Raw genomic sequence first — 222057 nt, 5'->3', positions numbered from 1 at the left:
TACTTTCAAAGAAATTTTATACTCCGATATAGACATTACGATAGGGACGAATTTCGATTAAATTTACTTGTCGTTGAAAACTTTCAACGATCTACTTTTATTTTATCGGTTGACGTAAGCGAGTGAAATTATAATTAAATGGAAAATTACTTATAGATTTATATTTTTTATTTGTATGCGAATGATATTTTATTTATTTTTCCGACGATATGCGATTTGCATTACTCGGCGTGTCGAGGGGTCCTTGACCTAGCATGTGGTGATTCCAAAACGCTGACTACTAATAATAATGACGCTTATTTATGACAGGATCGCTAGAATATACCGTCATAATTCATCGCACGGTGCTATTTAAGAATTTTAATACCGCATTAATTCGCACGTAAAAAAATTTTACGATTCTTTATTTATATTTGTAAGATCTTAATTTTCTGGTGATAAATAAATACATATACCTAAATATCATTGTTAATTCTTAAGAAATAAATAGATTGCGTAATATTTCTTTCCCGGGGAAGCTAGATAGAGGTTAAAGTTGAACAAGAACTACGATATTTTAATTAAGAATAGCGACCAGTATGTGTGCTGACCATTCTGATGGATACTGGATCTGTCACTGTATCTGTTGGACTGGATGTCTGTTGTTGATGCGAGTAGCTCACTTCCATATCAATTTCGTCTAATTCTTCTTCCTCTTCTTCATGGGTATCTGATTCTTCTTCTTCTTCTCCTTCTCCCTCTTCTTCCTCTTCTTCTTCCTCCTCCTCTTCCGATCCTCTGAACTATATACAATTGATAATTTCTATTTTGACGTCGGTTAACAAAAACATACTAAATATAGAAAACTAATTTATCATAAGTTTCATTCTCCAAGCGATATTTGCTTAATCTATATTCGTCGACTTATTCGACAGTCGGTAATGACGTTACTAACAATAAGTAGGATCGCCACATACGATAAAGAATTCAGCAATTTTGAAAAGTACGTTTCTTTTTGCTCCGCGCATCTGTATGAACCAACGTATTAAACAACAAAAAATCAAGTACGTATAAATTCGTTAAATAACAAAATATAGTATAATATGTATTACGAAAGCAAATGTGAGGTTAACTTACATCGCTGACTGTCTTTCCGATAGGGATATGGTCATAACGTTGAACTCGGACATGTTCCCTCTGAAAGACAGGTAGAGATAAAAGAGCAGTTTAGATAGAAATAGTTTATATTTGTAAGACAAGCTTGTTAGGTTATACGTAGTGTACTCACCCACGCTTGATGTTCCGCTTCCAGTGCAGCTACTTCGCTCTCATCGTCGCAGGGTCTATCGGCATTGAACCATAGAGGATCCGTTGCTCTTGGTTGTAAATTTGGCCACAAAGGGGTAATCGACATTTTAAAACTTCTTTCACTGTTCGTCGAGAGCGTTCGTATTTCGGCTGTCAAACTGTTAGAAATATACAAACTGCATACGCATGCGCGCGAGTCATGTGCTTGGATTTCGGCGCTTAAGACTTACAATTCAAACGCTTTTAAATGTTTCAAGAAAGAATGTATTCATTCGCGTGGCGAAGAGAACAATAAATATTTTCATAATTTCGTAATATTAATCTTTTATACCATTCTTTGAATATTCGTGTATTCTCGTTTACTTTCACATTGCAATTTTGTCTAAATTAGCAAAACGTTTTAAACACAGAGCGTGACTTATTACGCCACCTGTTGTAGAATAGATGTAATGGTGTCACTGCTCTAGCGTCACGTGTTTACCCGCCGAAACCATTACGCCGAGTCTTCGTTATGTTACATCTACGGCGATGGAGGAAACCGTGAATGTTATGTGCAGTTTATTAATGGATCTCTGAGAGATTGCTCGACGGTTCACGCAGAGAAATCTGCGAAAGTGTCTATTTATCTCATTGTAATCACGTTCAACTATTTTTATAGAAAGGAAGCATTTCTTACAACATAACCTGGACCATTTAATAAAGGTATGCTTGAGTATTGTTAATATTATTTTATACGTCGAATTAGGACAATTTAATCTAATTGGTATAGATAATGTAATCTTTTCGTACATTTAGTTTAAAATTCGCATCCATATATATAAACAATTCCCAATCTTGCGATATAAATTAAACACGAATGACCCATATTGACAGCTATATTCACATTACTAGTATGCAGTAAGATAGTCATGTAATCAAACCTTCGCGTGCTTCAGCGTTAATATAATTTCTATACACTTTCTAAAGTCTGTCATTAGTACATTGATTTCTCTACTTCTGTCTTCACCGTGTTCGGAACACTGTGTTCTTAGAAAATGAAAGCATTTCGATTTTTTTTCTATAAGTTTATATATACGACATATGTTTCGTGCACATGATACAGTGATAGTTCAAACTGATAAAAAGTGAATGTATTATTGTCGTCGTCAGTTTCTGCGAGAACGTTGTCAATTAGATCCTTTCAACTTTACGTACTTTTTGTGAGTTACGATCAGGTGTAAAATATTTCTTTTCATAAGTTAGAAGATAACCGAAAAATTAATGTTTGGAATTCGAATCAATCTTCGACCACAAATCTCAGCTCCAATGTACCATGAGCCAGTTAATCGCAACTAAGCATCATCGATCCAATTGAAACCAATATCGTTCAATTCTCATTGTTTTCAATTTTAAATTACTTATAAATTTCAATATATTAATTAAATTATCAAGATTCACAGAATATGGATGTTTGAAAAGAATGTAATGTAATATAATGGCTTGATGATTAATAAAATATACAATGTCGTTGAAAATCTTTTGTTTCACGCTTTTAAACAGAAGTTGTACTGTGACGCTATAATGGAATAAATCGATAATCGAAACATCTTCCGAGAAAATTATAAGACATATTCCTCCAATGGAATCTTGGTATTTCAATATAAGGATTCCAACGGAGCATCTTATACCTATGCGCAATGGCGTAGGAGTTCACAAACGGGCCGAGATACACGATAGCGTAGGAATTCAGAAGTAAATATTCCCTTTTAATATTTTGTTTGATTAAAATATTTGAATTATTTTATTTTTTTTTTTTTTTTTTTTATTATGATATGCAAACGCAAGTAAAAAATATAATTGCCTATATTACCACTAATTTTATTATTTTCTTGAGAGATTTCCTGTTTTCAACGCAGCCATCGTTCGTTCTAACCGCTTGTGGTTTCAGCGGTGAAATTATTCACTAAAAATAATCCTCTCTTTTATTATCATAAAATTCCCCTCGAAAACAAAGGGGAACTCGTATCATGTTTAGTATTAATTTGACCTGCAGTATTACCTTCCATGTCATAGAATTTCTATGCCTTTTTCCTGTTATAATACCGATGTTGTTAAAAACATCCGGACTCATTTTCCCTCAAAGATATTATAGCATGTATTGACTATAATTATTCGATATACGAATGTCTTTTTTAAAAGCACAAAGCAAGATATCCATATTACCGTCTAAAATGTCATAAAGATGATACATACTCTCCGATTGCGAAACTATGTTTGTAAATAATTTCCTACCCTTTATGTGCATACTATTCGAGAACGAATAGTTATAAAATCTTAGTCGGGTGATAAAATAACTAAATAGATGGCCAATGTCTAAAGATAAGGAAGCGAAACCAATCGACTTGCGATTCAAACTGAATCAAAGTGATTTATTCCGGTCGGGCAGTTTAAGTATTGCAAAACATTTTTAATGCTTATTTAATTACGCGTGACCTAGAATACTGTTTGTTTTTAGTAAATTTGTCGGTAAAATTATGTAAATTATATATCATTACACGTGAGACCTCGCTTCATGAACTTTTTATCTCGACGATGTTTAAAAGCCTACGATGTCTCTTTACGAAAATTTTAAAATTGAAAACAAAAGTTATAAGAAATGCAATTTCTCGTTCAATATTAATAATGTGTTTTAGGGCTGAATATAATACCTAACATTCATTATCCAGAGAAAAATGTTTATATACCTTTTAGACATATTGTTTACCGAAGTACTCACGATTAGCAGCGCAAAATAAAATGCATTTCGTGACGTTCTTTACGGATTATCGTTTTCAGTACAAAACATATCGCGTTTCTCTTCGAACGAGAAGTATAATCTTCTGGACGCATCGCGTTTCAAAGCATTCATATTCAGCGTTTACAATTGTGATTTCAAGAAAAATGTATTTCTATAATTAATCAAATCCTTGATGCACCTATAACGATGCAAATACGTTTCTGTATTTCTATTTTTAAACGTACGTAAATGTTTTTCGGCGATCGTAAACGCGGGCGTATCAATTTCGTTAAATTTCTTCGACCTTTCACCTTGCCATACCATAAACAATCTTTATTTTAATAATTTTATTCCCGAAAATGTAATAAAAAATATAATTCTTTTTTACGAATCGTCAACGCCTGATAACATCATAATCACATGCTTTGAAAACTATGGAATTATTTTATCACAGACCTCAATTTTAATAGGTGAACATAATGAATGCTTGAATAAAATCGTACAACAATGTACAACTCCTAGAATGGAATGTTACTTGCTAGATCTATGCGAGACCTCTCGAACTATCTCGAAGAAATCTACTTTAGAAAGTACGCTGGTTCGTGTTTTTTTCTCTTTCGTTCTCTTTGTTCTTGTTGCCCGATTGCCAGTCATGAACTCGTTTCTTCTTATACTTCTGTTCCAAACTCGTTCACGGCTAGCCTGGCAGATTGCCGAAGGGGAACGAATGATTTTACAAAAGGATCACAGTATTAATTAGAAAAAGACGCTGTTGACCGCTCAAAAAGTATGATCGTCCATTCATTCATGAACGATCGCGGTAGCGGTTTTTCGAAGTTTCATCAAATTTCTTGTTCTTGAACGGTTAGTTACGTAACATCGTTTCCTTGACAAGAAGGAAGCGAGGAAGTAATTTAACAACAAGTCAAAAAGTTTATCCGTCCCTTTTTAAACGAATAAACAGGTTTGTGACATTGATGTTTCGTTAATGCATATAATTACAGTTTTATCGATGGGGACGTCGAGTTTGACGTTTTAAACATGCACACGCACGAGACATGTCGCTATCATGCCGCGTAATACGGCAAATGTTCTCATTATAAAGTCAACGAATCGAACATTTGAGTAACAAGTGTTCTTAGAATTATGACTCAGTTTTACAATTTATGATAATAAAAAAAAAAAGACTTGCTAATTTGCATTAAAACATTTTTTTATCACTCCTATGATACGATATTTTCACCTCGTTTCCGTTAGTTAATACCGCTTTGGTTATAGTTCGATAGTATGGTTCTAAATGATTGCTTCGACCTTCCAGTTACGATACGTTACTTTCGCGAATTAACAATAAGAAAAATGACGATTGTCCTTTGTAATAGTAGCTTTCTGTGCAATGCGTAAAAGCCGATAACTATTTAATGACATAAGCGTAACTACTTTCCGCTAAATGTTAGGATTTTCAGTTCTTAAAATATTTGTAGAACGAAATATTGACAACTTTAGACCGATCAAAAGATCTGCACTTTTTTTATTCTTTCCGAACAGATCATTCGTGTAACAAACTGTTCGTTTTATCGAGTTTGGAATATTTGCGCGTTTCTTCGCAGATGTCTCACGATCATATGGCCCATACGATGAACGTATCGAGTGGACATGCAGCCCACGTTAATCACGCGTCTCATGAATCTATGGATCATTCAAATATGGACAAAAGTATGATGCACAGTTCTATGGATCATGCTAATATGGATCACGGGAGTATGAACCATGAAAGTCACCTTACCGCTGCCTCGGAAACATGTGGCAATATGGGAATGCACGGTATGTCGGTATGTATCATCCACAGACAAAACTCTGATGCTGACTATCGTATATAAAAATTTCATTTGTAGATGGTCTTCCATGGAGGATATTGTGAAAACGTATTATTCGAATCGTGGAAAATCTCGTCGATCAGTGGTCTCATAGGATCGATGATCGGTATCATGATCATGGCCGCACTTTACGAGGGATTGAAGTATTACCGGGAATATTTATTCTGGAAAATGTATAATTCCCTTCAATACAGAAGCGTCACGATGCCACAAGAGAAAAATGTCGTAGCCGAGGATAACAGAGTCGTACAGTAAGTTTCGTGCTCTCGGATGTACAATGGATGGCAGTTTAGAAATTCACGATTGTATTAATTCGATATTTTTTATTTGAATACATAAAGATTGCTATATGATTTTATATATATATATATATATTTTTTTTTTAGTATGGTTGGAGAAGTAATTCACAAACAACCGTAAGTAGATGAGGAGTGAAATTCTCGATTTGCTCTTTTTTCTATTAGTTTTGAAATTGTTTTACTGTGAAAATACATTGTTTTTTTTTTTTTTTTTTTTTTTAATTCTGTTTCTTGAAGAAATACGTACATAAACGATTAAAGTATTAATTTCGCACTGAATCGTGAGATTTTCTATAATCGACGTTATCTCTAACATTTTATGAGACCGCCTTTGTGGACCTTTAGTAGTATTTATTTAACATAAACATTCCGAGTATCAGTATCGGTATCTATCTATCGGTATTTGCCAGGCAAAATTCTTGATATAGATCTCTCTCTTGTACCGTCACACGATCGGTATCGAATTGTCAGTCGAATTGGTCAAAATGCGAGGTAACACTGTATAATCTTCTTGCGTTATTTAGTTGCAATTTCGTTTAATTCTATGATTAATATTGCTTAGCATGATAAATTAATAATGCATTATGCATATATTTTTTTATGTCCAAGAATTAATCCATTTCATATAAATTTGTGCAGGCCCACAATGTTATCATGGATGCATACGTTCCAAACGTTCTTACACATTGTGCAAATTGTGCTGTCATATTTCCTTATGCTGATCTTCATGACTTACAATGTCTGGTTGTGTTTTGCTGTAGTATTTGGTGCAGCAATTGGTTATTTTTTGTTTGGGTGGAAAAAATCTGTTATCGTGGATGTTACAGAACATTGTCATTAGTTGTTTATGTATTTAAAATACATTGTGTTTTTACAACAAAAATGTACATCACTGTACATTGCCGAAAAGTTCATTCTGACCGGAAGAACTTTGAAATAATTACATGTAGTATACGTGTGCAAGAAATATAATTATTCTAAATTCGTATTTACACAAATATATAAAGGAAATGTTCTCAGTTTAAATTTATTCCTATGCATACAGAATGCAATTTTCAATTGTTCGTTGAGAAATATAGAGCATGACTTAATTATTATTGAATAAAAAATATCTATAAAATGCAAATTTGTATACAAAAATACTGGAAGGTTAAATCTTTGATTTGGATAGCCATAGCGCACCTAATTTGTAAATATTGTTAAAAGATTTAAATGAGGAAAGTATCATAAGATGGACGCACACTTTTCTCCAAACTTTTATACGGCCACTTCCAATTTTTTATTGTAATGTATTTTATAAATTGATCTTAACGTTTGAAAAAAAGTGTGCAGTGATATCTTGAACATTGCATACATGATGTATTGTTATAATATAACGTTATCAACGATTGTATTATTACCAAATAGTCCATAAACTACTGTTATTTGTAAAATATAAAATAATATCACATGAAATACAAGAAAAACATTTTGCCGATATATTTTATCATTTTTAAAGAAGCACAGAGCTTCTCTACTTTTTTTGTTCTTGTTTCTATTGCAAGATCGATTTTTTAGATTATAAAATTTATAAAATGTAGATATTAACTAATATTTAAGACATACCGTAAAAATCTTGGCTGATAATATATAATAATTAAATAAAATAATTGAATAAAATATTTTTATAAAATTATTAATGAAACTCATGTAGTACTGATGACGTAAAATATATTCAAGTAATACAGAACTGATATTTTATATTATAACAGTTGGTGAAATCTCTTCACCTTGATATGATTAAATTTTATATATATATATAATATAAATTTTATATATATATATATATGTATACTTTGCACTTAAATCAACAAATTGTTGAATAAGAAGCCACAAATTTATATATTCGATATGTAGCTATACAAAAAGCACCAGCATGCATGTCACATTTATAATTAATGCAAGCCTTGTCATTGAAAATAATACTTAAATTATAATAATATTATATATTATTTATTTCCTGTATGTAAAGCATCGCTAAAGTGTTAGGTAGCTTTTAAGTAAGTTACAGTGCTTTAGAAATGCGTTCATACGTTTTATACGTACAAGGTTGTACAAAAAGCTTTATTTGATGTGTTTATAATATTATTCACTTTGTAGGAAAATCTTTAAACACCGATTGCAGGACATTCCAAGAGCAGCAGAGTATGTTTTTTTGTAGTGTAGATATTTCAAAATCATATGTATATATATATAATATATATATATACATATATATGTATGTATATATAAAGATGATTCAGAGGATTTTGTGATAAATATATATTACTACCACTGCCCTTAGTTTGTGCTGCGAAGATAAGGCAAATTTAGATTACAAAGCTAAATTACATTTTATATCTATTCCTTATTTGTAAAGCAGTTGATGATCATGGTTATTACTATTATTATTTTATCACAAGCCAATAATGTCTGAAATACTTAAAATACTGTCTGTAGCTCGCGAACTGCACAAAGCGTGATACGAGCAGGACGTTCAATTTGACCTTACAGTTTACAGTTGTATTCTGGAAATATCAACCATAAAGTATTATTTTTTTCCGCGTAAATATAATTTCAATTTGCATATTTTAACGAAACTGAAAAATGTTTGTAAGAATAAATAAAATCATATGAATTTATAAAAATATCTATATACGTTCACATTGGCAACGGAAGAAACACTTAGTGTCAGTAAAAATAAAATAGACAAAAACTACTTTCAGCATTAAAATTCACCTTATTATGAGGAAAGTATTGCAGACAGGCAAGAAATCTCTTCAAATAATTTTGTTAGACCTAAAAGAAAAAGTATATTACCAGCAAATTTGTCACTACAACAATGATACTAAATATTTCTGTCTTCGTTATCAACTCAGTATGTAATTAGGTGTTCGAATATTTTACATTTTTTGTAATTGTGTTGCCAATGATCTTGACTTAATCTTTAAACGTTAAGTTCAAACCGTTTAACCAGAATTGAATATTGTTTATGTCAAAGAAAACAATAGAATTATATAATGTAATATCCTTATATATCCTAAATACATTAATCATAATTTATAAGTGTTGGTACAATTTGCGACATATCATACTCTTTTCAAATATAAACGAATTCTATATGTCCATACCAAAACTGCCAGTATGCATCACAAAAATTATTTGTTTACCTCTTTCTCATTCATTCCAGTTAGATTATGATTGTGAATCTTGAGAAATATGTTTCATGCATTATGTTGTGAAAACATAAAAAATATTTAAAATCTTGTATCTGTAACCTACTCAGCACCAGACACAGGCATACAACAACTTGAACGATGAGGAGATTGTTGTTTTGAAAGATCAACAGTATCTTCTACTAATGGTCTTTCTAGTCTAGCTTCAAGTTGTGCCCAAGCAGCAACAGCTGCACCAAATGCTGCTTCAACATTGGTTGCATCCTTTGCAGATGTTTCTACCAATGGTGGGTCTCCATTTTCTGCACACCAAGCTTGAGCTTCTTCTGTAGAAACTTGTTTCTCAGAATCTGGAACATCCACCTACAAAAATTATTTTTGTAAATATTACTGGTAATATTACTCCTTTCTTCGTAAATATTCTTGTTTACTTTGTTCCCAACAACTATAAATGGAAATGTTGATCCTTCTTGAACATCAGCATAATAAAGAAATTCAGATCTCCAAAGTGCTAAATTTTTAAAACTTGTTCTATCATCTACCGCATATGTTAAAAGGCAAATATCAGAGCCTCTATAGAACGGAGTTCTAAGGGTCTTAAATCTTTCTTGTCCAGCTGTATCCCATATTTGCAATGTATATGCCTCTCCATTAATATCAATATCCTTGTTTAAAAATTCTACTCCAATTGTATGAAAACTATGTTCATCAAAGTGATTTGATACAAATCTATTCATAAGACAAGATTTTCCAACACCACCATCACCCAGAATCACCACTTTTAAAAGTGTAGATCTTTGAGAATTACGATTTTGTAGATTACCACCTCTAAGTGTACCTACTGTAGCAGAATTGTTTCCTGACATCTTTCAATCTTTATCTTTTTAGAATAACGAAGAAACTATATGTTCAAAAATATGATATATATGTATATCCTTCATATATCACTATTTTCGACATCAGATAATTCAATTCTTCATTCGTTAAACATCGAATGTGTTGGGGATCCTTTGTCAATGTAGGAATCAGCTGATTCTGATACCAAATAAGTCAATCCACTTTTCTCATATTAGATACATATTAAGCCAACAATATATGCTCATTCAGGATTTGCAACTTCGTATTATTCATGTGCAGTAAATAATTGTATTATTTAAAACACTTTAATATCGTAATTTTCGTTTTACGATCAAGCATAACCTTCTCATTTTATAGCAGCATTTTAATGTCAATTTAAATGGGGTTTATATTATTTTGACGAATGAAATTGTAATTTTCAATCTCACAGAGGCCATGTACTTTATCTTCTTCGATGTTAACTTAATTATTCGAACAAAGTCGCGATACCTTGAAAAGATGCCCTTTGGTACTGAGTCATAGCCAACACCGAGTAAAATTACAATTTTCTTGAACAAATATATATCGTACGTTCACTCCAAAGCATTTGGCAATGGTAAGAATCATGAACGACTTTTTAACTTTTCTGAACAGCTAAAAAGTATCACTGGTTCTGAGCATTTTTGTTGTGCGCAAAGTATTTGACACTTTGCAGACGACAAAAGAAACGCCCATGTTGGATGTTAAACATACAGGATGAATATGGCTACCAGAAATTATAAATAATGTTAATTCTGTATATATCATATACAGAATTAACCATATATAACCATATATATGTAACTAACAATAATTTATGTAACAGCTAATAATAAATAAAGTAATAATAGTTACATGTTTGTTATTACAATTTATTCGAGATATTAATGTATATATGCTTTGATTCATTAATATGTATATTATGATTAAAATGTTTTAAGATTATAAGCTGCTACATGTTATTATATCGCAATAATAAAATATCTTTTTTATATTCTTCTGTGGAGTATAGCTAGAGTATAGATATTATGCTATAGAATGTTATAGAGTAACTAGAGTAATATATCATAATAATATAGTAAAATATTACGATTCGATCTATTAATATCGATCTGTGTTACTAAAATAAAAAAAATATCTTACATAAATTATTGCATAAAAATTATTGTATATAATTGTTATAATTGTGCACAATGCACTAGCTGTTTTTATGTAATTTGAATTTTATTTACCACGCAACCAGAAGATGGTGTTATAGTGCATGAGAGATTCTTTCTTCTACATTTAGATGTCGTATCGAATTGACAGCACGAAATAGTGTCCTAGTAGGTGTATTGTTTATCTAAATTTCATACTTTTTCCATAACTTTTATAATTTAACTTAACATTGAAATTCCCTTATATTCCCTATAAGGAAGATTTTAAATTGCAAAAATACATATTTTTCACTTAGTTTTATAAACCCTGTATATTAGGTAACATCATTTTTTATATATTTTATATTTGCAATCAATGAATCAATTAAAACAAATATGTTCCGTTTTACTCATGTAGGTTAATATTTCATATCAACATATTTCAGGTGAGGTTATAGAAAATGGCAAATCCTCCTCCAAATGTTGGTCAATCTTATTTTTGGGGCACAGGAGTTTCTCAGCCACAAAATATGGGATATTATTCGGTGCCACCCCCAAATTTTCCACCTCCAAATTTTAGTCAGCCACCACCATCCTATAATATACCGGTCTCTACTTTGCCTGAAAATAAAGGTGCAAATTATATTCCACCGTATCATGCTATGGGAACATGTTATCAAAATGAAGTTTCAAATTCTTATGATGTTCCTTATCAAACTCCAACGGAACTACAATGTAACAATCAAAATTATGGAATGTCTAACTATCCTCAACCTGTAAGTAATTTTAACACAAATTGGGATGACGGAAGTGCATATCATAACAGTGATAATGTAGAATGGAAGTCCAATAACTATTCGTCTGATTGGAATAAACCACAAAATAGCAAAAATTCTTGGTATGAAATAAATAAAGTGCAAGAAGATGATAGAAAATCATCGTATGTAAAATTTAATGATTCTCCAAAAAATAAAAGGTTTGAATGGAGATATAGAGACAAAGAGCCCTCTAATAGTTATTCAGTTAGTAAAAGACGTTCCAGAAGTCCTCAGAATAGGTCAAGGGAAAGTAGATCAAGCAGATCACCATATAGATCAAGATATGATTCCCAAAGAGAGAAATATTCAAAGTATCCAAAAAATAGATCGGTCTCTAGAGAGCGTTTACATTGTGAAGAAGACTCTGACAGAAGATCAATACACAGAAAAAACAATTTACATACGTCACGCTCTCAGCGATCATATACAAGTTATAGAAGTAGGAAGAGATCTAGATCTCAAGAATCTTACTCATCTAGAACTGCTAGTCCAAATAATAATCCCCCCATTAACAGGGATAGAACTGAAAGAGAGTTACTTCTAGAAAAATATAGGTACTTTAGTAATATAGTACATCTTTAAAAATTATATACATATATATATATATTTATACAATTTTAATTCGTACTGTGTTATATCTCAAGGCAAGATTATTGTGCAACAAGTAAAGATATGGAAAGGAAAATGGATGAACTATCTGCGATGGGACCTGAAGGTATTATGGAAAATGCAAGAAAAGTATGGACACGTACTGCACCAGCAGATTTATATTATAATAGAGATGAAAGCAACCCAAAAATAATGAGAGGTACGCCTAAGCTGCATGAGTTATGTGAATTATTCAAGAAAGTATTACTAAATAGAGCTGCAGCTGCAAGAGCTTTACAGGTATATTTATTTTCAAGTAATATAATATATGTAGAAAATTTGTATATACTTAAAAATATTTTTAAGTCTTCTACTGTAATTAAATCTTCTACTGTATAGCCTCCTTACGAACCACCTCCAAGAAAAACTAGAGCTCGTTTATGCAGACACAAATCTGAAGCGTGTAGTAGTTCTTCTTCTGACAGTGATAGTTCAATGGATGAAGATGACAGAACAATGGAAGAATTAATGGCAAAGAAACAACATCCGCAAAGATTACATCCTGAAATGTGGTTTAATGATCCTGGAGAAGTAAGTATCTTTTATTTTTCAATCTTTTGTAATGTTTCATGCGATTAACGTTAAAAAAAATTGTTTGATATTACAGATGAATGATGGACCATTGTGCAGGTGTAGCGCAAAATCAAGAAGGTCCGGTATTAGACATGGAATCTATGCTGGAGAGGGTGCAATAAATAAATGTGATTTAAATACAAATAATGCCGATAAATTATATCATTATCGAATAACAATTAGCCCCCCAACAAATTTTCTTACCAAAACACCAACAATTATTAAGCATGATGAGCACGAATTTATATTTGAAGGATTTTCTATGCTCTCGCATTTTCCTCTCGTAAAATTACCGACTTGTAAAGTAATAAGATTTAACATTGAGTATACAATCCTTTACATAGATGAGAAGTTACCAGAAAATTTTATGATTCAAGAATTGGACTATTTCCGTAAGTTTTCTTTCGTTATATTTACTACGTGATTGAATGTATTTCATGTTTATAAAAGATTCTTTCTTTTTTCAGAAACTTATTTATTTAAAGAAATATTGGAACTTACAGACTTTGATTTACAAGCTGCGCAAAATAAATCTGGTTGTGGTCAATTTCATTTTATGCCAAGATTCGTTCGTGATTTAGCTGACAATGGACAGGAAATATTATCTATGAATGAGGTTTTAAATTATTTAATCAAAAGTAGTAAATTGTTAATAGATCCAGATGATCTACCTAGGTTAGTAGAGATGCCCCAATATAAATGGCAAAATTTTGCGGACGAAGTAAAGGGTATGATTGTTACATATCCTGGAAAAAAACCATGCAGTGTTCGTGTAGATCAGTTAGATAGGAACCAAGCAGATCAGCCACCTGGTGTAATTGCATACCCTGAAATTGTACATTTTGGAATTAGACCACCACAACTTAGTTACGCAGGAAATGCAGAGTAAATATCTTTTGCTGTGAAATTATTTCTTTAATGAAAGGTAATAATTAAATTGTTTTTATTTATTTCAGTTACCAAAAAGCATGGCGTGATTATGTAAAATTTCGTCATTTATTGGCTAACATGCCAAAACCATCGTTTGAAGATAAACGAAAGTTAGAAGCAAAAGAGAATAAGCTTCAGGAATTAAGAACCCAAAGTAAAATGAAACGCGACGTTACTGTGGATGTTAGTTCTGAGGGATTTTATAGAACTGGAATAATGTGTGATATAGTACAACATGCAATGTTAATTCCAGTACTTGTTTGTCATTTAAGATTTCATAAATCTTTAGATAACTTAGAGCGTACCTTAGGCTATGAATTTAAAAATAGGTATCTTCTTCAATTAGCTCTAACACATCCTAGTTACCGTGAAAATTTTGGTACAAATCCAGATCATGCACGGAATTCTTTGACTAATTGTGGAATAAGACAACCGGAATATGGTGATCGGCGAATACATTATATGAATACTCGAAAACGTGGTATTAATACATTAATCAATATAATGTCAAGATTTGGCGCGAGAACCGAAACTGAATCTTCGATAGCGCACAATGAAAGATTGGAGTTCTTAGGAGATGCAGTAGTAGAATTTCTAACATCGATTCATTTATTTCATATGTTTCCTGACTTAGAGGAAGGTGGTTTGGCTACTTACAGAGCAGCAATTGTTCAAAATCAACACCTCGCTGTATTAGCAAAGAAATTAAATCTAGAGGAATACATGCTCTACGCACACGGAAGTGATCTTTGCCATGATTTAGAATTACGACATGCAATGGCAAATTGTTTTGAGGCATTAATGGGTTCATTATTTCTTGATGGTGGTATAGAAGTCGCAGATAGAGTTTTTGGCGAAACACTTTTCAAGGATGAAGAAGATCTCGGAAAAGTTTGGGTAAATTACCCAAAACACCCTTTGCAAGAGCAGGAACCAACAGGTGATAGACAATGGATACCAAGTTTTGAACTATTGCAAGTAAGTATTAAAAAATATTTCGTATTTAATGATATATTGACAGCTTTTATCTTATTTTTAGAAATTAACAAAATTTGAAGAATCTATTGGTATTGTGTTTACCCATATCCGTCTTTTGGCTAGAGCATTTACCGATCGCAGTATAGGGTACACGAACTTAACACTGGGTTCTAATCAACGTTTAGAATTTTTAGGAGACACTGTATTACAATTGATAGTTTCCGAATATTTATACAAATATTTTCCAGAACATCATGAGGGTCATCTATCTGTAAGTAGTACTATAATTTTTTTCATAAAGACATAAGAAAGTATTCTTATATTATATACAATATTCTTATATTTTATAGTTATTACGAAGCTCTCTTGTAAATAATAAAACTCAAGCTGTAGTATGTGATGATTTGGGGATGACTCAGTATGCACTTTATGGTAATCCAAAAGCCGAATTAAAAACAAAGGACAGGGCAGATTTATTGGAAGCGTTTCTGGGAGCTCTTTACGTCGATAAGGGCTTAGAATTTTGTCGTGTCTTTTGTGACGTATGCTTCTTTCCACGTTTACAAGATTTCATTATGAATCAAGATTGGAATGATCCAAAGAGTAAATTGCAGCAATGTTGCTTAACATTAAGAACAATGGATGGTGGAGAACCTGATATTCCTGTATACAAGTAGGTTCAAGTCACACAAGTTTAAATGTTTTTATGTATATTACAAAAAATATACATAAAACAATATACAATATTGTGATTCAATTCTCTTTTCAGAGTGATTGAGTGTAAAGGACCAACAAATACAAGAGTTTATACCGTTGCTGTATATTTCCAAGGAAAACGATTAGCAAAGGCATCAGGTCATAGTATTCAAGAAGCAGAGATGAATTCAGCAAAAGAAGCTTTAGAAAAATCTCAAGGTATTAAATTAAATATTTGAAATGAAATTTGGAAATATGAAACTTTTTACTTTATTTTACTTATTCTTTTACAGATTTGTTTCCACAACTAGATCATCAAAAACGTGTAATAGCGAAGAGTATGAAAATGCAACAGTGGCCAAATAAACATAAAACAAGGGGAAGATCCATGAAACCTACAGATAAACACGACGATTCTGATACTAGTCAGCGATCTAAGAGAAGCCGAAGCGAAGCATAACGGACAATTAATTTTTGTTGCAGTTGAAGTGTTATTTTATATTGAATTTATGTATATAGTAATTGATATTGTATAACTGATGGTAGATATAGTAAATCTTTAATAATTATCAAAATAAATACTACTGTAATATAACAAATAATAAATATTTATTTAACATGATTATTCAATATTTAAATTTCCATAGGATTGTTAGCAGGTTCTACTAATGCAGGGTTTTCCTGATGTAAGCAATCTTCATTCTGATCTATAATTTTTTGACACATTTGCATATTGTTTACAATGTGCTGTAGAGTCCAATACTTTGTTAACAATGCATGCCTTATATTAAATAGACCATCTTGTACACAAAGTATTTGAGTACAAGTAGCATTGCTACGAAGCTTCAGCCCTAGCTCGTGAATAATGGTTTTCAGGTACAAATCATATTCATTTGTGCAAACAATTTCTACAATATTATAAGAGATATAGAATGTAATTTTCTTACAAATTATATTATTACCTCAAAACTTTATTCAGTGAGATATATTTACCTAATGCAAATTCTGGGGGTGAAAAGTCTATACATTTAATAGTATATACCATAGGGATATTAGGATCTGCTGGTCTAATCAGGCCTTTAATTGCTAGTTCGTATGCAGCTTGGCTTTGAATATCTACACCACACAATCTATAAACATATGAAAATATAATAGAGTTAGATTGTGTATAATTGTTTCTAAGTATGCATTAAATCTCAACATACTCAAACATTTTTTTTTGATGAGAAGATTGCATCGAGCTACATAACTTGTCAAGGTGACCACGTCTTACGTGCGCATATGTAGATTTTTCTATTACTTTTCCAGTATGAAAATAATTATCTGTTGCCTTTCCTAATAATCCTTTTACCCTGTAAAATCTTAAACTTTTGGATGTCTTTATTTTATGAATCAATAGATTACCCTTGTTGATTCCACAAAGTACAACACCAGACACGTCTTGTTGCAGAATTTTTGAAGCAGCAAGTTTAAAGTCATTTGGTTGATAACGAGGTCCTGTTACTAATGGATGGTCTGCGAAACTATCTCGAACAACAACTTTCATATGCTTATTTGTTTCTCCTTCTATAGCTACATGCTTCATTGTTGGCCTCGTATACATGTCATTTAAATCTATTAAATTTAGTTTAATTTTTGTTGTAGTAAATTGGTTAAATTCTATCAAAAAAGAAATTGTTATAAACAAAGGATATATCATAACCTCTGCATAAGTTGCTGATCACCGTTTCTCTCATTCTATTAAAGTGTAAAGATGCAGGTTTATAAATCACAACTACACCATTTAATGCGCTGTATACCAGTCTCGCGTCCTTTACATATTTAGTGACTGTTTGTACTGCTGACATACTGAATATTTTATGGTTATAATAGCACTTATTAATCTTTATAAAACAGTAAAATGTGTTAGAAACACGTGCAGATTGATATACAAGTACCAAATCGAATCATTTACTTTTTATACGTCTGTTTCATGGTGTCATTTTACATCTAAAACCTAATACATTATTGCACATGATATACACGTGAGTTGTATTTTAGTAAACATCATTTGATTCATATATAATCTGTATCATACATATATACTTACGTTTCATTTTAGCGTTCGAAATACAAGGACATCTAACGTACGGTCTCATAAATGGCTGTAGTCGCAAGTTTGAAGAATTTTGGAATTGGAGCTTTCAACACCCGGCGTCTTATTTTTAAAGGTATTTATAAAAAAATATATAACCCGATTGAATATTCTGATAAAATACCGAAACAACGATTAATATGTATTGCTTCCAAATATGCTTTTGGCATATTTGTCCTGTAGAATGAAAGTAATAAACTAATGTAGCGATAGGTTATGTTGCTTATGATACTTGTTTTTTCTTTTTTTTTTTTCAGCGGTATTCTCAAATAATAGACAGCTTGTCACGATGTCTGAATTACTGAATAAAGTACCTGATGTGGATATCGATGGTCATGGAAAATTTAAATACATCTTGATCAGCGTTCATGACGAACGTGCAAATGCCACCAAATCCATCGTCAGAGGTTATGCTAGAGCTCAGTGGCATTGTAAGTAATCATTATAAAATGTTTATAATTTGTTGATGTCTTTGCGCTGAAACAATCCTTTTTGCTTAAAATATTATTACATGAAATATCTCTATACGAAGTATTTTCTTACGTAAAATATGTGGTGAGTATAAAATGGAAAGTCATAAGACATAAATATCTTAGACAAAAATTTTATTTATAGTTGTAAATTATTTAGAAGGTTCATAAGTTAGAGTTTCACATATATTCTTGTACAATCATATTCATATAATTTATTATTTACATAAATAACGATATAATCTGTACAGTTTTACATACATATGTGCCTATACATGTGCAATAAAATCCATAAATCAGGCACGAATCATTGTAAAACATGCCTTTGGATTATCTTATTCTATTAAGGTACAATGACTTTTGTAATCTATTTAATTACACGAAACATTCATTTCACAATTAATAAAAGACAATACGAGATAATACCGAGATATTTTCTGCCTAAAAAAATAGATTCGAGATATTCGATATTTTATAGATTGATTTTTATGATTGATTCTGTCAAGTATGTGGATGAATGGATTTTACAATGTGTCGTTTAATAATCTTATTATTCGATAATCGTCGATTTGCACATAATTTAAAGGGCAGTACGATTTTCATTTATAAGAATGGCGCGGGTAGGAACTGCATAACCCGTAGTGTATTCTCAATGGCGAAAATCGTCTCTCGATCAACCTTACCAAACCTGTGGTAAGATAGTTTTAGCAATTAAAAATTATTACGCTTCATTGATATTATACAGAGAATAAAATTTGTATAAATCTGTTTTCCCACAACATATATACACGACGTTAATGAAGGAAGATAAAACGATACGTAAATGTTTAAAATACTTAAAATTTCATAACTACTCGCGTATTCATCAAAACCTCCTCAATCGTCAATTAATCAACGAAAGAAAAAAAACATCGTGGTCAATTTTTCTAAACGTTGCTTTTCTTTTCGCGTTACTAAGAAGCTCTTCTAAAGCAACACCAAGCTCTCTGTATATCGAAACCCAATTTACAGTTCTTATGATTCGAAGTTTTCACGTTTCTCGCGTCGTTGTTATTCTTCGTCGATGATCGCGACGATGCATCGGTCGTTTGCGCCTGGTCTCAGGTACTGTCGCTTTCCTCATAGTGCTCTATCAGGTCCACGTCGATATCCCTGGACTCTTTTAGTTTCTCTTTAATCGGTTCTAATTTAGTTGCCTTGTATTTGTGTTCGTTATCCTCTTGCCTCTCGAGATTCTCTGTGATCTCCTCGTTCGGCTTCCCCAAAACTCTTGGCTCTCTGATGGGGGACGGAAAGCCCACTAAATCCGGATCTGTGTTGCTATGCATTAACGTGAACGGTAACTTAAGCGACACTTCTCCGCCCATTGTTGAAATTAGTAGCTTTACCTGTAAGGATAATAAGATGAATCGTAGCCTAATGTGATTATTAAAAAAAGAGAAAAAAAAAACATCGGATGCTCATTCGAATTCGTATTTTTATGAATAGAGATAAAAAAGTGGGACTTACTTAAATAAAAATTTGTTTTATATACGTAGCTTTGCATATTATTCTGTACATTCTGTACTCGTAAATGCATAAATACCCGCAGTCTAGCTATCCGATGAAAATGATAGACTGCTCTTACGAATAGTTAAAATTTTATAAATTACCTCGCTTATACGATCCACAGACAAAGAAGCAATTTTCGCTTATAATATCTTTTTGTTCGTAAAGATGGTTTACCTTTACGTAATAGGAAACGTATATGGCAAAAACGTTTCTATCCTCTGGACCGTTTCCAGGGCAAATAACGGTGGAGGCTAACGTCGCCTCCGCCTTCGTGTAACTGTCCTCCAAAGCAATCCAATTTTTGGTCGAGCCTTTGATCGGTCTAAGCGTATAGCTTTTCCTCAGCGAAAGTCCGGGACCTATCGGGCATCCCTCTTGCGACGACAGCAAGGCTACCACGTTCTTGAATTTGCCATTGCTGAACATGCACACATCTACGTGTTGCACGATGAAAACCTGCGGAACAACCGGTTGCATTAATAGAGAGAATCATGCGAAATATCATAAAAAGATTATAATTATATTATAATTTCGTGAAAAGATTATAACAGGTACTGCTGCTAGAACAATGTATAATTCACTTTGTTTTATAATGGTTGGAAGGTTTAATGAATTCTAAGAGAATCCGTCAGCTTTGTGGAGTTTAATACGTGTATTTAGAGAATTTTGAGAGTAAACCTTTTAACGGAGGAACGTAATGTAAAGTAATGAGATGAAACAAGTCTTGAGAAATAATTTCTGCTTGGTTTTATTGCTTCGTTTTAATTTATTCGTTTTATACATTATGCGAGGGAAGCTTCGTTGCATTTAAAATAAAGGGCAGGTTAATTACGACGCTAATTTAGTAGAAAGACTGGTATTTGCCAACCAAAGAACAAATACGACTACGTGTTTTAAGTCTAGCGTATGCAACTTGTCGAGTCTACTCTGTGTCAGTCTGTTTGTCAAACTGTCGGAACAAAGTTAACATAGCGGACCTATTCGGAACCCGTACACTAGTCATCACGCTATCGAACCCGTCTGTTCTCGTTTTCAAACAATGTTCGTCACACTCGCTAATGAACTGTGGCGCAAAGGAAATTGACACGGACGTGGTCGCTTTACATTCTCGGCTCCTTCTGTCGTCTGAGGGAATTCACTAGCCAATCCCATTCTCTCTATTCTTTGCACCTCTCCTACCTTTAATTCCCTTATATTTATTATCCTAATTTACAATCCCATCGATTTCGTCTATACTTTTTAATTTTTTCTATATAATTAAAAAATATGCGAAGAAAGTATTCGAAACTTAAGAAACTTGGCACGAGTTGTGATATTAATTCGATAGCTCTTCGAAGCCTCGATGGAATTTTTGTTTTAATATCGTACTTTTTATTTGCTCCACTTTGGTAAAACATTTTACCGTTAAATATTTCTTCCTATTAAGTTTTATCGTTTCTATTATCATACGTCTCTAGGTTCCACGCGATTTGTTTTACAATGATTCGAACATCTCTTAGCGTTCTTATCGTATCTGAATCCCGGAGCGTTCGTTAAAATTGATCTTTTCATTCAAATTACGATGTTACATTCAACGCGCGTATTTCAATCGGATTCCACTAAGACGAGAGAAAAGAATAAATTTGTGTCTGCGGTTTTCAAACAAAGTCGTTTATTATTAGCATCTCTATATGTTTTCTAACAGGCGATATACTAACTCAAACTTTCTTCACGATACGCTATTCGCCAATACTTTGGAATTAAAGCGTGAGTCATTATCTAGCGTCGAGTTGGATCATTTTCGGGTCTCCTCAAATACGATGTACAGTTATATTACTGGTGCATGTTCTACGAATGAAATTTTGCTCGAATTAATATTCTCCGACCCGTGAATGTTACTATGCACCATCGTATTTCACGCGAAACTGTTTGCGTGATGGAAATAATTATGTTGCTTCGAAGGGATTCCTCGAGCTTTCAAATTCCATGTAAATTTCCCTATCGTTCGAAACTCTCTATTTTATTATCTATGTATTTCTGTTTAACGTTAGTTAACGATGGCCAGTTCGATTGAAGTTTTGAGAATTCTGTTTCATATTCGATTATTTCCTTGTGCTCCGAGCGAAGCAATAAAGCGCAGTAGAATAGGCAATCGCATGGTCCGCCGTATCGTACGTACATTATTTCATTTACTCGATATGCTACGGTTTAACCCACTGAACGCACACATTTTTTCGGTTTATCAATAAAAGTGATTAGATTTTTTATTCCAAGAAACACCTTACAATGAAAATGAATGACAAATATATGTTTTGTAAGTTACACGCGTAGTTTAGTACACGTGCAAGATATCTTGGTTCTTAAATCCGTAAAATAATCGTTTAAATCACCAGCGTGTGCGTTAAATGGTTAACATTTTTTTTATAGCAATTGGTTGTGAAGTGGCTTGTCTTCCTTTTCTTTTTTTTTTTTTTTTTTTGACGATTGAAAATTACGAAATGAATTAATAATCGGGCATCTCGTCGAGGCTATCCTTATTAAAATCACCTGTTATTACGTACGCGAACGACACACGTCGTACAGCACGCAGATTATTATTTGTAATTTTAATTTGCTCAGTTATCGAAAAGTTACTCGCGGTAAGGATAAAGGAGGGATAAATCGCAAATTGCTTCTCGAGCCAAACAATCAGTCTCTTGTTAGCATTTGAACCTGTTGCCGGTAATCCGGCTCATACATTATACAATCAGTTGCGCGACTAAGGATGCGCCTTACCTTGATCCTCCTCACAGTTTTGCTGCTGTTGTTATTGACGTTGACGTGCACGGTTATTGGATCTCCGTGAGCGTAGATCGCACGATCTAGTCGTGCTTCCAAACCCACGCGACCATCGCTCAATAAGAACGGTTTCTCCACTGCAGCATGTGGCCCTACGTTCTCTGAAACAGGCAATTAGAGACTTGTAACAAATCGGAATAAGCGAAGCATGAAAAGTAGAAGAGTCAGACGTGAATCGATGAAATTGTCGTGTCTAAGCGACGAGCCAACTTACATTCCTCGATTAACACTTTGACTGCCACGTTGGTCGTACTATATGACCGGTCACGGTTTCTCCTGTGACGCCACGGTGGTCATTGGCGACCGGAGCCTTTGAACTTTTTACAATTGTAAAAATTGTATGAAAATCGACAGTTGGGGCATTTTGCATATAATCGAAAAATAGAAGATACTTTGAAATAAAGAGTGACCCATTGAACGATTAAACATTTTTATTAGAACATCGATAAAAAAAAATGAGAACAAATCTTGCGTCTAACGGTACACTGTGTTCGCATCCATATCTTTCAGGGGTAATCTACGAATATTATTATAAACACAGCTTAGAAAATAATCGTAAATGCTGCTTTGTAATCGTATAATTGAAGCTAGAAGTGTGAACATACCTTACTGTTATATGTAGAACGAGCAAATACCGTTTACTAATATCTTCTACGCGTTTCAACGATATATTCTGGACGTTTTGCTTGCGACGAAACGACGAACGCGAATGGTTCGTTGAGATAAACTAAGCCTCGTTAGAATACGTCGCTATCAACTGTTACCAAGGCGTCACGGCGGCCACCCGTGACCACCAATAAGATAAACGGTCCATTGGGGAAGAACGTTGTCTTACATCGTCGATTTATTATTATCTTGCCATTATATACTTTGAATAATAAAAATACTTCCGTAGCGTCCTGAGCGATTTCGGCGTGGCAGTCAAAGTGTTAACGTGTAACGATCACAAGGATGATCCTCTGGAACATTTTCCCGGTCCTTTATCGACTGACCATCGGAAACTTAGCCTGTCCAACGTTTCTCGTCAATCATACTCGCACACACACATTCGTACATAGCCTTTTACAGATAATTAAACAGGGATTTAAATGATTGATCAGCCCGTATGCAATGACTAATCGCGATCAGCTTCAAAGCAAACCGAACACACTTTGATGCCTCGTGCCACTCATCCAGAAATAAAGAGCTTACCCTCGTCCTCTGTGATCTCATTTTCCATGAACGAGACTCTCGTTTTACAAGCTTGACCTCTGGATCCAGGAGAAGGACTCGCCGACACTGGCACGCTGTATACGCTGGTAGCTGGCAACGGTGGCTTCGTAGTTCGCTGGACGACACGGATACCCATCCTGACGGTCGTTTTCCGATGCAACTTCTCGTCCGCTCGTTCAGCTAAATGTCATAGTGTCCAGCGTTTAGCAGACAGTTACGACGTTATTTACGGAGTATCGAGCCAGGAAGATTGTTCTCGGGTAATCGGAATTCGAAGCGATCGTTCAGTCGTCCGATCGTACGATTCAGTTTGGAAAACGCGGCCGAGAAGACCCGATTTAATTTGCTACGTGGGTGTAACGCGCTACCAGGGCATTTTAAATCGAGAGTTTCTACGTGATTCGAAGCCATTACCGCCAAGGGACACGAAATACGATCTGGGAAATCGATGACGAAGTTCAATCAATGAACAGCGAGTAAATTCATCGATCAACTCTTGACGTTTACTCTTTTTTCTTCTGTTCGTTTATTCGCTCTTCGCACCCTCGTTTACCGATTCGACTTTTTTAATCGATAAATCTTATCGATCTTCCTGGTGATTTCACATGGAAACACGACGCGTGGATAGCTGAATAATCCTTTTATATCGTACAGCTTTTATAGAGTTTCAAAATGAATGAATTTCACAGTGAGAAGAGCGATCTATGGTTTTCATGCGTTTCTTCATAAAGGTTCGCTCAATTCTGTTTTATCCCCGTAAAAGAAACTCGACTCGATTTACTCACCTACGTAAGCTCTGACGTCGTAGCTAGTACCAATGGGGGCCCCATTGTATTCCTTAGCAGGCACCAATTGCACCGACGGGGGTGCTAACGGCGTGATTTCCATGGTAAACGCGTGAGCATTTGGACCTAATCTTTTCACCAACGCCTCCTGCAATAGAACATCGAAACCTTATCACCGTCGCGAACGATTCGTTTTGTAATGTATAACTTGTTTCCATCGTCTCGTTAAATGAATATCGATGGAAAGATCTAGAGAGACTGACATTCCGGTGCCCGGTTTAAAGTAACTCACACCTTTGAATTTAATATATTATCAGAGTATAAAGGATATTTCTAATAGTATATCTGTGTTTAGAGATGTTGCGGTTATTAGATGTATGAACAGAGGAACGCGTGGATAAATTGTAAAGTAGAAAATATATTTTAATACAGAAGTGTAAGTACAAGTAGTATGACCGAAAGCTCCGAAGCCATCGTCGCCTGTCTACCGTTTATGATCTGCCTTCGTCCCAATCTATTGTCTATACGCTGTCGATGGTTTCGGTGCTTGAGAAAACTAAAAAGGCCAGATGTAGAGTTTTCTTAGAAGTGGTAACCGCTTCGACAAGAGATTAAAAGATTGACGACAGTAATATTTAAAAATTGTATTTCGAAGTCTAGTCGTAGTCACGAGGAACGTGAGCTTAATAACTTTACATCTGCGCAGTAATTAATGTTCGACTCAGAGATCCAGAGATCATCTCGTTTTCGTTCAGAGAGATTCGACGGTTTGCATGATGCTATATATTTGAACGTTTCATTACACGATGACGGAATAATCCTCCGAAATTTGTTCTGCTTAACCGATCGATAGAGGATTTACACACAAATTATCGACGTATATTAGGCTGGTCTTTCACATATGTTAATTAATTGACTATTTCAAGGTTTATGGATGCGCAAGCTCTCTTGAATTCACCTGCGAAACTATTTCACGTTTCTCGGTTCTCAATAAAATCGAGTCTGTGTTTTTACGCGATATTCATTTATAATTGCTGGAAAATCGAGCATATTTGCATAAGACTCGTTCAGAGCATTTTATCGCGACCAATTAACGATTTATATAATGAACGTAATGGTGGCAAATTGTACGTCGAAACGAAATTTATCGATCGCCAAAGCGATTGGCGAACGCAAACGCGTTATGGATAATTCTACGCTGTACGCGCGGGGCTTTTACAAAGAGAGAAAGGTTGTACGAGGTTTATCACGACTAGGTGTCAAGCATTGTCGAGATACGCCATTGTTGTTCAGCCAAGTACATCGTTTCACCGAGAGCGAAATCGTAGCGCGGCGAAAAGGTTTCAATGGATATTTGACATACACGCGTACATACAATGCGTAAAAGAGCGCATTCATCGGCGTCGGAGACGAAGCCTGGTAGCTACAACGTAGTCTCACCGCGACGTTTTTCTAATGACATCTTCGTTTAACGCGTCAATTCTGTCGCAACGAATTAGATTCTACCGCTTTACTCAAAGACAAAGAGACCGACAACTTGGAAAATCAATATGCTGCACGAAGATAAACTATGCGGCATTTCCCAAGAACATCAATTACTCCCACCCGTGTGAAATTTCGTTTTAAGATTTTATTTCCTATCATTTTTAGCCTCTCTACAGGAGATACTTTCTCGTCGAGGTTCTTCAAAGAGAGCAGCTGCAATTTCTCGCGGGAAATATTTCCTTCTTAGAATATTATTTTTAGAATAGAATTTTAGATAGAAGGATGGATGCGTAGCGCTTTTTACTACCACTCGGATAATTCTTATTTCTAAATTCCTTCTTTTCATTGACTCGCCAGGTATCGACTATCCATGCGTATTTTATAACATTAAAATTATTCGTTTCGATCATTTATTTCCAAAAAGTTGCTCCATTAGAGAAGTTTGTATACCATATAACAGTACATGAAAACGTTCCCTAAAGGTATATTTAGTCGTATTTACCAGACCAGTGACGCGCATCGTTCAAGACTTCACACACTCTTGATTTCTTTTCGATTTCTCTCCGCTTGGATTCCGTCTTTTTTTTTTCAGGAAGTACTTAGCGCCTTCTCGTTCGCTTCTCCTTTACTTTCTCCCTGTTTCTTTTTTGCCTATTCGCCGTAAAGCTGGTTCGCGCTCTGTATGCATGATTGATGTGCGACGTAGCGGCTTTCAGCTCTATCGCATTACCCCTTTGAAACCCGTCGGCCGTGGAATCGTAACATTTGTAGTCCACCGTGAAACCATATTATCCAGCCGTTTTGAGTGCATCCATGTTGCGCCTCAACCACCGAGAGTAATCCTCTAACGATAATATCGCCTGAGGAACCTGAGAATTGCGCGCTTCAAGATTTTCACCGCGTCTTTTCACCCTCCGATAGACGTCCTCGAGAGATTGCCAATAGGCAAATAAAAATTCCTATAATTTACGTATACAAATATTACGTGTACGAGTAATCGGATTAAGTTTTGCACTGACAAAGCTAGCAAAGACACGCTCTCGACGCTTTTTCTTTTCTGACTGAATATCACGGAAGAAATATACGATAAATAAGATCTTCGTCGATTTCTTGATTGTTAATTATTAAACGAGAAGACGTTATCTTATAATTAAAGAGAGAAATTTCGATACGACCATTGAAAAAAAACGTCGTCGTTTCTGAAACTTTCTAATACTTTTTAACTTTTTAATATTCGTACAAGGAAAACTCGTCGTTTGGAATACACGTAAATTTCCAATATTATAAGTATGCGCGATATTACTTGCTTCGCTTTACTCGACATTTATCATGCACGCGATATTAAGAATCATTCTCGAACGAGCAACCTTTATCGCGCACATATTTTTCCATTTCTCCGCCCCTATATTATAGAAGATGGTGTCGCTCGTAATTTTTCGTTTCGCGTGACGCTCTCTTCCAGCTGCCGGATACACCAGTTTTTACGCGTGCTTCGTCTTCATTCGCATGTGCGAAAGCTTGTACACTCTCGTCTTACGTTCTTACCTTACCATCCCCTTTATCTCGTCTTGACTGATTTTCCATGGAAGCAGGTACGATCAAGAAACTTCCACTCTCATTAGCAAAGGAAACTTTCTAATTTTAGGGTGGATTAGTAGAGCGTCTTATACAATTGGACATCGTTATTCGTGTTAGAGATAATTAATATCCGTCCTTGAAAACGATGGTTCCTCGTTAGTCAGCAGATGCTCGGATAATTCTTGGAATCTCTTTGATACTCCTTTTTCTTTTCTCTATCGTTGATCTCTTACTTTTAACAACTCTACCAGATTTTGTAGTATCAACCGGAATTTGCTGAAGTGGCGCTCGGAAATTGCTTTCTTCCTTCATTTTCAGCGATTAATAATCGAGCGAAATGTTTTCCCGTTTACCGTTTTAAGTGGTTGAGTACTTTTTAAACGCGGCGAATTGTTTCCAGATATACGTTATTTACTGTCTGTTCGATTTAACCGGAATATGTAAATAAAATATATATAAAAATATATATAAAATCGCGTAGGGGTATTTCGTGAAATATCGCGCGAGATTAATATTTCGAAATGTTGATCCCCGAGAATTGTCTCTTCGTTATAGATCGGCCTCTAGATACGTAGGTACATATTGTCTTTCGGTTACAGAAGGCTTAACGGAGAAAGTTGCGTTATTTCGCGAGCATCAGCGAACGACTCGGAACTTAGGTACAGATTTTCATCGAGTTAAAAAAAAAAAAAAAAATGAGAATTTTACGTAATGGATCGTTCGTCTCGCGACAATGCTACGCAGTCTCAGTGGCTTCTTATTCGTTTCTCGACAGGCGATTTGGAAGGTTCTCCAGGCGGAACCAAATTATGATTGATCACCGAATCCTAAAAGTCTCCAGTCATAATGACTTTCCATTTGTGTTCGTCCTCGCTTCTCGTACGACTCGATTTTCACTCGATAGTATTTCTTTTGCCCCTCGAGAAAGAGATTTTATCGTTCGGGACGATAATCGAACGTGTGACGTTTCCAATTTTCCCGGAAACACTCTGGCGACTTTTTTTTCGAGCGATCAATTTTGTAATTGATTTTCTTGGTAAAGGACTTGGTAAAAAAAAGGGTGTTCCTGAAATTTAACTTTTCCTTTTTTCTCGTTAAAATGGCTAAACATTCGACTTTCTTTTTTCTCAACAAGTTGAGTTAAGGTTGAATCAACATCGATTCGTTAACACTGTTCGTGTTTGCTTTAAAAAAGCGGGCTAACTACCTATCATTGAAGAAAAATTAGTCGAACGAGAATTAATTTTCGTGGAATGCAACAACACCGCGCAACAATAGCCACGGGACAAAAATACATTTTCGTTCGTTCGGATAGCAAAACCACAAATTCTAGCAACCTTCTGTGCGAGTTAATTAATAACTTTTACCGTATCCGCCACTCTGATTATCGTTTATTTATGCGGCTGTGATATCACGCCAGGCTTCTCGTGCTTAGCCTCAGTGTTTCGCGGGATTCAAACGATCCCATTAGTCTTAGTATTTCTTGCTTTGTTCCGCATAAATCGTGGTTATTACACACAGCGACGTGGCAATTTTTTCTGTGACGTTCGTAGCGGTAATTTTCGACCGGCGAAGTGATATTAAACATTTATAAATGACCCGGAATATAATTCGGCCGAGCTTGACAGTGGCGAAAATAAAAGTCTTGTCACGATTCGTTACCCAATATGCACTGCGCTACTCTAAACCGCAGCGAAATGGAGGCTAATTAAAGCTGTTTGTTTGATAAATAATTTACATACAAGTAAATATTTTCAAAGCGGATATAACGTTTTAGATTATATTTATGAAACTCGAAAGAGGAAGACGACAAATACTTTGTTGCTATCGCGCGAATCGTTCGATGTTCAAATACTCTTCAAATTTCGTCGAATAAAAGTTTTGTCGTTTTCTCCTTTTTCAACTACTCTTTTTCCAGAGTTTACAGCAGCCAAGCGAACGAAAAATCGTCGTTCACCGTTAATAAAACGCTATGGTGTTCTAATGAAACGCAACGTCGACCCGATTCCATGATAATTGCGAGCTGGCGAATATTGTTATCGTGTACACCGTGTCACCTCGCAAAGTTTACTTAGGAGAAACAGATGAACGTTGAAAGCACGCTGATTTTAACTGCCTTTTAATTGACAATCGATCTAATGTATCCGAAGGAAAGGAATATCACCAACTGCGGTACGAGTCGTGTCGTTTGCCATTGAATCGATCGATACGATTTAAATGCCCTTCTATCTTTACCGTCATGAATCGTGATCAATTAATATAGGAAAGTCGTGCAGGAGTAATTTTGCGGATAAATCCAGCGTAACGCAATACGGCTGACTATGCCGTGCATAGCGCCGGTGCTGTTGCAAAAAGGAGATTCGCGAGAGTAATTGAAATGGATGAAAGTAGAAGTCAAGCGAGAACAGTTTTCTCGACGTTGCTTTGGCGATAGAAAGGAACAAGAAAAACGCCGAAGAAGCACGTTTCAATTTGCGTCGTGGATTCGTTGAAACAAACTTAATTCTGACGAACGATTAACGTAAATAAAGAACACGCTCGTGTTTTCTATTCGCACCGTGTAAACCTCTGCCACTTGACTGTCCGTTCTTGTTTTACCTCAACGTGGAAACGAATTTGATCGAAACACACACACAAAAAAAAGGATTGAATGTAATTTGATAACACGTAACGGTGTAATAAAGATTTCTTTCTAGTCTGATTTAAATAAAAGGTTGCGTAACGAGGAAAAGAACGATCCTGAGGAGCATTCGAGGTCAGTCGTATTTTTCTACCTAGTTACTTTCGAGTTATTCTTCTTTTTTGCTTCGAGAACAGTTCGCAACGGGTTATCGTTTTCCATCGGCATACGTCCGTTGTTTCGCGATTTAAAAAATCTCTAGAGAATTACTTTGTAATCGGAGAATCCAACTTTGGTCGCTTGAAATTATCCAAAGAGGACGGAATTTTGTTGAGACGTTGAAAAGTCAGTTTCGATAATTGGAAACACGATAATCCGTGTGAACGAGAATTCTTGATATTTTACATGGAGATGTTGAGTGATAAAGAATTGTAAAAACGTTCGTGCTCTTGGTAGCGAGTAAGAAGAGCGAATGGGAAGAGAAGCGACACGAATAACACGCGAGTAAACTCTACGAGGAATGTGGAATGGAATTCGGAATGCGTGTAATGCGGAATAATTGACTAGTATTGGACTGTAAGCGATCAGATCATCGAAGGAGCGAGAGAATCGTTTGAAAGTCGAAGGAGGAGAATTTTGCGAAAATCGTGAATTGTTCGCAGATTTATTATTTATCCTGTTTATTTCTATTTTATTAAGAAAAGGAGGAATTATATGCATATCACCAAAGAATTAAGGAATTTATTTGAAAGCGAAAGAATTTATAATATAAAGAATCGTAATATTATTGTCGAATATAACTTCATTTATATTTAACGACTCAATCGCTATTCGCTTTGCGATCGAAAATATTCTATCAAATTTCGATCTACGACAGCAAGCTCGTGGAAAGATGATGAGGAAAAAGCAAATTCCCCGAAGAATTGCCGTGCAATCAAGCCGTGATATAAATTCCATGCTCGTCGAACGAGATCCTGCGGTAGTGGGTAAGACCAGCCTCGCGTATTACGACAGGTCGCGGCCTTGACACTAACCCTGACCCGCAGCTAGGTCGATTTGGCGCGTCGTGAAAATTATTTATCAAGTATCTTTCTCTTTTCCTGGATATTTCACCTGGCTGAGGTTTTTACCGGCGCCGTGCGATCCATTATTCATTCGATCGATGAATTAGACATGAACGACGATCGTTTCGTAGGATATCATTGAAAGATGAGCCACTTCATCGCACCTTCGCTCGTGTTACGGGTCTCAAAACCACGTCCCCCGCGACACGAAATGCTTCTTTAATTTCCCCCGAGTTCGTTCGATTATAGTTAGCGCATCACACCTAAGACTTTTCGTCTTATACTTAAAGCCAGAGATCTCGAGTTCCCTCGTATATTAGACTGTCCGAAAAGTATTTTTTTTCCGTAAACGTGTTTTTTGTTGCAACAGTGCGCCTTCGTACAAACGTGAAACCAAGTCTGTGAAATGTCGCGGTGTTTATCTCGACAGAACAAAATCGTACGTAATTCGACAAAATAATATAAAACGAAAAACGTGCGTCTATTATTTCCTCGTAAAAAGGAAAGATTTTCGAACAATCTAATAGATTTATAACAAATCGTATAGCATCTATCGTGTATTTTGGTGTCTATATTTTTCAATATATATATAGATATATACTTTATCAATGAATATGTTCGTTAAATTAATTATCGTAGTTCTGGATTATCAAGAAAGACGAAGAGCTTTCCGAAAAGTAACTCGCGATTATAGGAAATTCGAATTCTATGAGAACGCAGTTTCTTAATCTCTTTGTTTCTCCAATTTCCCAAATTTAGAATATAAATATATTTTAATACGCAGTGAAGTGTAATATTCGTAACTTGTGGCGTGAAGAAACGAAACTAAACTAAGACGCATCAGTTCTTATTTCATGCATACGACCTCAAAGTGTTTTCACTCTGCTCGCGATAGGGACGAGTACACCGTACAATTTGAACCAACCGATGGGACACTTTTGCACCTGTTACAGCTGTATCCCTGCGAATCCGTGCGCGGATACCCGATATCCGGCGTCGTTTCGCAATTCCGCAGATGGCGGAGGAAGATCCATTGCGAGAGAAACGTGATCTCTGGTGAGCACAGTCGGAGAAAAGCAATTTCATCGCGATACGTTTCACCATTTCACTGTGTTCCTGCTGCCGTCGTTTATGAATACGCGAAGATCGATACGCCAGGATGCCTAGGATCGAGAGAACGTTTCGTTCGTTTTTTAATGTTTATCGGAGCTCGAAGCGACGGTTAACCGAAGCTTTCGATACCGTTCGGTACGTTGGGTGACGCAAAGAAGCTCGATCCTGGCCAGGAGCTGACCTTGGCCTGCAGCGAACGCTGTAGGAAAAGTTGTCTCTGGTATAGAATTTTCCGACGTTCTTCATCATGGATACAATGCTTTTTCAACAAAGAATGATTTGATCGACGTATCGTTTATTTTCGTGCAAAATGATTCGGACGTTGAAGGATAACTATGAAACTGTAGAAACAATGGCACAAAACGGTATACGTATGCTTTTTAAAAGGATCTTTCTTACTTCGGGAAGACCGAGATATCTTAAGAGAAGATCGAGTGAGAATTAGGTGAATATTTTATAATTAAGGATGCGCGTATAAAACGTTTAAACGTCAGGGAAAAGAGTTAAACAAAAGGGAAAAAAGATGCAGCGTGCGTAATTAAGAGCAGAGAACACATGCATATTCGCCGCGCTTGCATTCTGGACCTTTAGGAACTGGATAAAATTATCCCAGGGTAGAAATATAAACGGGACAAAGTTGGCAGCGTTCGGAATATACTTTCGGAAATGGCTGGATCTTCTCCGACCAACGAATTTATTGCAAACGGTCGGAAAAAAGGATGTAACCAAACTAATCTGCCGAGTATGTTTTCGCAAGCTTTTAGTTGCGACAGACGCTAATCAGATACATTCATTCTGTCAACCACGTTCTAACGAGGATTCAAACATCGAATATTTAGCACGAATTTAAGCGCTATACGTCTATCCTATCCTATCACGCTCTGCGTAACATCATATTCCTGACTTGCAAAGTTTCGCTAATAGTATTCAATTCGGTTGTGCAAATTCTTAATCTCAAATTATAGTGCGTTGTGTCTCATTTAAAAAACCACTCGAAAAACAAACATTTCTATTATTAATAAGAGAAAATTGGGCTGTGAAACGGTTGATAAAGCTGCAAAAGCTTGAAATACGCGAACACAGCTGAAAGCTAAAAGTTGTCGAAATTTTCATTCTTATTGTTGTATTTCCAGTCGTTGGAAATCAAAATGTATCGGGTGAAACCACGGTATTTCGTGGCGAAAGTTTTCTTTTTACCACTACTTTCGCGACTACTTTCATTGTAATTTTCGCAAAGCGCCGTTAAAGCTTCTCATTCTGGACGAAAGTTCTCGCAATTTCAACGTAACAGTTTCCGCCATTGTACCTGACTTGCGACGAAACAATGGTAACCAGTTGACGAAACAACGCCAGAAGGAGAAACAGCTGACTTTTCATCAGCTAACAATCAGACGAAAGTCTTCGTAAATTGGGCGAGAAAGTTTGTTTCCCTAGACAACGCGACCTTAGCTTCACTTCCGTACGCTGGAAATGGTTTTCACCAAATCGAGAGACAAGTGTTAGCTCGTCAACATCTGACGTGTGACGTGGTTTTTCCATTTATGGAACTCTTGAGAGGTGGTCAGTGAAAATGAAACAGCGAGGAGGGGCGACAGGAGACAGCTTTCAAAAGGTTTCTAGTTGAAAGGAACGACAGACCTTTTTTTATTAAGAAATATCTTTCGAAGATAGGCAACGACAAGCGCCAATCTTTGTCGTCCCGTTCTTTTCCCCGAACAACGTTCGCTGCCTTCGTGAAGTTTCTATTGTGTCGTATAATGTTTTAAAATGATCGCTTCACATCAGCAAGACTATAATCCTGATTATTTTCTATCGTCTAATTTTTGGCGATGATAACTCCGCGAGAAAAATGACTTCCTTACAAGTACTAGAACACACTGCCTTGGTTTTGTAAATTGGTTTTGGAATGGTTTTGTAAGAAAGACACAGCGCTCTAAATTTGAGATTTGCCTATCTGATTTTGAGATCATCTTATCAAAGACGAATATATTTGTCGTTTCATTAATTTGGAGCTTGTTGAGTTTGTAAATCTTTAACGATCCTTAATTAGAGCTTTACGTTCTCTTGTAAAAGCACCCGGTAATTGCGCAAAGAGATTTCCGCCGAGAAACCGTTCGCGAAGCAAGGAATCGTAAATTCTCAAAGAAGAACATGGTCGAAGGAGATATTCGATGGGAAAGTTGATAATTTCTCAGGAAATTTTCGATCACGCGAGGTAAAAGCGACGAAATACGCTGAAAATTGAACGGCCAGCTATCCCATCGGAAACTCAGATAATTATGGCTGCTGATCGAGGATTGAAAGATCGCGTATCAATTTTGTTTCCATACGGAACTAATAACTCGCTCGGTTCGTTACAACGGTCAACCAGTGGTGGATGGTTTGAACGAACAAGGCGTTAAGGGATCTGGTAGATCGTTGATCCTCTCGGAAATGAACCGTTAAGCTTATGGAGTACGGGATGCATGTTATATAGGTCGTAAGCCTTGTAACTGATACGCGCGACGTCACCGAACAACGTGCATCGAACCGTTCTGAAACAACCCTCCTCTGCTTGCCTTTCGCCGAAGAAGCTCTCGTGACTGGTTCTAAAAGGTTACCCTAGTAGAACTCGTCTTTGAAATCTTCCTATTCAACCGAGAAAAAATTCACATCGTAAGCGCTTGCATCGTGGAAGTGCACGGAGTAAAGCACTATAAAGTAGACGATCTCGATCGATATTTAATATTAATTTTATGACAGGTTCGATAGAGGATAGTAGATGAACGGAGAAAGATAGAAAGAGAGATTTCAGATAACAATAAGTTCTAATTTTATAGAAATCTAAACGATCTGCACTCGACAATCTGCCTATTCCTCTCCATCTATTATCTCTTCTCTTATTCCATTGCTTCTCTATCCGATCATTCTCCACCTATTTCGATTCATATCAAGTTCACCGCTACTCAGAATATTTCCTCCGCGTTATTCGCATCTGTGCGCATTTCGGAAATGGGGATTACGTTTGCAACATCGCTTAACCTCTTTACATGGTTTAGCTGCATAAGCAAATATCAAGCAAATTTTCAGGTAGCGTGTGTGATATTTCGACAAGCGGCTCACAAACGTTCTTCATATTGCATATATTCGACTGGCTGGAATACACGTTAAACAAGGTATTCGCGTGTCCAACAGGGGCAAATAAATATCGAAGAGCGATGAACTCGGAGAGAAAACTCAGAGAGGTTTGCGTTGACCGATTTGCCGCTGGCCTCGCACGGCGGAGAACGAACGTGAGAACGTTGAGAACGTGGAGGATGTCAAAGACAAGGCAGCCGAGCTCGCCGTGATAAATTCAACCTCAGCAGGAAGCTTTTCCGTTAACGTCTGGTTTTTTCAACCGAGAGCGTTTCAATCACGACGCTCGATTATCGTGAGTTAGGAGAAACACGAGCACAACTTACTCGAATTAATTTATCGCGGTCGAACGTTCCGTTGTTAAATTTGAAACATTTTATTTGAAAACTTTCTTCAAACGATTTACGTTATAGAGATCTGCTTTTACTACGTTTATACTACGTTTACAGGTGGTATACACGCCAATAATTTGTAATTCGCCCTGTTGCTTCGATCACTGCTCCTCTGCTCTCTGATATGTTCGCGTTTCATAAACATCTATTTCTATCACAGTGACTACGATCGTACGAATGACACGACGTATCGATCGACATTTTTACTTTTGAGAAATTTTGGTCACATTCGGATGGAAATATCTCGAGGTTAAGTGATCGAATTTATCTTGTTACGGTTTATGAAATAATTTCACCTTGTTCTAGCAAGTTTCTTCGTACAACGACGGATAATAAATTTATACGATCCACTTTATACGGATGTTAAACCCTTTCCACTCTTGAAACATTGAACAACGCATCAGCAAACGAGTATCTAGTTTCAATTGTTTAAATTTCCCAAATCCATAGTTTCGGAAATTTGTATACGATCCGGAGCTGCTGAAGCTTTTTGTTACGAATTACACGCTCGAGGAAGCGTTATACGGTCTGCTAATGCAATTTGCAATCGGTGTTGCGTATGTAAGTTTCTAATTATCTAGGCACGAAAACAGCTAAGCTAAGCCGCTTGGCTTATTTCATTAATTGATTACGAACTTACGGTGCCGCGTCGTTACCTCGAATAATACGACCCTTTTACGGTTTAACCGACTGAGAAAATCCAGCACCGTCGCGATTTTACGTTTTCTCTTCGTTTTACCAATAATTATTCATCGATTTCAACTTTTATGCATTTTTATCTTTCCTCTTCCTTTTTTATCATCCGTCGATGCTTAAATCGCGAAGCAATTTTAAATAGAAGATTAAACACGGGTAGAGAACGATGAGTTTTTGTACGGATAGAAAAATAAAGGAAGATCCGTCGAGAAATTTGAAAAGTTACATCCCCCCCCCCTTTTTTTTTATCCTGTCGGAAAAGATCATCGATTATCGAGTTCAGAATCAGCGCGGAAATTAAGCTGTCGAGTGATGCAGGAATACTAATTTTCCAATTTTCTGGAATTTTGCGATACGTTATGGAAACATCTGCGGGTAGGAACACGGGAAACTTGCACCATCGAAGGCTTTATTAAATTTTCATTGATCGTAAGCTGCTGGCTCGCCGCGTGTCACGTTGACGGACAAGATTTCACGAGTTTATGAACACCCTTGCGTTCAATCTCATCCGGCAGGGTTCCGCTCGTTAAATCGCTCTGATTTTCTAAATTTAAGTCGACCGTCTCTAGATACAAAAGCAAAATGCGAACTCGTAAACCTTGGAAACAGAGATAAACGTTTAATTATCTTTATACAGACCTGTAATGGGGTCGTTTCTTGTTGATCAGCGCCGGAATATGGGGGGTAAAGTTGCGCGAGACACATAACCGCCTCGTTACAGAATTTCAGTCCCATTACCTCTTCGTCTTCCCTCCCGTAGCGAAAAGTCAACGTAATTTGCCCGTACACCTGAAACATCAGACGGTTAAATTGGTAAATCGAGAAGTAAATAATCGCGATTCGGTTCTTTAGAGTTGTGCGAATGTTAGTCTATTCGCGGTTGATAGTTGTGTCAGGATTTTTCAATTCTCCGCACAGTTTTTCAGTAGAAACTCTAACGAACTTTATAGAACCACTGTACCGATTTCCAGATAAATAAAAAGTCAATATCGAATTTATTCGCGGTTGGGTTTCTCGATCGTTCGTGAATATTAACTACTCGATGATTGTACGATATTTTTCAAATTTTGTTCTAACGAAAGTTATCGGATCGCGATAATTTATAGGTAAATATAATTCAGTCGAGGCGACAACTTTTTACCAGCGGATGAAAGATGTTTACGTAATACGGGTATCTATCTGGTTAATGGGAAGTATCGAGGATGTCGTCTCAGGGGTCGTGAGCTCGCTCCCATCTTCTTCGAGCTTCTTCTAGTCTATAAATTGCCCACGGAGTAACTCCGGAAGTATCTTTAATTAGGTTTGACGGAAAGATGTCGCGAGAAAGTTGTCGATGAAATTGAGGTCAGAGAGATAGAATCTTTGAGAAATTAGGCTTGCAGACGAATTCTATCCATCGAATCAAACCAATGGAAACTTTCTACAATAGTAAGTATAATTTCCTACGTTTTATTCTCCTATCTCAGCGTGGCATTTTCAACCACGTTAAAGCGGAATATTTGATCGTTTTCTTCGTATTGGAAACTCACCCTTTTCTCTTGCAAAAATTCAGGATCGACCAATAGTACGCCCTGTAGTTTATCGATCTTCAACTCGCTCACGATCAGATCTCTGCTCGCCAAGTAGAGGGTCAGCTTGTTGTTCGGTGATGATTTCTTATATACCCTGTGGAACAGAAGAACGTAATTAATCAGTCGTCAAAAGAGTACTTTGGTCAGTAAATTAGACCATCGACTCGTTCAATTATCGTAATACGTTTAAACTTGATTACGTTCTCTCTGTTTCGTCATCGAATTTCGCGGCTCGTTCGGTTTCCACGCGGAAACAAACGGAGGAAAAGAAAGGTACGGTTCATTACCTCGAAGCGTTAGACTCGACCCAGGCTATCGGTGATTCGATTCGGCTAAATTATTATCCCACGGTTTCGATTGTAGGCATTCCCACTATGAGTAGTAGACAAAGATTATCGAGGAAAGAATATTTTATTGGTGCGAGAGCGATGGAAACAATGGATTAATAATTTGATCGAGCCGAGAGTGAACCGAGAACTGTGAATCGAGTCATACTCTGCTTATAATCGTAAATATCGCAGGACCGATTGTCGTTTATTTTTCATTATTGTTTGCTCGCAATTCTCATCTGCATCGACGGTTATATAAATTAATAATTCCACTGGGATTTCGCGCCTGAGTAGATACGGACGCGTTTGTACGATGTCACGTGCGTTATCGATACACCGAGCGTTTCAGCGTGTCCTTCTTTTCATCGATTAATGCTACCAACGTTTATACTCTCCGATCGAAGGTACTAATATTTTTCCAAGGCGCTACAAGCGTCTTAAGTTAGATTTTCCTTGAGAAAATATTTTCACGCGTTACAATCTTCGCCAAATATTACAAACCACCTTCGTGCAATATACACTTTGTAATTTGCGTGTTTTTCCCGGTGCTCGATAAATACTCGTCGGAACTGTGTCGCGACACTTATGCATGGGACGATCGGCGAAACGATTATGCAGCGAAACGCGAATGTATAATATATATGGTAGATGTTACGCGAAGAAACGTTTGACACTACTGTAAACGGATTTTTATATCGTGGTGCTAGAAACTTTATTCAGATTTAACGAGTAACGAGTAATGACGAAGAATTAAAAATGAACGACGTAGAAAACAATAACTTCTTTATATACTTTCAAATTTGCACGTATTAACCAACAGACGAATAATTATACATATGATCCATGTAATGTAATATTTTTAAATTGACTCTGTTGTAACAACACTTTGTCATTTTGGTCCACAGTGGGAAGGATTAAAGGGATTGAATGAATTAAAGAGATTTTTTGATCATACGGGTGATTAAGGCAACCAAAGGTGATTAGAATGACGTTGCTAATAATCCCATCGATCCTCGTAATACATACAATCTCGAAATGGCTGATTGATGCGCCACCGGATATTTATTCCACGGTTCAATCCAAAACCGCATTGCTACCAGTTACCGCACCAACCGGAGTATGCGAATTCCGTGTGAGCGAGAACGATTGCGTTGGTCCTTGACACCGTTACGAGATTTTCCATAAAAATCGTTTTTTTCGATCGAATATTCTCGAATATTCTTCAACTTTGTCGCCTCTCGATTCTTGCCTTTGAAAAGTTTCCTACAACACCAACCGTAAGAATTCAGATCGTGCGAGCCTTCGAAATCTTGCTCTTCTGTGCTCCAGAGGAGAAAGTTTAGATCGAAAGTAACGTTCAACTATGGAACGTAAGGAGTTTTGAAAAATTGTCAGTGTATTTTTGTCAAACAGTTAATAATACAACCATTTATGTTCGGTTTGAGATACTCGGTGTATTTAAAAGTTTTCAGTTTAATCAAACCGACGAGCAAGTTCGAAGGCTGGTTTGTCACGAGCGACCCTCGCTCTTTTTGATTCAGTTCAAAACCCGTGTTCGTTGTTATTTAGTTTTCACATAATCCCGGATAGGTTCGACGACTAGGTAGACAGGTCGCTTCTTCTAATATTCCAACCGTTCTTTGCTCATCACAGAGTGAGTCCCGGTGCTGTTTGTTATTGGAGCGCGCTTGTTACTCTCTATCGTTTCGCATTGTAAGATTTTTATCGTGATCAAGAAGATGTTATCTATCAAAATACTATAACCTACTATTTTCAGTTTTACGGTTCAAATTTATGGACATTTTTTATTGAGCACTTTGTTAGGGAAATAATGTTACAACGACGTCGTTCTTCCTTCGAAAGCAATATTTAAAACTCTAAATAAATAAGGAAGTTAATTAAAACGCTACATATAATCTACTATCTTCGAACCTAAGTTTCAAGCAGAATTCATTATAAAGGATTCTTTTACGGAAATAATAACGCAATTCTGCTCTCCTTTCTCAACCTGCATTAAAGTTCTATATAATGGGGATACTAATTAACATACCTACCATAATCTATTACTTTCCAGCTCGAGTTTACAACAAAATTTAAAAGGCTTTGTTAAGAATACCAGCTAGTAAGCCAACGTCGTCCTCCTTCGCAAGCTACGTTACAATTTTAAGTACGTAGTAGGAGCGTGAGCGAGGAAACTTGAAATGCCGTAAATACTCATGAAAGATCGAATTTTCTTTTTACGATAATTCTTTCCTAACCGCTCAACGACCTTCTCTCGTATTTTAGCCTCACCAAGAAGCCAACGCGTACTCGCGTCTTTTCTGTTTGCTATAGATTATCCCTCTTGCGATACCAGGCCTCGCTACGTTCCACGTTCCCCGCGATGCAATTACATAGTTACGAGAAAGAATTATTCTCGGAGATGATATTTTAGTTTGTTTTTCTATAGGGGATACCTAGCAGAGTTGCCTGTTGTTCGGAGTCTGCCAAAGTTTTACGACGCAACGAGCCACCTCGTCGTCGAGGATTTTTCCGCTTGCTTAACGCTCGCGTTTGTTTATGTGCCGGAGATCGTCGTAAGATGATCTGTCGTTACATAACGTCAGCCACTCTCCCAACAGAAACTTTCCCAAAACTTGGTCGTGAACAAAACGGTCTCCCAACTCCTCCGACAGAGACAACTTTCGATTTTCTCACTAAACGCAGTGCTCTCTCTCTCTCGTTTCAGATTTCGTCGTTGAGGTTTACCTTTGACTACTAATCGCGTCCGATGCGTTGTCACTCGGGTTGTCCATTTTTCTGAAACATAAAATTTCAGTGGATTATCCGAGCTTTCATGCATATACGGTGGCTCATGAAAGCCGGTAAACTCTTGTATTCGCGCACAAACTAAAGTTGTTAGCTTTACATAAAATAACCGGTACCACGCGTTAGCAGTTGTTGCATAAAATGACCGGTCGACGATGTGTTATTAAAGCTCAATTTGTATTCAGTGAGTCTTCGTCTTTGATTTAATTATTCATATTAATATTTGACTAAGCGTATGCTTACGATAAACTTCATTAAACCACTATAATCAAGATAGTCGCGTATCATTATGATGCCAATGAAATTTCAAAGAGTAGTACGCAAAATATATTTATACTTGCTAACGTGCAAATACTGTTTCAGAGTCTCCAATGAGTCGCTGTATTAGAATCGAAGAAAATATATCGTAATATCATCGAAGTAATTCATCATGTATTTTCCGCTAACCATTCACACGTAATGTCGTGTTGCTGGTTTACACTCATCCGTCGTGAATGTCAGTTTCATCGAGTCTTCAAGTAGAAAAGCCGCGCTATGTTACGACAGGGCGATTCGTTAACCTCGACTCACCTCCGGGATCTAATGTAATTTTCTTTTGCACAAGACTATTTTCCCTCGACCAATTCCTTCCTCCTTCCATCTTCTTCCGTGTTAACGTGACAAGTCAAAGAAGTTTTAAGCCACACAGATGTTTTACCATCCGTTACATTCTTAATCCTTTAGAGGCCAATGACTAAATGTACTCGATATTTCGTATCGTTAGAATTTTTTCAGTTTTGATATGTTAAATATTCTTTGCTGTTATAATTCAGTCTGTTGGATAGGAATTTGCGATTCAAATTACGAACAGTTTTCGTATGTAGCTTCTTGGCTATAAACCAGTTAGGATAAAATGTCGAATGTTGCTGTGGGCAGAAATGCTTCATTCGCAGACGGTATTGTTTTTTCATATAATTTATGTATTAATATCGCCCGAGGCTCCTTCCATAATATCTTTATCTTTTTCATAAACATGTATACGAATCGTGTCAAAGGTAGTTTAACGATAAAAGCTTCTCAAACACAGATATCGTGGAAAACCTTAAGAGAAACACGTAGTTAAGGGTACAAATTGTGTGGGTAGTCTCTTTAAATAAAATTTCAAATAAAAATGTTCCGCGCATTGATCCAGCCCGTACAGTGTTCCTACCACGGATGCTTTATTTGTTCAATATTTATTGTCTATTTCTACTTTAAAATAAAAAATAAAAATGTATCAAAAGGTTTTCGAAACATTTAATTTGTTCCTATTATCGTTGATATATCGAAGCACGTAATAAATACATTTTTAACTAACATCGTTATTTTTGTTAGTGATTTTGTTGTATATGTCGTATATTACATTATACGATATAGGGTAAAATTACCTTCAAATTGAATGTTGCAGCAAAAGCGATAGTGGTAGTGGTGTAGCATCGGTGTCAATTCTCGTGAAAATGATAAACTTTAGAGAAAATACTGCGAATAAATTATACACTGAATGCTCTTCTTTTATGAAACTATGTTATGAATTTTGCCTAATTAGTTCATTCGAGCACGGTGCGTCGTAGACGAAAACCTCCGCGGAGATTACCAGTATCAACTACTATAAAAACTTTATTTTCAATCCCGTCGTTTAAAAGAGTCCTCGCTCACATAATGGAACCTACTTTCCACTTTTTCTCCATTTGATAAAATTGTACGACCGTTCGTAGCAGACTCGTATGAAAAAATTCACGTCCAAGGATATACGGCGACAAAGAGAAGGAGGTCGCGAAGGAATTTACGCATTTTTCCTCGCGACGGAGTGCTTGAAGTGATTTAATGCGGGCTTACTCGTAGTAAGTTGCAGCAGCAAGATATTCGTTCTAACTCTGACGTATCTACTTAATACACGTATGTACGTACGTTTCATGCGTGGCTTTTTGCCTTGGCGAAAGGGACAGAAAAATCTTTATACCGTGCCTTCCATAACAAGAATTGCGCAATTTAGTTTCAAAGTTGTAACACCTTTTAACAAAAAGTTTCACGGCTCTAACGTAAAACGACGTAAGAGTTGAACGGGGAAAGGATTCGCGGATTATTCGGTCTGCTTGGAAGGTCTACGGTTCGAATTCGGGCTTCAATTTTAGTGGATTTCAATTGATTGTTGACTACGGAAGGATTAGGTATCACGAGTAACTATGTGACTCTTTCTCTCTGTTTATGGGAACATAAACGAGATCTAGTCCAATCGCAATCAAAGGGAAATCTCAAAATATGGTAAAATTAATTGATCTCTCTTGATTTATTATCGAATGAAAAGTAATTATGACAATTTATGACAATGATTCGTATCGTGAGATTCACAACTTTGTAATTGAATTAGATGCTACAGCATAGGAAATAGTTTTGCATATATCTTTGAGACTAAAGGTAAGAAAGAATTGCGTAATATACGTAAATTTATATAAAGTGGTTCACAAGAGAGTTTGTTAATCTTCAGAACGTATAATTTCTCAAAAGTAAATAATATCGATTTTTGTTCCACGATCTGTTGATACTTTCCCGAAGGACGCAACTTTCTGAAGCCTCGTCTTGTATTTTTACTATGATGGAAATGAAATACTATATAGGAACGGCGCGTTTATTTCCGCTATAAATTACACCAAATGCTGGCACGCTCGTATCTTTGAAACGACGCGCGATAAACGCGGGAATGACGAACGAGTGATTCGAGGGATGAGATGATCGGAGCGGAAAACGTCGCGCGGGAAACGTTGTACGCTCGGTCGTCGAGGAATTTTACGCAGGCCCGTAAAACATTACGTGGTTCTTGGATCTTTACTTACGAGACTAATCGGTAAAAAGGAAAAGGCCGACCAAGTTCGTCGTAACAACGGAGCACTTTGCAGAATGTCAGGGGCGAACCGCGTAATTTCACGGTCGCCGCGATTCATCATAGGTCACCGTGTTTCGCAAGAAGCTTTAATATATTCCAATTTCTCGAATACGTCATAATCACTGGATAGGAAGTAAATAACCCCCGAAGCCCAGACGAAGAACAACTTGGAATAATAAGAAAAGTAATAAGAAGAAGTTATTATAAAAGTTGCCGCGAGCCTAAAATGTTTATGACGTAATCTAAGTTTGTTTCTGTTGGCTTTTTATCAGGAAATAAAAAGAATAGAGGTACCTGCTAGCATCTTTAATTTCAAACTCCAGCCTCTCGAAAATAATGCGTCATACACAAAAGTTGTATTCGACATTTCTTAATTATTTCTCCACGAAAGGTTATCCCCTTTTTCATTCTGTTTATGTCCCCTTTGCTAGAATATTCCATTCTAGCGATAGAAATAATAGGATAGCCTGAAATCTTCGATTAGGAAAAGATCGACGTTTTAAAGAGGATTTACTTATCTGTTCGACGTCTGTTTACCGTTTGACGAGTCGTGACACGAGATCGAGGGTGAGTCGATTTACTGTATCGTGTACCGTGCGATTTACGCGCATCCTATCTCATTTAGAGGTGAATTTCGCAATGCACCGCCAAGAGCCAATGTCTCGTTGCACCCACTGCGTTGTTTCAGGAGTCACTCGACCGCATGCGAAATTCTACAGCTAATTCTCGTTGCACAAAGCGCCCGAAGACCTTCGTGACGTGTGGAACGTGCGCGTGGAATTTATGCCACGTAGGAGTACCGTTGAACGTGCACGGAAAGTCCACCTACGAACCTCTTTGCTTCTCTCCTTTTTCTTTTGCTAACCCGTTTCGAAACTTTCGACTATAGGTATGATCGACACCCACAATCCTTTACTAGATGCCACTCTCTACGATATTCTATTTCGGTGATCGTGGTACACGTTGAAAGCGAAAAGTCCAGAATTTGCATGTTTATATATTACAAGAATAAAATATTCCATAGATTATAAGAATTAAAGAAAAATCCAACTTTGAACTTTATTAGCTAGGAGAATTCGTTGGTAGAAAATATGTTTTGGCGAAGGAGATTACCATCGATATCCGTAGCATCAACTTCATATTTTCAGATTAATTGATTAAACATTAGCGGAAAATAAGAATAAAATTAACATCGGTAGAAAAGTTTTCACACTTGTGGCTAGCAATATTCGCAGCTTGGTCGCGTTTATTTCTACGCGCATGAAAGGACTATGTCGCTTTTGCCAAGCGGTTTAATTCACTGAAACATGCAGCGTCTATATATATCAGCGTGTATATCTTTAAAATTTGAAATTGAAGATGTCCGGAACATCGCTCGTTTTCCACTTCAATTTCCTAGTGTCTTCTGACATCTTCGTCAACTCCTAACGGGAACGCGTCGAACCGCAAAACATTTCCTTGAAAGTTTCGCAAGAAGTTTATGGTCAAACGCTCGAAATCCATAAAATTGTGTACGTAAATGGCTGTATGTTGAACCGATGGGATCACCGTAGCTCGTAGCTTTTTTCCATCGAGAGGAACATGACAGGGAGAGGATAATGGAGCCTTCAAGCCGACTATCTGTCGAAAAGATAAAAGATGATGTCTTTCCACCGTGAAAAAGACTCGAACATTTCCACGATGCGCTTCCTTGCGTAGATACTTCTATGAATTCAAGGAGCAATAAATACTTTCGTTTTAGCGGTGGGGACACGCACGAAAATATGCAAATGAGAGGAACAAACAAAGTGCATACGTAGATGGGACAACCACTATGGGAATTACCATTCAAAGTTGCGAACGATATACAGAACAGAATTCGCACGCGACTTCACTCGAGACAGGGCTTTTTGATTTTTATCACATTCACTGTGGACCCGATTTTCATTTCCTACAATACTATGTCGGTGACAGTGACACGTTAAATGTATATAAATATATAAAACACGCGATACATATTATAATTCGTGCAAATGTATGAAATTAATTATACATTTTGTTATATGTTTTAATTGAAAATAATACGATCCACGTGAACGAAAATCAGTGGATTCGCTGGATTGGAAGATGTGGGTTCGCTCGGTTCGTTGACGTAAAATGAATTTTTGTTAAGCGCTATCGATTTTCAAGACTGCTGTTCTTTCGATACGATTGGTTCTTTCCTTTTTAAATATCCGTTTGAATTTTTCTTTGAAATTCGACGTTGCAATGTTTCCACTGACTAATTTAATGAAACTGCCTATTTATCCCCTTTTCATGTTCGTCTTCTTTAGAGGAAAGAATACAAGGAAGGAAAGGATTAATATTAATTGAGTGAAACGGTTCAAGGATAAAACGAATCAATTCTTCGAGTTCTACGTTTTTGCAGCGAGCTTTTACGCTTTCGCGATAACAGTCTGACCTTGTCCCCGTCTTATCTCTACCGGAAACTTTTTTATTAATTCACTCGGCGAACACGCATTAAAGAACTACTTTGTATCGAATGAGTCGGTGCACGAAATGAAATCTCCTGATTTATTGAAATTTCTTTGCTTCGCTCGTTTCCATCGACGCAAGTTTCGTTCTTTAAAGCGCGCAGAATATTGGACCCTTTCATTTATCTCCGCGTTACATCGCGCCATTATCGATCGATTTTATTACGAATTCCGTGAAATCGGAAACCCTTTATTTTTGACTCGATCGCGTTGACATCAATCGTTCGGAGATGCTCGCTGTTCTTTTCTAACGAATCGTATTTCCAAATGTATATCCGGTATTTTACAATCTCGAAGCAAATGTAGTAACTGTTCCAAGACCTTTTACCTTCGGTAAATGTCTCAACGTTTTTACCTACATCTACGTGGAAAACAAGCACCATATCGGGTTAACCTTTTGCCATACTTTTACGAGTCTGAGTGGCGATGAGAATTTTGAGCCAAACCTGAATATCACGAGTCAGGCTCGTAGTCTTAATCTCGGGCCAAGTATGGATATGTCGAATGACGTCTTTTTTTTAAACACGAGCGCGGTTATCTACGTACTCAGTCACACGATCTCATGTTTCAAGTTTTGACACTCTATCTCCGTCGCTTCGGTTCTTTTCCTGATCATTCGGGCGCAACATTTTAGCCCGGATTCTTGCGAGTTAAATGGTATGGCAAGGGGTTAATCCATCCCAAGCGGGATTTAGAGCCCTTCCTTCTCGTTTGTAACCACGTTCTGTAATTGCTTGAAATCCAACGTGTTACAGAACGCGTCGTGATCGTTATGCGTATAAAAATAACTGGATTATCCGAATGGCGAAAACAAATTATGGTTGATGGTGGTGTAGATTCGCGATCGTATTTGTAACAGATGGCGAGTTCCTCTTTGTAGCGGGCAAAACAGCTAATAAACGGTATTACGATGTTGCTGAATGGGTACAGATGCGTTCGAATTATCGCGTCTCTAACTAATTTACACTTAATCGTGATCGAAGCAATAGAGGGCGAGTATTACGGTTGCTCATTATTTGTATTCCGTTTTGGTCCTGGTAATACGTGCTGGATATAATGAGCTATACAGAGATTCGCAATTACTGTAAAGTTCCAATTAATCAGCAGTCACGATGGTTGTAGATAAATATGTTAATTCTTTTTTTCGGGTTTGTTTGAGAAAGCATAAAGTAAATCTCGATCGCTGATAATTCACGCCATAATTACAAGCTAATGAACTAATTAAAAACGGATTAAGATTAACTGGAAATTATTTATTATATAGACAGAGCTGATTTTTCTACCGTTAACGGGAAACGAGATAAATCAATACGATGTCTGCTAAATCAACTAAAATGCTCTAAATTATATATATTGTACTAACGTATAGGTTTTTGATGTTTGTGCATTCATGGAAAATATGAAAATATGCAAAATATTTCCAGTAAAATGCGATATTTGAGATGTAAAGCAACCTTCTGTCGCTAATAATCCACGCAAGCGGTTAATGTAACTGTCGCTAACGAAACAGCGTAACAAATTAAAAAACGGAACGAGTAATTAGTTGTAAACTTGCCCTCGTCGATACCCATTCTATTAAATCGGTACTAGCAAAAATTCTATATTATCGACGAAATCACTTACTATCAATACCGAGCAGAATTCAATATCAATTATTGCGCGAATGGCTAATCGCATCAATACTTCGAATCGCCGTTGAAGTTAACGCGTAACGTTACAATGGGAAAAAAGCTCGTTCCATCGAATGGAATGTTGCCCGAATAAATGAAAAACAAATTAAAAAGATATCGCGATTCTGTTGCAACGCGTTGGATAAATTTACGAACGACGTATTGAAAAAACTATGAAAATATGGGAAACAGCTTGCGAATTACAGACACTCGTATACAGGTAGTATATTCGTTAGGCCAGATGTTACGATATTTCCTTTATTTAGGAATATCACATATTTCCTTTTTCCTATTAATAATAAATCATCTACTTTGTTCCTTCGTACACATACATTTTGTCCAGACACGAAATACCTGCTACATTTCACGGTATTAAATTGCTGGTGCCGGAAACCGTCGTTGAAATCTACCGCTTTGATACCATGAGCGCTTTGATATTTAAAAACGTTGAAACATGAAACATTGAAATCTTGTAACGTTACAGATTTTTATAATTTTTCAAATATTCAAGACTTCAATTATACTTGATATTCGAATTTATTTTCTCCCTTTGAACCAACGAGATCTCGCTTTTGCATATGAATAACGAAGTTTGAAGTAATCAACGTATCAAAAGAAATGATTTATTTTTGAATTAAGAGTTCATGATGGCTCCAGAAACCTTTTCAGTAGTGTCATAAACACTTTATCAAGACATTTGGAAATTATTTTCAAAGAAGTAACTAGAGAAACTTTTTTTTTTCTATTATATACGGACGTTCTTTTTTTATTTTGCTGGTCGCGTTCATTTTTATTACACCGTGTAATGTCTATTTTCACCAAGCTTTTTGCTTTGCTGGTACTGACGGTGGTTTTCTCTCTCTTATCCGGCGGACGTGAATTAGATAGTCGCAATTAATCAGGCTCGTATCCTCCGAAGCTTGTAATTTCGGAAAATGACCATTTTGCCCTTGAACAGGCTTCTATTTGTAATTTCTGAGCAATTTTTATATGTGAGATACGATCGAGAGAAAATTATCAACTACCGCTATGAATATTTAAAGGCTGGGAGGATGTCCCGTGCCATAAAAAACGTCGAATTTTACTATGTATACACATAGCCAATTCTTCCTTTAATATTTGAATACATTCAAGCGACCTCAAACACGACACGTCTGACTCCGAAGCGAGCTTAACCGGAATGACGATGAGCTTCGCGATCTTCTGTGTTGCTCAAATGACTGACCGAAATGAACGCGGCCTCGATGACGTTTCGTGACTATCAGGTGAGTTTAATCCGAAATAACACTTAGGTGACCTGCTATGAACTTCGATTCGATCGTAATCGTAAATGACAACACGATCTCAATCATTTTCGTGACTTTGATCGACTAAGATAAATAGTCACGCGACATTGAAGGATCACCGATGTGTTATATTTAGCAGAATAATTTGAGAAACATTGGACGACTGTTCTTCGTTAGCTTTACGTAGTTTCTTTTAACGTAGCAAGTAGTGAAATCAAAATTGTCACCAAAGTCAGCTTTGATCACGTTTTGCCATTATTATCTCGGTTCGAGAGTATTGGACACTACGTCGAAGATTCAGCGGTTAATACGTTAATAATTAATTATAATAAAATTAAATATTTGCGACAGAAAGTGGGTGTCTTTCTGTCGATCGAGACATTATGTTCCTCGTTCCTTATATCTTCCAACATATTACACGCAGATCCGGTTTCCAGAATTTCCGGATAAATTAATTAACCCAGTTTAACAAATGCCGACGCCACACCTGTGACTTTTAACTTTTCATTCAGCGGCAGCATTGAATTTTCCTCGGTTATTCCTGTCGCTAAATCGAGTACGGAATTTGGTTCCACGTCTGTTTGTTTTGCTGAAAACTCGACTTTATACCAAGTTGTTACACGGAGCTTAGCTACGTTCAATTACATTCAACCAAACCACCAGGAATATCATTCGAGCAACATACTTCGCTTTCAAAGCATCGCGATTCTCCGTTGACACGGTTAAATAATCGAACTTTTCACGACAGAGCTCCATTGTAGCTGGATCACGACACCGCGTATCTTTCGCACGAGCTTCGGTCCGTCGCATTCGACGTGGTTTGCTTTCCCTGATCCGCGCACACCAACGAACCACAAATCAATTAGTACGTTTAATTAGACGTTCTTGCGCCTCGTACTCTACAGGCGGAACATTTATCCCTGTGATAGAATCTGTGGGCGGTAAATAAGTTGTCTGGTAATTTTCTCACGTCGATATCGAGAGTTTCTCGATAATATCCAACGGCGATTCTGATGTCACAGCTACTTTAAAACGTGTATTCGCGTCGCGGTATCTTCAGACGTAAATTTCTGTTACATATTTTCATAAATTCGTGTCACATAAATTCAGTGATGGCTCGGGTCGCCATCGTAACTTTCGATATCTACGATATGGAAGGAATATGTATTTGTTAGTTTCGAGAATCGATGTATTTGCATTTTCCTATGTTATTTTAGAATCGACAGAGTGCTGGACGTTTAATTCATATTTAAATGCTTTGATGTTTCTCGATCAACGGCGATACACGTACGGTGATTACAAGAAATTCCGACAAACACAATTTATTTTTATTCGCTAAATAATCAGGAACATTGTAGAAATCAGTTGTTTTAAAAGCATACCACGTCACGGTATTCCGAAATACAATCACATAAAATTCTCTCCTCGACGGCTAAACGACAATTGGATTCGAGCTACTCGTGAACCCCGTGACACGAGAGCATCGTATCGATCATTTAGGTCCTCTGCTTTCGACTCGCCATTTTATGGGTTATGTTGGCGAAGGATCCAAGCTATCGGATGTGTCCCATCAGCTCAATTGGGTTCCGCTCGCTATAATCGAGGAGACCCAAAACCTCCACGAAAGCCACCGTAATGGTAGATCGATATACTTTTAATGGAGATCCTCCACTTCGATAGTCGCCCCTGACAATTCGACGATTCTACTTTTGACTCGTTTCGTTCCAGTTGGACTGGAATGTCGAATGAGGCTACACTCGAGCCAGAATGAATTGTACTCGAGACGTATTAATTCGAGTTCGTCGATCTAATACGAATTTTATTTCTTTGCGACGCTGTAAAGAAAGGAATGAAAAATGGGATAGGACTGTTAAATTGTATTTCGTTCAGAGCTAATTAGTAAATTCCTTGGTAAGGGAAACTTTATTCCCCGAGCAATTAACTTCTCTCGCGTTGCAGACTACCGAACTGATCTTTCAGTCAACTGGTCAGTATCATGAAAATGTAGATGATACCGTAAAGCTTCGATAGTTTACAAATGCAACTATCTTCTAACAAGATTTACATTATGTAAAATCGCAAATGACAAACATATATGGAATATATATATATGGAAATAGATATGGAAATCACTTTCCTATGGCTTTGCCAAGCAGATAGGGTCAAGGGTCAGATATAGTCCGCAGTTTGTCATCGCTATTTTAGATGTTAAAATAGCAAAGGCTAGGTTGGAAATTGTATATGTAGGAAGAGATAGCAGAATGAGTGTTTGCTATGAGATCTATTTTCTGTGAAAATTACTTCGGTAGTTAGTAGGAAAATACCGTTTTTCTACATTTTCTGTTTCTTTCCTTCCGTCAAAATCGCGGTTCTTCTCGCGGAAGACGAGACACAGAGAAGTAGAAAACCGGATCCTATTTGCTATGTTCGACGGTGGTCGTTGGTCGTGACATTGGCTCCTTTAGGAGGCCCTCGCTCGGAACGGAAACGAGGTAAAAGGTCGGCGTAACGTGGAAATTGTGTGTTAATGGAATCGCGAGCCGGACATTATCGAATTGGTGTTCTCGCTGCGAGACCTCCGTTTTCTCCATGCTTACCAGAGTAAAAGTTTAACCAGAGTTTAACCAGTGAACGACGTCGCTTTGTTAATGCCTCAATTTCGCGATCTTTTCTTTGTTAAACAGCGACCTTTTCGGTGGCTATAGGATCTTGGCGATTTTTAATATCGCTGTTTCATCGATCCCAGTTTAACGTTCCATTGACTCGCGATCTTGCTATTGAGTTTTGAGTGAATCATTCGCAAACGTCGATTCCTTCACGCGATTTTTATTCCTATCACGTTTAAGTATACTTTTCATGGAATCGTACCACGCAACGCCATTTTTATTCCGGTCGGAGCTACCATTTTATGGCATTTGGCGTTTCATAAAATATATAATAAAATTATATTATTATTATACTATAAAGCTTGTGATTTTTTCGTCGTTTTAGTTTCTGACGATTGAGAAATCGATTAGGTTTGTTCTCTCCACGTTTCAAATTCTACCTGTTTGACGCAATCGCTTTAAAGGTTACCAGTTTACCAGAGTTCCTCGGGTCAAGGTTATCCTAGCATGATAATGGGTCTTACGGTTTAACACGTCGCGTAATTAATTTCTTCGAGCATTTTTCGGTAGTTTCAGGAACAAGAGTTCTTTCGTTTTAAACTTTCTTCGTATTCCTCACAGTATTACCATATTGTAGACAGTAAGATAAAATGAATCTAGTAGCACAGCGAGGCTGTAACACGATCTCTTAGCCAAATTTTACGATGCAAATGTACTCGAATATCATATACACCCTCTTCACACTGAGAAGCAGATGGTAGACGGGAGCTCGTAACGCGGAGCTCGTAACGCGGAGCTCGCTAACGACGACAAGAATAAGAAACAGCCAATTCTAGTGAAAGCGAATATCGTGTGAGATACAGAAAATTTGATCGCCACTGTCGCCCATTAGTCTGATCACACCATGCTCCTTTTCGTCTTTGATGCCTCCTCCGTGTCTTTCCGCGATTTCTCGAGCGATCGGGCAATGGGCGTAGCCGTGATCGTAAATCGTTAGGGAAACCGCGAGAATCATCCGTTTCGAACCATCGTCGACGATATTAATCGGCAGACGTTGTAGAAAGGATCGCGTGCTTACCTGTCTTGCGTGTCGGTAGGCTGTAGCTGTGGCAACGATTGGGTCTGCTGTAACCTCTGAGCTCGATTCTCCAACGCGTGTGTTGCTTCCTTTTTGCATGGATCTCGCACTGCAGACTCTGCGATCGTTTCCACGACGTGCCTTTTCTTCTCCATCTGCGACAGGATAATGGAAGTTGCTTTTAGACCGCGTAGATTGGGTAATTGAAGCGAGAAGAGTGGGCAATTGAATAATTTTTGTCGTAGATTGATAATTTGATTCATTTTAATATAATATTTTCGGCCTCCTCGCTTCGTTATTTCGATATTTGCTTCGAAAATACTGCGGTTGCTGGATTGTGGATGTTTATGCATTTATAGAAAGAATTAAACGTGTGAAAATGTACGTTATATGTAAAAATATACAATTTATATAACGTAAGCATCGATTATAACGTTCAGAGGGTGAGACAAATATCTATTTCAATTGCACTGCTTTGAATTTTCTCCGAACTGCTTTTTCAATGAATTTGCATAAACACTTCGGTCTAGTGATGGATATGAGCATCGCAGTGATGTTATATGTAATTTGAAGATGTAATTATTTAGAAATGAATTTGAAATTTGAAATTGAAACGACCATCTATCTCGAATATATATTTCCGTTCGTGACTGTGAATGATTCGACCATGCTGTATCAGAAATGTGACTCGATTTTCAATCTGTACGTGTCCGTAATGGTTTCTGAATGTCTTCGATCCGATTTGAACGATCTTAGGATCACGTTCGAATGATTTTCGAATGATAGGTTTTCAAATATCTTCGAATCAAAGAATTTAAAAGCTAACAAGTTATTACCGTATGGTGTTTCTCATTTATTAAATGGTTTCTGTACCGTAATGGGGTAAAGAGACACCCGATGTTCCACAGAATCCGACGACAGCTCCGTGATTTCTGCTTCCACGTGTCTCTCGTTCTCAGCCATATTTCCGTTCTCTTCTTGGCCACAGAGGCCTAGCAAACAATGAAAGACCACGCACAAAACTTACGAATCGTTGTTCGCTCGACACTCGACAAAATTGTTTAACCGAACACTCGATTTTCCACGTTCATCGATTATCGCGCGCTTATCTCATTATTCCGATATATCAAATTGTTTTTTGATTATCGAATGGAGACTCCGGCTGCGGAAACCTTAGGAACCGTGGTTTAAGGTCGAGAATAAACGAACCTGTGTCATGGACACCGAACGAATCGATTGTTTCAATTAGTCGATTGAATGCAGGGTAATCTAAGAAGGGCAAATATATACTTTCGTTGAAAGGAAACCGTCGATCGTTGTCGAAAAAACCAGCAAAGAGAAGGTATGGCGTTTAGGTAGAAAGCAAACTTGGTATATTAACGTTAGAACTATCAAACAAATTGACCGATGTCAGGTCTCTTGTTTTCGCAAACTGTTAAAAAGGAGCAATTTACGAAAATGCTCGCAAACAGTATGAGAATGGATGACGGCGAACGTCAGTGAGGACGCATCTTTATAAATGCGACGAAATTTTCTCTGAAACAAGTTTCCCTACCTGCGGCTCGGTATGAAACAACTAGTCACGAGTCACCAGAGGATGGTTCCGCTTTTGTGGAGTTAAAGTTTGCCTGATCGTCGATAAGAAGTTTCACCGAGAAGAGCCGATCGTTGGGTAGTAGCACTCGCCGAAACGGGCCACCTTGTCCTGATAAATCTGATATCGTTTGGATCGGGCATATCTTTTAAAAAACTTGCTGCACCAACCAAACTCTTTTTAAGAGACGTTCCATCTTGCGTTTCTCCATCTGACTCGAAACCCACGAGTATCATACGTTCTCGTTGAAATATCATCAAGCTGTACGAGAAATTTATGTGACCAGAAGAATAATTTGTTCCATTGGAACCATTCTAAGGATGTCTAATATTCTGCCGAGATCGGTGTGCTTTTTGTGTCCATGGAAGTTGGATTTCGCCTCAGGACGGCCATTCGATATCGTGTCCTGACAAGCCCTTCCTCGTCCATTCTCAACATAATCAAAGCGTGCCACATGCTATCTGCAGTATCTCTTGCTTCATCATCAAAGCGTTGATCTTTCGAATTAATTTAACGTAATTTTTATCTAATGGAATTCCTAATATAGAACACGAGGGATGATAAATTGGAATAATAATGAATTGGAGACTTCGTGTCGCGGGAGTATCCGGTTCTATGGGTAAAATGGATAAAATGGTTGAAAAAAGCTTTAGATAAGCTTCGATAATATTCGACGCTTTCTCGGAGGCCTCCCGAGCTCCTCTCGTTTCAACTCGTGCTTAAAGGAAATTACCTTCTGTCTCTTATTGAGAACTCTTCGGGATAGTCTTGCTTGCGTCATCTGTATCTTTTATTCGGCACGATCAAAGGTGAGTATGGAACACCGCGAGTGGTTCTTTGTTATCTCTAGTCCCTCTACATAATTTCGTAAATGCTTAAACGTGTATTTGAGAGATAATTGAAAAATCGCGTAGAAAAATTCTTTGCCGCTCGTAGTTTTTAGAAATCCTCAGAGACATTATCCTCTGGAAACGTTGCGAGGAAGAGCAACGCGTTTTTACGGTTATGATCCGTCTACAGAGAGTTTTCGTGTATCGCAAAAAATCTTCCGTTTAAAACCAAAGCGGACTGTTCACGGACTTTCTCTAAAAAAATGTGACTAACGCGATAGTCCGGCAGAAAGTTTTTCGTATATTTTTCTGCGTGCCACCTTCGTTGTTTATTTAACGTCTATGAAAACGCATCGACGACTTGCGTAGCGTCCTTGCGTAAACTTCAATCGAGCTAAATACGATTTGCTTTGGAACTCGAAGGTTTTTGGTTAACGTGCCAAAACTTTTAGAGTTTATTTGATAATTTTCGTTTGAGTGTTTATTTCGTTCAATTATGTGATTCTTTAGCGATAGAAGGACGAATCGGGTCAAAATACAAAAGCAGGAAGAGTATAAACAGGGTTTTAAAAGTAGAAAAAAAGAAGATATACTTAATAAAACTATTAATCGATTTCACAATGTTCGAATCATTCGACTTCTTAATCATCGAGATTTCGATTCCTTTTTACCAGCGAAAGTGGTTAAAATATTTTAGAACGTTACGAAAAGAACAACGTGAATTGCCATCAAGTCGATCTATCGCTTTAAGGTCAGCGGTTCGTCCGTTGCTCTCGATTTACATAGGACACGCTGTAAAGCCTCGAAAGAACGTTTTAAGTCTGGCATAATGTTGAATTCTCGGCGAATCATGCCGGGTAATCCATTGCGAATTTCTTCACGCCCCGTCAAGTCTCAGAAGAACCGTGAAATTGAACGTAGTACATCAAGCCTCTCTGGTATTCTCTTTATACGTTTCAACTCTTTCTGCTCGCGTTTATACTAGTACGATTATCTCTATGTTCTGTCTATATTCATTCTTGCATGGAACTCCGCTTTTTCCAATTTCAATTTGCCACGATTTCGTTCCAGTTATCTCGCAACGATTTTAAATGCTTTGCGTCACAAATAAATTGGATGTTTAAGCAAATTTGTATTTTTACGAATAAAGCCAGAGAAGTGAACAATAAAAAAGATACACTTTAAATATCTATTGTTAGACAAACTTTGTTTCAGTCATTTCATATATCTTTATATATCATGCGTATTCCGTGTATTGTTCGCATTTTATATGCCCCGTTGTCGTGACAACGAAACTGAAGCATTCCAATCTTTTTTCACGGATTTGTACGGAGAATTTCCCACGCAAATCTCAACGAAAGACGCCGCGTTTCGGTGGAATGCAACAAAAAGGTGACGAGTTCTAACTCGAACCTTTCTTTCCAGAAATCCTCCATCTCTAGATTGATCTTTCTTATTGTATTCAAGCAAAACTCCCTATACATTTGCATCCAAACTCATAAATGCTGCTTCCCAAAGCAGATCAAAGTGTAAGAAATATTTAGTATTACTTTGCAGCGATACTTTTCTGGAAATCTCACACTGTTGTTACATCGTTTTATTTCCCTCGTTTTATTAGGAATTTCAGTTTTACGAAATACGAAAGTCATCGAACACTTGTGCATACCTTTGGTGGATATGTTATGTGCAATATACGAACATTTAGAAATTTTGTTATTACTATTACTCGTGACTATCACGACTATATTTATCAAACTTGATCAATCTGCAAAATTTATATAGAAGCCACAAGATATTCGATGCGAATATACGATATGGAAAATAATAGTTCGACTTTCTGCCTGTGCTTCTATCCCGCTAATGAAAAAGATGTGAAAAATAAGGATGGAAACAGAGCGCTCTTTCAATTGGCCACGGATGTAAATCTATCGAGTCAGAGTCATGGCAATTGGAATTCTGCCGCATTGCTGGGAATACCTTGCGGTTTCACCGATTTAATCGTCGTTTTCGTTCTCGTTCGTCTCCCTTTATTCATCCTGGAACGCCATTTCGTGCCGAAAAATTGTGTATTAAAAATAAAGGAAATGAATGAAACGAAGTGGAGGATTCAGTGACAAAGCTATTCAACGATCTTTGATACGGAATATAGAGAACCTCGGATTAGTTGCCAGTTTTTTAGGCACATTGTTCTATTGATTGAGTTATTCGATGCTTTGTGTATCACCGGATTAGTCCTCGAAAGTTGTTTTTACAACGGAAAAAACAACCAACTACGCGGATTCTCGTGTTTCAGTATGTTATTTAGAAAATAAATAATGAAGTATTTTTGCAAGCTTTTGTTTCTTCGATTAAATATTACAACGAGTGCTACTTCTTCGGATATTTTGTTTGAAAATCAGAGGAGAAAAAGATAATAAATTACATTTTTATACGCCCGTCTAGTCATCAAGTACAATAGCATCGGATGATAGGTTTATCATATTCGTTTTCTGTCTTTGCGTATTACGTGAGTTCTTTGCATTTTCATAGCTCTTAATTTTTCATAAGTGCATAAAAATGCGTTGTCTAGCAATACAAATATTATAATTAAATAGAATTACCCGATACAAAGCGGTTGGGATGGAAACGAGGTTCGAATTGTTTCAGTCAACGAGTAGAATATTTGATCGCTCGCTCGAATTTAACCAATTTTTTTAACATCCTACAATACCCTCGATCAAATGTTGGACGATCGAGCCGCTCATTTTTTACGCCCGTATAAAATTTCGTCGATTCTCGCTTTCTAACTAACGAACAACGATGGGAGAATGTGATGGAAGGTCCGATGGAAGGTCCGATGGAAGGCAAGACGAGTCTCGGTCATTAAAGAGAGCCATCAATCAGGCTCGAGAAATTAGCCGGGAGACAGGAAAGTATATAACGCGGAAAGCTGATTCCAGTCTATTTTTGTGTCACTGCTTAGCACGTGTCCCGTAAAAGCATCGCGAATTTTCGAGGATTTCCACTTTATTCCTTTATGAAATGTGAATGTGATAGACGTGCAGTCGCGTACATGCTGGTTCTCGTGTATCTCAGGGAAACGAAGAAAAGCTTCTAGTCTAGAAAGAAAAACAGTGAAAACGTGTGGGCGTAGAGATAAAAAATATCGACGTGCGTTCAACGAGGTAACGATCGTTAAACTAGAAAAATTGTTTTATGGCGAGAGTACACGATTCGTAGATAGAATTCTTTTTTTGAGAATTTGAGAGAGGAGATGGAAAGGAAAGATTTTAGATTTCCTCTGTCTATGAATGTCAGAAATGCTTCTAATCCGTAAAAATTTATATAAGCAATTTGGGTATTGTCTAATTTGTTGGAGATATAGCGTACAGTAATTAGTAATTACCGTGCGTGTACCTTTGGTTTTCTTTTAACCGAAGCATGGTACTAAAGAGTATAAAGACATAATGGTCACGTAAATGTACAATCAAAAGTTTGGAATCACTGTTCTACAGAACTGTAAGTTTTCAAAGAAAAGTTAAGTTACAGTTTTGTTTCCTTAGAAAGTTCTTTAACCGAATATCTATTCGAGACGTTAAAAAACAATTATTTTTCCGTACTTGTGACAATTTCGTTCCTGAAGAGGTTAAACGCAACGCGTGTGCCATTTGTCATTTGAAAACGAGCAGATGATCGTTACGTAAATCGTCCAGGTACATTCGATCGGTTACAGACCGTTGGTTATCACACTGGAAGTACTTTGCGTAAGATCACGTAATACTAGCAGCCGTAATCGGATACAAAGCCTATCTTGATTAACCGATTGTCAGGTAAACACGGTTCCGTACTCCATATCCGTTAATTATCCACCGGTGTCTCTCAGAGGCTCAGTCGAGTAATTAAACCATAATTATGAGGTAACAGATTTTTCGACGATCCTAATTGTCACAATCGATGCATTATGTAAGGCAAAACATAGTCACCGTGATAAACGGCCAAGGTCTCCGATATGTAGGTACAATTTAATCGAGTTTGTATGGAGAACTATCGATTATTAGATGCTCGTTAAAATACCTCGTCCTCTTTCGCTCCTTTTTCCGTTTGTACCTTTCGCTGTTCGATTCCAGCGAAAAAGTTGCCGTGTTGTTTTTCCCGCTCCGAGAAGAACGAACCTCTACCTCTCGAGGAGAAACGTTTCATAAAATTCTTTTATCTAAGCATCCTGGTGAGTGGAAGACGAAAAGCACTCGCTGATAGATTAGTTGCGAAAATATTGTTCGCGCAACAGGATCGTTCTTCAAGTATCGCGTAGTTAAGAAAATTTCACGTAGATCTAACAATCTGGATAATGGATTCAAAGAATAACTACTACGCAATTTGATATTTTCCATACAACGCACATATATTATGATATTTCAATTCACAGACGATCTTTTTATCTACTTTTCTGAGATTCAGGGTACCGTATAAGATACGTACAATTCTGAATGTGTGAATCAAAATGAATTAGATCAAAAAGACATAATTCTCTTGTATTTTTTTTTTTTTTTTCAGAAAAGTAACATATCTATGTAACCATTGAATATTATGAGCTATTCATGAAACGATATCACCCAGGATTATTTGTTCGCAAGTATCTTTGTTATATCTTTCGAAATCATGCTTGCGGTTAAAGAAAAATTAAATGTGCACATATTTCTCGATGTACCTCAAAAGCTTCATTTACAATTTCATTATACCTCTTCCATTAACTATACATTTTTTACTTTAAAGAAACTTTGTCCTCCTGTCGGAATACGGATAAACCACCATTACGAACAGAACAAACTTGCTCTCTGGTTCAAATTCTAAATAGGAATACCGAATGTAGGTCTCTAATCCAGATCTGTCTAACACGTAGCTTGAATTTATACTACATTTCGTTTGCATTCAATATCGTGGCTGATGAGTCGTCAACTCTGACGGCTAGAACTTTCTCGTTAGTTACCTCAGGCCGATCCTTGCAATTTACGTAGATGTTCTCGTTACGCAAAGTTGAATCGACGATAACACATCAACCAGTTGACGACAACGGTCGAATGTTCACGAAGGTCCCTAAAACGCGTTGAATTTACGACGGAAGTTGGCTTAATCAATTCCTCGCGAATAGAATGAGTTGCCGCGCGCGAGAACGCCTACGAAATTTTCAACGTATAATCCTTACGCGAGAGATTTCGTAATTCCGTTGCATTACGCTGGATCGTGGCAGCCGACAGTCGCGCTATTTTTCCAAGGGATTAAAACGATTTAGGCTGATGATCAAACCCGTTAATAAGTCAAGCGTACGACCCTCGAGCTCGCTATTAGTTAAAAAACGTCCTCTCGATGTTTAACGACCGATACAGTATAGAATTGGGTCGAAAAATTTTCTGTCCTTTTGTTTTTGTCTTTGAAAAGAAAGAAATAAATTTAAATACAATTTCTATTAATTAGTTTTTAATTCAATTCTCGATATTTATTTATCTGATAATCCATTTAAACTATCTACCGAGTGTTTCATTTTTATTACAAAATTATTCTTTATCTGTAGTGGTTTATACAGTTTTAGATTCGGTGTATCGACTATTTTTCCCGTATGAAAGTTTTATAAAGATTTAAACAAACTACCGAGCGACTGTGAAAGTTGCCATTGCTATAAATTTTATCGTGTAACACTTGTACGAAATACGAAATATCTAACGATGCATTTTGTAACGTGTCGAATAATTCATCGATCAAGTTTTCAACAGTAGATAATTTTTCAAGTAATATTACACCACTTTTTTTATAGCCTTTCATTATTACAAAATATATTTTTGTCCATCTAGCATCATTTTATATTTTCTCTCTTATTATGCTTCGAAAAGGTTATTCTTTTTATGGTTCAAATATACGTACATTTCAACTAATACTTATGATTTATGGAAATCCCTGAATAAAATTGCGAATATATAAATCTGATGACGAAACTTTCTGACTAACTTAACAAAGACAGACATCAGCGTTATATAGCGATAAACGGATGAAATTCTACGCAGTTAGATATTAGCTGGACGATTAGATCTCTTATTTAATCTTCGGTGCGTCCACGTGCTTCTCTAGCTAAACTGTCGATGATCTTGTTGACTTTAGGATGTTTAGTGTAAGGTGAACTCTCGGGAGAATTTCCCTGATCTCCAGAGATTAGAAAGCGTAATTAATCGCGAATTAATTCGAAGACACGCGTCGCGAGACTAACGGTGTATCGAATTCAGGCAGCAGAGACCATCGTGTCTCTCTTATAGTTGACTCGGTGAATTATTCGTTTCTATGACGGCGAGCTACCAGACAAATAAATTTCTAAAGCAGAGCAGACTTCGTCTACTCGGTTTTTGGGCCATCTTAAAATTCCATAAGCCATGGTATCCTGTTTGCTCATACATCTTTCATGAGTGTGTTTGCGCAAGAACAATGAGATGCTTCCTGATACATCGAACGACGTCATGAGTCAGGATTATCGATACCAGAGTGCACTTTGCATACGAAAAATCGCTTTCACGTTTTCCTTGCGCGGTTTGCTTCGTCGAGCTACAACTATACGCGACATATTTATTGACCAGGGAACGAATACAAACAGTGTACGGCATAACTCAATTTATCTGAACTCATTGGGAGACAAACAGTTTGTATAACTGGAATTCGTATAATAGGAGTTCACTGAGTTTCGCACTAGCGTAGTATTTGGACACCTGGTGTAATTTGATCAAGAAGTTGATATTTTTATTATATTTGCAATGTCGTGATGGAAGAATTCCATTGCCTGTTCTTCACCTCTTTCTACAGCTGCTCTGTCAGGTTTAAACCGAAAGAAGCAATTCAGCAGACACGCGCAACAATAACTTTCATTCGCCTGTCTCCATAAGACAAATTTTCACGCACTTTCGATTATATACTGTACCGAAAATAAATATTATCGTACCCTTTAAAATGGAATAACTTTTGTAAAATTGGACCAAACGATCTGATTGTGAAGGATTAGAAGGCTTAGTTTGTTGGATGATATACATAAATAATTAAAAAAAAAAAAAATTGATCAGAATCGCGAAAGAGATCTGAAAGTCAACCAACCCTTAACAACCTTTTCATTTGAGCTTGCAATGAAAATTCAAAAAATTCGTCTTGTGGATCTATGTCAGTCATACACACGCTGAAAATTTGATCGAATTCAATCAACGTTGTTGTGAGTTGTTGTGAGTTGCTGCAAACGGTTTAAAGTGGTCAAAATCGCAGTTTTTTACTAGACTTTCGGTTTATGGCTCTATGACTATAATAAATCTAAATCTTTCGATACCTGTCGTTCGTTTCTGTACCAACTGATTTTGATAAAAATCACTAAGCATGTGACATAAATCTACACGACGTATTGTTTAAATTTTACGGGTCAGATAAAAAAAGTTATAAAAAGTAATCTTCGTTATTTTCTCCGTGCTTCCGACCAACTGCTAAATTAATCTCTTCTAACTTCTAAAAAAAACAAAAAAAAAGATCAAGCCGCTTTAAAAAAGTTACTCCATCTTAAAGAGTATACCGATGTTTATGTTCGACAATGTAGGAATTATTCAACATCTAGGAAGTACACGGTTGCCTGGGATAAGATTGGAGGACTAAATTAAATTACAGAGTTTCATTTCAAGTATATTTTGTGTATTTACAATAATTTAAAAGCGTATGTATTCGTTCATGTAATAGGAGTTCAGGTTCAGTTAAACAGGCTTAAATAGTAGGAAGCCATTTAATCGGACGCGAATTAAACTTTCGTTCGGAAAAATGGAGTTCAGATAAATAAAGTCCTACTGTACCGATCATTGGTAGTTTATACCGATCTTCGAATCATCAAAAGCTTGCTCTTCGTCTAAATCGTTCAATTTTTATTGAAAATTTTCCTTACAACGTGATTAAATTAGCTCCTATTCTTTTCTCCTTCTTTTGTTATAGTAAATCAATCGAATGGCTCGCCTAACCGAGGATTCACGTTCTATTATCGCGATATCATTTACAAAACGGAATAATCCGTTAACAAGTTAGACAAGCGAAAGCGGGCTTGAACAACGCGGCGAATAATGAAAACGCCGCGGGAATTACATGGGAAATTACCTGTCCTTTCGGCTATACCGTTGCGAGCGCGGACAATGCACGTCCAAATATATCTTTCGACTACTTCTAGTACTTGCAAAATTTCTCTCAACAGCAGATTTCTATTACGAGGTGGGAATTCCGATTTTGGATTTTGACTTCTCACGAACAAGACCAATCTTACGTCGGTTTATTTTACTTACGAGCACTGTTTACACCGCGCCACTAGTTGCTAGATCACTGACGCTACACTGTAAACAAACCATCTATCGAGTACCGCGATCTTTATTACATCGGTTCTCGATCATCCTTCTTATGTATCGATCACTTTGTCGAAAGATTGTCTCACAACTTTTCAACTCTTTGAAACATCGTCCCCGCAAAACCTTGAAACGTAAGCCTTTCACGAATAAGTTACGAATCTTGAACCCTAATTTGATCGTTGTTCTTTATTCATTTCTGTTGTCGCTTCTAATTTTTATTCTACGTAGAACTTTGGAAAGATTCGATAACGAGTGATTAACGAAACATTCGAGCGATTCTGTAGGATATATTCAGAACGATCATTGATCGGGCGCAGTTTATGATTCGCGATCGACGTGGTTGTTGGAATTTTACGAGGCTGGTTGTTTTTATTTGTCTGCGAAGCGCGGTTTTTTCGCCAGGGACGCGAACAAGTGGTAAAGCTCGGCGTTATGCCCGACGTCCGAAGTCCAGCACGGCTCGCCGACTACTGAGCCATTCGACGCAGGCGTCGAGGCGCCTGGTCCCTTCACGCGATCTCCTGCTCACTTTCTCACCGAATAGCTCTTTTTCAAACTACCTGTTTACCAGTTGCGCCAATATTACACGAACTGTAACTGTTATTCGCAAAGTCTAATTGGTTACGGTACATTTAATTATTTTTTCGTTGGATGGACAAACAATTTTTTTCTCTTTCACCAAAGAGAATGTATTTTTCATCGGATAATGAATTTATCAAATGCGAATCGTAATCAACGATCGTAATCGCTTGAGCGATCAGCGCGCGGCGGAAAATGAAATACCAGCGTGTTACAGAAATCACGTTACAGAAATCACATTATAGAAATTACGTTACAGAAATTACAATGACAAATTATGCGTGGCATATCTCAAAATAAAGCATACACGATTAAACTTTTAATTGTCGTAACTGAAGTTATTCAGCCGCGATGTATGTCATCTAAAATTCGCTTGCTTTCATGTTTTTTTAACGAATAATATTTATTTATCTCGGCTTTACCTTTTCCCCGTTGGAGTAGTACGATTTATGAATAAAAACCAGTAGATATTTTTTAAATTAGATTTTCCAATTTTGCAACGATCACTTAAGAAACAAAGACCCTTTCGTTTCAAACAATTTTTATCAGAAATATTTTCTCTCCGACTTCCTACTTTCATTTTCTGTGTTTTATTCGTTATCGACGATATCACGGTCGATCGTATCGAATAATTCAGTTGGTCAGAATAAACGCAACGTCCTGCACGAAATCACCGAGTGGCAATCCGACATGGCGATCGGAAAAAGCAATTGCCAAACAACAATACCAGGTCAAACAACCAAACTTCCTAGTATCGTGAATAATTTCATTCGATATAAAAATATAGTCGCAACGCATATTACGCAGAGTCGTACTACACGTACGTACTTCTCATCCCACTCGAAACGTGTTTCTTCAAGGTAATTCGCATTCGACAAACTTATCCACTTTCACCGTTTTAACCATTCTCGTTTCGATGTGCATTTTGTATTCTTTGCTCGGGATTCTTCGATGAAGATTTCGAGATTTCAACCTTGACGAGGTTGCCACGGAGTTCGAGGTGGCGTGCGTAGAAATCGTATCGTTTCGGTCAGCCGAGAATACCACGCGAGTAGGTAGGTTCTCATCCAGCTCTTTTCCCCAGATTCCTGCCGTCTTCGACTCTGCTCAGTGTTTTCACCCTCCGTAACGTTCTGCGTGATTATCGATTCTCCAGTTCGTGCAGAGGACTCGCCTGTATATCTTTAAGGATATAGCGAGAGAATCTAGCCACGTTAAATTATTTAACGATAAAATGGAAATGAATGATTAAAATTCTACCTGTAACTTAAGGGATCCCCCCAAAGCAGCGTTTGAAAAAAAACCAATCTTTTTTACCTTTTTCCTTTTCTCTACATTCCGAATCAAACCACCGATTTTTCTAAACGCATTTCCCAAATCCCATACCATCTAAGATATCACGCGTTCCGATTAAACTAAAGAAAAAAAAAATATATATATATTTTTAAGCGAAAAAAATATGCGTACTTATCCCACAGGTGAAAATCATTATTCCGCAAAATGAAATTCATTTGTCACAAATTTTTCTGGCATTTTTGTGAATTACATTTTAAAATTTCACGGACATATTTTCCAGATGTTACGCTGTAAGAAAATCCAAAAACCATCGATTTGTCCAATTCGGTGTACTAGTAAAACTCCTTAACATTTTTGTCTACATTTTTCGTCGTATGGTTATGAATTAAAAGACTCGTGGAGCGTCATTCGTTCGTGAACGTTATTCTGTGAAATCATTTTCGATTTCACAGAAAAACCAGTTCTCGAGGAGGAATTCAGGTTTGGAACGGCGATAAGCTCGATCAATTTGTGCGACATGCATTATTCATTAACCGCGAACCAATGTAAGTCTGGGGAGCGTGTGAGCAAACGAGAGCACGATCAAAGGTCATCGTATAATTAGCGTGGATATTGATATAGAGACGTAAAACGCCTGTTTGCTATCAAAGGAATTAAGCGCGAGAAGGATAGAAAAATTTCACTAAAATACAATCGATCGCTTTTAATATGTAATTATATTTCAATTCATAAGCTCTTCGAGAGATTCCTCGAATTTCTCGCAATAACGGAACCGTGGAATCATGTTGCAAGTCAAACGTTACAAACGGATGTCACAGGTTGCATTGTTGCGGCAGATAAGCGTGCCATATTTGATTGACGCGGCGTTTGCTGCAAGACGACCCGTGTTCTCTAATTCACAAGATCCCGGAGCTTCGAGTCGAAGTAGCTGTCACGACGCGTTTGTTCCGAACACTAAAACGCGTTAATTTATCAGCGTCAAAGACGCGAAAGGCAATTTGAAAATCATCTTGTCCATTTTTCAAGAAAATACGTAAGAGAATAATTGCACGATGTTCTGTAAAAACCTACCAATCCTCGATGATGTGAAATTAAGTAAATTTAGATCGAAGATATTAATTAAAGAAAAAAAGAGAAGATAATGCAATTGGCCCCACAAAGCCAATTCTACTTAAGAAGATTAAAAATCGTTCGATATGACCGAGTCGTGTTATTCTTGGAATTTGGGGGAAAAAATTAAATCACAGAATTAATTCATCATCTGCTTCGTTTTTCAATGTTCTTCGGAGGTTCAGAGATAGATATTTGATGGATTACAGAGACATTTTGTAAGATAGATATTTCATATATAAGCTTGTAAAAAGGAGGATCACATTGGAGGAGAGTTGCCGAGGAAGAGGAAGGTTCCGGATGACTAATAGCTATAGCATGAAATATTTAGAAAAGAAATGATTCTTCAAGGATACTGACATTTATAATACATAATCGTAATTGTGGCGCATGATGTCGCGGTAGGTTGGTATTTAACGCTAGTTATTTTGTAATTCGCGATGTTAACGATATCGTTACAATATTTTAAAGATTTTAGTTAAAAAAAAAAAAAAAGAAGCAAAATTTGTCGATATCTAATCAAAGCTAGATAAAAGTTCGATAAAGTTGCCGGGAGATGTTCCGACGACGGCCATAGCTTTCATTTCGCGGCAAGTTTTAAGGAAGACGCGCGGATGCGACCACGTTACGGCTAGAAACTTGGATCGAACAGCGAACTTGCTCGACATCGATTTCCTGGCAGTTTCGACGTGAACGATTTCTTGGAAATTCTGGCATTCATTTGTTCGCGTGTCCGATATTTCATTATCGAGTACTACTCTCGCTGCGGGATCGTAAACCTCGAAGCTCGATGCACCGACTTGTGTGAATGGCTCGCGGCTTCCGAGATTGTCAAACTTCTCCGGATACAATCTGTACATAGTGTGTAGGTACGTCGGTCGTGTTTTCATCGGAATCGATTCAACTACAAAACTCGCCCGCTAGGCAACCAACGTCCGGGAAGACGAACAATAACGATGTAAACGATAAAACCATCGAAATGGACCAATGGGGTGAATAGGAATCGAGCGTACCTACGATTTCCTCTTCGCAAACTTCGGTGTTAGAGACACGATAACGATAACCAACTGGACCGAAACGGAAGTTACAAGTTGAAGAAGGTTGTCCAAGCGTTGTAGATTAATTTGACGTTTCTATATAACTGAATACATACAATCAGGGAATATATCTTTAATCTCTTTAATCTCAAGAGGAATTTTAGTAAGAAAATACCGAGCTTATGCCAAGTGTAATATAGTTGTTGAAATATAGAATAACAAAAATTATCACTGCACACGCAGAAAAGTAATACGAATTACAGCCGCAAGCGCAAAATATTCTGCTGTCTTTCGCGGCCTGTCTTTTCTAAATTTCCTTATTCGAGATAGTAGTTCCGGAAAGCTGTTTGTGCACAGTGAGGTACAAAGCAGATATTACATCTATATAACAGCATTCACATCCCAAGGCAATGCATTACCTTGTAAGTAAGCATTACCAATTTTTCATTGCTAATATTAATATTTTTGTTAGATTAAATTGATTACTATTTTTCCCATAGATAATTGAACTTCATAGCTCGCAAATTCCATAATAATTAATTCGCCATTAAGTTATTAATTTTCATCAAATTCCGACGAATGAATCTAAATAGCAGGAGGCGGGGTTATCCTGGCTCATGTATGAATCACGAAATCACGAACATGCTAAACTTTCGATGCAAAGTTATGCCCTTTGAAGGTTTATCTTGTTATCAAATTTATTAACAGCTGAGATACGTTTCTACGTTTATAGGAAGGTTTCACGCGACCGAATAACATCGGATATTCTCCCACGTTTCCTTTGGATACTTGAACGATTAAAGCAGCTTCTGACGAGATAAGATCCTTCGTCTAATTTCCGTCGTTTCCCGTACGATTCTCGTTCGAAAGAGGCGGATTTCTTCGTAGTTTGGCCTTTATTCATTGTCTAAGGATATTCTCACGGCCTGCCCTTGACACTCGATTTCAGCGTGCTTGAAATATACTCTACTTTCCCTTAATCCTTTCCACAGTAATACGTTTTAACGATAGTTTCCACGCTACCCCGATTTCTATTTCACACGTTTACTGCTCGTAAGTATCTGAACATTCTGGCCGATTCTTGCTAATAAGACGTGAATTTTCCCAAACTATTTACATTACTGATAAACAAATAATTAGAACGAATGCTTCCTATCTATTTTGGAATAAGCAGCTTGTAAATGTAAATTATCTATTAGGAAATATAGTAAGAATATATATTTTTATTTGTTGTATGCAATACTACGTACATTCGCTTTTTAAAATATATACGAGTTCGAATACTTTTGATGGGGACTGTAATTCGTTGCTTCGTAACCGGTGAAACAATCCGTGGAAGGTCGGGTAAAACGATTCCAAGAATCGCGATACAAGAGTCCGAATATTGTATCGAAAATAAGGCTAGCCTCGTCGGTCATTTTTTCATCCCCTTTTCGACGATCCTTCGTGAAAAGGGAACCGAGCAAGTATTCGATTACGTGATAAAATATTGCCACACGAAATCTCGCCAATCATCGCGAGAACCACCCTCGATCGTCGGAAGCAAAAGCTACAGATCGCTTGGAAAAACTTCGATTACCGGCCAAACTCTTTCGTCTTCCTATTTATCCACGTCTTGCGGCCATCGTAATTCATCTCGTCGCCAATGTAATTTCTACTTCATTTCCGCGTTCTATATTTCCGTTAGAAATACAAGTGTTCGTTTTCTTTAGTATAAAAAAAATTCGCTGGATCTATGACGCACGTTTTCTCAGAATATATCCGTTTCTTAGGTATCCACGAGGAAATCTACTCTGTTGTAAAACTCGATTAACATTGGTCTGACGTCAATACGTTGAATGCAGGACCATTTTCACTGTTCAGGCTACGCTAGTCATCGATCGTCCATAGTATTGCGATTGTATTATACATCGACTGATTATATTTTGTAGCGTTTCACGATCGTGTTTTGTTTTACACGAAATAACTACAAAGGTCCGACCTAAACGGGAAGTTTAGCATGGGTCACCGATGGCTCACGCGGTATTCAACGCGTTAAAGGACGTCACGCGTGATAAAAGCGTCGTCTCGTTTTACGGTTTTCGTTATCCGCCGTTTCTTATTCCGATTTCGCGGGATTACTTTGGCTTTTACGTCGCTGTTCTAGAAATAAATTAACTCTCCGGCTATGCGTTTCATCAGAGAGAAAGTTTTATTGGCCGGGCACAGTGATCCTCCGTCCATAATCGAGTAACCCGAGTTTTAATCTCATGAAGATTTACTTTTATCCTTTGTGTGCAACTTCCCAACTTGCGGATGGAATTTGATAATAGACATAGTTCTCTGACGTAATAATACGCCACAGAAACAAAACGATATTCGTGATAAAAAGTTTTGAAAGTTATCTTTAACCTTTCTCATATGTTCGAATTAAAAACGTGTCTTATTCGGAATCGTGGGCGCCGATCCAGATGTCCGTCAGAGCAAACGAGATTACAAAGTTTTACGTAAGCCAGTTGGAAAATCGGCTTGAGACAAGCCGCCGGCGAAAGTTAGGTCTACACCACTGCGGCCCATGAAATCGCCAAACTCGAACCATTTTCACGTAAAAAAAAGACATCTTAATACGGATGGAACCTATTTTACTTTTCTCTTGTATCTTTACGTCTTTCTCTTTTGTGCTCTCTCGATCGGGTTTGTTTTCCGAATAAACACGAGTTGCAGGACACAATTGTAAAACCTCACCCAACTCCACCGATGGAAAAGTCGTTCGGTGTACCTTGAACCATTTCTCCTATCTTTGCTAGCTTTCTATTATGTAACAGCAAAGTTTGTTCAAATACTCGTTCATCCGGTAAATACCGTGATTAATCGAACGCATTGAAAAGCATCGTCCATAAGACGAGTTTTCAACGCTTCGGCGATTTAATTATCAGCAAGTATTTCTATCGATGGATCAAAGTATTTGTTCCATTCTCGGCTGGTACACGCTCGAAAATTTTAATCGATTCCCAAGGACGTTAAACAAATTGCGCTAGAACAGATTATCGCGAGTACAATCGCGATCAATCGTTCCGTTAATTGCTTCTTACGGCGAAACGTGTGTCTCGATGGCGTAATCTTCTTGGATCCGGCTGAATAGATTATCGTCGTTAGGCGATTAGCACGGCGCGGTTCGTTCGATCAGCCGATTTAATCCATACCTGTTATTTTTCATAATTTACGGAGATCAAGCGAGAGTTTGAAACATAAACTGAAAATGTGCAGACTGGAGGGATGTTGTTGGTTTGATCGTTTGTGATCCTAATCCTTCGACCGATAGGTTGAATTTTTGCAGAATTTTTCAGCGGTAGCTTGACGAGTATCATTGTACATCGCTGTATATATTATTGCAGCTGCAAAATTCCGCGTAAGTCCGTGAAACATTTATGATCGAATTTGTTTGCAAAATATAAATTTCACGCGTGGGCGAATTAAACTAAGAGTCACGATAACCGTTAATCTTCTAGATGAAGTTTGATTCTCGTCCGATGTATTTTAAATTGCAACTTCGCTCTCGTTGGTATAAATTTCCGGACTCTCTAAGCGATCTACGATGTTGTTTCCAAACTCGAGAAACGAGTCCCAAAATTCTAGCAAACTTATTATCAACTGAATATCCGTCTTTAATTCACGACCAACATTTTCCACTCCTCGTTTCACGACTTAATCAATCCGGCGAGCGTGTCCCCTAAAACTGCTAATTGCAAATGAATATCGCCAGAGTGTTAGTGGCATCGGACCTTAATTTCGAAAATTTGAAAGCGGCATTGAGCGTGTCGCGGACGAATTCGTGTCCCAAGGACGGCCATATCCCTTCACGGTTACAACTTTTCTCCCTTGCTCGGGATAATGAACTTGAGGGCGATGATTATACCGTCCTAATTAACTTCGCTCGACCTTTTTCACGCCTACAAACTCGCTCGCCGATAATTGGACCCTGTTTCGAGTCGGCCGAATCGCAGCGTGCTGCAATCGCGTTTGCTTGTCTCTCGATGAAACGTTTTCAACAGGCTGGCTGGAGCTACAGCACGGCAGAGTGCAAAATTCTCGTTCAACGATTTGCTTTAGTCAAACGTTCGTAAACATCCATGCGTAAAAAAGAGAGAAAATCACGGCGATTGCCGAGTTGCGCGATGTTCGTTCGCATGGCGAACGAAGTCAACCAGTCCATTTCCTTGTTCCATTTCCTGCTTTATTTCACTCTCTCGTGGCAGTAGCAACCTTGGAGAAAAGCTACATTCGCGGTGGTTATCGATGGATGGACCGGAGAGTCGATCGTTGCGTCTTCTCTTCTGGTTTAATCGTGCTTTTTCGTATCGTTGCGTGATATTTCGCCGAAAGGACGATATTTCATCGAATCGCGTGTGTAAATCGATACCATAAATATTGAGTAGCAAAGTTGGAGGCTCGTGACAGCGAAATTGACCCGTCTCACCTGCGTAAATCGGTTGCGCGTTCTCGCGCTGGAGAATATCGTCTGGCGTGATTATCGAAACTTCTGGACAGGTTTTCATCGTGGATACCTTAGCCGTTTTGCCGAATGCCATTCTGATCAGATAAAATGTCTTCCGTTGCTTTGGCTGGCGACTTCTTTTTCGTAGAGAAGCCTACAGTTGCCATTATGATAACATAACGACATCCACGAACTCATCCTTTGGCATTTACTGATACCCTTCAGATATAGAAATCGGCAAACGTTTCGAAACTGATACAAAAATAATTAAATCTGATTCTTCCTATTTTCTCGTATTTTATATTTGTAACAATCGAAGCAAACATGTTTCTACTTTTTTTTTTTACACGAACATGGGTACTTATGACATAATGAGTTTAAGATTGTCTAGATCCTAAAATCTCGTTTAAGATCTTGCCTAACAAATGTTTGCGGGTAAATTTTGAATAGAACCACGTATATCATCGTATATTTACGACGAAGGATCAAAACAGATTTTTCTGCTGCGGAAACCAACTCCGGCGAAGCCAGAGCTCTTTCACCTAGCAACCGGAAGCTTCTCGGCCCTCCACCTTTACCGTGTTTTGCACTTAGCGATTTACCCGGCCGTGCTTTTAGTACCCACTGAGAGACCATGATACCCCTTCCTTATCGATTTCTGGTAATTTCCAACTCACCCCATTCGCTCCTTTCTGACAATATTGCGGCTGATATATATAACGTACATTCACGTCGTCGATCTTCTGGAGGCTTATAATAAATGCCGTTGTGCTTTGTAACCACATCACTCGCTACAGCCTCTATTTTAATCACAGATTTACGCATCGACTGTCCAGCGCTTCCGGATCCAGCGATAGTTGAATCGAAGATGAATTTTTTAACGAAAGAAAAGTCGACAATCTGATTATTAGTATTTAGGTGGATGGTAGAAGTTAGGTGGATGTTTCACTTTAAAAGTTGTAGACGGTGATCGTGTGAAACGCGATTCGCTATGTTAACGATGTTACCATCTCAGACAGCAAGGAAAGGCTCGCGGTATAAATTTAAAATAACCAATAGTCTTTTCGCACGAGACTTATCCAATACCGACCGTGTAGTCCTATCTTTATTTTTCATTTTTATTTCTTCATTATTCAGCGTCGACGTACTCGGGCCGTTTCTACGTCGCGTCGAAACTGAGAAAAACGGGAGCACGGAATTAATGGGATACGCTGCGTTTAGATGGTTCGAGATAAACGTTTTTCCGTCAAGGTTTTACTACGGACGGGACGTGGTCGCCTCGTTTGTCACGCGTGTTACCAGTCTCCTTCTATTCTTTTTTCTTTTCCGGTTCTTCGTCCAATTCAAAAACGATATCGATAGAACCGAAGAAAACCACTCGACAACGTTGTTCTCTCTCTCTTTTTTTTTAAATTCACTGCACGATTCATAGCGATATTTCATCGCTTTCAATCTCAAACCGAGACCGAGCTTTTTCGTCGATTCTGTGACCACCGTTTCTGTGAAATTTATGCGCGTCGTCTGAACGTCGGACAATGAAATCGTGTTTAATATGCACGGGTGTTCTGTCATCAGCGATACCCGCGAGTATACAACCAACGTCAACCGAGAACCACTCTTTTGTCACGTTTTCTTCTTTTTTTCCCTTCCTTTCCCGGATCTGGATAATTGATTTCCCGCTACTCAATAATTCCCTTCATTTATTTCTAATCTTGACGTCAAACTTCGTCCCGAGTTTCTTCGCAATTATTTACGACCTCCGGTTTACAAACTTCTTCGCAGGACGTGTGTTTCACAGCGTAAGAATACGACGATAGTTATTTTTCCTCCAGGGTTAACGAATATTACAAAGTACAGTCGTCTTACAAGTAAACGATTTCCATCCGAAAGGAACAAGGGTCACATACGAATATCCACAGGTCTTGGCGAAATTTTCATTCGTTTCGTGTCTTCCTCCTTTGGAAATCGACCTATAATATAAAACCTTGCTTATCGAAACAACGATAGGAATCGGATTGGTAACCTGGATTCTCATTGCATAAAGAAACACACGTGTTAGCAGATAAGGATAGTTTTATCAAAGAATGATTCTAGAAAGCAAACAATCTGTGCGTTTGCGATTCGTTTGCTCGATACTATGTTTACTATGCAGATTCGTGACATCGATATTGCACAAGGATCAATAGAAAAGATAAATACGACGCGCTCGTTGAAATTAAACGAGTTCATTTGCTCGACGTCGGATTCAATTCTCCCAATGAAGCGACGTTCTCATTCCTTCGAAAGAATGAGAATCTTTAAAAAAAGATCTTTAAAAGAGAAATCTTACTGATTGTATCGGAGCAGAGATCACGATCGTGTTCAAAACGGTCAACGTGTTTTGTAACTTAGCGTGTCTGATGATAATTCGCCGAGAGATTCAAAGTTCCGCGTTCCGTTCGGATTCTCCGCTGGGAGAATTCGATCGTGTCGGGACTTCGGATTGCGAGCGTCGCGACGTGTTTACGTTTCACAAAGCCCGTCGTGACCACACGCTTTGATTAACCGGAATTCGACTCGGTAACGTGGTGTTCGAGCGAAGCCAGTTGTTCCTCCGTGAAACAGAGAATTTCTAATTCTCGGCCGAATCTCTCCACCTTTCTGAACCGAAGATTTCCTCGATTCCGAAGCTTTCCCGCGCTGTCGATCAACCTTGCTCTTCACAGAATCTGTTCGAACGATCACATTGGTTTTAAAGTGCCTTCGTTTTCAAGTATCTTACTTCCGTTCGTCTACGATCTAGACGAAAGATTGAGTTCTACGGGAGATATAAAAATTGTTGGAATCTTGCCAAGAGTCCCAAATCCTTGAACATAGCTACAAGGTTTATTTGAAAAATCATGGAGTTTATATTTCTTTTTCTTTTGAATACAAAGGAACGCGTGGATAAATTGTAAGGTAGAAAATATATATATTTTGAATATTAAAGTGTAAGTACAAAGTTTGGAATACAATATGAGCTGGTCCAGATCCGCACGCTAGCAGCGTTACGCAGTCTTTTGTCTATGCGCTGTCGATGGCTTCGGTGCTTGAGAAAACTAAAGACCAGATGTAGAGTTTTCTTAGAAGCGGCGACCGTAAATTTTAATTTTAAGTTGCGTAAATATACAGAAGACGTATTATTGCATATAGCATATAACTTTTACCATCGTTTCGAGATTATGTTTTTAATTTACATCTGCCATAAATGTATAGAGGATTGTAATATAGAATAACGAGAACTTGCTGTTGCAACCCGTCAGATTTATTTACAAGAATTAGATAAATTAGTAAATATAAATAATGTCGAGAGACGCCTGTACAAACGTATTCGCCAAGACAGTGCATAATTGCTCTCTGATAACTCGTAGATATTGATCGATAATTCCTAGATACTCGGTGTATACTGATTCGCTCGCGATCGCGTCCGTTTATTTATACTGGTCGGGGGAGGGTCGGAAAATTCAAATTCGTCTTTGTTCGACGGTTGCACGTAGCAGCGACGTTGTTTTTCCCGAAGTTTATTTATTATTACATTACGTGTATCCTAAGAATCTTAATACTCCGAGGCAAAACAACAACATGATTTAAAGTCCACAATGTATCTTCCATAAAGATCCACAATGAAGCGAAAGTTTAGCCGAGCTCTAATTTTGATTTTTACTCCATCGTCTTGAAAGCGAGTGTCTCAAGAGAGACACGACGCGTATCCACCAACATTTGCAACGGTGCATCCAGAGATTATTGCGATGCATCGTGCAGGCGTACAATCTATTCGGTTATTCCAAGACTCTATTCGGTACGCGTGGCGCAAATTATTCCATTAGTTAGTCAGGAACGAGACGAAAACTTTCGCGCCCTTACCGCGAAATTAGACAGGGGAGCCATAATGGAACCTTCGTTTCGACTTCCGGCTGGAAATGTCAGTCGTTTTGGATCGTCAAACACGATGGGAATGTTGATCTTTCATTTATATATATATATAACCGGCGATCGTACGCTTATTTAATTTCTAGCAATCAGGAAGATATCGGTTTTCCGTTTCATCGACGAGCGGAGATCGCGGAAATGAATTTTCGCGCGAGATATTGCACAATGAGAGATCCAATTTTTACATGGCAAACGGATACGCTCATAGGGAATGGTCCATCGACTCGATGTTCGTCTTCAAACCTGACAGATATCAAGCTTTTTATTTTCAAATTTTGTTTCGTTTTATATTTTTTGTTTTTATTTTTTATCAATACTCTGGACGGTTCTTAATTCGCTGGTTTTCAAGTGGAATAAAATTTCTCGAAGCGGAACTAGTCTACGAGCTGTAAAGATTTAATCGGCGCATTATGCGACGAAACGACTGGATCGAATTCCCTTTCGTTTCGTTCGTTGACTGCCTGTTTCTTTGTTTTAATGCCTTCGTAAAAATGTTATCGTCGTTGGATTACCTCGGCCAGTTATAGTACCGGGCAAAAGTTTTCAACGATCTTAAATGTTATCGCTTTTATAACGACTAAGCATGTTTATCGAGAACGCTTTACGAAGCTACTATTTTGTTAAAACGTATCTTTACGAGAGAGAATTTTTGTCCACAATGTTACTGGTAGATAGAGAACGTATAAGATTTATTTATAACGCGATAAAAATCTTTCACGATGATATCGATGAAAGTTGGATAACTCTAACGCTAATTTGAAACATTAAACTTTAACAAAATTTATAGAAATAGTCTATACACTATGTACGTTCTGATTAACGGAAGGAAATTTCTTCCTGTTTCAAATTAAAGTAACAGCAAGAAAAATTACTTCAGGAGTGTGCTCGTGTACTAATATTTAGATAATGAAGCGGCTCTCGAGGCGATCCTTGCGCCATCGTTTTATATTATTTGTATATTCCTTTAAATATGTCCTTAAACATATTTTATCGTATGAGGAATTAATTTAAGAAATAAAAAAAGAATGATACTAAAATCTTGATTCTTAAATTAACCTTCGTACTAACCGCATCCTTTTTCTTTGTTGCTTTAGCCGACATTTTTAACGAGGTTACCGAACAAGTGGATTCGATTCGTTATTTGCACTCCAAGTGCCTCGGAGGTGGAAGAATCGAGCACGACCCGGACGAGAAGACCATCAAAGTCTACGGATACTCCCAAGTAAATCCAGAGATTAATGAGTTCTAACGAACTTCTCTGTCTAGTTCGATCTAATCGGCTAACCCTTCGTTCTTTTACATGCTACTAATTTGACACCTACTAATGTTCTACCTCCAACATCGTTCACATCGACGCTTCTCTATCAGGCTCGTCCAACTTTCTTCTCGTTATGTAATTTTACCCGTGTGTAGAGCCGGAAAACTTATCGATAATAGCAACGAACGAAGATTTTATTACGTCCATGTATCAGGGAAACTTCGATAAAACTAATAAATCGTACAGATTTTCTCGTTAAGCGAAGCTCAAGGCTGAACGGAAATTAGATGAAAAGTAAATTCGCGAGCATGGTGGATAAAATCGAATTTCGCCTGAAATTGTGTTTGTAGGAAAAATTTGGAGCGCCGATGATCATTCGCCAGGTTCCTGATTTTAAACAGCCGTCATTGTAGACTAATTATTCCACTTTCAAGACTGGGATGGAGTAGGCGCGCGATGAGATCAGCGAAATTCGCATAAAACCTTATCACATCGCAACCATGATATTCGATGGGTTGAACGAGGTTTATTGGGAGGGGCTGTGGACTTTGGAAAAATGGCTTTGCCGAATCTGGTCGGTGAGACCTCGAGGGGAAGCAATTTTAACGCTGCCTGGGGGTACCGTGTCTTTTTTTCTTTATTCCACGAATCAGAGTGGAGCGTACTTTGGAAACAGATCGTTTCACGTCGTCCCTGCGTTTCGTGGATTAAAGCACTGTACGGAATTCGTAAACCAGGAAGATCCACGGTTTACGACATCTCTGATAACAGAAACGAAAAAACGTTTGCTTTATTTTCAGGGCTTTGGGAAGGCGGATCACGAAGAGACTGTTAGTATACTGAAAAAGAAGTATCCGGACTACTCGATCACTTGGTCGGACGATGGATATTAGACCGGAGAAGGATTCGTTCTGTGCGTCGCACAACGAGAAACGTATTCAAACGCGTTAAACGTATAATTTAATAAAGAGTTTCTATGGCTTCCATTACCGTTGCCTTGATTCTGTACATTTCCTATTTAGCGGTAACACGAGCTAATACGATTTAAAACGTTTAATTATACGTCGTTTAATTGCTAATTGCGACTAACAATCTACTCGTTCGAATGGCTACGAAATTAATTTACCGATGTAACCAGTTCTAATTGATAATTCATTTGATTCGGTTAATTTGATGTCGTCGAGCTTGCGTTCTTTCCTAATTAAATTAGTTTGGTTGATAGGCGTTTCGTTGAACGATCTAAACGCGAGCTATGGACGAAAAACTCGAATCCAAGCATTAAGTAAGAACAGGATAGACGTGACGTTGAATGGAAGTTTGCGTGCTGGTTTACGAAATACCGAACTGCCAAAAAAAGTCAGTGTTCCTTACGCTGTTTGCGGTTTCCTACGGCGAACAGTAAGAATTATTACAGACGATTCGTCATTGATTGTATCATCGAGCTAAGAAATAAACATGACACTTGTAACGGCAACCAACCAACGTCTTGCTCCTTTATCGATATAATTCCTAACAACTTTTGTATCTGTCGCTGTTCCGTATTCCATACCCGAGGTACGCGAACGCGACCCCTGTTATCATCATCAGGGATACCTGATATCAGCAGTCACCCAAGAGCAAGCTGCAAGATCTCCAAATAGATCAGCCTCTCCTCTACGTCGAACATCAGGGTACAATGTAAAATAAAATAGAACCCGTATCACCGAGTCTCGCACTTAATTTCTTCTTACGAAATCTCTCGTGCGTTACTATTTCCATTGCGTCAACAATTCCTAATTACCATTGTATTATATTCGTATATCTAGTAGCATATAAGATTTTTAATAGTCGCAGCAATCTTACATTCTAGCCAACTCTCATACCACGTTGAGTACACTCGTTCTCGTTCGATCACGAAAGTTAAGCAACGTAGGGCACGGATAGTACTTAGATGGGTGACCGCTTGGGAACTCTGTGTGGTGTTGGCTTTTTCAAATTTTTGGACCTGGTGTGTCGCCTCAGCGGTTCCCGGGCACCCGTCGATCGCAAGAGGGGGACGGTCATCGTGGAGGTTTTAGTCGGTCGGAGTCCCGACACTACCACGCCGCTCTTCCCCTAGAAGCGGCGGGTGTCCGTACGGATCTTCTCCACGAAAAAAAAGAAAACTTTTATTTCTTTCTCGAGCAAGCAGAGACAAGTGAAAATTATAGATTCGTTGCTCGCGAATGTGAATCACGGGGAGGACCATCGCTCACAGCCCCTGAACGACGCAGCAGGGAGGACATATCTGCATGCTGTTGAAAGCCATTCGTTGGCCAGGAATCTGGACCTTCGTTAGCTGCCTTTTTCGCTAAGCTAATTTCGGCAACGGCTTAATGGCGAAAACGCGTCGCGCCGGTCGTAAAAATCAATTTAGAAACTTTTTCGTTGGCTGTACGAATCCACTGTCGCGGACATATCCTCTGCGCTATCTTCCGAGAATCGTAGAGCCGGCCAGGATAATAGGGATTACTCGTATCGCCTGTTACAGAGAACGTGGAGACTCTCGGGTTGCACCAGGAAACCACGTCTGCTGCAATTCCATGAAAACTACAGCCGAACGACGCACACTCGAGCCTGTCCGCTCTCCAGGATTTTTGCATAAACGATTCGGCACACGATATAAATCTTAAACGACGCCCGACCATGTTCCGCGCCTATTACCAGGCAACCACCCGTGTGGCCGTGCTGTATGATCGGCGTACAGGCGTCTTACCGCGTGTTCAGCTAAACGTTTGACCATATAGCCTCGTGGTCAACGGATTGTAAACTCGTAACGTCCGTAAGGAAATCGCCGCGAGAAAGTCGATTCTATGTTGATACAAACCCGTGACACGGCGCTTTCTCATATCCTACTTTTTTGGGGTTTTCTGGCCGGTCTGTCCCCTATACCATTTCCGTGTCGCATACGACGTTATCAATTCGATATACCAGTATCTTGTCGGTGTTATAAAGATCTATATCTATACACCCTCTTTTTTCAAATCCTCCATATGTATCTACAAATATATATGTATATATATATAGTTTTAAAACGGCTTGCAAATAGATTTATAAACATAATTTATAAGTATTTAATTAGAACAATACGGTAAAGCTTGCAGTACGACGTATATAAGTTAGAAAGTATTGTATCTTTGCGTAGATTAATTATTTTTAAATAGTATTGTATAAATTGTTAATTTGTATGAATATTATAAAACGGGTGGCATTATATGAATTAGGTTATGTTGATATTAACGATGGAGTCGTGCAATTTGTATAATATACATGCTTCTACATTACTAAAACGTTTCAATAAACGTTTGGTCAAACTTAATCAACTACTTGATCGTTTAATGGTCTCTCCGGCGATCCTAGAGTGACCAATCCAAATGCTTCAACGAGAAGTAGCGTAGAGGAACTTTGAAGCAAAGTTCGGAAACTCGAACCTCGAAAAACAGCTCTGGTCAGGATTAGATTAGTTCTAGATGGAGAAAATTTTCCGAATTTCCGCCACATAACGTGGACATAACGCGATGTTTGAAGAATTTCTTTGAAATTTTGACAAGTTGACATTTTTCGGCTTCTCCAAAAGTTTCTAGGCCGACAACGACGATTTCGTACCAGGAGAACACGGTGGCATAGGAGGTGGCACGAATTCTTGGAAACGACTTGGATACTCCAAGTATCGCAAAAAATGCAAGGAACGACGTCATATCGCTATACTTGCTAAAATTCTAAAAAATAACCTCAAATTGTCGGAATTTTCGAACATCTACAGACATTTGTTTAGATTCGTTTATTTATATCCTCGATGAATACTTGCAAAGAAAATTCAAAGTTTTTCTGATTTTTTGACGTTTCGCTTATTCTAACTCGCGAATGCGACAAGGAAGGGGAGTGACGGATGGACAGAATTAAGGATAAACGATAAGACACTCGAGACAAAACGATAAAAAATATGGGCTGGCACCGATAAACTTCAACTTGATTCAAATGTCTCGCATCTCGGTTTATCCAAAATGTTAAGGATCGCACGGTTGACGAAAGATTCGAGTAAAATCTCGTTCGCTTATGTAAATCGTCGCAAAGCGATCTTCAATTTGGTCGAGCGGAAACGAGCGAAGACGCGCGAAGACACACGCAAATGAGAGGAATGAGGGCGGAAAGCGGACGGGCACTTGCCCGAATTACGTCTTACAGCGAGCTTCGATGTGACGTTAATTAGTAATCGGTTGTGTCTTAACGCAATTGGAGTAGAATCGAGTACATCGCAGAAGCAGAGAATTCTACGCTTCATGCGCGAAATGTCCTGTTCTATACCTTATTTAATTTCATAGGAGAATTTAGTTTCAATTCAAACCGCTACTGTACTGAATCGATAATCTTGTACGCGATACGAATATGATACGGGGCCAGCCACAAAACGTGAGTCACGGAAAAGAATCGAACGTCCGGTGTCACGTTCATTCTGTACCTCGTCGGTGATTAAAGTTCCAATTCGGTCGATAAAACGTTAATTTGCTTATCTGCGACGGGACGGTAACTCGGTCGATAAAATAATCTGCGAGCCCGGCTTCACGCTATTTCCTTCCAACGATAATGCAGGTTACTGTTTCGCGGGCTTCATTATCGACCTAATCTACGATTACGTATGCATTTGATACGCGTTTGTCAGATGGCTGCATTTGAAAGAATTCTTAAAGGCGCGTATTATTTAAACGTTTCTTTCGTTTTTCTCAAAGAAAGACTTCTTGAATGGCACGAAATAAAAAAATTCTTCTTCGAAATACATACGCGATTATATGCACACACGGAATAGCCTCTCGGATCCATTGCAAACGTGTTCATTGGAGCTACGATTTTGTTTTTCCCGATGCACACTGTCAAACGATCTCGGAAAACAAATGCAACGTTTCACTTGGTAACCAGACCCATTAGTCGCAATTTGGACATGTCAGACGCCCAATGAAGGCGTTACAAAAATTTCCAGTAATACACCAACAGGAATAACAATGTTTTCCCGAGCCGCCAAGTCCATCGTGAAAACTATCGGTCAGCGAAAATATCATGCTGGTGAAGAGAACATCAAGGTATCTCGAATACTATAAAAAATAAACCGACCATAGGACGCGTCTTCGGCCGAAGGACATCTCTCGATCAGACGATACCCAGTTAAAAAATGGAAAATATCTTTTCATACTCGAATCGTTTGTACAGTCGGCGGTGATTGGAGGCGCAGGGGAACTAGGACAATCTCTCTCGCAAATGTTGAAACAAACCTCGAAGCTCGACGTACTCGCGCTGTATGACGTGGCCGCGTTAAATAAACGATATTTAACACCGATGCGAATCAAGGCCTTCAAGGACAGTAACACCGCCGCAAATACCGCGGTAAGATTTTCATATTTCCTTTATCTTCTTCTTCGTGGATCGCGTTCCTACTCAAATCTCTCGAATTGAAATTTCCAATAGAATTCGCGAATGCTGACGATGCTGGAGAAATCGAGATCGAATAAGAACGGCGAACATCTGCAAACACCGTACTTCTCCAATCGTGTGTCAAATGCAAACCAGGTAATTTAACATTTTCTACCAATATATATATAGCGATAAATAATAAATAAAAGAAACAAAACAAATAAATGTATGCTGTCGTACGAAGAATGCGACCGAAGAGCTCGTGAGAAGCCTGCGTCAGCTGCCTATCGCCGAGGAATGCGCTACAAATCGGTTTGCGAGACCAACGATGGAATCGCAGGTAAGAATCTTCGTTTAACGCGTATTTTACCGAAGGATTGACAAAATTTCGATCGAACATGATTGCATCGTAAATCGATACTTGAAACGAAGTGGAGTTTCGCGTGTATTAATACGATTTAAACGCGATGGCGCGTCTCGTCCACTTGTAATCGCGTCGATGGCGACCGTTGGATGAGGAGGAGGATAGGGATGAGAAGCTGACGAGGCGGCGCTAAAATATTCCACAGACTTTCGTGTGATTTTTATATCTCGAAAGATGGTTGAAAAGAGCAAAGACGAGTTTCTGCGTTTATATTCTCGCGGTGCAATTCGACGACCACAGAGGATGCGAAAGTTTGAAATACAAGCAACGTTGCGGAGGCTCGAGTCGACGCTACAAGTTAATTTTCCAAAGATCAAAGAAGAACGTCGATTAGAGTTCTGTTACGAAACGGAAGGTGGTAGGAGTAGATGTAACTCGTAAAAAAGAAAAAGAAGGGAAAGCATCGAGGGATTGCTTTCGCCTCGAATCGTTGCTCGGCTAACGGCATGCGGATCACGTTCGCGCCAAGCGCGCCTCTTTTTCCCATATCCCTGTCCCCTAGAAAATGCATCATGACGAGAGACGATGGACGGGGCTTTGAACACGTTAAATCCGCCAGATAAAAACGTCCAAGTATTTGTGATGTTACTTAACCCTTTCGCTGTTAAAATTCCTAAAATTCATTACGATCGACCATCGCGTTACGCTTCTTTGTTGTACGAAGTTTGCCTCGGAGAAAGTGTTGATCCTTCGACAGCGTAGTCGGAGGAAATATTAGCCAAAGCTTTAATTTGCTCGATTTATTCCATTCTAACGCTTGTTGCTTATTAGAAAAATCTATTTTTACGTGTGTGTTATAAAAAATGCGGGCAATCTTGAGGAAAAGCGTTTATTTAGTATATTTGTTTGAAAATGGGAAATAGTTAATTTTTGTGCGGCAAAGAAAAATATTGGAATTCTATCAACACTGTGACTGCCACGTTGGTCATACTATATGACCGGTCATGGTCATTTCTCCTGTGACGCCACGGTGGTCATTGGCGACCGGAGCATTTGAACTTCTTACAACTGTAAAAATTGTATAAAAATCGACAGTTAGGGCATTTTGAATATATTCGAAAAATAGAAGATACTTTGAAATAAAGAGTGCCCCATTGAACGATTAAACATTTTTATTAGAACATCGATAAAAAAAAATGGGAACAAATCTTGCGTCTAACGGCGCACTGTGTTCGCATCCATATCTTTCAGGGGTAATCTACGAATATTATTATAAACACAGCTTAGAAAATAATCGTAAATGTTGCTTTGTAATCGTATAATTGAAGCTGGAAGTGTGAACATTCCTTACTGTTATATGTAGAACGAGCAAATACCGTTTACTAATATCTTCTACGCGTTTCAACGATATATTCTGCACGTTTTGCTTGCGACGAAACGACGAACGCGAATGGTTCGTTGAGATAAACTAAGCCTCGTTAGAATACGTCGCTATCAACTGTTACCAAGGCGTCACGGCGGCCACCCGTGACCACCAAGAAGATAAACGGTCCATTGGGGAAGAACGTTGTCTTACATCGTCGATTTATTATTATCTTGCCATTATATGCTTTGAATAATAAAAATACTCCCGTGGCGTCCTGAGCGAAACGTGCGATTTCGGCGTGGCAGTCAAAGCGTTTAAACGCAAAGAGCGTCCCAACACTTTTCGTTTATTCTGAATTCTTGTTTATTATACTACACTGTTAAAGGGTTAATTACCATCCTCTATCCCCTCCTTTACCTCGAGGAATTATCTAAAGAGAAAAGTATAGAAAAGAAATGTAAATCGTTTGATGGAAAGAACCAACGACCTTGAAATCGTCTCTCCGTCTGTTCTCAGGGGAACCACGCGTGCGCTAACGATCTGCGAGGTCCTAGAATTCTCGGTGAAATGGGGCCCGCTACGTTCCAGCACAGTGGCCACATCGTTTCCGAGATCTGTAGACAGTTTCCCGATTTCGCGAACTACTTTATCAAGACTCGTTCTAATAACGACGACGTCGCCTCTACGCGACGATGGTACTCGAACATCGCGCTATCTTGCAACGTTAAAAGCGAATTAGATTCGAGAAGTCCGATCGCCGAGTTTGCTGCACATTTCGAGAAAGCTTGCGCACGGAGAAACACGGAGAAAATTTCTATGACGACGAAGAACAGCCATATGCTACAGAGAATGGATAACAAGAATCGTTCGACGAAGAGGGATGGCAAACAATTGAACGTGACGTCGTCGGAGCAAACTATGAAGAAGAAATTGTTTAAAGACAACGAGAATCGAGCGGCGATGCAAAGGTGCGATAGGAAGAGAAACGAAGCGAGAAAGTGCAACGAGTCGAAGATCGTAGAGAAAGCGATGACTAAAGCGGAGAAACGATCGAGCAACGTAGAGAAGTCGAAAAACTGGACGATTCCAGCTGCTTTGTCGGACAAAAAGCCTAAGATGTTGTACGGTTTGGTTCGACAGAGACGCAAACCCCTTACGAACTTCTTCGCGAGATTCTTCGAGGTTCGGAACAACGATCTCGCGGACGATTATTACAGCAAGTTGGGCGGTTGGAAAATCGACAGGATCGACTGTGTCGCGAATCAAAAGATACTCAAGGAATCGAGTCGGGATAAACCTCGTAGAAAGTGGAGTTATCGAGAGAATAGATCGAACGTTTCGACTTCCGTAAGCGATTTGGCTGCTGGTTCGTTAGAAGGAACAGAGAGCACGATGATCGTGGAGAACTCGAGATCTCTCGAGCAATTGGAGAATCGAACGATAGCGCAACGGTCGGCAGAGAGTTCTAGTTGCGACGTAATCGACGGAGTAGCGACAACGAGCGACAGCGAGTCGGAAATCGATAGGAGCGAAAATGGATCGACGCAAAAAATATCGTCCAAGATCGCCTTATTCCTGGAGAATTTGAAGATCAACGGGCAAAGATCGCATTCGCTATCGAGTCTAGTTTCCTACAATCTCGAGTCTCTGTTCACCGACGCGGAAGTGGCACCGATTTTAAAGCGTCCTACCCCAACGTCTATCTTATTCTCGTCGAGCGACAGCGACTGCAAGTTGTCGATAAAAGATAAACTGAAGAAGATGTGCGGCAAGAAGAAGTCGAAGAAGGAGGACGAAATATGTAAAAAGAAAAAATGCAAAGGGGTGGATGCGGGTAAGAGTTGCGGTAAGAAGAACGAACCGCCAGCGTGCAAGAAACGGGACGAGTGTAAGAAACAAGACGAGTGCAAAAAACAGCCAACCTGTGACGAAGATGTCGAGGATCCCTGTAAACCTTGCAGATCGGAGGAACATCACGGACCAACGTGCAAGAAATACAAGGAAGAAACGAAATACGATCCTTGTGACAAATTTTGGAACGACGAAACTCACGGGCAACGGTGCAAGAAGCAACAGAAGAAGAAGAAGACGACGACCGATACGTGTTGCCAGAAGAAGGAGGAGAGTTGCGATACGAGGAAAAAAGAGAAGCCAAAGAAAAGCGAGAAAGCTAAGTGTCCACCGGTAATTCGGGCACCAGGATGTCCTCAGAACGATGATAAATCGGGTGGAACCGGACGTGGATCTTTTCGAAGATACTCCACCTTCGACTCGAAGATTAACGCGAATAATCATTCCGATTGCAAGGATATTTGTAAGACGGACGAGTCGAACGACGTTTCTATCAATTCGCAGCGTAGTCGGCAAGAAAAGACGAGGAAAGTTGGTCTTCTCGACTCGAATGCCTTCGACGTTTCGTGTCGTTATCGTAACGAGAATTTCCGAAATTGTTGAACGTCGGTTATCTAACCGCGAGTATTCTCGCGTATATTTGTCCCGATATCTTGGAATATTCGAGCGAAAATTATATGTAGCGTGCGTGAAAGTTGTAACGTGAATAAACGTATTCTTCGAAAGTCACGTATATAACTCGATTCCATTTTATCGACGCGCGTTTCTTTCGTACATCGTTCGTTTAAAGAAAGTACAAAAAATCCATCTGTCTGCTTTAATTTTAATTCCAGCCGCAGGTTACGCCAGACACCCTGGCCAGACACCATCAGAACGGTAACGCTGTCCAAGTAAGTTTCACACAAAAAAAAAAAGAACAAAGTATCTTTGTTTAATACATTACAGTTTATCATCTCTCGAATCGGTCGCGAGCACTCGATAACGATGATCGAGCAGCGCGTGAAACCGTGACTCGTCGCTATGGCTCCACCTCCCTTCTGCCTCTTCCTCATCTCCAAATTTAATCGTGAAAATTGAAAAAAAAAAAAAAAAAAAAAAAAATAGAGAAAATAAATCAATCGAAAATGTCGGATCATCCTCTCTCCCCGCAGAGGGCGAGCATCGGTTTGCTCGGAATCAAGGGATCGAGCGCGCGAGCCTCGGACCGAAGAAACAGGGGCCCTTTGTCAATGACCTCTAACTCGATCTTCAACCACGTCACGAAGAATCAAATGCTCGACGGTCTCGCCAGTTCGTATCGAGATATGGTACTCTTGGAACAGGACAGAATCAGCAACGACGACTACTTCCCCCAAGGCGAGGAATACGAGGACGAGATTGGTTTAGACTATGGTCAACTGCAGAAAGAGTTCCCCAATAAACGCGTTTCCAGAGACGAAGACATGGACTTGCGTCCACGGAGTCGTTCGTACGATGGCTCGTCTTTTAAGGATCTTTTCGAGTCGTTGTCGTTGAAGAACGACGCGTCGATTCCTCTTAGCGTTTAAGCGTTTAAATGGCAACCACTTGAGATTCATCGAAGATACGAGACATTTGTTGCCTGTGCGTTTACCATCGTTCGTCTAATATTACTATAGAAGATCGTCGATAGAATATCGTTTCGTCGCGGATTTCGCCTTGCGATCGTGATAGCCATCTCCTTCGAAAACCATCATCCTTTACTTTCCATTCGTAATACACGTTCGATTCGGTCGTGGGCGAAGGAGGGAGGTGGGCCAGAGGCAAGGCGTTTGCAACGAGCGATCGAAGGAGAAACGAGAGACCTAAGCAAAACGCGATATGATGTATCCAGGGTGTAGGGAGAAAGAGACGGCAGCTACGATTGGGCGAGCCGGACTGCGGCGAGGATCCGCCGGATTGGCCGAAAAAGAGCCCTTGCCATCCGCCAAAGGGCCCCTGTAAGCCCATGGGTCCACCAGGCTATCCGGCGAAACCGAAGCCGGAAAAGAAGCCGTTTTGCGTTAAGTGTCCACCCAAGAAACCGTGCAAAACGAAAAAATGTTAGGCGTTGGGCGTCGCGCGCACCGAGAGACAGAGGGTACGTGGAGATAGCGGCGGACTAAACGATCCTCTATCGATCAAAATCTCTGTTGTCTGCATCGTAGGCCAAATACGATTTAAACACACCGTTGCTGAGGCCTCTTCTCACACTTTCCACCGCGATGCTTGGTAACTTCCGAACCAGAAGTCGATACTCTTTGGGATCGTACGTTCTTAATGGGCGCAGTTGGGCGTCGTCGAAAATACCTAACGCGAGCCTGGCGTTCGCGAGAAACTTTACCACTACACCCGCTCTATCGAAGGGTAGCGAGAAGATCGCGCGTTTATCGAAAGGATTGACGGGATGCTTATGGCAAGAGCAAGCGAGGTTCTTTCGAAACGATTCCTTCCTGATGGGCAAAGCGCACGGCAAAAGGCCATCTCGACCTCCCTCCAAACTCTCTTCCAAGTCGGTTCCCGATTGTAGCAAAGGCCAGAGTCCACGGAGAAGCTCTTGCAGACAATCGTACCAACGACAGAAGCCATGCATCCCACAGGAGAAATGCGTACCACCCGCTCCACCGTGCTCTCGTCCACGTCCGAAGAACCCCAAGTGTCCCCAGCCACAAACACCTTGCCCACCCCCTTGTCCCATGCCCTGTGAAAAACCCACGGAGAAGAAGTATCTGCCGCCGAAGATATGCTATCGAAAGTGTCCTCTGCCTCCGAGACCACCCAAGCCTCCCAAGTGTCCCAAGTGTCCAGCTCCGTTGCCGCCTCCACCGCTACCCAAGGTACCTCGACCACCCAAATGTCCGCCACCCTGCGCACCACCTCCCGCACCACCGCCACCCAGGTGTCCAAAAGTGCCAAAGTGTCCCGAATGTCCACCACAAAGGGAGTGTCCGCCGCCACCGCCCTGCGAACCTTGCCCTTGTCCGCCGCCATGTCCTCCAGCCTACTGTCCACCTCCACCACCGTGTCCACCGTGTCCACCACCCATTCCGTGTCCCAGACCACTTCCTTGCCCACCTCCCCCTCCACCCAGAATCTGTCCACCTTGTCCACCGTGCGCGGAGTGTCCCAAACCTCCACCCTGTCCACCTCCGCCACCGTGCAGCCCTTGCCCCTGTCCTAAACCGCCACCACCTTGTCCATGCCCGAAACCCTGTCCACCTTGCCAACAAGTCGCCGAACCGCGAGTCTCCTGTCCAAAGGACGTCCCGTCTTGTCCCAAAAATAGCGGGAAAAATCCGCGAAAGAAGAACCGAAATAACCCGAGGAAGAGGAGGATGTCTACTTATCACGCGGTATCTAGGTTCGCGCCTCTGAGCATCGATCACAGAAGATTCCACGTCGCCTCGACGTTACTCGGTTCGTCTGACAAGTCTAGAAAACCCACGGCGAAACCACCCAATTGCAAAGATTTGGAAGACATTTGCGAAGACAAGAGACGCAGCTGCGTGAAAGCTTGCGAGAGGAAGCCCGAGAAGAAGAAGAAGAAGGACGTGTGTGCCGGCAGAAAGCCGGTAAAATTGCAGGAGAAGAAGAAGAAGGAGAAAGAGAACGATTGTGACGACAGGTGCCTACCAAAGGGGAAGTGCGAGGTGCCTGAATTCGCTAAACCACCGAAAATGGAATACGGGCCGACTATTTGCCCACCCACGAAGTTTGTCTCGCCTAAACCCTGTCCGGAAATTCCTGAGGCAAAGTACGAGGTGGAATCGTGCGTTGAAGTTCGAACGTCGAAAGTGAAGAAGGAAATTTGCGTCCCACCGCCTCTTCCTGAACCACCGACGGACCCGGTGATCCTTTGCCCTTGTCCACCTCCACCGAAACTGCACCCTGGACCTTGTCCTTGTTACGATTTAAAAGTGGATAAACCATCCAAACCGACGCTGCCACCGTGTCCGCCTAAGGAGAAATACGTTTGTTGCAAAGATCCGTTTTATTGTCCACCGGAGAACTTGGAGTGCAAGAGGCGCAAGCCTTGCGATCCCAAGAAAATGAAGAAGAGGAAGGAGAGGAAGGGCAAATAAATAGCGCAGGTAAGAGACTTTCTATAGCGTGTCGCTTCTATCTGCCAAGTCTCAAAATATCTCTTCTAACTATCCTACGCGATAAAATTGTCGATATTTGAACAGTTGTAGCTTTCTGAAAAATAATCATAGAACAATCTCCGTGCCACGTTTATTTTCCTCGAAAATTGTACAATCGTTAGGCGACTGTCTTTCGAAGGGAATCCTCAGATTGTTATTTAGGAAGCTATAAGCGGTCGAGAGACAAGCGATATTTTATTTTACCGCCCCGTGTGTAATACTCTTTTAACGTTTAAACTTCTAGAGAAAGTGAATATCCGGACAATCGATGAAAATGGAGAAGCCAGAAGAGGATCGCAGTTTCTCACGGGGTCTATCTGACGTTGATTTCCCGGATCGATGTTCGTCAACGATATTTTCAGTCGCTTCGTTCGTTGGCTCTCGCTTCGAGGATCGATCTAGCGCCGATCGAAATTGTCCTTCACCTATTTGGCCCGCCTGTGACCGCTCGAAAGATCCGAGGAACGAAACGCAGAGGGCGAACGAGCAGACTTGTTCGTGTGTGTTCTTTGTCGCGTGCCTGACGTCGCGCTTTCGTCTTAAATTCATTCGTTGCGCCGTCGAGTCTCGTCACGTACAGCCCCGACAATCGTGAGGAAGGTGAAAAGCCGTCGTACAACGTGGCAGACGTCTCGAAAATTCTTCGTCCGTTCGTAACCTCGCTGGAGGGTCGAGCTTCGTAACTCTAACCTCGGCTGGAACGACGAACCAGCCTCGTCGGCCACGCGACACTCGATATACATTCGATTATTTTTTCTAAGAGAAGTCCAAGTCTAAATTTGGATAGGCCTCGTGGCCGAGAACTGTCGATTCTTTGTAGAGAAGAGAAAAGGACACGAGGATGATAGTCGCGTGAACTAGGCTCGGGAAAACGCAGCAACAAAAGTAATCCGTGTAATACTCGTCCCTGTAACTTGATCCAAATGCCACGTATCTCAATCGCAAGGCGAAGGTTCCGCCAACGAAACGAAGAAAATTGTCGAATAAATCCAATAGCAATAAGAGAGTCTTTTTATTTGAATCAACCATCCATACTTTATTCATCGGACGGATGAATCTTTAATTCTTTTGTCGAAACGCATCTTAGAAACGATCATCGCAGTTACAGATTCTTGCATAATTTCTACGAAAATGCTACTTCTAGTTACTAATTTATCCTTATGAAGATATTTATGATCGATAACGTACGCGTCAACAGCAATGAAAATGATAACCAGATTACATTAGCGTCGATAAAACGTTAGTTCCTAAGCAAGCTTGTACCAACGAGAAGATTGGAAAGATTTTTCGCCAGATAATCGGCGAAGGTTGGAGAATCGAATTGGAGATCGGGAATGGTCGCGTCGATGTCCTTTCGGCGACGCGCGCGATCCGGAAACAATAAATTCCTCGGTCGATTCAACGAATTTGCGAGTGTCCGATCGCGTGGGCTCGTCTGAGCAATAGAGCACGCGGAAGGAGAAATTGCCATCAAAAGCGGTTCGTTACAATAATATCGACATTTATATACGAGTTGGCTCCAGTCAGAGGAAACGAAAGTGGGGGGTAGAAAGCAGGATGGAAAAGGAGGGAAGACACACCGGGGTTCTTATCATTTTATTATTGGGGTGAGCAGCCCTTCGTTCCAAGAACGACGCTTTACTTTTACCTTCCATTGTCTGTCCCCTCTCGTAAAGGCTTAAGGGCCGTTTCCAAACGCTCGATTCGATTATCATCCATGGATTCTCTTTCTCGTTCGTTGCAGACGCTTCGTTACTTTCCTTCTCGTTCTTCCACTCTTTCCAAAGACTGTCGAATTTATTCGTACGTAAAACATATTCGATAATCGTTGGGCGAATCGAAGTTTCCTTTCAACTTGTAACCTGACCGTTCGATAAATCTGTTTGATACAATCCGAGTCTCGTAAAAATGATTACCGTATAAACAACGTTAAAAGAGGATCACAGTGTTCGACAGAGGGCTGTTTGAAATTTCTCCCAGCGGATCCCTTCGATCGGTCGCGATCTCTGAAGCGGGGGACGCTTTTGCCCGAGTCTGTACCGCGGCAAATATCGCGAGTATTATCACGGACGTTCACCGTGATTGGTCGGATTCGAGGGTGTCCTCTCTTTTTCCTCCCTTTCGTTCGACCAATAAGTGACGTTTCCATTGGAGAAAGGGCCCGAAGGAAGGGAGCGCGACAGAGAACGAGAACAGGGGATTGAAGCGTAGCTGAAGGAGACGATGAAAGAGGAGGAGGAGGAGGAGGAGGAGGAGGAGGTGGTGGAGGCGGCGGAGAAGGCAGCAGAGGGTGTTTGGGGTCGGGGGTGGTCGCGAGGGTGGAAGCTGCGAGAGGGCAGAAAACTCCCCGCGTGGAAGAGAGTCGAACAGGTCGAGGCTGCGGATGGAAACGAGCGGGATGGATAAACTTCGAAGCGAAGCGAAGCGACTGTCCCCGAGGCTGATGCATAATTCAGGAATCGTCACCGGCGAGGATATTGCCAATTTGGCGTCGATGAAAATACGATCGGATTTGTCGGCTACCCCAGAATGGCTCGTCCGACGTACATCCAGTGAATTTAACACCTTCGCCCAACGTGCCGCCAGCGTACCGTGCGAAATTGCATCGGAGCCAATCGCCGGATCGCTCTAATATCCTCCTTGCTTTCACGCCGTTCTCCCCGGTTAATGGCTTCCCGTAGGGGCGCTTATCTAAACCCCGACGTTGTCCGCTCTTCTTCCAGATCGAGATTCGGCACCCGTGCACCTCCAAATTTCCCGAGGATCCATGAGAATTTGCAAACTAATCTTCACGGGGATGGAAACGAACTGTGTACGCTTTAGAGCGTTGTAAGGTTCCTTGTACACGAGGGACACACAGTTCCATTGTTATTTTATTTATCAAATTCTCTGGATATTTTCGTTCGCAAGATCGTTCGACAAGAAAATTGTTTGGTTTAGCAAATTAATCGCTGGATTGATCGTACGGATCAATTTTCCATAAAATTGATGTTGATATTTATTGAAATAAAAACACGATTACACGCGTCTATCTGTTTTCATTACACCACTTTAATTCCAGTGCTAAAGTAACGTAACCATGTGCACCTTGAAGATGTTGTCAAAAGTTACGCGGTGTGCGGATCTCTTCGTATAAATACGTGTTACATTGTCGGAACATAGCATCGAATAGACACGACTGTAAAAATGGCACGTGCTCGTGTGCGACTTATCCAAGTACACAATCTTTTCAACTATTTCAGACAAACCTTTCACGCCATTCATATTTCATCCCTAACTAGGATTTCCATTTTCGAGAAACGCTTCCTTCCATCCTCGCTGATACTGATCGATGGAAGATTATCGGTTCCTCGTTGGTTTTCTCGTGAAGATTTTTCGAGGGTGTGTCGCGCGGCTGCCACATCGGGGGGATGATCATTGAACGTTCTACGATTTTCCACGAACACAGGGATGCCCGACTGCCATGAAATATTTATGGACCAGGACCACCGACGTACAGTCACGATGAAAAGAATACATTCGCCGTCGATTCAATTTGTCAACGCGCGCCGTTAATTACGTTATTATACGATCTTCTTAGATTCTGAAAGCGCCCGTATCATCAATAACCCATAAATACTTGTCTCGCCTCGTTGTCTCCGCGATGAAAGAATCTTTTCTAGGATTATCCAACGATTACGATTTTGTTTTTATGATGCGTCACGATATACTACGAAATATAATACATATAACCGTTCCAATCGTTTTAATCTTTCGCAATTGCGATTGCGATTGCAGAAAAGTAATCGGTTGGTACTGCAGAAACTCGTGAAGATCTATATCTGTTTTATCCACGAAACTTAAAACATTGAAAATCCCTCGTCATACTCTTCTTAAAGCTGTCTTTGCTATCTTAATAGGAAACGTATACATACGCGTAACTTCGGCTTACTTGATCGATTGAAAATCGATTCTGGAATATAGATCGGTCGGTAAAACAGCAAGTATCGATCGATTCGAAGATTTCTGTCGTGCGACTGTCGATCATTGGCGATTGCTTGCGATTCGTAATCGATGGAACCGACCGATCGAGAGGAACGGCGACATGGAAAAAGCTTGATCGCAAATTTATTCGTCGGACAGAGTGAAGGCTCGGTGTCTTGGCCAGCGGGCACGAGAAGGCGGGAAGAGACCGGGATTTATGGCACCGGATGCGCGAATACGGTGGAACTTCCTTGTATCCGGTTTGGCGAAAACTTTTCTCTACGTACGCCTGTTCCATGTTTCCCCCTTTTTCCTACCCTCCCCTCCATATACACCCTAGAAACGCAGTTCTTTTACCCTCCCCCTCCTCGTTGGAATTTCTATCGGGATCAGCAAAAAGTTTGATAACGAGTAAACGTTACAGTCTCTGTTACCGAAATAAAAAGTTGCTGTTTTATTGAAAGAGAACCACGTGCGATTAAGTAACGATCGTTTTCACCCTGTTTTTTCCCTTTCACGATCGTACAGTGTTGAAGGATCCCCGAGAATCTTTAGAATTATTATTATCTATGCGTCTATCGCTAGGAATAATAGATAAATCTGTAAATTTCATTTAATTTCTGTCAGAAAAATATGAAACCAGTATAAGTATCTGCAGTCTAAATATCATCATCATCATTATTATTATTATTATCAGTATGTCTTGCAATAGAAAGATATCGAAACAAAGATCAAACGTTCGAAGTTTGCCCCTCTTTTATGCCGAGGAAAGAAGCAACGACTTTTAAAACGCAATTTAAAACGGCGTTGCTTGTCGCTTTTGTGGAAATAATCAAGCACTCTCGGTGCTCCGGTGTCCCAGGTGATTCGATCGGTTCCTCGGATCGTGGAACTTTTTAAACCGGCGTCCGGTTTACAGGGGAGAATCGTGGAAGGGAATTTCGAAGGCAAGGGAAAAGTGAAGCGATCGGCCGGGAGGTTAAATTAGATTTCGTACTTCCGAGACGCTACAAGAACCTTAAAAGAGGAGGTAAGCGTGGACAAACGTCCTCCATTTTCCAAGAGCTTCGAAGTTTCTCCGTTTCTTCTTCACCCTCGGCCGTTCCGCCCACCGAAGAAAGGATTTTTTAAGAGTATCTTTAAATTTTCTTACCACGTACTCTATTCACTGTGGTTATTGGTACAGATACAGTATCCAAATAACTTCGATCGTTTCTCCTTCTCTTACCTATACATCGTACCGCATGTCGCAATAACGAGAATTTTTCGGCTATCGATTATCTATATTTGAAGTGCACACAAAATTTTCAACGTTTTTTATGTTTTTGGTAAAATCGAGAGACACGAGCGTGCTTTATATAATGACAATGTTTGTCAACCGTTGAGTTGTTATTTTTGAGAATTGTGGATCTTAATTGCCGAAATAATAGTAAAGGAACACTAAAGTTACACTTAGAATTTATATTAAAATAGTTTTAGATCTATTTAATAAACGATTTCCAAGATCTTCGTCGATGTACATTCGCACGCGTCTCAGCTCTTTCTTTGTCTCACCATCTTCCATACCAGACTGCCAACGGAACAGTTACATTCGTCTGTTTTTTGAGACGCCGCGCACACACATACTTCCACACACTCGTATTCACATACGTGTGTCGCTACTACGCGGCCAATTTAGTCTAGCATCTATAACGATCTATAACACGTATGAAATATTCATAGTAGAATATTTATTACAACGTTTCATATAAATATGAAATAAATTTCTATTTAGGTTACGTTTCTTTAATTTTGTTTACAAGGGTAGAAAAATGTACAAACATTTATAGTCTACCCGTTGGACAAAGCGGAACGCGATCTCGTGATTTCAATTTTTTGATTTACCGGAAGAATTAGAACCTACCCCAATAACGGTATCGTGCCAAAGTATCGAGTGACCTTCCTCCACCTCGAAAATCTATTACCCACGAACGTATACTTCGTCGAGGAGGCTCTTCATGGTTGCACTCGATCGGCTTAACCGGGTCTCCTCTCGAAAAGTCGAGGGGATCGCACCCTCGAAACGTAGCCGATGCGAGTGTCGATTTCTCGTCGCTCGTGGGACCGGCGTTCACTTGGCAGTCCACGCGAAGAAAGGGTGCGCTCGCCAAGAAAATTTTAAGGACTTGACTTTCGAAACACTGGACACGTTATTGTGTCCAATGACAAGCACTGACGAGGAAAGGGAACGAAAGAGTGAACGTGCGACGAGTGAACTTTGACTTCTCGCCCCGGAGGCCAATGTCGTTGACGAACCAAACGGAAACGAGTGCAGCACTTACAGAAATGAGTAACGCGCAAGTGCAGCGCAAATACATACGTTCGACTGCTCGTCGAAGCGTTCTAAATGAAAAGCCCTGGAGTATCGTCGGAGAAATTTGCAAGCTGTCGCATCGAGTACTCCTGGGAAGGACGAATTTCCTTGAACATACTCCGAGTTAAGAAATAGTTAATGTTAGTCAATAATGCGTACGAAACGGTAGACAATTAAGGAAAAGATACACCGACGCTTCCCTTACTCCCGTAGTCTTAATAAAATCGCAGTATATTAGTTAATATACTGACGAGTGCGCGTCGACGCGATATATAAAACTTCCGATAAACCCAACTAAAGTTAAAAATACCGCGTTGTATTTTAATTTATTTTCTTCCGCAAACCATCGATATCACACGCGATCCCAAACTTTCGAGCGATAGTGCATATCCAGGCCGAGTCACGAGCAACCTTCGACTTTTTCCACGGTACCACGAGCTAATCACCGCCCCTTAAGCTTATCCGTCCGTCCGATTACGTGGAGCGGCGGAAAGCTGACCGGAAAATGAGACTTCGATAATCGATGCCCGGTACATTGGCTCGCTGTTAACCCCTTGATATTTAACCTCGTAATTAGCGCGATGTCAGCCATAGCAGGGGTTATTCCCAAGTGTCGTTGACGAGTCTAGTTGCACGAGTTCGTGTTTTACGTTCAACGGAAGCACACCTACACATACAGCCCTTCCCCCGGTTCATCGTGGCGCGAGAAAGTATTCGATGCAGGATGGAGGAGGAATTGGCGCGTTATGAGAGAGAGAGAGAGAGAGAGAGACGAACCGATTCGCAGCCTCTGCAACCCCTCCGCTGGGGGTTTCCGTGGTAGCGTGATTTTCTGATTAGCAGCGGGTCGACTGGTTGCGGTTAACCGTTGTTAGGTTACCGCTCGATTGGTATGCATGGGCTGGGACTCGTGCCCACGGTACAGCCCCTGAACCCAACTAACCTTCTCTCTCTCCTACGCCACCGACTAACGGCTACATCGGCCTTGCTATACTTCCTCACCTCCTGGATCGTTCGAGTCCGTTCTCTGGTTTTGGTCGACTCCGCTCTACAACTTTTCGTGCCCAAAATTTCCACCGGATCTCGATGTTCCTCTAAAAATTCAAATGGATGAATGTATTTACGCAGAGAATTATCGCTGTGTGTTCGAGCTGCGAAGCTCTACGTGTCTCGAGACTTATGACTCTTGTCACGAGTCAGTAAAAATAACTAACCTACCTACTGGTTACGCGAATAACGTACGGCGACCGACCAGTTGGATAAATCGAAGCGTTGACTTTTCATCGTATCGTTCGCCAGTGAGTACTTTACGTCGTTCTGTCAAAATAATATCATTTTTCCTGTACTTGTGGTCTAAATTATAAACTGTTAGCAGCCTTTCAAAAGATAGCCATCCATTTTAGTAGCGTGAAGAGTTCGGTAAAAAGTACAAAGTATAATATCGTGGTAAAATTATCCTCTCAGGAGGATGACAGTCGTATTTGAGCCAAGCCGCAATTTTTCTAGTCGCAAGAAATATTCTCTCGGAGGAATCTTCCTCTTCTGACTCTTTGGTACTCTTTGCCAAGTAGACTAATGTAGCCTAGCGAATGAAACAGCATCGTAATTTATGGAGAAGAAGTAGAATCCGGTTGATATTTAACGTATCGTATGTGTCAAGGATAATCACGATGCATCAAGGAAACAATTACGTACTAAGTGTTGGCGAAACGATAAGAATTACGATTACGTCGAATCGTTCGTGACAAGTCGCAGCCATTTTTCAGCGGTTGACTTCGCTTTGACACCGCGCCACTCGTCGACCCTCGCCGCCGTGTAACGCGCGTTACAAGAGGGAGACAGAGGTTTATGTAACGACCACCCCGTCGATACACCGTATCGAGTATAGGCGGGACGAGGATCGAAGGATAGGGTACCGAGGGTACGCTCGAGACAGAAAGAGAAAGGACGAGTCGCGGTGGTTCGTATGAATACCTAGCAAGGAGTTGGAGAGATTGGGGGGTTACAATTTCCCATGGATAATGGCACTTTGATTACCCCGTGACGCCGTGCGTCCTGTCAAGTGGCACGCCACCCATAAATGGCCAACGTGGAAAAAAAGAAGCGAGGAACCGTCAGCTCGTCTGTGTACAGGGTGCATTTTCGAACTTGCTTCCTCTTCATAGAGGACAGAAATATTATTTATTTATTCATTTATTTATTCATTAAAAGGGTATAAAGAATCCTTTGGTGTACGAGTAAATATACAATCATGCTGATAACGTATTCGTGAATAGAATATGAAAAAGAAGCTATCTAAAAGTGATATGTAAATTCATCTCGTAGAACTTGAAAAGAAAAGGAAGTGTTAAGTCGGGCCAAGAAACGTACGAGCCGATCAATAGTCAAACTGATAAACTGTGTCGCCGTTCGATGAAACGACGTACGACGATGTATCGTTTCGATGGAAAGAAACAAAATGAAGGAACAGGGGAGAAATAAAGGGTTAATCGTTAGTACATTAGCATAGGAAATTACGTCGCGAACATCGAACCACTTAGAATTTTCATCGCGTGGCGATTACTTCCTTCCGGTCGGTTTATTCTCTTTCCCCATGCGATTTCGAGGAATCAGCACGTAACGTGCACACGTAATTTTTCGTGGAACACTAAAGATCCGAGATAAAGCGTACTTCTATTCGTTTCCGCGTGTTCCTCCTCATCGATAATTTCCGGGTCACCCGGTGCGTACACCAACCATCAAACTCGTGGTCTGTACTCGACCGTTAAATACACTATCGAAGAAAGATTTTCATTTCGTGGAGCTCGAGTGGCAGCGTTCGCTCGACGGCTCTCAAACATGCAACTGGTAGCGAACGATTCGGTGGCGCAACTCGAGTGCGTCTTTTATCGAGGAGGGTTTCGCGAGTTGACGACGAAAGCCGGTGAAACGACCATTGAAAGGTCGCCGCTTGGAAATGCTTGGGCCCAGGAACAATCGTACTGTGGCTATGAGAACCTAACCACGTCAAATTCGATCAAACGTTTTGTGGTCGATCGGATCGAAACTTTTAATTTTCCGAGTCCTCTTGAGAAACAACTCGGCAAGTAATAATATATCACTGAATTGATAAATTACGAGTTATAAATTACAAACTTCTTGAACATATTTTTAGAATGAAAGAAACAAAGAAATGTAAAATGTTCTATTTGGCGTTTCTTCGTTTCTCGAGACATACTTGAAGAGAATATTTCGAGTTAGGTTGTATCGTACCGGTTAACGCGAAATAATAACTAAATATTTTTAATTTAGCGGAGAAAATTAAAAAGAGCGCAATGAAAACGATAAACTTTCAATTTTCTTCAGTTTCGAAATGGTACGTAGGACGTTTTCACGAAAAACGATAGTAACGCGTCTGTTAAGCGTAAAACGCTGATGGCAGAGACATCCAAAAAGAAGAACAACTCTCTTTCTAAACGATACTTTTAAAAGAACGTCGAATAAATCGTCGTTACAAAAACAAAATGATCGCTGATTTACGTACCGAAAGAAATCGCGAGCGAACCAGTCTCGGGACCGAACACTCTGATTTCTACCTTTTCGAAACACTGTAATTTCCTCGCGAGACCTCCGACGCCGAGCAACCTTCTTAATACCGGTGTCACGTCTAATGATAGCTTTGTGAAAATCGCTAATAAGCAGTACTGCGAAATTTTCGTTGGTTTACTGTTTTCTGGTAACCGATCATTTGCTCGGTGACGCACAATCAGATAAACCTGGATGCACCCGTATCTTCGGCTTTTGCATTCCCTCCAGGGGAATTCGGCGATGCATCGGCAATAGAAACCTTCGAATACGTTTGACATCCAATTTCAGGCAATCGTCGACAATTTTTGTGGCAGATTCTTCGAGTTTCGTGCTAATGCTTTGTGATCGTACGTTGAGGTTGGCTTACGTTATTCCTGTTATTTTTTAACGCCTATAGTGGCTACAAAAGATATTGTACCTTTTTTAACGTACGTCAAGAGTCTTCGTATTTGTTGCCTTTCGATAAGCCACCAGGAAAAGCGACGAAAATTCAGCTAGTCAAAATCGAAAGGTTCGAGTCAAAAACTTTGCTTCCCAATGTTAACAGCGTATCGTAAAACGTATGGGTCGACACGTGAATTCCTTGGACGAATATGCACGATATGTACTAGAAAAATGGTAACTAAGCGACTGCTATCGTACGAAACTCTGAAATGGACGGTTAACCGAAGCGTTTGTCGTTTAGTCTTGATTGGCTTTCCGCGATTTCTATCAGCTTGGAAACTTCGAAGAGAAGGATCGTTGGAACGCGCGGACCACGAAATGTGCAACGCGGTGGCACGTGTCGTCACGTGTCGTTGACTACGGTCAAAGCCCGATTTACTCCTGGCCTGTCCACGTGTCCAAATGAGCAACACTTTGAATAATACTCACGTTGCGCGCTCCACGGCTTCGACGCTCGAGTCCCCACGGACACGCCGCGGTGTCTCTATATTCTGTAATGCATAAATCAAGCACCGGCAAATGGCATTCCTCGATCGTGTATTACCGTAACACCTCACCGGTCCCTGTCGAATATTGGATACGCGGTTGAATAGCGTGGCGCCCGATCGCGATTACGTTGCCATCGGCAACCTACCGCTCTGGCGACTCCACGTTGCACTCGAAACTACTATATTCGTAATTATACAATTCGTATCTCTTGTCTTGTCTGTGAAATAGTATTTATAAATTAAGTGATTTACGAAGTTGTCGTGTTTTATGCTTTACAAGCTTCCAATTTATTTATTTACGGGAAAACTCACTACTGTAATGTATATTATATTATATATTATATATATATACACAACAACTACGAATAATAACAGCGAGACGGAGACAGACAGAAAGAGATATCGACTGATAAAAGAATATCAGTGGATGTACAAACATCAGCATGTATTAACGTTTGATTAAAACAGTTGAAATAATCATACGAACCGATGTAGATCCTTCGAATTCGAGAAACTAACGAAGCTTAACCCTTTCTGGTGTAATTTGCATGAAACGTTTTATCGTGACCGGTTGACTGTGCGTTAAACTGGTCCGTATTTCAAGTCATGTAATTATGTAAAACACGGTATTATCGAACGTTTGGTTTCGAGCGATTTAACTGACGATTCGAGCATAAATCTGTCCGAAGAAATCCGAGAAACGTGGAATCCAGGAGAAATCTCCGCTAATCGAAAAGGTTAGCCACGAACCAATTAGATATCTTGTGGATAGTTTCTACGCGAATTGTTCGCAGGTGGTCGCGTTGGTCGACGTTAATGGGAATGCTACTCGATCCACGGGCGAATCGGTGCGGAATAGGAAACGACCGAGTTTACGATGGAACGCGGAAGAGCGGCTACCGTCCCAGAGATTTTCTCCCAATTCAACCCGATTTTTTCTTGTTGCACGGCAGAATCATCCGCATTTTCGTCGATCGAAATCGCACCTATCGACGATCTGTTACTAGAACTGTCATTTAATTCCAACTCTCGCGTTTCGAACCGAGAAACTTGTGCGTTTTCTCGGTCGACTAGTGAAATTTCCCGACGCAGTCGACACGAATTGTAAATGTTACGAAAAGGGTCGTACGATGCCAATTCAAAATCAATGATCAAAAATGTTAATAAAAAATCGTACGATACGTACGATGATGATTCTGAAAAATCGATAGTAAAATTACACCAACGAGTAGCTCCAAATCTAGTCCAAGCTAAATGGTATACCAACGTGGTGTAACCAACTGGTATCGCGACTGAAACAACAGTACGGTTGTATTCGGACATTGACGACCATATTCTCGGTCTCGAAGAGAATGGATGCGCGTAAAGCCAAGAGAAGCGTGATCGAGGAGGAACGGAAAGAGGCGCGAGGATGGATCAACCAAAGGCTGTACAGTAGTTAAGTAGCAACGCCACCATTCGAACGTCGAGTGTTAACCGTCAGACAGTTTACGAGGCGATTCGAAGCTCTTATCCGTTAAGAGCGAACACGACGACACGAGTGCGAAGAGGAGAGCACCCTCGATGCAAAATGGCTACGATACGGCGAGGAAGAGGGTTGAGAATCGCGATAGCGACGCAAGCTGATGATTTCAAAAACAGGCTGAAATCGCTGTCTGCGAATCCTTCGCAAAGAGAAAACGAAAAATTCTCGATTAAAGGCCAGTGAATTCGTATGGCGATGAAAATTTTCACTACGAAAACGAAATGTAAAATCTGATAAAAAAAATGCTTCGTTGGAACATAAGAGTATGCGCGAATACGTTTCGTAGTATATACTTCTTACATAATCTAATTGTTTGCTAATCGTTTCGGGTATCTAAATAAATAACTACCAGTTAAGAAATGGAACATTTTTTAACGACCTTGGTGGACGCGCGAGGAGTATTAACCGTTCGAAGGCGGACGTTTGAGAAAAATGAGACGCGTAACGAATGTTCGCATTTTCTTCTGCCCCTTTTCCTCGACTTATCGGAAATTTCCATGCGGCGGTCACGTAAACGCGTTAAACTCGTGACTAATCGTTCCTCTGTCGGCAGACGAAAACGGGAGCGAAGATAATGGCAGCGCGACCAAATAGCTTCCGCCCAGGCGATCACGCAGCCGCGAGCGTTTTGCATACGTTTCGTTATCTAATGTCGCGAGGAAAATCAATCATCCAGGTTCGGACAGACCGATATAGCGGACCAGAGATCGTCGTTTTGTCACTGTTACGATTTGACAAAAGGAAAAGAAATGAGCTTCCAGCGGAACGATCCTCCCACTGTTGACGATAAATGTCACAAGCGAACGAATTTATCGACAGTACGTCGACGATAAGCGCCATTAACAAAATAACTAACGTTTTGTGTAAACGATCAACGTCAGTCAGGTCTCGTTAAACCGGAATTCAAACACAAGGCAAACGAGATGTATTCGATCGTGTTCTCTTTGAAAGAAGAGCGAACAATCTCGTCCACCATCGACGAGTACCGATTTACGAGCTTAGCGAAACTTGCAGCTTCGTGATTTTCGACCTTTCTACCGATTCTCTATTCTCTACTGTCAAAGATGTCGTCAATATTGTATACGCACTAAGTTTTCCCGCAGAAATCGAAGTCGAATTCGCTTTGAACGAATGAGACGTTTATTTATGTAATCGTTTGGGTGGCGAACGGTTGGAGGTTACTCGACATTAGCCCGAAAAACTAACGACTTTAGCGAGAACTTTGAATACGACAGTTATTGCCAGTTTATCTTCGCGAAATAATGGCGCTTTTTTTCCTGCAGACGCAATAAATGAGCAGCCGACGACACGGTTAGTTGTTCGATGCTTTCCCTCTTCGTTTCTTCTTATTCTTTATCCGACTGCGATAAAAATCTCTATAAAGATTCTATCGATACAATGAAAAGAAAAGCACAAGTCAAACAGTTGATACGATTGTGGAACGTTTATTGTGAAGTTTCAATTTTCCCTAAATTCGATAAAATTGATCGCTTTTCATTAGAGGCAGCTGATTAGTAATTAATGGTAATCGAGGAGTTTCACGGTGTATGTCTCAGGCTCGTTTGAAATGTATCACGCAGCGCGGTTTCCAAACGGAAACCAGGCTACGTAGCCGAAGAGCGAGCGCGAGCAGGCGCGAAACCCGATAGCCTGATTTCCGGAAACCGACTCTGCGGACCACACCTTACGGGAATCGTCAGAACGTGACTAGTATGGGAACCGAGTTTGGTCAGTCATGATATTCATGGCCTGAGACCACCTCGGGGCCAATACGGCGACCCGATACCCTGCCAGTTATTTGATCTGAGGACTGCAGATTTGAATATTTCGGAAAAAGAGATTCATGTATATTTTATTCTCGTTTGTCGAAGGCGAAACGACATCGCGGGCGGTGTCGGGGCATGTGACTGGACGACACGGAGCTCCGCTTCAAAAGGATCATCGACGAGTCAACCTATGAAATTCAACGTTGTCGCGTCACCAGGGATCGAAGAAAATTCCTCGAAAATTTCCTCTGGGCACGGTTACCGTGAACGTCAATCAATATGGACTTTGACGAAATTTCAATTCGATCGCTATAATATACGGTGGCTACGGAAAGTATTTGTACGCCGATGTAATTATTATTGCGCCGATTAATTACGTCCAAGTAAGTTAAATATCGCGTCGTTTACTTTCATAGTGTTTACTTTCCTACGAAAGTTTGATACTATTAGAATGAAATGCAGAATCTTGTCAAGGAAACGTCTGCTTAGAAAATACGAGCGTGGAAATACTTTCGTGGCCGCTCTACATTGCCGAGTATTTCGAATCAATTTTGGATCAGTTTAAGTTCGAAAATCGACTGGACGATTTAGCTTCCTTTATTCGAAAGATGATTGCACGATCGTAGAGCGTCACGAACCGGAGACGGAAGAATCGGCGTCGTTAATCTCAACGCAAAATCGAGAAACCGCGAATTTCGTGTTGCGCGGCCGGTAAAGGAATCACGCGCGTCTCTACCAGACTTTTTCGCCCCTCCATATGTTGCGAAAACGCATTATGCAGGCTGCACGCGCGTGCACTTCGCAGAGTTTCGTGATCTCGGTTGGCCAGCTGCCGGCCGGTGCTCTTCTTCCCGCTCCGGGCGTCATCGACCACCGGTGATCCTGTGATTTCCTCGACTGGCAGATTCAAGAGGGATGAGAGCAAGGATAAGGGTAAAAAGAATACCGGATATCCGAAACACATGACGGACGAACCGCAACGCGATTATTCTCGCAACTGTTTTTCGGACTCACGCGAGTAGGATGGGAATGGATGCGCGCGCTCAAAGGGTTTCTCGAAAGTGCAGTCGAGTATTGTTACGGATATGTTGAGAATGATTTCATTTGTGAATGCGTAGAACGGCGTATCCTTTAATTTCTTTATAAATGTTGGAAAGTAGAGTTTTATGCCTTTAAATTTTATTTCCCATTACATCCAGGGATTGTTCTACCTTCGAAAAAATCAATCTTCTTGTCTCTTTTAAAAGAACTATAGTTTTAGCAGTATCGAAAGCGTTTCAAAATTTTGCGCTATCGTCCGTTCTTGTCACTTTTCTCCAAAACAAACGTACGTGCAAAACGCTGACACGAGAAATTATACACTTCCCTTGTAAAAAGATGTGGAAGAAGAAAAGGAAAGAAAATGTCTTTCGAGCAATCAATTTCCTCGATCCAGAAACCGCGAAACGAATCGAAGCCCCGAGCAACGTCACGCGATCGCAAGTGACAATTACAAAGTCTGAATGCGATGCGTTTGTCGACGATATCCCGATCGACGTTCGGTTAGAATTTCAGCAATTCCGCGTCCTTTGGCAACGCGATTCGTCACGCGAGTTCGCGCGGCAACCTGTTCTCGGTCCTTTGTCCGGCGAGCAAATAGTTTCACACTCGGCGAATTTTGTCGAGCGAAAATTTCACGGTCACGAAAGTGGCGCCGGCCTCGCTGAGAGGCATCGAGGCTGTCGATGAAAGGCGGTTATGACAGGCCTCGGTTCTTGTTAGTTTTCTGCGGACTGTATCTGTCGTTTGAATGGGATCTCGCAGACACGCTAGCTCATTTCCGACGAAAACGTCTCGCGCTCGGACAACGATTTAGCAACTGGCGATTCGTTGTTCTTCGCCCTCGATGAGTCGATCAGTGGCGAAGCCACCGGTCACGCGAAACTTCCATCGTTAAATTTACCACCATTGTCGTTTTCAAACGAAATTGGGAATTAAAGCCTGATATATCTTGGAAAGTTGGTCTTCGTGGTTAAAGTTTAGAAAACTATGATCCTGGCAAGTTTAACGTACATCCTCGTTCATAGACGTTAGAACGTTTCGGAGGAAAATAAAACAACGAATTAACAGTTATGTTGAGTTGGCAGAATTGAATTAATTAAACTCGAATAAAATAGATCAAATCTAGCGTAGAAGAAATATAACGGAATACTTGATGTAAATACGAATACATTAAGATGTAACAATTGCAATGGGAAATCTGGTAATACGAATATTAAAATCGAATAAATTAGCAGTCAATGGATACAGTAGATACGGAACGTTTAACTTTATTATACGTATGTAATTAATAGGATTTTTATTACAATACCGAACGAATGAATTCTTTACGATCTAAACTTCCAAACGAGTTACCAATTATTAAATATTTTCCTATCTTTAGAATATTTCCAATATCCCTAACGTGTATTATAATTTATCGGTTTTACCTCGTCTGTTGGCAAGTGTCCCATCATTACTACTTAAGAAGGGGGATGTAACCTTCAAAGCTGTATGTCAGGCACGTTAAGGTCGAAGCTTGGTATCGACCCTAACAACTATAAAGCAAATCTTCCGGTTCGCAAAGTTTATACGAATGAAATTGCAGCGAAGTAGTAGGAAGTTTGCGAAACGAAATTAGTTTTCTGCGATTTGTCGCAGAAGCGCTCATTCGCGAGCAACTGTGCCGCGAATATGGTGCTTAAAATTCATACGGTGAACTTCTCCACGCTCAAAGCGACTCGATATCAACAGCTCTGTATCCCTCAAAGGCGGCGAGAAACGCGTTGATTGTTCGCGCGGTCGCGGTTTTAATACCGTCGAAGCTTCAGACGCCCGATTATGGATTCAAAGCGTCGCGCTTTCGGGGGCAAGCAATTCGCGCTTTCCGCGTCTCGCTTTTTTATATTCAGCCGCCGTGAGACGCTAGTAATTGGTACGAGCTCCTTGTCACCGACGAGACTTTGCTACTTTAGAGCCCATTATTCGCGTCGCTATGTTTCCTCGGCGTTATTCCGCGTGTTTCCTAGTTATAACTCTTCTTGCGCGTAAAAAAATTCCTAATTGCCCCTTCGATCGTAGAATCGTCCAACACAGAGATGTTCGCCGACCATCGAGTAACATTAAAAAGAAAGGAATTCCACGACGATAACTAGGGAAACCGATTCGAAGAAACGAATTATCCACGGAGGACAACGATCACGAGACGTTTTCATCGCGATCGTCGTTTACCTTGAAATATCTTTTCACTCGACCAAAAATTATATCAAAGAACGCGGAAGAAGTGGTTGAACGTCGTGATAATATCACGGGGTGAAGCCATTTATCGGTCTGTGCCAACGTTTCTCAGTCGATCCTCCGAATCGTCCTTCGTTTCTTTTTATTCGTTCCTTGATTACTTCGAAATAAAACAGCGATTTCGGCCAAGTCTCGAAGGTCGCAACAATTCGACTTACGTAGCTACGTCTAATGGCCGGGGCAATCGAGGAAATCTAAGTGCGATCAAGCGGCACGTGTCGGCGATATCATCGGCAAACGACTTACCGTTGTCACGATATTCTTGCAATCGGTGTTCGCTCGTCAAATCACGTAGCGCATCAACATCGACGCTACTCTCTACGCTCCAGACATTTCGGGAATCTTTTCGTCGCTCCGCGAACAAAACACATTTGTGAATGGACGACGAAGAGATGGAGATTTCAAGAAATTAAGAAAAAGTAAGATCTCGTTGCTTCGATCGAGCAAATAATTCTGATAGTTGGGATATAGAATCTCTTCCTCTCGGTATTCGTGTTTCATCGAGCGACCGGTGTAACGTAGTACTCGCGCAGATTCCAATATCCGTCGGGCAATCTCGGAGCAACCGGTCGACGAGCATCGAATCGAATTAGTATTCGGATATCCAGACAATCGCGGGTCTAGACTATGCATAGAAAGCACGAATGGCTATGTACGTACGCTTTGTATTTGTACGGGTGTCCAGTTCAATATCGGCTAGTCACGCGAAATCAAACCATCGTAACTACGAATGCACACAGTGCCCCGCCACACCACCTGTCCCGGCAATAACGACGATAACGCACGGCTGAAATGTTATTAATTTTAATGCTACGCTCGAACGAATCGGCCCGGATCGGCAGTGCTACCTCGTCCCGATGCACACACTTTTCTCTCCTTTTTCTTCCTCCCACTCCTCCTTCTACCTTTCGGCTTTTCTTTCGCGTATTCGCTCGTGCTTTTCCCTTCTATCTTTATAGGTAGAGGAAAAGGAAGTTTCTAGATTTTAAAACGCAGGAAAAGAGATGTCTACGTTAGAATTTAACTCTCTCAGGTACGGATATCGTCAGATACGACGGTAGAATTTTCCTGCGAATTCCAACTCGCAATAAACGTACCAGCGAGAATAACGGTACAGGTAGCTGGTGTAAATATCGTAAATACAAGTATCCGTAAATATAAATATCAGAAAATACACCAAACCTGTTTGTATTTTAATTATTAACCATGTAAAATATAAATTCTTCGTACCAGTAGTAATAAGTACTGCTCTGTTACCATTTGATATTATTAATATACCCATTTCCTGACCCTCTTTCATTATTTCGCAGCCGTTTCCTTCCTCCCTCGTGATCTTTCGATTCTTAGCTCGGTTCTTTGGCCGCCACGCTAATGACGGCCAGCCGCAGCGGTGCAATCGGCGCAATTACGATTTTGCGCAGCGACCGCGGCCCGCGAGTACATTTCCTTCCCTCCTCTGTTCTTCCCGATCGAAATCATAGGCCGATCAGTGGCTGTGGTCGAGGGGTTGGATCGCGAGCGGTATCTGCGCTCGAGGATCAACCGCGGCCGGTATTAATTTTTCACGGAGATAACGGTAAATTGGAACCTTCAGCGAGTGTTCTTGACGAAATACTCGTAACTAGATCGCGCGATCTTCAATTTCGAACTCGCGGTAGATCTAATCTTGCCGTCTGAAATTGGCTGGCCCTTCGAACAAAACGATTCGCTCTGCCACCTGTTTTTTTATTCATCGACGAATTTCGTGCGTCAAAGAGGAACGAAGAAGGCGAAAGTTAAAATTAAGAATAATCCCTGCGTTGATAGACATCCGTTGCAGTTAGTTACTCGGCAACCAACGATTCTGTTTCGCAATGGTAAAAAGGCGAGTTGGTAAACGCGCAACTCGTAACTCGTAAGGCCTCATTGAACCGTTCGATGAAAAAATCTCTATATTCTTCCGAGGCTATCGATAAAGAACAATGCGTTGATAGATATGGATGGTACTGGTGAAAGCGTAGGAAGAAGAAGAAGAGGATTCCTTGGAAGGAAGAAAAAAAGCAAAGACGGTGAACGGGTCAGGATGATTGTCAAGGATAGGTAGTAGATACGAATTGCGGCAGGATCGTCGACGGATGGTATGAGTAATTGGCCTGTTCGTAACGATCATGAAGTATCGGTAGTGACGTTAATGATGGAAGTACATTATCCGCCGGACAGAGCGGCGGCGGGAGCGTAGCAATTTCAGTTGAATTGATAGTCAAGAGGAGAGCATGATTTTTATTACTGCGATAACTGCGAAACGATCGTAATCAGTCGTTCAATGGATCCGGGGATACGTTCGACGTGGAATCCGATCGACGGATCGAACGAAATGACGGGGCAATCAGGCCGTGAGCCAACGAGGGTGAAACAGCCATCGGAAACTCGTGCTGGCGGATACCATTAATTTTATTACCGCGATCGCGCGACTCCAACCGACCAAATTTCGTCACAGTCCACTTTTCCGATGGTTACTGACATCTTCGGTCTAGCATTGTATTTACAACGAAAGTTTCGATGAACGGTACCAGCTAGAGTCGTCGATGAAAGATTCTTTCAATTAGGTTAGATCATGCTCGTAAAAATACGACTTTACGTAAACAATCGCAGTTTCTTTATTAAATATTAGATGTTATATCTTGCATCGTATGTTCTCTTCTACACAGTTTGTTTTATCTCGCGTGATTTTACCATTTCAGTGTCGTACCGTCGATAGACAAGCAACGATATATATAAAACCGCATTGGAAGCAACGTATAGAAGAATTCGTAGGGAAATAGGATTTTCCAGATTCAAGATGCGTAAACTTCGTAAATATATAGCTATTAGCGTAATCTTAAACAAGAAGGGTCGGTAAGTGTTCGGTAAAAACGTTTTTTTCTCCAACAACAGGGGGAGAATTTCACGGGACCACTGTGTGTAATCGTGAGCGCAACTTTGAGGAAGTATCCTCGGACAAGGTGACGAGAAGACGTTTTTAGTGGTCAGCAACAAATTTCGGACGATTAAAGAGTCGTAAAGCGAGCGCGGTCGAGTCAAACACGGATATCCTCTTAAAGGAATCCTCTGCTCCGCCATGGATCTAAATAGAGCCATGATTAGGAGAGATTAAGGCGAGACTCTGGTACCAACGAATACCCGTTCTCTGTTAAGATAACGCGAGTGCCTTATACTAATCGTGTCCCTTCCTTTCGAAGATAGAACGTTTTAGGCTGGGCTCTCGTGCCCGTGGACCCGTCGCGTCGTTCCAACAAGAACAACCAAAAATAATCCCAGTCCCTCGTCCACTCCAAAGTGCGAAACGATCGATTTACACGGCACGGTCTTAAACGTTCCTTTATACCAATTATCCGTGAATCAATTTCTAGAGAGTAAGTTTCAACAATATGAGAATAACGTTCACAATACTCCGTGAAATACGATTATTTCTTAAGCAAATTTTTCTTTACCTAAATCGACGAAGACGAATTTTAGGAGTAAGAAGATCTTCTTGGTTGCGTTCGATCGATGATCAACGAAGGAAGAAGAAAATTAAGAAAAGGGGAGGGATCTAGGGTTTACAACGCTCTTTGGAAGTCGGTCATCCTTTAAACGTTCCTTTACGTCGATGATCGACTGGAAGGAAAAATCTTAAGGGTAAAGAGTTAGTTGCGTTCAACTAAGAATCACGAAAGAACAAAGTTAAAACGGTAAAAGAAAAATTCGAAATTCGCAATATTTAAAAGACGATTGTCCTTTACATCGCGTCTTCGCGTTAATTATTCGTTGATCGAAAGACCCGTTGTCTGGTCGCGCTCGACTAAGAATCAATAACGAAAGTACAAATTTCGAACAATAAGAGAGGAATCCAAAATTTACGATACTGTCTGGAACACGGTCGTCTTTTCGGGGAAAGTGTACCACCATTATACCTTGGCGTCTCGAAACTCGTCTTGGGCTCGTAACTCCGTTTCATCTACCGATTTACGAACGCTCGGTCTTATCTACTTACACGTCGATTTACGATCGTAGCCGACCGCGAATCACCGCCAGGATTTCCGTGCCCCATCGGTCGCGATGAAAACCAAACTGTCGTCATTTACGCGATTTTTCTGATTCCGAAAGACCGCCGCCGCCGTGCAACAACGTTTCGCAATAACCGTGCTCGAGGGAAGCAAAGAGGGCGAAATATGTCGCGGCGATAAGCGTAAATATTCGATTCCTCGACTAGTATCCTTTGGATCAAAAGATCTCTAGAAATCTCGCTAGACAACGTTAAGCTTTTCGATTTTGTCTTCTCTGAAATTTACTTCTCTCTGCCAGTCTCTTTAAAGGCAAAGAGAAAAAGAGGAGGGAAAGGAGGACAAAGTTGTTCTGTTCGAGATTTATCCAGTTTTCGTTTGGCGAAAACGTCGAGAGAAATAATTTGTTCGAAAAACGCGTCTCGATGGGTTCGAGGCAAGAGGCGAAAGACAATCGTAGGAGGCAGAGAAATAATATTACAGCGGGAACCGGCGATAAGACCGAGGACGTGGAGGGAGGCCGAGATAAAAGGACGAGGAACGAACAAAGCGCGATTACCATTTGTCATGCCAGTAAACGATGCGATGGACGAGCCGTTATAAAGTATAAACGCTACGCGCGAAGATTACGAAAGTCTGTCGCGGTGATAATGCGTTTCGCGCGACACGCATGCGAGAGAAATGGCCAGAGAAAACGACCGTTGTCAGATAGCTGCGGACCTATAGAAACATATTATCAGATCCTTACGTTACGTTGCCAGATCTTTTTTCTCTGCCTCGTATCCTCCCAAGAAATGGAGTTTCTTCGTCAACCTCGGTGATCACCAATCGAGAAGATTACTTATCATACGTATTTGAGAACTTGTATCTTGTTGAAACAAATCGGGACGAAAGTGCAATTTTTATAGAGTATAAAAGGAAGATAGAGGGTGTCGAAGGTGCGAACAAAATTCTTTCTCGAAATCGTGTTCGTTTTTCGAAGAATCTGAGGGATACCGGTGAATGGAGACGTTTAATTTGTGAACAGGTCCTCCTATCGGTCCGTTAACTCGCCTTATAAATTAGCTACAAGACCACGTAGCCAGATAAAGTAGTATACGCGTGCTTTCCACCTCGGATCGCCCTTTCTTCGAACAGGTAAATGTACACGAAATTAAGATATCCGCCGCCGAGGCCGCTAGACTAAATCGTTCCCATTTATATAAGAGCTCGCTCGCGGAGATCTCGGCGACGATTTATGTCAGCGCCTTCGAGCGTTCGTACAAATTTGTTCCACGACCTCGTGGATTTCGTCATCGGTGCCGGCGAAACGCACGCTCGTCCAACAAAAAAAAAAAAAAAAAAAAAAGAAAAAGAAAAGAAAGAAACACCAACCTATTCCCATAAATTACCGCGTAATTTACCGACGTCGTATTAAACACGAATTAGTCACTCGGATTCGGATACACACGTGTCCGGAGCGGCGTGACCTCCGAATTATCTCCGATCTTGGTTACGCTACGTTCCACCGCCGCTCTAGATCCCGAGTTTCCACTCGGAATCGAATTCTCCATTACGCCCACGCTACCTTGAATCCAAATTACTTCGAGCCGAGTGTAAGCCACAGCTTACGACAAAATTAACTCGCGTTACGCCTACGCTTTGCTAATGTTTGATTTATGGATCCACGGTAAGTTGTGTCGAAGTCACTCGGTAGATTCGAACCACGCTAAACCCGAATTACGCTAGCCGCGGGCCATCATTTACGTTGTGCAAAGTCGATGCTGTTGCTGGATCTAAGTTGCGTTTCGTGTACGTAAATCGTCCGAAACGTAACGACATTGTCCATATGTCGATTCAAACGTTTCTTAGTTCTGTCGTAAATTTTATTCGAAGCGTGCTTCCTCGAATATCGATAGAAAATTGGAAACGGTCAGGTAACGAATCGATAGATTTCTGGACCTTCTGGATACGTTTAATTAATACGAATAAGATTTCCGGATACGTTTTTAAGCCTCTAGTCCATAGAACGTTGAGTTTTAGACGGAAGAAGTCAATAGGAAAAACGAAACCGAGTGAACGTATATTTTTTAAGTAACTGCAACTTGTTCTATGTAAATATATATGACATCGAATTACAGTAAAAATTATATAATTCGAAGCGATTTAAAAAATACAGTTGCTGCTAGTTTTCAGGCAGATCAGGTATGCCGAACACACGCTAAATCCGAGCTACGCCGGGTTTAAAGTTACACCAGGCTGCAATATGGTGAGAAAAAATTATGCAAACAGATTCCGTGGAGATCCTAAAGGCATCTTATAACACGAGGTACATGCGTGGCGCGAAACGCTTGAAAGAAGCTGTCAGCGAAGCGGATTCGACGATTTGCGCGCGGATGAATCGAGGCGTCGCGTTGCGTCGCGCTTCCACTGGCTTACGTAAGTAAACGGACCGCGAGAAAATACGACTTCTCGCCTCGAACCTCGGGTAATCGAATCTAACCGGCCCGTCTCTTTCTCTCATTACCGTTATTACGTGTCGTCGAGTCGGTGTATCGTTGACAACGTAATCACTGCGATTACCTTCGTTCGCTTTACTGATTTTCATTCGTCGCCTTCTCGATCCGCGCCACGATCGCCTCGAGGTCGAAAGGAAATTCCATTCGATCGACAATACGCACACGGCCAGGCGTTTAATTAAATAATTGCAACGGTGTGATCGAACGTACATTCGATCAACCTACGTCTGTTGTTTTACCATTATATCGCACGCAGATTATAGGGAAAAAAAAAGTGACAGATATTTACATGGGAAATATAAAAAATGCACACGATAGATACGTAAAATTGTACGTAGTATAAAATATCCAACAAGTATAGTATTCGTCGTAATGCTTCGCGAATATCGAAACAAATCCGTGTTATCGTTTTGTCTCTTTGATTCTATTCGTAAAAATATGAACTTTCATATGAAAATATCAACAGCCCGGTGATAATGAAATTTACGTAAGAAATAAGATCCTTCGTGAACAATAGTTTGGTTTAGTTTAGTACTGATAACGCGTAAATGTAATTTAAGATACATCGAATAAACTGAAAATATCTGTATGAGTGAGAATTGATCGAGCCCTCGTTGTTTCAGGCTTAATCGACTTCTCGCGATCGATCGATCGTCCGAATTCGTGAAACTCCATGGAGAACGATTAGTCAACTTCTCGGGTTCGAGAAGTTCTTTTTGGATGAACGAGAACAAGCGACCCACGAGTCCTCGCCGGGATACCGTAAAGTTTCGTCTTTATTACCAGGTGATGTCGAGGGCGGATGCAGGATGCGGGAGGGGGGATGATTGATGCAGCTTGGTTATCGGGGACACGGGCCAAAGAAGATAGTCGATCCACGGGTCTCATTACCGCGACACGAGATGCTCATATTATCGTCATTTTTATTAAACACCGCTCGTACATTTTCGCTGCAGTCCGACGATAATGTAACCGGCGAGGGAAACGTTCGATGAAATATTAGTCGTGTTCGATCGCGTCGTCGACGCCATTTACCTCCGGCGAGAGACGCTCGATCGTCCATTGCGAAATCGTCAAAGCTCGACGATCCTTCCATCCATCGGGTTAACCCGAGATTCGAGAACGACCGATACAGTTTTACGATTTTTCTCGGAACCGTAAGGCGAAAAGGAGGCTTCGAAAATGGCGTGGAGCTCACTGGGGTCGAACGATATCGAACCAACGACGAAGATACGAGCGTTATTAATCCCGCGGAGGATCATAAACTGGGCGAGGACAGAAGATAAAAGGCTAGCTAAGCAATCGTGATGGAGAAAGAGATATCGAACGAAGCGTCTAACTCTTAAATGCATAGTGTTGCCATTTAGTATCGTAACTACTATAGCAGAAATATGATTATTGCAGAGTGTTCTCGAATGGAATTAGATTACCAATATAAAGCTTCATAAATCACTTTTAATTTATTGCCTTATTATCTTCACGAGCAGAATAGTTTAACATTATTCATAGCTATTTCTTCATTTTGATATTTGGAGCGTTTATTATTAAGGTAAAGTATTTCAGAAATTATGCTATACAATCGGTAAGATTAAAGATAAGCAACGTTTAATTTATTTATATATACTACATGTTGCTTGTGTAGCCTCTTTTTCTCAAAATTACTTTCCTACCTGTGATTTCGTCACAGATAAAGCGGCAATTTTGTTATATATGTTAAAAATCGCGTACGTATTTAAGGGTGAAGGTGCACTCGAAGCTTGGATTCGAAAAGCTGCGTGGCCACGCTCGCTTGCCTCGTAATAATTCACTCGGCAATGCGTATAAACCGCAACATGGCGGACCAACGGATAATTAAGCAACAATTAGGCCTCGGATGTAGGAACGTGCCTTGGCCGAAGAAAAAGATAAAAAGCGAAAAAGGCCGGCATATGGCCGCTTTATACCATTCGAGTTCGCGCTGTTCGAAAAGCCTCGAAATTGACGATTCATTCGGGATGCTTGACTTCTGTCATGCCGCGCGCGTTCTCCACCCCTCTCACTTGCCCCATCCGGCTTTCTTTCTTCTTCTACCTTTCCCCTATTCGCTCTGTTTGTCGCCGTTTCTCCCCTGTTGGCCGTCACCGTTGTCATCAGTCAGCCAGTCTCCCCCATATTTTTTTCATTATTCGTTGCTCGCGTGGCCGTTCGGCCGCGAAAACACGGCACCACAACCCGTAACCGCAACTTCCTCGATCCTGCCTTTCCATCGGTCTAATGCCTCTCATTGCTGTTCCAACGATGCGTGATCGGCGTACACTAACGACGGTAAAAGTTAAAAGGATTCGCGATGACTCTTGGAAACGGTAATGATCGCCGAGCAACGCCGTGATCGATCTCGAACGCGCTGCTTTGAATTCGAACGGTAATAGTTTAGCGAGTTACGTCATCGGATATGTATTCCGTTGTTCGGTATACGAAGAGTAGCATAGAGGTTGATATAGAGTGGAAGTAGGTATGTAGGATATATTACACTCGTTCCTCGATGAGTTACTCGTAATCGGATGCCAACGATCGAAAGCTGTATTCGAAACTGAACCTCGTCAGGGACAAGCTTATTCATCCGTGGCGTGTTGTAAGTTTTAGCGGTACAACTATCGGAATCGTTGATCCGTAACTCGTTACCAACGTTTCAGAAATCTGCGACAATTCGTTTTTAGAGATTCGCGTGGTTTGTTTTCGTAAAGTATACGAATAAGTATAGTACGCGACGTTCGAACGTTAATAGATTGTTTGAAGAATTTCAATCGACGTGAAACTTGAAAGGATATTTCAAGTCCAGTGAACAACGAGTTCGCACAGGCTAAAAATATTTCCAATTAGTTAAAATTCAAGCAACTGGAATAATGTAAACGAGCCTTTAAGTACGCTTACGCGTACGTACGTTTATCGTTTGTCCGTGGTTCTATCGATAGAAATCTGTCAAAAAATTGTTGATACGTTTGGAACGATACGCTGGTTCGTATTGTATGGTCAAAGACAAAGAGATTAAAACGAGAGTGAGCGTGAAAATTGGAATTACGAAGCTCGTTTCGAAGCGAGCTTATTGGCTAACTTGCACGAGTGGAGGCACGGATGAATCGTGTAACGGTGAAAATTTTGCAGATTCACTTTCGGACGAGTTTTCCGATAATTCAATATAATAGAAACGCGACCGAGCGGGCGCATGGTAATTGGTGTTAACGAACACGCTCTGTCATTCACGACAGCGAAAATGACTGCGGCCGAGTGGAGTGTTTCCGGCTCACCGGCCAACTTCCGCGGCAGAACAATGGGAGCGCTTAACGCACCGGCGAAAGTCGTTAGTCAGTGTTATATTCCGCGTCGGTATGCGCGCCGTGCCGTCCAAATGCGTTAATCTAATTTTCTGGGCATCGATTAACGCGTCGGCCCGGCCAACATGGCCGACCCTGGCCGCGCGGATAAACGATCACGCCAATGAAAAAAATGGAAATTTGTATGACACGAAGATCGTTTTTCCGGCAGAATATCGTTCCTGGATATCGTCGAGCCAAACGAAGTAACTCGAACGTCCAATAACCTCGAAAAATTACGATAACGTTGTGTATCCTCGAGGATAGTTATACGTATCTATTTTGGGAAACTACGATTATTTAGAAAAAATTCTGATAATTTTGAGACGAGTAAAGAAATCCAAAAATACAAATATGCGATTAAACGAAAAGAGAAAAAAAACGAATGGATTCCATAATCCTGGTTATTTAATTCGTACGTAAATCACCGACGAAGCACGTAATTCGAAAAGCGAAAAATGAAAATTTTCGAAGAATCGACCAATCTGTTCGAAAATGAGAAAATTTTCCATCGAAGCGTCATTAAACGCGCCATCTGTTACACTCTTCGCGTTTTTAAAATCATGTTCGAGGCGCGGCATGTAGAAGGTGGGAACAACCATTCACCGGTTTCGTTTACGTTACTCGTGGAGCACCGCAGGGGTGCCCGTTACCTTTTTATTCGCCCCACCCGAGAGCGGATCGTGAACAAATTGCCGCTACCGAACATCGTCCTCTTTCTTATGAATAGCTGGCCGTTGAGAAAAGTACAAGTTCGTGTGTGGGTGTGTGATCGAGTCCGCGAGTTTTTGGAACCTGCTGTCGAGAGATCACGAAGAAAGCCACGGGCGGTACAACCGGCGGAAGAAAAAGAAAAAAGTAGACAATGTCCCCCAAAAATTGGTCGAAATTAGTGAAAATCCACGTAGTTATATAGAAGCTGACCGAATCAGTCTCCAATTAGACGTGGCTCCATTCACGTATATCCGTCAGACTGCCCTCTGGGCATCTCGAAATATCTTTTTAATGGACGAGCGCCGCGTGATCGACTCGTTCTCTCCTCCTAGATTCCGTGTCCCATTCTCTTCTCGCCATCCTCTTCTACGTCACATCCGGCACGATTTACGAGGAAATTAAAAGATCGACACGACCGACGACGTGTTCGTTAACGAGCGACGCGGCGCTGGCGTCTGTTTCCATGTCGAACATCGATCGAGGATGCGTCGATCTCGCATCGTCTAGACGTGTCCCTCTCGATGAAAACGTTACTTTTTCACTACTTGGATCTTCTTTACGACGGATACGCGTTTCATCTCTCACGAGACTGGCTATGAATCAATTTCACGTAGTTAGAAAGAGATAGGAAACGTATGGAAAGAGAGAAGAGAATCAGAGAAACGAAGGAAATCCATTAACGATCGATTAGCAAAACGGATCGAATGGAAAAGTTTTGGTGGCGAAACGACGCGTTTAAAAAACGATTTGCGGCCGTACGAGCCTGTGATTTTGGTCGATAAATTAACGGGCCGCTGTCAGCCGTGGCCGGTGATTACCGCGGATTCCAGTGCTCCACTTTACCAATTTTCTCGATTACCGGCATGAAAAGCCCTCTTAAGTGGACGCCCATCGAACTAACCGGAAGGTTTTACCTCGTCCCGGGACCCCTCTTGAATTATCCGGACCGATCGACCTCGATTTTCCTCGCCTCGCTCCGAGATGTCTCGGAAATGCCTGTAATTTCGCTGACGAAACACCTAAGAGCACCTTCGACGAAGTTTCACCCGGCTTTGATCGTCCCTAACAGGTGTAGCAGTTTGTCCGACAGAGAGCCATATAACAGCGAAGAAATTTTTCATAATCTTTCGATCGCATCTCTCGTAGAAATAATTAATACAAAGTTTTAACCGTAAAGTCACGCTTTAGATACGTAAGATTCTTAATGAGCGTATGACGTAAAGTAGAATACAGCGATGACGTATTTTATTCCGAATCTTTGAACATGCTCAACAAGAACAAGTTCGACTATAATTTTCATTTCAATCACCGTGACGCTTGTATCCAAGCTCGATAGGATCGCGAAAGATCAATCCAATGCTGAAATCGAACGATTCGAACGCCTACTGCGGAAAAATTACACGCACCAACGTAAGGTATGGCTTTATACTTTGTACAGCAACTTGCGCGTTGCTATATTCAACTTTTGACGCTTAGTCATGCCTACAAACAAAGGCGATCGTAAATGTCGATCCACAATGGAGACCATCCGGCATAATACTGGAGAACAAAAGCAAGGGAAACAAGGAAGAAGCTAGAGGCGCGATAAATCCGTGAAAATCGAATTAACCGTACGCGATTACGAATAACAAATCCATGGCGGGCGTTAATGAGCGTCACCGGAAGCGTACGCGTGCACGCGAAGGAGGGGAATTCCGGGCAGGCGAGAAATACGAAGCAGGAGAGAGAAAGAGACAGAGCGAGAGAGAGGGAGAGAGAACGGCACCTCCTGCGGCTGGTTCGCAGCTTCCGGTTCGGTTGGGGGCTCACCGACGCAACGCCAAGGGGACAGAATGCACCGGTGGTGTACCGCGATAAAATCGTCTAATTGTTTCGCTAAGCGTATGTGAATGTCCAACACGCGGGTGTTCGCTCACGCACCGCCGTTTCGTGCGCAACGTATTTTTCTCTCTGCTCTTTTTCATTTTTTCCGCCGGTTTCCCCCCGTCCCGCCGTGTTCCCTTTCCCTGCCATGGCCGTTCGACAAAACAACAAAAGAATCGTAATCGCGGAGGTGACGCGAGAACGATCGCGCGACCCATGCTCATGCAAATGATGGTGGTGGCGGCGAACGAGTTCGCGGGAAATCGTTCCTTTCCGCGGCGTTCCTTCGCCAACGGCCCGAATTAGTTCGCTCCGTAGACCGTAATGTGTATTGTAATTAACGTAACTATGTAACCAGAGATAAGACCGTACCGGCCCCTGTACCCGCTCGCCCTCGTTTTACATGGTAGCACGGTGCCACGACTTACAAAACGCGAGCACCCTTAATGAAGATAATTCGTTAGCCGAGTGGTAATTGCATTTCGTATTATGTGTATTGCGTACGATATCAAGATCTTAGTCCCGTCCCTCGATGGAAACTGTACGGATAGACACGTACTTATGCGAATTCAGAAGTAAAACGTTTCCCGAGGCGATTCGACGCGGCGATCTAGCCGCGATAAATCGTAAGATGTTTCAATCGCCAAGTACCGGCTACGGGGCACCGTATCGTCCAGTTAATTACGTTAAATCGGACGTTATTAATCGAAACGTGTTGCTCTAGTCATGGTCGTCGCGGCAACAATAATAATAATACGGTAATATGGTCGAGCAATAACAACGGTTGTTTCGGTCGAATCGAGGTGGAGTCGCGGCGAATAATAGTGGGAAATTATCGTCGGAGTTCTCGGAGCGATCGAAACGACGGGATCGACATGTTAAGCTACGTAATGAAAGAGTCGAAACGTAACACAGAAAGTGCGAGTTACCTTCGATGAGAAAGAACTCGATGAAGTCAATGACGTTGAACGGACTGGCGCAAGAAATAGCTACAAAATTGATTCTATAGCCGGGCAGACGGATGGATAAGAGTTGCGAGTGTCGTTAACCGGAGAGACGTTCGTTTCTTCGACTTTCGAACGTTCGAGCAGGAATGATAATTGGTCGATTCAATTAAGACGCGCCACGAGCGTTTCGGATCGCCTAATTAAGAGATAGCGCATGGGAGGAGCTACGCGCACCCTTTTTCCGTTCGCGAAACCATCAATCCGCACGGACGATATAGGCACCGCGCGGTTTCCTAAGGATAAATCAGATAGAGAAGAACTCATCGAGAAGGAGGTGGACGCGAGCACAACGAGAGAGCTGAAAGGGCTCTGCTACATAATTAGAAGTTGTACCTCCTTCGCGGCCGCGATAAGCCACGGTCATTATTTCCGTGTTTAGATAGTCCGGCGAATAGACTCTACCCGTGGGATCAGCGTGCTCGTCGAAACGACAAGAACTACGTCTACCAGTCCATTCAACGTGTCCTTAAAAATCGATTCTTAAACAGCAATTTCTAGTACAAATTATACATCGCCAACTTTACGGGTCGATGTTACGCTTTCATGGACGGAGGATATGACTAATGGAATGATAATACGACCCAGTTAACCCATTAAGGCGCAAAGTTGCGTTAACGTCTATCGAATTCGCGTTGTAATTACGAAACGAAATTTCAAGAATTTGCTTCTACGACGAGTCTGTTATTCCGATACGCTTTTTCTAACTTGATAAAACAATAATTTGCTTCGTTTCTATTATTTAATCGAATTTACGCAACTTTTCCCTGTTATCCCATCGTTTGGTCCTCGACGCGTTAGATCACTAGCGTTTCGTGAAGATCGAGATGGAGAAGAGATATTCCTCGGATCGAATATTTCGACGATCTGTGTTCGTTTTGGACGGGTTCTAAATAGGCAGCGTTTTATTGCATCCAGACGCAGCGTGGTTCCCATGCGAGATATAGAGGCGGCGCGTACGTTATTATAAAAATTAAACGACGTTCATGCGATTGATTATCGAAATTATATATCATCGAATCGTCCGCTGGCGGATTTTCTGCGGAACGACGAGGCGGTCGGCGACCACGGTATACGAAGAAAGAGACGTGGATGGAAGAAGAGAAAGAGGGGAATGCTAGAGCGGAGCGGCTCGATCCACGTAATTGTACGCGATTCAACACGGACCGATGAAGATAGAGCTCTCGTGTGTGGATCGTCCGGCTCTCGGAGGGCTTAATAAGTCGTTTTCGAAAGATAATCCGCGGCGGGTGTGTCATTTGATTTCTTGTAATTTCGTGTTGGTCGCGACGCGGAATGCCGCGTAGATGAACACCCTCGTCGTCCTCGTCGTGCACCGTAGACATCCTACGGACACACGCCTAGATACCCGTTCTGTGTATGTATTCGCGCGACCATCTCTGTTTCTAACGTCCCCTCTCAACCTAACTCTTCTTCTTCGACAGCGATTCTCACAGCGAATTATAATTTTTTTTCCTCTATCTATGCAGCTGAAATTCATGATACGTTGAGACTAAATAACTAAACGACGATAATTGTATATTAGGTTGTCGGAAAAATGTCTTTCTTTTACAGACCCGGTCTCTTACAACGATGCATCTTTGTACAAACATGAAACTTAATCTATCGAACGTTGTGATCCGTTATTTGTTGTAAAATTGTTGTGCATCCATTATTTCTTTATAAAACGAAAGAAACTTTTCGGACGACCTAATACATTTCCCGAAGTCTTTTTTGAGAGAGAACCTCCTATCGCATATGCCACTGCATCGATTATACGATCTGTTTGTCTGCCGATGAAACTAGACAAGCGCAGACTCTCTTTTTGTAAATACGTTCTAAACCTATTACGCATGCACAGACACGAGATACTTCTGTTTCAAGTGTACAAGCGTAACGTTACTTTCTGCGATGAAATTCCAAATACTTTCGCGAAGCAACGTAGTCCGACTGCAAAATACAGAAATGGGTCCATCGAGTTGACATCCGTCGCACTTAGCCCAAAACACGTGGAATACTAGAAAGTTTGAGAAACGCTGGTCTAGCAGGTTCGTTTTTCCCGTTCCTTCGCCCTTCGAGCCACGAGATTACACTCATTCAGAGATTTCGGCTGGTTCTTTCAGCGGTCCGTCTTTTTTCCTCGGTTGGCTGAATGGACCGTGGTTTCTCGGCTGGATTTCCGTCCTTGCCCGGCGACGCGGCGATCGAAACATCGCTCGTGGCCCCGGGGAGTCTTTCATTCACATCGCTCCAGCGAAGAAGCGGTCCGAAACGGTGTGCAAGAATTACCAGCGTCCGAGAAAGAAAGAGGAAGAGAGAGAGAGAGAGAGAGAGAGAGAGAGAGAGAGAGAGAAACAGAAAGGGAAAGAGTTCTAGAAGGAACACCGTGGTCACAGTTGCACCACAAAATTAGCTCGTCGTGTACCTGTTTCATCGTCCAGACGAACCGACGGACGACCCGTGTCCCCTTTGCGTGGGACGATTCCAGGACTTTACCTGGCGCCAAGCGATTTCGTCCCGGATTGGAAGCCCGGGGAATCATACGGTCCGAGAGCCTTAATTGACACGATGCAACAATCCAATGGAATGGACCATCGAATTCCAGAGTGTGGTTCGGCTTTATCGATCGTAAACTCACACTGCGCCGTAGAAGATCGCTCGCTGCTCGCGACAAGAGACCCGATTCAATTTGGACGAAGTACGGTACAGTACGGAGCTGGGAATAGCACTATGGTCATAGGGAATACACGTTTTGACGAGTCGTTGTTCCGACGAATGGGACATTGGAAGGTGGAAATGCGTACGAGCCAGGCGAAACTCAAATCGACCAACTCCACCTTCTGCAAATTTCTTTTTCATCGTTACCCGGATACGTGTAATTAACGTCTGGTTTATCGTAACTTATTTCCGTAACGTTGTCTAGTGTGAGAAGATGCAAGACAAACGATATCGAAGTAACGAGGTGAAATAAAAATGCTATGGGCAACGCGATCGCTTTCTCCTTCTTGTCGCGTTCTCCGCTTGTAACGCGTGACCGACGAAAGGCTGCTTACGACGAATATATACTTTTTGCACTAGGTAGCATCAAGTGGATGGTAGAGTTGGCCGAAGAGGGAAGCAAAGTTGTTGGAAAAGGACAATCCTGTCTGAAACTGGATGTGCCTAATTACTCGGTCGTAAAACGAGCAAATTATTACATCCACGCGTTCATCCATCGGAGGAACATCCATTACCGGAATCTCTGTAATAACATGTCGTCTTTGGAGGATGAATCGTGGTCAGTCGGATAAAGCAACGGGTTTGGGGTTCGGTACGCGGGGCACGGAATAAGAAGATCGTCGGACGAGGGAGAACGATACGAGGATGGTTTCGAGGGAGAGATAAAGCAACCGAGCTTTCTGCTCCGCTCGGTGGAACGTGCAGATAGAGGGAGCGGAATAGAGCGAGAAGGGAGGAAGAAGATGGGAACGATTCAAATTAAATGCCGTTGAAACAAAAAATGATCGAGTAATGACAGCACTGGTGCCTTCGCGGTGGCTCTGGCTATCTTTGAGCATACGGTCCGGAGAAGAAGGGAGACCGTGTGATTACCCATCGACCAATAGCCGTGCTCAGAGCGGCCATCATGGTCCAGGGAAGACGTGCAATCACGCGGTTCTCCAGCATCTTCCTCGCGAGCCACGGGATGGTTTCGTCTTTCCTGCAGGCACGCGTGTTCCGGAGTCTGCCTCCTTCGATCTAGCTTACCAACAATGTATCAGAGTTCGAACGTCTGGAACGTCGCTCGGTTTCCAGACGTCCATAAAGAAACGTTGGCATTCGAATAGTTCGAAACTGGAGCTGTTCGACGATCGGTGGATATTTAAAGAGAGGCGGTCGATTTTCCCAAAAAGTTCGGATTTAAAAGTATACGAGCGATGAAAGTCGATACCTCGAAACGAGTTAAAAGCGTCGATTTCTATGTAACGACGCGAACGTCGACTTTTCCCTCGTGACAAATTATTGTAGCTGCATGGAACGGCGGCGGTGTTGCGTCACGTAAGAACAACTAGGTCTCGAGAAGGGGACGACGCGTTTTGGTAAGGTGTAACACAGTTGCGCAAAAGCAAAACTAGATAATGGCCGCTTTCACGTACCGTAGCCTCGCACGGTGGTTCGGCGAACGTATGTAATTTAACAAGTACGCCTTATCCGACAGCCATCATTGATGAGCAGTGAGCCCTATAACGTTAATTATTTTCACGGTTCTCAACTCGTCTTTTAGAGGCTCTAAGAGGCAACGGCTATTCATTGGAACTGGTTCGAGGTTGTTCGAGTAATTAGCCTTGCTTCCGGACAACTGCCTCGAAATAATTTGAAATCGTCCAACGTTGTAAAGATACAGCGGCACGTATGATAAAGAAAATCTGGATTTATCGCGTAACAACGTACGATATCGGTTGTTCTAAATTACAGCTTTAAGAACACGTCGACGACGTCGACACAGACGCGGAGAATTCACAGAGGTTGAAGCACCCGCAATTACCGCGACTCGATGAAAACGCGGTAGCGTCTCAATCGGGAACAATTAAGTCTAATGAATTCCAAAGGTACGGGCATGAAACTCGCGTATTTGCATGATACATTACCGCAGCACGATGCGCGTCGACTTGAGAACCGGCAATTTATGAGCGCATATTTTTCTTTTAACGATAACACTTAAGCTCGTGTGTAATTGCATCCTGTACGCTTAAGGTCTGTCCACACGCGGCACCAGTTGGCCGCCGATGTCGTGCCATATTTCACGCGGACATTTCAAATCGCGTCGTTTTCGCGCGGCCTGGCTCGAGTTCCTCTTTCGCTACCTCGACTAACTCCGTTCTTTTTATCTCTCCCCTCCTATCTACGAATGATCACCGACGATTTCACTCGGCGCTCGTGTGAAACGCGGATAATGACGAGCAACGTCGAAGCCAGGATAGCCGGCGCTTAATAACTCGTTAATTATCGTTTTAGGAAATCCGCGCGCACATCGCCGAGCCGTCCAATTACTTTACGTAACTCCCGCGCCTTCATTTCTCCGCTCTGGTCGCGGTAATTGGTTTAATTGCGTTTCGCAAACGGGAAAAAAAGGAAACCGGCGCAGATTGGAAAGAGCTGGCGGAACAACGAAGAAGGGACTTTTATCGCGAGGTGTCTTCGCGCGTATTTCCATTCCGGGCAACTCGGAAAAACGTAGGTAGTGCACGTAGTAAACGCGAACGCGTGTTTCGCGTGTTCCACGCGTTTACGATAACGTCGTTTCCTCGAACGACAAACGTGTCGATACCAACGATCGATGGATAACGTCGATCGCGCGCTTCCGGTGTACACGAGCTATCGAAGATTCGTTTTGCCCGCGATTAATTGCAAACGGAGCGGCGTTCCACGGAAAAACTTTCTCCTCGATGGTCTTTGATTTCACCGCGATAAAAAGGGAAAAGGAATGGTTAATTATCGCGCGCGAAACGAACGACGAAAAAGCTAACGGCCACGGTAAAGTAACTTTTTCCAAACGTTACAAAGCGAGCGTCGTTGGAAAGAAGAGATTCCTTCGTTCGCTCTTTCTCCTTTTGCTCGGTGATTTTCCTTTTTCCAAGGATTCCGTGACGTTGTTTTCGTAAACGAACGAAACGAAGGAGAACGCTCGTGTGTGCACTTCTGACGGCAATTAAGAACCGCCGCTTTTGATCGCGATTCGTCGACCTCCTTCTTCCTCCCGGTATCACGCGATTTCCACGGCGGCAGCGTCGTACGAAACTTTGTTGCGTTTCAATATTTTTTCTCCTTTCGGTGGACGGCGAAACGCATTCACGGCTTCCTGCGAGATGGTATCGCGTTTAGGCGAGCTTTAGGTTATCATTAAGTCAGTCCTTGGAGGAATTTTCTGTCCTCGTAAACGCGACGCTCGGTAATCGTTTCGATCGTGCCTCTCGACGAGCTATATCCAACCAGAAAGTTAATTGCCTTCCAAGAATGCTCGCAAGGGTCGGCCCGTGGTACCCGCTTGGAAATATTTCAATCGCCTGGCAGAATGTGAAAGCACCGACGATTGATATAGGGAAAAAGTTACGCGCCTTTTAAATTTCATGCACACCGTTACGGCTGCGGTGATTTTTCTGCGTTCGTACGTCGCCTCGCTGTTCGTTCTAACGCACTACATTACGACGGGTACTTGACTTAACCGCGCTCCTATCTATTCACGATCGCAATGGAAAGTTTCGACAACGGTAATTGGATTAGAAATTTCTAAAAACGGGGAAACAAAACCAAGCAGAGGTACCTGAATGAGATTTCGCTGTAATTGGCCACGATTCGCGGTACAGAAATCCCTTGGCCTGGTTTAAGCTAAAAAACACGTCAACGCGTGTGCACATAACGGGCACGCGGTTGCATTGTTTTTCTTTTCTCTCTCTCTCTCTCTCCCTTTTCATAACTCATCCGCGATCCATATTCATGGAGGACGGCAGCGGAGGAAGGCGGAATGCGCAAGAAAATGAAACAACGAATTAGCAGCACCGAGCCGAGTACACGCTCGTGTTTGTGCTTATGTATAAATATACCGGGGCACGGATAAGATCGCTCGTATTTAGCAACAAAATCGCCGTGCAATGCGAAAAGTTTTTCACGACTGCCGTAGCACATAATGAAGTATAGTTACTTCCTGACATCAAACTAATTCGCCGCCATTACGGTGATTTATATTATATGAAATTGCCCGGCCCCGGCTCTTACGCCTAGCGCGATTCAATTCGCTATCACGCATTCAGCAAACCATGAACGCACGAACGCTCGATAATGACGTGAATCTGCAGCTTTGACCAGCGAGAAAGAACACCGACAGTTACGAATTTATAAGTCTCGTCGGCAAGAATTACCTTCCAGACCGTTCCAATTCCTTAACGAATATAAATATTTATCGTACATTACGATACGCTGGTTTTACATCGTTCTAGAGTTCTTCAGATCCATCTAGAGTACAGTATTTTTCGTTTTCGCTGCTTGATTCTCGAATGGTCTAGTTATAAACGGAAGGGGGCTGGAAAACGGAAGTTGCACGACGTCTCTCTTGGTGTTCGGACAATGCCGCGACGAAGGAAGTAATTCGCGGAGGACTTAGCCCGTGGCGGTGTTCAGACTCGGCCTGTTCAAAGGCGTGCTACGCGTACGAGCATTGTCTTGACAACTTAGCGGTTATTTTACACGCTGTTAGCTCGGTAAGCTAGCCACGAGTTTACCGCTGTTTCTATGCTAATGAGCCACACCAAGACGAACGAAGCTGCAAACACGCGGCCAGCGAGAAGCAGCGCGGCGGCTAAAGTCGCGGGAGCGGCAGCACTCTTAGACCGTGCTTCCCTCCGAGTCTCTCGAACAGCTCTAGTTAATACAGAAACTCTCGGCCTAACTTTGCCCAAAGGGAATAGTTGCCGCGATATACGCGTGTAACTTCGTCAGAAGAGCCGGCACCACCTTGCTTTCCAACCGTCACGCGCAAATTTAGTTAAAGATGGAACCGCATGACGTACACTCGAGCTTCCCCGATCGATGTCGCGACTTCGATGTATTCGACGAACGAATTTCTCAAGCAATTATCGCAACCGATGTCCGTCTCTATCGATTTACTCGCTTTCGTGTCACCCGATAACCAAGAAAACGTACGTGCTACGAGGTAAAATAATCGAAGAAAGGAATAATCTGATAGATAGGAAGATATAAACCTGGTTGAAAATAACTGATAAATTTACGATGTTTTGCGAGAAACGGTCGTTACGATAACGCGTGTTCGAGGAGCAACGACGACGCGATCGACCATTTAATCGCAAGATCGATTCGTTTTCGTTCGAAGGTCGGACTGTTTAACTTTTCAAAGATATCGAAAAAGAGAAATTAACGAAGACGATAGGTAAACGTGTAAGTTTTCTTCGCGATCGGTATCACGTTTACACGGACTTTCCTTCGACACCTTGTGTCTGGCTTGCAAATCCAAAGGGGTTGCGTATAGACACAGGTCACGTGCACGTATTGCCCAAGTACTCGTTTTGTCACCAGCGTTACCGCGAATAAGTACGAGCAAGTTTCTATATTAGTTTAGTTGCTCGGGATTAGCTGGTTCGCCCTTACGGGTAACTTGGCTGTTCGCGCATATCTATAAGGTTCTCGCGTTCCCGCAACTGCAGAGGCAATTTTAATTGCCACGATAATATATGCGCGAAGCATTTGCATCTGTACGTCGTAGCCGGTGCCTCGTAATTGTATATCCCTTCCGTTCAATTTCCACTTTTGCGCCAACCCTTGACGCGCACGAGACACGTCCGATAATATCCCGCGTGGATTTTATTTATGTAAAAAAAATCTCATCCGCGCGTATCCGCATGAAATATCCATTAATTCATCGACTTCGTTGCCAAAAGGGTAAGCGAACGTATAAAGTTTCTGTAACTTAGAACGCGAGAGTCGTAATATTTTTTATCGTTGCTTTATCTAGTGCGTTTTTGCTGTTGCACAATCCAATTGCTTTTAATAAGTAATTAAATCACGATTGAAACGCAACGAGGAGTATCGGTAGCATCTTATTCCACGTGTTATAATTTCAAGGCAATCGTATCCATTGCTGAACGCAGTTTCGACTTCCTAACTTCGAAGAGATACTGCACGACGATTCCTCGACATTGACTCGCACGACCTCCAGCATTACCGTAATCGTCGTAACTACCTTAAAAAGCGGTCTCGGGCGCCATCGGCTAACGCAACATGCAGATTGTCGGTTGTTCGATGCGGCAGGGGATCCCGGAATTCCTCCATTGGTCGGCTACTCGTAACGGCCCGTTCTCCCTGTGGTTCGAGCCAGCAGTGAAACGAGAAAAGAGTTGCATCGGGACCGATCCGTGAAACCGTAGAAAATTGTGCGCGATCGTATACCTGGAAATGATGGTTCGTTTCGTGGAATATCGACGATGCAGCGCTATAGAAACTTTGCAGGGTAAAAGAACCGAGATTTTGTTTATTTCCTTCATTTCGTAACGACGCGAAACACGAACAAAGGTTGTTCGAAATCGTACGATTCTAAAATTCACGGCAGTAAAATACCTACCCTAGCGGGTAATAAATACGCAAATTTCAGTTGAAAGGTTCGAAACAAGGCATCGAAGGGTAGAGAGAAAGAAGAGAGGGCTTTGGACAGGCAGAGGGGAAATGTAAAAAGCGAAAAAAAAATCAGGATCGACGAGACGCGACAAGTAACAAATAATCTTGGTCAGGATTGGGGGGGGCGGGTAGGTAGCTGCCGTTGTTCCTTCCTTTGTTTCGAAATTTCCCGAACGATGGATGCCCGTAAAAGTGCTTCATCGGCGAGCTAGCACCGGACGTGCGTGTTCCGCGCCCCGCGGGATCAATGGATTCGCGGCCGAGGAACAAAGGGCCGGGAAGGCGAAACGGCCGAAAGGGGACGAAGAAAAGAGCGAATCCGACGCAACAACGAGAGAAAGAGAGAAAAGAGAGAGAGAGAGAGAGAGAGAGATACGTAACAGAGGCCGATAGAGAGGCCGAAAAACGGGAGTAGATCTGTCGTGGCGATAGAGCTGGTCTGCGGCCACCGCTGCCCGGGCACCCATGAAAAATAACGAAAATTTAGTCGAGGGCCGGCCGCAAAGCGATTAAGTCCATTATACAGTTTTATCAGCATGAGAAAGATCTAATAGCGAGCGTACACCTCCCTTCTCGTTCAGCCCTCGCTCAACTCGCTAATTCTCCGGTGTCGCGTGTGTATGTACGCGCGAAGGAACCCCCTCGATGTGTCATACGCGCGCCACTTGTGTCGCTCGCGCCTCTTCGTCTATCGAACGCCAACGATGAGTGCGAGCACGCCAATGGCCCAGACCAGAGCATACGTGTATTGGAAAGCGCGCGTGCGCGCCTACTTGTCTGCGTGTACGTACGTTACAAGTAGCTAGTTACACGGCACATAGGCGTAGAATTTTCGAGATTGATAGGCCGTCGCAAGGTGATTAGCGTGTCTCGTGACACGGTGGTCGAAAAAGCGCGTAACCATTCCCTGCGATTTCTGGTTTCCACGGTCGCGGTTTAACGGCGCTCTGATCGTTACCGCGAAACGATTAACGTCGCACGATTCGATCGTGGTCGTGTACTACGCTCGATCGACGCGGACTTTTATTTGAAAGAGAAAACAGGCGCTAACGATTTCGCAGTGTTTATTCCAGAGGGTATAAAATATCGTTGTATCGCGATAATTGTCAGAAACGACGCCTATGCGACAGAAGGTACGACACAAAGCATTAACCATGAGAGAACAGCTAGAGCGCGCGCCTGTGTGTGTAACAGGCGGAACACACGGTATAACTAACGAGAGACCTCAACCCCTGGCCGGTGGAAACACCTGCAGGAAATCACAACCCCCGAATGCAAATATTATCTTAATTGCTATAGAAAAGTACCGCCATTACGCGGAAACGCTTTTTTCTTTCAGCTTTGCGTCGCGTTAACGAGTGTGACCGGGTCGAGATTGCTCCGCCGATGAACATAGGGTGCGCACTTATCAACCCCTAAACGAAACCGTCCACACGTTGCACAATCCCGAGCGAACGATGACTCGTTAGAAACTCGAGTGTGAAACGTTAAATAATAATAAATCCGTTCGTCGATGGCCATGGGAACGGTTGCAGATTTTCGACGAGGAACGGGCCAAACGTAAGATGCGAGATACGTTTGAACGTTTCGCGTGTTCGAACGAAAATTTTCGCGAATACTTCGACGGCTGTTTGTCATGTAGAACGTTACGCGGCTAAGAGACGGGCTACGAGGCGCAAAGTGGCTCTTACATTGGTTTCAAGGTTATCTAGCTCGCTATCAATGCAAATTGCCCGTAATGGAGGCTCTTAGACGAAATCGGATACGTACGAGAATAAGGGAGTTGGCGTTTGTCGGTTCTCTTTAATCGTCTCACCTGCGCGATTGTGTCGTCGACGGAAAATCTCGTATGCTATCAAAACGCGTTCGCGTGTGAACGCAAGAGCCTTTAATTCGAAGGAGAAGAAGGGGCCACGGAATAAATGGAAAATTTTTTATCCGCTTATTACGATGCGACGGTTATTAAGTTTGGCAATTACGACACGGCCGAGACGAATTCGTGTCGACACCCACGATGACGAATCGCGTATTTGGCAACGCTCTTTAGGCAACTTCCGCCGCCGCGTATCCTGTCAATAGCGCTTCTCCGCGCGTTGCCTTTAATTAATTTCTCATGCATACCGGCCCGTGGAAACTCGGATAGCTCGCGCGAATTCGTGCATAATGAGTCGACGCGAGCATCGAGCGAAGAAATCGCAACAGGCTACGCGTTCGTTCGTTAACGTCCTCGGCACAATTTTGATTATCATCGACTAATCGTCGTCATCAGCTGCGTGATTACAAGATGTTTCTTAAACTTCTCAAACTCGCGTCGTAAACGCTGGTATGGATTCTCCGTTTCTCCGTTCCGTTGCGATCGATCAATTCCAGTAGCCGCGTAATCGCAGGAAAATCGCATAGCGATCGATAATGCGTCGTTAACGCGATCGCATAGCAATTTGCATGCGATCAACCGGGTTGCAAAAGCCCAAGTGGAAAATGGGACGGTTGTAGTAGCCGCAAAAACGTTTCGTTGAAAATCATCGAGTACCAAACGTTCGTGTTAACAGTGGGCTCGCGTAAAGACACGTAACGTTCATGCACGATGCAATTTGCATCGGCAAAACCGCGGCGTTTGATGGCGAAACACGACGTAGTTTCACCTTCGATTAAGCCCGCGTTTACTCGCGACTAGCGACTAGCAACATCGTCGTTGCTTTTCTCTTTCGTGCGCCAAATTTCCGCTATCGCACCCGCGGGAACGCATTGCGATCTTAATGAGCACTTAGCATAACAAACGTAAGATCGGATCGGGTTGCCAGGTTGTACGGTACACGCACGGCCTGGTTCGACTACCGGAGCGAGCGCGCGTTTGTTAAAAGGGTTCGCGGACGAAGGGAAAAGGGATCGGGGTGCAAGGAGGGGGGGGTGGCATGGTTCGGAAGGAAAAAGGTGAAAGAAGCGGGCAGAAAGTGAGATAAAAGTGGAGGGGTGGAAAGGAGGGAAGGAAAAAAGGTGGAAAGGCGCGACGTTTAAAGGCGGTACGACGTAGAAAAGAAAAAAGCGAAAGAGGAAAAAAGAAAGAAAAGGAGAAATAGGGAATCGAAAGGAGACAGGCTTTGGTTTATACCACGCGATGCGCATGCGAGCACCTCCGACTTATGGAAGTTTAGCCGTTAACTTAACCGGCGTTTACCTTAATCTAAGATCAGCTCTGGCCTGCCGCGTGCACTGCTCGGTATAATGTATGGCCGTATGAATATGCATTGGACACGGTATGAGGTCTACCACCGATGTAAACGCGCGCGTACGTGTGCCACGTATAGCGACGGCTACGTTTACCTATGCAACCGTTCGCCCCTGCGAGTCCGCCTCGTTCGTGTGTTTGCTTACGCTCGGTTTGCCGGCCAGCGTGCACGCGGCCGACCCGCTCGCCTTCCTTTTATACACGAGGTTGAACGGTGTGTGCACGGGCTGATCGCGAGCGCGCTGCCAATCGCCTGGTGAGAAAACCGGACAGGAAGGCGCGTAAAATCACCGCGATGCTCGTTCCACTAGCGTTCGTTCGTACGTAACTTCGACTTAAACGTCGGACACGTAGGTATACGAGATAGCGCAACGCTGGAAACGAGAATCGGAAGAATCGAACCGAGTCGCATACAGGGTTAGACCAATCGCGTGCCGCGATTAATCCCTACGCATCGCGTGGTCATTTAAACAGCGTAAACGTTGCTTTCGTCCCGAAGGTTGGTCGGTCGTAATTCACCGGCCAACAGGATTTCATTTTTGCGAGCGGATCGCCGCGCCGGCTCGTGCTGCGCGAGAGAGGGTTCGCGCGTAGGCTGACCGCTCGCCGAGAGCGCAGGTTGCACGCGCGAGACACTGTTAACCGCGCGTGGGAGTAATTTGTGAGCTCGCGAGTGCGTTTCGTGCGTGCCGGCCGATACGGCTCTACGGAGGAAGCAAGTGGAAGGTGGATCCTTATCTGGTCGAATTTTACGACCGTTTTAAAGGATCGTTAATTTTCGAGCGTTTATCGCCTACCCGCCGCGGATCCTTCCACGTTGCCTCCTCCTCCCTTTACGAACGATTGTCGGCGGTCGACCGATTCCCCTTCTCGAGATGAAAATTCGAACATCGATCTTTGGAACGTTGTCCGCGGTACGCCACGAACAAACTAAAAGCGGACGTTCTAGGTATTTCAGGTATCGCCGACCGGACGATCTTTCGTGACGCCATTTGTCGGAAGCACGGCCGCTTTTACGAATTTTCATTCGCTCGTAAAACCAATTTTACGATCGATCTGTAACATATTTTTTTAAAGAGATTTTCCCGGCCGATCTTCGTAACGCGAAACGCGACGTTGAAATTGGGTTATCGGGCCGGAGTTTATTTGAACGAGCTTTCGCTGTTCGTGTCTTTGGAAAAAGTCGAATAAGAAGAGGAATCGAGGGACGCGGATATTTTCCACTGGACACGAGTCGCGGCTATGTCGCTTGGACGAGGTTCTCGCCACTCATCGAGTCTAAGATCTTTAAAAACCCTTTAGAGGAATATCCAAAGCGCGAACCACGGCGCAAGGCTTATGGCATTCATGAGGGTTAATTGCAAGTTGATGAAAACAGTTTTAACGCTCTTAACTTTTCACTTGGTGTCTCAGACCTGACGGCGAGACTCTCATGTATATTTAATAACCGACACGTGGATACACTTGTCTAGGCTGCCAACGCGATACGTGTATCCATGTTAATTCGCTGGCAGCGACGTCGAGCTTTAAAAAATTCAACGACCTAAGCGCGTTTCTTCGCACTTAGCTGCTTCGCCTCTTTGCTTAAACTTCCCCTCGGATTTCCCCTGGAATCGAACGAGGCCGAATTCAATCGCGCAAGAAACACGAACGAAATTCCCATCCGACGTGGATGCACGTTACACCGGGAGAGACTCGTGGAAAAGTCGTTGTTCGCGGCGCCGTTGTTCAACGACGCGAAGCTTTTGTTTCGTCGCCTTCTGGTCGCCACGCTCGTGACTAATTCTCGTGTTCGTTTAACGAGCCGCCCACGAACGAACGCGTTAACCTTTCCACGTGCGCTAGTCGCGGCAAGAACGCTCGAGCGGCTGTGTGGACATCCGCGAAAGGGCAGCGTAGAACGCGAGGCGTAGGTGGCGCGAACGAAGGGAGGAAGGAAAGCTGAGCGTTGCCTTCTTGCAGCGGTTTAAACCGTGTCACGGTTTGATAGGCTCGTTACAGGCTCCGTTAACCCGTTTTTTCATCGGACCAAGACCATCTCGTTCGGTGCCTTATTCGTACAAACCGGGGAAAAAGCGAGGAAAATAACAGCGAAAGAAGAGACGTTGATATACCGTTTGGTTTTTTTCCACGGCGTGCAATACCTAATCGTCGCTTAATGGTACACGTCACGCAGCGTAGTTAGCGCAAATAGCTCAACGTTTAACGACGGGAGCACTTCCGAGTCGCAATTCGGTCTTGCAATTTGCCCGGCCGATAAGACGATCCGGTCACCTCGATCTCGCGGATTTTTCAAATTTTTGCATAGTATACGATCGTACGTCTTCGCACGGTGTACCTTGTGGCAGAGAATGCGTGGACAAGTTTCCAGGCGAACATCGAAACGCGCATACGTTACGGTGGCGTGTCGCGAAAAGAATCGCCCGGCGTCGAGTACGCGCGCCATATGGGCTGTTCGCATAAATAAGCGCAACTATGGGCGGTCAGCTGGCCTGATTAAGCGACGTGGCTACCTCTATTTTCTACGATTCTTCCATTTCGGTTTATCGTCGCGTGGCTAATTCGATTTGGTGTCGGGTCGCGTTGATACGACGCTGTAATTATTCCTCGGTGGATACGCTTGCGCGCATTGTTTCCGAGCTTGGACGAACTTGCAGCGGCGATTTCGAAACGCTCGAACAGCTCGCAGAGAAGCGACGGCGGTTCGTCGATTCGAACGGACAAAATTGGCCGACGCCGCAACAGCGGCGAAAATGGGGAGAAGAAGAAGAGCGTGGAAACACCTTGGAACCAGATGGTCGTTGGATCCGATTCAATGATCGATCGGTGGTGAAATTTTCGGTGGAAAGTTGCGTTCCCTTTCGGAAGCATCGTCGTCGCCATTTACCAACACTCGTTCGTTCGTTCGTTCGTTCGTACGCGTCGCGATCGTTGCGTGGCTTCGCAGAGATCTTGACGAGGTTGGTCCAACCGAGCGGGGTCGATCGATCGAATCGACTAAACGACGATGGAGGAAAAACAAGAGCGGCGCGCTCGTGGCTTCGTTCGTAAGTAGAACCTTCCGCCGTGGCACGGACAGAGCGCGAGGCAAGTAGAAGTGGACGGCGGCCGGTGGATTCGCGGCAGAAGCTCGAGGTAGGACCACCCTTCGGCCTCGATGGCTCTTCAACCCCTTCCAGGTGGACGCGTTGGACCTCTCCTCCCGCTCGACCGCTCCGGGAAGCGATCTCGAACGGGCAAGGAGAGAACGAGAGCGGCGGAAAGCGGTCGAAGTGGGAGCGTTCGTATCAATCTCTCCTCTAGCCTCTTCTACCCCTTCTCCCTTTACCCTTCTCTCGGTCGGTTGGCCCTCCTCGGTACCGAAACCCCTCCACTTTGCCGCGCTCCGAGCGCAACCTGACCCTCCCTCCCCGCGCTATAATGAAAGATATTAACTACAATTTTATATCGAATTACCGCTGAAACACATTTCAAATTAGTTGGGCGTAGCCGCGCCACGTAGCGGAGGCGCCGAGGTTGTCGTGTTGCCGATTGGCTGGCTAGTTAGCGCCGCTTTCGAGGATTGGACGAGCAGAAGCAGCAGAGGGGAATGCTCAGGGCGTGCCAGGACGCCGATATGGCCGCCCAGGAACGTACGGAGGCGCCTGGTCTGCTCAGTGCGAGCAGATCAGTCGAGGCAACCCGATGCACACGCACGCCTCGCCCCAGCCAACGCTCCCGACGCCTCATCACCAGACGCAACGCATTCTCTCCTTCGACGATCGCTGCGATTCGAGCGCGATCCCACCGAGATCGATCGCGTCGAAGTCACCCGCGAGTTCGATTCTACGCGTGTTTCCTTCGTACGTGGTGCCACGAGATCGACGATCAGAGATCGAGAGAACCTGGCCAAGCGTGAGTCGCGCGAATCCACAAGACCGGGCTCGAGGATGACGTCCGCTAACGGTTACGGGGATCGTTGGTGTTCCATCGGCGAGAAGGCAGACAGTCCGATATTGTGAACCATCGAGTTTCAAGCGATAGCCGGTTGATCGATGTGACGCAGTTGATGGGATAAAAGAGACGTTGAAGTTCGGTGAACGTGAGACGAGGAACAGAGAGAGGTAGTAAACCGGTTCGGTGACTGTCCGTTAATCGCAGTGCGATCCTAGTGATTCTAGTCGGTCGAACGATCGAGTGTCTTATCGATGGTTGGAAGGAATCGCGTCGGCAACACGAGCCAGCTCTATTAAACGTTCTCCTTAGCAGAACAGGTATAACGAGCGCGATTAACGCGGCGGCGATTGGTTGACGCGACAGCGAGTTCTTGACGGTGCACCTTGTGTACGTTTACGGGTCGTTTGGGACACGCACTATCACGAAAAATAGCGACAGACAGAGAGAACGAGGGAAAGGAAGAGAGAGAGAGAGAGAGAGAGATAAAGTCGGATCTTTTATATAAAAAATAATTAATAATTAAACGGCCGAAGAAAAGAAGAAAAAGGAGAGCGGAAATGGCCGGCGAACTGGCTGTTACGCGCGGCAATTATGTTAAGTGGCCAATTAGCAATTAACCAAGGAGACCAGCGGAGCGGCCCCTTAATTGCGGAGAACAAGAGGACGACGAAGAAGGTGGAGACGGAGGTGGAGCGACCGAGTGAACGGGAGGAAGCGCAAGGTGCATCGTAACCATCTCACGCGCCATTTACTCTCTATTCTCGCTCTGAAATCGACCACGAGATTAGTCGACTCTCCGTCCGAATCTTCCACATCGACGAAAGTTCGACTGCACCGTGTACGCCGAGTATCGCGTTCGAGAAGAATTCGCGAAGAAACGGAAGGAAAGATCGTGTAACGTAACCGTAAATTCGAACGATAACGCTGCGATCAATGGGAGGAATGTTGGTAAAGAACGCAGAGAGACACTGGAAGAAGAGAGAACGGCGTACCGAGGGATAAATCGGATACAGTGAAGTGTAGGTGCCCGCGGGGATTCGGTGAAACGAAGTTCCTAACCCGAGGCGACGCCGTCACCGTCGGCAAGATTCTGTCTCCCAGGTACCGGGCGAGTCCTGGGGTGGCGACAGAGGCACCTGCAGGTGCCCGTAGCCCGAAGGAACCACCTACGTGTACCGTGATGACGGTCCATCATCATCAGAATCACCACGTGGCGGCTCGCAGCGGCGTCGCCGTGGCCAATAACGGTCTGAATCTGAGCAGGATGTCCGGCCTCGAGGCGCACAGGCTGGAGAACATCGTCGAGAGGAACGGAGTGAGCGTGGAACGTCTGTCGAATGGGCTCGACGCCAGGAACAACAATCACAGCAACAACAACGGTCTGGTGGAACGCGGCGACGCATCGACCACGATGCCGCAGAGATCGCGATTCATGATCACCGATATCCTCGGTGGCGCGTCCAGCAAGATGCACCAGGCGGGTCTGCAGACTCAAGAACCGCCCGGGAGTCCGCCCTCCACACCGAGGGACCTCAGTGTCAGGCACCAGTCGAGGACGTCCTTGAACAATAGCAACCTCGACGAGGATAGCGACGCGAGTCATCACGACGGTGCTTCCGTTACTTCTAATGGTAAGCGGTCAATTATGTCCTTATCTCGATTTCGTCGTCGCGCGTAAATATTTCCGCGAACCAACTTCGATTAAATCGTTACGCGGAATAGCTTTGGAATCGTGTCCAGCGAAATTCGAGAGATTCGCCGCCTAAGGTATACAAGACACGAGCCTCTAATCGTTGTTCGTCCACGTTGGCTAATTGGCCGACCGATGGTAGAAGGAGACGAGGAACGGAAAAGAGAGAGGGAGGGACGGGAAGGGAGAGGGGGGCGAGATGCGGGGAGAAAATAAAAGAGGGAGACACAGAGAAGCGAAGGAGGCGCGAAATTAATTTCGCCACTCGGTTTGTTCACCTGACCGCTCGCGTGGACTTTCACGAAGGTGTCAAGGACATTTATGGGGCGGACTGTCCCGACCGGATGTTCCACTCGGTGAGAGATCGTGTCGGCCGTCGGTGGTTGTGCGAACGCACGAAACGCAACTCGGAGCTCGTGCTTCGAGAATCGAAAGATATTTCCCGGGAGATAGAACATCCTCCTTCTACGGTCGCCTCCCCCTTCTCCGTCTTCGATCCGCCTCTGTCCCGACGATCGTTTAGGGATTTTAATGGTCTGGAATCGGACTTGGGCGCTCCAACGCTTTAATTACGTTACCCTCGTTTGTTTCCTTTAATTCTTGTATTCGTGAGCCGCCGCCTTCCACCGTTTAACACCCTCGGGGCCTCCTAGTGCCAAGTGAATTTACCGTTCTCGTTCGCACTCTGCCGATCCGTTCGGAGAGGCAAGTGGCTAGGTAAACGTCTTCTCCGCGAGACGACCGCGAGAGAGGGGACGCGCAAGAAAATCTTCTTACCGGAAAGGGAAACGCCGCGTATAGACGTGTACGTTCCGTGTTAAAGGAACCATTTTCCACGAGATAAATCTCCACGGTTAAATTACAATCAATTCTTAAGAGAAGAAAAAAGAGAGGGAACGGCCAGTCGGTGTCTAACGTTTCCTTCATTCATCATTTCTGACCTGTTACGGACCTATCGCGAGTTTACCTCGGTCCTATCCTTTAATTGACCGATGCTTCACGGCTATTGACCCTTAAGGATGCCGAGGCATCGGCCACTGCGTAATACGTACCTACTGCCGTGATCGATTTGCCTTTCGAAATTTCATAGAACGGCCGCGGTTTTTAACGATCCAATGATTTTTCGTTTTCGGCCCTCGTCCACTAATTAGAGGCCATCGCGGTTTTTTCGAGTTAATGGAATCCCGAATGATCGTTACCCGTTCGAAGCTTACCATTTCGACACTTCCGTCCATTATTCTACGCTCTTTCTCCTTTATAGATATTATGACGTATCTGTTTTTTTATTTCCACCGATTCATCGACCCGTAACTCGAAATTACAGCCGTAATCGCGAGATCGTGTTCTCCTTTGTTTATACAAACATCGAACGCCACTTCCTCCCAGGGAGAATGTTTCGAACCGCGTTGGCGATTAAACGTCGGGTACACGGTGATATTTCTCTAGTTACGATTATTAGAGAAAAAGAGAAGAAAAACGCTAATTACAGGCATTTGTCAGTTTCCAGCTAGCTTCGGAGCCGCATTGACAGAGGCATTGGGAGAGCACGGCTAATACCAATCATCTCGAGACGATTTCCGTCAATTTACAACCAGCTTTTTACCCTTCTCTCCGCGTTGTACATTCCCGTTTTACGTTTGCCGTCGATCGCAGTTCCACGGTACTTTCCTTCGAGGCTAAGTTCATACGCTTACATCGTAATCGGCTTATTTTGCACAAAAAGTACATTAAGAACAATTACGCGCATGACTACGGCTACGTGATTAGAGACACGGTTCCGAGCACTAATACTGCTTCTGACTGTGAGAACCGAATAGACAGTTTCTCGCAAAAACGGAAACAGCCTTTTATCCTCCTCTAAACAATTACTCTCGCTAGGTAAAATCACGGATCCCTCGTTTCTTCCCTCGACATCGATCTCTCGCCGTCTAACCGTGTTACGTACTACGAGAAATTGCAAGAAATCGGGACACCTACGAATTTATCCGCCGTTCCGCCATTCCTTCGTCAGCGATCCTCAACGCGACCGAATCGTCGATCTCGGAGATCTCGAGAGTAACGCTCGTCGATGGTCGTCGTCGTTACCGGACCTGCGTACCCGCGCCGAACCGTGCGATTCGCGATAAAAGAACAGCGGAGCAACCTCCGATGTCTCGTCTACTCTAACGTACCGAGCGATCGTAGATCGCGATTCGCAAAGTTGAAATATTCCTGGGAAAGCGTGTGTCGCGATAGTTGGCCGATATATCGTGGTCGACGTTTTTCTTTCGACCGAATAACGTATGCTCGAGGGCCGTTATCAGTCGCGGTTAACCTCACACGCGGCTAATCGTCGCCCCGGCGTCGACTAAAGAATTAATGAAGGCCAATTAGAAGGAGTAACGCCGTTGTAATTGCCGGTGAACATGCTTTCCGGATGATCGAACCGGTGATTATACACGATCCATCCTCTTGATCTATCAGCGCTTTCGACGCCAACATCCTTTCTTCCCATATCTTTTCTCGCTTGATCGACTTTTTCCACCCCGATCGTTTAACAGGCGCGCCGATCGTCCTACAAAACGTCGATTCGTAATTATTTCGCTTAACCCGTATATTCCTTAATAGGATGTTTGTTTTTACTTTTGTTTTACTTTTTCGTTGCCTGTGTAGCTGCACACGAGCTAGAGGACAATACGAGTCACGTTGTTATTTTGCCTCGGAGTATCAACATCGTTAGGATATACATCGTGTAATAACAAACCAACTCCGGGCAAAACAATGTCGATTGTTTGCACAATGTGTAAAACAGTATCAATGAACGAACACGATCGTAAGGTGACCAGTTTTTCAGTCTCAGTCTCGAGCGATTTTAGTAGCGATCAACGCAACAGTCTTTGGCGTATCAGTTAGTAGCGAGCGAGTCTTAGCGTACATTCCTTTAACGACCCGTAGCGAGCGATCTACGGTTGACTCTGTATTTATAATTATCTAAAAATATATTTGACGGTTTTAACATGGAGCAATCTCGTCGTTAAACTACCACACGACCAACCATCCTCAACATCTGGTTCAACGAGAAAGAACGAGTATCGAGATACGTTCGCGACGATATCAAAGTAGAATTCCTCTTTAATACTGAAAAAAAAGCGTCGTTGTCGATGTGTTATCTCGTACAGCTGTTTTGTGTGCATATCTAATCTCGCGGCAGTAATTGTCGGTACATGCGCCGTTGTCCATCTTGCTCGTTCATTCCAATAAAGAATTAATGAAAGCCAATTAAGAAGAGTAACGCCGATGTAATTGCCGTCGGACACGCTCGCACCGCGTCGGGCTCCACAATTTTCCACGATCAATCGTAGATTTTTATACGCTTCTGCGCCTCTATTATTCTTTCCGATAGAACCTATACGATAAGACGCTGTGAAATCAAAAATCAAACTCGTATTCTCTATGTTCGCGTTTCCACTTTCGTCCCTGCCACCTATTACGCGTAATTTTACTATGAAAATAGAGATAGATTCGATGGTAAATCATACGTCGTAACTCGACTTCTCTCGCGTTTATGCAATTTTATATTTTTATAAAAGCAACTGAAAAGAAATGGAACCTATAATTATAGTATAGTTCCGCTCGATAGACATCGTAACGATCGTTGTTCCACTTTAGATATTTAAATATTTTTGCACGTTAAGAGCGTTCCGTATATCTTTACATTTTTAATTTCCCATAAATGCATAAGCATCCGCGATCTGCTCGCAAGATATCGAGTACAGCAGCGCGTTCGATGGCATCTTCGGAGAGCGGGCAAACGCGTGAAATGCTTCGCGAAATAGAGAGTTTCTCGAGCGCGTGTACAAATCGTTTGTAATCGGCTTACAAAGCCAACATTCGTTTCTGGGACTCATTGTTGTTGGTTTCTGGCGTCGGGCCGGAAGGATCCGGGGGCCAGCCAGTTTCACGCCCTTAAAAGGGAACCGACTTTTCGCGCGCGACTAATCCGAGAACCGGAAATGATTGGCAACCGTTTAGATCTCGGCGCGGATTAGGAATTCCATGAGAGGCATCGTAGTCGCCGAGACGAAAGGCGACTTCGACTTCTTCGTTCCTCTTTGCTATTTCTTTCTCTTTCTTTTTTCTTTTTTTTTTTGCGCCCCATACGAGAACAGCCTGACAAACGAGAACCGGCTGTCACCTTTCTGACGAGACTATCTGCTCAGGATTAATCCGTGCTCCGAATAATCGAGGCCTGGTACGCGCGTCTTTATAGAAACGTCAAAGGATATCGCCGTGAACATCGTAGGAACGGGCTTGAGATTTCTGAAAGAATCAAAAGGGAAAAGGGTAACCGAAGGAGCCTTTCAAAGTCGATTCTCAACGATTCGAATCGAGAAGAATTAATTGCGAGAAAATGGAATATATAGTATAGATTTGGAGATTAGAAAAAGTTTCAGTCTGCGAGTAGAATTTCCTGCATGTGCCAGACACGCTTTTTGTTCCACGCAACGATTTCTTACCAGTGAGATTTCCTGCATCGAAGTACGTTGTGTTTGTGCATTGATGGGAAATTAATAAAAGCGTAAAGTGGTATTTTAACGGATGGAAAGAACGTCCGACTCGATGCCGCTATTTTATCGGTTAGTTCTAGGCAAAGAAATATAAATTCGCGTAAATATCAGTGGGAAATTCCACCTTGGAAACTAGATCGTTGGATCTAGTTAGTCGATGCGTAAGAAACATCGTCGTGGATTCCATGCTTTTCCAAGTATGGCAGCACACGCGGACGACGAATTGTCAGATTTCCTAAACATTCCTTAGCACTGAAACGTCAGTGAGCTACATTGCCGTCGTTGGGATTCGCGCGGTTGGTTTTCAACGTTCTCTTAATGAGATTCGCGATCGCAAATCCTCTTAACTAGCTCGTTCCAACGTTGACAGCGTTGACCTCGCTTTTCGCTACCTTTAAACAGCCAACTTCTACATTGTTTGCTGCACTGGAAATTATACGACTGGAAGTAAAGCGATCGTCCAGACGATGCAATCTGCTAAGTAAATCATCCATAAAAAGTATAAATCGAACGAATCGAGATCGGTGGAAAGAAACGTTGCGAACACGAGGGTGCAAAGGCACCGCCGTCATGGTGCTTGAACTTTGAAGGACGCGAGCGGGAACGTTGATCGCGAGAGGGGTAAGGTTAAACTGTCGTCGCATCGTAGAATCATAACGACTTCGAGGAACGTCATTGTACACGAACATCTCGCCAACTTAATCGGGTCAGGGTGTATTGTTTCAAACGGCTGACTTCGCAAGCGCTCGAATAATTAATCATGCTCGCTTAATCTAGGATCGGCCACTTTGTAAACACTGGACGCTTTCCACGTGTTGCGAATTAACCGTACCGATAGTTCAGCCTGATTACATATCTCGCGGTATTTCTGTGTATCGTGAAAACTCTATAACGCTATGATCATTTTTCAACCGTAGAGTTTATTTACTATCGGGCGAATCGCTAAACGGTGTGCCTTCCTTTCCTCGACACCTTACAGAAATTTCTAACTACCTCTTCCGGTAATTTTCGGTTCCTCCATTCTCCGACGGGCTTATTATTAACTCAATAACGAGGAACAGCCATTCTCGATCCGAGTGGAGCTCGGCGCCGCAAGAAAAAAAGAAAGAAAAGAAAAGAAAAAAAAAACGCCCCATTCGTCGACGTCACCGAGGTTAATTGGCACCGGTATCTCGGTTTGCCGAAATTTCCTTCCACGTATTACGCCCAATGCAGTCGCAATTAACACGCGAGTATAGTCACGAACGTAACACACCCACACAACCACTGTCGCCAATGTGTACCACCGACTACGTACAGGAAGGTAGGAAAGTGGACACGTGTACACGAACCCCCTAGAGCAACGTTGACGACTGCTAGGAGGCCACTTGGCGAGTCGCTAACACGACTTTTGCGTGACCAGGAGGCCGGCCTTGATATCACAAGGACCGAGTTTCGGCGTGGCAGGAACGAGCAACGAGTGTCTACGTGCTGCCATTTCAGCGACCAACTTTCCATTATTCCACCTGTACTTTGCCTTACGAATTTTTACACGCTAACACCTTCTGGGGACCGTCGCAACCGCGTCCCCGATGCTCCCCTTTTGTTTGTTCGACGTCGACGCTTCGACTCTTCTAGCTCGACTCCCTGTTACGACCAAAGGAACGATCCAAATTTTAGGAAGATCAAGCTCCTACCGGTTTTCGCTCAACGCGCGCAGAACGTTCGATACAAGTAAATCCGATTTGAAGTTGAAACGAGTCGCAACTTTACTGTACTTTCCCGTCGGTCACTCGCAATTAAGGTAAGCTGTTAGTTGCTCCGTACTTTGTTCCGCTCGCAAATCTGCGGACCCGGTGTCCTCGTTTCACCCTCCATCTTGTTCCAGTCTTTTCATCGTCCACGGCCTCGTGTATCGGAAACGATGTTTCTCCGGTGATGGAATTACTTTCCCCCTAGCCTCTTCCGAGCACAACGTTCGAAAACCTCGTCGATCGAATCGTCGACGTTACATCGACGTTCGAAACGATAATATCGCCGGTCCGTAACGAATAAGAGAAAATATGTGCGGTCGACGAAACTGCGTAAAACTTCTCCGGTGTCCTAGCTAATTACCTCGGAACGATCGCATGGTGCAGTAGTCGTATTCCTATTCACCGGTCACGCGGAATGCACCGATGAAATTCGAGAAACGCGTTCGTTATGGACCCCGCGAAACCTTAGGCTCGCATAATTCGATCTGACAGTAACTCCCGATTGCATTTTTCCCTATAATGTTTCCACGCTGCGACAGATCGTTCTGCGAGCCGACACTCGACACCTCGCCGTCCTTATTCCGCCGCTGAGATCCCTTTAAAAACGAGCGCGAGGCTTCGCGTGGACGAAATTGCTCGTCAAACGATAAAAGAAGACGAGAAGCGTTCCTAGATTTATTTTCCACCATGTCGACCACCGACCATGGCAATTAAGAATTCGACGATGTACGTTAGGAAACTAATTCGACAGCATCGGCGTAATTTGTTTTTCAAATTCTCGCCCTGCTAGTTTACCCCCGCCGCGGGGGGGGACTGCAAATAGAGTGGGCAGGCAATAAAACGTTAACCCTATAACATTATCTCCGGTGTTCTCTACCCCCAAAGGTGGTGACACGGTAACACAATACACAAGAGGGGTCAAATTCTACCCCCGTCGTGGACCACCACCCTAGTACACGATACGAGAGAGGGTGCGTACACGGCAAACTAAGAAAGGGGATGTGTGACTGGAATCGACAAAGCTAAATTCCTACGCTAAATTCCCAGAATCTGTCCGCTCCATTTTTATCAAATATCCTTCCCATCGTCTGTTAATTGCCAATGACTGAACTTTAACCGAATATCGTTCGGCTAACTAAACGGTTTGTGCATGTACGAACGATTATACGTGTACGAAGAATAAACGACGAGATCGTAACGTGAAAATTCAACGTGCTGGCAGAACTCTCTGGTATAGCTTCGAGTTAACCTGGACAGATCGTAAAAGCAGCGATAATAAAAGTTTCGCAAACCGTTGCTCCGCGTTGCTTTATGACTGGCGGAGATAGCTGAAAAGAAAGACGAGAAACGAAGCGGAGAAAAGAGGACGGACGTATGGGGGGCGGCACGGAAGGGTGGAAAGTCCTCCATTGTGCGCCGGTAGCTACGATTTCATTTGCTTATTGCTTTATTTTGTCGCGGGCTGAGCCGCGCGGCTAACTAGTCCGCAGGTGTGCGTTTTTACCCGCAAAGCTGGCGCAATGCCGTTAACATTCGCGGAATGTAGATGTAAACCGCACGTAACAGTGCGCGATAAAAAAACCGCCACGCGGCAGAGGCTGCGATCGTCGCCTTCGATGAGAACGCTTAACTCGTCTCTTTCACCCTTTTATTTTAGCAACATCGAGGCATAACGTGGTTCACAGATTTTAATCGCTACGCGATGATGCGTCTAGTACTTGTCTTAATTTGTACTTTGCCGTATCGTTGTCTCAATAGTTGATAGTTACACGGCTATTTGCTATTTGTCGCTTTTGTCTTCGATCTATCTTTGAAATAAATTTTTTTTTCTTTTTTGTAACATCAAAGCGGAATACAATTTTACAATTTTTAATTTATTATACGACAATCTATTGAATAGATCGTTATGGAATCCCAATACCAAAGTCGTTGAACGATCGACACGAATTCGAGCCTATAATCTATATCGATCTAGACTAATCTATCCGACAAATAATCAGCAATTCCAAGACCAAGGTCGGAGATGTGGAATTGCTGAACGTAACATACAAAGTGTCACGGTAGATGGATTTAATCGATCGCGATGGATCGGTGAAAAATACGCGTGGTTGGCCTCTCAGGGCGACGTAATCGGCCGCCCGAGTACGTCCGTTCCGCCGTAATCGTCTGTACATCCTGCAGGTGTCGCGTTTCGTTGTAAACCGGGCAAACAGTACTTCGCATGGACTTAAACGAAGACGATACCTGGTCAGCGACGCGGACGCGACCGTGCTGGCACTAATTACGGCAGCGAATAATTGCTCGATAAACATCCTGTTAATCTCACTTTTATGTTCTATACATTGTACCGCGTCGGCGTGCTGGTGTAGCACGCGAGGGCCTCGATTTCCCTCTCTGTTTTTCGCACACGAAACACGACAATTTTCATTGGCGCATACACACCGTGTATCCGGTACACCGGTATGTTTTTTTATGCCCGTTGCGACAATTACCTGTACAAACTTAATTAAAGTAACGCGACTTTACGACGGTCGCGTAATCTTCCTCTTGTCTTTACGAAAAAGAGGGACAGACCGCCGAGTAACAGGGAGTTTCCATTAATTTCGAAGGAAATTTACGCAGTGAGAGATTGACTTAAACAGTGAGAACGATAACAAGTTTTCGTGGCGAACATGTCGCTAAACAATCTCGAGAGTTTCGACGCTTAGATTTCAAACTCGTACGACGAAAACAATAAAGTTTATGGAAAACGTGTGCTAGGTGGACAGCGCGAGATGTATGTTGTTTGTTGAAAAGTCGCGAGGAAGACGGTGGCCGGTTCTCGAGGAAAAAGTGGATGAAACTCGGAGCATGTTGTAACAGAAAGAGGTGGTGGAAAAGTCAAAAGAATACTGTCACCGGGGAAAGGAAGAAAAATGAGTACTTTGGAACGGCTACGGAGTCGCGGTACACTCGTGCTTCCATGGTAGGAAAGAGTCTCTTCATTTTTCATCGAATTAAACCGATGGTTGATCAGAATAGGAGAAAGAGGAAGGTAAAAGGATAAGCAGTAAAGATATCTTTCAACGTCCGGTTTGACGTTGATCGTTTTCATTTCGAGAAGCCGTCGTCGTTTCGATCGCGATCGTACATCGCAGAAAACGTTTTTGCGAATCCCCTTCGAGAGCATCGGCTCCTATTACCGGTCGAGGCAAAGTGAAACATACTTACAAAGCGGAGAACAGGCTCGTAAAGACGAGCGAACACACGGACAAAGCTTGCGAGTACGTGCTGTGGGAGTAAGCGGTGGAAGAAACGTAGTAGCTGAAGCGCTTTTACGCGGAAAGGAGAAGCAGAGAAAGGAGCAGAATACGATGGTGACGAAGGAGACGAAAAGGAACGACCGTGTGTTTCGCGATAGTTCTCGAGTTACTTCAAACTGTGTACACGAGGGGATAGCAGAGGGGCTGAAGAAGTTCCAGCCCAACATCTCGGAAGTGTGTAAAAAAGAGAACTGCGTTGGTTGAGACCCGGGCTCTAAGTGTATCACATAGTAAATTTAGTTTTCCAACCTCCGTTTTATCGTCTTCCCTCTTTTTCCCTTTCTCTCGAAGCTCGCGACGCGACCTCGAGCTGCAGTCTACGATGAAATTCCTGCACGAGCTTTTCCTCGGGGATCGTCGGCCATGTTTCCCAACATGGCGGACCAGTCCTGGATCCGTTCGAGCGAATCTGGCCGATCAAACGGAGGCTAAGAGCCACGCTTTCGTTCGAGTTAACTCAATCCACTGGCTCTCTACCATCCCACTTTTCCCTCCCTCTCTTTCTCTGTCCCTTTCGCGCCTGCACTTCTCTCTTCCTAGTCCTCCCCACCCGACGAGTCTCTCTTTCTTCTTTTCGTTTCTCCACATCCTTTCCCCTACTGCAGCCCTTCGGTGCTGTTTCTTCCGCACCACCCACGACCGTTCCAATCGATGAGCTCGCGACAACAGTCCTTTAGATACTTTTAGAAGCCCGCAGAACATCTCCCGTGGGGTTGCAGCCGGCTGATCGGTCCCCTGACGGGATTCCCCCGAACTTCGCCAACCGATCCTTCGGTTCTGCACCGGAACGTACGCTCTTCCCGACCGTAATCCCGTCTATCGAGCTGCATGTTCGTATCAACCAGTCAAAGCGTCCACACGAACGACGGACAACGATCGCCTTTCATCGCTCGAAACGTCTCCTGGAAGACGTAGGCGTTCTCCGAACGAGCGAAACAATTTTTCCGCAGCTCGTCGAACTTCGCATTCGTCGTAGACTCGCATTTATCTCGATCGAGTTAATATCGCTTGATACGCGTTTTCCTACGATCGAGACAGGCAAATTGCGTCTCCCGGACGATGAGAAAAATAAAGGAGCAGCGTTAACGAGATCCGAGGGAGAGACGAATCGAGAGGAGGGGGTGTTGCGTGGTTCGCGTCGGATTTGATCCGGGAAACGAGCGTGTGTGCGTGGAGAAGCGCAACTTGCCGACGTGTATCGAGTGTAATCGGTTTCCTCGGGGAATCCCACCCTCTCCGTGGGTGCCAGCGAACCGGGGGGATAATTTGCGGCGTCTCGACGCGGCTGCGTGGTCCAATCCGCGATACCAGCCAATCGGCTCACGGCTGCGCGGACTCGAACGGAGAACAAAAGGATCTCTGCCGATAGAGAGAGAGGCGGCCGTGATCGCCATGCAGGGACCAGCAAAAACGCCAGCTACGTATATACGGAGCGCACCACGGCATCGATTACTTCCCCTACGGGTTGCAATAAAGCCTCTTCGAACTCCGACCTGACAAACTTCCACGGCCCGACTCATGGAATCTCCGCGTTTACTCTCTTCCCAGATACGAGTTCATCTCTGATTACGTGTAATTAGGATTTTATAATGGATGGTAGGCGTTCCTACAAGTTCCTATAGCATTTGGAAGTAACTGAGGATAACGAAACATTTCGTAGACTCTGTATCGTGAAAGTTAATGCGTTGTGAAAGTTAGATTATAAGAAACTGAATTTTTAATCGTTCAAACGGAATAATCGTCAATTTAGAAAATAATAAAAGAATCCTCCTGTTAGATTAATATACATGCTGGTGTATAATAACTACGTGTGATCGATTCTACATATCAGGGCAAACATAAAAATTGATATCCGAAAATGTCGATCGAGCGTGTATCACTTATACGAAATATTGCAATATTGATTTTGTTCGCTGATTTTTCCATTATATAACCGTAAGCGAATATTTCAACTGAAATACAATTTTAACCGTTGATATGGAAAGCATGTATTTCTATGTATTAATTAAAAAAAAAAAAAAAAACTAGTAATAAACAGCATTAAACATACAGAAACAGCGAAGTTGTCATTTGCTTGCTCCATCCTTATCCTAACTGGCAGAAGGCTGACTCGCTCAGAGTGCAAGAAAACGAGAATACAGAAGATAATGTCGTTCGACTAGCAAGAAAGGATATAGACCTTTCACTCGATAAATAGAAAGCATCTAGTTTTTAACGTGGCTAATCAATTAGGTAACGAACCGCTTGATTCGCAGCGAGACTTAATCGAACATTGTCGGGGTTTCAGGTGGCAAGGAGGACGATCCAAAGAGTTCCTCGTCCAGCACGCTCAGCTCGGCGCAGAGCAAGAAACAGCGAAAGGCGCGCACGGCTTTCACGGATCATCAGCTTCAAACTCTGGAGAAGAGTTTCGAGCGACAAAAGTATCTGAGCGTGCAAGACAGGATGGAACTGGCGGCAAAGTTACAGTTGACCGACACCCAAGTTAAGACGTGGTACCAGAACAGAAGGTAGGATTACCACCTCGCAAAAATGTATCGTTCGTTTGACAGATTACAGCTGTCTAGGATGACAATGGCGGTGGATAATCTTCGGAAGCGGTAAACAACCCCCTGTGACGTGATAACGCTGCACGAGGATATAATGGAAAATAGCATTCTTCTTCCTTGAGAACCGTGCGATACGAAACAAGACTCGGCCGAGTCTAAATTGGTTAATAATAAACTGCCTCGCGTAATAATATACCGCGCGAAACAATTAGAGAATCATTGCTGTGAATGGTTTTTATCGCTTCGAGCGAAGAAATCTTGATCGATTGACGCGTTATGCCTAGCTATAATATCGCGACTACTGGATCGTGGATATTTATGCAAATTCATAAAGCAGCAGAACCTAGATAGTGATTTATTTCTTTCGCTAGATATCACAACGAATACTCTACTTTGAACGTTTCAAGGTTTCGTATCATTCGCGCGGTAATACGCACTTTGTAATAAATTCGCAAAATACGCAATTCTATAAATACAAATTCAGGATAGTAAGCATCGTTGAGTTTAAGAAGATCGTCGAAGAAACGTACAGTGACACGAAGGATTAGGTAGAAAAATCGACGTGACGCGAAGAACGATACGCTAACCGTTTCGAGTAGCGTACTTGGATAACCTCGGACGAGAGCGAGCTTCGGCGAGTTATAAAGAGAAGGTAAGCCGATAGAGGAGGATGTTGTGGTTCCGACGTTTTAATAAACTACCAGGATCCTATTGGCATGTAAGAAAGAAACGCGCGAATCACGACCGTGTTCGATACGCGATGAACGAAGAAACCGGACAGACAATGGAGAATTTACTTTATAAAACGTTTAAAGGAGCAAGGTAAGAAGCGGGCGAAGAAGGCGATCGATCGAGGGGTGGTTCGACACTTTCGTTACTCTGTGCATGTCAATCGGAGGATGCTCCTCATCAAGGCATCTCGGAATGAGTAGCATAGCGGCGAGGCCTTTCGTGACAACCCGTATCGAATCCGTAAATGGAAATCGCGGCGGCCAACAAAGGCGCTGTTTACGTGGTTAAACGCAAGGATCACCGGCCGTACGGACGTTTCTGCTCCAATATTTCGAAAGTCACGTAGCTCTTCTGGCGAGCTTCGCGAACGTCGATAATCGTAGCAGCGTGAACGATCCTTTAAAAAACAGCGACTCTTGGGAACCGTGGCTTTTTACCGCGAAAGAGTGATACATTTCGGCCACTTGACAAAAATGAAATTCACCACCTCAGTCGTTGCTATCGGATCTCACGAATCGACCAAAATACCGTTTCGGTAATTCAACTTTGAGACATCGAAGAATTTAAGTTTCAAATGAAAATTTGGAAATTTCAGACGCTCCGAGATTTAGAAATTTTCGAATCTTAAAAAGATTCAAGATATTAGTTGGAAGATTGGAACGTTTGGAAATTTAAGAGTTCAGAAATTAAAAAAAATTTCATTACTCGAGGATCTAATATTAAACGGAGGAAGAAGAATCGGAAGAACGAGGGTATAGTAGGCCGATACGTGTAATCGAAGGCTCGATTTTCGAATCCTCGGCGGCATCCTTTGTATTCGAACAGCGTTTCTACCGAGTCATTCAGTGGCGCCTGCAATTTCGTCCTGTCGATACTTCGCGGTTCTATCTTTCCTCGATCACCACGCTCGTTAGTCACGAGAATCCGGTATTTAAGATCGAGCGAGGAAAATTAAATTCGTAGGCTTCGTATTGTCTTTCGCGGCGATCTGTCCACGCTGTGATCGCCTTTCAACCGGCTGCAAACGGGATGGAAAATAATTTCCGTGCGACAAACTGTTTGGCTGAAACTTCTTTGGACCAGTAAATAATCCTTCCAGAGTCTAACGGCGTTCTCAACGGTGGAAGAAGAATTTCTAATCAAAGCGAATTCAATTAAACTCGACGCTGTTTGCATTTTAAAACGAAGCCATTGAAACGAACGTGCTTCGAGGATCCGCTCTTTTTGTCCTCCGGTTGTTGCAGCGCGTTCAAAGACCTCCAAATTTATAGAAAATGTGAATTTCAAAGCGTCCGTGGTTTAATGCACAAAGGAATATTCAAAAAGCTGCGAGAACGCGAAAGCTCGAGCCCAGGGTGTCACGCGACGAAGAAATCAGTTGGCCGAGCGTTTAAGGGTTGAAACTTGCCTGAATCATCGCCTCGTCGGAATACACGTTTCGTTTATCACGAACAAAATTTCTTTCCAATGACTTTCTGTCCTGGAAATGGCTTCACGCCAATTTCCACCCCGTCGTTAGTTCCCGGTGCCCTCCGAGGGTGATTAGCTTCGAAACACCCACAACTCGTGACTACGCGACTTCTGTGGCCGTTTAGTTTGGACAAGCGGCCCATCGAGCTCAAAGAAAGCGAATCGTTAATGAGAATCTCCGAGGCTCGTGATGGTTCGCGTATAGCGGCGAACAAAAAGCAAAGAACGCTGGACAAGAGGGGCAAATCTTAGACTCTAAACCGTGCCATTAGACTGTCAATTACGAGGCGACCGAACGCCGTAATCACAGACGTGAACGCTGTCAGCTATTGCATCGACCTGTATTTCGGTGACCATTCAGTCTCTCGGATCTAATTGCGGCCAGCCTGAAATCGTTTCCCATCTTGTGAGCAAACTGGCCGCGTATTACGCGTCTATCCCGCAACCTGACAATTTGTTAAGAATCGTTGCCACTTGGCGAGAGAAGCCACGCGAAGACGCAACGATCTACGACGTTCGAGATTCTTAAGTGTAACTTTCGTTTAATTATATACGTTATATGCGTACGTGTATGACACAGAAATATATCGAAGAATGATCGAAAAGGATTAATTAACGGAGGAGAAGAAGGACGATGATGATACGCGTGCCATGATTATCGCCGGTATGGATGAAAGAACGAAAGGTTGGTAAGAGGGCGCAAAAAGCCGGGAAAATTAGTGACGCTTCTGTCAGCCGGCTTCTTAAGTGCCCGCTTAAACTTTTGTTGCTCGGTGTACGCGGCCGCAGTGACTCGGCGCCTTTTCGCGGAGGCGCCGACCACACCTCGGGCGCCACCTAGACGCATTTCGGATCCCTTTTTCTCGGCTAAACTATCACCTTCGAAAGGTGGCAAACGATTTTTTAACGCGATTACTACCTTCGGCCGTCTCTCCGTATACGCGTACCTACGCGCGTTTTCAGTTAATTTCTACTGGAAAACGAGCGGTGATCGACGATTAATTATCCGTTTCGAACGTAACGCGAGTGTCGGCGACTGTGCAGCAATTGGCAGATCGTTGGTAACGAGATCGAGAAGGAACAAGAAGAAGAAAAAGAAGCGAGGCAAAACGGAACAGGTCGTTGCCGGTAATGAATGTTCGACTCGACCGGTATTTACCCCGTTCTTGAATCTAAGCGGTAGCAGGATCGCCGTCTAAAACCGTCGTCGAGTTGCGGTGATTTTCTCGCGGTGGACGTATTTTCCGCGAAATCGATCGTGGCCCGGCAGCTTCGGTTAAATTGCCTCGTCGAGTCCCGATAAGCGATACGCTCGCCACTTTTTCTTCGCTGCATGCCGGCCATACGCAACGGCCAAGTTGGTTATTTAGAAGTCATTAGGACTCGTTACGTTACTCACCGCGCACAGTCCCTACTTATCGGCTAATTACGTACACAGCCGTACACGGGTCGGTGCATCGGTGGATCCATAAGTGGCGCGCACACACGCCGTACGGCCGATCGTTGGCGCGCTTTCGGTCTTTAGCGTCCCCTCGGCACACTTACCTCCGCGTTCAGAAACTGCATTCTAATGAAACGCCACAAGACCCGCTCGCTCGCTCGCTCGTTTATGTAATTCGCGACGCGCATCGAGATTTATGTATTCGGACACGTAGATTTATGTATCCGCGGCGGATTTATGCGCTCGTGGCTGGATTTATCGCTACAAAGCCACTACGGAAGCCCTGCTACTTTAATTAGTTCGAATCGCGGCCTTAACCCTCCTCGATCACGTTTACCCTTCTTAGCGGAAAATTCTATTCGCATCGACGCAACGTTACGTCTATCCGGATTAGTTGTAATCTAATCGTTTCCAAATCGATGGACATGGAACGCTTTGACGTTCTTGTTACGTGGAATTGAGAACACCAGAGGTAGGAAATATTCCATGAACGTGTAGGTTCGATCGTCGAGGAGAAGTTGCACGATGACGCGCAGGTAAAGGAGGGTGCACGGGTAACGATTTCGAAAAACTGTAAGCCGAGCTGGAAAGCAGCACCGAGCTACCGCGTAATACTCTAGAATTACGAGTCACGTCCCGAGGGTAGTATTCCCTCGCACGCACACGAATCTGCCGTGCTGCCGAATCCGTCACTTTGAGACTTTGAGACTTTGCCTCTACGATAGACAGTAAGCGCAGAACGTCGTCTCGGACAATGAAAGTTACACCGATACGACTAAAGTTTCAAGTTTTTTTTTTTTTTTTTTTTTTTTTCAAAAAATAGAAAAGTTCAAATCCTTCTCGCTCAAAATAGTTGCTCGTTAAAGTATTCGTGTGCATCGACAGAAATCTCTGGCGAACGCGTTACGCGTGTTACGGGAAATATGACGTTAACGGAGATCCAAGGGAATCTGCAAACGTAAGTTTTCGAGTTATTATCGATGTAATTACGGCGGTCGTGGCTCATTACGGTGGTAATGAAATTTATAAACGGTTTATCATCGTCGCTTTTCTCAGCCGTTGTATGCCGTACCGTTCGAAGAGCATGCTTCGAAGAGCGAAGAACGACGAAGAAGAATCGTAAGTGGAAAAGAATTCCGTTGCGTTAAGAGAGACGAAACTATCGCGCGTTAAATGAAAATACGAGCAAGTGAAAACGTCACGAGCGAGCAGGATCGTTTCGAGAGGGAGGCAAGAGTCCTTCACACGGTTTTGCGCTCGTTATATGCCATCAACGCTAAACACCATCAACCATGAACACGCTATAATATTTTACTACATGGCTATCTAGAAGTAATACCTCATACACACATTGGATAAGAAGCAAGAGTGATACGCGTATAACGGGCCGCGCAATAGAGATGCCGGTGCGATAATAAGATACCGATAAGTCAAGAGGAAATTAAAAATTGCCCTCCAACACGCTACGCGTTTACGTCTATCCAAGAGTTCGATTCTACGCTTTAAGGCTAATTACGTGTTTATTCTCTTACCTTTTGGTCGGACAAGGAGGCCATTATCGACAATCTTCCATCTTCCAGCGAAACATTGAACGTTCGACGCTAAATTTAGATGTAAAACTAAAACAGTGAGTCACGTACTTGAGAACATTACGCTAACGAAGTATAGTATATAATGGTCGTTAAAACGAAACGAAACAGAACGGTATAGAATTTTACGACGTACAAAACTAATAACGCGACGATGTTAGTGCCCCGCTGGTTAAGTCACGACTAAACGACTCGACCAAGGACTCGAAACGAATCGAAATTTGTTTTTCCTTTGTCCTCTAGTTATTGTTATTGAACGAAACGATAACGAATATCGTTCGAACGTCTACGTATCGCGCGTATATGAATATTCCGTTCCATCTATATATACATATATACCGTAAATACTACGTTTCATCGTTTAATATTTTTACCTTGTAGCCGGCGTCTCGTTCCGATCGTACCGTTACACCGTTCGTGTTTCGAATTAACGAACCAATTATTCAGCGTGCCGCAAACAAGGGTACACGGAAAAGGACACGACCAACGAAGAGAAAGTTCTCGTAAATATAGCAATTACCTAAAGCGTCGGATCGAGGCGCTGCTAAACACGAACAGGCTCACCCGAGGCGATCTGTTAATTAGAGACGCGCGCAAAACATTTCCATTGAAACGGTAAATTAGGTGCAAATTTAACCGCGGGACCGGCTGAAAGAAACACGAGGAGAAATGCAACGAAGAAACAGCAGTTTTTTCTCTCGTTTCTTTTTCTCTTTTCTCTCCTCTTTTCTCGAAGCCACGGCGCCGTAACAGCATGGCGACATCGCTAACGCGTCGTGATACATCGCAATCGTGAGAATCCGGCTTCGTTGTTTCTTGAGGCTTCTCGACACCAGCCGGAAGAACACACGAGCTTCCCACGCCTCTAGCAAACCGCTTTATAACGGATCGTCTTGATTTCTCGGCTAGTCAAATGCACTGGTTTCGAGGCGATCTTTTGCCGAGGTAACCAGCCATCCACGGTCGGCGTGATTGAAGAAAAATTCGTGTCACGAAACCACCGAGCACCGACACGATTTCAAGTACGGAATGGGCGGTGGCCGAGGAATTTCGCGAAATAGCTAGAAAAACGAGGCTAACCGGCCGCTACCCGATAACCGAGGGGAGTGTGCGGTGTAACGATATATTTGCATGCGCGTTTGTCCGCCTATATGGTGCCTCTAACGTTCCAGCTAAGTTTTCCATCTAAAAATACTAAATAGCACGGCAATCTTGCCTGAGAAAGCGTGTCTCGTACAATTCTATCGTTATTTTCTCGGCTCGTTACAAGTTACCCTTTAGGCGGTCATTTTCTCTCTCTCTCTCTCTCTCTCTCTCTCTCTCTTTTTCTAAACTTCGTACGCTTGTAAAGGGTGAACAGGACTCGATAATACTGGAGATCGAGCGTTGCAGAACGTAAACGCGTTCCGTAATGGCAAATGCTAATTCGAGTTCTTCTCCTTTTATCCCTTTGTATCGCGAATGAAAATTGATACGTATATTACAGCCGTCTATCCGGTGGAACATGTGTTCCATAGTCAGTCGAGCAAATAATAATTTGAAAATATGTCGCCCTATTCTTTGCCTCCGTTCTCTGTCTGTCGCCATTATTATCGCAAACCGAGCCGACAGCTTGGTTGCATTAGTGTCGCGAGGACTCGTAACCACAAAACCACCGACCAGTCCCAAACACCATTATAAATGCATTAACTCTCTCCCTTGGCTTTATCCTTCCCCCTCCACCCCTCCCCCACACACGCCTTTTAAACGTCCGTCGCTCGCGTAATTCTTTATCGTCGTATTGTTACAAGTCACGCGTTATCGAAGAAAAAATAGCAAGAAATTTCCCGACTGAATCTCTAGAAGAGTCGCGAAAGATGCAACGATCGGAGAAACGTTTGCCAGAGTCACGGAAGGAATCCTGGTGGTTGGGGTTTCCTTCGTCTCCGAAAAGTCGACGATCATTAAGCCCGATGGAAACGATCGTTACACTTTTCTTAACACTTCCCTCGGACCTCTCTCCCCAGTTTACCCTTCGTTTTATTCGAGGCAAGACGAAGGCAGCTCGCGGGAACCTTTCGAGAACGATAAATCAATGACTCTTGCTCTTTCCGTAGCTACTTCCGACCCTTACTCTGTCTCGCTCGCTCTCGCGGTTATTCAACCGCCGCTACAAAGAGCAGGCACAGCAATTAAGGGTGTTTTAGAGTGGCTGCACTCGAAAATGACCGGCCACCCCTAGCGGCGGTATTAAAAAACATTACTCATCATATAATCGCACGAGTGGTTTTCATTGCAACTTGTCGTCTCCGTTCTTCACCCCGTAACTCACCCTCCTCTCGGTTACACGGCGGCCTTCTCTGTTTCTCTCTTCCTCTCTGCCGTTTCGTTCTCTCGTGCATCGGCCGGTCTCCTTTTCGCCGGCATGCCAGCGGAAAAATGAGAAATGATCGTGGCTCGATTCGGGCAGGGCCCTGTTTAAAATTCATGAACGATTTTACTGCTACCTCCCCTATCGTCGAGCGTCACAAAAGGCCGAAAGCTAGGGGGCATATCGAGAGAGAGAGTGGCCCACATTTTCGAGCGATGCACACAACGCGTGCAGAGTAAGAGAGACAAGTCGTGGACGGGAGGGGCGGCGAAAAGGGAGGCATGCACCCCACGAAATATATTAATTGTCGAATTTTCCGTGCGAGCTGCATATCCGTTAGAGCCGCTTTGTCCCTTGCCAGCCACGGATCTCCTGATTATTAATTACCCTGACAACGAACTTCGTCCCCCTGCTCGCCCCCTCTCGCCTGGCCTCCCGTGAAATTCGCGGCCTCGTTTCGAAGGCACAACGTTTTTCCTCTGCTATTTTTTTTTTTTTTCATTTTTTTAATTTTTATCCCGTGCCGCCGGTTTTTATGGAAAAACGTAACGAATGTCCCCGTCGACCGTTGGGGGGCTCGTTAATTATCGTCCCGAATTCCGCAGCTAGCGGATCGTCGGCTTTTAATTGAGAGGGTAGCGGACCGCCGAGCTGATTTATCGTCGTAGATAATCGTGACGTTTGACGGCGCTCGTCGAGCCGGTCGAGATTGCCCGAAATTCTATTCCCGATTTCGCGATTCGAAGCTGCCAAGTTTTCTAATTATCTCGCGGTAATTACCTCGAACGGGTCGATCGTTCGTCGATTACTGGAGCATGAATTCATATTTAAACGGGAATCGATTACGCGTATAACTGCCGTTAATTATTATAACCAGCATGCACGGTGAAATTATTTTTCCGTCGATGAAAAATTGTTTTATCAACCGTTCGCGTGCACCGAATTATACGCATAGATACTCGTCCGTACTTTGCTCGTGCTCCGCTAATTTTTCCAACGCTATCGATTAACAACGTTGATCTTCGTTTTCGCTTACGACGCGCTGCTACGTCTCGGGGACATTTTACCATCGTGTACGCCACCGCTCGTGTATAGTCCACCAGACAATGAGACGTAACATTATGTTTACAGTAATAACAAACGAGTAATACGCTGCAACTCGAGCGAGAGAGCTAAATCACCACGTGTCGGTTCAGACGCGAGACTATAATTTTCCACTCCGCTCTTTGATAATTACGCGCGATGCAACGAGTTGCGTAATTGGTTCAATCGGTGCACTGCTATCATCGTCGCAAGCCTCACGGACGCGTTTCGCCCTTTTCGTTTATCCCGCATTTCCATAATAACGCTGGTGAAAAGCGTATAGCACGAAATCGCGCCCCTCCTTTCCTTTTCTTCCTTTTACTTTTTTTTTTTTTTTTTTTTTCTTCTTCCAAGTTCATAGTCGGAAACATTTCCCTATCTTTAACCGGGATCGAACGAATGCTACCCTTTTATTTTACAAATGATCGCAATTTTCCTCGAGTCATCGTGCTGGTCCCGCGACTCACGATTGCGTACACACGTATCGCAGGATCGTTCATTGTTTCTTTTTTACTCCACGCGATAGTTCACTCTCTAACCCGCTCCGTGCACTTTGCCTTTATCGGGTCGTGCGCGTTGTCCATCGGCTGGTAACCCGTGGAAAAGACACACCGACACATCTCCAAGCACGTCCAAAGGCGCTTTAACGTTCGCAACTACGGCGTAGGAAGTTGAGCGCGTGGCATGATACGCGATGATTAGGCGGTGAAACTCCACGGGCTATTTGTTAGTATAATAAGCTCGCCAACAGTGTGGCCAACGTAACCACTCGGCGGCACGCCATCCCGTTTTAGCGTAATTGTCCCAGATCGAGATTTACATACGCGGACAGAGATTGGGAGGCGATCGAATCAACCGGGGAACAGTTAGGGGTGAATTCGAAGAAATCGTAAAAAAACCACGAAGAACTTTTCCCCTGTAAATGCCTTTGAATATCGTTGAGGCGTAACTTTTCAAGGGGTAGCTACGAACGATCAACGACCAAATTCCTGACCATTCGCGAATAAATTGGAAAGAGACACGCCGATAAAATATAAACGTCGTATAGAGCGGCGAGGAATCGTACGATCGAAATTAAGTTCCTCCCTGTATTCTCTTTGCAGAACGAAGTGGAAGAGGCAGACGATCGTGGGCTTCGAAATAATGGCGGAGAACAATTTCGCGGTGGCGGCTTTCCAGCAGCTGTACGGAAGCGGAGCGGCGGCGGTTCCCGCGCATCCTGCGGCAGGACGATACTGGCCGTATCCTAGCGCACACGCGTTACCAACCAACGGTCTCTTCTACCAGCAAGCGTCAGCGGCGGTTACCCTGCAGAAACCCCTTCCCTACAGACTGTATCCTCCGACGATGATCCTGGCAGGGCCTAGCAATCCCCTTGGATCTCTGACAGCGAGCTCCAGCCTGTCGAATCTTAGCAACTATTACAGAGACAGTCCAGAGATGCCGGATGGAAGAGACAGAGAGAACATGGAGAGATCGTCCAGGCAGAGGGACAGAAGCAAAAGTCCCGTGCTCAGCGACAGATCGCCGTTGATGAAAGAGGAAAGACTGTACGCGCCAACGATGGTGCAAGCCGGTTCGAGTAACAACCTTGGAACTCTCACGGCGAGTTCCAGCCTCTCGAACCTCAGCAACTATTACAGAGACAGTCCGGAAGCGGTGGACGGACGAGAAAGGGAGAACATGAACAGAGCATCGAGACAGAGGGACAGGAGCAAGAGTCCCGCGTTGAGGGAAAGATCTCCTATATGCAAAGACGATAGACTCTATCCACCTACGATGCTTCAGGCAGGGCCTAGCAATACCATTGGATCATTGACGGCGAATTCGGGTCTGTCGAGTTTGGGCAGCTACTACAGAGATAGTCCCGACATGATGGAGGGAAGGGAGAGAGAACACTTGAGAGCGACCAGACAGAGGGATAGGAGCAGCAGTCGTTCGCCGAAAAGAGAAGACAGTCCTCAGAGTATAAGAGCGGACAGCGACGATGAAAGTATACACGATATCTAGGGTATAGATGCCGAAGGAAGGTTCGACGACCTAAGAGAACCATTAGGAAGCAGCTACGTCGAGATCGAGGAGGATCGATCAGGCTCTTTCCAAGAGGAGGACGATTAATCCTCTGGAAAGGTTGGCGCGTTCGACGGACAGATTCAACTTCCACGAACTTGCGATATTTAACGCGGATACCAGCTTTATCGGCAACACGTTCCAATCTTTCGCGTCAGACCAGCTGAACGCGAAATCGAACGAACGTCTATCGAGAAGCAACGCGGAGAGAAGCGACCGAGTAAATAGACCGACACACGTTGGTTTACGGCAGTTGCTCGAATTCTTACTACGTTACGTAAGCAAGAACGCGCGTATAAAAAATTTTCTCGCCGGTTCAGTGTCCAATGGAACTGGCAATGGATTTCGTGAGGTGGAACACAGGAAGTGACATGGCACGGGACGTCCGGGATTTCCTAGATAATGAGAATGCGCAGAGGAAGCGTTATGTGGTTAACCAAAGTTTCGCGATTGGAACATTTAGCGAACCAACGGTACGCTGAAACACAGTATTCATACTCGATGTAATAATCGTTATACCGGTAGATCGGAAGAGAGCGAATCGACTAATCGACGACGTCTCGACAGATTTATCGTAACGCTCACACGGTTCGTCGATCGTGTGTGTCTGTCTGTATATCCATGAGTGTATATGTGTGTGTGTGTGTGTGTGTGTGTGTGTGTGTGTGTGCGTGCATGTACGAATGCGCGTGTGGACGTAAACGCCAAAAGGAAACGGTTGTTAATTGGTAGAAACGTCGTTGAACGACGCGAGGCGGCTACTTTTCGCGGTGTAAATAAAAACTGTTCACCTGTCTGGGAAAGGGGAAGGATAAAGAATAGGTTAGAGAGCCGGCTAGACCTACCATCGAGAACGACTGGAGTCGCGCCAGGAAACGAGCCAATCGCGCACGAACGCGAATCTACAATTAATATGACATTAGGGGGACCTGCCTGCGGGGGAAGAAATCCGAAATGACACGAAATTACACGCGGTCGCTGAACAAAAAAAAAAAAAAAAAGAAAAAAAAGAAAGAAATAAGAAAAAAGAACGGTCGGAAAAGAAGAAGAAGACGCCGAAGAATTTCGGTATATACAGAGCGTCGAGGGACCGCTAGGCTGTTCGAACAATCAAATAGAGTTTCTCGCCACGCGACATTTTTGCTCATCGTTGGTTCGTTCGAGAAACGCCAACAGAAAATTGGCCGATTGATATCGGCGCGGCTCCTCGATTGTACCAGGCGACGAGCTCGCGGCGTAGGGAATTAATTCCCGTTGTAAATACGATTAGAACTCGATCCGCGCGATTCGCTGCGACGCATCGTCGATATAATTTCACGGACAACTGTTGTAAATAGTTAGGTTCGAGGATGAAGTCGTATGTAAGTCGAATAGTAGGCCGGTTGGATGCGTCGAAATCGCAGATACTTGTAAGGCGTAAGTCGAAGCCAACCGTGATAACAAGGTATTCCGAAGTATTTTTCAGATTTCAGTATACGTAGAAGAACGCGCGGAACGTGTTTGGACCGTCGGAAGGTGTTGTATCGTTTAGAATCGTTTGATCGTCCTCGTAGAGTGTTCAGAGTTACGCGATACGTGGCGGAAAGATGTTTCAGACGGGTGGTTGAATAGGGGGAAATGATCAAGTTCGACGGTGCAGACACGGTTGTTGCGTGTTCAGCGATGAAATACCAGTATTACGAATGCATAAAATTAGGCTGTACGATGGCGAGAACAGGTGTTGTACGAAGTAAAGGAACACTTTAAAGGAATGACTACGTTTGTTGTAAATCCGACGAGACGCGATCGGAGAGTCTCACGGTATCGTGTGACTTAACGTTAAGTAATGCAGCAAGAAGTACATAGTATAAATCATGCTTTGTAAAATAATGTCTGTATAGCGAGAATTATTATATGGAAAATATATTATACTAAATTTAACGCTCAGCCTCTCTTACTTCTCTCTCATCTTTCTATTAAACGGAATATCCTATCCTTTCGCTGGTAATAAGTTCGTTAGTATTCATAAGGTTATAGATGTTATCGAGGCGAGCAATGTAGCAAGAAACATTTTGATTGCCTGTCCGCGCGACCAACCGCTCGTAACTCGGAGATTTAGCGAATTTCATTATTTCCAGCATTATCTTACACGGCGGCTGGTATAGAATTTAATTGAATTCTCGAATTAGCACTTTCTTCTTAGTTCGCGAAACTTAACGACGAGCCGGAAGCGATCGTAGATTACAATTAAAATTAACTGGATCGTTAGACGAAAACGAAAGGAAGAAGGTGTGTCCGTTTTATCCTTTCTTTCTTTCCGCGAGTAAATCGCCATAATCAAACTATCGTTTGCAAGTTGCAATCCTTCGGGATTCGTCTATCGATCGCTTCTTCCCACGCGGGTAACGCGCGCACAGCAGATTCGCCTTTAAACGAAAGACTTGAGCCCTTCGAGCAATTTTTCACGCGACGATGAATATTTCAAGACGTTTACTATCGGGTTAATGCCTACACAGAGATCGCGTCCACCTCCTGCTCGCTTATTTGCATTCCCATTTGCATACGCACTTACGTAAATTGTTTGATCGCGTTTCGCATCTTACGGCTAAACAAGCAAACGACCCAACGACGTGTCGATAATCGCGATAGTTAAATAACGTAACCCAGTCGTACGAAACTTTACAAATTGTACACGATACCTTCGTATTCTTCGTGAGGGTGTCGAGTTCTATTTTTTTCTTTCTTTCTTTTTTCTTTTTTGTTTTTTTTTCTCTTTTTTTTTTTTTTTAGAACACTATATCGTATACAGAATAGTATCTAGAATGAGATTGGATGGACAAAGTTTTATTCGCGATTCGCGTGAAAGAATTTCGAGCGTAAAGACTATTACGACGCTGGCTGTCTCGTCTCCATTACCGAGCGAATTTTCGGCAGTCCGACCGTGCCACGGTGTGTAATTTGCTAGGGCCTTAGTCGTCGAAGGTAAAACCCGAGAAGCGTGACAGCGTGCTCGAGGCTTAATCGCGTTTGCTTATTTCCGGCGTTGGTCAACCGACGCTGCAATTATGTAGGAGCGAGCTCGAGCGCTAACTGCTGCATAAGGGCTTATTTTATTCCTATTAGGGTAAAACGGGTAGTCAGGACGACGCGCATTCTCGTGTATCCCCAATTACGTGAAATTAATTTGGATCCCATTAGCGGTGGCCCACTGCAGCCGCGTCAACGATTTTTCCCAACGGTTCCCTTTTGGTTTCCTTTCCCCGTAAAACATACCTTAAACGTAAACCACAGATCACGTAAACGTTTCTTACTTATGTTTACGAAGCGTAGAACGCGTGTTCGTTAACGCGAAAAGATCGCTACGAATATTATTGGATCGGCTGAGAAAGCGCAATCACGTCGCGCTTAGAACGATCGTTGCTCGGTTTCACAGAGAGTGGCAGTTGACAGGAAACGCATCGACGAGGCAAAGATTTCGTCATGGATAGGGTGTTAACGATCTTTCGGTGAAAGGATAGAAACCGCGTGGACGAGGAAAGTGAGATATTTATTCTCTTCTTTTTTTCCTCTCCTTTTATAATACTTTCTATGGAAGGCTTGCCGGCGGAACGAGCGTCACTTCCGTGGGACAGGGCTTGAATGCAACACACTGTTAAATATCGCGCACCGAACGTGTGCCTCGTAAAATGTTTTAAGAAAGCGCAGTGCGCGCGCGCGCGGTTTGCATAATTGCAGACCGTGGCCGAGAACGGATGCGCTTATTAGCTGAAAGCGGTAGGAAATCACAGTTTCATTTTTTCGCGTGAAGGTTCCACGCGGTTCGTTTCGCGAAGGTACACTCTGCCTGATGGAAACCGAAGAAGAAGAAGAAGAAGGGAAGAAGGGACTGGCGAGAGGATGTGGTTAACCCACGGTCAAATCGAGCTTTTGCCGGGCTTCTGCATCCTGAAACGGGCGACAAAAGAGAATCACCGGAACAAAAGTACAACCGTATACTGCCCCCGCATCCTGTTCTCTCTCGATCCTTCATTTACAGTCTAGCTCTGTCTTTTCGACAGATCCGAACGTCACTACCATCTCTACCATCCGTCTGCTTTTCCACGTTTTGCTGCGGTACGATGTGTATCGGTGTCGTAACAAATACGCACCGTGCAACTGAAATTACAGTTTATCGATCGACAAATTGGACAAAATAAAGAGTTAAAGAGATAAAAAGAGATATAGATACGAGGCGTCGGGGCAAGATTAATGGATTATCGTCCCGCTATCTTAGCGCTGACAATATGTACGTACGCTGGCCTCTGGCTTACCCAGAACGTCGAGACGCGACGTCTACTTAATATTAATAACGCGTCGCCTGGAAACACAAGACAAGTGAGGCGGAAGGCGATTAACCGGTGGGCATTTAATAAAATGCAAATAACCGGTCGCCGATCGATTATCGCGGTTAGCGGTAAATAAAGTTATTTCGACGACATCGGCAAATCGCGAACGGATCGAACACGGCACAAAAGGTTCCGCTCGTATTACGCGGCGATCGAGGGGGAACGCGCGATCGCAGAGGTAGCAGAGGGAAAGATACGACGACGACGACGACGACGACGACGACGACGAAGAAGGAGAAGAAGAAGAAGAAGAAGGAGAAGAAAGAGAAGGGCAGAGAGAAAAGAGTAAGGGAAAAAAGGTAGATCGAGGTGAATAACAGCGTATAATGTGTCCAAAAGGCACCTGCTTCTTTCGAGCTTACTATCTTCCCATCGAATGGTCTCGAGAAAAGGAGCTAGACTCGAGTTAGCCGATGTTATCTCGTTCCGAGACCAGCGAACCACTTATATCGTTAATTGCTCCCACTTCCGGCCTCCCTTCTCCCTCTTTGTTTCTCTACCTTCCGCCTCGTGTTCTCCCTCGACGTCCATCTCGCTCACGCCGGTTTTATCTGTTGGACGATGCGTGTGCTCGCGCGAGTGCTCGTACGCTGACGCGCGCGCGCGCGCGCGCGAGCGCTAAGAGCACGCATTATGCCCTCGGTTAAACTTCGGAAAGGCGAGCACGGAAGCTTATGCCCTTTTAAGCGGTCTCGTGTAAAGTGGATGTTCAGCCGGCCTCAAGCACAATGTATTTTAATCGCCTCGTCACGAAATTATTTATTGCGGATTCCGTTTTACGAGGAAATCAGTGGTAATTGGGGAGGCTTAACAGGGAAATACTTATAAACTTTATTGCATGTAGATCGGGTGCATAGCCGCGGAAACCTCGAGGGTACGCGCGGCCTGGCGTAATTAATTGAAGAATAACCAATGAATTCCTCTCGCGCAACCTCGGGGCGAGCTCGAGTGTAAAATCAGTATGGAGCGATGACGATCAACCATAATTTATACCAGATTTTACGAGGGTACGTTAAACAGTTAACAAATTGGCAGGCAAGTTTCATTATTTCCAGATCTTGCAGCTTCGGTGCTTCTTTCGCCGGTATAACGAATACGTCGCGCAACGTAGGCGTAATAATTTCTACGAAGAATCTCCGACCAGAGACCGTTGCTCCCGCGTTTCGTAAACAGCTTGTAGAAAAGCGAAAGATTCGGTGATCGTGATACTTCGAAGAAACGGCAATAACGTCGATTCGTCGACAAGAGACGCGAGAAACGTGGCGATCAGCAACGATTTGCACGGCGAATAACGGATCGCCGAAACGTCGAAATATGGGCAAGTAGTGGCGCGAAATTCCTCTCGGCAACGTGTTAACGATCTTCCTTTCTCGACGTCACGCAGATTCGTCGAACAAGATTAAGACGAAACCAGTTGGTCGAGTCAACGTGACAGGACGAACCAGCGAGGAGGGAGAAAAAAGCGAGGGATCACCAGGCGTAATCGTGGCAACCACTTACTCGCGTAAACGCACGCCTGTTCGAAAAATCAACCAGCCTCGCCTTCTATTTCCAGCATGTTGGCGAAAATTGGGAATAATATCGAACACGGGGCGGTAAATTGGTCGCAAACCGTGCCATTCTGCTCAAATGAAATTCGTCGACCGAACGTTTGCCGTGTCTCCACTCTATTTTGTACCTATCGGTGGTCGTATCGAGGTCAAAGTGCCGCGTATTTAAATAATACCGCGGCACGTCCGCATCGTAAATTTCTATTAAAACACTTAGAATGCTTTTAGCCGTTCGTTTCGTCCCGATGCTGTAAATAAAATTTAATCGAACGACATATTTCACAGTCAAGAGTGAAACTATGTCTCGCTATAATTCATCATTAAGGATACGATAAATTACAAAACGTAAAAGTAAGATCCGCGGAACGAGATGTTTATCGTTAATCGAATCCTTTAATTGCGCGCCTGTTTCGAAACGATAACGTGACGCGTGCAGGTGTACGAGGAGTGAAAACGATATAATCGATGGTAGCTTGTCATTATCGAGTATCGTATATTATCGGCGCTCGTCAATGTGCCAGACGAGTGAGATTTGTCGCTTGCATCGTTACCCATTCGACGACAAATCATCGTCCAGCCAATTCGACGATTCTACCGCGATACTCTAATGTCACCCCAGTTACCTGCCTTTATTAACCCCTCGAGAAAAAGCTCGTTCCTTCCCATTGACTTAACGAGAATATGCAAATATCGTTCGCCGAATGGAGATAAGAGCGTAATAAAGTATAATTTCTCGGCGAATCGTTTAATAATTTCTCCGTGAGTTTCCTTATCGTCAAATCTATCGAATTATGTCATACTGGCCACCGACAAGTATAATCGTGTTATATAATACAACTGTATTAATTTTCTATGCAAAACGTACATAAACACGTTACATAAAACTTCGCCAAAATTGACTCTGCGTCCCAACTTTAATTTTACAACGTAAATAGGCTCCAACTACGATCCGTGTATTGTTTATTAATTCGTTAAAACGTGTCCATCGTAATTGTATAACCCAACGGTCACGTAGGACTTTACGTTGAACGCGGTTTTCGACGATTATCGTTAGTATCGTATGTAGCGAAAAAAAAAAAAAAAAAAAAAGAATAATTCATTGGGCGCTCGTAAAATTATCGAAACGCAGCTCGTTCTCTTCCGAGCGGCCACTTACACGCTGTATCTGATGTGGCCGTATTAAGGTAATGAATTATCGTCGTCCGATCGCGATAACCGTCGAATGTTTAGCCAACAGTTTTCTCCGCGTAACCCTTGCAAATTGCGTGCGTGAAAGCGTGTGCCCACGCGAACAGCCGTCCTGTGGCTGAAATAGACGCATCGCCGTGTCCGAGATAAAGCCCGGGAAACCTTCGGAGAAACACATGGCCGCGAGAATTTAAATATTGTAATTAAGAGGAGAGGCTACGCGTAATCGAGACCCGAAGCCTGAGCATCGTCGAGCACCGAGCATCGTTTCGGTGGGCGAGCTTCGGCCGAGCATATGGCCCGGACAATTACCAAGCAAACTCCGAAAACACGAGGGACACCGTCCAGCCTTATCTTCCTCCTCGATCCCGACCATTTTTGGGCCCGTCCTGCTCGTCGGTTGAAACGCTCCTCCGAAGATATAACATCCACGTTTTTCGTTTCTTGTAACGTATTTTTCGAACCAACGGTGCTCGTGTGTTGCACGCTGCATCGGGAGGAAATATTGTCTTACAGGATTCTCGTTCGAGAGTTTTCCCGTGTCACGACTAATTGTTTCTCGGGACATGATAAAGTCGAACGATAAAAAGAAAAGTATAGAGAGAAAGACAGAAAGAGAGAGAGATATCAAGAGGGACGACAATAAATACTCGGAATCAGCGTTGATTAATATGCGGACGTAAAGAAATTTCACGTGATAACCGGCGAGTTCGATTCCAGATTATAGGTGAGTAATGTCCCTGGCAACCGTTCGGCAGTCAGCACGACGACAGAATCATTACTTAAACCGATACACTGCGCGCGGTGGGTAGAAACTATAAGTACACGCTGGATGCCCAGTTTACGTGCGTAAACCCGAGGTCTCCAGCGGCGGTAAATTGATAAAGTGGGTGACAAGTCGTTAAATCACCGGCAGGTACAGTCATCGAGATGCGATTGCATGTGCAGTCGCACTCTCGCGTGTGCGCGCGACTACGGGCCGAAGGGACGAGAGGGAAAGCGCGGTGTCGAAAGCCAGAAAGAGCGAGCGCGATCGCGAGAGGAACAAGAGGAAGAGAGAAAGGACGAACGGGTGAAACAGAGGTGAAGAGGAGAAAGGAGGAAGCGGGAATCAGATTTACCAATCGACGATATATTTCAACTATCAACATTTTTGTAACTTATCGTTTTAGCGCGCGGAAACATTTGCATACGAGTTTCGTAAATCATTTATAAAATACGTTGCCAGGAATTTACGACTTTTGCCCGCGACTGCTTTATGAACGTTGGTATTTTTTTCCTTTTTCGGCCGAACATTCCCTCGTTACCGAGAAGTTGATTCCCTCGTTAGTTGGAAATACGTAATTTCGGTTAACGTATCGAGTATTGCACGATACGAACGAAACGGTTCTGGATTCGGCACGGAGCATCGTTTCAGGGAATTTCGTTGCCTTGAGTAGAGGCGGGCCCGATAAATTTACGCCATGCAAGGGGAAAGTGACGCGGCAGGTGGAATTTAGCGAGAACCGCTGAGAACACGGATTGTTTACCTGGCTGCTTTCCTGCGGATGTCGCGATTGCTGTTAGTTTAAATCACTGCCATATTTTCAGCCCCCCTTGCGCGTGCATCATACGCTTTCTCTTGCCTCTTCCTCTTCACCTTCGCTTTCAACTAAATTTTAGACTGTTCGACAATGTGATCCACGATCGTTCTTCCTTTCTTCGATGCCCCGCGAGGCGAAACGTTTTACCGCGAGCTTCCAACTTCTCGCCTTTGTATTTTTTCCAAGGTCCCTTTCGAGCGATGCTTTCTTTTTCAGAAAAAAAAAAAAAAAAGATTACTCGCGGGTCAGTTCCATCGGGGCATTTGAAGAAATTAGCAGGTGTGTCGCTTAAAAGCCGCCACAGCTGCCACGGAACGTAGCTAATTTTTTCTTCTACCCAGCGAGCTAACATTCCCTCGAAACGCAAAATGGAAACGGATTCCTTTCCTTCCAAATTAACGAACAATTACTATCATCTTAAGAGATGACTCGGCAAACGAATTCAAGATCGTGATATTATCCACCGAAACGATTTCTGGGGCACCGACGATGAAAGACCGAAAAGACAGCCGAACGAAAACCATAGCTATCACAAAGCGAGAAATAGTCGAGATCCTCCGATGTCGAAAAAAAAAAGAAAGGAAAAGAAAAAAAAAGAAACGATCGGCGCGTTTGTTGTTTCATGAAATCGAGGAAATTGATTTCCTGTTCGATCTGTTGTCGATTTATTCGCTGACGTTATTCGGTATGGGATTTTGAATCGCAGTTCGCGATATTAGGAGCGAGGCGAGCAATCGCCGGTGGGAAACGATTTCTGGGAAATCGAAAGGCGAAGGTTCAAAAGTCGGGCGCACGATGATGGATGAAGAATCATTTAGAGAAGAAGCAGTAGGGTCTTGCGGGGAGGACTATTAATTACGACAAAAGGGGCCGCGGTTCGGCATCGAGTATATAAGCGGCGGGACTGAAGAGAGCGAACGATTAGTTACTTTAACCAAATTATCTCGCGGACAATGGGGCCAACAGGTGAGAAGTCTTCTTTTGCTTCGTATTTCGATTCCGGAAGATCGTTGCCCTGTTCGCGAACCGATGCACGGAAAAGGCGTGCACGCAATCACGCTTTTTCGAATTTTCGTCCCCCCCCCCCTACCGTTTCGTAATAATTTCGCTTTGACAGAATCAGGTTGTACGTATTTGTAACGAACTCCACTTTGTATTTTAGCTTTAGTTTAAATCTTTCAGATCGAAGATTAGAATGTGAGAACAAATTACGTGTAATTTTTTAAATTTTTTACACGTGAGATGGTGTTACAGATTACAATAACTAATGTTTCCTTAAGTAGCCACTGAAAGAATAGCGCATGCAACGACAAGAAATTTCACGAGAAAAAATACTTTCGGTAAATGTAGAGTAAATTTAGTCTATTAGCTAGAATATTATTCGTGGGTATCTGTTCTCTCCTGCTGTTATTTTATCCGCGTAATCTGTGAAAAATTCGCGTGTTTCACTTTCGTCGATAAATAATTTGTTAAGATACGCAGTGACGAAACGGACGCACACGACGAAAGAAATCTCATCTCGCTAAACGAAACTTCCTCTTTGGACGCGAACGAAGACGGTTCGCACAGTCGAACCCCTATCCGAGCCGTGACAAAATGTTATTCACGAAGGCTAGGTGTTAAAGGCAAGACCGAAAGGCATTCGACTTTTCCATCGACCGTGTGTTCAAGGTGGACCAAATAACCGAACAACAATGACTCGGCAACCGGAGCAAAATGATCTTCATTATACCAAAATCGGTAGCCAAATTGAGCGCGCACTTTTAAAGAACAGTAGGTTATCCAATATGTAGGATGTCGTGACGGCGCGGCGTGGCAGCGCATCCGAGACGGTTTCAGCGGACTTGGTCGTTTCCCATTGTGTCTCGAGTGGACAGGATGATCGTCGCTCATTTGTTTCCTGGCGGGACGGCAAGAGGCGTCAAGACGGCAAGAGAGCAGCAGCAACAACGAGAACGACGATGACAGGAACGGCAGACAAGGCTGCCTGTAATTTCATACGTCAGCGCCGAATATTAATTCGAATTCCTCCCTTAGACCGCTCGTCCTCGCAACGAACCGAGGCAACGGCAAGCGGAAGGCAGGGAAGAGGGGCAGTTTTTGTCCGGTAAATGAAATATCTTCGGTAGCTGGGCGTCCTGCGGCGATCGAGTTCGCTTCCACCGGCTTTTGTACCGGCATTGGATTCTTCGGGGACTCCCCGTAGCGGATAAGTGGAATCATTTCAACGATCCACGAGGATCGAGGCCGCCGCTACGCTCGACTACCGAATACCGTCTCTAATACGACTCTCTTTGACCGGTGTTCGCTGCTCTTAAGGAATCTATCTTGAAAATTGGATCATTTTTAGCCGGCATCACCGTGCACCATAGCTCTCTCTCTCTCTCTCTCGTACAAAGTTTGGCCATGGAAGGTTCGCGATCTTCGTGATCGAAAAAAAAGTTGCCAAGCAGAAACGTTTCTTGAGGTCAAGCAAGGTCCGATATCGTACAGCAGGCAATGTAATTAGTGGAAAGAAAGAAAGAAGGAAAGAAGGAAATAGAATATTACCCCACCCTCGTGGTCTCGCAATTAGCATCACCGTCGTTGCACGTTTTCGTTGAAGGCTGCGGTGACGCGATAAATTCGTAACGCGACAACTATCGATTTAATTAAAGCAACGGATCGGATCGTTGTGATCTGTTCGAGCGTACCATCTGCACAGAGGATGACCGCAACCTTTTTCAGGTCGAGAAATCGAGGAGCGCTCGACTCGATCGTGCGCCTATCGACGAAGGAGTCGTCTTCTCTTCTCGGACGATAACGCAGCTCGGGGGAAAAGGAGATGCACGGCAGCTGGTTATATTGGTTCCTCTCGAACACACGTGGATAGTCTTTTACACGGTCGAGGTTCGAGAGACGAGAGACGAGCGGCTCGAGTTTATACGATGTGTCCGGTCGTTAGAACGAACAGACCGATCGCGGCAGATATCAGAAAAGCACGGGCAACGTCGTCGTACACTGAGTGGCCGCGCCAAAAGAGAGGGCGAGAGATAATTAAGGCGGTCCCGTAGTAAATACTTGCTCGTCCGTGTGCAACGATGTGCGGCTGTGCGCGTTATATATATCGAGAGCAGTACATGTTCCGTGACACATATTGATGATGGTGGCACTGCCATCTTTTAACTACTACTCGCCTCTTTTCTGACCTTTCCTTTTTCTTTTCTCGCCGCCGGATACATATCTTCGATAACGACGAAGGAAGGAAGGAAGGGGTGGCGCGAAGGAAAGGGGGAAACGCGAAAAATCAAGGATCGTCGTGATTCTCGAATTTTACTGGCGGCAGAGGAAATTGTTCGCTCTGGCCTGTGTGTATGACGGATGTCACTCCCGGGCATCCGATCCGGGACAAACATTTCCTGTTGCATCGAGTAAGGCGAAACACCGAATAGAAGAAATAAAGTTTAATAGAAATCTGCATAGAGAACATCAGAGACTCTGTCGTCCGTGCGCGGCAAAAAATATGATTAATTCGCGAAATAATAGTGGCACGCCGTTGTACGCTAAATGCTGCATCGTGTGCGCGTTATATAATACGCGTATATACGTATAAAGATAAGCGTATAACACGATGACACGTATTGATGATGCCAGGCATCGCCGTCCTTTTCTTTGCTCAAAGCAGTTGCACTGCCAAGGGAGATCGGCGAGAAACGACACGGGGATACCGATGGGGAGGAGACCGTACTAAGAAGACAATTTGGCAGCGTGCCGGTTGTTAATTTTAATTACAAAAATAACAGGACAAAAACTTTCTCGCAGCCAATCCAAAACCGACTCCGGTGCCCCCGACGCCTCTTATAAACGAGCTCCGACGAAACTGTGAATTACGAATTTGCTGTTGGATCGAGCTCCCGGCGATCCCGATCCTGCCAGCTCTTAAAGCCAAATCTTTTGCGAACTATTAGCGTTATCCGATTTCTCCTTTTTCTCCGTATTTTTTTGTCACCGTGGCGTCGTCCAACTTCTCTCGGTTATCTCTTCTACTGGTTATTGCGTGGCGATCGTCGCGCAATTCTCCCAGGCGACCAACATTTTCACCGCTTGCCCCCGACAAAATTACTTTCTTCCAAAAGTACCGGCTTCGTTCGTTGTCCGATGTTAACGCGGAAGGTTGATCCTTTGAAGGACCTTCCGACGGGTTTTCAACCGAGCTAAAGGACGTCGCAAGCTGCACAGACCGCTGCGGAATAATTTGTCAAACTTGTCACCGAGGCAGCGGCGCGACCATGGTTTCGCCTAATGAAGCGTCACGAAATTCCTCTGCGAAACACATTGACAATTTATCCGGCCCATTGCACCCGAGTAGCACGTTATGGGAACGGTCTTATTTCACGGGACGTTACGACAATTCTTACCTCCGTTCCGCGTTCCCTTTTTGCAGAAACTTGAGAGAGCGCGCGCGCGATCGTTCGCCTCGTGAACCTACAATAAGTACTGCGTAAGCTCGTGAGCGCGCGATGAAACGACGACGCGCATGAGGACGTTGAAACTCGCTCCTTCTCAAGAACGCGTCTCCTCGGATCATTAAATTAATTACTGTCGTGTTCTAAAGGGAACGATGTTCCACTTAACGTACCTTGATCGCTTCTTTCCGTGGATTTTAATTAGCAAGCGCTGAATTATGCACCGCGTTAACGTACCCGTTGCAGTTAGAAATTAATGGCCGCCGTTAATTCGCAAAGTCAATAGTGTGAATTTCCGATCCGCGTTGAGGACACCGAGATAAGCCGCTGTCGGGGTCTAATTGAATTAACGGCCGCGATTAATTAGAACTCGCTGCCATTACTCGAGTAAGTCAGGCAAGAGGAACGACCTTTGTTCCTGATATCGATTAAGGGACGCGATAACGAAAGGTATCTCGCGTTCGTTAAACACGCGATGCGAAATCCTCTTTTCCTAACTATCGAACGATCGATTTCTTAAGGGACCGTACAGACGCGCGTTCGCGCGGTTTCCAGATCGAAATGCAACGTGGTGAACCGCGTGGTTTACGACGCGATCGACAAAGACACATCCTTGTCCCGGTCGATGCTCACTTAACAAGCCGGCCAAAGCAGCTGGTCCTAAGTGAAATTAATTGACTCCGATAAGTTAGCATACAGATAGCGGACCGTGAAGGCAAGTAGCACGGGCCACCGCCCGCGTACGTGCGGTTCTCGCGTGCATTACACGCGTGTGCGTGCCCGTAGAGAAGCAACGAGGTGGTGGTATGGGTGCGCTATCCTGCTGTACGGTCGCCTGCATAAAAGGCCAGGTCTGCACATTGCCTTTATGATGCAAAGAAGGCCAGCATTAGCCGGTAACAATGGCTCGACCAGTACCTCGCCCCCTCTCACCACCTTCCCCTTCCTCTCTTCGCTTCTCCCTCAACCCCTTCGGCGCCCCCGCGGCTCTTACACTTCGTTCTTTTCCTTTGGTAACAGGCTTGTTAAAGTAATAACTCTAATTACACACCGTACGAATACACCTTCTCACCTTTTTGAATGGACTCCACGAAGAAGCGTCTCGTTTCTTCTCCCCCTCCCTCTCTCGTTCGGCTCTTTCATTATTCCGTATCGTGGCCGAGTGGCTCCGAGTCGAAAGTTCCTGTTACTCGCATCCGGTGCAAAATAAAGTTGAACTTAACGCGCGGTTACGCGCATAATTTATATCCCATCGCGGAGGGAAGCGCGTTAGGGGCGAACTGAAAAAACCCGGGGAGAACTCTACGTAACACGTTCGACCGATTCTCTTGGATGTTCGAAGGGAAAATAGCTGTTGCCAGCAACCATCGATAACGCAACAAGGAAATACGATTAGTGGCACCGGGTAATCCGAAAGATGATGATAATACCAGCCATCGTTATACTTGAAAAACTTTGTGCTACCGATGATAGTATTCTAAAAGTGCCTCTGCCAGTTTCACAATGGCTACTTTAGACGCGATAAAATCAGTCCTCTGTTTCCTTGGCCTCTCGAATTCTTGACAGGAACAGGGTAGCAAAGAGAAGCGAGTAAAGATCCGCCTACAACAACAACAACAACTACTACTACTACTACTACGTCCTCTGTCGGCAAAACAACACTGTGTCTCGCTGGTAGGTGCGCAAACAATTTTTAAATCCAATTAAGTCGAGCTTCAAGTCGGTCGGTCGGCGGTCGCAACAATAACACTTTGCCTTTTACAATGCGGTGGCGCGGTTGCTTAATACCGCATGTGCCACGCCTCCTAGCTGCCCCCTCATCCCTTCTTCGTTTACCCTCTCTAGTCGACTGGCCAAACCCCACTCCATCTATCGCGCCGATGCCCTTTTGTTTCGCGGTTCATTTGTCTTTCTTCCTCTCCATCCTCCTCCCACTTTTTCCCTTCGTCTCTTTTCGTACCTTCGTACCCTTCACCCCCGCTATTTCTCGGCCCGGGTCCCGCTTCCTCTCTCGTTTTCGCGTTCTCACTCTTTTCTCTCTTTTCTGGCTGGCTGGCTGGCTGGCTCGGCCCATCCGACTACGATGGGGTTCTCCAGCAGCGCTACGGTCGACTCGCAGCCCCCGAAAGGACCATAAAACGATAAATTAAGTCGCACCGAGAGTAAGAACCACCGTAAAGACATCGTTCACGGTGTAACGCGTATTATTACCGATCGACGAGGAAGATGTCATCCCAACGAGACGCGTTGGTTAGTTTGTCGAGATTTACGGGAGGTGAAGTAAGTATGACTCGTCTTGTTCGTCGTTTGAAACCGAGTATACTTTTACTCGCCAGACATCCGAGTTTTCTCCTCGATAATTACCGTATCGTTGACTCGACCGATTTCGTACTCGACGAGACGCAGGTACTCCACTGAGAACCAACGCGTTGCCTTTTATCGTAGAATCGTCTGTAATTGATTGATCACGATTCGAGATATAGGTCGCCGTTAGAAAGTATATTCCCATCCGAATGACATCGTTCGTAATTGGACGATCCATTCCGTTCCTGGTAACAACAGGGCCCTGTGAGACAGAACGTGGTCCGATATTTCCCCCGCCCTCTCCCGTCCCTCTCCGATATCGTTACCGTCGATTGCTCTAAAAATGCCTTTCGTAACGATTGCAGGAAACGTTTAATTTTCGGCGACTCGTTTCAGTTTGTGAAAACGACGTTGAGACCGGTCGAGTTAGTAACGATCCAATAATAATAATAATAATAATAACGAAAGTATAGTCGGTGACTGATCACGATTTCCAATTGAATGCTCTGTGAAATCGTGTGCAATCACTGCAGCGAACGCAGTTTTCGTGGACAAAATGCGGCCCCGATTAAAGTAATGGCAAAGTCGGTTTCGCCACGATTTGTCGTTACTCTGCTGTTATTTCTTTTATTTTTTTTTTTTTCTTTTTTCCTTCTGCTTGGTAGAAAGTAAAAAATAAGACATCGATAATCTGGAAACGTTTGGAACAGGATTTTTGTCCAAGTGCACGAAGCAGCGGCCACGAACGGCAGAACCATTCCTCCTCCAAATATGTCATTACCATTGGGCAAAACGATATTACCCCGTAATCGCGAAGAGCGGTCCGCAGAGAGACACTTAATTTTCGCCGATTCGTATATCCGTGGCCGTATCAAAAAGTGGCCGAAGCTCGTTCGAGATTGATAATAAGGGCCTCGATGATCGGGCAGGAGCGTTTCGTAGGACCGTCCAACGACACGATCGTTCGCGATCACACAAACAGCTTTTTCCACGAGTCAAGCGCGATCGGTGGTAAATTACGCGTTCTCCTTTGCCCTTAATAACGACGGAACAATCCGAGCCATTTAATTTCCAGGTCTCTTAGGTTCCCCTGTACTCGGTGCGAGGGAGGACTCGTCGAGCCGAAGGGAGAGTCCGTTCAAATGACAGTAATATCGTTGCCTTGTGGTTTTGTGCACCACGGTCTGATTATAGTCCACTTCCGCCGCGTAAACAACGGTCTCGGGACAAACCTCTTTAATGGCCTTTACCCCTCAGCAACGGGCAGTCCCAGCTGCCCGCGAGTATTGTGGGGTAAATCGTTCTACCTTAGCGTATACACCCCTGATTTTGTACTTGCCTTTTGTGATAACTCGCTGAATTACACGAACAGCTCGGACGTTTCATGACTTACGGTTCTAGAGAGTCTAGACTTGGCGCCGCTGAGAACCAAATCCCGAGCGGTCAGTCCGCTCCGTGTAAACGGTACTTAACGGGCATCGAGAATACCTAAAGTTGTAACTTGGGAATTGTTTGGGAGACGGTGATCGCTTGTACGTAAGCGTTGCGCGAACTTTCGTCGATGACACGAACAAAGTATCTATCTCGAAAAAGGAAGACATCCAAAGACAAAGTATACCGCAGACTCGAGACATCGACAAAGGGAACAGAGTCCAGAGACGCGCGATTAAAACGGAACCACGAGAAACATAAAGGAGTGAAAAACGCGAGGGTGGCAATTAGAGATTTCAATTTTCCTTTGGGTACCATCTGCACAGCTGCACCGTACGCCGGTTGTCTAACGTCCAATTATGCTTAGCGGTAGAGGCTGAGAAAGGAGATTTGTCCTGTAGGGCACGAGCGCATTCCGCGTGGCAACGAGCTTAAAGGTACGAGGCCAAGATAATGAATTGTGTTTCATTTCAGTTGGTCCGAAAGGTATAATTCCGGCCGTGTGCCCGCCTAATTAGGCGGAGACATCTGTAGCCAGGGGCTCTCAAACACCGCTCGACGATTATCACTTATCGCGACGTTACTTAATTAAATTTTCGCTGGTAGGAAGATGGTCGGACAGCGCGTACCAATATCGCGTAAATTAAAATCGCAAAACAATATCACGAAATTCAGTGCGTAACAACGACGTGTCCCAGATCGAACGATAAACGAAAGTAACGTACGACGTTTTCGATCTTTATCGTACTCGAGCCCGATTGGAACGCGTTAAAAACAACATCAAGATGCGTCCCGAATCATCGACCATTCGATCCGAGGTAGATAAGCATCGATACGTTCCGCCAAGGTGTGCGTTCGTTATATTATACGCAGCATGGTCCGGGCACAAAACGATCCCGCGTAGGAAACGTTCGCGCGATCTCCGAGCACGTTTCTACTACTCTGGCCTCTGTAATTTTGCACTAATCCCACTCGCCGCGAGGAGAAAATGTTATCCCCGGTGCCAATCGCAAACGTAATCTTTCTATCTATTACAGACGACGACCCGGCACCGCGCGCGTTCGTATCTACGTCGATGCGAACTTTTGATCTTACCATCGCTATATTACATCATGCGCGGGGACTCCGATGCCGTGTTGCTCTCTCGTCTCGGTGAAATCACGTCTTTACCTGTCGTCCACGTAAAATTCCACGCTGCCATCGTGGTGTCATACCGTGGCAATCTTCGATTCGTAAAGTTTTCGTTGATTTCCACGACATTGTAGCAGGCGCACAGGCAAACCTTACTTTCCACGTCTACGGGAATGTAATCTTCCACTCTATCGCAAAAAGGCCGGTTCGCGCACGGTGTTCGTGTCCCTGTTAATGCGCGGCAATTCTTCTGATCGCTGGACAAGTCGCGGTAATATTGCTTCCCACATGGAAATGTGAAAGTATTTTCATTAAGATAATCGAATAGCTGGCCTCGATTTATAATTTTTCCTTAATTCGAGGACTCGACGCGTTGCACGAGTACGAGCATAGCCGAGCGTGCCTTGACGTTTCGCCTCGTAATATATGGAAATTAAAAGGAAATAAAGAACAACCGAAATCGTAAAGAAAGAAACAGCTGAATTACCCTGGCGCGTTGGTACGTTCGCGAAGATGAACCTTCGATCTTATCAACGTAACGTTTATGCATGGATCTGCGCAGGTGTTCGACTCCCTTTAGAGTTAATTTACAACCGCGTACCAATACCTCGCCACTGAAACCTGCGGTAGCACACGTGCTAACGGTTCATGCTTTTTTTTTTTTTATTTAAAACACGTCCAATGGTAGTGTCCGATTAACCAAAATTAGCTACTCGACGATCGATTCCTCTGGAATCCAGAAGACAAATTGCTTTCATGATTATTCCCATTGGTTTAGAGAGGTTTATTAAGTCACGTCGACGTGGTACTCGGCATCTATTTCCTTCGTAAGCGGCCGTTTACAAAGTCTTACCCCCGATAATTTCCTCGGTACATTAGACCAGTTACCGAGGTATTGTGTCACGAAAGCCACGTTAAAATCGTTTGTTCGTAGAGTTACGGGTAGCCAAAGTTGCGGAGCCTGGTATACACTGTGTGACAAATCGACGACCCTTAACCAGGCGAATGCACAGACCTATGGCCATACGAATCGAAAATTTGCAATCCTTTATTTAGTCAACAAGCCGAAAGGACACCCGGTTCCTCCTTTTGTTCGGACACCCTCCATTAGGTCCAGCGGCCCTTAAGGCAACCGCACAATATATACATCCCCGAAGAATTTTTCCGGTCAAATTCGTCGATCTCTGAACGATTTGCAACGGACGAACAGCGCGTCGAAAGAATATCTCCTTCTTCGGAGAATTCTTTCTAACGACCCTCTAATGTTCCTCTGTAGACGTCTTTTTACAAAGTCACGTCTCATTCTGTATATTGTCGCAACTTCAAAGCATAATTTATTAACGAAGCAACAACAAACGAGACACATGTAGGAAAATTAATGCAAAACCACAGTGAAACACGCTTCTCCCTGTGCTTCGGCACAACGAGGCTTTTAAAATCTTCATAGAATTCTGGTTGCCGTTGGCTCGCGTCACAGTATACGCGCTAATCGTTCGGGACAGGTCGACACTCGTCTCGTTTCCCTTAGAGAGGCGAGGACGAGTGTGCCGGTTTCTCCGGCGACGATCTCGTATCACGATTTCACGTTTACATACGTGTACCTCATCAGGGATCACCGAAGTGATCGTACTGGCCCGATCGTGTTACGGGATACCCGTCCCTTCCAGTTCGTTCGGCCAGATTTCTTGCATGATCGCACCCGAATTCGTCCGTCGCGGACATGTGGACACCTTCCTCCTCGTTCACGATCGGCTACAATGTATATTAATGATTCTCGTTAACTACTCACGCCGATACGTAATCGACAGTCACATTACGCCGGGAAACGCCCTCGATGCATCAATCCTCCTTGTCATCCCCCTATAGTCCAGCAATTATAATTCTCGAATCACGCGTCCTCGTATAGTAATTTCCTTGCGAGCGAATCTGATTTTCTAGCCGATACGACGGAACGAGATTCTTTAAAATATTTTACGGTCTTTTTGTAGAAACGATCTGTTGCGGTCGCGGCTCGATATTCAATAAGGTTGTCGTACGAGCGTCGCGAAAATTTTTCTTCTGTATTCCACGTAAACCAAGGATTTCCAAACGCGCAAGAGGCCATACCATGGAAGCCTCTTATGGAGTTCCACGAGTTCATCCTTTCGGAAGAGATACCATGGACCTCCCACGTTGGAAATACGATACGCGGACCCGGGTGACGATCCCGATCACTAATTGACCGTGCCGGCCTCGGCGGTGATCTTTAAAAACACCCGTCGGATCGTAATTGTTCCAGACGTGAGACAGCGTATCATCCTAATTTAATAAGCCACGCAAGGTAAAGGTGTAATCTTTACCGAGGGAAAATATCTACTTTCCTGTAAACGGTGGTAAAGGATGGATACGTATCTTCTTGGAGAGGAATTCAATTTTTCTTATCTACGAAACTGAACGTCGAATCGACTAAACAGTTTGCGCTCTGTGTCTTAACTACCCTTGCGGTATTCGTAGCATAGAAGGAGGCTCGGATAAAGCGTTATCCTTGAAGTTGTTTGGCGTGGGAACTGAAAGATCGAACGAGATTCGGTCGTTTTCTACAAGGGTCCGGCAGGAATTCGACGATTGTTTTCTAACGTAGCCGCACGATATTCAGCACGGTAGCAGAACGGTCCGTCAGCGCCAATACCACGCAATCACGGCGAATTACTCGACTGATTGGATCGTTTATGCTGATCCTTTGATCTCATCTTTTCCCCCCTCCTGTTCGTCGATATATTCCTCCACGATGTGGCTAGCCATGGATCCGTTAGAGTTTATCTTTGACCAAATAAGGACGGAATAAAATAAAGAACGATGCCCGTTCGTGGATCGGACTGCGGTCAGGGACAATCAGCCTGGTGAATTACCGATATGATTGCTACTGAAATATTCTTGCCGACAAAGGTCGAAACGTCCGAACGCTTCTCCATAGTTCGTGCACGCAGCAGCAGCAACCTCGAGAAACCCTTCTGTTTGCACAACTCGTCGTCACACGAGTCTCGTAGAAACAGGTACAGGCGAAAATAAAACCTTCCGATTACGTTATTGCTCGTAATCCTTTTGCATTGTAATCTTCGTATGTTTGCAATCTTAAAATACTCTTTATAGCTTTCTACCTTCTGAACAATCGAGTTACTTCCTACCCTTACCTTTCTTTTCGTTTCTTTAACAAGCTTCATCTTCGTTCTACGATACCTGACACGCTATTTATCATCCCCATTCTTAGTAATTCTTCAAGCTTTACAATCCCTGACGAGAGCTTCACGACGAAACGCTTCTTCCAGTTCTAAGCGTAAAAAGACATTTTACAAGCCGCCAATTGTAAAACAGCGATCAAAACACCGTGACCATGTTGTTCGCAACAAACATTCCTGAAATCAGTGTACTACGCGATTAGCGATATATTTCTTCCGGTGTTGTATCCGGGTGTGTGGCGATTCCCTCGTCTTGGAAAACATTCTGTCGCACGGTATCGATCGTGTAACTGAATTAGAGGACGAGATAGCAACTAGCAATACCGCTTTGGCAAAGGAATACCTTCATTTTCCCCTTTCGTGTTCCACCAGCATTTTGCCGAAGGCAATTTTCCAGTACATGACAATGGCAATCCGCGTTCGAAGATGACGATAAGAGTAATGGCGCGACGAGACTCCCTTCTTGCTGTCATTATCGTTGCTGCTTTATTATCGCGTCGCTGGGTAGTCCGCTCGTTATTGCCCGCCGTTAAACGAGAGCAAAGGACTATAACGAAGCGGCGGCTACGAGCGGAGCTGAACTCCGCTGCCGTGAATTAACGCGAGCATAAATTCCCATAGACACCTCCTTAATCGGCGTGTTCCTCTCCACACCTGCCCCCTTCCAGGGGAACACATTCACGTCGTGCCAGGTTATACATGCGCGCTCAAGGTACCATGAAGACGTTGCTGACAATACGGCTAATGCATGATACAGTAACTGATACAGTTATCTGTTCTTAATTGTCTACGGCGAACGAATGCATATGTCGCGGGTTATGGGAGATTTTATACGTCGATAACGCGAAACCAACCAGTACAGAGTTAGATCGCGTTAAAAGTTCATCGTTTGTCCGCTGAAGCAACGTTTAACGTACGGTTTCTCGTGCGTGCGTTATCGCGAGGCGAGAAAAATGTTGCTTTTCAATTCGAACTTAAGATTCTCTACGTCTCGCACGAATTAAAAAAAATGCAAAACGAACGGAAAGTTCGATGATAGGAATTCCGTCGTACGTGGTACAACGACGAAGCGACGTAAAAATACGCTTGAAACGAGGACGGTGGGTACGCTCTTCATATCGTCAGGCTGTAATATCCTTCGTTCGCGACTTGTACGCAAATTATTACGTATCGAGGGACAATGGCGGTCTCCGCCTACGTAGCCGATTGAATTTTCTGACTACAGGGAGTACGGAGCGAGAAATTAGCGTGGTCTTTGGTCGCAAGTTTAAGCGCGGAAACCCCGCGGGCACGCAGAAGTATTCGCCGTGATGGTGGTTGTAGATGGATTCGCGGCGAAGTCGGTGCGGAACGACGGCAATTAATAGCGGGTGCCTATAGGGTGCCTGCGGAAGTAAAAATAAAATGGCACGAAGCTCGCCCCTTTGGCGGCACTACGGCGGCGAGTCATTAAGCGGACGGGGGAGGGGAAAAAAGGAGGGGAAGGCATTGTATAATATCTCGTGCGTTACTGCGAAAGCGAAGCGGTGCATGTGCACGCGCACACGCATTCGCGAGGCTCTTCGAGCCTCGGCTTCTTTCTCGCTCCCATTTGGCGCGGTTGCAACGGCACGAGCCGAGTAATAAAGTTTCTAATTGCCCATGATCGCTGGCGTTGCGTGTTTGTTTTTAATCGATGAACAACAGCGGCGTGATTACGCGATTATTAGATTCAGGAATCGGAGCGGATCCATAACTCGACTTGACTCGACCAACTTTGAAATTAAAATAAGCGACGAGAAAGCTCGTTCGCTGTTTCGTTCCGAAATTAATTTTTGCATGGTGGCAGGAATGTTGATTTGACAGGCGATCCAAGACGAATCGTTCGAAAATGATCGAGGAACACGGCGCGGACGAAATCGGGGACTGATCAGCCGCGATCACGCAGGCAGCCTCGCTTAATGAAGGTAATTAAGTTTTTCTGCATCTAGAAGTCACCACCGCCGCGTGGTTGATGGATGCTTTGGCCGATCTACACGTAAGTGGTAGCATGCAAGGGAGTAGAGGAGCCAAATAGACCGAGAAGACGAATGAAAAATTAGCTCTTCGAGAGCGCGTTTTTGCCGCGACCCTTCGTCACTCCCGGCGATTTTATTCTCGCCTAAGGTGTATCGCGCATCGATGCACTCGTTGCTCCTTAGAAACGAAACGACCCCCGGTCTAATCCGATAAATTGCGCTTTACGTCCAGACTACGGATTTAAACACCACGCGATTCCAATTTTATACGACCAGAAATTACGACGAATACCTTTTCCCATCCTGCGGTTCCCTCGGGATGGAAGAGTCGTTCTCTCGCGAACCAACCATGCCAATAATTCAAACCGTGCAACTTTTAAACCAATGGAACCCCGACGAATTATGCATTTTTCTATACCGTACGAAATTGAGAGCGCGAAATTAGAAAGACCGCGCGGCTGATTATACGCGCGTCGAGTTTCCTAGAGGGAAAAGGGCGAATCGATGAAATTCACCTCGACGAGACTGGACGAACCGGCGCGGCGAGATCTCAATTTAGTCGGAGTTGCTTCCACTCCGAAAGATTAAAACGATTACCGAGATTGAGGAACGAGATGGTCCGAGATACGTTAACGGAGAGAGGAAACGATCGAGCACGAGAAGTAGGTAGCTGGAATTCTTGTTAGTCGATTACGTCATTAGCAGGAACCAACGGTAACAAGAGTAACAAGAGATAAAGATGCTGCAGTCAGCAGCCAAGGGTTTACTTTCTGCGTTTGTTTGTATATTCCGCGAGGATTCTTTCACGGATTGAACCCAGCAACGCATAACTCTTGCATATAGGTATTTACGCAAGTGCGTGTCGGCATGCAGATCGTTGGTGTTTTATCAATCAGACGAAGTTGGACTTGCTACCTGCTGGAGCAGGTTATAGAAGAAGAGGTAGATATAGAAAACGCACATTCATCAAAACAGCGACGTTAAATCGTGTGTTCGAAAGCAACGGGGGTCGCACGATGCTCCAAGTCGAAAGAAGACGCGTAATTTCGAAGACACGCTGTAAATTTCAAATTACGAGGAATCTGCATGATAGATGCGGTGATTAGTAAACGCTACCGGTTGCGGAAGTTGTGGAACTTTCAAGTACGTGGTCTGTGTGCGTATCGTACGATGTTCCCGATTCACGTTACATTCCTGTAGAAAGGAAGCGACGAAGCCTGATCCTGGTCGAAGGATCGTAAAAATCGTGGGTATTGCCGGATCGACGAATTCATCGATGAGATCGAGCCGACGAGTCGATGAAGGGACCGGTTAAAGACGGAATGCGGTCTTGCCACAAGAAAGACTTTGTAACTGATCAGTCAATCGGCTCTCTCACAAGCTTGCGCAATGCACCGAAGAATGATACACAATATATATATATACTACCCCTTTCGGTGCTCCCTTTCGAGGGGACCACCGTGACCGCACACAGTGATTTTTCAATCGTAATAACCTAGTATAACGATGAAGAGCTGATCGATGTCTTTCTTTCTGATCGTAAGATCACTTTCATCGAAGTGAGTTAGATCGAGACGTGAAACGGAATGTAGAGTAAAGCAACCTTCGAAACGAAAGATTTCTGTTAATCGAATGGAATGGAATTTGAGAAGAATCTTAGTATCGTACTAGGCTTCGATAACGATTCCTGTCATTGGAGACACTGCGATCGATCGGAAATCAAGCCTGCCGGTCGTTTGCGCAATCCACGAAGGCTAAATGCACGTGTAATACGTGGCAAGACGCAGAAGCACGGCGATCGTTCGAATATTCGCTTCTTTCTTCGTTTCTCTTTGCCGATCGTGGCCCCCTTTTCTCGTTCAAGCGCCTTGCAGCTTCTGCGGCCCTGGCCACACGTTACGGGCTTCAAACCACAGAGCCTAACGTTCCCATATGTATCATATGTTCTGTCCTACCGTACACCGTCACGCGCACGCACACGCACGCACGCATGTCAATTCTCACGCACTCGTGCACGCACATCGGCCACTTAAGTCTTTTATGGAAAAAACACCGGAATTTCTGCCGGAACAATTAGATCGTGTCCCGAGATTCCAAAGGTTGGAGAAATCAAATTGTCCCCCCGGTAATCAGACATCTAAGTAAGATCTAGTTGAAGGATCGTGCGAAGTTCTAACTTCGCGTTGATTATAATTTCATTTTGCCAGATATGTTTCTCATTATAGATCCGTATCGTAACTCTCGACTAACAATTAAATTCGAATTTACCTAAATATAATAGAATTATAATTTCGTGGAGAATTGTGTGACGAACGCGCGAAAGAAATAAGATGGCAGAGAGATACGGGAAACCATGTAGGGCACATACTTTAACTGCTACAGAACAGGCTGCGGTCATTGCGGCATTATATTCGTTTACTTTACGTTAATCATGGCGTTTTATGGTAATTCAATAGCGTCTTTCCCGTGCGTCTGTCTTCCCTTGTGTCTCCCGGATTAGTTCACAGTCTTTCATTCCGCAATCGATCCTACATCGTCGATACGATTCCCGGTGCAACGAGGATCATGCACGTCGGTAATCCGATCGATCGATCGACGGATCGATTGGTCGTCGTAGTTGCCTCCGGCTAAACTCATGGCTCGTCGATCAAACCTTGTCCTCTCGTAAGGAGAACCGATTTGTTCGTTAATAATCCTCCGTCGTTAGCGGTTAATTAATGCCTCTCGTAATTAGCCTCTCTAGGAGAAGATAATCTGTCGTTCTTCTTTTTATTTAATAATCGCTCCTCTACAACGATTAACCGGTTCTCGCTCTTTCTCTTCCTCCGCGCCAAGTTTAATGTCTCTTTGATCTCGGCTTATTGGCTGTTTACGATACCAATGATTTACGGCCGTTAGAAACGTCATAAATCTTTCCTTTCTCTCGACGCAGAATCGAGCGAATTTTTCCATCGAGGATCAAACGATTCGACTCGGTCGTATCCTACTTTTAATTGTACGTTGAAATCACGCGGCTCGTTATCGCGATCGGATGACCTCGTACGACGCCCTTTTAAACGCGCTAGCTGCTCCGACGCTAGTACGGGTAATTCTCTAACCCACGAGAAGCATTAAGAGCGCGATCCATTACGAGTAATCGCTTCTGACAGTATCGTGGCGAACAAAAGTCATTGCTCCTCGAAGGACTGGCCCAAGAGGTTTTCTTGAATATTTTTCGACACATAATACTCTGAGCGGTTAGCTCGGTGCTCGCTCCATCAACTTCGATCAAAGCCTACGAGTCAGACGAAGAGAAAGAGAAGTCTCGAGGGGCTCGATAATAAGCTTAGACATCATCTCTTCGAGCCAAGAGGAAAGAGAAGTACGCGAGGGAAACGAGAAGTTTTGTGGTTAACTCGCATTAAAATCTGTACGATATAATTTCGAACGACTATCCTTTACTTCGACTTTAAATCGTACAAGGAAAGAACGGTTTTATCAAAGTGGAACTATCTCGGATAGCCTTTAAGAGAAATTTGAAACGGTATCTCGTAATGACGAACTTCTTCGAGCAGTGCGTTCGAAAACAGATGACGTCGTATCGAGCGTCGAATCTTTCGACGAAGAAAAATTTAAAAGATCGTTTGGTTTTTCACGGACGCGTAAAATGCAAAAGAAATCGATACCGGGAAGAAATATGAAGAAGGAGGAGAAGAAGAAGAGAAAGAAGTTGGCAGAGAAAAGGAGGAAGCCAATGATATTTTTGTGGTAGCGCAAAAGTTAAGGCCGTGGCCGCAGAGCAAACGTCGGTCGGCCGCAATCTTCGGTCAATTTCCGAGCAAGAGGCAAGCAATCTTACTGTGCAAACAAAAAGGTGGCCACTGTGGGGTTATCTTTCGAAAAAGAAACGAGATGAAGCGAGATGGAGAGAATCGCTGATCGACCCTTTGTCGGCCCTTCGTCCAGAGATGTTTCAGTGGCAATCGCATCGATAATTTCACTTCGTTTCTCGACTACCGCGTGCGCTCCTTGTAAATGCAATCCTAGTATCCCCGTAACCTTTTCCTCATCCGATTTTTCTTTCTTTTTTTTTTTTTTCTTTTTTTTCTTTTTCAAAACTTCCCAACACGCTTTCAGTCTGCACGTCTGACTTCGTGGAATTTTCATTCGTTGCGATCACGTAAGATATCTAACATGTTTTTGCCGTGAGAACATATAGATACGACGATTTCGTAAGATGATCGGAAAAATTCGTCCTGGCTTCAATCGTTTTGTTCTTCGAGCGAACAATTTCAAATCGTTTCGTCGATTAAAATTAACGACTATCCATCGAAGCTGATCGCTGGTATCGCAAGAAGCCTGTACAAGAAGATCAGGAAGAAAATGTTGAAGAAAATATAGTGGATGACGCTTGACGTAAGTAAATTGCCGGAACTTCCACGCGGCAATCAGTTTTCCATCATGACTCTATTACCGGCCGATCTAATTAATGCCTCAGAATTTTTCTTATCGAAAGCAGATGATTCTGTGAGAGTCTAGGGTTAAGACATCGGCCGATCGATCTTTCCATACGCCGGTGAAAACAAATGAGCTTCGGACAGCCGAGGTTCGAAGCGGCCCTTTTGAGGCCCTTTGATGCCCGGCAGCTCTTGGGTCAGGCTACGCCATTCACGGTAGCCGTTCGGTCTCCTCTGACCTCGACACTTTTCTTATTTTTCTTTTACCCTTTTTTACTTCATCCCGCCGACCATCGCCTCATTCCCTACTGGAACACCGTAATGAACCTAGCGGAATGGACAATGGTCCTGCTACGTCCGAAGCCTGATGCCTCGCCACCAGAAGGGTTAATAACGATCCTCCGCGATCATTAGTAATTACCCTTTCCCGCTTCTACGCTAGAATCTCGCCGAATTTTCGCCCATTTCTCTTCTTCCTTTTTTCTCTCCTAACAATTAATTTTCACCCTCGTTTAAGGCAAATTTCCCAAGAAAAAAAAAAAAAAAAGAAAAAAAAACAGAAAAAAAAGAGAGAGAAGGAAGAAAGAACGAGGGAATCGTTTAGTTAACTAATTGTATTGTTATGTAGGACTTTTATCGTTCATACAGGCACGCGTGTGAAATCGACGAAGCTATTTACGAAGGCGATGCAATCAGTATCGCAAGGACTCATTAAGCAGGATCTCGTTTGAGCGATTTTTTGAAAGTTGCACAGCTCTGTATCCCGCTAAAGCGGTGCAATTAAAATCGCAGCTGTAGCCGATTGCGGCGTAAACAAAAGGGAGAAGAACAGCAAATTACAACAATAGCCCTTGCCTCGAACTCCATTGTCGATGTAATATTGATTAATTACAATGTAGAGTGTCGGCTTGTCAGACAGGCAGACACCTTCGGCGATCGTCCGCAATCATCAAGGCCTCCATTAACAACAAAGGGCCGTACCATATGTGTACGCGGTGGTCCTTACCTCAAACTTTATGACTTCGAGAACGAAATCGTGCCCCTGCGCTTTTATAGATGTAAAAATCGTGCGAGTGAAACATCTGTGAGCGTATCGTACAGCCTAACAGCTGAACATCGTCTTTCCCGGATAACGAGATTTCGAATTTTTATTCGTCTCGCGGCAGATGTAAAAGTCATGTTAAAAAAAGGAAATATGGATAATGATAGTAAGGATTATACGCCCCACAAGCGTGCCGTTGTTAAGACTACACGGCCTTAAATCCCCTTTAACAGGATAATAGAAAAGTTATCGGCGACGTTACAATAGCGGAGGGTGTTTGTAATTAATAGCCTTCCCAACCACTGACATTTCAACCTATTTTATCGATGTCGGATATGAAGGGGATGGTGAAGTGACTACATTCGTTGATATTACACGGCGCTTAGTTTTAATTCTACTGCTTATTTTAAAAATACCTCTTACTAAGTATTCGAAATATGAATAATGTTTTTATCTTCGTTAGCAACTCACTCTTTAATTAAATATCAGTGTAAAAAAAACCAATTGTTAATGTACATTTTTATAGGAAGTAAAATGGTTTACATGCAAAGCATTACAAATAGCCTTTAGAATCGGAAGGTGAAAAGTTCTTCCTGACCCAACCTTTTCCTTTCTGATCCTGAAGGATAATTAATTAAGTTTGACTCACCGCATGAATTACAGGGACTCGAAGTCAATTAATTAATTGTAACTTAGTCCACCCTTGCGAAGCGTGCTCTAAGGGGATTTTGTCACCTTTTAAAAGCAGTTACGAAGACTCCGGACTTTCAGAGGCATAATGAATATCCTTTCAAAGCAACCGTCCTTCCAGCTTGCATATCGATTTATAAGCTGTCAGAAGAAAATCTACTGTTAATAAATAGTTGTAAGCGTAAATGTATATTTTGATATTTAGCGCGAAAGCGTTACGTAAAATGTATGCAGTGTGCAGATTTCTTAACAATGCCTTATATCGCGGGTAAAGGTTAAACCGAAAGATCTTCGCTTGTGCAAATAGTAAACCATGTGAGAAGGATACGAAGACCGATAGGAGAGGGTAGTTAGAGAATAGGCGGGAATAAAAGAAACCCAGCAAGAGTAATGCCTGGGGAAGCAGTTAAATTCGTTGCATGTGTGCCCCCAAGAGATTTCTACTCGCCCCTACACCCTTTGTTTCTGCGTTAGGTAAGCTTTTGTTTCGGTTATACGACCGAGGATACCGCAGGCCCCAGTCCAATAAAACGAAAAACAGATCCCCTTTACAATGCCGCGCATTTGCATAATTTCGCGTAATCTCCGCCATTTTCGCTCTTCGCGAATCTCTTCGCCCTTTTACTACGAAGGAGAGGGCAAAATTAATTTACGAGCACTCGCTTGTCTCGAGCACGTATTTAAATCCACGGGTTTTTCGCGTCGATTACCGTTACCTTCTTATATATACACCTCCTCCTATCGTACGATGTATAAGCATACAAAATCGAATGTTTAACATTGGTACGAATAGCAGCAAACATTTTAAACTTACCTACCGTGTCGAATTATATTTTTACTGGAACTGGGACGGTAACTGCCCAAACCGTCATTCGTCCATACTTGTTATTGGCAGTAAAGGAGCGCAGAGGTTCGTATAACTTTCGCGACTTGGCAAGGCAACGAGCAATAATGGAGAACGGAACTCGCAGGCGAGATGAATTCGAATGATTAAGAACGATTGGATTGTAGGTGCTCGCTTCAATTATGAGCAAGACACGCCATTCCCTCGTTATATCGCACTACTCTCGACCACAACGACCGAAGACGACGAGCATACCGGCGTGGACGCAGAGGCGCGAACTTTTAATACGTGTGAACGCTCCTTTATTAGTAGCGTGACCAATGAGCGCTGACGCTATTAATCAAACGTCTAACGTCAGCCTGTGTGCGCTGTACACACACCCTACCGGCTAGTGCGCGAACCGTTCTTCTTCCAATTATTATCGAACAACGCAGTCTCGCGGATTTAGAATCTATCATCGATGGACCGATCGAATTCCTCGATGCGCAGATGCCGACCTAACTTCATCCCGCGCTTATCGGTGTCTCGCGTCTTTTCCACCATAGAAAATAACGGTGAAATGGTGCGAACGTTAAAATCGAGAAAGAAATCTCTCCTCTGCTTTACCGCTCGTTTAATCCAGATACGTATCTTTCCTACGAATTAATTATGGAAACACTTCCGGCGCAGCGAAAGCGGAAGTAGCGTGTAAAAGAAAGTCTAATCAGTGTAATGTATGTACGAACAATTCCACGTATAATTTTTTTTCTATGAATATCTATATCGGACTGTCGTAAGTATGTATTTCTTTTCTTTTTAATTAAAATGATTTACGATATCCAATTATGATAAATATCAACGAGGTATATTCAGTGATTAGTAAGAACCGTTTTGACTCGCCGAGTAGAACGTAACCTAACTTTTTTGTCAACGTTCAATTCGCCGCGCGATGTTCGCATCGTACACACGATTAATTAATCAAGTGTTTTCGCGGCGTGACACGTTTCTACCTGAGATTCTCGTATATCTCGTTTGTGCCTCCGTAATTAACGCGTTGAATTGTTCCGTATGATGCGATACGGAAACGGGAATATGTGTTAGTGCGATTGTAACGCGGCAGCTCACGACTCGCGTCGATCGTATGCAAATCCAAATATAATCTGGCAGAGCCGGTGACAACGAGTAACGGTCGAGAAACCTTAGGTGATCCGAGGCGATCGAATTTCGAAATCGACACGACAACATCGCATAATGGCCATGCAGTTACAGGTGTGTCCAATCGTGATCGTTTCACTTTTTATTACTCGTGCCTCGAAGGTACAACGAACCCCGTGTTCCACTGTTCCTCGAATTAACTTGGACGCAGCAGGAAATTATATCGATGAGATGTCATTCCCACTTGGTTCGACAATAATGTTTATCAATGAATGAAATAATCTATCTAACCTTTTTTTATCAGAATAATCGCAAGTAATTAAAAACAATATTAATCGCAATAACGAAGTAAGAAACCTCGAAAAGTTTTATCATTCTATCCGATCGAGAGTTACAGGAGCGTTTGATGGAATTGCCAACGACGCTGTAGAACGTTCAATTGACCATCTGTCGACATGTGTGTGTTTGCGTGTCTCGTTTGAAAAGAAGCAACGAGAAGTCACGTAAGGACTGAGGAGGAATAAAAATACCTTCTAACGACAAACGTAGGAAGCGGAAAATTCAACGCCATTTTACGCACGCCGAGATCCGTAACCGAGATTACGCGGTAAGTTATAACGATCTTATCTTTTATAACTATGTTTCATAATGCCTTTGAAATCGCCTTTAATATGGTATGATAGCAGTTAATAGATGTAGAAATAACGATACACATATAATTAAACACGAAGAAACGTATGTTTGAAAGAATTTAAAATACAGATTAGTTTCTGTTTTAATAATTTCCATCTGAAGAAACTGTTCAAATTTGCATCAGAATGTATTTAAGTGCATTACAAATACGTAAATACGTAGAAACGTAAAACCCGGCCCGAAGGCACCGCGGTCGGCAAGTATCTTGTAATCTGTTTATCGTGTTCGCCCAGTTGCTTTCATGATGTCGATACTCCAAATTAACGTTTTATTGCGGCTGCGAAGGATATTCGTTACTGCTCGGAGGGAGCTCGCGTGTCGTTAATACCAAGATCCAGGATGTACGTTTAAAAGTGGGGCAATTAAGGATACAAGGCAACAATCCCTCGCTGTAATTTTCTCATTCTTGAAATCTACGCTATTCACTGCAATTACTTAAGAAATGGAAATGCTCACCGTTCACGAGTGACACTGAAATGTTTAATGCATTCGAGATTTGCAGAAAAGTGGCGTACGATGAATTAAGAGGGAAATAGGAACAAATTCATTAGACTCATCGATAATTGCGAGGGAAATACCATCCGAAACTTCTCACGATAGAATCTTTAATGCCATCCCAAGCACTTTCTTACCGAATAATTTAACAAGCCGAAGCACCTTTAATCACGAAGTTTTTCCTCCACCGTTTCCCTGCCCTTTTCTCCGCCTTTCTTTTTCCTTCGTTCGTTCGTCGAGTCTGCAATAATTTCCTCTTTCAAACGAGCAACGCGAAGGGTAGGGGAAGATAGCGAAAAAACGTGGAAGAGAACACAGTAGTTGTTTAAAAGAGGTTCAAAGCGACTGACGAACAAATTACCGGGAAGTTTACCAATCCCGCACGCTTCTGCCCCTCCTCTTACTCTTTCTTTTTCTCTCTTTATCTCTCTTCTCGGCTCACCCTTCCCCGACTTCGTTGTACTCGTCTTTTTTATATATTAATCCCACCGCAACGACGCGCTGATAATCTTGGAAAGGGCTGTTTTAAATTGGCTCCTTTGACGCGATACGCCGCGCGATGAGTTTCATATCGGAATAATTTTCGAGTATCCCTCCCCACCCCTTCCTCTTCTCGTCGTTTCCTTTTTCCTTCTTTTTTCAAACCGCCGTTTTTACCGCGAGGCGTCCACCAGCAACATCATCGATTCGCTAAACGTCACACTGTCCATACTCCTTGCAATTTGTCGGCATCCATGTTCTCTTGCGAATACAATCCTCTGTACTAGTCTCCGTAGTTGTCGTCTTTCCATTCCGTTTTTTCGTTCGTTCGTTCGTTTGTTCGTTCGTCGTAGTAGGGAAGGAGAGATATTTTCGTTATTTAAATTCGAATTTTTAAATTACCGACCAGTTCGGCGATAGTGATTTGTCATTGTTCATCACCGTGCATCGTTTGCAGGACATTAATCACCGGTGAGAAGGGATTGCAAAGTTAAGCGCAACATTGATGCGTCCGTGAAACAAAAGAAACAGGCGTAGCTGAGCGGCATGATGAATCCACCGGTAGCCAATTAAGTCCCAGGAGTGTCGTTAAACTACTACATACTCGTTAACGTTAAAATGTCGCTCAGCGAATAGGCAGGATGGTTTAAAACGAGGAAACGGACGTGAAAAATGACAATTACCGTGCGTTGCAGCGTTATCCCGTCAGGAAACTGGCAGGAGTCGCGAGACGATGAAACTGTTACATAAAATTTCGCAAAACGTATGTTTGCGACAGTGAGTTTCTAACGATTTCGTCGGCGCTCAAACCGTGTGAAACGTTGGGAAAAAGAAAAAAAAAAAAACTAGCGTAAACGACGAGATATAAAACGAAAAAGCGAATTGTTGTCACGGTGATGCGCGACGTCGCGTTTTATCGTGACATTATCGAACGCCTAGTTTTCAAAGCGTATGCGGTACGCTTTGGGCATTACTATTATTATTATATTCGGATCGTAACTAGAATAATTCGAAACGAGGAAACGGACGTGAAAAACGACAATTATCGTGTAACATAACAACACGGCATCAGGAAGCTATCGAGATTCGTGCAATAATGAAATTATTACATAAAACCACTCGGACCGTGTATTCGCGACGATGAAACGCCAACCGGGGTTCCTGTTCGTACATTCGTGCACGTCATGTGCTATCTTTGTTAACTTTCCTACGTAGCTTAAACTCTGTACAGAACGGTTTTATTTTCTTCTTTTAATTGATGCATATAATTAGCGATGCTTATCGATGGGCAAAAGGGACTCGTCATAAGCGGACGAAAAGAACAAGCATGGTTGTACTCAAAGCGTAAGTAAGCGTTCATACGACTAAATTACAATTTCAATTTGGTGTATTACACGGCAACGGGAAGCTGTTCCAGGAAACGGTAACTTATAATTTTCTCAGATCTTGATCATCAAATTAAGGCCATCGTTACGTGTGGAGGCTACAACGGCAGACATAAATACCGAAGATCGCGTCTAATCAGCGCATTGTTTCCCGAACGTTCGAGTCTCGTTTTAGCGCGCACCGACAGCCGGTAGGCGAGCTAAACGCGCAGAAGGCTTTTTAATTCGCGTCTAAACAGTCGACCGATTCCGCGGCGAGAAAAGAAAGTCGCCTTGACGACGGGTTTCTTCTATACAGGCGGATATTTAAAATGCGAGGAAATGAAATTGCCTAGGTGAAGCTCGCGCGCTCGTTTGAGAACCGGGAAGATGGTAAAATAAAGTAATTGTTGCTATTACCGGGCGACGATGCTCGTGTTGGTAAATTGCAGGTGTACATGCATATACATTATGTATAACACGCCGCGCGTTGATGCAGCTGTAGGTGTGCACCGAGGATTCTCTCTCTTCTGCGCGGCTTGTGAGAATCCGGGCAATTACGTGGCTTCGCTCGCTACGGAATATCTGGCTTGTTTATAACGAATTAATTTAGATGTCTTAATTGCCATCGGTTAATTGTTGTGGAACACGGTGCGCGAATATCGTGGCGGATCGTCGCTTCAAAGACACCCGGAATTCGCGAAATGGGATTGCGTTGCTTTCACCGAGTTCCACGCTTCCGCTCTGCGCGATCGTTCATTAAACTCCGCCTGCATGACTCACTTTTCGTCCAAATATTTCTAATTGGCGAACGCCGCTACTTTTTCCAATCTTTGCCTTTTCCGATTTGTACTTTAACGTGTGCAAAACACCTCCTAAAGAATCACTCGAGTAGTGTTTGCATCGAGTCTGTAGAAATATGACGCGTTGCCCGATGCTGTAATTATATTAATTAAAAGCTAACGGAATCCACGGTACGTGGCAGGGGTTAAAGGAGTCGAGATCTATTAAAATTACTTACAAGGTACGTTAAATTTTGTAAATTCCTTGGTCATTAGCGACTCGAGGAAATGATAAACTTAAATGCGTACGCGTCGGCGATTACAAACGCACATTATTCTCGCTTTCCTCCTGGGAAAGTTAAGGCATCGAGCGTGTTAATTATAATGAACGTTAAATAACCGGTGTATACGGGCGCTATTATCGTTTGTACCGAGGCAACAAAATCGCGCAGTCCTGCATCACATCGGGGAAAGCAGTTTACAGCTTGTTACTTATCGCGATGAAGTGCACTAATGCGGTAATGCACGAGAAATCCTATCGACCGGCAAATCTACCATGAATTGAACATAACGATGTTCGAAACGGTACAATGCAACATCGTAATACATTTTTCGCAACTTTTCGCTTATACGATTTTTCGCCGTTATGCGTTTTCCGTTTTTTCTTTTTTTTTTTTTTTCTCTCCTTCCAATCGAATCGACCAAAGACGACGAAAAACTTATTTCTCTCTATTAGAATTCTGTTTATTAAGGCAACGTGTAGAATCTCCGTAACGCATCAGAGAAGATAATCTAAAGTGTCGAATAGAGACGTAGAGAGTGTATAGAGGGAACGTTGAGTAACCGGATCGCAGTTTAGTTTAACCCAAGGATTCGAGTATACACAGTGAGTGCAGTGCAATGTATCCATATCGTATAGACGAGGAAATAACGAGGGAAGAGTAGAGCTATTGCAGGTAACGTGCAACTATTGCTACCACCGCCTGGCCGAGGCAATGGCTCCTTCACACGACAGGCCAATAAAACGTTTCCATGGGATATGAGCAGCCTGCAAAATGCTAATCGCCTTGATTCCGACGCATTTTCGAACGGATTTCACTTGCCGCTCTTGAGGAAATAATTCTCTCGTCTTCCTGCCGTCACGAAAGAATTCTCTCTTCATTGTGTCGAGGCAACAGAGTGCACTGCGTCGCTGACATAAATCGCGTTATTCGTGAAACTTAATTGCACCGTTATCGGAATAATTAGAGCAACAATTACATATCTACGTACATGGTTGAATTATTAACATGGTTCGCTCGATACACGAACGATCGCGCCAGCTTTTTCTTTCTTTCTTTTCCTCTCGGACCGTCGATGAAACGTCTCGATATCTTTCGATGCACGCGATAACAACGTGCTTATTACGAAAAATATGGTACACCAGCGAGAGGGATCGTCGAACCCGTGTCCGAACATCGGCGATCATCTCCTCGATATATTATCCTTAATTCCGAGCGTGAAATCACAAAACATACATATTATATACAAAACATACAAACATATATACAAACATTTTCATCGTCAAATAGTTTTGTCACGTGAACGATAGGCTCGCGTGAGACACACGTGATATTTCCCGTGAAACAGCTGCGATAATTCGATGGTAGACTCGTGCGACACGTGTCGCGTATTCTCGAAATAACGAAACGATTGAAAGTATCCAATTAAAATCGAACTTCGATGCCTTTTAAATGAATTCTTTCGTAAATCGTATTTTGCAATCTGTTGCAGAACGGTGCGCGTTGATTTCGATGTTGACGTAATTCAAAAGCAGCCAACGAAATACCAGATGTAACGACTGGTAATAATGAACACGGTCTGCGGTGTAAACGATTCGAAAAAATCGTTAACTGGCCGGAAATCGGTAATCGCCCGGAATAATCGGTTCCTTTTATATCTGCTTACGTTTTTTCAGTGGCGTATTAGTCGCGGACACGCATTTTTCTACGTAAAAACGAAACACGAGGGTGGATACGCGGTTCGTCCCCGTGCAGTCGGCTCTTTTCTTTATCGTTTTTTTTTCCCTCCCTTTTTTTTCCATCTCCTTCCCTCCTCCCTTTTCTGTCATATTAATCGGACTCAAGCTGCGCATATCCTCCGGTAATGAGAATTACACCCTTTCTTCGGCTTTCCTTTTTATTCGTTCGAAGCAATCTACGATTACTTCTTCGTCCACGAAACCCATTCGACGAATGAACAAACGGGATATCCTAATCGTACGGTTCATTATGAGCGTGTGCACGCTCGCGATGACTATGACTGATGCTAAGCCACGACGAATTGCGATGCACATTACGAATAAATATCGCACTCTTTGCCCCGTCTCGTCTAATGTGCCCGCTCACAGATTGCTACTTGGGTGGGTTTCGAAAAGGCATCGGGACGAGAGCGAGGGACATTACGTTTAATTAAATTTCACCGTGTCATGCGACGCTTACTGTTCTTTCGACGATGAAAAACACTTTATTCGGCACGCGGACAATCGTTAAGGCAAATGAATCTGCTCGAAGTTCGAAGGAACGAGCCGAACGACGACACGATGGGTCGGCTCACGACCATCTGGCTGATTTTTCGAAAATATGCGGTCACGCGGAATAAAAATCGCTGTTCGGCGATTATTCCTCGTGGCGGGTAAATCGACCAACGAACTTTGCACGCGAACACCGAATAAATTTCTATTTCGTGACGCAGCCGCCACTTGGAAATCGGCTGCCGAGTAGAATCGCGAATGCAATACCGAACGCTGAATCGAACTTTCGAATGAAAAATTCGCGAATGTCGCCATCGCAACGATTAATCGGCAAGGTTGACCGATTAATGGAAAGTCGAAATCTATCAGAGAAAATCGTAATTCCGAACGCCGATGCCGGCAGGAGAGGCAATTCAGGCGATTCCGAGCACGCCATCTATCTTCCAGCGCGTTGGTAGCGAAGAAAGAAGGCATAATTAAATTAAATTAAGCCCGGCTGAGCTCTCGGCCTCCTCCACCCCTTCTCTTCTTCAACGTTGTTCCCCTCCGCTTCTTCGTTGTCCTACCAGCGGCGATAGTCGACGCCGCCTTTATTTGCAAGCAATTTGCGCTCGCGGATCGCGCTGCAAAAAATCTGAAAATAATGCTGCCGTATTAATCATATCCCTCCGCCCTTATTCCTCCCCTTCCTCTTTCGGTTCTGTCTCCCCCTTTTATTCTGCGTTCGTCTGCATACCGACATACTTACGCCTCGTCCTCGCATATTTACGACCAAAAAACACCACATCCGCGCACACTCGGCGTAGCGCAATTTAGTGCACTGTTTACTATGCTCTGCGAGTATACGATACGACGAACTGTGCAAGGAGCGAGGAATTTCGTTGAAATTATTTAATTACTTCATTTGGGAAGAGAGGTAGACGAGGAACGTAACGCGCAAGCTTCGTAAACCGAGTTTATTCCTTCCGTAATATTCAAACAATTTGGTATCTTTATATTATAGAGATATCGAACAGAGATTGTATTTCTATATAGGGAACAATCGATCTATGCAACCATGCATCTACAGATATGTACATCGCGTGGTATAACGGAGTAAGTAAGCGGCTTGGATAAAATGAGGAAAATGCGAGTAACCTGATTTTCCGGTTAACCGTGCGCTTAAAGAAAGTCAGTGTATTTACATGAGAGGTGGGAATCACGATAACGAAATCGTATTTTGTTCGATAGTAGTCGAGGTGATAATGCGAAGCTCAGGATTTCTTTGGCTTCTTCACGGGCTCGAGGCCGCTGTCGTACTCGGAGGTGTTAAGCATTCTGACTCTCTTCAGCAACCCCATCTTCGGTTCGTCACCTTGACGCTTCTGCTTCTTTGCCGGCTCCCCGTCGAGCCTGAAAACGCAGAGACGCTCCTTAATCGTCGCATTAGGGCTAACCCGCAATTTTCGGTAATTCGACGTAAACGACATGTGGCGAGGACAGAGCGAGGTAATCGAAAATCGACAAAAAAGCGGACTCGCATTAAAAACCGGGAATACACCCCCTGGTCCGCTGGCGTGCCAGAGAATTTCGGCCAACTGCCGTGCCGAATTTCACGTTCGTCACTAAGTTTTTCCCGGTCGATCCGTTTTATTCGCCTAATCTTTGGCGGCGGCTAATGCTGCGTCACAAAAGAACCATCAGAAATCAGAAAGAAAACGGAATCGTTCTTTTCTACGGAAGCAGCACCCGATACGACCATGTGTCCGCAAAAATCTGTAGCTTCGCCAAAAACAACCGTTCCCTTCGGTTCGCTTCTCTAAGAGGGTCGAGACCCTCGACCGATGAACGCCAACGTTTCCTAAAACGTTTCCTTCTCGTGTATCCTATGATCCGTCGTGGAAAAGACGGTGTTTAGACGTGTTCACGGGCGCACATGGTGACACGTATACCCTGGCGTGAGTCGGTAAATATATATAGAAACTCACACAACAACAGGCGTAATCGCACCCACAGAGGCGTACACCATGGGTCTCTCGATCCATTGGAGCGTCAGCTCGGTGCCCGCCTTTCACCCATTAAAACGAACTTGTTCTCTCTCTACGGGTGGAGGGCACCCGTCGGTTACCCGTTGTGTGCATCGAAAGCACGCCCATTCAAATCGCATTAAACAAGTTAGTGCTTAATGTCTGCCCCAAAGAAAACGGCATGGTGCGTGTCACTAACGAAACGTCGATATACATCTCGATAGATAAATACCCTTTGGAGCGAGCGACACACGGATACCGTGTAAGTTTACTACGATTAGAATTGTAAGACGAAGTAGCCAAATATAAGAGACATAAGTGAGAGTGGAAAGGCCAGATTTATTCGAAATGAACATCGAAGACAACGAAAGAGTAATTTATCGTCACGGTACACGCACCGTCTTATCGGCTGATAATCGTGATCGACGAAACGCGACCTTCTCGCAGCGGAAAAAATGTCGAAGATATAACGAGCGATGGCCAGAAAGTCAGAGTGACGTTGCGGGTGAGAGTTTTCCATAAAGAGGGAGAAGATTAGAGACGGGGACAAGAGAAGCAGAGAGTGAAGGGAGGCTCGTGCTCGTCCCGTGGTTTCCGTAAATGGCGCAGCCAGGGCCGGAAGTAGCGGTCGCATCAGTCTGTTTAATAGCCGTATTGTATAATTATGAACAATGGAGAGATATAGTCAGAGCGAGAGAGAGAGAGAGAGAGAGAGAACGGGAGAAGCCTGGAGAAGGGCAGAAGCCAGCCGAATGCCATGTGAAATGCATACCCGGAGAGATAGACGGAGACGCGGTTAGAGAGAACGAGAGCCAACCGACGTCAGATAGAGAGAAACGAAGGGAAACCGAGAGAGATAGGGAGCAACGAGGATGAGCACGACGAGAGCCGTATGGCTTATGGTTGCCAGCCACCGTACACCATGTCCGCCCGTTCGTCGTACATGACGAATGACACAAAGCGACAGTTTTGACGTATCTAACCTCTCTAGGAACCACGAGCTGTCCTCCCGCTACGTTTGCGTGTACTATCTGTTAACACACGTGGTTGCGTTTGTTAGTTATTGTCGTGAGAGAGAAAGAGAGGGAGAGATGGAGAGAGGGGTGCATCGCAGTTAACACGCTAAGCCACGCATGAATCCGTCATTAATACTGCGAGCGAGCTCGTCTCCGTGATTGTCTACCTCAAACATCGACCGACCGGTCACCCGGCAGTCTGTCTCTCCTGTTCCTCTTTGAAATCGATTAAGAATCCGTTCGGATTATCGTAACGTAACGACAGAGACATCGCAAAATAAAATCGAGTACTTACTTCTCGTTCGTGAGCCTGTTGTTATGCTGTTGCTTCGAGCTGTCTTTCTCGTGCAGCTTTTTCCCTATTCCACCGATTCGCTGCGGAGTTTCCCTTAGCGCAAAACTCTTTGCGTAGTGACCCAAATGGACGGTTCGTCGGTCGAAGATCTCCCGTATGTCGCGTGGGTAGCTAGAGTAGAAACGTATCCACGAGGTGTACGCTGAAAATCAACGAGATCCGAGATTACTCGCGCGTTTGATCGCAGTTAATCGTGCAACGTTACAAGCTCTAATAACGTTCGACGAGCAGCGCGAATAAAATCTCGAGAATCGTCGCGAACAGCTTTAAGAATTGCGTGGATACCGTCCACGTGTAAATGAGGCCACGTGCGCTGTAATTCGGATGTTAATCATTGACTGCGCGTAGCGCGCCCTTATTAATCGAGCTTCCATTAAGTTCGACGGGGGGCAGGCAGCGCACGCGAGATTCTATGGGGTGTGTGGCCCGCGGTGTGCTATTAAGAGGCATTAACGGGGGTCGAGTCAAGTGCTGTGGCTAATAGTCATCCCCCTTATTCCCTCTTAACTTCTCCAGCTTCCGCGAGCGGGTGAGAAACTCGGGGGTTCAGCGATCCTGAGAGAACTTGACATGTGCCAGTGTTACTGTCACTCCGTGCGAAAAATCTACCGTGAAGTGCTTCTCTGTCCGCTCTTTTGACGGATCGGCATGCTTCAACTTCTCCCCCTCGATCAAATTCATCTGAGTTGAAAGCTACGATTATCGATGTCAAAGAATATCTGCGAGTTTGTTGTTTCTTTCCGATGTGTTTCCGAGCGCATATCAAATTTGTTACAATTTAATCTCAATGTTAAGATTAATAACGTTAAAATAATATTAAACAGAACTACAGAACCAAATGTATATAAGCGAGCGATAATTAACAACGTATGCAGATTGTTTACAGTTGGCCAGTTGCTCTCGGACTAGACGTAGGTAGTGACCCATGATCCCTTAAATATTTTGAACCCCACTCTCTATACAGTAATGAGTATTACCTGTGTAAATGTCCTGTTCAAATTCCTCTGTGGATGTCTGTGTAAGAATATTTGTACCTATGCGTGTAATATCGTTGTATTCCAACAAAATTTGTTTGTCAAACAGATGTCGTATGTAAAAATTAAAACGTAAGATCTAGTAAAAAGAACTTTGACGACTATTTCTGTGAGGAAAACTTAAGCGTCTTTAATTCCGATAATTCACCTCGTAGACCTTATGTCTTGACATTTTCCGGCTTGATTTCCGTCTGCCTTCTATCCCGACTCGATGCTTTCGTACATAAGAAACTTGCAAAGATCTTTCTCTCGTGGCCCGGTGTCGACGTTGAAAAGGGAGAAATGTTTTTCTCCATTTAGCACATAAATCACCCGCGGGGGTGGTATCTAGCCGAGAAGGCAGAGAGAACGCGAGTAGGGGGTGCAAGAGTGGGCCGGGTGGGGTGGCATTGTTCCTAAGTGATGTAACTGCGTCTTATTGTATTTGTATCCTGTATCGCATTGTTAAGAGTCTCTCGCCACAAAGCGTAAGTGGTTTTGGCGGAAGCCACATTCAGTGGTTGGATTGTGTCGGCCACCCCCATGCGAAAGGCGTGCAAGTGGTCTACACTAGATTCGATCTAACTTGTTGTGTACCATTTATCCACTTCCTCTTAGTAGAAAGAATTTTATAAAAAATATATCGAAGATAAACATTCGTAATTCGTTCATTTCGCAAAGTTAAATTACGTTTTTCGTTCAAAAAACTATTTGCGATATATTATTTCATCGGTAATAAGTTTATAACACAAACGTGAAGAAACGTAAATGGGTAGATAAAGGTATAAATTTTCATAGAATTTAATAAACGTGGAAAAGTATCGGAGGTGTTTACCAAAGTTACACTGAAAAGACTATAGCTAAGGACTGGTATAAAGGACGACGCATATACACGAGCTGGAGTGGATGAATCTCTTTGATTGGTGGTAGTGGTCGAAGGCCAGGGGGTTGTTCTATGGAGTTGTATTCACTATTGAGGGCTGTTCGGCTCTATTGGGGCGATAATGTTACGAATTAGCAAGATTTCCACTTCTGTGCGCTCTACCAGGATGTTACATTGCTCACGAATTAAATTCTCGACTTAGGAAAGAACGAAAGATATCGTTACGAAGTGTTTGATACTTTTTTCTTTCTTTTTTAGATATTGCTTCGTCATCGTTATGATTTTTCAAGGTGTTGTAAAAAAAAAAAAAAAGAAAGAATCAAAGTATCGTCTGAAAGGTTTCCGATTTCAAGGTACGTACAACCAAATCAAATTTGTGTTCATCTCTCGCTTTCACGGCCTTTCTCTGTTTCTTTGTAACGACACAACCTCGTGGAAAGCGCGGCGTCGAATTATCAACGACAATTAATCTATCAATCACCCGAGGCACGTAGAGGCACGGTCAAGTGGTTAACTGTGTACCGTCACTCAAATCTGGAGGCGGCTAAGCGCTCAAAAACCGTGGCTAACCTTCGTGTAAAGCCACGCTTGACGTGATACAACTACGAAATTCAAAAACCTCTTAGAAAGATTTATGGCCTTTATTTTTCGTTTTGGAATCGATCACCCTCGAACGGCGAGAACACTACTGACACTATCGACTGTGTCTCTCTGGCATCGCAAATCGTACTCTATAGCAGGCTCGTAATATTCGAGCATAAGGATAAATATTACGCTTCCCTCCGAATGAAACTCGAATCGTCGCGTTCTAATGGATTTATTATCGCAGCAAATAAATTTTTCGGCTTAACGACTCTAATAGGGGAACCGTGACATAGCAAACAAGATCATCGCTCCCATCATCCAGAGAGTATGTAAATATCCAAGTGGCCGACGAAAACCGAGACGGAGTAAAGGCTCTGTAACGCGGTCGTGTAAGGGTTGCTTTATATGCGAATAGGGTGCTCGCTGGAATTGGCTTACTGTCCCCCAAAGTCAGCTCGCTTTCGTTCCGATCCAACTGAATCGAAGTGCGTGCTTCCTCATCCTTCGCTAAATTTCATGAGTACTTTGCGTCTCATCATGGCAGAGGTTAAAATCGGATTAAGCGTAAAACCGTAAAGTCGACTCGACTTTCTATCGAGCTCTTACCTCCGTGCATACATCCATCATCCATCTACGTTAGCGTATTTAAAGCAGACTTACCTTTACACGCTCTTTCCCGCAATTTCGTATCTTCCAGCACCATAGTTTCGAACTCATTCTGAAGACCGATCGCTGCGTTGTGAACGGAAGAATGTTTCGACAGAGGGGTCAGTAGGTTGTTTAAAATATCGTCCATGATCTCTTGCCTGATTCTGATACGCCTAGACTCGAGCATTCGGACAAATTCAATTTCTGGCGGGGTTAAAAAGATAGTCGCCGAACCGGAAGAACCAGCTCGCGCGGTTCTACCGATTCGATGCACGTAATCCCTGGCAGACGTCGGTCCTGTGTATTGAATCACACAATCCACCTTTGGCAGATCCAATCCTCGAGCTGCAACATCCTAAATAAGGAGAATCGAACGTGTACATTTGAAATTAAAAGTATACTTATGGAAAACTTGAAGAGAGAAAAGTTCTGCTGTGGCCGATGATTCGGACATCTTGTTCTTCGATAATAATCCAAGAGGCGAGAGCAAGGACCGAGAGAGCGTGCGATCTGCTGGTACAAATGTCTTACAAACCGTGCCGATTTCTCGTTTTGTACGAAGGTGAATGCGCGCGGCTGGCAGCGAGCGCCCGCTGTGAAACCCCAACAGCGAACGTTTGAGCACGGCCCTGATTTCCTTGCGTTCGGTTAACCAATGATTTACCGAACGGAGCACATCGAGTTTCTGCTTGACGACCCTGGAGACTAATCCCGGACCACCAGTGGGGGGCGTCGTAGCCCCGAAAATTCTTTCGCGGCACGATACGGATGTGTCTGTCTTCTTCCTTTTTATATCTTTTTATCGAATTAATTCGACGCCAACCTACGACGCAACGGTCCAGGCGCCGGGGTGAAGGAAAACGAGAAAGAAGTTAGCCCTATCGAAATAAAATACCGATCCTGACGGCGAACCGTGTTTTATCGGCGCGATTTTGTTTCATCCGTTTCTCCACATTGATTATAGTATTATTTTTCCACGATAAACTTCTTCCATACAAATATATTATACTAAATGATCGACTATTTTCCTGAGAAGGAATATTTCAAGATCGTCGTAATTGATCGGCGGGTATAAACAAGTCCGATTAGAACTCGACCGAAAGATAGTCTGATAAAGTGAAATCGGCCGTGGACGCCCACGTATCTTTAGATGAAACAAGCACCGCAGCTGCCACCGGTGCGATATAATGTAACGAAAACAGGGACGAGGAGCGATCGATGGCAGCGATTAAGACAAACGATCGTTTAGGAGAGAGGCCGCGATCGTGGCTCGGAGGATCGAGAACGGATCGTCCGCTCAAAACATCTCACTCGGACCATAGATCACCTCGTGGATCCGGATTCACCACCGCTGAGAGCCGCGGAACATTCCATCCGCGGGGGCTCTCGTGAGTTTTCAACGTGGAAATTAATAATGCTGCCATAGAATCTTCGTTCAAGTGACGCTGTAAAATGTGGGCGGCTGCCATCGTTGTTCAGGCACTCTGGGATCAACGTTTGTACCTTTCGAAAGTAAAGCGCCAAAATTTTAACGAAGACGAAAACACCGGCACAAACATTTCGTGATGTTCGTTAAACGTTCTTTGCTTTATTTATTCGATAATCTTAATAGCAATTAATCGGTTTATATAGAGACTAATGAAGAAGGTAGAAAGAATAATGACAAGCTGTAACGAGTTACCGTGAAACACGTGTTGAATCAACGATGCAATCGCCTGATTAAAAGAAATTAATCTTTGCTGTGAGTAATGTGTAACACTGTTGCGTGTCGTGGATCATGAATTTTAAAATTCGTGCATTCCGCTGGACTTTGATGGTCTCTTCCTTTTTCTTCGTTCAAGTGGCGCTTTAAATTCGTGTTAACCAACGAGGAAGAAAATTGCAAAGCGAACGATAATGAATTTAATTATTACTACTGCATTTTTAACGATATTTATCGGACGTCAGGATCGATCACTTTCACCACTAATTAAAATGATAAAGCAGTTGTCATGGAGTCACGATATAACAGAAAGTTGATTCACTAAATCGATACACGATTAATTTGATTCGTGTAATACGATGGTAATTAGCAAAGGAAAGAAAGTTGTCTATCGGTCGTAAACCGTTGCATCGCGTTATTCTTCGAAATAACACGTAGGAAACGCCTTTCAGGCCAATGCTCGCATTCCAGAATTAGAATTTTTCGTGAGTATCAGTATCAGCTTTCCCCATCGAATCTCTCTATCAGAATAAGCGTTATTAATGCGAACATTCGCTATTTAAATATAGAAAACAATTAAAGAAAGGGCTAGCAGATAACGGACAAACAATCATAATTATACTCGTTACGAAGGCCTCATGTGCGCGCATAATTTTTAACCTCCGGGCACAGCGTGGGTCCAGAGATATTAAATTCTGCTCTGAAAGAATAAGCCACGGGGTAATTTACCGCTGGGGGAGTGCCGTTGGTGTCTCTAGCTTTTCTTCTACTCTTTCCTCCTCCGTTTCTCTCATTTGCCACTGTTTTATAATAATTTTTCTTCTCACAGAGGAGTTTCGCTGTTTTCATAAAACGATCTCGTGGCTCTATTTTACTTTAGGTAATGGGTAAGCTTTCGCGAAACCATTGAAAATTCCCAAGCCTAACTATTAGACGCATAAAACGTTACTTACCGTGCAGAGTAGAACTCCACTTTTCGCCTGTCTGAAAGTTTTGAATACTTCAGTTCGTTCCTTTTGAGTCATGCTACCGTGTAATTTGAAGAATTCCACATCGACCAAAGGATCAGAATCATCGTCATCTTCGTCGATGGGTTTAGTTAGTACAGACGATAAGATCTCCGTGTGATAATCAACCATATCTTGGGTGGCCATAAATATTAGTATCTTATGTTGACCGTGACTCTATTGATAGTACAAGCAAGCTTATGAAGAAATTTGAAGTAAGAAAAAATAGTATTGTAGTTTCATATAGAAAATCTACCTGACATTTTCCCGCGATATAAGCACTTAAAGTCACCATTCTCAGTTTTGGAGGTGTGACGATATAACTTTGATTCACGCTTTGTGGAACTACTAAATCTTCGTTAAGTTCGTTTGCATCGCCACCGGTTCTTTCCAAATTTTCTTTAGCAGCATCGATGAAAACAGGACGATCCATAGCAAGGCCTGCCAATTTTTCTACCGCCTGTGTCAATGTCGCGGAAAGTAAAATTGTCTGCCTTCTCGACTCGTCCCCGTTATGATTATCATCCTCTTTGAGTTGCGTCTTATCATTCTGTGTATCAAATTCTTTCTTTCCCACAAAGTCTGAACAAACTTTCTGCCCATCTGATTTTTTCGATTTAACGTAAGGCTCGCATTGATCGGAATCATCGTCACTGCTAGAATGATACACTTGTTTTCGTTTAGTATTGTCTACAATATCATCGTCCTCGGATTCTACATCTATACCCTTGTTCGATTCAACCAATAAGTTATCTTTTTGGTTATCGTTTCGAGATTCTTCTAAATCACCACTATTTTCCAAGTGCTCAAGATCTTTATCGGTAAAAACTTTCTTTATATTTTGACGCAACATTTTCATGGCATCGTATCCTGTGTTTTGACTTGGGAGTGACACCTTCAAAGCACTTACTATACTGAAATGATATTGTATTACAAAAATATTAACATCCGTTTATTCTTTTTTTTTTTATTTTACTTCTATTTTTAGTTTTACATATTTTTTGCTACAGATAAAGAACATACCCAGATATATCTTTTTCGTACCCCATGTCGAACATTCTATCAGCCTCGTCTAAAACGAAGTATTTAACATCGCTCAATTTTAAAGCCGTCGTTCGTTTTATATGATCTAATAATCTACCCGGTGTACCCACTAAAATATTGCATCCCTTTCTCAGTCTAGCTTTTTCTGCTTTTCTTTTTTCACCACCTGCTAGATATCCTGGTACGATCCACGTAAATGGCTAAACGCGTTGAAAAACGAATGGAAATGTACTCAAGTGATCGATAAATAATTAATAATGCAACACTTACTTTTATTAATTTCAGAAAGCACTCGTAAGTTTGTAGTGCTAATTCCCTAGTTGGTACAACTATAAGAGCTTTTACACCACTATTTCTACTTAATTTTGGTCTAATTTTATGTAAACACTCAACTATAGGCAAAGCATATGCTAATGTCTTCCCAGAACCAGTTTGCGATCTAACTAGAATATCTTTCCCTGAAAATATCTGGGGAATTGCTTTTTGCTGCACTATAGTCATTTTAGTGATATGCATATTTTGCTCCAAGTTAGATATCTGATAAAATGTTTCATAATTATTGAAATATATTATTATACCAGATATGCCATTTCTACAATACTAACCATGAAAGGATGAATTTTAAGATCGGTAAAGTTTGTCCCTGTAAATATAGGCTCATTTATCGGTTTTACTAATCTTTGTCCAATGTTTGGTATGTCTGGATTATGTCCAAATAAGGAAGATATCTTTCCAATAGATTTATGAGAGAAATTTGTATTTTTATTATCTCCTACATTGCTATTGTTATCAGTTTTCGACTTTTCTAGCTGCATTTTCTTTTTTTTCTTGTCAAGATTTATCTTTTCTGGTGAATCAGAAGGTTTTTTAGATTCTTCTTTAAATTTCTCTTTAGCTTTCTTTTTTGATATATCATTTTCATCTGGTTCTCTTTTCTTTAACGAATCGAACAAACTAGTTTCTTTAACTTCTGATTCTGGTCGTTTTGAAAATATGCTAGACAATGTCTTCTTAGTATTTGTATCTGTAACGTTTCTCTTTCTTGCTAACAAAGTTTTACCAAAATTTTCTTTGGTAACTTTAGTGAATGAAATAACAGGGACATCAGAAGCTTCGTTCACTTTGTTGGTCAAAGAGTCATTTGTTTCTATATCATTTTTATATTCTTTTGTAGGCTCTTTAGATATTTCTTGTTGCGATTGCTTCTGCTTAATATTTACTTGTGATTTAGTCTTTAATTTATTTTGTACAACAGAAGACTGATTTTGATTAGATGTATTAGTTCCCTTTAATTTCAGTGCAACAATTGTTCCTAAAGACTTTTGTTTAATTCTTTTTTTAGTGGTACTACTTTCTCTAACGGAGACTTTTTTTGACTCATTATTGTTTGGAACTTCACTTTTAGCTACCTTGTTTTTTGTCTGCCTCATTAAACTAAGGATAGAATCATCTTCTGTCTCTTTTTTCTATTGAAAAATTACAATTCTCTATGAAAATAACAATTTAACAACATTTTTAACCTTTCACTTACCTTTTTATCAACAGGTTTTGCACAAATATTCAAAGAAATATCCATGTCTTGTATAGTCATTTGGAACTGTTATTCTTTTAATGTACACTTTCAAAAAGGACAACGCGCTCGTCTATAATTATTGATTAACAAACACAATATGTATTAAAAAAACGTGGAACTAACCTAAAAGCACATGTCAGGCACACATTTACGTTTGACACTGAGCATGCGCAGATCGTTGCGCGCGGCTGGCTTCGAGGCTACTGTCGAAACTGCAGTCTTCTTTCGTTTTGTGATTAAATCCACGTTAAAAACATGATAAACATTATTTACCGAGAAGCTTATATTGTTATCAACACATGTGGGTTTTGTAAATATACGTTTCTGAGTGAAATAATAACATTTTTCTATAATGATCGCTATATCGCGTAAAAATTATCAAATATATATACCAATGCAATATCTTCTTCTTATTGCGAAATTAATTATTATCGATTAGAAGTATTATCGATTACTATTGATAATAATAATTCGAGCATAGATTTATATATAGATTTATAAGCAATAATCAGAGGAATTAGTAGATGGATCGAATTGCTATAAGAATTAAATTTCGTAGTTTTAAAATTTAAGCGCGTATTTACTTGTGGACATTTGTGTTTACATTTTTTATGAAGGATCAGTCAAGTGTCGTTTGACGTAGTAACGAAAACAGTGGTCATTCCTGCTTGTTCGAGCATTTCGCATTCGTAGTTCATCGTATCAAGACGTTAACAATTCGACAAGAACATGTACTGTATCGGACTAGCGTTGATCACAAGGATCATCAGCACCTACACCATGGTAAGTGACAGACAATCCGTCAGTTAAACCGGTTTTGAACACTTGGTACGGTAACGGAAAATATTGTTAAATTACTGTTCAAACTTGTTTCTATCGATGACGAACATTAGCGTTACTACGTTATATATTCTATTTCTATATCTTTTTCCTGCTATATTATCTATTTATTTTGCATTTTTCTAGTCGCTGTCAATACTTATGATAAACCTGTTGATGAGCAGATATTTTTCGAGAATAACGGACGAAGAATTCTTTAATTCCATTGAAAGTTGGGGTATACTTGGTTTTAATTGGCTGCAAGTTTTAAAAAACTTACAAATAAAACACAAAGGTGGGTACAATGACGAACGCATAGATTTATTCGAAAAATATCACGGCACTAATGTAGAACTCGAAACTCTTAGCACAAACGGCCGTGATTTTCTTCCTCGTATACATAGTATCGTTTCTATTGGCCAGTGCGTATCTCGCCTTGGGATCAATTTCCGTAAGTATATATTTAGTTGGTTAATATCTCTCGATAAGTTCGAAATACAATGCGTAAATGACCAAAGAGAACGGACGTTGTAGTCGGATATTGAAAGTGAATCGATCGTAGACTTCTTTATTTGAGGAACGTATTTTCGGCACGTAGCAACCTTGCTTAAACTCGCTAACGATCTTGCTAACTTTGGCGTACGTTCACAGAGGAAACCTAAGTGCGCCGTGCCTTGGATTTATTTGCAAGTGATTAGCATAATAGATCAGTCTGTGGCGTTGTCTATTCATCTGACGCACAACCAGCAATATGATGTTTACGATAAATCAATATGGTACATTCCATTGTGCAGTGTCTACCTAGGTGAGTATGTTAAAATTATATAACTCACCGATAGAGAGTATGTTTAATTTGACTGTACTTGTCGATCGAGTTCTTTCTTCCGTTTGAATGATTGACAAAGTTTACGTTTTGTTGATTCAGCATTTTCTGCGTGCATATGGATGGTTGTATATAATGCACGGAAAGAATGGATCGAGGAACAACGGAATCGTACAGATTTACCACTAACTTCAACCACATCGACGATGCAATCGAACAATGGCAGCGGATTAAAATCACCATCGTTCCTCTCGCAGAATTTTTTGATATTCGATTCACCGAGACCATCTCCGATATTATCTAAATAGCTAATACATGCAAACCTGTGGACTCTTTGGACTTTGTCCCTATGTTGTTCTTTCCAACAAGAAAAAGACCAGGTAAAACGTACAGTAATTAATTGCTTATGCGTTGCAAGTTCATTTAACATTCGTGTATTTATTCATGGTTTCAACTCCCAACCTTAGCTTCTTAGCATAAAAATCAACGATTGCTTTCAAGTTTTATCATTTTTTGCGATACACGTAGCACGTACATAATTCGTTCTATAGAGAGACGCGTATAGATATCATTTTTATGTTTTTTTCCCCTCTCTTTTTATTCTTCTTTTTTTTTTTTTTTTCTTTCAAAACATTTCCATTTCTAGAAAAGATTCGAATCTTAAGTCCGCGTAATAACCATTGATCACTCGCAACTAATGGAATGTGCGGAGAGCAGGCAAACTACCAGAATACGATGAATCTCGGTCCTGTAACTGGGAAAATGTATAATAATGCGGGTAACTCGATAAATCAGTCCGGGGATGCGACTAATAGAGTGTATCAAATGCGCCCACGGCGGAGCGTAGCTGCATAGAAAATTTGAGAAATGGCCACGTTTTACGTCGAAATACTTTTAAACTTCCGGGATTTGAATCGCGCGCAAGCATATTCCCCATACGAGGACCGGCGTCTCCTAGATGGAGGTCGATTTGTCCAAAAATGGTTGGAACTTTTCTCGAAACTCTCGAGAATAATGATCGAGCGTACAATAGCTGATAGAAAAAGACCCTTCTCACGATTTATTTCGGGCGTTTCACCACGCTCCTAGGCGATCATTTGCGTTCGTCGAATAGTAACGCACCAACGGGCGCAACTTTTACAATATTCTAGAATATCCTTTCATCGCGCAAATGTTTCTCAATTTCGTGTTCCTTACACGAGAGTTAGGTTAAGCTCGAAGACGTCGTCAATTTACGTGATTATCGATAACAAGATATATCCTGGACGTATAAATTGACGCTAGCAAAAACTTTCGTAAGCTTTCCGTTGAACGATACGGCTGCGAACATGAAGGACAGACACAGTGGGGTACGCGACGTGGTTGGTTGGTGGTGCTTTTAAAAAGAACTGAGCGAGCCAATTTGTAGACTGTCGCAAACTTTTAAAACACTAGTTGACAGCCGGTCCGCCCCCTCGCAACTTATACACCCTCCTCGACACTCGTCCAACCATCCAGAAGGATTCCAACCACCATTCCACGTTTCTCTCTTTCTCTCTGTCTGTCTCTCTCTCTTCCTCTTTCTTTTTCTCTCTTTCTCGTCTTTCGACTGAAGTACCTACCTACCAGTAGACGGCGAAACTCACCCCTCCGTGTCGTGGAAGCCGATGGATTGTAAAATAAAACTAACTTGGCTCTTTCGTGGATCGAGAACGAAGTACCGGCGAAATCTTATTCCCTCGAGTCTCTTTTATTTTCGCGTACCCCTTTTTTTTTCCACCAACCGGGGTGCAATCACGAAAAAGAACTTGACGAAGAGTAGATATGTACCACGAAAGAGTCGTGCTTATTCAAAAAAACGAAGAGGTCTTGATCTGAGATTAAATCAATCGGAGATCGTATTTGCGGCTGTTACTTCCTTAAAATATTTCTTGTAAATTTGTATGATACTTAATACTAAGATAAGTCTGAAATAAACGGGTACTTGTAAGCTGACACGTAGAACAATAGGTGTTATTATTTCCAGAAGAACTTGTTCTTTAAATATTTGCGAAATGCAAACTTTCGTCGAACGTCATACCCGAAGAAAATATCTTTTCACGGAATGACGTGCTGTTTACTACACTTCTTTAATATCTGCGCGCAACTTGCAATACTTTTACGAGTATCCAAGGATTAAGGAGAAGGGTAATCACACGCATGGTGTATATAAAGGGTGGTGCGACGTAATTAATCTTCTTGTATGACACTTTAGCTGGTTACGGGGCAGAGCTTGCCAGAAGCCAGAACACAACATCCCACTTAAGCTCGACGCCCAGAAAACAATTAATACGAAATTGATTAATAATTATTGCGTCCCAGTTTCGGTTCCCTTGTCGTGCTTTCCGGTCTTGCTAGTCACCGAACCGTGAAAAAACAAATTTTTCAGGTTCTTCGATCTCCTACGAGAACCCTTCTCCTGATCAATATTCCATAAAGACCATTTACGGTATCAAACTATGTTCTAAAGTCGATTCCTTTCGGTGTTTTGGCAAATAGATTCGATCGTCTCGAACTAGGAGAAAATCGAACCTTAAAGCGTCTGATTCGACGGAATGGTCGGTACGCGTAGCCGTTCCACTCCTTTTGTGACATTTATTTGTTCGTCGCCAAAAACGGACAGTCGATTTGGCATTACTTTTCCAGACAGACAGATTTTATTGATCTGCCGCGTTCGTTCTCTCCCGAACGTGAGCTGGAAAGAGAGAGCGAAAAGACGAACACCACGGGCGCGAAAGAGACGATGATAGAACGGCGGAACTGAACGCCCCATAAAGCTAACCAATGCTAATACTTCGCATCTCCGCAGTGGCGTCCTTTCGCGACCGTGTATCTCGTAGCTCATCTGTTTGCTCGCACGGTTTGGAAAACACGCTGCGACGCCGCTGTCCTGGACCGGAATCAGCAATAAACGCGTAACCGAGCCTAATTCGTAATGTTGGCTCAGTCATTGTGGCCCATTGTGAATTCTCTTCCCCTGTTATTCAGGGGCCACGAGTATAATGCTGGGGTTATCGCAGGAAACTGCCAGTAACGACAGTAAGAGGCATGTAGGTACTCTTGCGAACACGCTTTACCCGTTTGCTCCTCGATATTTCTTTGCGGCTTAATATCCGATACATCGTTTATATGAAACCATGGTATTTCCACCAACATCCTACAGTCTTAAAAATTAAATAACTCTTTTGGATGCTCCGTTGTGCGTCAAATTTACAAATTTCAGCCAGTGTGAATAAGACGAAGAGAGGGGGGGGGGGGATCACGCGCATCATGACCGAAAACTTAGTTTGCCAAGAATCGTACGCGAATATCGGCGAAACGTCTTAGCATGTGAATAAGAGGATACCTATCGCCTGTCTCTTACTTGGTACGATTCTTCTTCTCTTCTTGCCTCGCTAGTGGAAAATCCAAGGCTACTGAAACGCAGACCGATGACCGTCCCTGCTCGAGAAACGGACACGGACAGGAGAAATCACATTACTTTCGAATTTCTTTGCGTCGTAACAGGGGTGGCACGTGCCCGTGCTTTTTTTCCTTTTCTAAGGAGAGGCGGATGGACAGCGGGAAGCGAGGAAATAAATTTGTGAACACGATGGACGGTAGGGCACAATAGCTGCGTTTAATACAACATTAAACACGATACAGAACGATCTACCCCGTGACCACTGTGACAAAGTTTCCTGGACAATGCGTCACGATGACTGTATTAGTGGGCGAGGGATGGAAATCTATAGGCACGTGTACGGAATGCTCGTCGACCTCGTGTGTGCACGTTGATCCTCGTGTCATATACGAATTTCATTTGCAAACCGTAATTTTAAACAGGCTCTTTGTCATGCAGGTGTTATTTAACGAAGAAACCTGATTTTCTTTCAAGTACAAGCGGCCATTACAGTCCAGATACGCGATATTTCATTTCGTACCGTATCGCCAGGTTAAGCTAGATTACTAGAGCCATTATCCTTGGAAGAAAGAACGGGTGGAAACGAGTTCCTTCGATCGACTTCCGACGTTCTCAACGAGGTTTCCACGTTCCCGCACGTGTGTTCGGCTACGTGAAGCAATCGAACGCTACCTCGTTATCGCGCCACGTAATTGATAATTGGTAATTATCGGCAACTGGCCGAAAGATATGGCCTCGCTACTACGTGTCTTCGTGGTTGGGCTCATCTATCTATGAATCGATAGATCTCGGATATTGCTTTGAAATATCTGAGCTGTATGATAATGACGAAGTCAAACGTGGAAACTTTCCACCGAGATTCGTTCAATCTTAGAGGAACATAAATTTCTTTTCTCGTGAGGAGAAGATGTAACGTCGTATTGTAGCTTACTCGAAAATCGAAGATAGATCTTCGTACAAAGGGTAGATCGATAACGAGGGACAGAACGAGGGGAACGGCGTCCGGTTATCTGGTCGGTCGATTCAAAGTGGCGGAAGTGAGCGAGGGGTGGTGGGCGGAAGGAGCCGGTTTTTCGAGAATGGCTGCTGTAGGTGTCGAAGGGACACGGGGCTCGAACGAGGCCGCAATTAGGCGGTCCCGGGGTCGACGAGCAACGACGAGGTCGGGCATTATGCAAAGCAGATTTTAAATTTAGATGTGGCCCACCGTGCCCACACACCTCTACACATGCCTCTGTGGCAAAGAGGCGCGCGACTGTACGCAGTTCCGACTACAGAAGGTATATGGTCACACGGACGGTCGAAGACACGCGAGCGGAGCGGTTGTGCAAAGCGTGGGTCGCGTCGTGCTCGACAAATTAGCGCGTTTTAAATCCAATCTAAGCCGAAAGGGGAGGGAATCGTTATGGACGGCGACGAAGGGAGGAGGCCAGCAGCTCGAGGGATACTCGACGAGCTGTTTTGCATTGCTGGCTGGCGCGCGCGCGCCCAACATTTGAGGTGTAAAATATTAAATCCAGGCGCCTCCGCCATATCGCCTACGTCCTCGAAAGAGAGGAGTAGGAGGAGGAGGTGGAGGAGGAGGAGGAAGAGGAGGTGGTGGAGCAGGCGGATGGAAACGGTACGCGGATAGGGGTGCACGATGTGCAGAGAAGGAGGGCGGGAGGTGGTGAAGGGGGTCGAGAAGGGGTCCGCTGCTTGATGGGGGAGGATATGGCGAGGGTGGCTCTGCGGCGCGCACTCAGCGAGTTTACATTTAAATGTAAAAGTGCCGAGTGCTGCTAGGCGAAAGCTGCTGTTTTGCATTCGAAAGCTCATGATTGCCTCTGAGCTTTGCTTTTGACGTCGAGGGTTTCTCGGTGCCGACGGACGACGAGAGGCCGGTTCGCTGTCGTAGCTGCGAGTTCTCTCGTTTCGAACAGATGGGACGAGCTTAGAGCTTCCGGAAAAATTCGCACAAACGGAATCGTCGATTATTTCGAACCGGTTCTGCTTTCGAAGCGAATGCACCAATTAATCACACCGCGTGTCATCTTCATCTCGCGACCATCAACAAAACTCAAAGTCCCTCTGATCGTCATTAATATATTAATCGACTGCTCGTTAAACTTGAAATAATCGTGTCGCGCCAGTCAACCCGTTAAATGAATCGACGGCTAATTAACAGCGGCCACCTAGCGAGCACCTCTGTTGGGTGGGGAATTCGATAAACTTTGAAATTCTTCTCTCGTATCCAATGTTGCGCTACTCTCTCCTCTCTCGTTCTACATAATCCGATCATATCTTCCCTTTTTGATAAGTTTCTTTCTCTTTTTTATTTCTTTTCTCTCTCTTTTTTTTTTTTAGAGGAAATGTCTCGGTTCTCTTTCGAACGTGGATAGATATATGCCGACGAATGCACCTACACGCACGCACGCACGCACGATTTATTTCCGGGCTCTAATCAATTCTCGGAACGGAACGACAGACACACGAGGTTACGAGCTAGGCCGCTGTTATTCTTCTAATATGTATGTTTCTTATGAGCGGCGGTAAAAGGGCTCCGTGCAATTTCCTATGATAGATCGAGTCCCGCGGACAAGTTCCATTACGGCCAGCCTCTGAATTATTGAACTGGCAATTCCCTGGCGACACGCGGGACACCCTGCATCAAAGTGTCAACGGGCTCATTAAGCCTCCAAATCAAGTGAACTAACGCGTTAACTGTTCTACCCTTGAACTTCTTGATAAACGAATTAATAAATTTTTTGTTCCACTTGGAAATTTATTATCCATTGCTCGAATAAAAATATATCATCTTTCCTGTATTTCTCGAGTCTTAATAGAGAGAACAACCCGTTTTAATTAGAAACTTAGAAATACAATTTCGTCTATTATCTTCTTAGAGTATACGTTTCGAATACGTGATGTACGTGGGTTTCATGACAAGGAATCAAAAATATTTAAAACCATGAAATGGTACACCGAACGATCGAGGTATAACGTTACACGAAACGAGATTTGCTCGCTCTTTTCAAGTTTCCTTTTACGGTCCGAGAGAAGCGAGCATTTGCATTCTGGCTGATAGATCGGAAAACAGAAGATGGCCGATAAAGATTAAATCTATTTGTAATCCCTTGAAATAAGACCTGTTACTGCAAACTGCGGTATCTGTGCGCGCGATCACCGACACGGAGAGTAAAAGAGAGAGGAAGGCTCGATCAGTATCTGAGATCGCCCTTCTAGTCCATATGCTGGGTTAATAAGAACCCTAATAACGGGTACCACCCCATCGATACATAGGGACTGTCACTAAATATTTTTCTTTCTCGACGTTTGCTTTGGGAATTCGGCCGTGTCGATGCTCTAATACGCGAATACATATGTCGTCGACGTAGAAACATCGATCCGTCTCTTGCAAATTTTATTTCGCCGCCCTTTTCCACAGGAATTTCCTCCTACCTCGAATCGGATAATCGACATGGAACAAATATACGATCGCGTTTGTTTGTTACGAGGTAACTTTAACATTGAAATATCTATTTTGATTCCCGACAAGGAGATTATTTATACCAAGACAGAGGAATACGTTAAAGGCGGCACAGTGAATCCAGGTTTTGACAAGAAGTTAGGCAAATATTTTTTTATTAATTCGCTTCACTTGAAATGCAAATGGCCCAATCACGCGTCCGGAAGGCTAGAGCGACCGACGCTTACTCGAGTAATTTATTCGTAAGGGCGTTAAAGTTTCATAAGTCGTGCACATAAAATGCACTCGAGAGTGGAGAGCAAGGGTATCTAGGCGTTCCCGTCCGAGCGTTCCGTTCGCCACCCGTTCTCTCTATCCTGGCGCGGCAGAAAATTATGCAGATGGCGGAGAAAAGCTTTGATAAACACGACAGTCTCTGATCGTTATGCAGATCCGCGCCACTGTAAAATGGCGGCAATCTCTCCCTCTCACTCGACTATCCACCCCCTCTCTATCTCTCTCCTCTGCCTCTTCTGATCCTCCCTAGCTCGCTGGACCCAGGGGTGTTTCGGCTTCTCACCCTCTTCCCCGACCGTCCCCTCCATCCCTCTCCGCTTCTCCTCAACCTTTTCCTCCTACCCCGGCGCTTCTCTTTCTCCCCTTTTTATCCTCCCTCCTGTCGCTGCTCTCTTTCTCTTCCGACTCCTCCAACTCCACCGCGGCTCGCTCCTGATTTTCACACCCCGGCCACGGCATTACCAGCCCAAGTCGAGGGTGGAAATACG

General features: G+C 42.7%; 12 protein-coding genes and 1 non-coding gene across 28 annotated transcripts; 8 read left to right on the top strand and 5 right to left on the bottom strand.

The window, feature by feature from the left end:
* Positions 1-387: 387 nt before the first annotated feature.
* Positions 388-1483, bottom strand: LOC139998414 (uncharacterized). The gene is made up of 3 exons (XM_072022909.1): positions 1268-1483; positions 1117-1176; positions 388-782 (listed from the first exon to the last, which is right to left on the bottom strand). Exons 1-3 carry the CDS (start codon positions 1391-1393, stop codon positions 561-563), a joined length of 408 nt encoding a protein of 135 aa, XP_071879010.1. The 5' UTR covers positions 1394-1483; the 3' UTR covers positions 388-560.
* A 288-nt stretch (positions 1484-1771) lies between these two features.
* Positions 1772-7694, top strand: Ctr1a (Copper transporter 1A). Of its 2 annotated transcripts, none has more exons than XM_072022903.1 (5): positions 1772-1989; positions 5650-5871; positions 5935-6167; positions 6303-6332; positions 6855-7694. In XM_072022903.1, exons 2-5 carry the CDS (start codon positions 5650-5652, stop codon positions 7054-7056), a joined length of 687 nt encoding a protein of 228 aa, XP_071879004.1. In that variant the 5' UTR covers positions 1772-1989; the 3' UTR covers positions 7057-7694. The 2 variants fall into 2 exon arrangements, with proteins under 2 accessions (XP_071879004.1, XP_071879005.1); XM_072022904.1 differs by lacking the exon at positions 1772-1989 and adding an exon at positions 2843-3018.
* On the top strand, positions 6057-16643 carry Drosha (ribonuclease 3 drosha). 2 transcript variants are annotated; one of them, XM_072022861.1, is made up of 12 exons: positions 6057-6167; positions 6303-6332; positions 11868-12793; positions 12884-13127; positions 13227-13418; positions 13495-13852; positions 13928-14345; positions 14417-15368; positions 15430-15639; positions 15719-16041; positions 16138-16283; positions 16358-16643. In XM_072022861.1, exons 3-12 carry the CDS (start codon positions 11883-11885, stop codon positions 16522-16524), a joined length of 3921 nt encoding a protein of 1306 aa, XP_071878962.1. In that variant the 5' UTR covers positions 6057-6167; positions 6303-6332; positions 11868-11882; the 3' UTR covers positions 16525-16643. The 2 variants fall into 2 exon arrangements, with proteins under 2 accessions (XP_071878962.1, XP_071878961.1); XM_072022860.1 differs by lacking the exons at positions 6057-6167; positions 6303-6332 and adding an exon at positions 11526-11760.
* Rab9 (RAS oncogene family member Rab9) lies at positions 7047-11042 on the bottom strand. Its single transcript, XM_072022901.1, has 2 exons — positions 9841-11042; positions 7047-9772 (listed from the first exon to the last, which is right to left on the bottom strand). Exons 1-2 carry the CDS (start codon positions 10273-10275, stop codon positions 9512-9514), a joined length of 696 nt encoding a protein of 231 aa, XP_071879002.1. The 5' UTR covers positions 10276-11042; the 3' UTR covers positions 7047-9511.
* Positions 16644-16656: 13 nt separating the features above from the next.
* Positions 16657-18173, bottom strand: LOC139998406 (pseudouridylate synthase TRUB2, mitochondrial). Its single transcript, XM_072022899.1, has 4 exons — positions 17767-18173; positions 17270-17678; positions 17058-17194; positions 16657-16972 (listed from the first exon to the last, which is right to left on the bottom strand). The coding sequence occupies exons 1-4, from the start codon at positions 17909-17911 to the stop codon at positions 16698-16700; spliced, it is 966 nt and encodes a 321-aa protein (XP_071879000.1). The 5' UTR covers positions 17912-18173; the 3' UTR covers positions 16657-16697.
* On the top strand, positions 18148-79342 carry LOC139998413 (14 kDa phosphohistidine phosphatase). 2 transcript variants are annotated; one of them, XR_011803257.1, is made up of 5 exons: positions 18148-18274; positions 18456-18629; positions 78193-78320; positions 78707-78974; positions 79157-79342. XR_011803257.1 is itself a non-coding variant. In XM_072022908.1 (4 exons), exons 1-4 carry the CDS (start codon positions 18205-18207, stop codon positions 79247-79249), a joined length of 465 nt encoding a protein of 154 aa, XP_071879009.1. In that variant the 5' UTR covers positions 18148-18204; the 3' UTR covers positions 79250-79342. The 2 variants fall into 2 exon arrangements, 1 of the variants encoding a protein (XP_071879009.1); XM_072022908.1 differs by lacking the exon at positions 78707-78974.
* On the bottom strand, positions 18787-193769 carry LOC139998402 (phosrestin-2). Of its 8 annotated transcripts, none has more exons than XM_072022894.1 (11): positions 193440-193769; positions 192585-192766; positions 53859-54013; positions 41747-41797; positions 38628-38763; positions 37738-37887; positions 25034-25181; positions 24228-24428; positions 22974-23137; positions 20394-20675; positions 18787-20056 (listed from the first exon to the last, which is right to left on the bottom strand). In XM_072022894.1, exons 3-11 carry the CDS (start codon positions 54011-54013, stop codon positions 19769-19771), a joined length of 1575 nt encoding a protein of 524 aa, XP_071878995.1. In that variant the 5' UTR covers positions 192585-192766; positions 193440-193769; the 3' UTR covers positions 18787-19768. The 8 variants fall into 8 exon arrangements, with proteins under 8 accessions (XP_071878995.1, XP_071878989.1, XP_071878991.1 ...); XM_072022888.1 differs by lacking the exons at positions 192585-192766; positions 193440-193769 and adding exons at positions 54732-55067; positions 64413-65156; XM_072022890.1 differs by lacking the exons at positions 192585-192766; positions 193440-193769 and adding exons at positions 54732-55067; positions 64595-65156.
* On the top strand, positions 80205-80323 carry LOC139986055 (5S ribosomal RNA). The gene has a single exon (XR_011799555.1). It is a non-coding gene; the product is annotated as a 5S ribosomal RNA (ribosomal RNA).
* LOC139985460 (uncharacterized) lies at positions 83342-89423 on the top strand. 2 transcript variants are annotated; one of them, XM_071999898.1, is made up of 6 exons: positions 83342-83449; positions 83577-83750; positions 83832-83933; positions 84022-84117; positions 88192-88248; positions 89211-89423. In XM_071999898.1, the coding sequence occupies exons 1-6, from the start codon at positions 83372-83374 to the stop codon at positions 89421-89423; spliced, it is 720 nt and encodes a 239-aa protein (XP_071855999.1). In that variant the 5' UTR covers positions 83342-83371. The 2 variants fall into 2 exon arrangements, with proteins under 2 accessions (XP_071855999.1, XP_071855998.1); XM_071999897.1 differs by lacking the exon at positions 88192-88248 and having other exon boundaries at positions 88510-89301.
* LOC139985459 (uncharacterized) lies at positions 89328-92489 on the top strand. Its single transcript, XM_071999896.1, has 3 exons — positions 89328-89456; positions 89524-91446; positions 91742-92489. The coding sequence occupies exon 2, from the start codon at positions 89581-89583 to the stop codon at positions 91435-91437; it is 1857 nt and encodes a 618-aa protein (XP_071855997.1). The 5' UTR covers positions 89328-89456; positions 89524-89580; the 3' UTR covers positions 91438-91446; positions 91742-92489.
* On the top strand, positions 138412-165169 carry LOC139998404 (uncharacterized). The gene is made up of 3 exons (XM_072022897.1): positions 138412-140324; positions 152253-152475; positions 162283-165169. The coding sequence occupies exons 1-3, from the start codon at positions 139874-139876 to the stop codon at positions 163187-163189; spliced, it is 1581 nt and encodes a 526-aa protein (XP_071878998.1). The 5' UTR covers positions 138412-139873; the 3' UTR covers positions 163190-165169.
* Positions 193770-194368: 599 nt separating the features above from the next.
* On the top strand, positions 194369-220631 carry LOC139998410 (uncharacterized). 5 transcript variants are annotated; one of them, XR_011803256.1, is made up of 7 exons: positions 194369-195210; positions 213379-213544; positions 213728-213875; positions 213949-214031; positions 214232-214385; positions 214506-214783; positions 215055-216375. XR_011803256.1 is itself a non-coding variant. In XM_072022905.1 (6 exons), exons 2-6 carry the CDS (start codon positions 213491-213493, stop codon positions 214709-214711), a joined length of 645 nt encoding a protein of 214 aa, XP_071879006.1. In that variant the 5' UTR covers positions 194369-195210; positions 213379-213490; the 3' UTR covers positions 214712-215025. The 5 variants fall into 5 exon arrangements, 1 of the variants encoding a protein (XP_071879006.1); XR_011803255.1 differs by lacking the exon at positions 215055-216375 and adding an exon at positions 220171-220631 and having other exon boundaries at positions 194370-195210; XR_011803253.1 differs by having other exon boundaries at positions 194371-195210; positions 215050-216375.
* Positions 201867-212904, bottom strand: LOC139998395 (ATP-dependent DNA helicase DDX31). Its single transcript, XM_072022873.1, has 9 exons — positions 212720-212904; positions 211794-212654; positions 211459-211725; positions 211168-211388; positions 210401-211058; positions 210091-210321; positions 207448-207790; positions 204247-204448; positions 201867-202321 (listed from the first exon to the last, which is right to left on the bottom strand). Exons 1-9 carry the CDS (start codon positions 212777-212779, stop codon positions 202183-202185), a joined length of 2982 nt encoding a protein of 993 aa, XP_071878974.1. The 5' UTR covers positions 212780-212904; the 3' UTR covers positions 201867-202182.
* Positions 220632-222057: the final 1426 nt, after the last annotated feature.

Source organism: Bombus fervidus, chromosome 3, assembly GCF_041682495.2.
Source record: "Bombus fervidus isolate BK054 chromosome 3, iyBomFerv1, whole genome shotgun sequence".
NCBI lineage: Eukaryota > Metazoa > Arthropoda > Insecta > Hymenoptera > Apidae > Bombus > Bombus fervidus.
This window is presented reverse-complemented; position numbering and strand designations above follow the sequence as displayed.

What these genes read in the sequence shown, in the direction of transcription:
- LOC139998413 (XM_072022908.1), top strand. Translation starts at nt 18,205, where the DNA reads ATGGCTGTAGTCGCAAGTTTGAAGAATTTTGGAATTGGAGCTTTCAAC. An exon ending in CCGGCGTCTTATTTTTAAAG is followed by an intron (nt 18,275 to 18,455) that starts GTATTTATAAAA and finishes TTTTTTTTTCAG; the next exon opens with CGGTATTCTCAAATAATAGA. An exon ending in TGCTAGAGCTCAGTGGCATT is followed by an intron (nt 18,630 to 78,192) that starts GTAAGTAATCAT and finishes TTGTTGCTTTAG; the next exon opens with CCGACATTTTTAACGAGGTT.
- LOC139998402 (XM_072022888.1), bottom strand. Translation starts at nt 54,821, where the DNA reads ATGGCTGAGAACGAGAGACACGTGGAAGCAGAAATCACGGAGCTGTCG. An exon ending in AAGAAACGACCCCATTACAG is followed by an intron (nt 25,182 to 37,737) that starts GTCTGTATAAAG and finishes GTTCTATTGCAG; the next exon opens with GAGGCGTTGGTGAAAAGATT. An exon ending in AAACTGTGAGGAGGATCAAG is followed by an intron (nt 20,676 to 22,973) that starts GTAAGGCGCATC and finishes GTTGTTCCGCAG; the next exon opens with GTTTTCATCGTGCAACACGT.
- Ctr1a (XM_072022903.1), top strand. Translation starts at nt 5,650, where the DNA reads ATGTCTCACGATCATATGGCCCATACGATGAACGTATCGAGTGGACAT. An exon ending in GAGGATAACAGAGTCGTACA is followed by an intron (nt 6,168 to 6,302) that starts GTAAGTTTCGTG and finishes TTTTTTTTTTAG; the next exon opens with TATGGTTGGAGAAGTAATTC. An exon ending in GAAGTAATTCACAAACAACC is followed by an intron (nt 6,333 to 6,854) that starts GTAAGTAGATGA and finishes AAATTTGTGCAG; the next exon opens with GCCCACAATGTTATCATGGA.
- Drosha (XM_072022861.1), top strand. Translation starts at nt 11,883, where the DNA reads ATGGCAAATCCTCCTCCAAATGTTGGTCAATCTTATTTTTGGGGCACA. An exon ending in GGTTTAATGATCCTGGAGAA is followed by an intron (nt 13,419 to 13,494) that starts GTAAGTATCTTT and finishes TTGATATTACAG; the next exon opens with ATGAATGATGGACCATTGTG. An exon ending in AGCTTTAGAAAAATCTCAAG is followed by an intron (nt 16,284 to 16,357) that starts GTATTAAATTAA and finishes ATTCTTTTACAG; the next exon opens with ATTTGTTTCCACAACTAGAT.
- LOC139998404 (XM_072022897.1), top strand. Translation starts at nt 139,874, where the DNA reads ATGACGGTCCATCATCATCAGAATCACCACGTGGCGGCTCGCAGCGGC. An exon ending in TGCTTCCGTTACTTCTAATG is followed by an intron (nt 140,325 to 152,252) that starts GTAAGCGGTCAA and finishes TCGGGGTTTCAG; the next exon opens with GTGGCAAGGAGGACGATCCA. An exon ending in ACGTGGTACCAGAACAGAAG is followed by an intron (nt 152,476 to 162,282) that starts GTAGGATTACCA and finishes TTCTCTTTGCAG; the next exon opens with AACGAAGTGGAAGAGGCAGA.
- LOC139998410 (XM_072022905.1), top strand. Translation starts at nt 213,491, where the DNA reads ATGTACTGTATCGGACTAGCGTTGATCACAAGGATCATCAGCACCTAC. An exon ending in TCATCAGCACCTACACCATG is followed by an intron (nt 213,545 to 213,727) that starts GTAAGTGACAGA and finishes GCATTTTTCTAG; the next exon opens with TCGCTGTCAATACTTATGAT. An exon ending in ATTGTGCAGTGTCTACCTAG is followed by an intron (nt 214,386 to 214,505) that starts GTGAGTATGTTA and finishes TTGTTGATTCAG; the next exon opens with CATTTTCTGCGTGCATATGG.
- Rab9 (XM_072022901.1), bottom strand. Translation starts at nt 10,275, where the DNA reads ATGTCAGGAAACAATTCTGCTACAGTAGGTACACTTAGAGGTGGTAAT. An exon ending in TTATAGTTGTTGGGAACAAA is followed by an intron (nt 9,773 to 9,840) that starts GTAAACAAGAAT and finishes TAATTTTTGTAG; the next exon opens with GTGGATGTTCCAGATTCTGA.
- LOC139998395 (XM_072022873.1), bottom strand. Translation starts at nt 212,779, where the DNA reads ATGACTATACAAGACATGGATATTTCTTTGAATATTTGTGCAAAACCT. An exon ending in TTAAAATTCATCCTTTCATG is followed by an intron (nt 211,726 to 211,793) that starts GTTAGTATTGTA and finishes ACATTTTATCAG; the next exon opens with ATATCTAACTTGGAGCAAAA. An exon ending in ATATCGCGGGAAAATGTCAG is followed by an intron (nt 210,322 to 210,400) that starts GTAGATTTTCTA and finishes TACTATCAATAG; the next exon opens with AGTCACGGTCAACATAAGAT.
- LOC139985459 (XM_071999896.1), top strand. Translation starts at nt 89,581, where the DNA reads ATGCTTGGTAACTTCCGAACCAGAAGTCGATACTCTTTGGGATCGTAC.
- LOC139985460 (XM_071999897.1), top strand. Translation starts at nt 83,372, where the DNA reads ATGTTTTCCCGAGCCGCCAAGTCCATCGTGAAAACTATCGGTCAGCGA. An exon ending in ACACCGCCGCAAATACCGCG is followed by an intron (nt 83,751 to 83,831) that starts GTAAGATTTTCA and finishes AATTTCCAATAG; the next exon opens with AATTCGCGAATGCTGACGAT. An exon ending in GACCAACGATGGAATCGCAG is followed by an intron (nt 84,118 to 88,509) that starts GTAAGAATCTTC and finishes CTCTCCCCGCAG; the next exon opens with AGGGCGAGCATCGGTTTGCT.
- LOC139998414 (XM_072022909.1), bottom strand. Translation starts at nt 1,393, where the DNA reads ATGTCGATTACCCCTTTGTGGCCAAATTTACAACCAAGAGCAACGGAT. An exon ending in AAGCGGAACATCAAGCGTGG is followed by an intron (nt 1,177 to 1,267) that starts GTGAGTACACTA and finishes CCTGTCTTTCAG; the next exon opens with AGGGAACATGTCCGAGTTCA. An exon ending in TCGGAAAGACAGTCAGCGAT is followed by an intron (nt 783 to 1,116) that starts GTAAGTTAACCT and finishes AATTGTATATAG; the next exon opens with TTCAGAGGATCGGAAGAGGA.
- LOC139998406 (XM_072022899.1), bottom strand. Translation starts at nt 17,911, where the DNA reads ATGTCAGCAGTACAAACAGTCACTAAATATGTAAAGGACGCGAGACTG. An exon ending in CATCAAAAAAAAATGTTTGA is followed by an intron (nt 17,195 to 17,269) that starts GTATGTTGAGAT and finishes ATATGTTTATAG; the next exon opens with ATTGTGTGGTGTAGATATTC. An exon ending in ACCCCCAGAATTTGCATTAG is followed by an intron (nt 16,973 to 17,057) that starts GTAAATATATCT and finishes ATAATATTGTAG; the next exon opens with AAATTGTTTGCACAAATGAA.